This window comes from Meleagris gallopavo, chromosome 1 (assembly GCF_905368555.1).
Source record: "Meleagris gallopavo chromosome 1, MGAL_WU_HG_1.1, whole genome shotgun sequence".
Taxonomy (NCBI): domain Eukaryota; kingdom Metazoa; phylum Chordata; class Aves; order Galliformes; family Phasianidae; genus Meleagris; species Meleagris gallopavo.
This window is the reverse complement of record NC_139404.1, coordinates 75,285,122-75,494,939: the sequence shown is the minus strand read 5'-3', so window position 1 is coordinate 75,494,939 and position 209,818 is coordinate 75,285,122. Positions and strand designations below refer to the sequence as shown.

The 209,818-nt window shown below is 39.6% G+C and overlaps 2 protein-coding genes and 3 long non-coding RNA genes across 10 annotated transcripts in view; 1 reads left to right on the top strand and 4 right to left on the bottom strand.

Annotated features, from left to right (window-relative positions):
* Nucleotides 1-15,814, bottom strand: part of CD86 (CD86 molecule) — a 15,850-nt gene extending 36 nt beyond the window's left edge. The window contains exons 1-5 of the mRNA XM_085234827.1: nt 15,765-15,814; nt 14,159-14,500; nt 10,952-11,263; nt 8,318-8,449; nt 1-701 (exon numbers count right to left, since the gene is read on the bottom strand). The exon at nt 1-701 is cut by the window's left edge and continues 36 nt beyond it. Of these exons, the coding sequence (XP_085090953.1) occupies nt 640-701; nt 8,318-8,449; nt 10,952-11,263; nt 14,159-14,500; nt 15,765-15,810 (894 nt within the window). The 5' untranslated portion in view covers nt 15,811-15,814 and the 3' untranslated portion in view covers nt 1-639. The remainder of the gene's footprint in view (nt 702-8,317; nt 8,450-10,951; nt 11,264-14,158; nt 14,501-15,764) is intronic.
* A 1,679-nt stretch (nt 15,815-17,493) lies between these two features.
* On the bottom strand, nt 17,494-21,659 carry LOC116217234 (uncharacterized). 2 transcript variants are annotated; one of them, XR_004161470.2, is made up of 3 exons: nt 21,228-21,659; nt 19,703-19,780; nt 17,494-17,843 (listed from the first exon to the last, which is right to left on the bottom strand). It is a non-coding gene; the product is annotated as an uncharacterized LOC116217234 (long non-coding RNA). The 2 variants fall into 2 exon arrangements; XR_014886091.1 differs by having other exon boundaries at nt 21,468-21,659.
* A 19,496-nt stretch (nt 21,660-41,155) lies between these two features.
* Nucleotides 41,156-173,914, top strand: MAN1A2 (mannosidase alpha class 1A member 2). 2 transcript variants are annotated; one of them, XR_795100.3, is made up of 14 exons: nt 41,156-41,973; nt 70,978-71,233; nt 87,748-87,844; nt 104,953-105,071; nt 106,399-106,479; nt 121,754-121,848; nt 123,685-123,808; nt 124,196-124,289; nt 141,187-141,302; nt 148,510-148,729; nt 155,791-155,963; nt 166,088-166,203; nt 169,255-169,769; nt 172,474-173,914. XR_795100.3 is itself a non-coding variant. In XM_010718173.3 (13 exons), the coding sequence occupies exons 1-13, from the start codon at nt 41,666-41,668 to the stop codon at nt 169,385-169,387; spliced, it is 1,932 nt and encodes a 643-aa protein (XP_010716475.1). In that variant the 5' UTR covers nt 41,156-41,665; the 3' UTR covers nt 169,388-173,914. The 2 variants fall into 2 exon arrangements, 1 of the variants encoding a protein (XP_010716475.1); XM_010718173.3 differs by having other exon boundaries at nt 169,255-173,914.
* A 10,722-nt stretch (nt 173,915-184,636) lies between these two features.
* Nucleotides 184,637-185,711, bottom strand: LOC146545428 (uncharacterized). The gene is made up of 3 exons (XR_014886078.1): nt 185,386-185,711; nt 185,015-185,224; nt 184,637-184,791 (listed from the first exon to the last, which is right to left on the bottom strand). It is a non-coding gene; the product is annotated as an uncharacterized LOC146545428 (long non-coding RNA).
* Nucleotides 185,712-193,747: 8,036 nt separating this feature from the next.
* On the bottom strand, nt 193,748-198,564 carry LOC146545427 (uncharacterized). Of its 4 annotated transcripts, none has more exons than XR_014886076.1 (5): nt 198,176-198,564; nt 196,003-197,589; nt 195,794-195,884; nt 195,525-195,598; nt 193,748-195,437 (listed from the first exon to the last, which is right to left on the bottom strand). It is a non-coding gene; the product is annotated as an uncharacterized LOC146545427 (long non-coding RNA). The 4 variants fall into 4 exon arrangements; XR_014886077.1 differs by having other exon boundaries at nt 195,794-196,694; nt 197,502-197,589; nt 198,176-198,532; XR_014886073.1 differs by having other exon boundaries at nt 195,794-196,764; nt 197,502-197,589; nt 198,176-198,505.
* Between the last annotated feature and the right edge of the window lie 11,254 nt (nt 198,565-209,818).

The following is a 209,818-nucleotide window of genomic DNA, read 5'->3' as shown; positions in this document are numbered from 1 at the left end:
CTTGGTTTCTTCTGCCTGGAGAAGAGATAGTGAGAAATGCTGAGGTATAACCCCCCAACACTAGGAGGAGATTATCGTGAGGGCGGCAACAGGAACTTCACAGTGGTGCATGGCAGCAGGATGACAGCGTCAGACACAAATTGAAAAAAGAAAGGTTCAGGCTGGGGATAAGGAAAAACTTTTCTCTGTGAGGTTAGGCAAGCAGCTGACCAGGTTGCCCGGGGAGGCTCGGAGACTTCTGTTTGCAGAGCTTTCCAAGAACTGATCGGACACAGCACCAGGCGTCCTGGCCCGACCCCGCGCCGGCCCCTTCCACACGTCAGCCTGAGGAGCCGCTCCGCCGTTCGGCGGGCAGCCGCCAGGGGGCGAGCGAGGCGCGCTCCCAGCGTCCCAACGGCTGCCGCCAGCTGCCGACGTTCGGCGGGCTGCTGGACTCTGCTGTTCGACCTCAGCCCCCCCACTGCCTTCTTGTGTTTGTTATTAAAGGAATTTCTTTTTTTGTAGTTGTTTGTCTGTTATTTTTTTTTAATGCTGTGGAAACCAGAGGTGGCTTCACTGCGGGGCTGTCAGTGCAGCCAGTGAGAGGCCGTTACCTGAAAGGCGGTGCCGTGGCTCGGGTCGTCTGAAGTGCTCGTTGGCTCAGGGAGAGCTGGTGGGCCGGGCAGGCCTCGCGGCGAGCGGCGGACACGCGTTATACGTTCCTGGGGAAGAAAGAAGAAGAAAACGAAGGTGACCCGGAGGCTGTCACGGTTAGACGTGACTGCGTTTTTCTCAGCGTTGTACTGCTGCTGTGTGTGTGCACATTAGGTTTTAGCAACGCTCCTTACATTCTGTCCCCACTGTCTGTGTGTACTTGTGAGAAGGATAAGGGATGAAGCTGTGTGTGTGTTTCTCTTGATTCTCAGCACAGCTCAGTCAGGACCAGTTTCAGGGCCTGTTGTATCTCCTGGTACAAAGATCAAGAACTGTGACTCTATCACTCAGCTTCTTCATCACTTCAGCTACCTCCAGCTGCCAAATGAAGAACAGAGTAAGCTTGATCCTCTTCAGTAATAGACAGTTTTTTTTTACCTGCTAGGAGTGCCATTTTATTTTTTCACTGAGAATCTATATGGAGAAATTATGTCATAGAATCATAGAACAGGATCATAGAACATTTGAGTTGGAAGAGATTTTTGAAAGTCACTCTTTCCACTGCTGAAATGCATTACCCACCTCCTCACTGTGCTCACATTCACTATTTAATTTCCATGAACAAGAAAAGCATCAATTAATATTAATGGGTGCAGTTTTTTCTGTACCCAATTCAATTCCAAACCTTCGTTCTGTATTCACTTCTATGTGAGACAACATTCTGCTGGACTACTCCTTTGTTGCTGTCTGTCACACAGCTACAAAATGTAATGAAATATTGGTGGAAAGGTTCAACCTCTACTGCCATACCACTGACTTATGCCTCTGATGTTGTGAGCCAACACAGTAAAATAGGTGGCATTATTTTTGGAGCACCCTTTGTAAAATAGATAATATCTTTAATAGATAATATCATTAATAAGTAACATAGATTATTTTAATTGTTAATATTTTTATTAATACATTAAAAATAGCAACAAAAGCATAAAACTAGTGGATTCTTTTTGTGAAACTAACACATCGTTGCTGGCTCACGTTCAGTTTTTCATCCACCAGGACACCCAGGTCCTTCTCTGCAGGGCTACTCTCAAGGACTGCTCCTTGTGGTCTGTATATATGCCTGGGATTCCTCCGGCCCAAGCACAAAACCTTGTACTTTGCTGTCTTGAACCTCATTAGATTCACCTAGGCCCACCTTTTGAGTCTGATGAGGTCCCTCTGAATGGCATCCCTTTCTTCCATTGCATTAACCGCATTGCTCAGCTTGGTGTCACCAGCAAACTTGCTGAGGGTGCACTCAATTCCGTCATCAATGTCATTGATAAAGATGTTAAAGAGCACCACAGGCAGTAGAGATATTCTTAATTTTGAATACTCTGAGAACGGAGCAGTCTCTCTTGCTAGCAACAGTAGAACTAGACTGAAATAAGCTTTAGAAAATGAGTACAAAACAAACTTTTGTTTTAGCCTGTATGTTTTGGAAGAGGGTGGGCAATATACTGTTTGACATACACATATTGACTGTGCATGTATGTATATAACTGCAATTCAAGCCATTCTTACCTCATCTTTAAGTTTTTTTCCCTATCTGCTTCTGACATAAGCTATGCTAATTAAGAGTGGCTGGCTAGCATAGTTCTTACGATTCTCATGAATTTTAGTTTTAACACTATCTTAACAAAAGCAGTGGACAAAAAGAGCGCAAGTCTCAGTGTTAAGGACATACCAATCGCAGAAACACTTGCTTTTGCAGATGTACCATAAAATTCATAACTAAGTAAGGAGGTATGGCAAGTCAAGGACTATGACAATATCTGGATTTCAGAGCTTCTTTGCAGATGCTCTCCTTGCTATTGGTACTGCTGCTGGCAGAAGAGTTCCTTTCCATTGAAGGAAGGGTCAAAGAGTTACCAGAAGCAGCAGTGCTGGCTGACATTAAGAAATCCTATAGTGAAATTAACTGAGATTTCTCTTCAGTAATGAACTAGATGATTGTAGAATCACAGGATGATTTGGATTGGAATGGACCTTAAAGGTCCCCTGGGCAGGATATTTCCCATTTGACCAGGATGCTCAAAGCCCTATTCAGCCTGGCCTTGAATGCTTCCAGAGATGGGGTTTCTACAGTTACTCTGGGCAGCCTGTCTCTGTGCCTCACCATCCTTATGGTGAAGAATTTGTTCTGATTATCTAATCTATCTTTTTTTTTTTTTTTTTTTTTTTTTTTTAGTTTAGTTTAGTTTAGTTTAGTTTAGTGTAGCTTAAAACTATTATCCTTGTAACATGTCTGTGTCTTTCTTTTGCTGCAGACCTCATATCTGAACATAGTTCTTCAAGTGGGGTCTCCTGACAGCTGAGTAGAAAGGGGGAAACAATGCATTCCATGAGAGTTTTTAGATGATAAAAAATCTGGGAGGAGTTGTGCTATCGTGCAGAGGAACCTCAACAGGCTGGAGAAATGGGCTGACAGGAAACTCATGGAGGGAAGTTTGACCTTGGAAGAAGTATCTCCACGCATAACACACAGGCTCAGACAGACCAGTTATAAAACAACTTTGCCTAAAAGGACCTGGATGTCCTTGTTGACAAGTTGAAGATGAGGCAGCAGTGCGCCCTCGTGGCAAAGAAGGCCGAGTGTTCGCACTGCATCGGAGAAAGTGTTGCCATCAGACTGTGGGAGGTGGTCTTTCCCTTCTGTTCAGCATTGGTGAGGACACTGCTGGAGTGCTGTGTATAATTTGGGGCTTTCCATTAGAAGAAATACATGGACTTAGTAGAGCCGGTCCACTGAAAGGACACTCAAATGATTAAAGGATTGAAGCATTTCAGATGAAGACAGGTTGAGAGAGATGGGATTGTTCAGGCTGGGAGAAAAGGAAGCTCGAGGAGAATCTTGTCTATGCTTAGAAATATCCAAAGGAAGGCTGTAAGAAAGGAGAGCCAGGCTCTTTTTGCTGGTGCCTGGTGACAAAACAAGAAGAAACGGAACACAGGATGTTCTGTCTGAACATCAGGAAAGTTGTTTTTTTACTGCAAATGTGGCTGAGCACTGACTGGCACACGTTCCCAGAGAGGTTGTGGAGTCTCTCTACTGGGAGATAATCAAAAGCCATCTGAACATGATCCTGGGCAGACTTCTCCAGGTGATCATGCTTGATTTGGCAATCTACCAAAGGCTGTTCCAGCATCAGCTCTTCTGTGATTTTGTGTTATTTAACCAGTGAACCTAAAGCAATCTATTGCAACTTGAAGTCTAATGACAACATATTTTACCTCAGGATGCTGGTTACTAGTTTATCATACTGCTTTTCAGGAGTTCTATATTATTATACATTAAAGGAATGTTTTTAAATGGACTTCTTTCTTGCTGTGGAATGTAATGGGTGTCTCTACTCATTTGTTTGCTTGCCGTGTTTATAGAGTCACTTAATGACTTAATGCATGCTGCCAAAGAAAAAAACTGCTAAGCAGTTGAGGAGATAGCCTGGAAATCTGAATGTTGCTATGGAAGACAAAAATTCTGGCACCTCAGCTACACATTTCCTTTGCCTTACTACTGTTTTCATTACCCACAATAGCCCAGAGGATTAATGCATTTAAATAAATATGAACTCAGATTTTCTCTGAAGCTCATTGCTTTTTAACACTCTTTAGGTGCAGAAGGCATTTGGGAATGATTTTAAGAGCAAGAAAAGAGGAGGCAGTGAAACTGGTAAGGTAATAGAAGAAAGTTGGCAGCCTGCAATAGAGGGGTGGCAAGTGATTTTCTTCTTAGAGGAAGGGGGAAATAAACAACTTCACTAGTTAGGAAAAAATAAACCTAGCCCATTGAGTGACTTTTTTCTGGCTGATGATAGCTTATGGCAGTGTTAGTAGTCAGATGATAGTGGTAATTTTTTTGTTTGTTTGTTTTATGTTGATTTGTTGTTGTTGTTTTCATTTTGTTTAAGTGAAATGTGTTTGAGAAGGACTCTGAGCATAGATTTCCAGATGCCTTCTTCTTGAGCTGGCTATTGTTTCTTACTATGGACAAACACAAAAGGTCAGCGATGGTTTTTACACCTTAATATATAAAGCTGACCAGCTGCACATCAAGGCTGATGAGAGTTCAGAGGCTGTGAGTGAAAGTGTATGGGGTGCTTGTGTGAATCTAGTCATTTCAAAGATGAAAGACATATGAGGCTTGTTGTTTGTAGCAATAATGTGGACTCTAGCTGTTGCTCAGACAAGACTTCCATGTTAGTGATGATTTGAGCTGAAGAATGACTTCAGTGGGAAGCGAAATGTTAGGGAGAAAAATGAATTGAATAACAGCGTGTGTTAAAAGGATCAAGAGAAACCTGCTGAGTATCTTCCTGAGTTAGTGCACCTGGCTATTTGATACAAGGTTTATTTGTGGAATCAAATAGTAAGCAAGAGTTGAGGAGATTGAAGGACCCATTGGAGATATGTTTAGCAACCTGCAGCATGGGATCAAAAGGCCAAGTTTTTAGACTGCAATTTTGTATCTTATCATTGATGTATATATGCTAGTAGGTCCGGGTTGTATGCATGCCCACAATTGTGAGTTTATATCCAGCTCTGCAAATGAACAACTGAAACACTGTTCTCTTCTTGGTCACTGCAGCAATACCTTTCTTATTAGTTGCTTCTGAGAGTGAATTCTGGGAGTATTTTCTCCCTGAGAACACTGCATGTAGGTATTCCCCAGTACATTGCTTTAACAGCAGGAGAGTAAATCACCAACACAGAAAAATATGTATGTTTTAATGTCATTAAATAACTTTGCTAGCAAATATAAAACCTTACATGAAAATAAGAGCTGTGACTTTTCATATAATTTGAATGATACTAATCTGACTAAAAATGTTTGGCTTGTTAGCATAATAGCTTAATGAACTGACTCCCAAATGGTTTTACAAACTCCAGATAACATGCAAATTCTCTTACTCAGGTGAAAATAAAGGTGAAACTGAGGTGGAGTCTAACAATTCCTAACATCACTTCACAGAAAAGAATATTTTTATCAAGTAGGAACAGTGGAGAATTTATGTCCCCAGAATGCAAAACTGAGCTGAATTTTGTCTTGAGAATGTAATGTGAATGTCCATATTATGGACAGTCAAGATCTCAAAAAAAATTTGTCTCAGATCTTCTGCATTTTTCTTGAAAGTTGTCAGTAGCACTGCAGAAAATAAAATGCAGACGTTGTTCAAGATTGAGGACTGGAACATTTTGAATGAAACAAATAACCTGTCATGAAAAGTAAAACTATATCCTGTAGTTGAGCATAGCATCATGCATGGATTGCTGTATCTTTAAATTTGGAAGCCAAATTAAGAAAGAGAGAAGACAGTCAACCAAACTGGAACATGGCCCACTTATTATTTTTTTCAGTATCTGCTTTGCTTAACTTTGTATATCTGGATTTATACACAAATGAATGATACCTCATGCTTTAATATGCTATGCCTGCATCCACCTGAAAAATCTGTAGTACAGCATCTGGTCAGTATACATAGGAAGATATTAATCTTGAATAGTTTAGAAAAAAAGTTACAATAACAAAGAATTACATTCAAAATAGTTTTTTTCTTTCAGTTATTTCTAGTTTTAAATACCCTATGGAAATTTCACGGCTTTTCTCAGAAGGTGGGGCAGTGTCTTTAAGTTCCTTTTTCTACTGTGGAATGTACAAGAAAGTTGCTCGTACAAAGCCATACAAAGCTCAGAGCATTTATGTCCCATGATTAAATACCCTGACTCTGATCGTATTTCCAGCAAGGTCAATGATTCACACGTTAGGGCCCAACTCTTTCTATTTCTGAGACATTCACTTCTGCAACCCTTGCTATTCTGCTCTCTTCATTGACTCTCACTGACAGCATTTTACAGTGTCATAGAGCATAATGAAAGATACAGCAAAACAGTCACAGGTGTCAAACCTAACCATACAACTGAAGACTGCAGGATCTTGGGGAGTGCTTAGACTTTTAAACAGCTTCTCCTTATGCAGACTCTCAGGATTCTCCCAAGTCAGCCTCTGCCCTTAAAAAACCTGCCACTTAGCCAGTGATAGTAGTGCTGCTAAGTGCTTAGCTGTTTTCTGTGGCCTTGTCAAAGGTGAAGGAGTCCCAGCAAAAAGCAAAACAAAAGAAAACAATGAAAAGAAGATATTTTGTACTTATAACAGTTGGAGCAGGTGCTTGCTATGCTTCTCTGCTTATTTGTTACTGTGACAAAGTGGGAAGATTTCTGCCCTTCATATCTCGCCATCTTCCTACCAGTTGCTAAATACATGATACCTCTTTGTGTTGGAAGAAAGGTTTCCTTTTTTTTTTTTTTTTTTTGGTGTGTGTGTTTGTGTGTGGCATGAGGATGGCAAAGTTTTCATCTCTTCTTTCCAGATTTAATGAGATCACTAAATCCAGTTCTTTATACCTAGGTAGTATCACAGAAGGTAAAACCATATTAGTCCATTCAGAAGTGAATCAAGCCACTGAGTGCAGGAATGTCCAAAGTGGCATTTTCTCTTAGTGATCAGGACTGCATAATGTAGAAGACTGAGGTGCACATTGACAATTGTTTGACCAAAAAGCCCATTAAATCAGGAGAGTTTTCCCCAAAGGGTAAAATAAACTCATAGAGACAGCTGGAGTATTGTATTTGCTACTGTTCTGTAGCAAAAATAAAAGCAAAGAACACTGGACAGTGGACTTCAGTCATCAGACGAAAATATTGCATGTTGTTCTGCAGACTGTTTGGAGAGGATTCTTGTTCTGGCACGGCATCTGAAACAATGGGACCTCAGACCTCACTATGTGCAGAAATGGTTCCCAGTCAGCAGTCTATAGCTGCTGACATCTATTTCAAGCTGGATACCTTTTAGACTGCGAGACTGACACCTGAAATAGATGAAGATGTGATTTACAGAAATATGAGAGATAGGAGCTGAAATAGTTGATGATAAATGTCCTCTTATCACAGGATTTGGAGAAAGAATGAGAAGGGCCTCAGGACCCTTGGGTGTGCAAGAAAGCAGGACTGACTCTGAGGAATTAATTCCCTTCTTAATACAAGAGGGGATAGATTATGATGTCAGCATAATCATCCTCTCAGTGCAGAATGAAGCCTGGAGTGCTGAAACCTAGTGTTGCAATAAAACAAAGAAATGGAATGCAAAGATCACTTTCTGTTTCTGTTGTAAGGATGGTTCTTCCAGTCCAGTGTTGGGCAGCCTGTGTTGGACCAATGTCCTGGGTCCTTCACCTCAGTGATGACAGAGCTGCCTGTACATAACACAGATTTTGTCTCATCCCTCTCCCAGCTGCACTTTTCTTACCAATGATAATGGACAAACAAAGATTTATATAAATCAATGATTTTAGGAACCAAATCTACCAATAAGCCATAATAAAAGATGAAGCTGCAGGACAAAATCGTAAGCTTGTGCCATGGCAGTCTAACAGAGCACAAAGAAGGAAAAATGGATTACAGGGTGAGATAGGAGAAAGGTGTTTGGATTTACTGCTGGATGGATGAGATGTTTCAGGAACTAATTTGTCCTAGGAAGTTTAAGTCCAGCGTAAAACTGTCAGCAGCTGAATGGAGGCAAAGGGTTCATTGGAAAAACAAAGCAAAGCCAGTAATTTAGGGGAGAGCTGAGTGACAAGTAATTACTTACTCTGGCTGGTAGATGAGATATTTCTGTTCTTCAGTATCAAAAAACCCAGAAGAAGTGTGATCAGTAAAATTACAGCTATAAGTGGGCCAAAGAAATTTACCTTCACTGGTTCCATTTCTTCTGCCTGTATCTCTGAATAAGAAAACAGAGAAGATGCATATAGCAAAGATTTAATTTGCTAAGAATTAGCTTAACCCATCCTAACCCAAATTCATGTAAATTAGAAGTTTATAGAAAGGCCCTAATTATCCTTTGCTTTTACAGTATTTAATAATACTAGGAAATCACTCTCCATATGTGTTCTTTGTTTGTTTGTTTGTTTGTTTGTTTGTTTTCCCCAATATCTAGCAGGTGCACCAAGGCTTAACAACCATTTCAGCAGCAGTAAGGAAAAGTGCTATTTCTGATGTTTGGGTTATGTGAGAGATTGGCAGCTTGATTAAAAAAAGAGCTTATGATGCCAGTGCTAGGCTACTAGTACTCTGCTACTGAAAATTTAAATAGCCTGGGATATGTTATTATGTGGTATCTCTTGGAACTGAAGATCAAAGCTTAATGAAAAGCTCTAAGAGGTGTGAGAGAGACAGGGAATGCACGGGAGTTTCCTTCTATTTCTGGTTATTGTGCTTTTGAGGTTTTGGTTGTTAGGGATAGCAAGTGACACAGCTGCAACTGTCACTGAATAATGGTTTTTTTTCTCTAGAGTTGTTAGTTTCTTATCCACCATTACTGTTTATTAGGTGGCTACTTTTTAAAGTCAGGGATGAGAAGAACTGAATAGGGAAGAGGAGGATGCACTTCTATGGCTAATATTAGTGTTGTTTGAGCAACATGTAGAGCTTTGCAAACCTCAGAAGATTCTGTATTTAATATTATTTACAAATCCTGGAATGTGAGGACATCAAAGGTAGTTTGCCATATATAGCAGTGAGGACTTAATCCTCTAGTTAAAGTTAAGTGAAGAAAACTGATTTGTTTTTGCCAAAGATCTTCTTTGGCAAAAGTTTTTTCCATCTGGAGTAATAAGTAAGTAGTAAATGGGGAAGCCTGTAAGTAAGTAGTAAACTTTTTCTCTAATAGGCTTTCTGTGTACCAGTTCTTTTGGGTATCTTGTTCCCATCAGGTGAACTACAATTCAACACAATCTTAAAGGAGATGGGCAAGGCAAATGACTGAAGTGGGAAGCAATTCTGTTTTGATGTATTTATGCTATAGCTTATGAATAAAAATGTACAAAAAAATGTTTTCCTGTCCTAAGAAATAAATCATTTCCAGTTTTAATTTAAAGAAAGGATAATTCATATGGAACTCTGATAATATTTTTGCAATTAAATCTTTTTGGTACTCAGGCAACAAGTTCTAAACTGCTTGTCTAGAGTTGCAGCTGAAGAATTGTTGGCTATGGCACCTTCTCTTCTGAATGTCTGTGCAGTGCTTTGTTATGTAACAGACTCAGAGAACAGAATTCTTGCATGCCTCCTAATTTCTCTTACTTAGCCGTGGCCTGGTCATACATAGAGTTGTTCAGCAATAAATATGTTAATATACCTGGGAATATAGGTAATTAGGACTGAGAGATTAAATTTGCTTTCTTATTCCTCATCTCTAGGCAATTGGCTTATTTGTATTGGGGCCCAGAATCCAGGAGAATGTTACAGCATCATGATATTCATGAGGGCTCACTTTGGCATGTAGTTTTTCAGTTAGAAAAAGTAAAGTAAACTGTGAAGCACACAAAGAATATCTACACGTAGCTGACACTGTGATCATTAGGGAATATTTGGGAAGGCACAGAGCCTGAATTTCTTGCAAGAGGTGTCTGAGAAGAGGCACAATCCCAGAGAAAAAAAAATCCCCAAATGGTCATTTTGGAATGCACACTGTATTCTGCCAAATGTTGTGAAAACCACTAGGAATACTTCCAAAACCCATCAAAGTTTTGTGGCCTTTACATTTTAGTTCAGTACAGTCTATTTTACAGTTTGTGAGCCAAATTTGGTCCAAGGGACTCTTCTGTTCAGCCTTCTGCCTCTCTCTAGAAAGAGATTAGGAGCAGCAGCTCAAGAACTTATACATCAGAAAAAAAAACACGTTTGTAGTGTGAGAGTGGTCAAACACTGGAACAAGTTGTTGAATGAGGTTGTGGAGTATCCATTTAAAATTCAACTGGACAAGGCCCCAGGCTACCTATTGACTGCTTTAAGCAGCCTGATTTCCAGATGCTTCTCAAACCTCAGCAGTTCTCCGTGATCCAGCAGGCTCTATCTGAACAGCTAAATGCCACCTCCAGAGACAGGCTGAAGCCTAATCCATGCATTTAGTTTGCTTTGTTGCTGCAGCAGCATTTGGAGAATAGGTGAACAGGGCTGTGCTCTGTTCTGTGCAGCGGTAGCCTTCCTTCTCTCTGTGCTCTCCTTTCTGTAATAAGGCTTCCCTTGGAAAGACAGAAGAGGGAATTTGGTGGCCGTGATTATCAGTGAACAGGATGGCAAACATAGAAGCCCTGTAAGTTGCCCCTTCTGCTACTTAGGGTTTATTCTCTGCTTTGACTATGTTGCCACCTGTGATCATTTCTACTAAAGCATTCCCAGCTCCTACCCATGCAAAAATCAGAATGAGCAAATGAAAACTCACCTATGACTAGTGGCACTGAGATAAGGCTCCTCTGCTGCTCTCCAAGGTGAAGCAAACAGCTAATATTAGTGAGTGTATTTGTAGGAACTGGGATATTGAGCTTGCTGGTAACATTATACTGCTTTGTTACAGCATCCTGTAAGACATCCATGCGTCGTATAAGCCTATCTGTCATGTTTTCACTTGAAATTAGCCAAATCATCTGCTTGGGCTCTGGATAACCTCCGCTGGAAGAACAGGAAAGATTCAAGTTTTCACTGGGCTTTGGTTCCCCACTGTGTAGCTGTGCTATCACAGGTTGACTATAGTTGGCTGAAACAGACCAAAGGAAAAGCACCATGAGTCAGATGTACTACATTTTGTGACAGTCCCTGTCAATATTTTGAGATTTTCATGTGGAATCAAACCTAAATAGTTTTCCTAGGAAAGCAGTGTGGGTCCTAAGAAGGGTTTGTTATGTTTTTGGCTGCACACATAGACTTGCTTCTTTTTGTCTTTGAAGTGTTTCAGTGACATAGGTCATATCAGCCGGATAGTGAGGCTCTGTCTCTCTTACCTTTTCTAGACCAATTGGTACCTAATAATAAATAAACCTACTTAGCTCAACTTTTTATGTGGAAGTCTACTACAGTACAAGTTCCTTTACTCTGTGCCATTGGATCTCACTCAGTGAAAAACTTCCCTGTTGCTTTAAAAAAAGTTTCCCAAGCAAGAAATAATTGGTGAAAAAGGATTGGAGAGGACTATTCAAACATGTGATATGAAGGATAATGATAGCTTTTAATCAAAGCAAAAGAAGTTTCAGGCTCAAAACTTCATTGAAAGTACTGAAGTATGTCAGTGTTAAAGTCTTTAAGTACTAAAAACTATATGGAGAAGAGGCAAGGGGTTCTTAGAGAAATATGAGTGTAATGGAGGGTCTGATTCTTCTATATACACATTTGAAGTGTCAGATCCAGGCTCTAAGCCTAGCCCCACTGAATTTTAATCTGTAACTGAAGATAGTGTCTTCCAAATAGGCTACAGACTGAAATACCTCAAGAGACAGTAGATCCATCAAGACTTTAATATTTTTCGAGCAGTCTTATCACTCTGACTTGTTTTGTTTCTGCATCCTGAAATGACTGCGTGGCTTACTTCTCATCTATTTCTAATGGTTATTATATCTTCACTGAATTAATTAGCCTTTCTAATTATCCAATATTGTATGTGTATTTTGGGTAGCCACTCTCTGAAAACAAGAGTCTCCTCAGTTTTCTTTGTTAGAAGGTAATCAGATCAATCATTTAACATCTCTAATTGAACTGTATTTTTTTCCAGCCCTCAGATAACTTTAGAAGAGATTTTATTCATGCTTTTAGGTTTTTCAACAATCCCTCTAAAATGAGGACAGATACTGTAGTATATATTCTGGCACCAGTTTCACCACCAACAGCAACAGCAGATGTTTTGAAATAGCTTTCCTTGTCTCATCTGCTTCCCTTATGGATCCATCTTAAGTAAGCACTAGAGATGTACTATAACAAAAACATCAGAATTTCCAGTTAAGCAGCTTCTCATCATGATCTCTACCTGTCTGTTTTACAAGACAAAACTTTTCATTGTGAAGCCCTCTCTTTCTGGAGAATGATCTGTGTTCATTGTTCTTACATAAATAATCTTGTCTGTAAACAATACATACACTATATATCCATCTATCTGTATCTTGTCCTGTATATATATATACACATAAATAACATACCTAAGTTATGTTAGAAGATACTTAGGTATTTTGGAATAGATTTGGTCACCAAGAGATAGTTTTGTTTGACTGATCTTTTGCTCTTGTATTACACTCAAACTTTCTTAAGTCCACTTTAAGTGTGAAACTTCATACTACAAAAATAGCCTTTCACATATTCTACAAGATTCTACCTAAGAAACAAGCAGGGATACACTTCAACATTTGTATTTTTTCTAATTATTTTTTATTTTAATTAATCCCTATACTCTGCCTTCTTTTGGGAATTTACTGAAGAGAAAGACATTCGAAAGAAACAAAGAAGCAAATAATTTTAAACAGGCTTCCTATATAGAAGGTTTGGGAGAGTTTTAATGTGTATGTTTGAGACTTCTATAACATGTTAAATTAATTGAGGACTTGCTATTGAGTGCAAATTGTGAGTCTCTAAGGTCTGAAACTCCTGAAAATAATATTCATCGTATAAATTCTGTGAGAATTAGAATTAACAACCTACGTTTCCTATTTGCTTGTGGATCAAGGGAACACTTGCTGGTAGTACAATGCTAAAAAGTCTCAGGCATCCTGGTGATCTTTCTGGCTGCTGTTGCACATGGCCTATATTCTTTTGAAGCCTGAGAATACCAGTAGAAATCAGAAGCTGCTGTTATTAATGATTACCACTGTCCAATAGAAGAGAGAACATACAGATGAAGGTTACAAAGAAAATAATATCAAATAGAAAAACATTATATAAAGATGCAATTCCTAAAAATCTGAAAAAATACTAGGAAAAGATTACTTCCTCACTGAACCCTACTCGCCTGTAGTCTGTCCTTGCCTCTGATAATGTGCCAGAAATCAAGCTGAGTCTGATCAATGCCTGCATTTTTTCTGCAGAGATATTTTCAGTCCTTCCATAACTGAGCATATGATGTTCTACTCCTCCACATATTAGCTGCTCTTTTCTACATTTTCCCTATGATTTATATGATCATAAAATAGTGGAATATTTGCAGAAATCTTTTTATGTTTCAACTGTAATTTACCACCAACATTCTCAATGCAATTGCTTTTAATAGAAGGCAGTGCTTCAGATGCAAATAAAACTTGTATTTTCTGGAGTCCTAGAAGCCATAAAACTTGCAGGGAGCAAGATGAGGAAGGCAGGGTGGTTTTCACTATAGACTGTGACAGGGTGGGAGATAGGAATGTGTAATATTGAACAAATTATTTCCTCATTTTTTCTACTTCCAAATTCACAATGAGAATTTTCTGAGAAAGAGAAAGAATCTGAGAAGAAACACTTTTATCCACTTTAAAAATTCTCTCCACTTCAGCTAAATCCCCAGTGGCATGGGAATAGTCCATGTTTGAACTAAACAAAGTGACAGAAACCTAAAAATAAAATAAAACAAACAAACAAACAAGCTCATAAAACAACAACAAAAAACCAAACCAGATGACAATTAGCAGAAATTACTTACCAGTGATGTGCAGTAAGCACTCCGATTCGTGTATGATCTTTTTTGGTCCCTTGTCCATGTGCATAATAATACATTTATACTGCCCCTCATCCACAATCCTTACATTTAACAATTGCAAGGTCCATTTGTCCATATCCATCTTGGTCCGATTTATGTACTTAGGACTAAGGTGATCATGTATTTCCTGGCCAAGGAAAACTTCATGTACCACTTCGCCCGTATCTTTTTGCCAAAAAACTATTATATTCTTTATGTCAGTTTTCTGAGAGTTTGGGAAATAGCAAGATAGGTATGCAGTGTGATTGAGAAATGACTTCACATGATGCACATTGGCAGCGATACCTTAAATAAATTAAAAAAAAGAGAAGAAATTAAGATTTCCATCAGCTGCAAAAGAATACCAAACACGTGCGGGGGCAACACTTAGTGAGAGTAGCATAAACCCACTAGCATTTAGACAAATTCTCCCACTAGCTATGAGAAGATACATACTTCTTCACACCGATGCACTTAGTCTTGTGGCATTCAGGTCATAAATCCGTTTCTTATTTTCCTTCCTATTTTTCACTTTCCAAGGCACTCAGAGCCAGGGAGAGTCTGTATTCTGGAAGATTTAGCTTCAGGCAAAAGTCACAGCTCCACACTGTTCTCAAATGTGTATGCATTTCTGTATATATGGTTCTGTCGTGTATGAGGCAACTGCATAATTTGTTTTTCAAAACTTGAGTTCATTCTCTTCAGGAAACAACACAGCGCTGCAGTTTTGAAGACAATGTAAATGCAGCATGTGTGGTAAATGTTGGTGTCTAGGGAATATATGGCCAGGAGGTCAGAAACAGGAAAAGCTTTCTGTTTCACTGAAGAACTAATCTAAGTTTAATGACAAATTAAATGTCAGATTTAACTGTTCTGTAATTAATCTAGAGTTTAATGGCAAATTAAATGTCAGATTTAACAGTCCTGTTGCTGAACTTGTTAACAGAAATAGTCAATAAACACGATTATGCTTTCATGCATCAAAATAATGGACTACATACAGGATGATTATTTTCCTACTTTCATCACAACCTATATCCACTGATATGATTGAGTAAAGATGGGCTGGGAGAATAGTCTTTTCTTGTCATGAGAAATGCAGACCTTGTTCTAGCAGATACAAACACATTTGCTGTGTTCAGAAGATTCACTGTTTCTCTCCTGAATCAAAGTTTTGACTGATTTTCTGGAGCACAAGACAGCAGTGATCTTCATAGCTGACTAAAACTCCATTTATTCCTTATCAAGCAGTCAGTCTTTAGTTCAATATTGCTTATATACAGAGGGGATATGCACATGTTCTCAAAAATAGATTTAAATTGAAAATTTAAGAGCAACATGAAGAACGTGTAATGTAAAGATATAAAACTGAAGAAAGTACTTTCTACATTTTTTTATAGAGTCCCTGCTCACAGTTTAAATATATATCACACAGATTATATGATTTTGATTTTACAACTGAAATTGCTAATTACTACTAAAGAAGGAGCATCAAAGTAAATGTAAATGTATCACATAGCAGGACACAAATAATCTAAATATTTTTTACAATTAAAAATCTGCTTCTTACCTGGGAGAAGTATTATGGCAAAAAGAAAGGATATGCAGACCTCCATGATGCTGTAAGAAGGAAAAATTAAAGAAGTATTTTAGAGGTTGAAAACACTGCAGTGCCTTCTCCAGTGCTCCCCAAGTAGCAGTAAAACAGGAAGAAGTTTCAAGAGAGATTTTTGAGAAAGTTAATCTCACATGTCCTTTCAACTAATGGAAATGCTTCTCTGCGCTTTAACAGCCATTAGCAACCAGAAGCATGCTATGACAGACCTCTGTTTTACAGTGACTGTGGTTAGGTTCAAGATAACTGGGTATGCCATGGGAGAGGCACAGAGTTTATGGACTGCAAAGAGCCAGAGTGCCCAGAACAACTGGCACAGAGGAGAGAAGAATGGGGAGCATGCCTGCCCTTAGCTGAACATAGAAGGAGAAGGGGAATTGAAAGCAGAGGAAGAGGAGAGGGTGACACAGGAGAAGTAGGTGGTGGAGACAGGCAGCTCAATGATGTCAACTACCAGAAGCGATGAAATGGGTAACCTTCCATTGTGTAACAGGAACCTTTCCTTCACTGTAATGAAAGACAACTGAAATCAATCCTATGGGGTTTAAAGAGTTGAGGCTACGTGTCACAAGGTTTGGTCAAGAAAAAAAAGTATTTAAAAAAAAAGCCCTTTGACTCATAAGCAGAATACTTCTGTGGCTGATTTCACATAGTGAACCTATATAATCTTGTTCAACAGTCAAAGCCCTTTCTCCAAGTATTTCTTATTTATACGTGAGAAAACTGCTCCTGCCTCTACTGGCTTACAGCTGATGGATAGCAGTGCCTTTGTGTTTTTTCTGTGCTATTTCCACATATCTGGGAGAAGCCTTCACACCATGCCATCCAAGGTGCTCCACTCTCCTTTCTGAATTATTCCAAAGAAGGCTCTTTTTTAGTGGAGAAGGTGTAAAAACTCTTCAGCTCTCACATGAAAAAAGAAGTGTGATTGCTGTCTTTTGGTTTCCCCTTTTTTTTGCCATGTTTTATTTTAAGCTTGTACACTTTGATCTTTTTTACCACAGATTTCTGGGAGCAAGTGTATTTTTCTGTTTAACACAGAATTTCCCTCAGTCAGCTGTTGTGCTTTCTGTGTGTGTACTGCAAAATACAAAACCATATTTTTTCCAGATTCAGCCTTTTCTTAGGAAAGAGGAGAGAGATGCGCCAGAGAATACCGATAACATTCTTTGTGATCAGTGAGATATCACCAAAGTCATAGCAGAAGAGAGGGTGCTTGTGCAGGATCCATTGCTATAAGCAGAGATCATTCTCCTTCTGCTCCATGAACCACAGCACAAACCACCCTGCTATGGGTGAACGTTTATCTCGGCTGGGCCCCACTTAGTTGAACCACACAACTAATTGTCTAAATAAAATTGCCTATGCCAACTTGCCTGTGCCTATGCCACAGAAACCTGCAGGAGCTCTTTCTCATCAGTCATGTTTTTCTCGTGTGAATAAGAATTTTTGCTTCTAGTCAAACAAAGGAAAATAACCAACACAATAAGCCTGGCTTTTGGATCTAGTGAAGGTTTAGAAGAAGAGAACTAGAAACAGTTTAGCAACTGGAAATATAAATGACTGTTCTGCTATAACAAGGCATGTTTTGCAATGACATTCTCATAGGAGCAAAGACCAAAACTGGAAATGAAAATAAGAGAGAAAAACAAAACTCAAGGGAAAAAAAAAATGCACACACACAAAAACCCACAACAGATAACACTTTCTCCATGCCTTTCTTTATGGGTTAGCTTTGGAGCTGAAGATAAAAGTCTCAAAGGTCCCACAGATTTTCCTGGCTGCTGTCTTCCAGATGGTGGTTACAGGACTGCCTGCGTGTTGAGGGCTCCAAGATCCTTCAGGATTTCCACGCGTCCTGGAGAGGGAGATCACAGTGTGACTTCTGTTGCTCTTAGATGAGCTGCTTCAGAGGCAGTTGCTGAACCATGATGTGGGTCAGTAAACTGCAGTGTTGTGAGAAAACTCTCTTTCTTTATTTAAAGGATGTCCTTAATCAGCTGATGCAAGTTCTTTCAGGCACGGTCCAGAAGGCTGAGAAGAGAAAAGGCAATCAAACACTCTGCGTTGGCTACTTACACAATTTCTCAGACATTTACAATATAAATTCTGTGCGCAATTCTTTTTTATAACTGCAGGCCACTGAAAGAATGATTATATCCCAGAATTTTTAAGGAGTCAAAATGGTCCAGGTAAGATGGTGCACTACTGGCAAATGATGGGGAACAATCTGCTCCTTGCAATGGCCCCATGCACGAGCCCTCTCCTCCAGTGCAGAGCATTGTGGCTCTCTGTATCTTCATGGTTTTCCAATCACTTGCTGGCTGCATCCAATGGAAGAGGCACCTTTTCAAGATGCCAGTGACAACGGATGAGATAGGAGTCCTTTGAAGATCCATAGATTAAAAACTTTCTCTGACATTCAGAGTTGTGTTTGTCTTCAGGGAGATAAACATCTTTCCTTGCTAACTAAGGACTAGATAAAGGCACTATGTGGCAAGTGTCTTTCTTGTTTTTTGAAGCTTGGTCATTTATTACTGCCAGTGCCCTTATGACTCAGGATTACAAATCAGATGTAGATGTCAGAGATTAGAAATGAAGAAATATTTTAATTGAAATTATGTCAGTATGCGGCTAGTAGTTCTGTAGCCTTTGTTTACTGGAAAGAGAAGAAACCATGTGAGCGTATGTAATTCAGTGGCCCTATTCATGGCTGCTTTTATTTGACCCAAAGCAGTTTGAGAGAAGTCATTTTGCTGCACACAAGGGAATGCCCTACCTGAAGAACTCTAAGATAGATGTCTGATACCTGCCCTTTTTACTTTTTGAGGATGATTGCCAGAAAGCCCTCTGGAATTCATTTTAAATTGGCTTGTGCTTTCTGTTTCTTGTCAGTCAAAATTCAACATATATCTGCACAGCAAAGCCTGAAGATCTGTGAATAAAAAAGAGCTTTATATCATTTTTTTTCCCCCTTGGTTTTCATTTGCTCTCTTTTTACCGCATTTTCACTGTTGGATGTATTCACTGCCTTTTGAAAGACACATATTATCAAATATGTGGTCTTTGACTCATACGCTCCTTCAGTTCCTTTCAAAATGTACTTTTCAAGTGTATTTAAGAACATATAGCTGGTTTATTTTATTACATCAGGTACATATTTTCTATGGGAAGACTCTCCTTCCCTTTTATTTTGCCATGCTCTCAAAATATAACTGATTACTAAACTAGCAACCTACTCTTTTGACTTCTCTTGAGTAGGGAATTTTTCTAAAATTTCCATGCCATGCAACACTGGGTAGCTCCATGAGCTATTGTGAGCCTCCTGGAGACAGGACATCAGTGATTAAGACTCAGTCTTCTCTTTTGTTGCAAACACAGGTCAATCTGAGCAAGTGTAATCAAAGTAAAGAACAACTTAAGGAAATTCCCTTAATATAACAAGGTCTGAGAATGGTAGGATTCCCTCCACCCAAATGCTTAGCCATACAACGTAAGTATCCAACAATGGACTATTTTCAAAACATACCATTATCCAGTCAACTTGTGTTTTCTATGTGTTTTTCCAGCAAGAAAATGGCAATGTTGCAATCAATTGTTGCAACTTTTTTTTTTCCAATTCATTCTCTTTTAGAACATTCTTTTACTCTAAGTTAAATTTGGTTTATTATGTTGTTGTTACATTTGTAATAAGTCTGTATGCGTAATTCTGAATTTCTTAATGCATTTTGTTTTCCTTCCCACTATTCCCTCTTCCACTAAGATCCTTTTGTTATCTATGAGATCTTCAGGAGACCTCTGACTTTTTCTATGATTCTAAGATCATTGTGTTCTAACACACAGAATCTAGTTTTCTAATAAAAATTAAATAACACCAATTATTTAAACAATACCTTTGGTCCAAAGATCATGAAGCATTCCACTGCCTCTGCAAGCAAAATTCTTCCTCCACAATCAAAGGGAATGTATCTCTGAAAGAGACCACAGCAGCTGCCTAACAATGCACTGTCCCACGGCACAAGTCTCAGGACACGAACAAGTACTCTACCTAGCTGAAACTGCAGGGGGAATTTAGAGAGAAAAAGCATCATCAACCAGAATGAGACACTCATTGGGATTAACTGTGAGTTCCACCTACAGGACAGGTCAGGTCAATGTACTTGGTATGCCTTGTCACGGAATCGACAAATTAGTTGAACCATCTCTTCTACATGACAGATAACCTCATCAGGAGACATCTGCTCTCCTTTCCCAGCCTCTGCACTTGCCTTGATTTTAGTCAAGCAAAATTCTCAGCTGGGAAACCGCGAATGCCTGATTCACTTATCAATAGTTCACGCTGTGAGGGAATTGAAATGCTCACTACCAGGCTGTCCTTCTTCTGAGACTGACTTCTGCAGAAGTCACTTTGCCTGGAGATTGTAAATTAATGGATGGTATTGAAGCCAAAGCTCACCCCAGGGCTACGCAACACATTACACAGACAACCTCAAATGGCAGTTTTCTGAGTGCTTTGGATGGGAATATACATACCATACATGAAAGAATGAATTTACAATTTATTCCTAACCCATACTCAAATACACCCAAAAAGGATTTAGCTGCAATACAACGTACGTTTGGTCCTCAAGTATTATATGCTTGATTTTCAATAGGTGTCTTTAAAAAACAGAGCTAGACATATGATGCAAACTTCATTCCTCTTCTTAAATAGGGGCATCGCTAATCAGAAGCTACATTTTTCTTCCTGCAGTAGATCTCAATTATTAAATGAAGATGTTATATTCAGAAGTGGAGTTAGATAAGCCAAGCTGTGCTGCTCCCAGTTTTAGAGCAGAAATCACTCCGGGGACATATTCTTATTTTCTCACAGTGTTTCTCACCACACATTAAATGATTTATAAAGTTAAAGGAAGAGGTTTTGCCTTTTGGTTTTGAATTCTCCCCCAAACACCAGCATTACAGTAGATGAGAAGAAAGTACCCAATTCTCCTGCCTACTGGTATAAATTAGAGATTGCCATTTTTATGATACACACAATCAGAAAAAGCCTTGCAGATCCACATTATTTTTTTCTTTCTTAGCTTTTGATTATAAATGCCCTGCTTTAGGAATTAAAGCAATTGTGCTAGTGCTATCATAGGCAATCCCTCATTCTGTTTTAAACTGATCATCTTGCTCCAGGGAATAAAGGATGTGTGTGTGAAGCTGCAATGATTAGCAACTGTAATTCAAATGAAATAGAGAGCAGCTGTGGAGCTACTTTCCTAATAGCAATTACATTTTTACAAGTGTGTGCTTCTGTATATTAGTAGGAGCTTTACAAAGGCTTGTCTCAGTAACTGCTCAAATCATTATCACATGACTAAAAGAGCCAACACAATTAATTGAAAGCATTATCACAATACTAGGGAGTACCTAATTTCTTTCTTCAGGCTTCCTGTCTCAAAGGCAGCAAAATACTCCAGCACGGATCTTGATGATATAAATGTTCATTCTTTCCTCTGTTCTCCACTACATGCTGAAAGACTTGGATGGAAAAAATCAACACTGCCCTCTTGCAAATGCACATATGCAGCTTTTGCCCCAAAGGTTCCTCTTTTAAAGTTGAAATTCCCCTTGTTACTTTTATTTCTCATAAGCGTCGGTATTACTCACGGTATCCTTGAACTCCTGTGTAGCCCCAGTCTTCAAGAGAACTGTTGCTTGGATTTTGCTCGTAGGAAAAAGCCCTTTGATTGTAGGAAATAACCGTTTTTTCGTTTTGTTTGTTTGTTTGATTTTTAACTAAGGCTTGATTGTTAAAGCTGGCAAGTTCTACTCAATTCCGTTTGCCTAACTAGGTCTTATATTAGTAGAAGAGGAAATAGTTTTGTTGGCAAAGACTGACCTTTCTCCAGTGAGATTAAACAAAACTGTCCTTCCCTAATTCTCAGCTGCTGAAAGTTACCAAGTTAGTTCAAGATCTGATGTAATGAAAACAAGAGCTGAATGGATTGTTACACAAGAATGATGATTTTGAGATTGATTCCATAACAATTATGGGAAATAAGAGAAATCTGTGGCCAACCATCTACCACAAATTCCATACTTGCCATGTTGTGTTTGACTTTTCTGTATGATAAAGAAGTTGTGCTTATTTGACTATTTTTACATATAATTCTTTGATAAAATGATAACTTATTTCCTCTGTATGCCAGCTTAGTAGAAATTGTAACTTCATTATCCGTTAAGATTTGCTTTAAGTTTGCTTACGAGCATGCAACAAGCCTCATAATAGCCCAGTTTAATGATAGCAGTTGTGCTTGCCAGACGTAGATCAAACATTATTCATATCTGAGTCTCTTGTCTCTGAATCACAATTTACAGATGGCGTTCAGAAAGGAGCTGTGTGGGGAAAAAAATTCATCCTAAATCTATTACCTATTGAATTTTATTGGAAAATAATTTGAAATCAGATTCTATGCACACGTTTTCCTTGTCTGGGATAGACTACTAAACAGCTGTGATTAGAAATAGAGAAGTAAGCTGCTGTGAGTGAAAAAGGGGAAGGTTTTCCGGTCTGTAGTGATCAGAGAGCTATAATTTGCTTTTAACTGAAGTTTTCAGTGAAAGCAGCCAAAAGAATAATTTCTTCAACTAGATTGATTAAAAACTAATGGAATCTAAATTAAGTGTTTTCCAAACAAGTTCAGCAAAATCTAAAACCTGAGAGCATTTACATGGTTTGACTTTTTTACTTGCTTGCAACTCAGTGTTGTGGTTAGCAAGAAAAGCAAGCAGAAGTGATTGAGCGTCTTCTTCCCACTGTAAGATTTCATCAAGAGTAATGATGGAATATGCCTCAATGTTGTGCCGGAGATAATAAAATTTTAAATTCTACATATGCTTTGTCTTCCTGCCTTCAAAGTCTTACCATTTATACTGAATTTCACATGAGTGTATTGAGTTCAGTTTTCAGATGAGCCAGTCGCTGGCCAGTGAGCCTGGCTGCAGTGGATGAAGAGGTCGAGCCCTTTGTGTGACTCTGAGGAATGTCTAATGTGAAGTGTTTTTTTCCTTGCTCATGGTGGAAATTTGGCTAAACATTAATAGATTATCCTTATCTAAAATGTTATTGACATAACAAATCATAGAATATCCCAAGTTGGAAAGGCCTCATAAGGAATATCAAGTACAACTCCTGACTTCACACAGCATCACCTACAATCAAACCCTATGTCTGAGAGTGTTGTCCAAATAGCTCTTATCTCTGGCAGCTTAAGACCATTACTAGGTCTTACTGGGCATCCTCTTCCAGGGTTGCACGAACCTCTGGTGAAGAACCTTCTCCTAACTCCCAACCAGCTCACCCCTGACACAGCTCCATGTGGTTCCCTCGGGCCCTGTCGCTGTCACACAGAGCAGAGCTCAGTGCTCACAGTGCCCCTCCACTCCCTGTGAGGAGCTGCAGCCACCATCAGGCCTTCCCTCAGCTCCTCAGCTCTGGGCTGAGCACACCATGGGACCTCAGCTGCTCCTCACACACCTTGCTCTCTAGACCCTTCACCATCTTTGTAGACCTCCTTTTGACACTCTAATATTTTATTTCCTTTTGGTAGTGTGGCTCCCAAAACTACGCACAGTGTTCAAGGTAGGGTTGCACCAGTGCAGTGTACAGTAGGAAAACCACTTCCCTCACTCAGCTGGCACCTCAAGATACAGCTGGTCTTCCTGGCGTCTGGGCACATCGTTACTTGTGTTCAACTCCCATTAACCAGAACACCCTTTCTGTAGGGCCGCTCTCCAAACTCTTGTCCTCCAGCCTGTATGTATAGCCAAGGGTTGCCCATTCCCAGGTGCAGAATCTAGCACTTGCTCTTGTTAAACTTCATGTGGTTGGTGATTGCCCAGTTCTCTAATTGCAGGTCTCTTTTGCAAGGCCTCTCCACCCTGATGAACTCAACAGCCCCTCCAATTTATTAGTCTCAGCAAACCAGGTCAAAAGACCTTTTTAGTCCTACATCCAAATCATTTATGAAAACGTTAAAGAGAACTGGCCCCAAAAAGGGCCCTGGGGAACCCTGCTAGGCTGATGTAATCCCACTTACTATAACCCTTTGGGCCTAACTTATCAGCCAATTGGTCACCCATCACATTATGTTTTTGTCAAGCCATATGGCAGACATTTTGTCCAGAAGGATACTGTGAGAAACGGTGTTGAAAGCTTTATTGAAATCTAAAAAGATAACATCAGTTGTCTTCCCTTGGTCAAGTAGACGGCTGATCTTGTCACAAAAGGAAATTAAGTTAGTTAAACAGGATCTTCCCTTCATGAACCCGTAGTGACTGTGACCAATGACCACATCATACTTCCGATGTTTTTCAGTAACTCCCAGCATAGTTTTCTCCATAATTTTACCAGGCACTGAATTCAGACTGATAAGCCTGTAATTTCTAGACTCTTCATCATAGGACGGGTGGCCAGCAGGGCAAAGGAGATGGTTCTCTCTCTTTACTCTGCCCTCATAAGGCCACATCTGGACTACTGCATGCAGGCCTGGGGCCCCCAACGCAATGAAACTGTGGAGCTTTTGAAGATGGTCTAGAAGATGGCTCTGAAGATGATTAGAGGGCTGGAGCACCTCTTCTATGAAGACAGACTGAAAGAGCTGGGCTTGTTCAGCCTGGAAAAGGATGCGGAAACACCTCATTACAGCCTTCTAGTATTTAAAGGAAGATTATGAACAGGAGGAAAATCAACTTTTTACAGAGGTAGGTAGTGATAGAACAAGGGGGAATGGTTTTAAACTAAAGGAAGGAAGATTTAGATTAGATGTAAGGGGGAAGTTTTTCACTGAGAGGGTGGTGAAGCCCTTGCACAGGCTGCCTAGAGAGATTGTGGATGCTTGTCAGCTTTCCCAGCCAAGCTTGCTGACACCTGGATCCTGCTGCCCTGCTCAATTTCAGGTGTTTTATAGAGAGATGGGAGAAATTGTGGATTTGCCTGCTGTATGAGGGAAGTATATATGGTGGTAAGTGATGATGTGCCACTTGAGGAATTATCCAAGTAGTGGTTCACAAAGGCTAGATTTATCTCTGTAGGGGTCAAGAAGAAGTAACTCTGTGAACATGGGGTGCCTGCTTTGTGTTTGTATTCACAAAATCCGGCAACACAACCGGGCATTTGAGGACAAATGAACATCAAAAGTAGTCCTGTCTGGAAATCTCATAGAAGGTATCTAATGCATCTCTCTGGAGCAATGGCCAGGAGTGCTTGGGGGAATGTGTTAACTCTCAGAAAAAATACAGACATTTAAAATTCTTCTGGTGCCAGATCCCATTTCATCACATCCTAATTGTTGTCAAGGAATGAGATCTGTATCAGAGCTACCAGGTACACTCTCCTTAGTTTTGTTTTGGAGAAAGAATCCATTGCTACTGTGGGGAAGGGGAAATCATATTTAAACTTAATTCCTTAAATTTATTTAATTGGCTGTGTCCTACAGGATCTTCCAGTTAAACTGGAAATTAGATTAATTTAATACACAATGCCTGAGTTTTGCAAAATGAAGATTAAAGAGTCCGGCACATTTGGAGAGGATTTCTTTCTCATGGCTTCTGATCTGGCAACTTGTTTAAACAAAATGCAATTATTTGATGTGGAAGTGATGAAGGGAATGAAATATATTTAAATTCGGGCACTGAGCTTACAAACTCTTAACGTTATATATATGCTGATGTACTAGAGTGCTCCTGCCTATGCATCATGCTGACTCAAATTACTCTTTTTTATATTATGCTAACTGAAGGAATTATCACATTTGAGACCAGTGCAGAGAACATGTTCCTTTTAAGTTCTCCCAGAACTTAAGAGAATCTGTCAGTCCTCATAACAAGAAATGTGAAGAAAAATTGGCTGAAAACTGAAGTACATGATTGTAGTATGTTCTACAATGTAAATACACTGTGGAAACATGAGAAGTGATGTGTGAAACAGGATTTTGATCTTACATGGTTTGCTTTTTATATGTAACTTAAATTCATTGCTGAAGAATACAAATAACCGTTTAAAAGTAATGTGACAAATTACAGTATATTTTGTGTGTTTTTCTAAGTATTAAGAAAAGTAGTTTCCCTTTGAAGCTTACATTAGCCATCATATGAATGAAGCAGGGAAAACATGAAATAAATAACCCTCTTTGAATGAGGCTTTGGTATTTAAACCTCTTTTTCCATACCATGTCATACTCTGCTAATGTTGTTTTTCTTGGCTTAACTAAATTTCATATTATTGTAACTACAGACAATTCTTTAATCATGGCTGACCTTCCTCTAGGTAGGGTGAGAAAATGACTTAATTTCATCCCCCTGTTGCTAATAAGAGCAAGAATCACTGAAGAATGGCTAAAAGAATGCAGAAGATTGATAAGTGAAGTGAGAGCATCTGTGAGGTCAGAGAAAATACTGGTGAATTTGGTCATCGGGGAAACTAAAAAGCCAGAGGAAATAACAGTAACTGGCATCATCTTCAGTTAATCTCTTATCCCTTCAACTCATTTATTGTACTATCTGGGACTTCGGTATAAGACTTGCATTGTATTCTGTTCTTTTTCCTAAAACTTTTTATTTTGAGGCTCTTCTATTGATATTTCTTCAAATATATGCAATATACTTTTATATATTTGTAATTTATATAGTGTTGCAATATATATATTGTTGTAAGTATCGAAATTGTCAGCAAAAAGGCTTGGCATGGAAATAAATTGAAGATAAGCCTCTTGAGTCAAAGCAGACAGCAAGAGGAGAGAAAGCAGCACATTTCAGAGATGCAAAATGGGATACCCTCAATATTTTGGAAAATATTTAGGGGGTTAGATAAAAATAACAATACATCCCTAAAGCTAAGCAACACATGTAGTTTTCTCTTGGACCAGCAAGATATAGACAGCTGCTGTCCTGAGGCCAGTTTAAAGCAGAAGACAGCTCAAGACTGCAAACCCTCTGGATATGTGCCTGCTGGAGACTAATTTTTATAAGCTTTAGAAATTAAGTAAGTGTGTGTGATAGCTTGTATCTATCCACATTTGCAGAAATTGCTACCTTAGTTTGCTGGCATTGTGAGAGCTGGAAACTGTCTTCGTAACTTGCCAAAAGGGGAAACTGGGGGTTTTAATTTTGAATCAGATGAGAGCAATTAGATTGAATAATGGAAAATATCCTGAGTTTCTCAATAAACAGCAATCTTGGTAGGTCTAGCAGTTGCCTCAGAGAGCTAGAAAGAATACTATATTTGTTACATTAATATTACTACACATTCTTAAATCTCAGACAGGTAATTTCATTATTTGAAACTCACTGGTGTTCACCTGAAATGCAGCCATTGACTTCATAGTATATTTTAAAAATACGTAACTTTGTTTCAGTTGTAATGTTAATTAGAGCATTCTCTTTCTTGATTTTAGTTATCTTTGTGGAAAATATCATTTTATTAGGATACGAATGCACTTTTAACTCTTTTTTTAATGTATATGTTTTTCTTAATAGGTACTCGTCCTTACTAGTGGCTCACAGGCAGGGGGATTTTTTCCCTTACACAACTGAAGTAAGGTTATAAAAGCTCTAGTCAGCGTGCTGCTAAATGATGATATCTGAATCTTGATGCATACCTGTGTTCTTCATAGTATGTAGTACACTTTTGTGTCAGGCACTTGCTAACCATATATTTTATGGCTATTATATTAGATGTCTATCTTATCTGTGTTTGTGTATGTATTAGCAATGTATTAGCAATTAGAACCAGGAAAAAAAAATAAAATAATAACAAATAACAACAAAAATAAAGCAAAACAACACAATAAAAAGCAATACAGAACAGCTGTATCTAATTATATACAAATTCAGAAAGTTTTATGGACTGTTTTTATCACTCTGGTCTCCTAAAATTCTGTTCAGACCACAATGCAGATTCTACGTATTTTGTCATACAACATCATCACGTTCTGCTCTTTGTACTACCTTAACTTCTGTAACTCCAAGTACTTCACCTTGAAATTGCATTATTTGTAGCAGCAAATGGATCTTGAAATATTCTTCAAGGCCATTTAATGTACTTTTGTTATCTCATTTCAGTTCTGGCAAAATCAAGTGAAAAGCTCTTGAGTTTATTAGCAATGTTATGAAATCTCTTGTCTGTCAGAACATGAAAAAAAGAAAGAATTATATAATCCACAAACATTTGTTTTAGACTCTTTAGATTTACATTTATATTAAAAAGACAAGCTATTCAAAGCTCCAAAATCCCCGCATAAATCATACTGCCCTGCCCAGTGCATTCATTTGTATGGGGCTGAAAGAGCAATGCATTAAATCAAATATTGTGTAAGAATGGTACAGGTAAAACCTCTTTAACTGAGACGTGTATCTGCCTGCATAGTACCATTCAAATACTTCAGTCCTTTATTTCTGTTACATACTAATCTTATCATGCAAAAAGTCATGAGCAGTATTAGAACACTTCAGGATCACACTATAACACACCAACATTTGAAGACCTGCTTTGAAAGACTGTTTTTATGAAATATTGAGCTGCAGTTTGGTGAGGAAAAGTCTGGGAAAAATGGAGCATTTCACAGCCTCAATAGAAGTACATTTTAATTTCACTGACAGTATCAGTGACATTGATCTGCTCAGATATTATGATTGTAATGTTATCACCTCCGGTTACTATATGAGTAACAAGGATAGAGAGAGAAAAAGAGTTTCAGGGGTAGGAATATACAGGGAAGATCCCATTACCTTGAATTAGACCTGTAGGTCATAGAACTGTGAATAAATTAGTTTGGAAGAGACCTCTGGATATTATCTAGCAGAACCTCCTTGTCCAAAGAAGAATTAGTCCAGGTTGCTCAGGACCATGTCCAGTCATCTTGAACTCCTCCTGGGAAGGAGATTCCATAACCATTCTGGGCAACCTCTTCCAATATTTTACCACCCTTAAGATAACAGAAAAAAAAGGTCCTGATGTATAATTGCAATTTCTCACATCCCAAAACTTGTTTCTTTTGCATCTTATTCTATTACTGCACCTACAAGAAGAGAGAAATCAGACTTGAAGACTACTGGATGCCTATAGGACAGTGTACCAGCTAATATTGTCTAGAAAAATACAACTTAGGGTAGCAGGATGGAAGGAGAGAATAAGAAGAATATGAAAATTGACTGTCCTTTAGCTTAGAAGAACTAGAAAGCTGGTAATTAAATTAATGAGTTACACTATGCAGTTTTCTGTAACGACCAAAATTCAAACTGTTACAGAGAAACTCAAAACTGATTTACAGTTACTAATTAAACATTACCCAGACAGAGCTGCTAAAGGAAGAAGCATCTGTGCAGATCCTCATCTGCAGGAAGTGTCAGGACCTTGCTCCTGGAGCAGAGATGAGTGCCTCATCACCTCAACTCACCTGTGTAAGATGTATCCAGGTGGAGGACTTCCTGTGACTGTTGACTGACCTGAGGAGACAGTCAAAGGCTGTGTACTATTGGGGAGGCAGAAATAAAGAGAGTCAGCCAAATTCACATGCAGCCTGCATTGAACACAGTCCAGGGCCAAACAGTCCCAAACTCCTCCACTGGCACATCCAGTTGGAGGGGAAAACAACAGTGATGGGAAACACTGCCACAAGAAAGACTCGTAAGAGGAAAAAACCACCTCTGAAGCCGGAGGTGCATCTGCAAAATTGCTTGATGGTTTTGCAAATTGAGAAGGAAAAAGAGACCATAACAGGTAAATCATCAAAGCTGAGTAAGGCAGCCAGACCTACTCCCCATTGCATAACAACTACCACAACTAAGAAAAAATGATGGGTGATAGTGGTGGGTGATTCTCTTCTGAAGGTTACAGAGGCACACATTTGTTGCCTTTAACCCACTATCTAGAGAGGTCTGCTGTTTGCCAGGGGCATGCATCAGGTATGTGATGGAGAGGCTGCCACACTGTGCATACTGCACACTACTGCCTGCTACCGCTGTTTCACATAGGCACCAGTGCCACAGCTGTTAGCAATCTGAAGAATATCAAGAGTGACTACAAGGAGTTGGGAATAGCAGTGAAGAACTCAGAAAAACAGGTAGTCTTCTCATCAGTCCTCCTGGTTAGGGGCATGGGGAGGGAAAGGTCTGATAGAATTGAGAAAATCAATAAATGGTTAAGGGAATGGTGTCGTGAACAGAGCTTTGGCTATTTATGTCATGGAACTAGTTTTGAGAAATTCGATCTTCTAGGGAAGGATGGGATTCATCTCAGAGAAGAGAAAAACCATCTTTGGCAGCAAGCTTTCCAATCTAATCAGGAAGGCTTTAAACTAGAGTTGCCATGGGTGGGGATCCTCAAACCATCTCACTTTGAGGCTGATGATGGTAATGGATGCTCTGAGCCTGGAGCTGGATCACAGACCAATAAGACAGCCCCTAAAGTGCAGGATAAGTCAACTCCAATGGGTAAATCAGCCCCAATGGGAGCCCAACTAAAGTGCCTGTACACTAATGCACAGAGTATGGGGAATAAGAAGGAAGATTTGCAGGCATGTGTGTGACTACAGTACTATGGTGTAATTGGCATCACTGTACGTGATGGGATGGCTCTCACAACTGGAATGTAAGAACAGATGGGCATAAACTCTTTAGGAAAGCCAGGCAGGGGAAAAAGGGAAGGAGGTACTGCCCTCTACATCAACAATCATCTGGAGCCTGTGGAGCTCCACCTGGGGATAGATGAGGAGCTGGCAGAGAGCTCATGGGTAAGAGTTAAAGGAAAGGCAGAGGAAGGAAACATTGTAGTGAGTCTGCTACAGGCTACCTGACCAGGAAGACTGAGTGGACGAGGCCCTCTATAAACACAAGCTTCACAAAATTCACAAAACATGGTCCTCATGGAGGACTTCAACCACCCTGATATCTGTTGGAGATATCTGATATCTGTTGGAGAGACAACACAGCAGGGCACCAGAAATCCAAGAGGTTTCTGGAATATGTTGATGATAACTTCCTCTTCCAGGTGGCACGGGAACCCCTGAGAAAAGGTGCTATGTTGGACCTTGTCCTCACCAACAAGGAGGGGATGCCGAGTAATATGAAGCTCAAGGGCAGCTTTAGCTGTAGTGACCATGAAATGGTGGAGTTCAAGATCCTTACGGCATCAAAGAGGGTGCACAACAAGCTTGCTACTCTGGACTTCAGAAGAGCAGATGTGGAACTGTTCAGGGAACTGCTTGAAAGGGTAACATGGGAGAAAGCCCTAGAGGGAAGAGGGGCTCAATAAAGCTGGTCAGTATTCAAGAACCATCTCCTCCAAGCCAGAAGCAGTGCATCCCAAGAAAAAAGAAGGCAGGCAAGAACGCCAGAAGGCCTCCGTAGATCAACAAGTTGCTCCTGGACTTACTTAAGTGCAAAAAGAAAGCCTATAGGGTGTGGAAGCAGGAATGTAATTTGGCAGATCAGCCAGGGATCAGGTTAGGAAAGGTAAAATCCAGACAGAATTAAATCTAGCTAGGGACATAAAGGGGAACAAGAAGAAATTCTACAAGTATATCAATGATAAAAGGAAGTTCATTGCAAGATGAAGTTTGCTAAGTTGGAAGTTGGTGGTTGCTTAGAGACAGCCTGGTTATATCTAACATGGCCAAGCACAGGAGAATCCCAAACACGGACAGCTTCAAAAACATAAATTTATCAAACCTCAAGAAAGTTACAAGCAGAATCAATTGGGGAAATATGCCTGGGCAGAACAATCTATGTGGAAAAGAGTAGCTCCTTAGGAGAGTTTATTAGCTAGCCAAAAGCCAAGGAAAGGAACTTTGGCCATACTGTTTTCAGTGGCTAAGAGAAAGACACCATTAGAAATAAATAAACAATTTATAACAAATAATAAAATTGGAAATGGATCATAATAATGATGAATGAACAGCCACAAATCTTAGAAAACTGATAAGGGAGGATAAAACTGCCAGAGAATCAGGTCTGTGGCTATAAGGTCTGAAGACAATATCAAGATATTTGAGATTAGTGTGAATATACATACATACACATGCTCAGAAATGCTTTGCTATGACTAGAGCAGATGGTAAAATTGCCTTTAGTGATGCAGAAGAGACGGAATAAAAATTTCCTTACTAAATTTGGAAGAAAGCAGTGTAATATATGTATTTTAAATCTGACTGATGAGTATTTTAAATCTGACTGATGAAATAATCACTGAGACACTGAAAACTGCTACTAACATTTTAAAATCTACTGGCCCAAATTATTTGTACTTAAAAGTCATAAATGAACTAACAGGGATTCAGAATTCACCTCTGCCAATTTTTAACAAACCTTGGAATGATGGAAAATGAACAGAAAACCAATTCTCTGTGGTGGTGCTGCATTAATAACCAAAAAGAGTGAGAATCATACTAATAAGTATAAATTTGTTAACATGATTCAGTTCTGGTGAAATAAGGGAAATGTTTTTAACTGTTTACTTGAGAAGGACATGAAGGGTATGGTTATGATTAATGCCAATTTGCATATATTTAGGGAAATTAGTAAGATAGAGCACTTGTTCTGGAAAGACTCCAAGTTACACTGATAAAGAAAACAATGTTGACATAATCTATATAAACTTTTATGGGGCAGATACTTTAATTCCTCATCACACTGTTCAAAATTATAAAGTATCCAAAGACTCTAATTCAAAATGGCAGGAAAAAAGAACTACAGCTTCCTCTGGAAATTGCCAGCTTTCTTAGCAAAAGAGTGGGAGGCTTTGGCTGATAGTACACGCTCACAGACAAGTAGCCTGGGGAAAGTGCAAATCTGGTGGTCCAGCAACCACAAGTGGCTTTTCTTGGACGTGAAAGCCTTGCTACCTCCTCCCTGACTGTGGAATCAGTGCACTGACAGCATCTATCTAGGAAGATATTTTCAAAGCCTTATCACTTAATGAAGTCAGAAATTTTCAACTCCTTAAAGTCTGAGTCATTTTGAAGGTAAGGTTGTAACAAACCAGGAATTTCCCCTGGTTTCCTGTTGAAAGAGGCTGTTTAATCAGTTTTTGCTTAAACTTAAGAAAATTGAGCAACTAAGTAAGGCTGGCATGGGAAATTTTTTTTAAAAGAGCAATTAAAATAAATTATTTGTAATTGAAAACAGGGGATTAGAATTTAAACATTTGTGCAGTCTAAACTTTATATAATCGGTACTGATTACATAAAAAAAACCCCACATTATGGCTATCATACCTTTTATTTAATCTCAACTTTTCAACTTTTTTTTTTTTTCCTGACATTGGTCTTTTTCTGAAGAAGGGCTTAATGTATCCACTCTGCAGCTTCCCACAGCCCGTGACCTGCAGCACTGTGTACAGGCAGAGTGAAGGGAATTTCTGAAGGATTTTTCAGAATGAATCTAGAGTGCTTTTTTTTTTTAGGTTCATTTCTCTTTTAGTAATGATAAAGAAGTCCCATGGCGGAGCATTTATTCTGACCCATGGGGAATGTGTCTTGATTTGTTTTCCGCCTGAAGACTGATGAAGCTGCTGGCATAGAATGTCAGTTGTTGGCCATGCTGGCAAAAAAAGGTATTTGTAGTTTTTAAGAACCATCATTAATCACCCTTCATGTCAGAGAGCGAAGAGCGCAGCAGTATCAGCATATTTCTAAGAAAAGAAGGAACACACAAAAAGGGAAACTGGACAGGAGAGCTGTCTGTGCGCGCTAATCAAGTAAATAACACATTGCTTCTACCTGTTGGTAATTAAGGAAATAGATAGGAAAAAATATAAAAACTATCATGAGCAGGAGGCACTGATCTACAACAAATGTTGCAGATATATGTATTAATTACTATGGGATATCCATGAACAATGGATTCTTGAACTGCCATGGAGGAAAATTCAGCCAGAAATAAATCTCACACTCTTCCTAAGAGGAAATTCAAAAAAACTGAATGATAATGCTGATAGTTTTAAAAATATATTTGAGCAAGAATGAATGGCTGTATATTCATTCTTACAAATCTGAAGTAGAAATCAGAAGATTTCTAACCACTGAAGAATGAATGTATGGAACATAGATGTAGGTGCAACCCAGCCTAAACCACATATAACTCAGAGGAGGTAGAAAATGTAGGCATTGGATATAATAAGCTCATAAAATGGAGTGGATAAGTTGATAGGTTGACAAAATGGACTGAAAAAAAATGATGTGTTGCCCAACTGCATTACGTACAGGGTTTCTGCCCAAATTGCTCCTCAAAGTAAGAGCAGGCAGAGTAAGAGCAAGTGTCAGGAGGAAATCCTGCCTAAGAATAGCCAACCTGGTCCATGTGTCTGCACAGAAATGAAAAGGCGGCAGAGTTTTGCAATATCTGCCAAACACATCAAAAGAACAAATCTTTAGTACTCTAAAAAACAAACAAACAAACAAAAAAAAAACAACAAAAAAACCCCCCACCTCTCTAGGCCATCTGTAAATACTCTTTTGGCATCTCTTTCCTCATAGTATAGCTTTATTGGATGGACCTAGTTTGCTTTGATCTGGGTGTGGTAAGGAAGCTGACTTTAGAGTTTATGCACCAGTTTTAGGCCAAACACACCTGCTCCCCCTCAGATTTTCAACCAAACTATGCAGCTGCCTGGGCATCCGTATCCTCCTCACACCATTCCAGCTTTTAACCTTTTCTTGTAAATGATGTTGCCCTGTTACTAAGGCCTGGAACTTCTCCATCGGTGTGACTGATGACTCTTTGATGTTTCATGCTTGTTCCATGTGTGAATAATTTTACTTTAGCTATTTATTTCTATTTCTGCTTTCACTTTCGCTGGCATTGCATCTGTTTTTTTTTATGTTAAGATATGAACTATTCGTGCCTCTTTTAACTAGCTGTTCTCAGAAGTTGGAGTTTCTTCGCTTATTCTTCTAAGGAAGAGCTTTTTACAGTCATTTTGTCTTCAATCCAAGTATTTTACTGCCTTGTGCCTATGTCTTTGTGAACCAGTTCAGCTCACTACAGTTGCTGGGCTTTTGCCTGGCATTTGAACTTTTTCATGTTTTGCTGACGTTGTTTGGCATGTTTATTTCCTTTGCTATTTCAGTTTCTGTACTCTTTACTGAAATACTCTAACACTGGTTGCTTAATATCACGTGATCCCTGCCTTTTAAAGGCTGGTGAGATTTTGATTCAGTGGTCCTTCAGTCAAAAAAAAGAGACCCTTTCAAGTGGGGAAACATATTCTGCTTCTTTTTCTTCTGAATTTCTTCTGAGAAAATGGGTAGCATTTCTTGTTAAGGACACAATGTTCTTCCTACCTTCATATTAGCATTTCAAAACAAAATTCCCTTTTGTCTCCATACACAAAATGCAACCAATACTCTCCATGCCAGTGCTGTTCCTTTAATCATCTTCCATTTTAAAAGCTCTGATGATTTTCATGTGACATAAAGAGCTGATTGAATGTGAACTTTTACAAGATTTCTTCAGCATCCCATAATTTTTAAAGTTGCCGTATTATTAATGCAGTGCTGCCACAGAGACTTTGAAACACATGTTTTCACTGTGGCTTTTTCTACACTAAGATTTGTCATTTTCACCCAACATCTTCCACTAACTTTGTTTTTTTTCTCTATTCACTGGGACTTGTGATTTCCACTTTAAGGACTTGGTTGCATTGTAGTCCTATTAAGTACAAATTCTAGGTAAAAAGAAAAGTATAAACAGTAAGCACAACACTCATGCTGTGTCTTTCAGCCTGGCTTTAGTTTCTCCCTCTGTCCATGTGTAGGAAAATCTGGCTCTGATATACACAGTAACCTGCCAGGGGTTATTTTACTATCGGATGGAACATAAACTTCCACAGCAGCTTTTATGGGGAGGCAGGAGAGGCTCTCTGAGGCATGAAAGAACTGGCTGTAATGCTCTGAAGATGTCCAAATAAGATCAGCAATTTTTATGCATGCTTGAAAGGGAAGGGATGAAACTAGCTTCACTGCTCCTGAGGGGAGATGGCTCAGTGTTATCAGTTGTCAGTGTGCACACATGGATTTGTGTGTGTATTTCTGGAAGGGAAAAGAAAGAGAGTATGTAATCACAGTGAAGGTATATAATCACAGGAGAGAAATCCCCAGTCCAATCTGTGTTGGCATTTGTATCAAGAGTGGCAACACTGGGCACCATGGCCACTAAAAGCAGCAGCAGAAACATCTTTCTTCTTCATCTGCCTCTCTTGGACTCAATTACCATGCGTCTTTCTTCAGTCAGTTGAACCTTTGCTAGAAATGCTGGGTTCTCCGTGTATATATGGCACTGATTCATACCTTAATAAAGGCAGAACAATACAAAAGGTCAGGCTTACCACTCACGGACATGAATGTTTATCTGGGAAATTCCAAGCCAGCAGATAGACCACGCAGCTGAAACAGCATAGCTAGAACACAGGTAAGGACCTGTGGGGATCTGTGACTAGGAAGCCTCATGCAGTTGGAATGGGGATGGTGCTAGCACATGCATGTGCATGAAGAGTATCCTAACTGCTAACTAGAAGCTGCTTTGAACTACCACATAATGTTTTTACGGGACAGATTTTGATTGCAGCTTCTGCAGAGAATCCTTACAATGTTACCCCAATGTCTGGGTATGTTTGACTACAGCATAAGTTCAGCTCAGACATGGGAAAGGAAGAACATTTGTCACCAGAGGCTGGATGGTTTAGAGGCCTTGGAGAGGAGGACAGGAGAGAAGCAGAATATATTAGCTAAGTGACTGGGAGGATCATGGAAAAGTGTTTGGGACATTTTCTAACAAAACAAAAGAAGGCTGTGTGTCTGGCTTTCATAATCCTTCATGGAAACGAGTACCGCTGGCTTGACTTTTAGCCTGCACAGAGATGGATGATGAAGATAATGAAGTAAGTTGATAAAAGGAGAAATAGATCCATTATTTTTACATCAAATTGTATATTCTCCTCTAATAGCAGAAGTTTTCACTGTCTATCCTCAGACTCATTCTAATTCAGAAGTATTAGCTGAATGAGGACATTTTAGCCAAAGCTTTGGTTTCCAAAGGACTGGCTCATTATAGTTTCATATTGGTTCTATTTCTAAAGAGAAACATCTTTTAATTACTCTTTTAGCATGCAATGAAGATAGTGTGGAGCTATCAACAAATGTCAAATGGAAATATATTCAGGGGCCGTTCAGTTTTCTGCATCTTTATGACTGACTTTCTTTCAATAAATATATATATTTTTAATTTCACTGTACATATATATAGAATAAAATCACTTGAAAGCAAGAAGTGAAATCGGATCTCATTAAAAAGTGAAGTTAGTGAAATGGTGACAGATGGGTCATGCTGGGAAGATGATCATTGAAAAAGACTGGGATAAGTTAGTGAGTTTGCAATTATAAAGCATGTGGCTTTGTAATTTCTAACTCCCAGTTCTGCAAAGCAATCAGTGCATTTGGATCCATATATCTGCAGGGAGGCTCACTGAGACAGGCATGAAGATCTGGATAGAGCAACAGGCATATGCAGCTATTCCAAAACATAGCTGTAAGGAAGAATTCCTCTTTTCTAGCCAAATTTTCACCATCTCCAGAGTGGAAGAACACTTTTCTATAAAATATGAAACTGCATTTCACACTCCCCTATATCCACTGACAGATCTGGGCTAGAATGTTAAGTAAAAATATGAGCCTTTCAAACATGGTTTGTTTGATCTGCCACTGTTGAGCATTGTCCATATCTCAGTATGCTTCTGGCAATGGAAGACAGGTTTTTAATTGTGTTCCTAAGAGGGCTCTGACTTTCTTTTATATGTAATGTTGAAAATCTTTATCTTGACTTTAGTAACAAATTTGGCAACAGGAAACTGTAATCTATTTACTTAGAATACTCTCATCTCCATTATTGTAAAGATGTCTTAGTGATTCTATTTTTAGGACTGTGCAAATAGGGCATTAATCTTGCTTTGCTTTTAAAGCAGATTGTCTTTGAATGTAAAATGTCAGATGTGTGAGATTTTTATGTCCATCTGCACGATCAGCATGGTTTTTATTTTCAGAGATTGTTTCAGTCATCAAGTCCCATCATCTGCAAACCCAGGGCACCATGCAGATGATACATGCAAGTCATTAAACATTTTCTTCCATGTGTTTAACAAGCTCCAATAATTTTAGATGGTTCTTCCAATGCACTCCATAGGCAACCATTTGGTTTCAAGATCCTGAAACAATGCATTTTCTGACACTTGTTTCTAAGCGTATTTGGAAAGCTTATTTTCCGTTCCTCAGCCAAAGAATGGCACTGCTGCTGCTGATCCCAACTCACACTTTGAGACCTCACATTTTGTTTTACAATCCAGTATTTGTGCCAGATCTGTACCAGAGTTCAGTTTTTATAGCTGCAGATTTACTGGCAGAGAGAGTAACAATCTTGCATGGTTCCAAAATTCATTTTTGATGTGCAAGTTTCTTCACGCCTTAGGGAAGGACAGAAAAAAGGAAGGGAGTACTTGATACAGAAGCAAATGTGTGCTGGAAGCTGATATTATAGGAGGAGCTGGTGTCTTAGTAGTGAATCAGAAATGCGAGGGGAGAAGAGCGTCATGTCAGGAAAGAATGGGAGGATGAGAAGCTTGAAGTAAAACTGCAAAGACAATTGCATGAAAAAAAATCTTTCTGTTAGCACTTTGAGTGGAGCAGAAAGGTGCAAGACTGCCTTGTGAGAACTGCAAGTCAAGGCCTATGGGGAAAAGTTTGGTTGAGGTGATGAAAGAGAAAAGCTGTGTCTTTGATATGTTACATAGAAAAAACTCAACAAGTTGTGATTCAGAGCATAGATATGAGGGTATAGGGGCATTTCAGAGCAGAAAACCATGAATGGGCTATAAACCTGAATTAAGAGAAAATTATATTCTCTATCTTGATCAACATAGGAAGTAGGAGAATGGGATTAGGGAAGTGTTAATCATCCTATAGTCACACTGAGGACAAACAAAGACTAGCCTTCATCATGAAGGTACAAGGGTAAGTGGTGTTTGGAACAAAATGGGGTCTGAATTGAAGAGGTAGATTTGTGGAAAGACTATGGAAATAATAGTGAAATATATATTTATGCACATTCAACAGCACAGGGAGTATGTGTATAAAGAAAAGATAATGGCCCAAACACAACATCCTGTGGAAAAGCTTGGCTGGAGTCCTTTCCAAAGCAATGACGATTGGAGGGGTGGGATGAGAAATGTGAAGACAGAATCACAGGAACCATTAGAGACAAAATTTCATGAAAGTATGCTCTCTGGAGTCCAGTCACAGTCAGTTTGGATGCTATTTTGAGCTCTGTCAGATTGGCTACAGAACTTTGGGATCAGAGGAAAGCCTGAAAAATATTTGGGAAAAAGAAGCTTTGAAAATAATGACTGAAGATAGTGTGCCCAGATTGTGCTTAACAGGACCTTTCTGACCATTTCAAGAACAAGGAAAGAATATGAGAACATTGTCTGAGCCATCTGCACTGTCACAGGAAAATCAGACTTACATTTTCTACCTTTAGGAAATGTGAACTATTCTATTAAGTCTCCAGAAATGTTGGCTTGTGGAAATTAAGTGACCCCAGTGCTGATGAGCAAGCATTTTTGTACTTCAAGCTCCTGGTTACATAAGTAATCAAAGATAACAAAGTGAATACTGGAAATTCCAAAAGGTTCTTATGAAAACCTTTAAGTTTCAGCACAAGGTATTTATGAGAAAGTTCTGGGCATTTCTAAGAAAATACTAATAGATGCAGAACCTATGTAATGTATCACAGGCTTATGAAAACAACTAATTCAATATTATTCTATATTTAATGGTTGTTCAGCTACAGAGCAAAGCTACTGCAGTGTGGAAAATCACTGGCAGGTTTACAGGGATATGCATATTACCCAGAATGACAGAATCAAAGGATGAAAAATGACTTGTAGACTTTGGTGAGAGCAGGAAAGTCAAAGTATGCACAAAATTGAAGAAAAACTTTATCATAGTTTAGACACAGTTTAGACACAGATGCTTTAGAATTTGGAAAGGTCATCATAAACTCCAAAACCTACAGAAATGTCACTTCCTCGCAATAAGCTAAACATGAAGAAATATTTTGTAAAGAGATTGGAAGCTTCTGCTCAGTCTTTTAAAGACTACAAAGCAAAAGAAAAACTAGCAGCTGGCAGAGAAGAGTGAAGTAAAGGGCAAAAATGCTGGAGAACAAAGGTCTTTATGGACTGATCTATTTTTTTCAGACTATAATAAGCAATTTAACAAGTGAAGATGGGAACATATGTGAAGATATATGACTTCACCAGATCAAAGCTAGAAGACAGATGAAATGGCCAAAAGGCCAATTGAAACCTGTTGATCAACCACAGCTGATCCTGTGTAACAACAAAAAATGTTATGTTTAGATGCTGTGCTAGTTGGAGTGCATCATTGTAGCTTTTACTGATCTTTTCATTTATGCTCTTTCTCTTGTATCTCTGTCTCTTTAATTTTTATCACCTCATAGCAGAATTTCACACTTTCTTCCCATTTTTGACTAGCATAAGAATAGTGACCAGGGTTCATCTGTCTGCTGCACAGATTTGTTATAGGTTCAGATAGTAAAAAACAGCATAAAGCAAGCACATGAACTGATGGAAAAGTTTAGCTGGGTAAACATACTGGAAAGGCCATTCTCTATGGCACACTCTGCAAAAAGACCCAGCAATGCGTGAGTCAGAGCTTGGATGTGAGGACACAGGGATTGACTTGAGAAGAATAACTAGTCTCATGCAGATGTCTCCTTTACCTTAATCAGTTAATTTCTGGTAATCTGAATAACAAGGTTTATCCTGTGGGACACCAAGCTGAGCATCGTGGGCCTGAGCACTCTGCTGTGGGTGTCCCTGCTGGAGCAGGGCTTGGGCCAGACGGACCCAGAGGGTCCTGCCAGCCCCAACCGTGTGACCGTAACTTTCTGCCCTCAGCAGAAACCCCAGCCCTCTCGCAGCACTCCCGCCCACCATTCCCACTTGTCTGAAGCTTTCTAGTTTCTCGATGCGACCCGGACAAAGGCGAGCTCTGCCGCACAGGCGCCGTGAGACACAAACACACACACGCCAAGTCGCTATCCCAGAGACCATCAGACACCATCAGAAACCAACCGCTCCCCGGAGCCCACACGCAACCCCAACACCGCCAGGCCCCTCCCCTCTCCCCTCCCCTCCCCTCCCCTCCCTCCCCTCCCCTCCCCTCCCCTCCCCTCCCCTCCAGCCGAGGAGGCGGGCGGCGTTGGCAGCGTCTTCTCGGAGACCTCGCTTTCCTCATTGCGCTTGCGCCGCCTGCCGTCTTCGCGCAGGCGCAGGAGGGGCGCGGAGCGGGTCCGGAGTGCAATTGCGGCGACCGTACCGGCGCCGCTCGCCGTTCGCAGAGGGGCGGCGGGGATGAGCCTCCGCCCGGCCCGGTTCAGGAGACGCGGGCAGAGCGGCGCCGCACGCCAGGCCGGGCCCCTCGCAGCCCGCTCGCCGCCGCCAGCCCGGAGCGGGGCCGCCGCGGAGCTCGAGGAGCGGCGCTGAGCGGAGCCGCCCGCTCGGGCCCTGTCGGGCGGCGGCGGAGCGGGAGCCGTCGGGGCGGCCAGGCCCTCGCTCCCCGCGCGGCGGTTGGTCGCGCTAGGGGGGCCGCGGCCCGGCGCCCGCGGGAAGGATGGTGAGGCCGGTGGCCGCCGCTGCGCCGGGCCGAGAGGCGACGGAGCCGAGGCGGGCCCGGGTCGGCCCCCGCCGAGGCTGAGGGGCTGTCGGGGCGCCCCGCAGCGCGGCCGTGAGCGGCAGGATGAGCGCTCCCGCCCTGCTGCCGCTGGCCGGGCGCAGGCTGCCCGCCCTCAACCTGGGCGCGTCGTCCTTCCCTCACCACAGGGCTACACTGAGACTGTCGGAGAAATTCATCCTGCTCCTTATCCTGAGTGCCTTCATCACGCTGTGCTTCGGGGCGTTCTTCTTCCTGCCCGACTCCTCGAAGCACAAACGCTTTGACCTGGGGCTGGAGGACGTGCTCATCCCTCACGTGGACACCAGCAAGGGGGGCAAGCACTTGGGAGGCTTCTTGATCCACGGGCAGGGGCACGACGAACACCGGCACAGGTGGGTGCCCGCGGGCTGCGGGGCTGGGCTGGGGGAGACCGCGGTACAGAGGGCTCCGGCTGTGGGCTTCTCGTGTTCTTTACGTCTCCCCCTCTGAGAATGAGGTCCTCTTTTGTTTGGCGGATGGAAAAGTTAGGGCTGCTTATCGTGACTGGCGAGGCTGTCAGCTAGGGACGTTCCGTCGATGTGGCTATGAAAAGTAAGAGCCTTTCGCATGTTTCCTGTGTCTTCCCAGCATGTAGTTTTCTTAGTGCTATTCTGTCTGCCCTTATGTTGTCTGGATGTATGCAACGATATCAATTTTTTTTTCCCCAGGGTGATTTAAATTGTAGCCTGGCTAGTGAGGGCTGCAAGGATCTGAGCTCTTCTGTGGTGCCAGTGGTTATTTTCTCCCTCTAGTCAATAACCAGTAGTATCGTTCGTGGGGGAAACTGTGTGTGCGTGGGGGGTTGCATTATGGTATTCGGAGAGAGAACTTATGTGACTTCAAAACTGCTTTTTAGTAGGTTTTACTTGCTCAAGACATTAGCTTGTTGGTGGATAGTATAAATTGAAATCCCATCTGGTAAAGCCTCGGAGCTTCAGCATGAAATCTATCAACCTATGATATGCAGAAGGATGTTGAGCTAGTGTAGATGGCATAGCCATCCTTTCTGGCCCTTAAAATCCATTGATATAATGTTATTCCAAGCAATTGGAGATGTCTGCAGTGAGTCTTCTTAATTGTGTTAGTATGAAGAAATCAGAAATAAAATAGTAGTTAACAGTACCAGTGATCAATGGCATCCTGGTGGTAGCTTTTTGGGGCCACCTGAGGCTTTGTGCAGTGCAACTGTCTCAGTGTTCAAGACTCGGTTATGTGAAGCTGTCTTCAAAACTGAGATTCCAAAACTTAAATGCAGGTTTTGCGGTAAATTTGCTTCTAATACACTTTAGTTGCTTAAATCACACCTTTGTGTAAGATCTCTCCTTACTGCTAAAGATGTGTAAAATGTGGTGACAATGGGTGAAAGAATATTTGCTTTTCGATATTTCAATACAGTGGAATTTAAAGTGCTGGTAATATTCTTTCAAGAACTATTTAAAATAAATCCTGTTGACGTGATATTAGAATTTCTTGAAAGTTACTTGTGTAGATTAAAAGGGAGGAAGGGGTGTGATTGCCTCTTTTTATTAATCTCTTATCGGCTACAAGGTCTACCTGAATGCTGTGGTATTTTTCCTCATGGTACCTCTGCTGTTGGATATCAGAGTTTATCATGAACTCTTTCTCCCTGACTGAAAGGATATGGATGCTTAAAATTTAACAAGAACTTCTTTTGTATGGGGTGTTAATTGTTGGTAGAGTTAAATGTTGCACAAAACATGAGCTTTAGTGATCTCTAAATATACTGTTGAAGTTCTCATTTTTCATTGTCTTTTTTTTTCTGGTGATCTCATTTCTTAGTTTCCCCAGTCACACTAGCGCATACTGTCAAAATCAAGTTTTAAAATAGAAAACAGATGAAACAAAATGGTCAAAATTAGGTTTTGAAATAGATACAGATGAAACAAAAAGGAATTCAGCAGCAGTTTTCCAAACTCCAGCTGTGGCTGTTGTGCCTTATGTTGCCCAGTAGATGGGCCATAGAAGAAGGAGTTTGTTAATGCTGGCAGTTTTGAAGTGGTGCTCCAGATTAACCTACTTACGTGGATTCTTTTCAGGGTTGCTTTTTAAGTGTGATAACTGACACTGTGAGAATATACAGGTTTTATTTCACAGATAGATAAACAAAATGTGCTTAGCTCTGGTAGTAAGTTAAAAACAGAGTCCAAATAAACATTAAAAGCAGTGGTTACTATGTCATTGGTTGACTCTCCTATAGTTTCTCTATAAGCTGTGAATATGTACTTTTCCCCACCCCCATCCAGAGTTGTTTCTGCCATGTGCAGGTTTTATGACTACCTTTTGTGTTGCAGTTGAGCAAAAAATAGGTGCTATTCCTATTATTTAAGACCTGCAAACCACTAGAATACGCTAAGCATATCTTAACTACTTAGAAATGCTGTCTACTTACAGGAAACTTGTGGGAACACTGTATGCATTGAGAGGTTAGGTTATGTACTTTCCTTCTGGAGCAACTTCATTGGCTTGTTACCTGATAGTGTTATCAATAGATATTTGCTTGTGTGGGGGTGGCATGGTGACTGTTGTCCTGTAAAGGAACACAATTGCCTACTGACGTTTTCAGTGTTTAGTTACTGCGCCTGGATCTTAGGGATCTTGACAATGTGCTTAGAAAGCAGAGGATGTTTTAGACAACTTAGTTTGGGATGAAGAACTTTGTTCAGCTTACCATCCAGGAGTAAAGCCAAACATCAACTTCTCTGTAGGTGTTACTTTTTGGATAGTACCGGGGAGTTGAAGCAAAAGATCAAGGTAAAATAACCTACTGGGTTACTGCTCAATGTGTGCACTGTGATGTAAAGAGTAATAATAAATCGATAAGCTTTTTGCAGGAACTGTGGGACTTGAGAAGAAACCGGATTACGTGTCATTTATACGAGATATGCACTTTATCATGAAGTGATAGGTGTGTTTTAGTGGTTAAGGAAAAGTTTATTTGGTGACAGTTGGTATTGATGCAACTGATATTTTGGGTATTGGAGGGGCTGCAAGCTAATGCTTATTTTTTAGCCATATATTTCAGGGGAAGCTCTTTACATGTTCTTCCAGGCTAACGTGTAGGGATGTTGGAAAGGTTTGTATTGTAAGATCTTGCCTTGGAGAGGAAAGGTGAGGACTTACGAAGTTAAGCACATGCCTGTGCTTCTTAAAAATCCATTTAATTTCCCCCGGATGAATTTCTCTCTGTTTCAAGTAGGATATTGCAGAAGTTCGAGAATGAGAGAGGTACAGCTTTGAAGAAAACAACATTTTTGCCAGACAAACTTCTGTCGTTCAAAATTTGGGAGAAGTGACATTGTTTAACACCATGTGGTAAACTTATAAATCTTCCCTGCCACAAAAAAAAAAAAAAACAACCACAAAACTCCACCAAAAAACAACCAACAATAAAAACCCCCCCAACAAATGCTTAAGTTGCTTCTCACTTCACAGTTTCTTTCCCACTATTTTAGGTACTTTATTCTTCAGTGCTATCTGAAAAATAGCTTTGGAACCAAACTAAAACATTATAGTTTCTTGACATTTAATATAAACAAATAAGAATGCAGTGACCCTGTAATCTCAATATATTATATATTTCAAAAAAAAAGTTTATCTTTAATAAGAAATTTGTGAAGCTGTGTGTTGAGCTGCTAAATTGCTGTGTATTGCTTCAAGTCATGATTCTTGCCTGTGCTCTCCTGTCAGCAGCTTGATAACAGGTGCCAGTAATGCAGCTGAGCACTGCTCTGCCTTGGCCTTGCTGTGTGAGTGGGTACACATCAGTGTAAATCACTGTTCTGTGAAGCTAAGGTATATTGGCTTGTGTGTTATGCAGAAATGATAAGCTCAGCAGTTTGACGTGGCCAACTGTGCGTCAGCAGCTGGGTGGCAAAAGTTTTAAAAGCATTCTTTCATTTCTTTGTTTTAGGCTAAGACAAGGGAGGTTTAGGTTAGATATTAGGAGGAAGGAAGTTCTTCACACAGAGTCGGGTCACACACTAGAACAGGTTGCCCAAGGATGTTGTGGATGCCTCATCCCTGGAGGCATTCAAGGCCAGGCTGGATGTGGCTCTGGGCAGCCTGGTCTGCTGGTTGAAACTAGACAATTGTTATGGTCCTTTTCAACCATAGGCCATTCTATGATTCTGTGAATCTTTGTTGCTTGATTTCTGATTACCTCTAAAGGGCAGTAGCTGCTACTGCTGTATTTCTCAATGGTGTAAGTAATAAAAGTGATTGTGAGGAGGCTTCTTTGTGCTTTGAAATCATGCTACTAATCTTAATTTAAAAGACTTAATGTGGTTCCTTTGGCTTCCCTTACCTTCTGTGGTCTATGTGGCTTAATTAGACATAAAAGTGGGTAGAGGAGTAAACTTAACTTCTATTATTCAGTGTGATCTGTCTCTCTTGTCATCCTCTTCCTTGCCATCAAGAAGAAGCTGCATAAAGCCAACTTCTGCTCTTCTCCCCCGTGTGTGCTTGAGACACAGGTCATTAGTGCAGTTACAAGTATTGGATGTAGTGAATCAGAGAACTTGCTTTTTCTCCTGAAAATTCAGAAGCTGCTGTAGCCTCTGGGGCTAATGTCATAGTCCATCCAGTTTCTCTTAAAATGATGTTGAGCCTGTTGTCAGAGAACGCTGTGTGATGTCGTACAGTATGGGTGTCAAGTGCAAGCTGAGGTGCTTTGTAGAGAAGAGAGGGCTCCCAGAGTACAGGACATGCAGGTCTTCCTGGTGACTCTGATGGAGCTGAAAAGCACAGGAAAAGTGAATTCCAGGTTAGGGGTCAGAAACATTTGTATTTCTAGCACGGAGAAGTTCTGTCTTGTCTCAGTCTTAACTAATAAAGGTTTTGCAAGAATGCAACTTCTGCTACTTTTTTTCAGTTGGAACTTCTAGTAATCAGTGTTGAGAAGTGATGCTGGTGTTTGAAGACTTCTAGAAGTCTGTTTTCTTTAGATTTCTTCCACCTTATACCCTTAAACTTGATTTTTTCCTGAAGTTGTACTGTGCAATGGGAGAGGAGGTCCCCTTTTGTCTTATTTTGCAAGGTGCTGAAATAAGTGCATGTAGTAGGCTGAGAAATGCTTTCATCTTTGAATTACAAAATGCAAATTCCAGACCATCTGTATAGATGTCCTTCCTCCTCCTCCCCCCCCATCTGCTTAACAGCCTACATCAGATGTAGAGTGCTTCTTTCTTTGAGTTATCATGCTGTACTCCAGTTTGACAAAGCATTTCTTGCACCATGGAAGAGAGTTGAGAGCTTATTCTGCAGTTCTTTCCGTTAAAAAGAAAGAAACAACACATTTATCCGTGCTTTGTGTGCATCCTGGAAAACAATTAGGTGTGGGAAAACTGCAGAAAGCCTGCTTGCTGGATGTAGGCCAACTAGTGGGTGGGAAGCAGCAGCACTTTGGAATTTCATAGATGGAAATATCTGAAGAATTGTAATGTGAATGTGGGTTACTTTATGGTGTTCGCAGTGTTATAGGCAGTAGTAAGCAATGTGGGCATGGTGTGCCCAGAGTTCTTCCATTTTTTTGCTATTGTGAGTATAATATATTAAATATAAATATTTCAGTGTTTCTCTGCTGGAAGTTGCAGGCTGTTGCTTCCTTAAAGCAAGTGTATGTCAATTTAATTACAACAAGACATCACCAAATTTGTATGTGTGCATGATTTTGAACCAATTGAATGGAATCTTAATATTGGCAAAGAAGAGGGAAGACCTTGAAAAATTTTACTGCTCTTTTATCTTACTGCTTTCAGCTTGAGTAAGGGAAAATTTGGTATTGGTCTGTACGTGAAATGTTTGAGCGCTCCAGCATCGTATTTTCAGTTGATAATCCTTTTAAAAAAATTTCATTACTTCATAACTTATCTCTGAATTTTTGTGAAAGCGTATGTTAATATTTTACCTTAGAGATGGTTAGAAATTTATTTTTCCTCCTTTCTTAAGTTCTTCCCCAAGAAGCCTCTAAACTTCAAAATGTGATCAGTGCCTACTTCACTATCCTGTACTGTTGTTGTTGGTTGAATGTTCAGAGAAATTTGGTCTGATGCTTAGAGAGTTACTTCTCACAGCAAAGACAAAGTAGGAACTATAATGCACGTGTTTATAGCTTGTGGGATTTGTTCTTTTGCCTCTGTTTCCAGTTGTGGAGTCAGGTGAGTGCTATAACATGTCTTAATTTAGTACTTTAACACTTCATTACTAAAATTTAGAGGTTTTTTTTTGAAAGCTAATTGCTTGTAAAAAAAAAAAAAAAAGAGGAGTGTTCAACAAGCTAAAAGGGACAACAAGCAATGGGAAAAATAAATATCCCTTCCACACCTCCTTGAACTTTGAAATAAGAAGTCTGAGGGCTCTAAATGCAGCATATGATTTTAGCTTTTTCAAAGCACCTGCATTTACAATGTAATTATGTCCCTCTGATTTGATCTATATGACTTCTGTCTTTGAATTTCAGAATTCAATAAATAGCTTTTATTTTTGAGTACCTGACCAGGTTCACTGGTGTTTCCAAAACATTTTGAGAAGATACGCTATAGGCTATGTGTTAACTTTCTGTTCTAAGTTGTAAGCTGTTCTTTAAGCTGTCTAGCTTTTGCTCTTAAGCAAGCAATGTGTATAACATTGTGCTGTAGGTTCACCCGTAGTGCTGACTCTTCTTTTCCCTGTTCAATCTTTTTTTTTTTTCTGTAACTTCTATGGGAAGCAGAGAGTGACCTATCAAAATAGATAAATCTATTTACTTGTGCATATCTAATTGCTAATTGTATGAAAGAGAGACTGTAATTAGGGACAGTGTTGAAAGGAAGAGCCCAAGAGTCATCTATGAAACCTGATTAGTTATGCTGGTCAGTCTGTCTGGATGTGTTATAATGAAATCATCAATTGGTCCAGATAGCTGAAGGATACTCACACACAAAGTGCTGGACTACTTTAGTTCTGCTCCTTGCAGCATTTCTTTGTCCAGATGCTGATTCTTACTTATGTTTCTGCCTTGTTGCCTTCAGTTTTTTTTGAACGTTTTTAAGAAGCAGACTCATGGACTGGATTACCTTGTAATATGGTATTCAGCTTTGTTTGATTTATATTTTATGTACTTTCTTTTACTTGTTATTTACCTCTTAAGCCACTGGAAGATGTTGTAAATGCTTCTCCAGCCTCTTGCCATAGCATCTCCATTGAAGCTTACAGTGGACAGGGAGAAAGTCTGAGGTTTTCACCTGGCTTGATGTTATGCAGCCTGCTAAATATGCTGTAAACAAAGTCATCTACAGCTTAGAGGGAGCACATATGATGAAAGTACTTTCTTGCTGCAACAAGACTTAAGAGCTCTTAAATAAGATTACTAACAACTGTAAGAAAAAATGGTAATTCTCACATTTAATGTATGCTGTTAGCAACCAGCAAGACACTTATAAGATCATAATCATCACTGTTCAGGTTTAGCACTGTTTGTAGGCCAGAAAGGCATGTGAGGTTTACACAGGCAGGCTGCTTGGGAATGTTCTCCTCCTTACTGCCCTTCTCCTAAAACTGGTGGCATGTTCAGACAGTTGAAGTGTACAGTCAGGCCACTTATAGGCAGATGACTGTCGGTGAGTCACACTAATCCATTTTGCATTCTTGTGATACAATAAAAGGTAATTGCAAAAGGTGAGGAAGCGACCTCATTTGAGGGAGTGGCATATCCCTTTAGTCTTGGGAATGGGAAGATCATGTTTGCGGTGTTAAGAGTAACTTAGAGAATATCCCATTTCCTCAGCATATTTTTCATGTTGTTATCTCCAGGAATTTACTGCATTTTTCAGTATTTGCTATTTTCATTATGGAAGCTAGGGATGCTGCTTTTGCTCCAGAGTACTTGCATTCTTTCTGTAGTGTATTTAAATTTTAATGCAGATCTGTCTGCATTAGTGCTTCCTGCTTGTTTTCACTGTTTTCATTGCTTTGTAAAATTAGATATTATTGATGATTTCAAAATAAAACTTGAAACAACACTTGCCACAATCTGAACTTGTGTGGGATGGGGAAAAGTAGTGGCAATGTGGTTTCTGAGGAAATAAGGAAGTTATCTTTCCTAGATAAGATGTGGTCTCTTCTACCTCGTCAACCCTGTGTGGTATAGAGCCCCAAAAGTCTCTTTATTCTGTTGAATCCATGTTCTGCAGTCACGTTTTCTGGTATATAAATTCAGATGGTCTTTTATTCTATATTCAGATGAACTTTTCTGCTGTATTGGGAGATCAGAATACAAGAGCATAGGTCAAAAATCTATGGAGACAAGAAATGGGGGATTCTGAATAAACAGTAGTGGAGAAAATAATCTAGTGTGTTAATACAATTTACTTACATTTGCAGAATTTCGCAGAATATTTTATAAGTCTTAGTAAAACAGTTGTGAGAAAAAATGGTGTGAACTAATTTGACTGAGCATCTTTCTAGTGACCTTTTAAATCTTTTGTTAATCAGGCTTATCTTGAAAGCACTGAGGACTGTTATACTCTAAACTTAATAATTGCAGATGATGCAAGTATATCTGTTTTCCCAGTGCTGTAATTGCAAATCCTTAGTCTCCTAAAGGCACCTGTTTTGCTGTCATCAATTTCTGTTTGAGTGGAAAGTGTTGTTCAAATTATTAAATACCTCTTTGGACTGAATCCTGAACTGCAATATACTATGATCTAGAGAAGAAAATGCAGCAGAAGAATAAATAGACTCTTCTGCATCATAGAACTTGGATTTTACAAAGGGAAAGTTTCATACAGTTAATTCAAGCTTGTATATTTTGTGAATAATTTCACATTCTAGACAGTGAAATCCATGGCTATTTAATGAAATCTTTGAGAGAGCTACAGTCCTGTAAATGGGGAAGTTGAAACAAATGAGAGATTTTTGCGATTTGAGTTAAACAATTTTTTAAACTATATCCCTATATCTAATACATTACTCTATTTTAAATCAATTATTAATCTGAGCTGCTACATATTGATATTAAATAGTTTAGACCAGCTAAGTTGCATCTACTAATTATACTAAGTGAATCAGATCAGTAAGATGAGAATTTTGCATAGTATAAACATCTTGTTTGTATGGAAGAATAGTAATTAACACTGACGGATCAGAACTTAACAGTTATTGCCATGCAGGCATATTCTTAATAGTGATTTTTTTGTTTGTTTGTTTTGAGTTTTCTGTCTTCATCCTGAGACTGATACCTGTGGAAGCCTGCCAAGCTTTGTGTTGATCTCTGATACTTACTAGGGCTGCTTTGAAAGTAATGCCTCCTATTTTGGCCAATGGCATGCTGAGAAAGTGTTTTATAGTTCAAATGTGCTCTATCAAATATTGTTACGCTCTTTGTATCTTTTGTAGTTTCTGTGGAGATTAACAGTATGTAAACTGCTCTATGAAGTGGGTTGTTGCCACTGTCACTTCAGTATTCGTGTGTAGAACTTTCAAACACAGCTAATGAGGTGATTGATATTGTATTGGGAGTTTTTACAAAGAACTTCCCCTGTAGATTATAAATCTGTTGCAGCTTTTTTGTCCTCAAGGTCTTAAACAGAATGGGAATAATTCCAAGAATTCATTAAAAAAGAGTCTTTCAAAACAAATAGACAACAAATATAAGCAAACAAACAAACAAACAAAAAAATCTCACCAAATATGTTCCTGTCCCCTCACCCAAAAACAAAAGCAAAGCAAACTCAAACCCAACGAAAACAATTAAACGGCAATAAAACCCCTCAGTATATCAAATAACACTGTTTATCACTCTCTGTATAAATTGATCCGAAGAGCACTGAAACTAACCAAACTAGTGGAATAGAATCTGAAATCACTCTAGCTTTTACATGGCCTTGTGTTGGCACTGCAACAGTTGATAGCTGCTTGCTGGTTAGAGCAGGCTTTGGGAACAGTTTATTGACTCACAAAGTAAAATGTCTAATGGTGATTTTTGTTCCTGTGTGTGTTTCTGAACCAACAGAAATTGAGATTCACGCTCTGCGTGTGAACCCCAGCTGCTTGGTTTACTGTGTTTTTTTAATATATCTGTAATTTAATATGTTTATTTTTTTATAAATGACTTGATCACTAATTTTATTCAGATGGATGCGCTATTGTAGTTATACTTCGCGGCTTGCTTGACAGCCCTTTTCCCCTCCTTAAATGTAATTTACCCAGAATAGCATCTGGCTGTCACACTACAGTGGAACTAGATCATCCAGTCTACTGCTATTACAAAGAAAAATGAGGCTTGACACGTTTGTGTCAATTTGGCTAGGTGCCTGACTGATTATGCTCAATGAAATATGTGACGTTTCAAGTGGTCATGTAATGTGCAGGAACAGTTGCAGGAGGAACATCCGGTGCTGCAAAGAAAATGCCAGCTTTACTGGTTCTGAATGGCTCAAGTACTGACATGAGTTACCTGATCAATTCTCGGTTCTTGTCCATTAAGGTATAAACCAGTGCAAATTTTTTTGCTCCATAAATTGCTGAGGGTGATCCTGCAGAAATTTAAAATGCAGTTGAATTTAAAAGGAAGAAAGTCGTTTCCTTGTTTTTGTTTTTTTTTTTTTTCCTATAAAAGTTTCATTCAACAAGTAAACAAACTAGCAACCATTTCCAGTTCCAAAGCGAAGTGTGTAACTTTTGGGTAAGTCATAATTACTGTGCTTTGGTTCCAGGAAGTCCTGGTTTGTTTTGAACCTTGCTGACTTCATAGCATGAATTTTTTAGAAAAAAGCAAACTGTAATGTTGTCTAATATTCTACTAACTGGAAAATGCAGAAATATAAAACATTATAAATACTCCCTAAATCTGATACACTGGTTCGTTTTTTCCATCTGCCCTATTTCCACTCCTAAGGATGAATTCTGGATCTTGTACAAACCCTAAGTAAGGCTCTTCCTCTGTACCATGAGACATTGATTTAAGATGCGTCAGACACAGCCTCACCTTTCCAGCTTTCAGGTGGATTCAGTAACGGTTAACATCAAACGCCTTCTGAGATTTAAAAAACTTTATAATCATGTTTTGCCAGGGGAGATTCAGTTTGGATGTACTGCTTTTTCCAAAAAAGTGGTCAGGCACTGAAATGTGCTGTCCCAGGCAATGGTGGATTCACCAATCCTGGAGGTGTTGAAGGAATGTTTAGATGTTGTGTTGAGGGACACCGTATAGTGAGAACCATTGGTGATATGTGGGCAGTTGGACTGGATGATCTTGTCTTTTTTAACCTGGGTCATTCTATGATAAATGGCTAGAGCACCTGTCCTGTGATGACAGGCTGAAAGAGCTGGGATTGTTCAACCTGGAGGAGAAAAGACTCCACAGAGACTTCACTGTTACCTTCCAGCAGTTTGTAGGGGTAGACAGTGACAGGACAAGGGGGAATAAAAGAGGGGCAATTCAACTCAGTGGATAACTTCTGTTGGACTCTGATAAGGTGGTGAGGCTGAAACAAGCTGCCCAGAGAAGCTGGGGATGCTCTATCCTGGCGATACTCAAGGCCAGGTCGGATGGGGCCCTAAGCAGGCTGGTCTGGTGGGTGACAACCCTGGGCATGGCAGGGAGGTTGGAACTAAATGGCTTTTAAAGTCCCTTCAAACACAAGCCATTCTATGATTCTGCATCAGTCTTGAGCTAATGAAACAGATTTTAATTTGATCTTTGACTCCAGCTGTTTAAGCTGCATTTTGTTGTTGGGAATTTAGAAAACTGTATTTTAAAGAGGATGAGGAGGAGGAAGAAATCTGACTTCATATAGTGGATCTGTATGTGACTATAATAAGTAGAAAAAACAGAAGACAGCCACTGTATGAACAGTATGTAGTACACACAATCTGAAAAATCTGAAATGATTATACTGATGAAGATTATTCAATGATCAAATTGCTGACTGATTTTAGAGCTCTAACTTTTCCACTATTTCAGTTGTGTGTTCTGGGCTGTAATACTTCAGTATATTTTCTGCTTTGGTCACATCAGAAGTAGTTTGTAGCTAATTCATTTGTTGTTACATATGTCTAGCACCTTTATATTTAGTCTGTGAAACACTTAAATTATTTCCATGATACTGGAAATAGCACTGATAGCTGCTAACATTCCATTGCTTTAGTTTAATTTACTAACTTTAAAATAGTTTTGTGAAAAGAATCAGTTACAGTTCTGGATGCTTGTACTAGATATGCTACTGTACAGTCTTTTCTAGATGTGTATCTTAGCGATACATTGCCAATCATTTGTTGTATTTTGTTTCTGTTGTTGTATTCTGACAGTACTTTTATTGCAGATGTATATGAACCAAGATTCACTTAGCTGTTCCCAAAGAATGCCAAGCCACCTTTTGCAAATGCTGACTCAGTTGTAATCCGTAAGAGTAGTTCACATCACTATTTCCTTTTCTGTACCTCTGCTGCATTCTGTTGCATTCACCAGAATGATGTTAAGATATGTAGCTTGTCTATAGGTCAGTAATTACTTTAGATTCTGTGCTGGATTTGACTAACCTAAATGACTGTCAAAGATATTGTTTACCCAATTGGAATGGCTGTTTATGCAATTGGGAAGTTGTTTTTCTCAGTGTGAAGCTTATTGCTTACATTCTCTGCAGTTATCCCATATGGAAGAAAACTCTGTTGCATAAATTATGGTATGTCTCCATCCTTGGGGGTGTTCAGAAGCTGTCTGTACCTGAGCTGGCAACCTGCTCTGTATGGCCTTGGTTGAGCAGAGGTTAAACCATATAACCTGCAGGGGTCTTTGCCAACCTCAGTCATGTTGTTCTGTGATGAAGACTGTATTTGTGGTCTCTCTTGATTGAAGGGGGAAAAAAAAAGCTTGCTGTATTCATAAATGCACTGAGTTTTGTGAACATTGAGTTGTTGCGTATGATTTTATTTTTTTAATGGGGAGTTGCTGATCCATTGTTGCTTTTCTGGCCTTTTGTAATAGAAAAAAACTTCACCCAACTATCTGTTTCTTGAATCATGACTATGTAGTTTATTAGCAGGGTGGATTCTTATTAAAAGCAACTGTAAAGCTAAGTAATTTGTCATACACCCTTGTCTTTCATCCTCTGGTTTATTGACAAGATATAAAAACTTTTTGAATAATAAGATGTGGTTTTGTTCTATGGATCACTTCAAATTTGACAGTTTTGATTCTGTTTCAAGATATTCCATTGCTTTCTTTTATTATGGGTTTGACTGATTTGTCAAGTAGAAAGGTATAAAGATTTGCTATTCTTCTAACCACTCCTAGAGGTATGGTATGGGAGAACTTTCTATAGAGTGTTTACATTTTAATCAATCCAGTATAAAAAATATATCCACACTGCAGTCTGTCTTCCTATATAGAATCATTACGATTGGAGAAGACCACTAAGATCGCCTAGTCCAACCATCACCACCACCATGCCCACTAAACCATGTCCCACAGTGCCGTATCTGCCCTCTTCTTGAAAACCTCCAGGGCCAGTGACTCCACTGCTTCCCTGGGCACCCTGTGCCAATGCACCACCTCTCACTTTCCATAGGATATTTGAAGCACTGAGTGAGTAAAATAGTGTTATGGAAGTATGGCAGCTCATGTTGGTAGAACATCTGTGTGAGAGTAGCTGCTTCTATAGCACTTTGCAGAATCTGCCAGAGGGATTTCTGTACAGAGACATGTAGTACCATCTGCTTACCTGAAAGTTTGCCATCTGTGAGTCTGCTTTAAATGCTGTTTGCTGCTCTCTCTGCAATAGCCGTTGTTTGTGTATTATTGTTAGCTGTCAACTTATTTTATAGTTGAAAAATTGAGAATTTTTAGATTAAGAAGATAGTCATATCATGGCTTTTGCTTTCTCCAAATGTTTTTCTTCAATTTGTGAGTCTTCGGGTTTACTTTAAGAGACTGAGAAGACTCACAGTTTAAGATACAGGAGCTACCATATTTATTCTGGTACTCTTTTGAACACAGGCAACAATAATGAGGCATTGCTACAACTCAGAATTCTTATTTCTACAGTATGGAGGATGGGAAAAGGTAACCAAGTACTTGATTAGGAAACAAGAACGTAGAGGGGGGAGTGTAAACCAGGGCTAGCAGAGAATGGCCCTGGTAGTGATGAGAAGGAGCAATTAACTTTGTTCTTTGTAAGCTGGTAGTGTGAACTGCACACAACAAAATAAAATGAGATGGGGTGGCTGTGTAATAGTGACTTTTGCTTTCTTCCCCTTTTTCCTGGAGTAATAAAAAATGAACATTGTCTGAGGTGTAATAGAAGGTGGGCATTAGTTGAGGGGGAGGTACCAGAGGCTAATGGGAGCAACACTTGAGAAAGGAATTATTTGAAGCCGGTTGCTGCTTAGTAAGACGTCAATAAAACTTAGGGTGGTAGGGAGTTGGGTTATGGAATGGAGGAGGTAATGTCCTTGGGATAAACTCAAGGAGTGGAAACTAAATGTGATGACTGGGGAGGGAATGATGAGATAATGGCTGTGTAAGTTTGTCTGCTCTGTATCACTTGAGATCCTTGAATATGCAATTCTGTAACACTTGAAGCTCATATTGTGTTCTCCTGTGTGGTCAGCCTTTTAATCAGTCCTTGCTCTGAGAGCAATGTTTGGGCATTTGGCCAGCTAGAAGACCTGGTTTGATGTGGAGTGATGAGTGATTGGCTGAAGGAACTGGGTTTGTCTAGCCTGGAAAAGGGAACGCTGCGGAGGGACCTCATTGTGGCTTTCCACAATTTAAAGAGTTTATGAACATGAGGGAAATGAACTTTTTGTATGGGTCGATAGTGATAGGACAAGGAGGAATGGTTTTAAACTAAAGGAAGGAAGATTTAGATGTCAGGGGGAAGTTCTTTACAGAGAGAGTGGTGAGGTGCTGGAACAGGTTGCACAGAGAGGCAGTGGATGCTCCACCCCTGAATGTGTTTAAGGCCAGGTTGGATGGGGTCCTGGGCAATCTGATCTAGTACTTGATCTAGCAGTTGGCAGCCCTGCCTATGGCAGGGGTTTGGAGCTTGATGATCCTTGAGGTCCCTTCCAACTCAAGCCATTCTATGATTTTTCAGTTCAGTCTGATCAGTTCAGCAAGTCTGACTTACTTGCTTTCTGATCTCCTGAGAACCTGCATAGGGAGTAAGGGATCTTGGTTTTGTAGGGTGACCAAAGCTCTGGGATGTAAAGTGGTTTGTACCGAGATGATGACCTACACAAGGATTACTGAGTTATAATATTAATTACCTAAAACAGTGTTTGAGCAATTATTGTTGATCATATTACTAATGCTGCAGTTCTGTGTAAGCAGCATTTAATAAATCCACGATGTACACGGATATGCAAGCATCATTCACATGCTGCTTGAATTGATGCTATAAAATAGCTCCTTTTCTTCTCATTGCAGCAACACCAGAGAAGTTTCTGTATGCTGTTCGGAGCAGGTTCCTACGCTGGTGGTGGGCAACTGCCTTTCATGCAGGGATATGCTTTCACAGGTCTGTGTGTGTAGGTTCTTTGCCTTGAGTATACAAAAAAGGCTGTGTCCTCCCCTACTGGAAACTGATTCAGTGGATGGGTCTTGTCTGAGACAGCCAGGAGAACTTCCCGAAACTTAACCTGCCATGGCTTGTGCATGTGTTAGTGGTCTGTGATCTAGGAGTTGTGTGAGTTGTTCAGTCAGTTCATCTGTCTTACCGTGATTTTATTTAGTAGTTGTCAGCTTCTAGCAGACCCCTGCCTTATTGCTGTTGGCAATTTAATTTCATTTTTTTTGTTATAATAATCACCTTAAAGCTACAGTGTGCACATTGGTGTCTGGCTGATCCTGTTAAGGGGAGGCTGTATAGACTTGCCCACGGAGGGAAGATTTCTCCTACTTCTTTCACCATGTTAGCTTTGACTGTAATCTGACCCTACCATCAGCTAACTCAGGAAGCTAAACCCATGCAGAAAAACTTAGAACAAACCAGTGTCCAGGACAGCACTACCAAGCCCCAGATAGTCTCCTGTGCTGAGTTCATCAGCCACTGACACCAGAGTTGGTGTGAGGTTGAGTAGCACTTTGTGCTTGGCATTAGCCACGTATTAATCATCATAAGTATAACGTGGAACTGTAGTCAGTCCCACTTTTTACCCCTTCCTATCCACCTGCTGCAAGCTGATGTGTGATACCCTGTCAAGCTATTTTTCTCTTCCTCTGCTGTTGACCTACAATAGTAACTGATAGCAGGAGGTTGTCATCTTCTGTTAGCTCAAACGTTATGGACATAAAGCTCCACCCTCACAGTTGTGAATTGCTGAGATGTTAAAGTAACTGTCATACTTCTCAATGATTGCTGCTTGTTAGTTTTCAGATAAATATAAATATGCATACACACATCTGATTGTGTACAGCAAGTATGTTTTGGCACCCTGTTTTTCCTTTCTAGTGTCTCAAACTCATTTCTTGAGATTACTTATTTTACATTTCAGAAAGTCAGGTGGATATTACTGCTCTATGCAAGTGTTTTAGTTTTTCACATTGAATTAGTATTTTAAACTAAATAAAACTTTCAATCTGATTTTAGCAAATTAAAATAAAATTGAACTCTTTCCAAATGTGAGAATGAAGATGCTGTCTTTATCGCTCTGCATGGGAGTGATTAGAGTTAGTATGTTGTTGCTTTGTGCTCACTTCTGACTTATCTCCTTCAAAATTTCATGTACAAAACTGGCTTATGAACCTGTTGTCCCATCTTGACGCGTCTGTCAGGGGATGTAGCTAGTGGAGAGTGTGAAAGAGTAGCAGGTCAGTACAATAGGGCTGATGGTGCAGTGCAAGCTTTCCAGAGCACACACTGAAACAGTCACTGGTGCTTCACAAAAAAGGGATCTATGATTCATTTTCTTTAGGTGAAATGTCATGTAAGAATCACATTAAAAAAAAAACAAAACAACAACAAAAACAAAACAAACAAACAAAAAAAAAAAAAACCAAAAAAACCCCACAAAACAACTATGGCTTTCCACTCTAGAAAATGTTAAGTGGTGTAGGAGGTGCTGGTTATGCATGTGTGCATGAAACTTTAATGTGGCTCTACATGTGTAGGACAAGGTGCAAATTAAGGTATAGTGGAAACCTGTAATCTTGTAGTTCCTTGGTTTTCAGGTGATTGAGTCTGTTTTTAATCTAAAATTAGCATCTAAGTCTGACTAATCTTGGGATTCTGTTTAATGTGATATCAGGCAGCTTGAATAGGTTTGTGGTTATGCTGAGAAAAAGTTTCCATCAAAGCAAGTTTGTCTCGATCATTCTGAAAAATGTGTATGTATTTTTTTTCTTGTAGAATAAAGAAAAGCAAACAGTGAGGATTGTAGCAAGTTGATCTCTGTAAAACTTGAACTTGATATTGAGTGGATAATACTGCAGTGCTTTGTTGTATTTTGTGAGAACTTTTGTGATACAGACCTGAATGCACCACTTTTTTTCTTCTTGGCTTATGTTTGTGCCTTTTTAAGCTTATTTACTGGATGCTTACTTTTGACAGTAATAGCAAGCTGGGCGTTAAGTGATGTTTAAAAACTTGATGCTGTGTAACAGTAAAGCTCTGGTTGCTTTTGCTTGAGGATATGTTTCAGTAACTGATCTGTGCTACTGACAACAGTGGGACTGAATTGTCCATCCTATATATAAATATGCTCTTTTGTAAAGATGTGTTTTTAATGGGAAACAGATGTTGCTCAGCTGTTGTATGAGAAACCAGTTATGTGTAATTGCTTTCTCAGTGTCTCAGGACCAGCTGTGTATCATTCTTTGATCAAACTCTTAAGTCTTGCAAGTTGGGAAAGAATCTGTTTAGTCTGGGGAAGAGGAGGCTGAGGACAGACCTTACTATTCTCTTCAAATACCTGAAAGGTGATTGCAGGGAGAGTAGGACTGGTCTCTTCTCGCTGGTGACAGGATGAGGGGAAATGGCCTGAAGTTGCACCAGGGTAAGTTTAGGTTGGATATTAGGAAGAACTTCCTTACAGAAAGGGTTGTTAAGCACTGGAATAGGCTCCCCAGGGAGGTGATTGAGTCACCATCCCTGAATGTGTTTAAAAACCATTTGGATGTGGTGCTCAGGGACATGGTTTAGTGGAGGGTTGTTAGAGTTACGGTAGTATGGTTAGGTTGAGGTTGGACTTGGTGATCTTGAAGGTCTTTTCCAACCCAAGCAATTCTATGATTCTAGTCTAGCATGCAGGATGTTTGCCTGTTCTGTGTTTAGTAGTCTAAATACATTGCTATATACATATCTAAACTTCTACAGCAACACCTGGATAGTGGGTTAGAGTGGAAAATTCTGTAGCTTGACACCATTAATTGAAATAGACTTCTGCAGCTTAGAATTAATTGCTGCTAATTTTCTGGTGCATTTTGTATCTTATGTCAAGATAATATGCATCCAGATGCTCATTTCTAACTTCTTTTCTGGCCAAACTCTTTTTTCCTTTTCTGTTTCTTTTTCTTCTAGTCCACTGGAAATGAAAATCCTATGCTCCAGTCAATATGGTGCTAGGAGATGGGATGTTTTATATTCTTATGTAGGGCACGTGGCAGCATTTCTCGGATTCAGGTTTCATGACAAAATACAAAGAATTCTTACCTTTCTTAGTTTTCTAGTAAGACTTAGACTTTTGAATATTTTTTTAATGAGACTGATTCCTAAAAATATTTTTTATATTATTAATAAGTGTTTTGACTGAGCCTCTGCACATTAAATTCGTATATAGTGCCTGTCTGATTATTTTTGCCTTGAGGCAGATCTAATTGCATTAAATTTTGCATCATACAACAGAAAATAATCTGAAGGAGAAGTTTTTAATTGAGCTGTAGTGTTTGAAAACTACATTATTGTTGAACTTCATGCATCCATTGTTTTTTTTCTAACCTTGCTTTTTTGAGTGACACTGAGATGCTATGCACAAAATAGAGCGAGTTTGCGTACACATTGTTGAAAGTGTTTAAAGTAGTTTTTAATTTGTTTGTTCACTGATGAAATATTTGTTAATTGCTGTTGAAATGGGAAAAAGAACAAAACCGTATATTCCTGCAACTGTTAATCTGGTTCTTCTGAAAAACCTGTATGAGCTGATACATGAAGTTTCTTGGCTTTTACAAATATTTAGCCACTATTATGAATGTAGTTGCTGGGAGCTGTTCGCAGAAAATCTCTGCCTTTCTTCACCAAATGAAACTTTAGTAAATGGCTTTCTAAGCACCTGAAAGCACTGTGATAGCCTGTATGGTCAGCTTGAATTGACAGTACAATGGGGTTTTCTGGCTTTTAGTTTTGTGGTGGGCTTGCTTTTTGTGCTTAAGGGATGTGCTTCAACTCGTCAGCCCCTTCTGTGAGTTGTTCAGTCTCTGTCTTTAAAATTCTAAATATATTCTTCAAGAGTTTTGTTTGTTCTTACTCCGGAGCTGCTTACAGAAGCACTACCTAAATCACAAGAAGGAGGAAAATAATTAGGTAGGGATAGAGAAAGAACAGCAAGCACTGGCCTTTAGTGATCACCCATGGAAATGAGTGAATTTAACTAATAAGTGAAAATTGGTCATTTTTTTTCTTTCCATCATGCCTATAGAAATATGTACTGCCAACTAACTTACTCCATTAAAATTACATGGAAACAAGGCAGAACAATTTATGTGTAGTTGAGTTCTGGAAAAATAGAAAAAATGCTAGGACATGGACAATCTAGACAATGATTTCTGCTGTTGAACAGAAAATGTGGGAGGAAGATGAAAAGTTATGGCTCATTTGGCTTCAAGGTGAAACCCAGCTGTCTGCAAAGAAATGTCAGAGGCTGAGGTTTTTGCTGAGATGAGAGCATGTCCAGAATGGGATTATGGCCCAGATTCTTGGTCTAAGAAGAAAAACAAAACAAAAAACAAACAAACAAACAAAACCTAGCATCACTGGGAGGTGTTGGTTTCTTCTGGGAACTGATGACAGGACATGTGGGAATGGCTATACCAGAGGGGTTCAGACTGGGCATTAGGAAACATTTATTTACCATGAGGATGGTCAAACACTGAAACAGGCTTTCAAGAGAGGTAGGTGGTGCCCCATGTCTGTCAGTGTTCAAGGGGAATTTGGACAGTGCCTTCATCAGCATGCTTTAACTTTTGGTTAGTCCTGATGTGGTGAAGCAGTTGCAGTCAGTGGTTTCTGCAGGTCCATTCCAACTGTTCTATCACTTATTGTTCACGAGTGAAAAGTTTGTTTGCAGGAAGCCTGTGTACAGTTCACGAGGGGTTATTTAAAACTAAAGGAAGAACTCCTGTATCAATGTCTCCTACCACAGCCCAAAGAATCTGACTCATGAAAGTGAACTAGTGTTTAAAATGGGATCTGTATCACTGAGGAAAACTGAGGAAGCAAGCTAGCAGAGGATAGCTTGGTATGAATAACAGTGAAGTAAGATGGGATATAGGAATGCAAAGATTATAGGGAAGTGCAGTGGAAAGACAAAAACTTCTGAGGAGAGAGGGGTAAAGGAACTTGAATAAAGAAGCTCTGATTTGTGGTTGACAAACAGTACTCATGTCATGTGCAAATATAACCATCTGCTAGAAATAACTTTCCTGTCACCTTTGTCTGAAAGGAGCCACTGAAGAAACCTGCACTTTTGGTTAATTTTCTGGGCAATGGGAGGCAGATGTCTAACTAGTGGCCTTGCATGGCATGAAGGTGTGTTCTCCGTATACTAGGAGATCATGATGGGCTTGTAATGTGTGTGGATGTTATAAAATTGTACATAAGGCTATATATATGCATATATATAGCCTTATATACATACATATATATAGCCTTATGTACAATTTTATAAATATATATATATATATAAAATATAAGTATGTTATACATATATATTTATATATATAAAATTATTGCTGTAAGCCTAGAGGGAAAATAAAGTTCTGTACTTAGCATGTAATGTTTTTGAGGCACTGAGTCAAAAACTTGTTCTTGTCTACCCATCTGCTGAGAATTCAAACAATAATAAGTGTTTGTTGTCTTGCTTTAGTAACCCAATGCTATTCTTCTGTGTGTGGGAGAACAGTTGCTGGTGGCCAGTTTTCCCTACTTGGCTTAATTTTCACTTTGATTTCTTTAAAAAGAGAATCTTGACTCCTATAAACAAGCTTGAAAGCATCTTTGTTATGAAAAACTGGTCTGCAAAAAAACCAAAACAAACAAAAAACCTGTTTTGTCACAGAAGATAGGAGAGACTTATATTAAAATTCATCCCGGTATGCGAAGCTTTAGTGACTGCTCTCTAGAAGGTCATACCTCATGCGTATTTGTAGTGCACTGTATTATTTACTGATTCTGTTATCAAGCCTTACAATTTACGACCACCTCTGAATGACATTTTGTCTGCTTGTGGAGACTGTGCAATGCTCTTGCATAAGCAGCTGCAGTAGTTAAGGACAGTAAGTGTTCAAAAAATGTGCACCTGTTTCTGGTATGCCTTTGTTTCAACTCTTTGAAAAGGTAGATAACAGCAGGACAAAGGGAAATGGTTTTAAGTTAAAGGAAGATTTAAGTTGGATGTCAGGGGAAAGTTTTTGCTATGAGAGTGGTGAGGTGCTGGATCAGGCTGCCCGGAGAGGTTGTGGATGCCCCGTCCCTGGATGGTTCAAGGCCAGGCTGGATGGGGCCCTGAGCAGCCTGGCCTAGTATTAACTGGGGAAGTAGGTGGCTCTGCCTATGGTGGGGCGGAGGGGGGGGGGCGAGGGGGGTTGGAGCTTGATGATCCTTGAAGTCTCTTCTAACCCGGGCCATTCTGTTGGGTTTCAAACTTTTTATTGGGTCTTTTTATGGTTCTTTCTGGCCAAAAAATGGTCTGATCACCAATCCTTTTGATATTGCTTATTTTAAAGTGGCTACCAATGTAGTTTCATGGTATTTGGACCTCTCTATTGTCTGGAGACTGTAGGATAAGCTGTTGGGATCTAGTCTTCTTCAACATCATGAGTGACCTAGATGAAGGGATTGTATGTACCCTTGAAGTTTGCTGATGATACAAAGCTGGGAGGATGGCTGTCACACCAACAGGCTGTGCTGTCATTCAGCAAGACTTGGACAGGCTGGAGAGTTGTGTGGAGAGGAACCTTTTGAGGCTCATCAAGGGCAAGTGTGTAGTCCTAGACCTGGGAAGGAATAACAGCATGCATCCCTAGAGGTTAGGGGTTGACCTGCTGGACAGGAGCTCTACCAAGAAGTGTACCAAGGGTGTGCTGGTGGACTACAAGATGACCATGAGCCAGCAGTGTGCCCTTGTGGCCAAGGTCATGGTATCCTGAGGTGCATTAAGAAGAGCATGGCCAGCGAGTTGAAGGAGATGATCCTTCCCCTCTACTCAGCTTTGATGAGGCTGTATCTGGAGTACTGTGCCCAATGCTGGGCTCCTCAGTTCAAGAAAACAGGGAACTGAGCCCAGAGGAGGGCCACAAAGATGATTAAGAGCCTAGAACATCTCCCTTGTGAGGAAAGGCTAAGAGACCTGGACTGATCAGCCTTGGGAAGAGATGACTGAAGGAGAATCTCATCAATGTTTATGAACATCTTAAGTGTGAGAGTCAAGTGGATGGGGCCAGGCTTTTTGCAGTGGAGCCCAGTGGCAGGACAAAGGGCGGTGGGTGTAAAGTGGGACATATGTAGGAAATTCCGTCTTAACATGTGAAAAAACTTCATTAGTTTGAAGATGACAGAACACTGGAACAAGCTGCCCGGAGTGGCTGTAGAGTCTCCTTCTCTGGAGATATTCAAAACCTGCTTGGATGCTTTCCTGTGTAACTTGAAAGGAACTTGCTTTAGCAAAGGAATTGGAATAGGTGATATCCAGATGACCCTTTCAACTGCTATGATTCTATGATTCTGTGTAGCCTTTGTAGCAGCTTTTGCTTTAAGTAAGCTTTTAGACTATTTTTCTCAAAATGCTCTATAATGTTCTAGTTTGGTAGCATCCCCTGAGGCACGGATGTTAGTTGGGTATGGAAACTATTTGACATGTTTTGATATGTGTTTGTTCTGCAGTTGTTTCTAGTCTTTTTTAAACAAAGTGAGGTATGTTCTTTGGTCTTCTCTGAGGTCTCTCTTCTTTGAGTATCTGAGTGTAATGATAATTGCACATATTGACTTTCTTATACTGGATGGGAAGCTTGTTGGCATTTGAAGGCCACTTTGGGGGTAGCAGGGAGTCTGAATTGGTCATGTTTCCAGTATTTTCTTCACAACTTCATTGTATTTTCACTTCTCTTGTATTGCTTAAGAACTCAGAAGAAATGTGATACTCATTTTCAGCAGTGTTTTTTTTCCAATAATGTCTTATACTTCAATATATTTGGTAAAATATATCTTCAACTGGAACATGCAGTGACATTTCTAGCAGCTCAAGCTGTCCATCACTGGTAATTGCACAGTGAATATCTGTCTGCAGAAGAAGCTCTTGTACTGTCCTCTGTAAATTCCCTCAAATACCTGTTGACATTCTCCTTCATCTCACTGTTTTCATATGTTTGTCTCAAAATGTCACTTTCTAGAAGACTTTGGGCTGATCATACAGTTAGTGCTAGAATTTTTCATCTCTATTGAATCTCTGCATGTTTTCTTTAAGCACATATGTATTCTGCTGAGTGAATGAAGGAAAGAGTGCTGTAATTCCAACTTTTTTAATGAATCTAATTGAATTACAGTGCTGTAGGAATCGCAGGAATTCCGTACATTTACTTAGTGATAAAAGTGGTAACAGATGTGAGTTCAAAACTCATTTTCTGAATTATAGCTGTTTCATGCAGCTGGAATCTGGAAGTAGGTGAGCATGCCAGAGTGATGGAGCTTTATATTATTACTGTTGGATTCAGCACCAATTACTTGTCCTAGGACTGAGAATTACAGGGAAGGATAAAGACAATCTTCATAGTACTCGATCTTGCTAATGCGGACTTGTGATCTTGCACAAAGCACATCACCACAGTGACACATTTCCCTGAGTTAGATTCACTGTAGATACTCAGACATGGTTAATCTTCTACGCACGTGCATGTTAACCCCAGGCTTTACCAAAAGGTCTTTTATCAGTGAGAAAAGTACGCTTATTTTAAAGCATCTTCTGCAAACTAGGTTAATGTGGATGTACAATGGATGTTCTTTTTATTAAGTCCCGAAAGGCATACAATTATCATTTTCTTATAAAAAATCATGTTTTTCAATGAGGCTGATTCTTTGGAAGAAGAATTTAAATGTGTTAGCAAAACCATTAGTAGTTCTTGACAGAAGATAGACTGTATCACTGGTCTGCAGAAGCTGCGTTTTGAATAGGAGAAACATACTCATAAATACATCAACCGCTCACTGAACGTTTAAGAATCAAAACACTCTAGAAAAGCTTTCAGGACTACAGATTATGGTTTCAAACTTAAAAAATTGGTACACATTTTCAGCTTCATCCATTACTGAAACAAGAACATTGCTGCCACATTAGAGTATGAGCAGCTTTTACATAATTGCGAGACAGTTACTCTCTTCCACAAGTGGGTCATGGAAAATGTAAAAGTCTTTATTTTCTCTTTTTATGATAGTGTTTAGTAACTCTGAAAGTTGTTTCTTTGCACTACATTTGAAGGAATGAAGGAATGTTAACTGTTCAACAGTATTAATGAGATTGAATTTGATATAAAGAGGAGCTCAGTCATTTTACATCGTTTAAGAGAAACATGAATGTGCCATGGATGATGCTTCTAAAAATGGCTGAAGAACTTCAGTTTGAAAGCCTTTCAGTCAATGCATTTGTTAAAACATTGCGTTGTGTTTATCATGCTGAAATATAAGAAGGTAGCAATGCTACTATTTTTCTTTTCTTAATGCAAGCCTAATAACACTTAAGAACAAACTAAGTGCTAATATGACAGTTGGTGTAACAAAACTTTTTGCTGAAAACATTCATGTTATCAAGTGATGTTGGATTTTGTTAAACTGAAAACTAAATGTGCATTAAAAAAAGTCCTTGAGCTTTTGTGAACTGAAGGCTAGAGCCAAGAGATACATAAATTCTAACTTAAAAAATATACTGGATATTTATGTGATAACAGTCCAGACTCATACACTGGGAGTTTGAACTGTTAATTTCTGGAACTGAAAGTTGGATTTATTACACTTTGATGTAGAGAATCCTTAGGGAGAGATCTACTGACAGTCATACGCTTTCCTCAAAATGGAACAGTCCACAGGGATTGGTGTGATAGTATTAAACTAAATGATAGCAATATTTAGCTGAATTTGACAACTACTATCCTTATGGACTATTAAATAATTTGTGTGACCATTACTAATATTGTGTCATTGCTTTTATAAAGTAGAATCTCTAAATCTTCTTTTAAGTATCTTTAGCTTGAGTTGACTTTGAAAACAGCTTTTAACAAAAAATGTAAATTGTTTAAAAATCAGAAAATGCAAGTTAATGTACTAACATTTCATTGAAGTATTTCAACATGCTTTGTATCATCTATATTAATTGATACTTTGGCCTGAATGTTCCTTTAAACATGAGCTTTCATTCACTAGCAGATTTCAAAACATAGTGGTCCTTATTTTACATCTCTTTTCTGTTCTGAAATGTAGACTATAACTGTCGCTTTAATACATTAAGATTCCAGTTTCCAAAATGATGCATTTGAAGCATCAGGAAAAGTTGGCAACTTCCTGTTTTTCTCCTTTGGCTTCATCTATTTTGCACTAACTAAACTGGTCAGTTTGAGAGGTTCCACAGCAGGAGTGTAACGAGCCTTTTCCCACTCTAGTCTGCTTGAGTGCCATTTTCATTTTCATCACTGTGAAGAAGTTGGTACTTTTTAAATTTTGTCAAAAACAACATTTTGGATTTTTTTCCATTCTTAAACCGTTATGTGATCTGTCATATCCTTTTTAAGAAGCATGCTTAGTATGTAGTTCTGAAGGATACCTGCTGTACTTTCTTTTGGAAATCTGAATATTGATGTGCAGTAGCTGGAACATATTAACGAAGGTACTTTTTAGATCAAACCAGCTTTTAAACCAGTAAATGTGATTGTCACACTCAGCCTTATTATTTTAGGATAGCAGGTCAAGTTTCAGTCAATCAAGGCTGATGTAACAGGTTGCTATATATGCCTCAGGAAAAGCACATCCTTAGACTAGTCTTAGCTGTTGCTAAAATATTTTGATTTTTCATTTGTGGGTTGTTTTTCTGCCCCAGTTCAAATCATTCCAGTTCTGTAAGTCATCTGGCAAAGTCTTTATATCTGAAGTGCTTTGATGCCTCAGGTTCGAGATATGGCTTCTTGAATTTTTTAAATCCTTCCTGTAAGAGACACATTATATTGGTACTTGAAACATCCCAGTAGTCATTATTAAAAATGCATTAGTTCAGTGTAGAAAGAGCAGAATTACTTTCTTCTAAAACATGTAGGTTGCTCCAAAAGTAATGCCTTCTGTTTACATCAGTGGAAACTACAACAGATACAAAGAGAACAATAATTCTATTTGGTAGAACCTGTTCTCAGCTACAAAACTATTTCTCAATAAAGTCTACCATTAGCTATGTATTTTTATAAGCAATGATTAAGAGCCTGTATGCCACAGTCATTTAAAAAAAAAAAAAAAAAGCAGCCAGTAGTAGTCATTTTTCCCCCTCCCCCTCCCTTTCATACCTGCTATGATGATGTTGCTGCTAGGAAAATGTTGCCCATGTTGTCCATCTTTTATTGGCCCAAAAAAGTGGAAGTCAGGAGGTGCCATATCTGGACTATACTGTTAGTGTGGTAGGACAGTCCAGCCAAGACTGGCAGTATGCTCCATGGTCATCAAACTGGTATGGGGCCTGGCATTATTGTGTTGTAAAAGAGAGGTTGTCTTCTCTGACCTGACTCTGGAAGTTTGAGCCTTCAGCTTAATCAGTGGTGTGGTGTTTTAGTCAGAATTGATGGTTCCAAGGAATCTAGAAGGCTCACTCTTTTCCTGTTCTGAAAGACAGTGCACATCATTTTACTCACTGAAGGCTGCTGCTTGAATGTTTTCTTTGATGGGGAATTCACATCATCACTCTGCAGACTGCTGTTTTGAATCTGGTTAATGGTGGTGACGCTATGTCTTGCAACTAGCAATGATGTGATCCAGAAAGCTGTCACCTTCAGCCTTGTGTTGGTTCAGTAGGTCCTGAAAAACTTGGATATGGTGTTCTTTCTGTTCCTATGTCAGCATTTGTGGGACCCACCTGGCGCAAGCCTTGTAGTGTTTCAACATTGCCACCACAGTTCCTGATGCATGAACATTGGCTTCAATGCAGTTTCCTGGTAATAATCTGCTAATTTGCACAGATGAGCTGATTGAGGCACTCTTCATTTTGTGGTCTAAGAGCTGCACATGACTGGAACGTGGGTTGTCTTTCACATTGCTATTCCCACTGCTGAAATGCACCACCCACTACATCACTGTGCTCACACTGACTACTTGGTCTCCATAAACATTTAGTAAGCATCAATGGATGTCACTAGGTGCCATTTTTCCACGTGAAGGAGTTCAGTTCCACACCTTTGCTTCATCTTACACTTCCGTGTCAGATGCTATTTTGTCACACTGCCCCTCTGCTACTGTCTGCTACATGACAACAAAATGCAATGAAATACTAATGGGAAGGTTCAGACTCTACTACTGTACCGCCACCATCTGCCTCTGATGTTTGGGCAAACATGATAAAATAGGAGACATCACTTTCAGAACAGCCCTTGTGTAAAACATAACATATTGGCTTTATTCTTTGACTTTTTTTTGGTAAAGATGTAAAGAAGCAGGGTTCTGTAATCAACAGGACATGGTCTTGATGTATGAGGTTAATAAAAACTGTTCTGCTATGCTTTGAAAGCTTGAAGTCTGTCCATAGCACTAAAAATTGCAACATAAACATTCTAGCTCAGCACCTCAATCTGATACTATGATTGAATATCTGGAATGTTACTAGTTTATAATAGATGCCAGATATTTTTAATAAGCTTTGTAGGAAAAAAAAGCCTTTTCTTTGTAAGTATATAATTGACAACTGTTGATCTAGTGTTTGTGTTTTCTCTAAATTTTGGATTGGCTTTTGATTGTCACGTGTAAGGTGTTTGCCCCCTTTTGTTGGGGGCAATACTTTTTCAATGTGTTGAAAGAAGATGCAATTTAGGACGACTTCTAAAAGCTATTAGGCCAAGCTTGGTATATCTGACTTGGTATTTGTGACTTGGTATGCTGCGTGCCATCTTTGCTTTCTATTATTCACCATCTTCCTCCTTAATCTTTTTTTGACGAAGAGGCATTTTTGTCCAGTGTCCGAAGGAAGAGTATATTGTTTTAGTCCCTGCAACCGTCTTGTCTTACATAGTTGTTGAACAACTCTGTATCTTTTTATGTGTAAAATGATTGTATTATACCGAGAGTCTAATGTATATCTTTTAATGCCTTGATATATTTTTACGTCATTTTTCATTTGTTGTTAGAATGACCTCTCAACAACAACTTTAAGACAGTAATCTTTATTTTTTGTCTGAAACTCAACTTCTGTTGTTCGTTAAAGATCACAATGGAAGATTGTGTTTGGAACAAGTTATTGTTGGCTTCGGCAACAGTGATTTTCAAAGTCATACTTTATTAGAAGCCTGTATGTTCTTAAATTGCTTTATAATTCTCTGCCTTTAACTTGTGAGGTTTATAGACTGTAGTGTTTGAAATGAAAAGCCTTGAATAGAAGGCAAAATATAATGTGTTGGGATTTGCAGCTAATGCTGCAACTTCATTGCTCGTAAAGAGAGTAGTGCAGTTTTCTGTAGCCGTTGCTTCAGATCTTTACATATGATGTAGTTGTGTAGAAGGTGAGGAAGAACCCCTTTGATTATATTATTGATTATATTTGGTTATTGATATATTGATTATTTGAATATTGATTATTGATTATATTATTATATTATATTTTTGAGACCAATTGATTGTTAGATGCACTTATGCACACATCTTGTAACTGAGGTACAGAATGTAGACCTTTTCACTTTCTAAATTCTTGAGTAGATGAGCAAAGATGTAATTCAGAAAACTGTTTTCTCACAGTGCAGTATAATGTGTACTATTTATCTTCTGGGGTTCATTGCAAAAATAGTGTAGAAACTTGTCAGAATCATTAGAATTACTAGAGTAAACCAACTTGAAATATGGCTTCTCTTTTGAAGCTGCAATTTGTTTATAACCGATGTATTTTTTTAGTAGAGAGTTGCTGACTAGCATTTGTGTCTCTAGAGAAGAAGAGGAGCGTCTGAGAAATAAGATCCGAGCAGATCATGAAAAAGCCCTGGAAGAGGCAAAGGAGAAATTGAAGAAATCGCGTGATGAGATTCAAGCTGAGATTCAGACTGAAAAGAACAAAGTAGTGCAAGAAATGAAAAAGAAAGACAGCAAGCCACTGCCCCCTGTTCCTTTACCAAATCTTATAGGGATAAACAGTGGAGAACCAGCAGACCCAGATATTCGAGAGAAGAGGAACAAAATTAAAGAGGTAAATACATTAACTTGTATCTAGTAGCTGTTATTTATACAATATTAAGTTGTTGTATCATGAAACAACATAAGAAAAATAGGACTGCAAATCTTCTTAATTAACAGTGAGTCAAAAGTATAAATCAAGTATTTTTTTGTTTATCAAGACATTTTATTACATTTTTTCTGCTGTTAGTGTTTGTATTTCTTGGGATAACAATTTAAAAATGATGTTAGGGATTTCTTGAATTAGGTAGTATGAGGGTCAAAGTTTGTCATTAACAAATGGAACAGGGACAATGCATTTGACTTTGTCAGGTTCCGTTGAAAGCATGTGGTCTTTTAGTGTGTCACAAGATAAACATTTTAAAAAGTAGATGGGAAGATGGGGAAAAAACAACCTACTTCTAAAATGTACAAATTTGCTAAGTTAGTATTTGTTTTTTCAAATTAAGTTTTAAGTAACTCCTAAAAATAGGAGTTTAAGTTGTCTCATTTACCTGTAAAATATTCAGAACTAATATGTTGGCTTAAGCTTTTGATTCTTTGGCAGCCTACACCACAGAGAATACTGAGTCTAGTCTTACCCTTTTCACCTGTGAGATTCATTGCAATATTTTGTCTGGGCGATGCCAGTTTATTATTTACATCAGGCATTTTTCTGAGTCTGTGTTTTTAATTAGTCTGACAGAAACATCGTAGGCCATTTTTTCTAGCCCCCTCTTATCCCCCCAAATCTGATTAGTTTTATGCCCTGAAGTCAGGTTTACAGACAGAAATAGTTCAGACCAGAGGTAGAGGGACACAAACTCTGTATGTAAAGAACATCTGGGACCACAATGCTCAGTTTCATTGAGTTTTGTAAGCTCATATAAATATGTCATTCATACAACTGTCCTAGTAATAGGGAATTACCAAAGCTGGAGTATGTGGCATGCAGTGGTTCGGTCACCCAAATTAGAATTTTACTGTGAATATTAATGATGGCTACGTGAAATACATTCTTAACAAGTAATAAGCAATTCTTTGTCTGTGGAATGGTATCATTATTTGAACCTACAGGTAGCAAATCCTTTCTGTAATTTTAACTGGAATTTACTATAGTTAAATACATCTTGAGTTTGCCACTGATGTATTTAAGGGGTAGAAAAATAATTTGACCAAGCACTGAACACAGCTAAAGATGATGAACTGGACTAAAAAAACCCTGAAGTTCAGTTAGATCAAACCTAGGACTAGAGGGAAAACTGAAAATCAGAACGGGAATCTGTATTACTGAAGTTATTTTGACACCAGGTATACCTTTGTGAGGAAACAATTGCTTCAAGTTAAAGCAGATTTTCTTGCTGATAACAACAACAACAAAAAAGTTTGAACAGTTCTCCTGATCTACACCTGAAGGTGTAGCAATTTGTCTGCGTGGCTTGTGATTCTTGCCATGTATATTCTTGCCATGTATCTCATGTTATAGAACGATTTTTCTTTTTGTTGTTCATTTATCAGTCAAACTGTAAAAAAACATAAATGAGACTTTTTTTTTACTACATTGTTTACGGCTGCTATTGTGGCTTCTGAAGCATGTAACTTTTATAGCCAGACAAAAGATTTCATGGAATTATGCATTAACTAGGTAAGTGCTTCAGTTAGGATATCATACCTTTCTACTGAGCATTCTTCACCAGTGTGACTGTTGCGCTTGATAATTCTGGATTGTATTAGCATGACAAAAATTCTTTGTTGTGTGAATTGCCTTCACTTGGTCTGTCTTGACACTGATGTTGGTATCCTTCACGCATCTGACAATAGAATATAAAAATAGAAGGCCCACTAGTCAGAATGGACAAATGAGTGCTGCTGAACCCAGTGTTTTTGCAGACACTCTTGGTGACTTCTGTACATACTTCAAGATTTTGACATCTATGTGCAGTGGATATAATATGACTGAAATAAAACATTGACAGTACCATTTTGCCTGAAACCTGTTTTTGATATGTCAGGTACATAACAGGTTGCTGCAGTGATTCCAGAGATACAGTTCTACATGTTGAAATTTGCTGCCATCATTGCTAAGCTCTTGTCTTCTTTTTTTTTTTCTTCACAACCACTGTACAGTAATATAAATGATCTTTGTAGTTGAGATGCAGATATAACAACAACAAAAAATCTAGGAGACAATGTCTCCAGCATAAGTCTACATCTAGATATGTAAAACTTCTAACACACAGCATAGTTGCCTGGATTAAGATGAAAAAAATTGCACAGGGAGGTACCTTGTGCTACTGAGACTGCTTATCAGGCTTTGAAATGCCAGGTGTTCCTGAGGAGGCACTGGCTCTTGCTTTGCTTTATTTTGAATTGTCCTGATGCATGTTTTATGAGCACAGTGTTCCTCAAACAGCTCTAGACTACTTGAATTCACAAAATGAATGAATTTATGCAGACTACTTCACCTAGTACCAAGTGGTGAAAATGTAGAATAGACTAGCTGATGGGAACAATTTGTAACAAATGTGGGTATTTGCAGTCAGGAGGCAGACTAGTTTCTATCACATTTACAGATGTAAAAATGTATTACTTTCTCTTTTGAAATACCATTTTGGTGAAGTCTTTTTTTTTTTTTTTTTTTTTTTTTACAGATTGCTGTATAAAAAAGTTTGATTTTGCCAATACTTCAATACTTTAAAACTTTTTCGTACAGAAAAGGACGTGTGTATTAGGATTGTGGAATGCTATTAAGAGTTTTATTAAGTATTTTGAAAGCTTTATGTAATAGGAATGTGTACTAAGCACAGAGAGGGATGCTTCTTAAGATTGTGGAATAAACTAGAAGCAGGTTCTGCATCTCTTGGTCTTGAATTTTCTTGTTCAGTTCTTATATTTGTATTTAGCGTGTCACTATTCTCAGTTGGAACTAATTCACAAAATTATATAAATTATATAAACTGTTCTAACAGTTCAGTTATTTAAATAAGGACAATACACTGGCTCATCTTTACAGTAGCAATTTTGAGAATTAAGGTTTTTCTCAGCTACTTACCATGGAAGCTTTGTAGTACTTCTCCGGTATATTGGGTTGCTCTTCTGACTCTAAAAAAAAAAAAAAAATCAGCATTTTAAAATCAATTAAATCAATTTTAATCAATTTTAATAATAAACACATCTAAAAATGATTATTGTTGGTATACTTTAACTTTGTACTAACTGTAACTTTGTATTACAGCAGTTTTTTTTCATACTAATGTAAAGATAAAATGGTTTTATAGAAGGACAGATGAGACTTGTCTCATCTTTCAGAAGATTTTAAGATGTCTTTTTGAGGCTAATGCAGAGAAATTAGCTATATAACTGTTAGTTTGAAAGTCGTTGGCTACCTTTCAAAGTTAAATTAGACATAAATTGTGTGAGCACTAGGAGTTTGGTGAACTTAATTTCCATTATGTCCTTTAGATAGTATTCAGAGTATTAATTTTTGCTTCCGTTAAATGTCGTCATCATTATGGACGTTATTCTGTTTTTCAGTGTGTTTTGGTTCTTTGAAAGGTTAAGTTTTTTACTCAGTCAAATAAAGGAAATTCTTTTTTTAACAGTTAAACACTCCATTCAGAATTCGGATTTCTTTCATTTCAGACTAAGGCTAATTTCACAGTATTGCCTTGCTGCCTGCCTTCATTCCATATACTTGTTAAAATAGAGTATTTAATCCAAAAACCCATTCAGATTATTCTGTATATACCTTATTCTAAACAGTGAAGTGCTTATTTTGAACAAGTCCATAGATGGCAATTCTGTGAACAGTTGAAATTATGACCATGTTAATTCTACATACGAATCTATATGTATTGTATTACATAGTGTTAATTTTACAAGTATTTAAAGAGTCGGGGAATGCTCATAGGAAGTTCAATAATTGGCTGTAGACATGATGTTGGTAAGAGGCTTATGGGTTCTATGACCAGGGATCCCCATTTGCAGGGGATCTACCTGGGAGAGAGGCTGGGGTGAAGGTCTCTTTGTCAGTAGAATGGGTGACCTCAGAAGGAGGAGGAGATAGAGGGGAAAGCTACCAGCGGCTCATTGAGGGTGTGATGGACAGGGATGGTTGATGAAGGGTCTGGGGCAGTGTCACAAAGAGAGATCACAGAAGTGATGAAACAGGGATTTCTAGTACTTGAAGGAAGTACGTACAAGACACTCAGGAGAAATCTCCAAAACCCTTACTGGGAGATTACCATGCTGAAGCGTGTCTTGAATGTACACAGTGCGGTAAATAAACATGATAAAAGAGTGACTTAGGTACAGCAGCAGGGCTGTAGTCTCCTTGGAATCAGGGAGACATGGTTGGATGGCACCATGAGTGGAGTGTTCCAACAGAGTTAAAAGCTCTTTAGAAAAGGCTGACTGGGAAGATGAAGAGATGTAGTTTCCCTTTGTGACATGGCAATTGAAATACATGGAGCTTTGCCTGGGGATGGATAATAAGCTGAGATATTTTTGGTAAGGATTAAAGAGGAGATGAGGGTGATGCTGTAGCGGGTGTTATAGGCTACCTGACTGGGAAGAACAGGCAGATGAGACCACTGTAAACAGATAGGAGCCATTTCACATTTGCAGACCCTCATGGGGAATGTCAGCCAGCCTGATATTATTCTAATTTAGGTTGGAAAAGACCCGTCAAGATCATCATGTCCAATTATAGTGTAACACTACCAAGTCCACTACTAAATCATGTTCCTAAGCATGATGTCCACATGTTTGTTAAATACTCTCACAGATGGGGACCACCACTTCCCTGCTTGTTCCAATGCCTAACCACTCTTTCCATGAAGAAATTGACATCTAATCTAAACTTCCCCAGGCACAACTTGAGGCATTCTGTCCTGTCATTTATCACCTGACAAAAGAGACTGATGTTGCAATTTCAGGTAGTTGTAGAGGGCAAGATCTCCTGTCAGCCTCCTTTCTTCATGCTAACCCACTAACTCCTGTGACATCTTGTTTTCTAAGACCCTTCACTGGCTTTGTTACTTTTTTCCTGAATGCATTCCAGCAACTCACTGCCCTTGTAGTGAGGGACCTAAAACAGAGCATAGTACTTGAGGTATGATCTCACCAGTGCTTAGGAAAACAATCTCTTTCTGGTAGCAGCCAGGATGCCACTGATCTTCTTGACTACCTTGACGCACTTCTGGGTCATATTCAGTTGGCTGCTGACCAGCAGCCCCAAGTTCTTTTCTGCTGGGAAACTTTTCAGCCACTCTTCTCCAAGCCTACACCACTGCCTGGGGTGGTTGTGACCCAAATGTACCATCTGGCACATAGCCTTATTGAATGCTATTCAGTTGGATGTGGCCCATTGATCTAGCCTACCAATGTTCCTCTGAAAAGCCTTTTTATCCTTTCATAGCCTCATGGTATAATTTTAGTTCTGAAATACCTCCCTCTTCTTTCAAAGGTCATAAATGCTTTTTCTTCCTATGTTCCAGAAGAAACTCTCTTCATCCAGGTCGGTTGTCGTCTTTGGTCAAGTGGGGCATCTCTCTTGTCAGTTCCCTCACTACTTGTCAGAAAGTTGTACTCCACACATTCTGAGAATCTCCTAGTTCTCTTCTCAGCTGTATTGCATTTGGAAAGTTGGAGTCTCCCTTGAGAATGAGTGTTAGCAATCATGACATTTCTAGCTGCTTTTAGAATATTTTGTATGCTTCTTCATGATTGGGTGTCACAAGTCTATGGGTCCAGATGGAATTCACCTGAGAGTGCTGAGGGAACTGGTAAACATGATTGCTAAGCTGTTTCTTACAATCTGTCAGTAGTCCTGGTCAAACAGAGTTCCCAGATGACTGAGTGAAAAAAAGATGTAGAAGCAATGGGAGTGGGGATGGGTGCCCTGGAAAGGATACAGGGATGATATTGGGATGTGCATTGACGTAGTTGAGAAAGCCAAAGCACAGGTAGAATTGAACTTAACAAGGGATGTGGAAAAACAAGAAGGGATTCTTTAAATACATTGGGCAGAAGAGAGTGTACGCCTAATGAATTAAAAAGGAGAGCTGGCCTCTTCAGACATGGAGAAAGTGAGGGTTCCAGTGCTTCACAGAGGGTGGTGGAGCACTGGAAGAGATTGCCCAAGGAGGTTGTGGACCCATCCCTGGATGCATTCAAGGAAAGGCTGGATGTGGCTCTAGGCAGCCTGGTCTAGTGGTTGGTGACCTTGCCTGTGGCAGCCTGGTTGAAATTAGATGATCATTATGGTCCTTTTCAACCTAGGCCATTCTGTGATTCTTTGATATCACCCAAGTGATAGGGAAGCCGGTGAGGAGAGATGTTCTGCTAGATCTCATACCAACAAATAGGGGCCTGTTAGGGATATGTAGGTCAATGGCAGTCGACTTCAGTGACTGTGAGATAGTGAAGTTTAGGATCTTGAAGGGAGGGAGCAGGGGAGAAGCAAAATCACAGTGATGGACTTCAGGAGAGCAGGCTATGGCCTCTTCAAGGATGTAATTACTGGAGTCCCATGTGTATAGCCCTAGAGAGAAGCCCAAGAAAGTTGGTTAGTATTTAAGGATCACCTCCTCCAAACTGAAGATGGGTCCATCCTAACAAAGAGGAAGTCCAGTGAAAATGTCAGGAAACTTGCTTGGATGCACAAGATGTTCCTAGCCAAACTTGATCACAAAAAGAAGGCATGCAGAAGGTGGAAGCAAAAGCAAGTAACTTGGAATTAATACAGTGACACTGTCTGAAGATGTAAAGATGAAATTAGGGAAGTGAAAGCCCAAATGAAATGCAGGAAGAGATGTCAAAGTTGACTGGAAGGACTAAATGAGATGGGAAGCCTGGTTATATAAGAGATGGAAAGGAAGAACTGGAGAACTGAGTCTTCTTTGTATTTCTTTACTAATAAGGCTGGTCAGCAGGAACCCTAGGCCCAGAAGATCACAGAGAAAGACTGGAGCAAGAAAGTCACTTCCTCGCTGGAACAGGGTCAGGTCAGGGAATACTTAGAGTCTGGACGTACGTAAGTCTGTAAGCCCAAATATCATCACATGGGCTCATGAGTGAAGAGGGAGTTGGCTGGGCCCAGGCCTATTGAAGATCTTAATTAATGATTGGGTTGATAGGGCAAGTCTGCTGCTGTCACAACTGGGAGGAGTGGCTGAAACAACAGGGGGTTGGATGGGAGTATTGAATTAACGTTTATAAATACTTGAAGGGAGGGACAGAGCCAGGCTTTTTTTCTGTGATGCCCTGTGCCACCACAGAAAAAAGACAGTGGGCACAAACTAAAACACATAGGACCTTCCCTCTGAACATCAGGAAGCAATTCTGTACTGAGGAAGCACCTGCAAAGGTTGCGCAGAAGTTTTGGAGTCTCTTCTTTGGGGATCTTCAGGAGCAGTTTAGGCATGGGCCTGGGCTGTTTGCTCTCAGTGAACCTGTTGAATAGGACTAGGAGACCTTTGGAGGTCCCTGCCGACCTCAGCCATTCTGTGAAGTCTGTTGTCTAAGCCTGCCAGGTAAAAGGAAGCTTTACCAGAATGTGCAGTTAAGTGAATGGAGTGAAATAGTTCTTGTGTTTTAGGCTTCAAAGATACACTGGCAAAGTCTAAGAGTCCTCTGGAACTTTTATTCTACTTGTCCTGTATTCATTGTGATACACAGTCATGTAACAAGGCTGTTCTAATTGTACCCTTTATTCATGAAAAGGTTGAGTATTGTTCAAAGTTGTGAAGTGAAGGAGATGCTGATTTTGTAGCATGCTTGCTTCTTGAGCGCTTTAAAAACTTTCTAAGCTTCATGACACAGGCTTGAAAGGAGATGTTTTATTGATATTTGAAAAGTTGTTTTTAATACAGATTTTGATTCTGTTCCAAAAAGATGAGCAAGACAGTTAAGCAAAAGTTGTTGCAAGCCATCCTCAAGTGTGTCACCTCTGATCTCTGGATGTCCTTTATAAAAACATATGACACCTGCATCCATACTCAGCAGTGATTTGTTCTGCATCAAGTGAGTCAGAAACAACACTTCGGTTGGGAAACTGAAAATCTGCCAGTGAAAGTGAATTTAGATTAAATTTCCATAAATCCACTCAAATTTGAGTGCATCTTATTTTAAAATGTGAACTCTAATATGGTACCTTTTAGCGGAGAGGTATTCACTTAAGGGAGAGATAATTTAATATTAGTGGAGGAAACTTTGGAAACATTTTTATAAATATACTGAGAAGATAAGTGATTAAAATGTGCTTTCATCATGGTCTTTGAATGTTGCTCAGTAAGTTCCTAACAATGTTTAGGAGTAGTAGCTTTAAAAGCAGCAAAAAATGGATTCCTATGGCTTTCTGACTGCCATAGCCTTGTAACACTCACTGTTCCTCTCTCACACATACACTGCTGTGAACAACTTCTTGTCTTCTAATTTGACTGTATGAACTGTAATGTATTTTGTGTTTGGTTTGGAGCCACCTGTGTGCTAAATTCTGCCCCGCTGGAGAAATAAAGGAATGGATTAAACTGCCTTTCTCTCACTTGGAGTTGTAATTTGTGTCCATCTTCCTTACAGAGACACTGATTTCCTTTTGTTTCTCACAAAAATTAGAGGTCTGAAATAGCAGATTCCTCCAACTCTGTGAAATCAAGTTTGAAGTTAGACAATGGATTCAAAGGGTAGTTCAAATGTGACAAATGATAGAAGTATAGACAGCGAGACTGCCTAAGTCTTATTCTCTTAAGAAATCAGATTTAAAAAACTGGCATTCCTTTATCTGAATTGTTTTGTGCACTTATTGAGAGAAGAGCTATGAAGAAGAAAAAGTATTTAATCATGTGGAGGTCTTTTTATACTGCATAACTCCTCTTTTCATAGTTAACTGTTCATGATTTCTATGCTAATCTCATTTATTTTTGTAAGTGCACTATTTCTGATCTAGCTAAGTTGGCTGTCTTCTGTGTAATTTCTTTCAGCATTTCAAAACAAATTGAAGCAATTTTCTTTTGCTTTCTATATATTATTTTCATTTTCATAGTCACTTGGGTAGGGCATCTATTTTTAGTGATGTTTCTGTATTTTGTTAAGATTTTTGCGCTGTATTTTATAACTCACTACATCTGCCTTTGATCACAATAAGAATGAACTATTACAAATACTACTACCTACCTTTTTCAGTATTTAAGACAACACTCTCTCCATGTGAGTGCATATCCGTGTGTATGTTCTAGTAAGTGGCTCTGTTTCAACTCCTGAAGTGCTCTGGATTCTGAAGTGTAATTCAACCTATTGAAAGCAGCTATGCTGGCTTTAAGCTAGTTTTGCTGTACTTTTTTGATGACTGCAATCTCATTTTTACTGAACGACATCTACGTAAAGTCAAGGTGCACTCATTTTCATCATGGTGTAGTATAGCCTTTTGACAAACTAATTTTCAATGCTTTTGTCAGACTGAAAGTTGTTTGATCAGCGCTTTGGCCAGTACAGGCAAGTTTGGAATGTCCCTTTCACAAATTTGTGTCTGCATGCTGGGTGATTGTATGGTATAAAAAACTAATTTTAAAGTTGTTTAAAAATCATGCTTATGAGAAGTCTTGCAACTTGTTGTACTTATTCTGCTCAGACAGGAGAAGAAAAATAAAACTTCTTGTCTTTGTCTTTGTGGCTGGTGCAGTATTACAGTAGCATAGCCTAGATAGCTCACTTTGGTTGGTAACTTAAAGTGCACACTAATGTGAAGAATGCATGTGTGTTTGAAGGCAATTAAAAAATAATCAGTCCCTTCAATTTTTATCGATTGCAGAATTCTCTAGCACTGCTAGAAGAATGTTAAAAATTCAAGAAGATCTCTAAAAACAAAGTTATGTTCTTTCAGGCCATTGTGACAAAAGCTGCTTTTCAACAATGAACTATAATGCATCCACAGTATTTAAAATGTTTAAATGCAAAGTAAAATCAAGAAAACAAATACTGTATTTCTCTGGTACAGTCAGCCAAATGAAAATAAGCAAAATCCCAGGTAAAGTACTTGTTGCAAGAACTGTTAGGTTTCTGTGAAATCTAATTGAACTTCTTGCTGTCTTTTACATTTTGAATTTTGTGTTTCCTTTTTTTCCTGTACTACGGAGATTTTGCTAGCAAAAATCGTGAGTTCTGGTTGGATGGAAAGTACTGTATATTAAATTTCAGAAGATGTAGAGTACAAAGTATTTTGCAGGTAGGAAATTCTGATTGGAAAGCAACAGTATCCTCTTAAACATGATAAAAATTGTACTATCTGCTGGTCATCTTTGCAGCATTTCTTCTGTAGCCCTTTCTCTATTTCCCAGAGCAACATAGAATATATGGCATTATGTTTTATAACACAAAGAACATTAAAAAATTGTTTGATATAAATACTTTGACGCTATCTTTCTGAATTGCTGTGTATCAGTGACTTCATAAAATATCATTGTGAACTACTAGTTGATCAGCCAACTCTTGTGGTGTATTCAGCTAACACATAGGCCATATATGTATGCTTCTTCAGTACCTGACACTTTCAACAATTAGTGTGTTCTGGGACTCGGATTCTTGATCTGCATTGCTGGCATCTATTCTTTTTTTCTGCTTATCAGTGGACTAAAAGGTGACTAAGATGACAGTTTTTTTTTTTTTAAAGGATTCAAGATAGGATCAAAGAACTACAGAGTCCTATGTTTGATGAATTAACTGTGCAGATTAGCAGAAACTAGAAGAGGGAATAAAGTAGTTGAACACATACCAAAGATTTTCCAGTGTTGTTTTTTTTTAAATGATGATCATGATACACGAAGGAAGGAGACCTAATGGATGTATACACGATGCATCAAATAAAACATTGGAAGGTTCATTACTAACAGCTTGAACTAAAGTAGTCTTGGGTTTGAGGATGTTGTCTCTTGTCCTGGAGAAACAGATTGACTGCAGGAAGCAGCTTTGTCAGCATGGAGATTCAAAGTAGAAAACTGAGTCCTGACAGAAGAATTGCAGAAAAATCCAGTAGAACTAAATGATTAATCGTATAAAGAGAAAATGATCCCCACTGGGACTGGGAGAGGATGGAATTAGAACTTGACACTTACTATGATAAGGTATGAGGTGATTTATTCCCACTTGAGAACGAGAACTTGTTCTTTGGGAAGGTCACTGATAGTGCTTAATACCAGACAAAAAAAAGTGTTTCAGGAAGGGAAGACGAAATAGACAAAGGTCATTTGCTAGCGTATGGACATAGCATCTTGTATTCTTCGTATAGTTCTAGTCTCAGTTTCAAAAGAGTGTGGTAGAACTGCTGAAAGCACAAGGATAAGATGATGAAGATGGTTAAATTGTCTGAAAAGGCAAGAGTGGAAGTACTGCTTTCTAGTGGCTGGTGTGCAGTTCTGTTACAAAGACAATCTGTGAGTTTTCTGAACGCAGGATTAGTTAAACCCGTGACTCTACCAGGTTCACTTGTAACAATAAAAACACAGAACAGATATCAAAAATATAGATTCACTTGGTTTAAAAAAAAAATACCACTTTTGGCTTTCTTAAGAAATTTGAGCAGTCAGCTCACTGCTATAAACTTTCCACATTTATGCCATTGATGTCTACTGTTTCAGTTCTTACCAAACTGAGGTATTGTCCCCTTAGTTCCATCAGATGTCTTAGGCTTCAGGTCTTTTATGCAGTGAAGTTCTCCATTTTGCATTAATATGATTGACTTTTTTGTTTTGATATAATAATGGATCTTTTGCTCATTATATCAGAAAATGAAGAGAACACAGTTTTCTTAGAGCATGTTCCAAGCAGATTTTTTGCATGGCAGAGATTTAAATGGATACTTTAATTTCTATTTAGGTAGAGATTTGTAGTTTCTGGAAGAATGAAATAATGATTTTTCTAATTATCTTCAAGCATTTAAGTCATATACATTAAAAAGATCATTCCTTTCTAGTCACAGCAGTTTTCAACAAATTGTTTTATTTGCTTATTTCGTAGGACTCTGATTTAGTTTAAGTTAGATCTCTACCCTTTTTGAGGAACTGGAATGAGGTCTTTAACAATAATAGTTCAAGCCAGACTGCTTCAGTGCCCTGCTGTAAGGATGAGACTATCCAACAAAAATCATTTCTGTTACTATAATCTCCCTTTGTTGTTGAAAATACGATTTTGTTAAAAGACATCATTACAATTCTGCCTTTATGAAATACCAATTTCTCAGCAAGTGCAGTGGATATGATTCAATGAACCAGGCGCACACACTCTAAAGTAAGTAAAAGGATCTAAGTATTTTGTATGTACCAAAGCAGTTTCATTTGAGACAGATCCTGCTTTTTGCCAATCTGGCAGCAGAATCCAAATTAATCTTTTTGTAGAACTGTCATGCTGTACATGCGCTATTGCCTTGCTGACTTGTATTTTTGGATGCATCCCATGATAAATATTTTTGAGACTGGTATATAATGAACCTATTCCAATAGGATTTGTTTTCGGTCAAAAGGAGAATTGGTCATCTGGAATTAATAGAACCAGTGAGAGTTCCATCAGTAATATGTTCGCTCTCTGGTGGCCTCATGATAAGATCTTCGTATTATATGCCATCAAATGCCAAGGACTTACTGTAAGCATGTTACTTATGGTTCCTGAGCCAAAGTAATATCCTCTGCTAGAGCTGTAGCAGTCAGAGGCATGTCTTCTGCCATCTCCCAAACTTCTGCTCCCAGTTATATATGTGTGTATCCTGTTATTACATCTGGCAGCAACACAAATCTCATGTTGTTACCAGATCTCTTGGTATATAATGCTTACAGATCTCAATATTCTGTACAGGAGCTGCGGGATTTCTCACGTAGGCAGTTGTCTGCTCACCTGATACGCTGACGTCTTGGCTCAGTAGACAAGGATACCACCTTCTTACCAGAATAATTTGCAGCGTTCGTCTGGAACAAATCGGTTGATTTGTTAATGTGAAAATAATAAAAAGATCCTTGGAGAATTATAATTTCAGTTCCTTTGTTTTCTGTTTGGGAGAGGCAGAGGAGACATGGCAAACACCTGCTCATGTTTATGCAAGTAGCCTATACTCTTCAAAATGTCATTTCCTTTCTCAGAATGTTAGCCAGTACAGTCAACTATGTCTTAGTCTCTCATGTTTGAGAGTGCTTCTGTATCTTCTTAGGTTACTTTTCCGTTAATTGATTAATCTGGTAAAATTAGTTCCTTTAAGATGTCTATCTTACAATTTCTCTTAAGGTGATATTCATGTATCTTAAACTTAAAGATTTTTGAAACTTGCAGCGGTGTATACTTTATGCAATGTGTATAGTTTCTTTAGAACTGAACTATCTGCTTGCAAACTTTTTTTTTTAAACAAAATTGCACCTTCTCCTCAGTTTCCCAGTAGGCATAGCAAATTGGAACAGTGAAATATTCCCTGATTAATATTCTGCCATGAGTAAACAATGTATTACTCTTTCTTTTGGTCTTAGCTAATTTGTTATCTATACTGATATTTGTCTACAATTTGTCTGAGACTTTTACAGAGCTAAAATATCAGTAGTGACTTGATTCTCAGTTGTAAAAAAAAAAAAAAAAAAAGTCATTGATGCATTCTAAGGTCTTAAAAGCTCATTTCCCCTTTTGTGGAAGAAGGTTGGATAGAGCTGCTGTGTCATTGGCACCCTGTTGTTTAGAAATCCGTTATCAAACTTAAATACAGAGTTCAGTGTTAACTTTTTAGCTCTACGCTCTAGTGCTTTCTAAAAATACAAGTCTGTTTTTCTTCAAAGTGGTGTTTTCAGGACTATCTTGTGATTTTACGCACAGTAATTCAGGAAGATCTTGACTGTCCTGTCCCATCCTTAAGTAGCTCTGTCTGATCTCATAAGTGACCTTGCTTTAGTCTAGAGGTTGGAATGAAGATATTCTGAGGTCCCTTCCAGCCCGAGTGAAGCTATGATTCTTGATTCTATTACCACAAGTTAATAAAAAGAAAAAAAAAAGATTGGTTCTGGATAATATTGGTAGGAACTCTTAGAGCTATGCTATCTGTGATCAGGTTTTTTACTGTATTTAGTCATTCTGCAGTGTTATGCTAATAGAGGTTCTCTTTACCTGAGCCATCCTTGTTTGAGTAGCTATTAATTATAGAGACATGTGCTTGTTAAACACTAAGGAATGTGTCAGTTCTAATGAAATGGCTCTTTTCTCCTCTTTTAGTGTAATACTAGTGTTCTTTTTTTTCTTACAAGTTCATGTCCTGCTTGTGTATGTCTAAGTTCCAGGTTATCATCCGGGCATAAGTTGACTCCCTCCAAGCTTCTCCTGTCTCAGTTGACATTCAGACAAATTATGGCTGTGGTTTGGATGGGGTTCTCATGATGGTTGTAGAGAGATGGTAGTGACTTGTACTTTGCATCTCTCAGTGTGCAGCATGGATGCAGTTTGAAAGATTTGTGTATATTGAATGTTGACTTCTACTGAGTCCTGAACTTAGTGAGAGAAAAGAGCTGCTGTTTGCCTTATGTTAAATAGTACTTATGAACCAACATCTGCTTGTTGCTTACAATTTTCTCTGGGTTTGGTGATGGATTAAAATAAGAATGCTAAATTCTTATAAATCATGCAGTTACTTGCTACAATATAATCAGTTTCTTAAGGTGTTAGTATAGGTTTTTAAGTTGCATTAGTGTAGGTGTTTTTTTTTTTTTTCCTTTTAGGGAGCTTTTGTTAAACTTCATGGAAATGATTATTTCTGTACATTTTCTGGTAGTTTTTGTTTATTTAACAGTATTTTAATACCACTTTTAAAAGTCATAATAGAAAAATAAAATATGTACAGCACTGTGGATACAACTGCATGACTGTTAATTCAGGATTCTTCAAAATAAGTTTGTTCCTAACTTCCTTCTGTCTGGGGAAGTGATTTTTAAGAATCAGATTTTTTCCTGTTACCTGCTTTGATCTGCTTATGGAGCTTTGGAGAGGGTCCAGAGGAGGGCCATGAAGACAATCAGAGGGCTGAAGCACCTGCCTGCGAAGACAGGCTGAGGGAGCTGGGCTTGTTCAGCCTGGAGAAGAGAAGGCTGCAAGGAGACCTCATTGCAGCCTTCCAGTGTTTAAAAGGAGATTATAAACAGGAGAGGAATCAACTTTTTATATCGGTAGATAGCGTTAGGATGAGGAGAAATGGTTTTAAGCTCAAGGAGAGAAGATTTAGATTGGATGTGAGGGGGAAGTTCTTCACAGAGTGGTGAGGTGCTGGAACAGGCTGCTCAGAGAGACTGTGGATGCTCTGTCCTAGAGGAGTTCAAAACCAGATTGGATGGGGCCCTGGGCAGCCTGATCTAGTACTAGATCTGTAGGTTGGTAGCCTTGCCTGTGTCAGGGGGTTGAAGCTTGATGATCCTTGAGGTCCCTTCCAATCCAAGCCATTCTGTAATTTAGGTAACCAATATGATTATACTGCAGTTCTGTACTTTCAGTTTTACAGTTTTGTGGCTGCAGAATTTCAACTGTATGCAAACAAAGAATTTATTGCTTAGCAGATGATACGTGCAACTGATACCCTTGTGTAATGCTATAATGGGATAATAATAGCAAGGTGGCAAAGTCTTTGGCAGCAGCAAATGAGAATGAGCAGCCACAGATGCAGAGGTAAAGAGCTACTTACCTTTGGAAGGCCTCAGATAGGCAGGGATTTCCAGCAAGAGATGCTCTCACCCTCACTGCCAACCCTTAAATGAGGTCTGGGAGGGGCTGGATCCTGGCTCCATCTCTTCCAGTCACTCAGGTGTATCATGCACCTCAGCTTCCCTGGGTTGGCCCTGCCTTCCCAGTAGGTGCTCAGTCACTGTTTCAGGCCATGGCTTAGCATTTCCACTACACTGTGGACCAACAAGATTTTGGTGATTGTTTTTTTTTTTTTTTTTTTAGTAATGGAAACTTCTATTAAAAAGAAAATCTGATGGAAACAGATACTTCAGGAACTGTAAGCTGTAAATAAATTGTTTACTGCATCATTCGTTATGCTTCCTGAAGAATGAAGCTTTTTGGTGTTTGTCATGGTAGAGTCTGTTCCACAGTATATCTATGTCAAGTAGATGTTCCCAATAAGAAAACAGAAAGTATGATACCATTGTAAGATTACGCTGTTGCATCAGACGATGACTAAGCAAATAAATCCCTTTTGAGCTTCAGATATTATTAGATCTTTTTCTTTTGGATAGCAGCTTAGGAGTTAGGCAGTATTTTTACTAGTTCCTTAATGTCTGTCTATATATTTAAGGCAGAGAAAATTGAAGTGAACTAATACAGAGCATCCTGTAACTCAAGTCAAATAGACTTCTGTTTTCAGAAAATGCTTGCAATGTACCATCTGATTTCTTTAGCAAGCAGAAATAATAGCAAAATAATTATCAGTATGCTGTAATGAATAAGGAAGATGAAGTCTTAAATAAGGAATAAAATACTGTATTACTGTATTTGTATGAAGTAGCTTCAGAATATAACTGAATCTTGACTTTTTTCCTTTCTTAGATGATGAAGCATGCCTGGGACAATTATAGGCAATATGGATGGGGACATAATGAGCTCAAACCAATTGCCAGGAAAGGACATTCCACCAACATATTTGGTAGGCTATATTTTCTTTTCTTTTCTTTTCTTTTTTTTTTGATCCATGCTGTCCTCCTTGAATGTCTACTCAAGCATTCTGTTTTAATATAAATCTTGAAATGTGGATCACAGAAGTGTGGTTCAATGGCTAAATGGCTCTTCATTAAACTAGCTATTGGGAGTATAACCTATTCGTATTGTTGCAAAAGCAAAGTTGTGTCTGTGTGTTGTTAGTTTGTCTGCGTGTGTATATATATATATGTATATAACCAGCAGGTAGCATGGTCGTGATATTTGGGGATGCAGTTAATATAAATTTGCCTTAAAACATACGAACAAACAAAGCTCTCACCACTTCTTGCTTAAATTTTTATATTTGATTTTTTTTGTGGATGATTCAAAAAAGCGTGCATTTCATGATGCTGAAAAGCTGCTTGCCACATGATGAATTTTTAAGTAGCTTTCAAAAGAGAAAAAAACTCGAAGACAAGGACTTTGTTAGTTGATGTCTGACTTTTGGATTCTGAGTATGTGGATTGAACAAAAGAAGGCAAAGATGAAAAATAGAGAACTATGGAGGTGGACGATGAGGAAATTCAAGGGATGAACTGAGATTATTTGAGCAATGAAGTGTGAATATAAGTGTTACAAATGGCATTTTAAATAGTATAAAATACATGGAAGGTAAAGATAAAAAAAAAAAAAAAAATTGAATAGCCTGTGTTGCATGTGTGATCAGACTTATAACTAGATGGGCTTTTCTTCCTTAAAGTCTCAGTGATCTGCAGCAGTGCTACTTTTTTTTTTTAATGTTAAGACAGAATAGGTAGAATTGTTATAGGAAAATAGCAAGGATTTTACTGATCTTCAAACGAGGAAATAGATCTATCCAGTTCTAACCCCTCTCCACAGCAGAGAGAACTGGGTGGTCTTTAAGGTTCCTTCCAACCCACGCCATTCTATGATTTGAAATGCAATACTGTAAGGTGTTTTTGTTCTTAATTCTCTTCAGGATTCATACTATATTCATCTCTTCTGTGATACCCAAGAAAGATAGAAATTTATAATAACTACATTTTATGTCAAGAGTGAATATGCTTGTACTGTGTATACTTTAAATATGCTACTTGTTTACTTGAAATCAAGACTTTTATTGTTTTTTAATAAAGTAATAGGCTAATGATATTGTGTGAGGCTGGCTCTCATTGCAATGGGTATTTATTTTAGTTATCCTGCTTTAATACATGAATTTGTTTTTTGGAGGTTATAGATATACAGATGAGGGTTGTGCAAGTATCTGGTTTTCTGTGTTTAGTGGCAGAACCTAAAATAAATTATTTTAGTTTACAGTGAAATTTTGTTAGCATTTTGTTTTCATCCTTAGGGGAAAAAATAAACTAATTCTGAGCAGAGTTAACTAGTTTTCAAAGTATTTGCGCTGGATTTGGCCTAGATGGTGCTGATCACATACTGATGTTTGGTTGTTGCTGAGCAGTGTGTGTGTGCCCAGGGCTTGGCTGGGCCTCTTAGTGTGGAGGAGGTGCTGCCAAGATGATGTGGGACAGGGGGTGGTGCCAGGATAGAGGCCTGATTTAGGCCAGGGGTCATCCCCTAGCATGTGGCACCATATGGAAGGCGATCGTCCTGTGAGCTGTTAGCCAGGGGCGGCTGCTGCTTGGGGGTTCTGGGGCCTCAGTCAGTAGGGAGTGAGATGTTGATTTGCTGGCAGCTGGCATTTCAGTGCTGTGTCAGTTGGCAGGTGGTGAGTAATTTCATTTCTGCTGTATCTATTGTTATTGTTGCTTTTCTATTTTCATTTTCTGTCTCAGTAAATAGTTTTTATTGCAGCTCATGAGTTCTGTTTTGTTTCTAGTTCTTTCCCTCACAGATGGGAGGAGTGAGCAAACAGCCATGTGGTTCTGAGCTGGGGTTGGGTTAAACCACAACAAGATTGTATCTGCTCTCTCTGCTCCTGCTTTGCTTTTTTTTTTTTTTCTTGAAACCATTCACACATCTTACCAATTAAGTAATTCTATTTATACCTAAGCTGTTTTTCACCAAATTTATAAGCATGATGAGCTCCAACCTTGAAAGAAACACATACTGGAACAGAACAGAGAGTTTTAACTAGGTACTCTCTCTGTCTCCTGCTCTCAGCAAATGAGCAAGCAAAAACTGACAAAAAGCACTCACAAACCTACAGTGCATGGAAAGCTATTTTAATTCATAGGAGAATAATTTCATTTATTGTAGAAGCCCTGCCAGCAGTCAGTTGAATGAGGATTATTCAACTTTACTGTAAACAAATGGCTTGGAGTCTGGTTAATTGCTTTTCTTCATACACTGGAACCTGTTTTGTTACACCTGATGAGTATGGTGTGAAAGGTGGAATTTGTTTTACTTTTCTGTGTCCGTTTATAAAGCAAATGGTTGGGTCATATGGAGCTGTCTAGGGGAAGATGAACAATTAAGCATGTTTAGGAGAAAAAAATTGGCAGAGTTTGAAGAGTGAAATAGAAGTTTCAAAATGCAGTCAGAGCTGAGCATAGCACAAGGAGATAATGTGAGGCTGCAGGGAGGAGCAGAGAGCATCAGGCTTTTGCTGTGACAGTCAGAAAGACATTTCTTAGGTTCCAGAGCTCTGTTTGGTATTCTGAAGTAATTTCTCTTTGCTACCTTTTGCACATTGTCAATACTTGCATTTCTACCAGGAAAAATCTCTTTGGAGGCATCCTGTGATTTAACTTGCTTTTTACCTGGCTGTATGACATCAGTAAACCATGACTTCCTAGTGTATTTTTTCCAACTGATGACAATTTTCAGTATTCAGCTACATGACCATGTATTCCTTGCTGTAGAATTCGTGAGGAATTCTGTTTCTTAATTTGCTAAGGATGATTTTGTCAACTTCCATTTGCAACTCAGACTCTTTATGAAATGAGTTGGTTTTTTTATAGGAGAAGCAAACATTTTCTAATGTGTATGGTGCCGTATTTTAAAGTGATTTTGAATTGCAGTTTTACTCTAGTGTTTTTTTTTTGTTTTTTTTTTCCTTCCTTTGCTTTTTTCTGATATGTCTCCTGGGGTGGAGTGAGGCTGGAAGACCTGCTACTTTACTAGTTTGGAATATTTCAGACTGTTGTCTGGAAGGAACTGTAGAATTCTCTCACTTTCAGGTCTCGGATCCTCTTGTTCCAGTTAACTGTCTCAGCTGATTCCATAAGTGCTGCTCCTTTTAAAATTCAGATGTTATCTTGTGCCATTTAATTTTTAGCTAAGTCATGCTATGATTGCTCTGTTCAAGGCAATCTCAGTGAAAAACTTTTCTGTAATGTGCTCAGGATGTATCAAGTCTAGAATAGAATCAAGTATTGTTGACTTGGTGGATTGTTGAGGAGAGGGAGAAAAACAATTGGTAGTTCTTGTATTAGGAATATCTAGGCTGTATTGTTACTGCTAGTATGTTACCAACCTCTGTTACCTGTAAAACAGCATTCCCTGTGGTATTTGCCTTTATAGAAGCATTACAGAACTGGCTTTGAAGTCTGATGCTATTTTTAATAAAAGCTGCTCAGCAAAACCTGTTTCTATTATTCTCTCAAAGATTATATGACCCAAATTATTTTTTGCCATCACTGCAGCCTGCTATACTTCCTTCTCAGTTTCTAGCACATCTGTGACTCATAAGAAAGCCTCCTGAGTTTGTTAGTTGACCTGCAGGTAGAATCTCTTGCTAATCTTCTAGAGATGTCTGAGCTTGGTGACTGTAAGCTGTCAAGGAGAGCCTGCTAGAAATGTTGCCTATCAAACTGTATAGTCAATCAACTAAAATCTTAAATAGTGCCTTTCCAGTACTGGGGTCAAATCATTAGTTGCATGGTACTGCTTCTGAAAAGGAAATTGGGAATTAGTAGACTTCTAAAGATATTTATGTGTGGATAACAGAGTAGGAGCATTTATAGGTTCTGTGTTGGTGAAACATAGCTAATCTGCTTTTGAAAATCTAAGATTTGTTGTTTATTTCTGCCTTTTAAGATAAAATCAGGTATGCAAATATACCAGAGAGGAAAGGTATAACATCTTTCCAGTTACTTTTGATTTGTAGGTCTGCTGATGATTTTTTGCAGCTTTTTTTTTTAATTTTATTTTTTTTAATTTTTATTTTTTCCCCATTAAAAAAGAGTAGTTTAGAGCAGCTTAAGATGCTGGATTGACAGCCTCACTGTGTCATTCTAGAGGTAGGGTTTAGTGGGATCTGGATCAAGTTCTCATTAGAACAGAAAGGGTGAGAAGAAAATAGTAGTGGAAAATGATGCATGTAAGATGGTGGCAAATATGGCAAATGTTGATTTACTTTGGAAGGTTATCAGGTTTTAGCTAAAACCACAGCAGCTGCTGGTGTTTTCACGTTGCCTTGTTATAGTGTGATCTGGCTGCATGCTATTTGGGGATCAGAATAACCATATGAAATATGCTCTTTAAAAGTGATTTGATCCTGCAGTTGTTTGGTGGCCCATAGGTGAATCTATTACAGAAACACTGTTAAAATTGCGCAGTCCGGTTCAGAGATATTTTAGCTCAGTATCTGATGGTGTAGTTACCGAAGCACAAGCTTTTTGGACATTTTGTTGTGATTTAAACTGAGCAGTTTATGTAGTTAATGGGTTTGTATCAGTCTTTAGTTGTTATTCAGAAAAAAGAAGTTTGAGAAGCTAAACAAGTAAATGAGAATCTGAATGAACTTGAATGAAAAAAAATTAAGAAAAAAAGATCACAGTCCTTGGCAGTACAGAACATTAGCCTCAGCATGACTAGAAATCGCTGGTTCTCATCTGGCCTGATGTTTTTTGAAATGGGAGTTAAAAATATACTTTTAATTTTGGAGTAATTTTAACTAAGAATTAACTAATTTTAGCTAGGAATTAAATGAGGATATTTCATTTGTGAAATAGGTGGTAAGTCCTGCAAAGCATGTCCATAGCAGTGCATAGCATAGCAGTGCATTTCTAAACTTTGCATTTAGACAGTTTTTGTCTAGAGATGAGCTGTATTATGTGAAGATGATGTGGTAATATATATGTACCTAAACATGAGTCTAGATATTTAAATACTGTGAAAATAATAATGTTGAATTTTTAATTAGTAGATGCTTGTATACAGATACGCCCATTCTCACCCATATGAATTTAACAAAACTGTTACTTTGTGTTTTGTCATGCTGGAAACTGTCTCAAGCACGTATAATACTTTCTTGGTTTTTTTTTTTTTGTTCTTTTATCTCATGTGGCATGCAAGTGGAGACTTTGATCTACAGTGTCTTCCAAATGTGTTTTAGATGTATTCTAGGGGGAACAGTGTGATCTGTGAAGTTGTTACAGTTGTATTTGCACTGTTGCAAATTATTGTATTGCCTAGTAAAGCTTCAGTGCCACAATGCAATGCTGTATCTCTTTGTTAATACACAGTTAATACAACTGCTGTGTTTTATGAGGAATGTGGTGTGTTCAGAGATGTGCTAATTTTTCTTTAGTTTTGAAATAAAGTTTGGTCAATGTGTGCTTTAACAAGAAAGACACATTTAAAGCAAGCAACTCGAGGATTCTCATGGTGTAGTTAGTAAGCTGAATTTCTTTTTTTAGCTTGCTAATTTACTGCTTGATTTCTGCCAACTCATTGCATGAATCCTCTGCCCAGCTCACTGTGTCAGCCCATCTCAGCCTCTGTTAGCAATAGAATGTCACCAGGCCTACTGTCTGCTGCTGCTGCAGCAGCGTGGGAAGCTCTCATTGCAGATTTCTTTGTTGCTGAAAGACTGGGAACTGTCAGGGCGATTCTCCATGGTGCCAGAGAGCAGGAGCAGCAGAGCTACCAAGCACCGAGGAGGAAATGCATTCATCAGACTGTAAGGATGTGAGGCTGTTGCAAGAATAAGCTGACTTAGGCAAAGGAGTTTGTTTATTTTTCCAGTACTTCTGGCAAGTATAGTATAGCTTAGGAGATTCTGAGGTCTAGAAAATAAGAGGTGGAGTGCTTCTTGGTAGTGCTTTTACAAGAAAATGCTTTTACAGATTTTTTTATCATGGAAAACAAAAGGGGAAAAACTCCTCTCATGCTACTCTCTAGTAAAGAGAACTAATTGTGCAATTCAAATTTCAGCCAGATCTCTGCATTTAAGAAAAATGTGAAAAGATCAAAAATCTATTCAATTTTAAAGTAAACGAAACTGGCCTTTGAACAACCAAATGCAGCTGTGATGTGTGCAAAAGCAGTTATGAGAGACTACACTGAGACAGTGTTGAACATATGTACTGTGAATGTGTATTCTTTTTGCCAAGTAACACATTTTGGAAGTCTAAGTTTTAAGAATATAATTCTCATGAATTACTAGGCTAATCTGGAGTCAGAACAGTGTTCTTATAATGCATGAAAAGTTCCATCAGGTCGGATGAGAGATGAAATGTGATAATTACTCTTCCACTCTTCCAGTAGGTGCCTAGGAAAGAAATGTAAGAACAGGAAAAGCATGTAGTAACTGTGTTTTTCTCTAAGTACTGTCTGAGTTTGTGTGGTGTTACTGCTTCAGGAGCCAGAGGCAGTAAATTTTAGTTAATAACTTGTAGTTTATTTTTTCATTACTTTATCCATTCTGTTTTTGAGCCTATACAAGCTTTAGGGTTCCCACAATATCTTGTTACAAGTGGTTTCACAATTTGATTCCACGATTCCGTATTTTGAACTTTTCTGGTTTTGAACTGTCTCCTTGTTGTATTAGGTGGCTGCCTTTTGATATCAGAGCAGAACCTGAAGAAAGTATCCATTATTTCTGTTTTTCTTCCTTTTCATGAGTTTTCAGGGCTGTGTCCTCAATTGTGTCTTTCTTATGTGGAGAGTATTGGGATAAGCTGTTTCTCATACATGTGTTTTTCTACTTCACACATCGCTATCTCTTTTGTGTTTTTCAAGTTTTGCTACTATTTTGAAAGGCAGATTAGAAAGTTTCATTATATTTTTTTCCCTATTTCTTTTTAAATTGTATTTTGCATCTATTAGGCAGCTTATGGAGTCTAGAAGCTCACAGCAGCGTGGCTGCTCTGTGTTGTCATTACTTTTCAGTATCCTCATCTAGTGTGTATATAGCATTTCCACGTGATTTATTAATATATTGAATAGCATGTATCTAAGCATTCATCTCTGATCACACTGGTGATTTTCCTTGTAATGGTAATTGTAGATTTGTACTTACTCTATTTCCTGTCTTTTAATCATTGTTCATCTGTAGGAGAACGATCTTCTTATCCTGTACTTTTTTTTTCTTAAGAACCTTTGTTAAGGGATGTTCTCACATAACTTTCTGTATATATTCTCCATCCAAATGTTAGTTGACGACTTAAACATTGATGCTAACGTACAACATCCCTTCACTGTAACTCTTGACTCTTCCTCAGTTCGTCCAATTTAGACCTGTTTTCTGATGCTGTTAATCAGGCAAGCAGTGTTTTATAAACGTTACTTTGCTCCACTGCGATAGAGGTGGTGTTTAGTCAGAGTATGATTGTTCTTTCAGACTTCTGAATGAATGCAGGTAGAATATGATCTCGCCATGCATTCCCTCTTAAATACTTACGGTGCTGATGCCATAAAAAATGTAACAGTATGAAACAGTAGTTCACTAAGAATGTTTTTTGAATGTTACTGCTGTTTTGTTTAATTGTGTGGCTTTGGATATCAAAGTATTTCACTGTGAGCAATCATTGTCTTCTGTTCTTCCTGTGAGTAATACAGTATTCCTGTGGAATGCTTTTCACCCAGTCTGTATTAATTCCTACCTGCTCCTTACCACTGAACTCTTAAAATAAAATCCCATGACATTATTCAGAAGATTGAAAATTCTGTCTTTAAAAAAATTTGTAATGTAATGCAGATGTGAAGTAAGATTAGAAAAACACATCTTTATTTCTGTAATCTGATTTATAGAATGATGAGGTACACATCTATGTCAAATGGTTAAGGATGAAATTACATTGTATTGGAGTTCAGGGCTCAGGATCATAGAGAATTTTTATTCTCTCTAATACCATATACTTTCCTGTTTCTGTGTTGTTTTTTTTTTTTTACAAACCAGATGGTTTACACTGAGGGGAAAAAAAGAAAGTGTTTTCCATTGGAAATCTTTGAATTTTTGTGTTTGTTTTGTCTTGATAACAATCTAGATTGCTGGGCTGTTATTCCTAAATTCAGGCTCGTTTCCTATCATTTAGAACTACAAGCAGAACATAGAATAACAAATTAAATTAAGCCTATGCTTTTGGATGCTGCTTCAATATTAAGTAAAAAAGCATGACAAGTAAGTAGGGGAGTAGTTTTCCAAGTTTTAAAACTAAATATGGAAAGGACAGCATCACAAACATACATACAAGATTGGAGGTGTGAGTGTGCCTCGCTGTCAACTGAAGCCAGCTGTGAGGCAGCTGTAATTCAGAAGCATTTAACCATATGAGTGCAGCATTGTGATTGTGCCTAATATCTTTTATTTAATCCGAGATTATTCATTCAAGGTTGTTTTTTTTTTTTATCTGCCTGGTAAAGTTATATGGGTACTAAAGTGAAATTAGTTCCTCTTCAACTGATTGAGAGAAAATGTGTAATGTGGTTTGGACCAAAGTGTGTAGAAATGGCCAAAGCTTTTGATTATGTAAAGATGAAAAAGCTTATGTGACATCATGGCTTAGAGGTTCATTTTTTTTTGTGATGCTTTTCCCATTGCCTATCTGGTAAAGAAATAAGTTTTGTTTACAATTATATATAGGAGCTTGTATCTTTCCTGTCTTGGAAGACCAGTATTTAGCTTGCCTCATATGCAAAGTTTCTGCAGCCCTGTTTACATAACCATACTCAAAACCGGGCAGCACTGTGCTCTCGTATTTGCTGTCAGTTATCACAGAATTACCTTGTTTGCTGTTGGATTTAACTGACAGTATTTGAATTCTGTATGCTTCTGAGCCATCGTTCACAGATACTCCTCTTTAGTTTTCCATTTCCCGATTTCTCAAAATTGCTCCAGATCTGTATTTTTGTTTAGCTTTAATTGTTTCTTGTGTGTAGCTCACTGTCCTTACCATTGACTTGCCCCTTATTCTGTCCCTTCTAATGCTCTTCCATCCTGTTGCGTTCCTCCTCTGTACAAAATTTACTATTGTCTCCTCTACATTAATGTTTTCTTAATCCACAGCTTGTTCTGATCTTCACACATTGCAGCATTTTGGTTATCATTAGGTTTTGTTCTTCTGCTACATTGTCTTGGAGTTCCGGCATTAATCTTAGTCTACACACAGTTTGTTCTTTCCTTCTTTTGTTGATGCTAAAGCTACAGTTTTGCATTTATGATTAAAAATGAAATAACCCTAACAAAAGGACATAATGGTAGAAAAACATAAATTTAAAAAGTGGGGTACTAACATGCTATGTCCTATTCAAATTTAGTTTTGAGAACATGCAAGCTTTGTACTAGATGGCCTGCATTCTACTTTTGTATGAATTTTGATTTAAGCTAAAAGACTAAGAGAGCAAAGCACAGTAATTATGGGAAGTTCAGAGAAGATAAAGATATACTGTAGTATAATTCCAGGATTTAAAATTTGATTCTTAAGGTGATAGCTATTTAAGCAGCAGTTTGTTGATAGTATCCACCTGCAGGTCCACTTTACAATGGATTCAAAGAACAAAAAATTAGCTTACACTTCAGTGCTTTACTCCTATTACTTTCTCATTTATAAAATAAAGGAAAGCTTTATATCAATTATTTTATTTTGTTTATATGCTAAAATGCTTTAAATGCCTGGTACAAAAGATTGGGAACTTCTTTTCATGTTGTCTATTATCAGCAAATTTACAGAACAAAGCAATCAACATGTTTAGTGTTTAGTTCTGCTTTTTTAATTAGTCTAAAATTTTAAAGACAATTGGTTTCTCCATGGATGCATAAAAGCTTATTTGTTGCATGTTATTGCTGAGCTGGAATTATATGTTGCAGTTTTATATGAAAAGCATTGTTTCACTGAGTAATTTTGAGGCACTTGTTTTCAGAGTGGAATTAAACTCTGTTCAAAAGTTGAATTCATTTTCTTAAACATTATCTTGTTCATTGTGACTCATTAAGATACTTTACAAGTTCTGTGCTTCAGTTGTGGCAGCTTTATTGCCAACACGTCATTAGAGATAAAGAGAACTGGTGTGATAATTGCTTGTTTTTAATTTTTATGTTGTTTATTTTTCTACCAGGTCTCTAATTGTCTATTGTTCTGCATTGAGAAATCTTGCTGTTACAGTTTGAAAACTCAAGCTCTTTGAATCTTTTTGAGTAGAAATTGCTACATTCTGAAACATGTAGCCTTGCCTGGTTGACATGTTCCAGCCATGCTTTAGCTGGCCAAACAAGAATATCAGTACTGATGTACTTTTTTTTTTTTTAAGACTGTAATAACTCAATATTAATAATCAATAGCTCAAAAAGTATCAGGCTGAGGTTACCTGGGAAGCGTTTTCACCCTAGTGCTAGGGATTAAAACACATCCCTGTATGAATAAAAAATAACAGTGCTAGTCTTATAGGTTCGCTGCCAGAGTGTATGACCTTGAGGCTTTGGATTTCCCCCCTTTTTTTTTTTTTTCTGGAGTCACTGGGATGGGATAGGGAAAATCTGCTCTGTGTTTAGACCCATCCCAACCATCAGGTTAGTGTTGTACTGCACTGAAATCAGGCTCACGTGTCTGAGGCAAAATTTAACTTTGAACTTTGAGTTATTCCTTCAAGACTTTGCTCCTCTTAGAGTCCTTTTACAAGTTGATTCCCCCAGTAAAACACGCTGGTAATAAAAAATGTTTTGCACCGATGGAAGTAGATTCTTCTTCTGATAGATGGAGTTTGGCCAGGGCCCTGGAGAAAAAAAAAAAAAAAAAGCAAAAACAAGAGAGAACTGGGTATTGGTCTCTGAGACAAGTACTATTTCTACTACAAAAGATCGGTTTTAATTTTAACACTTTGTCCTTCGGTAGCCATCCCATGGTCCTGCTACTTGAAAGTGAAAACCTTGTCCTTATATCTGGATCTCTTGTCTCTGCACATTGCTAACTATATATTTCAGTTTTCTAATGCTAATGAAGAGAAGCAGGCTTTCTGAAGTGTAACTTATTTCCATAGCTGGGGTGCAGTGACATTGAGATATTTGTTGTTTGTATGATACAAGGCAGTTACCTTCAATACCAGCCTAACCTTTTTCATAAAAGCAACTTCAACGCTTCCCTTAGCTTTTATGTTTGATGGTGGCATCTATAGGTTGACCATGTAAACAAGAATAAGAATCTTGTATGTTTCTGTCAGTGGTTTTAGTAAGTATTAAAAACCCTACTTTGATTTTAAAGAAACTAATGAGGATTCACCTTCCGGGGTCTTTCATCTTTTCTTGTTAATCACAGAGTCATAGAATAGGTTAGGTTAGAAGGGAACATAAAAAATACCTATTTACACCTTCCCTTAAGAAAATATTTCCTTTTCAGTCATTGTGTAAGGTAGAAGGGTGGGAATGGTTACACGTACTTTTAAGGCGTGTTGTATTTTACTTTCCTTGTAATGGCTTCATGGTAGTTTTTCTTTCGGCCTATTTCCTTGGCTTGCTTGTTGCAGCCCTGCTTTGACAGTGTGCATTTTGATAACAAAGGCTCCTTTTGAATGGTCTACGTTTCCTTAAGTCTGTGGCATCTATTGGTCTCCCAGAACTGTTTTGGCAGTACCACCTTTCTTTAGTACCTGGTGCAAATTCTTGGCTCAGGTAGTAACTCTGCTAGGGAATTCCTGTAATTGGTCTTTGGCTAGCTTCCAAGTGTATTGTATCATCTGTGTGAGCGTGCAGCAGACACTAAAGAGGAAAGAAAAATAAATGTTACCTTTTGTAGTTTTAGTTATTTGGAATTTGCTGGCTGTACAAATTCCAGCTTTGCTTCTTCTCGAATCTGGTTTCTTGGTGTGGTGGGCTAGCCCTGGTCAACAGCTCAGTACCACACAGCACCACACAGCACAAATGGGAATAGAACAGGAACATCAAAATGAGTCAAGATAAAGATGTAACTAAGCTGTGATGGAATGGTGAGAAGGTACAAGGAGTAAAAAGGCAATCGCTTGCCACCTCCCACAAGCAGATCCTTGCCCAGCCAAACATAAAAGGATGGCTACCTGATAGACCTAGCCCCCTGCACTCATGTTTTATTGCTGAGTGTAACATTATATGGTATGGATATCCTTTTTCATCAGTTTGGTTTACTTGTCCTGGCTGTGTCCGTCCCCAGCTTACTGACTGACAGGCTGAGAGGAAAAGAGAAAGCCTCAGTGCTGTTCAAGCACTGCTTAGCAGTAGTCTGAACTCTGGTACGTTGTCAGCTCTGTTTTTAGCCACTAATCCAAAACACAGCACCGTAAAGGCTGCTTATGAAAAAAAATCACTTAATCTCAGCCACAGCCAGAATACTGTCTTGCCCCTCAGCTTGGGCTAATGAAACATTTTCCAGAAGTAATTGGATTCGTCTGTGGTACCTCATTGAAGCAAAGAATATATATGAGTAACAGGTCAAATAATCAAAGTTTCCATGAAGTACCTGCTTGATGATTGCTTTTCAACTCAGGGTACATTACTGCAGCTTGCTGGCAAATAATTTATCATAGAATCATTTGAGGGGACCCTTAAAAGTCATCTAGTCTAACTCCTCTGCAATGAACAGGGATGTCTACAGCTAGATCAGGTTGCTCAGAGCCTGGTCCAGCCTGACCTTGAATGTCTTCAAAGACAGAGCATCATCTTGTTCCTTCTTTACACGATGTGTCATTTTTGAGGTCTCCTTTCAGTTAATGCATTTTCTTTAGTACCTCAGTGCTTATAGTCCCTTCTGTTTCCACATAATAGACAAAGCATTGCATCTAGTATCAAGACTTCTAAATGTTTGTACTTAACCTTTTGTTATAAAGAAAATGGGCTACTTATTGTCTTCATACACTTTTTGTCATGGAGCATGTGACAATGATCTGTTTTCTCATACTCTGGTAGTCTCTTGTGAGACTTCAAAGAGCTGTAAATAAAGCAGTTCTTCATCTAGCACTTCAGCATATTGAAGGAATTTTAGAAAGAAAGGCCAGTTTTCTTTTAATAGCCCCACTGTTTACATGCTCATATCATTGCTAGGTATTTCAGACTGTGGATTCATGTATTATCAAATAAGGGGGTTATTTGTCTCATCTCAAGAAACTGAAGTCTACTTAAATATAAACCTGACTTATAATTTGCAGTCCTTTTGAGTAATGCTCATCCTTAATGAGCGTGCATGATTTGGTTAATAGTTGATGTGTTTTGCAACTAAATTCCTTTCATTAGCTCATGATGAATGTTCTGTTTTATTTAGAAGAATGAACATTGCATTCATTTGATAAACTTCATTAAATTTGGAGCTCAAACAACTAGAACTGTAATTATATGAAGGAATTTCAAGAATTGACACTTGTAAAATCAAACTCTTTTGGAATCAGTTATTATTTTATGCAATGTGACCAACTGAAGCTTTGTATTGAACAGAGGCAGGCCCTGGAGGGAGTGCCTTCAGCTAGAAGTGTTATTATCTATTATGAATTAATTGTTTTGTAGCCTTTTTCACTACAATGAGACATCTGCTCTCCATGCACCCAGAGCAATACCACATCAGATTTGTAGAGGTAGTAGTAAGCATTGTATCCTCCTCTAAATTATCCGATTATTTAGAGTTACTGGTTACTTTTCAAACAACTCATGCAATTGAAGTCCATGAAGACTATCCTCTTCTTTAAAGTAAAAATTTGTTGATCTTTACATGGCCGTGAAATGTAAAAAGAAAGAAAAAAGAACAAAACTTCCTCCACATACTCTATTATGAATGGGAAAACGACCTCTTTGAGAGTTAAGGGTGAATGGTTTACATCACCAGTAGGAGGAATTATAGCTGCCTGTCTGCTGTAGTCTGTTCTCACCATAGTGCTATGTGCAACTCTAAGGCAGGCCACTGAACTCTTCAGTTTTTAGCTGCTGTTATGCTGAAACTGTGCGTTTTAAGATGGAAGAAGATAGCCATGACAACCTCAATGCCTATTCTGGTTAGCTTGTGATCTGCAGCAGAGACAAGAATTGACCAGAAGCTTTTCATATTTAGGATCAAGTTAAGAATGACATTTCCCACACACAAATACCTAGAGTCCTCCAAGAAGGAAACTGAGAGCAATTAGAATTTGAATCTCTGAGCCAAGCTACTGTAGCCCATGAATAGTTTTTAGTTGTACTTAACTTGCCATGTGGGACAGCAGGTGTGTGTTGGGATTGTTATCCTCTGTAATGGAATTCGGCACAGTGCTGGAGGTGTTAATTCTTGCAGTGCTTATACACTACGCTGAATTCATTTCATGAGAGGTATAGGTGTATGAGGGGCCAGATTGTCAAAAGATATGTCCCTATGTCTTCCTGATGTACCCTCTATTCTTGTAGACACAAGATTTCTGGAAAAGAAGTTTGCATTTTGGATTCTTGCTTCTCAGTGATGATTTGAGGGAAGAGTGGGATTTATGTGCCCAATTGACATTTAAGGAAGAAGTCTGGATAAAGAACCTGTTGCAACATGTTATCTCTTGACTTTTAGAAATGTATTCCCAAAAAGTCTGAAAAACAAATGAGTGGTCTTCCCCAAAAAAGATGTGCAAGGTTTTGCACTTGGGCAAATCCCAGGAATCCCAGGCATCTATACAGATTGGAAGGAGCAGTCCTCGAGAGCTGCCCTGCAGAGAAGGACCTGGGGGTCCTGATGGATGAAAAGCTTAACATGAGCCAGCAGTGTGCTCTTGCAGCTCAGAAAGCAGATGTTATCCTGGGCTCCATCAGAAGAGAAATGGCCAGCGCGGACAGGGAGGTGATTGTCCCTCTCAACTCTGCTCTTGTGAGGCCCCATCTGGAGTACTGTGGAGTACTGGGCAACCTGCTCTAGTATTAAATGGGGAGGTTGGAGATTCACGATCCTTGAGGTCCCTTCCACCCCAGGCCATTCTGTGATTCTATGTTCTGGTGAGCTGTTAGGATTAATTACTGTATCTGTAAGAAGAAAATGGAAAAATAAATCCATGTGAAATAGCAGCCTATGATCAGTAGAGAAATGAAAATATTTTTGTATGTTGGAATATAAATGCTATACTTACAGGACCTTTGTAAGAAATGGTTAATCTCTTCCATATAATCCAGAAATTACAACCTTATTGATTTGTATCAGAGGCATTTGTCTCTATTCAAGGGAAGTGGCATGTATGAGTACAAGCAACTTTCCTCAATAATGCTCTGTTGTGCATTTATGCCTAGGAAAGATAGGCATAAAAGAGGAGAGAAGCAAAAAGTCACACAAGGGAGATTCTGGAGTGCAGCCCAGAAAAAAAAAAAAATCAGAGTATCAACCTACACCTTTAATTGACTCTTGGGGAAAAAATGCTGAGAAGCTTGTTTTGTTCTTTTGAACTGTGTTTATTTCTGTGGTTGCAAACAATGGAGAGGATCTTACATGAAGGAGATTGTCAGTGTGTCCTTATTTACTCAAACATCTTGTGTACTTGGAAACATTTTCATTGTGGTTTAAGTAAAACAACAGAAATTACTTTGAGTGCCACAGCAGTGTTATGCTGTGACTTTACATCAGAACTACTTTGTCAGCTAGAACTGAAATTAGTCCTTGTGTTATGCTCCAGTTGGCATCTCTCTGAAGTGAAAAATTAGAAAACTGTCATATTGTGTGTATGGAACAGTAAAAGTTAAGTGCATTCTGTAGCTCACCCAAAAGCAACATTCCATCATGAGCAATGGATTTACATTACAGTACTTAAGCACTGAACTGAATTTATTTCCTGAGAGTTATAGGTGTGCCTAGTGGCTAACTTGTCAAAGGGTATGTCTTCTGATTAATCTTAAGAAATGTAGTGTATCCCAATCTGAACTTGAATACTCTTAGCACACCACTGAGTTAAGGCTTTCTATATCTAGTTCAAATTCATTAAAGCAGATGCATGCTTATTTTTGAAGAAATTAGTTGGTGATTACTTTGTGAGCAAGATTATTGTGTTTAATTTATTATTAATCAGAGAATGAAATTAAGTTGTAATTAACAATTACTTAGGTATTTAGAAGAGTTACTATGGGGTTGTTGACTCAATTAAGTTACAATTGTGCTGTATGAATAAATAAATAAATAAATAAACCAATCTCTAAGTAAATAAAATGCAGAAATGAATGAAGAGAAACAACCAGGTAGTAGCAGTGCCCTGTAAATATTCAAACACAAAATTAATAAACCTGTAGTATGGCCTAAGAATGTTGGAGCTTGCCACCTGTTCAGCTGTCGTCTTTCTACAAACTCAGGAGTTGCTCATTGATCAACTGCTTCTGTTTCAGATGGTATTTTAGAATAAAGCATCATTGATTTTCATTTGGCTTCAGATGTTCTTCTTCAATGATAATTCCAGAATTCATTAGCATGTCAGAGTTTTGAGGCTCAGCAGACAAGAAAGTGAAAAATCTTGGTGCTTTTGGATTATCTGTCAAGCCAAGCCAAGGCATCCTGCTTGTCCATTGGTGCTTTCAGGCTCTGGGTAGCTTCCTTAACTGCAAAAAACAGTTCAGTACTAAATGTTGGGAAATACAAGGCATAGCTGCATATACAAATTGCTTTATCTTGTGTGTGTATTTTTTTAAACACTTTTGTCCTAGAATTCCTAGTAGTATTTGAAGCAGGATGCTTTGCTGTCCTTTACTTGTGTCAAAGAAGAGTTAACTCACGTTCAAGTTATGAAAACAGATAAGAGATTTTTTTGTCTTTTGTTGTCTTTTCTCCCCAGAATCCAAACTGTGTCAGAAAACTAAAGCTTTGAAAGAGATGTGATCCTCTTATGTTGCTGTTAATTCCTTGCTCAATTTGGCTATTCCTTGTACCGTCGTCTTTTAGTAACTTTGTTTTGCAGCTGCTTGGGTTGTTATGCTTGTGATGTTCAAGAAAAGTAGTCATCATTTGTAACAGAAATCCTTTTTGTGTGTAGGAAACTCACAAATGGGTGCTACCATAGTAGATGCACTGGATACTCTTTATATAATGGGGCTTCATGATGAATTCCGAGAAGGACAAGAATGGATTGACAAGAATCTTGATTTCAGTGTGGTGAGTAGAACTTGTCTTATTATTTCTCTAGTTCTTTTCTTGGTGTTCTGCTTAGAGGGAGAACGGAGAAGTCTTTCAGCTGGAATTTGCATCTGAAGTTCAGATGCAAACTTTGATGAAATTCTCTGTTTCTGACTTTCTATTTTAAAAAGCAAACAAACCCACAACAGAGCACCTTTCAAGCTCCAGTTATAATTGAAGATACTATTGTCAAAGTACAAATACAGTTAGAGAATGAAAGAAAAGTGATCAATGAGAATCAGTAGGTCCTCTACAGAAGAAATTAATACAGAAAAAATAAGGCCTTACTAGGTCATAGTAGCTGGAACTACTAAGTAGTAACTGAGTTGTGAAAGAGGATTTCTCCCCAGACAAACTGAAACATTGATATTCAGTCAAAATTGAGCAAATGCTTCTTGTTATCCTCATATTAAATCTACATTTCAAAAAGGATTGGTTGGTGGTTTTTTTTTAGTATGTTTACTGTCTGTCATACATGAAAGAAATTCTACTTAATGCTTTTTTTTAGTTCTAAATAATTATTCAATCTAGAACTGAAGATGCTAAATACATCAGAGATGGTGTAGACATAATGGTGCCATCATGAATGTGGAATAAATTAACTACTATAGCTTTCATCTGTTGTGAGGCTGTCTCTATGAATTTGCAGAATTAATTTATGATTTAGGTGGAATAAACTTACATGTCGCACTGGGGGTTAAATTACAGCTTGCTGTGTAATGAAGGTTAACAAGTTGCCTTAAATTTGGAGGGCTTGAATGATTTTCTTATATGGCTCAAAGTTTTTTTTATTAAAGTTATTCTTTCCTACCATCCCCAAACAGCTTGAATTGCACCTTGTAGTGAAAATATGATCAGAGAAGAAGATAAAAACTGATTTGATTTTTAAAAATCAATTGAACACGGAACTGACATTATCATTGTGTCATAAAGGGCACACAGGAATTTCAATATGGATTTAGGTAGTGAAATAGTAAAAACTGTTCATTTAGGATATAAAATCATTCAATCATTTAGGTTGGAAAAAGCGTACAAGATCCTGAAGTCCAACCAACAAGATGACTTCCCAAACCCCATTACCAAGCCATGTCCCTTGTTGCCATGTTCAGGAATGGGGATTCCATCAATTCCCTGGGCAACCCATTCCAGTGTTGGCCCATTTTCCACTGGGGTATTCTTCCTATTACCAATCTAAACCTGCCCTGGCACAACTTATGACTGTCTACTCATGTCCCAGTTGCCATGGTGACTTTTTTTTTATTGATTAGAGGGGTAGTTAATTACTTACTTTTTCTTCATGTTCCAGAATTCTGAAGTGTCTGTTTTTGAGGTCAACATTCGCTTCATTGGAGGCCTTCTAGCAGCGTACTACCTTTCAGGCCAAGAGGTAAGGATACTAGAAGGCATCTGTGAAATGTAATATATTTTAACAAGTAAAGGTTGCACATGGAGAATTTTTTTTAGAATCTTGGTGTATCTGTAGTTTGCAAACTAATTTCACAGTAATGAGTTGTACAGAGTTTCTTAAAATCTTTAAAACTTGTTTCTGTACAGATTTAAGCTGAATTAGGGTACCTTGTTAGAACTTTGAAACTTCTTTTATTTGATGTTTTCAAAAGAAGTTCACTTTAGTAAACATCAACTTGAAATGTCAAGTCCCTGTTCTATACTGCCAAAAATAACTTGTTCTGATAGTCTGTAACTCCACAAAGGTAGAAATAATCATTTTTGTCACTTGTCTTGCAAAGCTAGAGGTTTGCTTCACGAAAGTGGTACAACAATCTTGCCATTTTCTTGGTAACAAACAAATATCAAGCCAATTTCATCCCAGTTTTAACACATACTAAGAAAGATTGGAGGTTTACACTTTTGAATGCTTATCCAAAGGCATCCTTTTATTCAAAGTATGCACATACCCAAAGACTTGCAATCATGGATGACTTTGGTCATTCAATAACGTTGTGATTTCATGTCCTATTACTTCACATATTTTAACAGAACTGGAGCCTGACCCAACTTACAGATTAACTCATAGTTCTTCTCACATCTTAACAGCTAGCTGTCTTCTGATCTGTTCTCTGCATCTTTGATTTTATTTTTATTTTTATTACTGGACATTCTGTAATCCACTGAGACGTTAGGCTTCCAGCTGTATTTCACAGATTAAGGTTTTATACACTTCCAGGTATCCATATGTATTCTTTCCATTTGTTTAGGGGACCACCATGTAAATGTATTAGCAAATACTCAGGGATTTGTCCACAACTCTAACAGTATCTGGGAGAAACCCTATATTTGATGTCAGTTTAAGTCTTTGGCATCATGCTGGAACACATGAATTTTCCTTTAGGAGTGACTTTGCTTTGGAAGAAGAACATAGAGACACAGCACAAATCCAGTGGGGATCTTAAGAAACATTGAGTTCATTTTTCAAGTACTTACTCTTCATCCTTCTTGTCCATATTCTCCAAGAACTGTGTATGCAGAGGGATAAGTTTCAAGCAGTCCTTTCTGTTGCACTGATTTGTGGTCTATTAGAAAAGAGAAGCATGGAATTTTTCCACTCCATTTCCCTTATAGTGACTTGAGAACTGAGCTTACCTTCATGGCAGTGAGCCTTCCTCTGCCTCCAGAGTCTGTCAGGCTTAGTTCTTACAGCAGAGTTTCCTAGGATCTCAGTACTTTATCCTGGTGATGTGACCCAGTGGCAAATCAACCTTTAAAACTGATTGCTGTGGCACCTCCTCTGGGAGACAGTCTTCATAGCAGCTATTGCTTGTGCCAGTGCAGAGTGAAATTCCAGCCTATTTACTTTACCCTGACAAAAGGTGTAAAAATCCCTGAATGATCATCCCAAATATTTACTTGAGGCAGGTGCTGAATTTCATCTACGTCAGCATTATTAACCCACCAGTTTTCTTCTGAAGACCCTCAGAACACAAGCTTTCTTCTGCTCTCAGACATAAGCATGTTGTGTTTCATGAAAAGTAGTCTCAGCCGCTTGTGGTTTTCAATTTGTGCCAGGGGGCAGTTGCAACAGCTAAGCTGTGGGACTGTTACAAGGAGTCATGATTCCTACTTCAGTGTAAGTGACCATGGTGAAGAATTCTTCCTTTCTAGAAATTTTTATTTCTGTCACTTGGACTTCAGATCACATTAAGTACTATGTAATCACTGAAATCCTCAAGCATTGAGCAGCAGAGTGGTGCCACATCATCTTTTCAGCTAGGAATGTTGATCTTGTCTCCAGATAACTTAAACTAGAGCATACCCTTGCGGTCATTTACCATGAACATGAACAACCTCAGGGGAAGAGCAGCAATCACCAGTAACCGGATTATTTAGATAAACCAGTAAGTATCCTGGAACTAGCACCTTAACAAAATGCTTTTGCCCCATTGTGTAGATGAGTGCAGCCAAAACTGAATGCTTTGTCTGCATTTTAAGGCTGGGTGTTCTCTTAAATTTTGGCTGCTGAGCTATTGTCTTTTTTGAAATATTTTTGTGGCATCAATCTCACCGGTGGATTTTAAACACTTCACAATTTGTCAAAGAACATTTCTCTTAAGCAATCATATATATTGTTTTAATTTTCCAATAGAAGAACTCATGAATAAGTGTTCAGGCTGCATTTATTTCAAATAATTTGGCATATAGGACTGCTTCTGGTACTTCAGAGACTACTTGGTTCGCCAAGTTGGATAATTTCTCTGCAGTATATCAGCATGAATGAGATGAGCAAAGAAACTTGTGTCTTTTAAATAATTGAGCCCAGCAGACAAATATATTCCTCTGGTGAGAACTTCTTGGAGTTGCTCCTTTCCCAGCTAAACTACTGAAAACATCTTTTAGATACAGTTTTTCAATCTGGTCTTCTCCCTTCTGTCTTACAAGAAGGGAAGGTTTGGGGAGGTTCATCAGGTTCAGGTTTGGGGAATGCCTTATTTCTTTTTATAACTGCGTTCAAATGTGAGGAGACCGTTTTCAGTCACAGAGAAGACAGGCAAGTCTGATCCAACTATTTGGTGTTTTGCACGATTAGCTTATGAACGTGTACATGGGCTTATTCCTCTAAGACAGCATTTTTTTTTTGTGAGCTAGTTTTGTGTTAGTCTAACTGTATCTGTGAAAGAATGTACTCATATTAAATTTGTCAAAAGTTAAAAACTCAAACAAGATGACATCGTTATGTACATCCCATCCAATAAAGATTTGCAGGTTATTGCTATGGGATGAGCTACTTACTCGTAAATGTCCAGGACAACTCAAGGGTCTAACTTAGTCCTGACAACCTGAAATTTTTTTTTTTACCCTTAAAGCATTACCATGCCTAAGTGCAGTTTGTAATTTTTGTACAATTTCTGTTTACTAGATCTGTAGTAAACATTTTCTTGACTGTCAGTTTTTAGTCTAATAATGTATTGCTGCATGTTAGTACAACATAGCACCAGTAGATGTGGAAAAGAGGAGAAAAGTTAATTCATAGCATTTTTGTTTTCTCTGCTGTAGGTTGATTGGAAGTAGGTTTGATCATTGGTGTAATGTGCTTTAAAGTGGTAGAATTAAAGGATGAGCTGTTTTAATGATAGAAAGTATCTTAACTGTTTAATAATAACCATTCTTAAAGTTTGGATTGTGTTCACTGAAAGGGTTTTAAAAGCTAAGAAAAAATAGATCATTTGTCACTACTTGCATGCTGAGTATTTCCTGATGGTCATGTCTATTAATTTTTATCTCCCTCTTCAGTAGTGTAGCAGTCATACTGATGCTGATGGACACTGCTTTCAGCAAGCACAGTGTCTGAATCTTTCTTAATGTTCATTTACTAGCAGTACTGTTGGTGGTATAAAACGCTAATTTCTACCCACTAAGTTTCCTCTGCTAGCTTCTGCACTAAGGGTTTTCATAACTGATTTCATTTTGAGAGGAAGTTGGGATTCTTTTTGGTTAGTTGAGAGCACAGTTGGTTTGTTGTTTTTTTTTAAGCTGCTCTTTTCACTCTAAGAGAAAAATAAAATTCAACTCCAGACATGATCACATTTTAGCACAAGGCATCTTTGATTTGTTTTACATTTTGGAACTTGTTTACATTCAGTGCTTTAGATTTCCATCTTTAAAAAGGGATTTGAATATTAGCTTAGAGGAGAGCAGATACTAAGAGAAACAAACACCATGAATGCTACAAAGACAACAAAACCAGTAAAAACTAGCAAAATGTTACTCAGAAAAGCCTTGTTGCCTGTTAGAATGTATGATAAAGATGAGCTTTTCAAATCCATTAGGTATCAAGAGGTTGCTAAGCCAAGAGTTTACTGTATGACAATTTATTAATTGGAAAATCAGCAAATATCTTCTTAGAAATGACTAAGAAGCTCCCTGGCCTAGTAATGTTCATTTTTTTTTCTAGTTCAGAATGTAACATTTCAAATAAATGCTTAAGCTGAAACAATGTATATTCAAAAAAGGTCATTTAAACTGACCTAGGCATCTGTGAGTCAGTCCATTTTTACTCTTCCCCAGCCTCAGGGATTGAGTTAGCAGAAAATGAAGTCATCAATCTAATAGACATTTGATAATAAAATTGTTCTCATAACAGCGTATAGCTGTATGTTGTTTTGCTAATGTTGAAATGGTGAGTAAATAGAAAACTATTGAAATTAAGTCTGTTGGTAATTTTGACCTGTACAAATGAAATAACTTTAATGTTGCCAGTGATGAAGTTTCTGGCTGTTAGTTATAAGGAAATAAAGAAACTAAATGAAAAGTAACCCACAGCAATAACCAGTGTTGACCATATCAGCAGAACAGTGGGATGCGTTTTGAAAGGCTGTGACTTTGAAGATGAAGAACTCACCTCAGCTTGAATTTGAGCTTTGATATGAAATCCTGTCACAAAAAGCCTGTAAGCATTTGGATTTATGAGATTTGAAGATGAAGAGGAATTTATTTATGTTTAAGGCATTAATAAAAGTTCATTGTTATGCTGTAAACTTCTTGGTAGTAATGTTTTGAAAAGGATGTGTAAAAGCATCAGAAATAGTAGGAAAATCATGAAAAGGTACAGAAACCTGGATGCATCAATAGTCGGTATATGGGAGAAATGTTTCACTCTGGCAGCAAGTAGTATTTAAAGTTAACTTGGTATTTATGCTTTATACAAAAGATGAGATCATTGCTCTGAGCCTTTCTGATTTTTGATTGCAAGACTTCTCGTTGTCTTCTGGCAAGAAGATGCGTAAATTATTTTGCAGGAATGTAGGGTATTTCTCTTACCGTTTTCCAAAATAAATGTGGTTGTTTTTTTTTTTTTTTTTCAAGTGCCTTGCAGAATTTATGCAACCATGGAGATTTCTTACTTAATAATTCATAGCTCATAGCTTGTGTTTACCACTTTTTTTAATAATTTGTACGTATTAACAGTAGATAAACTAAATACGTCTGTAAATCTTTTGAAAACAAACCAGTTCATCCATTAAAAAAAAAGCAAACACAACAAAATACTATTTACTCACTTTCATGTGCAATGTAAGAAGTATATCTGACATTGTGTAAAAGCTATGTGCTTTTTTTTTCAGTGTGATTTTTTTTGCACTGTAATCTCTCACATCGTACCAATGGGAGGAGGAAGTGTACATAGTATGAGTGTACATGGATGAAATTATATATTGTTTCACACTGTTTAATTTCTTGTAAAGGCAAATAAGTCTAAGGAAGACTGAGTCATTTCTGCCAAAGTCTAAAGGGGAAATCAAAATTGATTTGAAATTGAAAGCTTGGCAGCACATTGAAGAGAAACAGGAGACAGGAATGACTGTGAAAATAGGAACTGAATCAGTGTAAGCACAGCTGAAGAATGAAAGAGATGACATGATAGACAGAAATATAAGGGAAATTAAGAAGATATTTGACAGAAGTGGAGTATGTATCAAGAGCAAATGTTGCCAGAAAAGCCAGAGATTAATAACAGGAAATGGTAGATATCTTTTATTGCATGGAAAGGACTCTCATTAATTACTTTACCTCAAAACTGTTTTAAGTTTCCTAATACACTGTTTCCTTTCTGGAATTTGCAGAGATAATGGATTATCAGTTGGATTGAGACTTTTAGGACCACAGTATAGCCTGTCACTCTGCTCTGTAGAACAGTTGGTAGTAGCAAAATGTTTTTGATTGCTGATTAAAACATACTGCATCAAGATAGGATTATACCATTTACTTTGCCTGGATACGTTTGTCTAGAAAGGGATGGATCTTAAGAGACACATATTTTAGGGTCAGTTCTAGATCAGAAGAATCTGCTGATAAGAAACCGTTCTGCCATTGTTTCTGTGATTCCCACTTGAAATTAAATCTGGCAAAGGAGATCAAGGATAATAAGAAAAGCTTTTTTGAGTATGTCAGTAGTAAAATGATAACTAGTGATTGTGTGGGTCTGCTACTGAATGAAGTGTATGTCCTAGTAGCAGGGAATACTGAGAAGGCAGAGATACTGAATGTCTTGTTTGCATTAGTCTTTACTACTAAGACTGCCCCTCAGCAATCCCAGGACCTGAAGGTAAGAGTCTGGGGAACGGAATACTTCCCTTTGGTTTAGGTGGGTCTGATCAGAGAGCATTTGGCCAAACAACGCACGCAAATCTGTGGGCCCCCATGGGATGCACCCATGTGTGCTGAGGGAGGTGATAGAAATGATTGGTAAACCTCTCAAACTTCTCTCTACAATCTTTGAAAGGTCTTGGAGAACTGGAGAGCACCCTGAAAACTGGAGGATGGCTGGTGTCACCAATCTTCAAAAACGGTTTGAAGGGTGATCCAGGCAACTACAGGCCAGTCAGCCTCATCTCCATCCCTGGAAAGTTGATGGAACAACTTGTTCTGGAACCAGGCTTTTGGAAGAAAAAGTTATAAGGGGTAGTTAACATGGAACACCAAAGCAAAATTGTGCTTGACCAACATGATAGATCACTGGCTTACTAGATGGGGTAAGAGAGCAGTGGATGTTATGTACCTTGATTTCAGCAAGGCGTTTGACACTGACTCCCACAATATCCTTGTAAGGAGGCTTAGAAAATGTGAGATGAGTGGACAGTAGGTGGATTGAGAACTGTCTGACTGACAGATCTCAAGAGAGTTGTGATCAGTGGCATATAGTCTAGTTGGAGGTCTCTAACTAGCGGTGTTCCCCAGAGGTTGGTACTGGGGTCCAATCTTGTTCAATTTCTTCATCAGTGACTTGGATGAAGGGATAGCGTCCACTTTCAGCAAGGTTATAGATGATATGAAGCTGGGAGGAGTGGCTGACATGACAGGAGGCTGTACTGCCATTCAGCAAGACCTGGACAGACAAGAGAATTGGGCAGAGATGAACCTGATGAGGTTCAGCAGAGCTAGTGTAGAGTCTTGCACCTGGGGAGAAATAACTGTATGCATCGGTACAAGTTATGGGCTGACCTTCTGGAGAGTACCTCTGAAGAGAAGGATCTAGGTGTCCTGGTGGACAACAGTTTAGCCATCAGTGTGCCCTAGTGGTCAAGAATGCCAATGGTATTCTAGGGTGCATTAAAAAGAGTATGGCCAGCAGGTTGAGAGAGGTAATCCTTTCCCTCTATTCTGCCCTGGTGAGGCCAATCTGGAGTACTGTATCCAGTTCTGGGCTCCTCAGTTCAAGAAAGACAGGGAACTGTTAGAGTCGAGAGGAGGGCCAGAAAGATGATTAAGGGTCTGGAGCACCTTCCATACGAGGAAAGGCTGAGAGACCTCAGACTCTTCAGTCTGGAGAAGGCTGGGAGGGGATCTCATCACATGTTTATAACCATTTCAAGTACAGGAGTTAAGTCAACGGGGGCAGACTTTTCAGTGGCAAGCAGCAGTAGAACTAAGGGCAACAGGCAGAAACTTTAACACTGGAAGTTCTGTACTAGCTCAAGGAAGAACTGTCAGAGTGACAGAGGACTGGAACAGGCTGTTTGAAGAGACTGTGGAGTCTCATTCTCTGAAGTTATTGAAAACCTACCTAGCTACTTTCCTGTGTAATTTACTCTAGGGAACCTGCTTTAGCACGTGGGTTTGGAATAGGTGGTCTCTGGAGGTCCCTTCTGACTCTACAGTTCTATGACTCTGGTACTGTGTTTCTTATTCCTGATTTCTTTCATGGTCTCTTGTTACTACCTTCTATGCTTTTGTCTCTATTCTTTTTTCTGGCATTCATCCCCTCCTGCCTTTTACTTCTTCTGCTCTTAGTCATGCCCTTTAATTTCTTTTCACTGTTACTTCAGCTTGTGTGAGTTGGGGGACAGGAAGCCCTATCTGGTACCACTTTGGCTTTGCTGCTGGTAAAGCTCTGTGCTGAACTTCTTCCCCTAGATGACTCTTGTTTTGTTCCCTGATGACTATCCAGGTACATTTTAATCTCCATATTCTGCTTTTTTGCTCTAAAATGATTTATCTTGCTGTTTGCAACTACCGGGGGGACTTTTAAGCAGACATTTTCTGTACCCTCACGTCTGATTCCCTGAGCTAGAAGGTCCCACAGCAAGAAAAAATCATTTGAATGGTAGGTGTTTTAGAAGCCCACTTGCATCTTTAAAGCATGTATAGTTAGATGTGAGTGATTCTTCTTGGTAAGTTGTGTAAATTCAGGATTGTTACTTCTAGAAGGTAACTAATCTGTCACGTTAGTATGTGCAAAATTACAGCAAAGAATTCATTTAAGAAAAGAAGGAATAATATAGAAAAAAAATATTTCCTGGGCTGAAAGCAACTTCCTTATAATAATAGAAAATTAATAGAAGAGAGAATTAACTCAAAACAGCCAGTTCCTGGCTCACCTAGACAGTTCATTATATCTTTCCGGAATTATCTGATTTAGGAGGTATTTATTTACCAGATCCTCATAGCATTTGTTCTGTGATGTTAACAGACTGGTATAAAGCACCTCAGATATGAAGACTCTTTAAAAATGGACAGAGTTTAACTTTGAAACCAGTGCCAAGGAAGTGAACAGAAATTATGCAGTTTAACTGGGATACTGTTAACCAGTGCCAGGTAGTTTAAATGTGATTAGCTGGTTTTACAGTGCATGCCAATTTTTTACATTTGGATCTTCTAGAACAAAAATTTCAGATACTTCTAGCAAGTTAATTGTGCACAAAACTTTTAATGTGGATTTTTGAAAAATATCAGTAGTGTGAAACCATTAGCTCATAAAATGCCAGAGTCAGCACTAACTAGATTCCTCATGTCTATTGTCCAGGAAACAGCTTTGGAAAACTCTAATAAAAGATAGTGTCATTTGAAGATTCTATTTGCAAATTCCTAGGTGCCGGTAGAAAATTACAATAGTGTAAATTATTTTATATTGAAGAAGCAGTATTTGAACATATTGCTCCATCGTAAAATATAAATATGTAAAGTTTACCAAATTATGTTTTATCTGGATTTAATTGATGTACTTTTATGCATTTGTTTTTTCTGCTCATGTTTAGATTGAGTGGATTTATACGTTAAGAAAAGCATGTAAGCGCCTAAGGCACTACCACTATGGTAGTTTTCCTACGTTGTCTAGTGCATTCCATACTGATGTGATATTATGTTGATATGATGGTAGATTCTTGCCATCTCTTTTGCCTGTGCTCTTTTTTTTTTTTTAAATACTAAACACAGGAACATGACAGTTTTATCTCATAACAGTCTATAGCATCTAGGAAAGAAGAGATCTGAGGATGTGGGTGATGAATAGACCTGTACAGTTCTTTGGGCTTTACTAAGCGTTTTATTTTCAGAAATTGAGTGCAGAATGCAGTTGCAGCTTTTTCCTTGAAGTTAGAATAGTTCTTCTACAATGCTCTAGCAATGTTTCATAAGCTGAATCTCTAGACAGACATTAAGTTTAACTAGCCATCATTTTTAGATTGAAGGCAACTGTTATATCACTCAATTTCATGTATCATCTAGAACAGGAGAGCCCTTCTTGTCTTTCCACCATTCTTCATTACAGGTTGTTAAACAAAAGCATATCTTGTGGGGAGGTATCCAGTATGACAGGGGTTTTTTTGTATGTAAAATATTTGTAAAAGCCTTATCTGTAGTGTCATTGGTTAAACAAAACATCAGCTCAGTCTGCATGTTTTGAAAATGATGTGAGTCTTAGAAATTTTCTTTACAAAAGCATTTTTCTTCCCATGGAAAAAAACCCAACAGTTTGACTATCATTAAAGAGAGGAGAGAGGCCTAGATTAGCATGGTTGAAGGAAGGAGCAGGTGCAATACGTTTGGAGTTGTAGATTTTCAGTTTGCTGAACTGGTAATGGTTTTTTTTGTTGTTTCTATTTTTGGAAAGTTAAAATATTTTATGAACCATTTCTTAGTTCTGAAACCAGTAAATCAGCCAATTGTGTAATACTGACGAACGTTGTTGTCTTACACCAGTTGTTCTTGAGATATCAGTGTTCTTGTAGTACAAGGGGACAAATAATTGCAAAAACAGATGTAACTGATCCCATGCTTACAGTAGAGTGGATTTAGCAGTGTTTTAAAATTTTAAAGGCTCTTAAAAGACTCATGCCCAATTTCTTTGGTTCCCCTGTGTAAATTTCAGCATATAACTGTCCCATGCCTTGCAGCAGTGTCATTGGTCACTAAAGGTGATAAGCAAGATGGATGTCATCACTCTTAGGTAACTACTTTTTTCAAAAAGGGAAAGGAGACTTACAAAATAGATTAGCCTCATCTTGATCCCTGGGAAGGTAATGGAACAACAGATTTTGGAACCTGTTTCCAAGGACAATCAGGTAACTGGGAGTAGCCAACATGGAATTGCAAAGAATAAAAGGTGCTCAAACAGCGTGATAAACTTCTACAATTGAATGACTGGCTTGATAGATGAGGGGAGAGGTCTGGATGTTGTCTGCCTTGACTTCAGGAAGACTTTCATTGTGGAATTCAATAAGGTACTCACAAAGAAGCTGCTAAGATATGGACTGGATGAGCAGATAGTGATGTGGATTGAAAACCGGCTCAATGAATGTGTCCAGAGGGTAGTATCCAGTGGCACAAAGTCTATTTGGAGGCCAGTAACTATTATTGATGTACCTGAGGGGTCAGTACTGGATTCAGTTCCATTCAATATCTTCATTAATGATTTGGATCTGCTGAGTGTACCCTCAGCAAGTTTACAGATAGTACAAAACCGGGAGGCCTGGCTGATTCATCAAAGATACTATCAGAGGTACACATGCCACTATCCAGAGGGACCTGGGCAGGCTGGAGAAATGGGCTGGCTGGAACCTTGAGCAGTTCAACAGCTGCATAACTGTGGGAGGTGATTCTTTCCCTCTGCTCAGCAGTGGTAAGACCACTTCTGGGATGCTGGGACCTGTTCTGGGCTCCTCAATATAGGATAGATGTTGGCATACTGGAGATAATCTAACAAAGGACTGTGAAGATGTTTAAGGGACAGGAGGATCTCTTGTATGAGGAAACGCTAAGAGTGTTGGAACTATTTAACCAGGAGAAGTGCTCTGGGGAATCTCATAATATAATATAAATACCTGTATATACATATGAAGGAAGCATACAAAGAAGACAGAGCCAGTTTACACCATAGTCTAGTTTCAAGTTGATTCCTGTATTTTTCACTTTTAGACTTCTGAGATGGGTCTGACTTTTTCCATGTTAAATTTTTTCTGTTGCAGGTAGGTAATTCTTACAGCAGGTAAATTTGCAGAGCATCCCCTTGTAGGACAAGTCTTCTCTTGTCTAAAAACTTTGTGTTTTAGAAATGCTAAGTCTTGTTTGTCAAGTGCTTGGTAATCATAATTCACAAGAGACAGTGAAAGGCCCTTAGCTAGAGTCATGCTTTAACAATATCTGCATGTAGTCCTTTGTTGAACATGTGCTGTGCAGTATACTCATATAATTCTGCATCTTCTCACACTGTACATATTGTAGTTTTTAACTGCCTTGCTCAATTTCACGTAAATGCAGATTTATTTTATCCAGGACAAATTTTATGTGTTACAGACTTCACCAGTCATTACTCATATTCATCTATAAAAGATAGCTAAAGTGCATTCCCACTTCTATTTCATGCTATGATACCTCAAATGTTACCTGAATCTTATTGCACCTCTCTTGTCATGAGAGGCCTTTCTCATTTTATCTGTGGTATTGACAAGAAGCAAATATGTTAAAAAGGAACGTATTTCTTCATTTCTGGTTAGCAGGATACCACTACTTGCAGTGGGGAACTCCCTAGGAATATTTTAAAATTTGGGTGTTCTCTGTCTTAAACATGGGATGTTATATGTCTTTGGAATTTAAAGCTGCTCACCTGGCATATGTGCATTTTCTTCTTAAGTGGCATGGCATATATGTAAACGGGCAATGAAACAAAGACTTATTAAAGGAGTTACATTTTCTTTTTTTGCAGTAATACTGCTCATCTTGGTTTTCAGCATTAAATTGCTCCACTGGCCTCTATTGTTACTCATACAGAAAGTTGCCTAACAGGCAAGTTGGATTTTAAATGGGTGGTTAGATACAAAAAGACTACAAGGAGTTCAGTACTGCAACCTGAACTCTGAAGGTAGAATAACTATTTTAGATCAGGTCAAGATTTTAAATTGGGCCAAGCATTATTCTTGAGGATTTGAATATAGTCTTGCTGTTGGATACTCCCTGCATTAATTGCATTCAGTATTTTAATGGATAAGCGTTGTAATCTGACTTCATGCTTGTTTTTATTCTTCACATCTGCAGAAAACAGAATATTTCATTTTTCCATGTATTGACCTTGTATGTACTGAAAAGTTGCTATCTTGTCTTCTCTTGAACATCATTCTCTAGACTAAGTAACTACAATTCTTTTACCATTTTATGTATTCAAGGCATCTGTTCATTTTGTTTCTTCTCTGTTCTTCTTGTTTGTGTTGTTCTTGAAATAGCAGTTAATTGTCCAACACTACAAGGCTGGAATGGAATCTGTTGGTTCAACTCATTTTGAAAAAATTAATTACTCATATTTGCTGTATGATAAGTAATCATGCTGTCTGCTGTCATTAGGTTATTTAGAAGTTAGAGCCTAATGCATTTACTCCTGCACTTGTGTCTAAAACTTAGTAATAGAAGCTATTTTAATTAGCTCAGCAGAGCTTTGTTATCCAGAAGAAGTAATGAGATATAGCATTCTGAAATGGCAGTTAGCAAGACGGTACCCTAATATAAAGTAATGGCCTGTCTGCGGTTAATTCAAGTGTTTACTTTAATGAAAAAGGTAAACAAAGGTACAATTTTACTCATTGGTGCTAAATCAGCAGTACTTAAAATCCTCAGCTCAACAGAGGTAACAGGAAGGTGTCTCCAATCACAGCAAGTTTTCAACAGGTACTACTGATTCCATTGTCTGAGCGAACAGTCACAACTTTACACTGACTCACTGACCTTTGAATTTCTCACATGCTGAAATGGCTGGCACAGTATTTCCTTCCCTGCCCTTGTTTATATTCATGAACAGCTCATCTCAACCTGTGCTTTATATACAATTTCTAAAAAACTGCTTCCAAAACTATAGTTTTTTTCCCTAAATTGTTGTAGCATGTTTCAAATTGAGCAAAAACTGGATAATATTACATAAATAGAGAAATTATTTTAGTGGGGATGTTTCTAGGAGCATTCTCCCACTGAACATTCTTGCCATAATGTTTCAATATCCTTTATTAATGAGTGTAATAGAAACACACAATTGTATGTGTAGAGTTCCAAAGGGTCCAAAAAAAATCCAAAAATGGAAGGTAAAGAAATTCATGCCAGAAATGTCTTTCCAAACTTTGTAATGTCTAAGAGGAATTTGTAATTCTGTTATGGAGTAAGCAAGCACTGAAGTGGCTCTGCATTAGAGAGGTTAACTCACTTCAGGTGATTGTAGTGGCTCTGTCTGGTCTTGAACTGTCCAGTATCTAAAAATCTAAAATTTCTGCCTGCACTTTTGACGTGCATTTATAGATTCAAAGCAAGTAATCTGTATGTCTCAGCCCAAATACATGTCTTTTATTTCTCTTCAGGGCTTCTCTTTTCCCAATTACCGTAGACTCTACCTATACAGTCCCTCTTATTTATAGTATGCTTTCCTATTTTAACTTAGTCCTTTATTCAAAGTTAGAGCATTTTATGAATTTTACTGTTAAGTTTCTGCATGTTTTCTCAAAGACTGTCTCTTGCCGATGTTGTTGCTGAAAAGCATTTAAGCCACGTTGCTTCTGTTGCTTCACATTTCCATCAAATTCCATTCTGATGATTCCAATATCCTCTTTTCTGGTTTAGACATACCTCATTTTAAAACTCATTTGGACTATCTGTGTAGAAGTCTTTTCCTGGCTCATTACTTTCAGATCCACTTCCATCTCTCCATAGTCCACTGCATCAAATACAGTTAGATATCACTGTTAATATTCTTTTTTGTCTATTGCATGTCTTACTAGTCATCTTCTAAAATATTAAGATATTGATCTTTTCTTACCTTCATATGAAAAATGAGAATGGTCTTGATTGCTTACTTTTCAGATTCCCCAGTATACATCTTTTTTCTTCCTCTACACTTCACAAAAGGGAAAAATATTTTTTATCAGTTCAACAGAGCTGTCTTTTAGATTTACTCAAAGCTTTTATTTCTCTTGATTATAGAATATTGATCTGGTAGTTAATAATTGTGGGGTTTTTTTGTGTGTGTTCATAAAGCTTAAGTTAATTAGGGCAACAGTAGCTCCTTTTGTTAAATGTTTATGCAGCACTTGTAACTGATAAATAATGTTGTCTCCCAATAAAGAAGATACTTCCAGAGAATATTCACGTTGAGTTAATTAAAATGTATGCTAGCAAGTAGCTGGCAAAAACGATTGTATGTCATTGGCATCTGCCAAATATGGCTTCTTGGAAAAGATTCTTCCTACAAGCTTAGAAGGATTTTTCTCCCATCTACTCATTTAGCTCATAAACGTTAGATTCTAAATAAAGGTATTACAGGTTTATGTTCTGATACAGACGTGAGTGAATAACAACTCTGGAAATTAAAAGTCATTTTGTCCTATCAGTAAATTGCATTTGTAGTCAGACTTGAGAGGAAATATTAAGCCTTTTTAAATTTTTGTAATGTATTATCAATGAAAACAGAGTTTTGGGAAACTGTGTATGTGTCATTTTGCTTTGACAGCTTTCATAAAAAGTCAGCAGCTCTGTCTGTATTAACCATATCTTAAAAGGGTTGTAAATTTGTAAATTAAAATTACGTAACACTTGTGTGTTATGTGGGAGAATTCTCTTTTGCTTTTCACTGCGAAAGTGAGTATATTTTAAAGATTGCTTTAGATAGCACTTGAAATAATATTGGTGGAAAGAGTTTGGGGGCTCTTTCATAGGAATATAAACAGTGTTGCTGGTGAGATGGAAGCAGAGACATTAAAATGACAAGTTTTCTTCTCTTGTTCAAATTTTAGTGGTGTTCATGAAATGAACAGTGAAAATAAATGAGAAGTTCAATTTTTTCTTTTTTTTTCATTGTAGTGCTTTTCTTATGTAAAGAAGTGGGTGGGACAAGGAAATTTCCATCTTTATAGTTCTTGGAGATAATCAGAATTTGTAACTGTCTGCAATTGATCCTACTATCTTAGGTTTTCAAGATCAAAGCAGTGCAACTGGCAGGAAAACTTCTTCCAGCCTTCAACACGCCTACGGGTATACCATGGGCAATGGTAAATCTGAAAAGGTAATGAGTTTTCTTTTGTGGGGAAGTGTTTTTCTCAACCTTCCTTAACTTGAAAACATGACGTATGCTATTAGTAATTCTAAGTAGTACAATTGTAGAAGATGGTGACAAGTTGTTATTCCTGGCACTTAAAAATAACTTTAACAGATTTCAGACCATCCTACTTCATTAACTGCAATAAATTGTGACCATTAATATTTTTCCTAATTCCAAATAAGAATTCAACATGCTGTTAGACCATATTATGGCATATGTTGTCCTAGAGCTTAAATATTAGTTCTTTAGTCATTATAAACCATGTTCCTATGAAAAAACAAAAATGTTTGCAGGCCATAATTGAATTTACTGGTTATTATGCAAATTTTTATGCACTTCTGTGTGTTACTTTCAGAAATCTCAAAATGTTTGAGGAAGTATTAATTTATTTTGCAGTTCAGCTGTATAAAAGCTAATGTGCAGAAATCTACTATGGTCAGGGGAGAGGGATAGGCTCCTTTAGGTTGCCATTCAGTGTATACTGAACTTAGATTGCCTTGTGGAACAAAATTACTAATTTATCTTGTATTGCTTGTTTAGTGCTGAGTTTTTCCTCAAATTTTGAAAGCACTTTTTGACACAAGGCATTTTTTATATTTTTATTACTGGGACATGAGAACTTTCTCGTTAATTAATGCTTGTGCTGTATCCACCTCCTGGTAATGTACAGAGCCTGCTGGCATCACAACAGAAAATACAGTAGCTGGCATGCAAGGAGGCAGTGACAGTGGCATATGTATATGTGAACACTTATCATGAGACTGACATGCAATAAAAAAAGGACCTGATAGAAGGATTTGAAAAATGAGCAACTTTTATTTTATTAGTTTTTGTATTTTTAATGTTCATTTTCTTTCTTTGTGAGAGATGAACGAAAGAAAAACCGCAGGCTATAATTTTGTTTCTGTAATTTTTCAGCAGTGGTTACTGCATTTTTAAACGTATTCTGTCTCATGTGAGAACTGTAATTTCTGCTCCGTTACTGATGGTTTTTTTTGTTTACATTTTTATTCTTTCTAATTTATAAAAAAAGGAATATAAAGACATTGCTATCTTATTGTAGTTTTACTGATATCTTATTTGAGAGAAAGCGCCAATAATCTCCAGGAAAATATAGTTAACTTCATAAGTTAAAGGACTCAATCCTGGAAGATGGTGAAAACTCGTGAATCAAATTAAACCAGAGGTAATTTAGGAGTTATGACTTACCGAGATGTCTTTGAGTGCAAAAGATTTACGGCATGATGCAGCCTGTTGATTCCTTGTGCCAGTCTGAGGAACTCGCAATATTCTGCTTGCTGTAGACATACAGTTTTCCTGTGGAGACACAAATAAGGCCCACTCCCATCTTACTGAACCATCAAATACTGACATTAAGCGTATCCCACACAAGTAAGGATAAGCAGATGTTTGACAGAACAAGGAAGTGAATTCTGCCACATTTGGTAGTATACTCATCTGATATTTGCTTTTGATTGTTGTTCTTAGGACTATGGAATGAATAAATGACAATTGAGATTGGGCTCGTTATTAAGGCATTGAATCAACGTGTTGATGCACAGAATTACAATCACAGGTCTTTTCGTTGATGAACTTCTAATATTTTTTTTTCCAAGAAGATCCCATTAACTAACCAACCACTCAGTCATGCCACAATTCTTGTAATCTTAAGCATAGATTATTATTTTGATGTTACCTTTTTAATTTGCTATCGTACTTGTTACTAGCATTGTGTATGGTAATTATGATTTTTTTGTGTGTTCTTTTTTCTGATTTTCATACATATTTCTTGAAACTCAGTGGTGTGGGTCGGAACTGGGGCTGGGCTTCTGCAGGCAGCAGCATCCTTGCTGAGTTTGGTACTCTACATATGGAATTTGTCCACCTAAGCTATTTAACAGGAGACCCAGTATATTACAACAAGGTGGGTCTCAAATTTAGTTTTTTCTGTCATACAAGTGACTTTTATGCTGTTTCATCATAAATTGCATTAAAGGAAATTGCCTTTTGTACAACATTTTGTAACATACTGTAATCTAATTGCATTTTAAGTAACAAGTAAATTCTTTCTTACTGAGCAGATTCACTTTTTGAAATACAAATCTTTCAGCAAAAGTTTTTCATTTCTTGCAACAAGCACTTAAAGTCATAACTTTAAAAGATGTTTGTGTCAACACTTTAAAAGCAAAAAAAAAAAAAACTTCTCAGATCAAATTAAGAAAATATGTCTGAAAAGAAAAATATTAGATTTAACAGTATGCAGAGCAGATTGAAGTTGTTAGTGGTGATCCTGACTCTTGATTTAATTTAGGTCATGCACATTCGGAAGTTACTCCAAAAAATGGATCGTCCTAATGGACTTTATCCAAATTATTTGAACCCAAGAACAGGCCGATGGGGTCAGCGTAAGTATTCTTATTTTATTCATTCATAACTAAAGCTCTATTTCTTTGTTGCTGAATTGGAGATTAGAAAATTTATTCTGTAGGACGTGAGTAGCACAGCTTGAAAACATGAAATGTAGATGAATTAATTGGACTTGCGATTTTCTGAAACCAATTTTTATCAATCATTCTCTTTGAATTCATGTAACTTGATTTTATGTGGTATGTTCTGAAAGTAACTTTCTAAGAAATCCAATGCATATCTTTTAGTTCCATTACTTGATAATATCTTCATTTAAATAGAATGAGAGGGAAAAGCAGCTTCCTTTGTTTTGATTTTGTTACTGTTTTTCATCTGCAAGTCATCTGGTTAGTAGATTACCATTTGTAGGATTAGCATTAGGTATTCTTTATAGGTGACTGAGGAAGTATCATGTTTGTGGTGGTTAAATTTGAAGTCTTTCACTTGGATGAATACGAAGATTTTCATGTGATATTAGGGACTGAAATTTTTAAAAATAATTATTCTCAGTGGCATGTGAAATGACATAAACATAGAATATCTTGAGTTAGAAGGGACCCACAAGGATCATTGAGTTCAAGTCCTGGCTCCGCACAGGAGCACACAATGTCTGAGAGAATTTTCCAAACACTCCTTGACCTCTTGGCAAATTTGGGGCCTTGCCTGCTGCCTTGGTGATCTGTTACAGGGCCCCACTGCCCTCTGGTGAAGAACCTTTTCCTAACCCTCAATCTGACTGTTCTCTGATGCAGCTCCATGCCGTTCCCTGAGGCCCTGTTGCTGTCACAAGAGAGCAGACATTAAAACCTGCCAGTTTTGGTATGAAAATTAAAAAAAAAAAAAAAAAAAAAAAATTTATATTGCTGATAATCTAGGCAGAAAAGGAAAACATGAAGACATGGACATGATCCTGACTTTTTTCCTTGAAGCACTTTTTTTTTTTCCTAAGGAAGGTTGAATGGTTTAGTGCTTCTGTAGTGGGTGTGATGAGGAGAGTTCTTTTTCCTCCAGGCTTCTGTTCCTTCATCTTTTATGAATATAAGTTTATTTAAGAAAAACAAGGAAGATGGTCTATTTTTGTCTTGTTTAACATCATTGACAGGTTTTGGTGACTTCAGTGGTCGGCTGTAAATAACCTGTATAACATGTTCTGGCTTGCAAACTGTGAATTTGCTTCTGACTTTGAATCTGGTATATGAGGGAAATGAATACAGCTATTATTGCAGTGACCGTGTTTAGATTTGTCTAGTTTGATTGTTAAGACCAAAATTCTCCTCAGAATGCAGTGTGCATTAAGTGCATTAGCAGCACTTTTTGAAATGAATATATAGATTACTGAAATAAATTCCTGAGACATCTAGGCTTACCGGTGCATCCAGAAAAACAAGTGAGTGAATACAAATAGTCAGGTACAATTTGCACAAAAGATAACTTTACTTGCTTTTACTGAAATAATTTTTTTTTTTGTTGTTGTTGTTTTTTTGTTCCAAACCAAATGCTTCTACAGCTTTCATCAGTGCTAGTTTAATGTGGCATATCACTAGGATTCTACGGGGTCTTTGTCTCAGATTCAGTAACAATGCTCAGGATTAACAACTCTGGAGAGGGAAGAACCTTAAGTACATGAAAATAAACATGCAGTGGAAGATTTAACCTTGCTGAAGTTTGATGAAGCTCTAACATGTTTTTAAATTGAATTTTGAATTTGAGAGTAGAGTTTATGATTACAGACCAAGAATTTAAACACTTTAATAGAACACAGGTTTTTTTTGTTTGTTTTTGTTTGTACTGCTCCCTCATCACATACATTTCCTGGAATTAACTTTTTACTTTTTACCCCAGGCAAATCAGGGTCCTAATGCTGAGACAGAGCTTCTGGTAGTTTTCCTAAAATTTCATTTATAAAACGAAATCTGCTTTCAGTTCAGTACATTATGAACAAATAAAAATGCAACGTGTTTTCTAGACTTCGAATAGCAGATGTATATACTAGTTGCAGATGAGGTGAGACTGGTTCTTTGCTGTTTAATTTTCTATGCTATCCTGGCATATTTCCTTAATTTTTCTCACTAAAACATTCTGTCTTCTCTTGTATTTAGGAATATGTGTGTGTTATGAATACAAAGTTTTGTGGGGACAAGAGAGCAAGAATCCATAATTCTGCCTTTTCTGGATAGAACAATGAGAAACTTTTTTGTAGCCCTGATAGTTCACTCTTCAGTGAATCCATTTGCAAAAATTTAAGAACGTAACTTGCAATAAAAATACATAGGGAATGAAACACTGGACTTAGAAGCTAGAACATCTGAGACTTAGATGGAAATTTCTTCCTTCTTATTCCCTTTCAGAAATCATATCCTGCATCACAGAAGTCGGTTAAGTAAAAGTGATGCCTTCATGCATAGAATTTCAGTTTGCTAGAGGACTCATGTCGGAGTCCATAATATGGTTACTGACCTTCTTGTGTTGTTATGGACACGGAAAATTTTTACATCTTCCTCAGAAGATAATTTCAAAGAGCATTGTGTTTGGTTTGTTATATACCATAGTACTGGAAAGACAGAGACAATGGAAAGCATAAATTTTCTTTCAGCTCCTGGAAGAAGAGCCCTTTTTGTATTTTTCCTGTGACCTTTAGTTTGATACAACTTTATCTTGTACAAATTACTTTCTACAGTTTCTTGAAATTATTATTTCAGAACTCTGTTGACCTAGATACATGTAACTCTTGTTTCTGACCTTTCTGGGCTTTCTTGTACCATTATTTCTTTTCCTTTTAACATTTTTCTTCTCTTCAGACTTGGATCAGTTCTATTTAGGTTTTTTGTTAATCTGTATAGTATTCCAACTAAGTCATGCAGAGTGTGAAATAGGTAGAATTAATCTGTCACGTACATAAATAGACTGTGTAAGAAATACAGCAATTTGGTTTTTTTTTTCAGTCTCTTCCCCTTACAGTCAAGACTTTTTCACATTGATATCTAAGATTTGTTTGAAGTAACTCCTTAGCACATGTAAGATCTTACACCGTACTACTTTACTTCAAAATCCAAATGTTATGTTGTCCACCAGAACCTTACATAATATGAATTTTAATTCACAAATAGAAAGTTTATATCTCAGCTGCTGGTGTAGAGAAATTAGAGTAATAAAATTTGGTGTGAGATCCTATGGAAGGGGAAAGTGATATTTGTTTACAAAATCATAAACTAAGCTGATTTTTACCTGCACACTCTCATTATCTTAAAACTTAATTCGCTCTTACTGACAGATACCAAGATGTGTCTGACTTGTCTGGACTCAAAGATGACAGGATAGCCACTGTCTTCTTCTAGGGTTCCTAAATGATAATGATGAGCTAATTTTTGGCCTAGGGGTCAACAATTATGGAGCTTTTATTTTCCTCGAAGACTTTCTGATTTTATTCAATATAGATCCTGCGTATGTTGTTGAATCACATCTGTTTTCCACACTTAAACTTTTTCCAAATATGTATCCATAATTCTTCTCTTGTTGGGGTTAGAGGACGGGGAGTGGTGCATGTGATATGCTGCAACCTTTTCAGCATCTTCTAATGTTAGGATGCAGGATATGCTGATGATGAGTTATTTGTGCACAGGCTTTTTGGTCTTGATATAAGCAGCACACTCCTGAATTTCATTGCTAGGAAATGGTGCTTTAGGGACAGTGTTCTGAAACAAAGCCATCCTTTTTAATGTGTTGTTCCATTTGCTTCTTTTGGTATTCACGAAGACGTTCAGTTTCATTCATAATTCACTCATACCAGTCAATGTTTTTGGTATAATTACCTAATGTAATCAGTGAAGTAACTTACCAGTCTATAACAATTTAGTGTTTCATCGAGGAGGTGACTATGGCTTCAGGTACTTGACAAGTTGAGCTGTATAGTGTCATATAAATCCAATCTATAGAAATCCAATCTATAGCTATGCCTTTGTAATGTTTATATTTTTATAAATATAAATTTCCATATTTAATGCATTTCACTTTTCACTTGAGGAACAGTTTTGGTGACAGATTCCCTTCTCTTTCTACTGTTTCTTTTCATCATTTCTTTCCATTTGAATGCCATGAAACCTCATCCTAAAAATTGCCAAGTAAATGACTTACTGGTCACTTTTTCATCTTGACTTTCCAGCGAAACTACTTTGTAAGGTGGCAATGTGTGACTGGATCCTTAGTGCTGTGTAGCAGGGAGTTTGTTATATCCAGGGTGAAAAGACTGTCACAGGCAGACTAAATATTTGTGTATAACCTTATAATGTGCAGGTATTAAAGCATGAGTGGCACAGTAGACAGCTTTTTAATGGGTTCAGTTCAGGAGTTGTCATCTTGCTGGGGCTTTTGCTGGAAAGCAGGGCTGCAATGCCCACAAGGTATATTGGCAGCTTCAGCTTTTAATTATGAACTAAGGTGATAGTCCAGTAGAAACAAGTGATTTACAGTACTTCTGTCTTGAGGTTCTAGTTTCTTTAAAATTTGAAATAAAAATAGCTAGCAGGAAGTATATTCAAGCTTCTCGTCTTAACATTCAGTTAGCTTTATTAGCTTTGCTTTTCAATTGGTAAGCAGTTTGTTTGGTGAAAGCATCAGAACATCATACAGTGGTTTGGGATGATTCTCAAAAGCTATGCTAGTGCTTCCTAGAGAAGCTTGTTGTTCAGGTAGAATGTCTAGAATTTTGATTAAAAACAAGAGATTACAGAATTACAGAAATTACTTTGTGCTGAAGAAAAACTTTTTTTTAATGAAATGTTGAGTAAATTTAATTCTGATGTCCATTTTTAAACAAGTTAGATGTGAATGCCAATTAAAACAGCAATAGAAAGAAAATGACTGTCTGCATCAGTTATTGGCAAGTAACAAAATGCCATTTCTTTTTGCACAATTTCTATGAATTGTGCATTCTTTCCTTCTGCTTTTCACTGCTGATAATACGGTATTACATTTCATCTGGTTCCAATCTTTCTTCCTTTTCTCCTGAAAAGGAACTGAAATCACTCTGGGTTTGTATCTCAGATACTGGAACTGATCTGTCTATAGAGTTACCTGTGTTGATTCTAAAAGAAAGTCTTGTCAGTTCTGGTAAAATTATTTTTTTAGACAGTATGTGTCTTTCATGTGTGAGTATGAGAAAAAATATATCTTGTATGCTAGCCTTCTGTGTTCAGTGATGTAAAAGCACATTAACAAGTTACTGTAAAGTAAGTTATTATGTGAATTTATGGTGTGTGAGCTGAGCGTCGCTGTTAGAAATGGCCAATACTAAAATTACACCAGTGGAATGCTGATTTGCTGAATGATCAGACTGCTAGCTGTTGTGCAGTGCTCTGGTCTTGTACCATTACCTAATACGAACCCTTTTAGATAAATTTGCAAGAGGCCCAAGTAAAAAGTCCACTGAAAGACGCTCTGTCATCTGGTGTAATGTAGTATCAGACCATATATGTCTATTTAATGCACTAAATTTAAATGTTTTCTTTCATACGTAAAGCTATGACTGTCCTATAAATAAAAGTAAGGGAATTCAGACATATTTAACCAGCCTTAGCACCTTCTGTTTTCTCACTCTTTCAGTTCTCTGCATTTATTGCACAGAATGAGTAGAGGCTCACTCAAGGTGTTCAAATGGGAGAAATTTATCCTCTGCTTTGCAGTTGTTTGAGCTGTAGACTGTCCCATAAATAAGCCAAAGCAAATTTCTTTGTGGATGTGTTATTTCAATTTAAGTAGTGGTCAACAAATGTTTAAATTAAGTCAAAATAAGCAGTTTTAATTTTAAAGTAGGAGGGCTGATCCAAAAGTAATGCCTCCTATTTTATTATGTTGGCCCACGACATCATAGGTGAATGTTGGTGGTATTGGTGGTATGGAAGTAGAGGCTGAACCTTCCCATTAGTATTCCATTACATTTTGTTGCCATGTGACAGATGGCAGCAGAGGGGCAGTCTGACATAGAAATGCAGATGAAGCAGGGGTGTGTCATTGAATTCCTCGATGGGGGGGGGAAAGGGTACCCATTGACATTAATTGATGATACCGGAATGTTTGTGAAGACCGAACAGTGGATGTAAGCATAATGAGGTAGTGGGTGGTGTATTTCAGCAGTGGCGGCAGTGACAGTGAGTCACTTCTGCTGGTAGAGATTTTTTGATTGCGGCACGCAGACTTTTGTTTATCACTGAAGAAAATACATAGCTAATGGTAGTGACTGTGTTGCAAAACAGTGTGGCTGAGAATGTGCTTTTTCAAATAATGTTATTGTGATCTTTGTATCTGTTGTAGTTTCCATGGAAATAAATAGAAGGCACTACTTCAAGAGCAACCTGATTTTTATTTAGCGATGGCCTCCATGGGTTTGAGTTGGATCAGATTTACATTTTCTTTAAAATACTGACATTTTAACATGTGGGAAAAGCCATGAAAACTATTTTAAATTATCTTCACTAAATCTGCACAAATAATGGGTCCTAAATTTTTTTTGCCTAGCTGTAGAGCTGGATTTAGACTAATGCTCTCAAGCTGACCTGGATAATTACCTGAACTGCTTCATTTAAGCTCTTGCAGGTAGTAGACAAACCATGAGTTATACACCCTTTCTATTTTCATTTCTAATATGAAACTATATTAAATGTATAGCATCATCTGCCTACATTTATTTGTCAGTATCTAAAAGAAAACTGAGAGGAAAAAAAGATCTGATATAAGGTTTGTAATACACTTTGTGAAAGATGTTAAGAAACTACCACATTCATCAGACTCTCCACCTGGTGACTGCTCCTTCCTAGCTGTTGAAACCCAGCCCTGTGCTTTTTGGGAGCCAGGAGGTATCTCTTTCTCAGTCCAGGTTTGGCTGCTGCTAAGCCAGTACAGGTTCCCCAACTTTGAGCCTCAGCATGTAGCATTCAATGAAGTAAGTACAGATGGCAAAGTCTTGCTCATGCTCCTCATTTTTTGAACCCTCTTCTCACAAGCACACTCGGGGTGTTTTAAATATTAGCATACTTCATTACCTCATGCCTGTGTTTGGACCCAGATCCCTTATCCAGACATCAGCCTGGACCTTAGGTCTTTGTAGATGCAGGCCTTCTTCTCACCAAGCTTTATTAACTTGCAGCTTGCTAACATGTTTCATGTACACACATGCACTCAGAATTAAATTTACTGGGAAAATTAAGCTTGGGCAGGTATTTCTATTTGGTGACACACAGACTTAGGTCCTTGTGACCCACTTTTTCTTCACTTGCTGTGAGCTGCACACCATTTTCTAGCTGCTGGCACCTAGACTTGTAGGCTCTGTGACCTGTAGCCTGGTTGCCAATGTTTACACCACACAGCACTCACATGTGGGATAGTGAGTGAGATGGGACAAATATCAGTGAAGAAAAGGATTTCATAAAAAAGGATAGATTGCTCATTGGGTGCCTTAGGTCTGCGGACGGGCACTTTTAACCCACCCAGTCTCCCATTTCTCCTTGCCACTCCCCAGTCTACCCTCATCCTTCTCTTTGTCTGCTTTTGGCCCTCCCCTTAATATCCAGTTGTAAATTTTGCATGAAGTCACAAAGCCCTTAAACTGCCCCATGTTTTGCACAGCCCAACAGTCTCCTCAAATATCGTATTAATGATAATCACATTTCTCCCTTTTATCAATGTGATATTCAAGTTAATTTTCCAAGGCTTTGTCTGAGAATAGTCTTTATGAGCTCATCAATCAAGGACCTGAAGAGTTACCACCAGCTTGTTATGCCTGGGTGTTTGTCAGTTTCCTTATTTGTTATTTCTTTTGTACTCAGCAGTACTTAACCAGATCATTTGACAAAGAAAGTTTTTACACATTGTAGGTATCCCCACTTGTTAAGTGAAGGATAGGGGAAGATCTGTTTAAAATATGAGTGGCTTTCTTGAGTGCAAACTTTCCCTTCTGCTGCAAAGACTGAGAAGTGACTGCTTGAATTTGCATTATCTGGATTTTCAGTGTTAAAAATAAGCCAGAGGCCCATTTTTTTCAGTCTTTATCTCTACTTGTGGGAGATTAAAAACTCTGTGATTTGTAAGGTAAAGTGAATAATATGGAAGAATGAAATAGTCTTTCAAAAGATTAAAGGAAATATAAATCTAAAAATATAATTGTATAAATTAACAGGTTAATGTGTTAGTTATGACTAGTGACAAAGATGGTAAAAGTAGAAAATCTCTATCTTTGCCAAGTGAAGCTATTAATGTTCTCCTTTAGGAAATTATTTTGCATTTTTTTCTTATTTTGTTTGTTTACTAGATGCCTTTCTTAGGCATAGTAGTTTATTAAATAATATGTTTTAATACTGGCATTACAACAATTAAAAAGTGTTCTGTATGCAATGCTAAGAAATCAAGAATACCAAGAGGAATGAAAAAACAAATTTGGAAATGTAGTGTCAAGCCCTGGCAAAACATCCATCACGTAAAAAGAAATGAAAAGAATTGTGTCAGGTAGGCCTGTATTTTTCAAAAAAATATTTTGCAATTTTTTTTCACTTTGGATTGTTGGACAGTAGTTTTTAGTGCTTTAAACCTTGGGTGATTTTTTTTTTTTTTTTTCCCCCCACTGGTGTTAAGGAAAAGATTTTCTTTCAAAGGTATAAATGATTCAGAATTAAAATCTTTTATTGAAGAAGTAGTTTCCAACTTGACTTCATTTCTGCACATTTATTTGATTTACCAAGTAGATTTCATTTTTTATCTGTAACTGAAACGTCAGTTAAAAAACTGAAGATATGCTGTGTATGTGATGGTTAGTATGGGGACTGGATGCAGGCATTTTTTATTTGAGTTTTGTTTTTGCTGTTTATTTTCAGTTTCAAATCTGCTTTCAGTTCAGTACATTATGAACAAATAAAAATGCAACGTGTTTTCTAGACTTCGAATAGCAGATGTATATACTAGTTGCAGATGAGGTGAGACTGGTTCTTTGCTGTTTAATTTTCTATGCTATCCTGGCATATTTCCTTAATTTTTCTCACTAAAACATTCTGTCTTCTCTTGTATTTAGGAATATGCGTGTGTTATGAATACAAAATAATCTATGTAATCTCTGATGGGAAATTCTCCTTGCCCTTTTGCTTTACAACCATATACCAATGTAATTGTGTTCCAAGAAAACACTGCATTCAAATTTGATTATTCATTAGAAGTCGAGAACAAGTTAATCCAATCAAACTTTGTTTTAATGAAATACAGCGGAGTGGTTCGTTACAAGGAATATGCTTTTACAAGTCTGCAAGGTTAAGATGTTTTGCTGTTCTGTTCATCAGGATGCTGAAAAACCTAAACAAATACAAGCTTTGTTTATTGAAAATTCTGGGGTCCAATATCTGTATGAATTATGTATTTCAAAGAATGTGTGTATAAAATTCCTAAAGATTCATATATGGTGTAACTGAGTTATAAAAGTGCCTGGACACACTGATGTGTAATGAACTGAGTATTTTATTTTGCTGTACTACCAAACTACAGTTTTATACTATGCTATTGATGGGAGTGCATCAGTATCTAGAATATGTGGTTTGTCCTCTAACAGCTATAATTAACTTTTGTTTTCTTCACTATTAATCAGTCTGTATAAATAGAATCCAGCATGCATTATGATACCACCTGATATTCTTGAGTGTCAGATTGTTGACCTAGAAAACAGCTAATTTAAAATGACTGGGGACTGGCAGTGTTCTATTTTGATACCGATTCTGTATATTTTTAAAGTCAGAGCTCCTTTGGAATCTGGTATTTCTTGAGTAATTGTTTCTTGTACTAGAGTCTCCAGATATCTAAACTGTTTCTGAACCAATCTTATTTCCTATCAAAGAAGGGAGTCTGTGCAACTGGCTGTTTACAGTTAAGTCAAGATTATTTTCTAGACGAGTAATAGAGTTCAGGTGATACGTAATAGTGCATTTCTTTTCCTTACATCTTCTACAAGTGAGAATTCGCATTCTGAGCTATGTGGGAAGGTGTACCTTCTGATGGTTGCATGAGAAATCATTACAGTTTGGTGACAAGTGGGGGGAGAGAGTCTATGCTTTTACTCTGTGGATGAAGAATGCATCTCCCTGATGTATACTTTTAATCATAAAGTTCTGTTAGGAATTGTATTGCCCTGGTGCAGCAAAGTAAAATGCCCCCTCATCTTGGAGAACTGTGCTGATCTCTTATTTGTAGCTTCCAAACTCTACCATCTTGAATGTTTTGTCTGCCTCAAGCAGCGCATTTATGGTTTTTGTTTTGGTTTGTTTTTTTTGTAAGAGCTTTGACAAAATTGCTTCAACCATTTCTAAATGAAGTTAGAGATGCAATATCCTTATGCCCTGATTAAAGTTTTTTTTTCAAGTACAGTTGAGAACCTCAAAAATCATCGTGTTTTGGATATTAAGTGTTATGAGAGTTGTGTGTTTTAGGACTGCTAGAGGAAAAAAACACCCATATTTTTTCAAGCCTTTGAAAAATATTTGCCTACTTTCTCCATATGGAGTTTTTAGAGTTCAGCTGCTGAGTTTCCTAGAGTTGTGTATGCAGAGCATTCGTCATCACACATCCCCAGGCTGGGAAAAGCTGAGCTGGTCTTTTCCTCTTCCCTGAATCTGTTGTGACACCAGGCATTAGAACAGAAAGAAGTGTATGCTCAGCTGTCTCCTAATTTCTGAATCTCTGGCATTGCATTTTTAAATATGCTTTTTGAATATGGGTCTTTTATGTGGAAATCTGCATGTTTTTAGAAAAATTCTCATGCTGGTAACATGTTCTTTAGTGATAAGTGATTCATATCTGACTAAAAATTGCACCTCCACCTCCTTTTACTGGGGCTGTCTCCACTGCAGTTAATTTACAAGTTTTTGCAATTTTAGGTCATCCACTATGGCTTAGATTGAATTCCACAGTGGATTGCAGCAACTGCAGTTTCTAGAGCTTCATCTTTCTGGATTAAAGGATTAGAAAGGAAACTTGCACCTATTTAGAGCAGCTGAGGGATGCTAAGACCAACTGCATGAAGATTGAACTGAAATTTTATCAGAGGTACTCAGAAGATAAGCAGAAGAGCAATTGTTTAAAAGTTTCCTATGTAAAAAAAAAAAAAAGGGATGTCCTGTAGTTTGTGCTTTCTCTAAGGTCAGTTGATACCAGAACAGTGGCAATGGGATGTGTAAATTTCCTAATGAAAGTTCGTATTAGCTAAATCACTTCACTACTTCCCTCAGACAGTTTTCTATCCCACTCTGAAAATCCTTTCCTAACTTATTACAATAGTTCTTTGTCAAAGACAGGATGTTAGGAGGATCAGCCTTGCCTTTCACAACTTTGTCCTTTATTACAAAGTAGTTCAATATTATTACTCTTTTGGTTGAAATGAATCAGGAGTTTGTCCATCTTGGCGTTGCCAGTCTGTTGGCTGTTGTGTTACATGCAGATTTAAGTCAGTTTTCCTTTTGCTTCAGAGTCGTAATTAATATTTCCTTTTGTAAGATTGGAATTTCTTTTACAGACTTCCGAATTTCTAATTCTTTGGTTTTCGCCCTCCCCCTAACTCTATGTATTTAAAAATGTCTTAAATACTGTGTTGTAGTTGCAAATTCATAAATTGAAATACTATCATCTCCAGCTGCTTGTGCTTAAGTGCTGGTGCAGTGTTTGGCTCACAAAATATACTTTTCAGCTTTTTGTGTTGCCTTCCTCACTCTATCTGCAATAACAGTGAAAGCTTTATGACTGCAAAGCCAGTGCAGGGAGAGGGGATCAGGAAGGGGCATGGCTATTGCTCTGTGCTGCTACAATGCCAGAGCATCATGTAGGTGCTGGGGCCGCCCTGTCTGTTTTGCGTGATGTCTTGTTTTTAATACAGCACTTGGCTTCTTAGTTTATTCCTGTGCGTTGCCAGGAATTGACAATTGTACAATTCAGGCACAAAGAGAGGGTTTAGCAAATCATGAACTGTTTTTAATTTTCCTCATTAAACTGCCACTAACTACATCAAGCCATCTGTTTAAAAATAATGGACACATATTTTGTTTGCAGTTGAGAGCATGTAGACCTTCATTAGAACAGATTTTATTATTAATGGTATCTTTATGGGGCTTTATGTTATTGTGGAAAATATCTCCCTGCTTGCACCAAACTTTTCCCATAAACAAGAGGAGAAGTCACATGTTTTTACCTTGCAGTCTTGCTGTCCTAACTGGGAAGCACTGCAGTTTATTTACAAACCAGCTCTGAAGGAAGTTATTTGCAGCCATTAGGTAGATCTGCGTGTAAGAAATGAGAACAAGCAGAGTGAATGCATAGTGTCTGGGTTACCTACATCGGACTAAAAAAGAGTCCCAAAATTTCATTCAGATAAGTTATAGTGTCTCAGATGTGGCTGAGATTAGAAAGCCCTACTGTCTCAGCCCTGGAGAGCTATCTGAGGGAGAGCACTATCCTTGATCTGTCTCCTCCTGCTTATGTACCTGCAGAACCCCTTGTTATTTTACACATTCCTCACCAGATTCAGCTCTGTCTGTGCCTTGGCTTTTCTAATCTTCTTTCTACACATATGGGCAATGTCCCTATATTCTTCCCAGGCTACACAACCCTGCTTCCACTTCCTGTACATTTCCCCTTTTTTGTCAGTTTAAGCTGCAGGTCCTTGTTCAGCCTTGCCAGTCGCCTGCCTCCTCTGCTCAGTTTCTTCTGCTGGGGGATTGAGAGCTCTTGCACTCTCAGAAGGGTATCCTTAAAGAGCTGCCAGTCTGTTCTGTACACATGCTCTTAAGGACAGTTTCCCAGGAGATTCCATTTAGCAGTTCCTTGAGAAGCTCTCCTGAAGTTCAGGGTCCTGATTCTACTTTTTGCCAGGCCTGCATTCTTCGAGATCACAAACTCCACCGGTGCATGGTCACTACAGCCCAGGCTGCCTCCAATCTTAACCTCTCTAATGCTCTCCTGCTCATTGGTGAGCACCACATCCAGTAAGGCTTCACTTTGGTTCAGTCCATCTAATACCTGGACCAGGGATTTATCGCCAACGGACTCCAGGAGTCTCCTGGATTGTCTGCCACTCACCATGCCACTATCTCAGGAGATATCTGGGTGGTTGAAATCCCCCATCAGGACAAGAGCCCACAAGCACGACACCTCCTGCAGTTGGGAATGTGGATGAAGCAAACTTGTCATTGAATTCCTTCATGTGGAAACGGTTGCGCCCATTGGTATTCATTGACATTTGCTGAACCAAACAGTGGGTGTGAGCCCCGTGAGTATGTTTTAGCAGTGATGATGGTGACAGTGTCACCTCTGCTGGTACAGACTTTGACGAGTGTGGCATCATCGTTAGAGAAAATGCACAGCTAATGGTGGTGACTGTTAAAAAGTAGTATTTTGTGGCTGAGAATGTGCTCTGTCAAATAATGTTATCGTGCTCTTTGTATCTGTTGTAGTCTCCATGGAGATACATAGAAAGCATTACTTTTGGAGTGACCTACCTAATTGCATTTGGTTGCAAATGTTGATTATGTTCTTTGCAACTGCCCCTACTGCCCTTTATAACTTAGAATAAGAATTTCCAAGGAATTCTTGGCTGGAATCCCTTCCTTTTCAAAAAAGATCATCTGAGCCTACTTTATGAAAAAAAAGGGGGTGTGGGAAAGGATGTAAAAATCTTAATTTATCTTCCTTTGAAAGAAGTGATTGTTCTAAAAATGTATACTTGTCATTGAGTAGAATGTGTGGTTTCTGCCATATTGGATATGCCTTCACACTTCTGTTCTCTTTGCTATATTTGTCTTATCTGGAAAGAATTTTCCTTCAGGATTTCACTGTAAAATAGCTTTTTACACTAAAAAACTTTAAATGACATAGAGCTGATTAAATAATTCTTATAGACCACATATGTGAAAAATTAAATCCATGTTCAAATTTGCAAAATGCTTGAACTTTTTAGGGATAATACCTTCAAAGCTATCTACTAAATAGTAGTGCCAAGTCCCTACCGCAAATTCTTTTATTCAAATAATGACTTCTGTGTTTTGTTCTCTGGATTGGCATGTTAGGTTAGGACTGATTAAAAAAAAATTATAAATATCTACAAAACATTTTAATGAGTAAAACATTTTGAGCTGAGCTGAATTAAATGTCTGAGTCTGAGTGTTAGCTCAAAGAGCAGTAAAAATAACCATGTGGACCATACAACAATAAGTTTTGGTAGGAAGCCATCTGTGTTGGACAGAATGATATGTGATGACCCAAACCTACATCTGTGTTTTTAAAGGATCTTGAAGAATATTGCTTTGGCATTTCCATGCTAAATGAGAGAAGCTTGTCATGAAAAGTTGTTTAATTTTCAGTCATTTCTACTTATCATCCTTACATCCTCAGTGCAGCAAATTCTGCTTTGGCAGCTTCTTATTACCTTAGAAGACAACCTCAGGATGATATTGCCAGGAGTGCTAATGCAGCTTGTAGGAATCTGAAAAATTGCAGCTCTTAAACCTCATATTTCCCTTTCCTACTGCAGATGAGATGGCACAGAATGAGCTTGCTCTTTCTGACAGATCTTCCCTGAGGTCCAGCTGTGAGGGGCACCAGCTAGGAGTGTGGAACCTCGTGTTTAATCCAGGAGGAGCTTTGAAAACAGATGGTAGTTGTGACTTTTGCAAAATGGCAATAAACAGAGATCTGTTGCACGGAGCTGAGGCTCTCTGGAACTCCTCACTTTAGTGTTTTTGTCTCTCTGCTTGAATGTGAGGAGAATCTGCACCTGGGAAACTTGCACAGCTCTGTGCTCTGAACACACGAAGGTGGTGCAAAAGAGGCTGAGTGTCATGATGACACTGGCTCCTTGTGCTTTTCAGCCAGGACAAGGAGGAATGTGGAGGAGGAGGAGAGCTGCTGGCCAGGACAGTTCTCAAATGATTGAAGAAGCAGAAGTGAAACAGGGAGCATTTCTAATGATTGATTTTGGGAAGTCACTTGGAACATGGATTTCCTACTTGAAGAAAGAAATGTTTTCCACTCATCTTCTTATTCTTATGCCCTGGATCCAGCTGGAGAGAAATGCTGCTCAGAGGCAGTAGCAGCCCTGTTCTGACATCTGTGAGGGACACCTGGTGCACTAGCAGTGCTGGCAGCAGCCTTTGAAGTGGCAGAACTTGGCTGAAGAGGAGGCAGAAGTAGTTTTACGCTGCATCTCTTTTGAAAGCAGTCCCTTGAATAGTTCTGAGAAGAGCTGTAACTTTGAAGTCTTGACATGATTTGTTTATTTTACTCTGATGACCATGGACCCTTAGTTCTTCTGTCTGTGTGAGAGTATAATCGTTCCTTGAAGGAGTAATTTCCGGTGCTTGCACATAGGGAGGAAAATGACTCATTGCCTGAATGCCCTCTTGCAGCTTAGAACTAGAAAACTGATTTGTTTTTTATTTAAATCACAGAATAGTTGGGTATGAAAATCTCAGAGGTGCTGGGATGGAAAAAAGGGGTATGAAATTATTTTCCCCAAACTCACAACTGGAACACATGGGAAAGCTAACAGGCTTTCTATTTGCCTCTACTTATGTTCAGAAATCCTTGAGTAATCAGCAGAGGAGTTGAGAGGCAGCAAGAAGAATTAGGTGAAAGTCTACCAGCTCTGAGTTTCTGCTTGTAACTCTAGAGACAAGGAAGCATGCAGGGCGTAGCACTGCTTGCAGTAAAAAATGGGTGAGCTCTACTTTTACACCTTTATCCCAGAAAGTTTGTAAATAATACTGCTTTTCTGACTAAGTTTGAAAGGAAATATTGCATCTTTATTTTATTTTTTCCCATACAGTGAAATGGGAGTTGCATGATTATAACAACTGTGCACAGGGCAGTGGATTTCTGGCATTGTGATGAAGTCATTCTTAAATATTTCCTCACTCTGTAGTGAGCAGACTAAAACTTCTGATACCAGAAGTTACTGTTATACTGAAAATGAAGAGGCATGTGCTGTTCTGCTTGGAAATGCTTATTAAATCTCAGAGATCGTAACAGTTTTTGAATGAAGTGTGTGTACTGAGAGAGTGCTCACCTTGGTTGGAACAGGAGCTCTGAAACACTGTCAGACCATCAGTAAGCTTCATGTGAGAAGGATGTGTGATATCACCCAGAGAGAAAACATAAGTACTTCTCAGGTTGTCTGTCAGCACAGAGTTGCATGTGATGCTACTTGTGAAAGGTCATCTCTACAAGAAAGGAAGAAGGTGACAAAAAGTTATCTGTGCACTGAGAGATCTAGGTTATGTGGTGCTGAATTCTAGTACTCAGAAGCCTTGCAGTGTAGCACGTGGTGTGGCTGGTCTAGCCTAGGGAAACAGAGAAGGACTTGTGGTGTACAAGGAGGAATTTAAATAAGAGCATTTACTTTGAGAAATTCATTAGTCTGTTAAGTAAATGTTCTGTTGGAAGTAAAAATCTCCTGGAAAAATTAGATTCCTTTTAGTTCATGGTGATTTATAGCCAGGCACGTGACCTAGTTGCATCCTCGATACTGAGCTCTTATGCTTTAGTATACATACACGCACACACATATATTATATACAACCCTAGCAGTAAAACAGCTAGGTGCTGTGGAATTAAGTAAAAACTTTGGTTAAATTAAATTTGTGACATAAAGCACAGTCTGTATAGACAAACAAGTAGTGGGCATGGAAAATTACCCTGCCTGCTCTGAGTATTCAGATCTATGAAAAAGGTTGGAAGGGAATACGTTACAGCCTTGTTCTAGTAAGTAGGCTTAAAATAATGATAATTCTACAGTGATATATATTCAAATGTAAGCTTATGTTTTAAATAAATGAAAGGTGCTATTATTACAAGCTCTTCAACTTTTCTTTACCTCTTTTCTTCCTGCAGATCACACATCTGTGGGCGGGCTGGGAGACAGTTTTTATGAATATTTATTGAAAGCCTGGCTTATGTCAGACAAAACGGACACAGAAGCAAGAAAAATGTACGACGATGCCATTGAGGTGATTATAATTCATTGAGTTTTCCTGTTTGTGGAATTAAAAAGCATATTTAAAGATTGAAAAAGAAAAAAAAAAAAAACGACATGTAGGACTTGTTTTGATTATGTAAGCTTCTTTCCTGAGTAATTTAAAAAGTATATCTGATGCAAATTGCTGTGCTAAAAACATCAGCTCATCCAAAGTGTTATAGTGGAATAATCCAAAGAACATTTTATTGGAAATAACTCTTAATGTAAGATGTACAAGGTGACCAAGTTTTTGTTTGTTTGTTTTTTAATCCCAGGTGCAAAGTAATTAAATTAAAAGTGCTGATTTGTTTTATTATTTAAATTATTTTCTAAAATGTTTAGATGTTATATTTGATATTTATCTTATGCAATTCATACCTCTTCCTTGCTCTATCAGTCTTTTGTAATATAGTCTGGTTTGTTCTCACAAATCAAGTAGCTCCAGCCCAAGGAGACCAGAGGCAGTTCAGGGGGATTTCGGATAGGGACTTTTTTTGTGATGCCTCTGAGCTTTATGATGCATGGCTGTTATTCCTGAGTGTGCCCATACGCAGGCATCTTATTTTGTCGGGCTCACTTGTACCCATATATGTCCATGTACCTAAGCTACAGTTAAGAATAGCTGAGAATGACAGTAAAGCTAGCTTCAGTTGAGTTAGCTTTGGTGCAAACAGCAGCAGGGATTGTGTGATCTTATCCACATGCATCCACATGCAGATTGATACTTGGTACCAAACCTGTTCCAACCTCTGTGCATGTCATGTTGCTTTCAACAAAAGCCTTGAAAGCTCAATTATAGTGCAGGCAGTTTCCTAAAGAAAAATCTCTATTCTTTGTGATCTGAAAATTCACATTTTAAAAAATAAATGTAATAAAATTCCAGTTGAAGTTGCTTTGAAACTGTCATGTCTTATTTCAGACCTGAATTTCATCAGCTTTGGCTTTCAACTACTCGAACTTTTTTACATTGTTTTAAAGGATTATCCTATCACATAGCTGTTGCCAACAAAAGTATGAGGCATGCTCTTCTGAAAGAGGTGTATGATATCCTTTTATGTCACATTATAAAACAGTTCTTCCAGACTCTGAATAACTTCTTCTTAAGCTCTAAATACTTTCCAGTGTCTTTAAGTCTGTGGAGACAAGAATTAGATATGTAGTTTCTGTAATGGTTCTGCTAATTCTAATAACCACCTGGTTTCTTCCAAGTTTCTCCTCTTCACCCAGCCAAGAGCTGTGTTTGCATTCTTAACTTTTGCATACCACTCTCATCCATTTCCCAGTTGGTTATACTCTGAAGTTTGTTATAGTATTTTGATTTACTGCTTTCCTTCTGCTGTGATTTACATTCCCAATTCCCTGATGTGTGACCTTATACTTATCTCTATTAAAACACAATTGTTCAAATGAAACCTATTTTACACTTTTCCTGTATGATTTTATAGGGCTGTCTTTTCCTTTATCACTATCTATACCTCCATCATTTTTGTGTCATTTGCAAATTTTTTCACATTTTTTTTCTTGCAGATTACTGGTGGAAATTCTGCCTGCCATTGAATAAAATCATCCTTTCAGAATCCTTATAGGATGAGAATTTTTCACAATTTCTTTTGAACTGTTCTGTCAGTCCAGCTGTCAATCCACTTTGTATGCGCTGCCTAGATCTTGTTTAGGACCAATGTTTTGTACAATACCAAAGAAATTCCTAATATTCTTAGTGATATCAGTATGCACTTGTCAATCAATCATTTATTTTTTCAAACTACATAACTAATTTTATATGTTCTTTCGTTAACCTTTTAAAATACTGTTACATCATCAGCTATTTCTCAGTCTTTTTATGAATTTTGTTAGCTTTCCAGGGTTTGCATAAACCAGTGTTAGTAGTTAAAAGCAGTAGCTGAATTCTTCCAGAAGTTTTAGTTGCAGTTTTTTTTGTATCCTCTGGGCTTTAAAATGGCTGTTAAGCTTTTAACATCTGTTGTAGTTACTGTTTAAATATTTTATTCTGGCTCTTAGATGGTGGACACTTGACAATTAGAGAACATAAACTTTGATTCTCTTTGACGTATGTCCAGTCTCACAAATATTTTGTGTGGGCAAATCTCTGTCTCTTGAGACATAGCAAAACAAATTTGGGACTAGAAAGGATAGTGTGCATAGGAGGGAGAAAGAGCCAAACCAGTCCTGCTTCTTAAGTGATATGACCAGCAGTGCATCAGAATGTTTCCCCTTTGGCTTTCTCTCAGCTAACCCCAGCAGCACACGTTTGAGTCTACATGAGCAATTCTGATGTATACGTTTTGGAATATCCTTTTGGATCAGACTTTGTATTTATTTCAAGTCCTATTTAATACTGAAAGAGATTCTGCAAAGAGTCAGGAGTTTAAATTTTGAATTAAAATCTCCAATTATTTTCAGAGCCAATTCCTTCACTCTTCTTTTATTGTTGCCTATACCATAGTTCTTCCTTCACAGATAACATTTCTTATCATTTGTTTTTCAAAACATTGAGCCAAGTTTTAGTGTCATTTATGCAAACAGAAGGGGAAGGGTGTAAAATACATTCTTCCTACTCGTTGTACGGAGTTGGAAATGTTCTCAGCACCCACCAGTCTAAAAGAGGGTATCTGTTCTGCCACACTGCACTCCCTTAGCTTATATAATGAAGAGTGTAGAAGATATAACACCATACCCTCCCTCTCAGGTCTTGCACTAGACTATGACATCCCATCCCTTGAGATACTCAGAGGAAGAAAGATGATAATAGCATGTGTTTTTCAGATGCTGTGATTCCCAATCCACGTCATATAAAGTCTTAGCCAAGTCATCACATACTTCATAGCAGAAATATGAACAAGTTCTGTTCTCCACAACCTATACATGCTCCTATAACATGAGTGTAGCCTTCTACTGCAGAGTACACGTCTTTTCAATGGCCTACTGTGTAGATGCACAGAAACTGTAAAATTCATTGAGAATTTTTTGTGGTGATAAATGCTGAGGGTGAACTTATTTGCATTTAGCATCATCATGTGAACCTTGTATGCAGCCTGGATTAAAGTGCATTCTCTTCCTTACATTGGCTGGAGATGGGGAAGCCTCCTTTTGATCTGTTCGCTTTGACTGCTCTAAGCTGCTAGTTTCACAGAATTAATCTGCACTCTGTTATTGCACAGCACTAGATATCCAAAAGAAGAATCCAACAGTGTGTTCAGCTATCAACAACATAGCAAGTTCTGTTCCAAGGCAGCTCAAAGAATGCAATTTTTTTGTAATAGTAGAGTCACGTACGTTTGGGTTGAGAACTGGCTGACTGGCAGAGCGCAGAGGTGGTGCAGACCCTGGCTGGAGACCTGTAACCAGTGGTGTCCCCCAAGGGTCTGTGCTGGGTCCGGTCTTGTTCAACATCTTCATCAATGACCTTAATGAGGGGATAGTGGCCAGCCCCAGCAAGTTTGCTGATGATACAAAGTTGGGAGGATTGGCTGACATGCCTGAAGGCTGTGCTGCCATTCAGTGAGACCTGGACAGGCTGGAGAGCTGGGCAGTAAGAAACCGGATGAGGTTCAACAAAAGCAAGTGTAGGGTCTTACACCTAGGGAGGAATAATTGCATGCACCAATACAGGCTGGGGGATGAGCTGCTGGAGAGGAGTTCTGCAGAGAGGGACCTGGGTGTCCTGGTGGAGGACAGGTTGGCCATGAGCCAGCAGTATGCCCTCGTGGCCAAAAAGGCCAATGGCATTCTGGGGTGCATTAAAAAGAGCGTGTCCAGCAGGTCGAGGGAGGTGATCCTCCCCCTCTGCTCTGCCCTGGTAAGGCCTCATCTGGAGTACTGTGTCCAGTTCTGGGCTCCCCAGTACAAAAAAGACAGGGATCTCTTGGAAAGAGTCCAGCAGAGGGCCACAAAGATGGTGAAGGGCCTGGAGCATCTCCCCTGTGAAGAAAGGCTAAGTGAACTGGGTCTGTTTAGCCTTGAGAAAAGACGACTGAGAGGGGACCTGATCCAGGTTTATAAATATCTGAGGTGTGGCGGCCATAGTGGTGAGGCCAGTCTCTTTTCAGTGGTACGTGGAGACAGGACGAGGGGAAACGGACATAAGCTGCAGCATAGGAAGTTTCGCACGAATGTGCATAAGAACTTCTTCACGGTGAGGGTGACGGAGCACTGGAACAGGCTGCCCAGGGGGGTTGTGGAGTCTCCTTCTCTGGAGATACTCAAGTCTCACCTGGACGCCTACATGTGCGACCTGGTGTAGGGAACCTGCTTTGGCAGGGGGGTTGGTCTCGATGATCTCTAGAGGTCCCTTCCAACCCCTACAATTCTGTGATTCTGTACAGTAGGAACATCAGAGAGAACATTCAATGTTCACATCTGAGATAATTATTTCTGTCATTTCACAGACAAAAGAATCTATTTACAACAGTTAATCTCACATCTCTGGTGTAAATAAGTGTTTTCTTTGGAAGCTTTAAGTACACACGTCCACTCTACAACATATGTACTCATTATGGTCAGGCTGGATGCCATTGCCTTGCAGTACCTACAGGAGTGTGCTGTGGCCCTGGCCATCCAGCCAAGGGTATAAATGTCACATCTCTTCCAACCTTCTGAAACTTTTCTAATCCAATAGGATCAGTATTCCTGCAATGCCCAGGTGTTCATTTTCAGTTTCTGTAAATATTAGTTGTCCTTTTTAGGTTGTTAAATGGTGCAGTATTTTGAGAGGATTGCATTTATTTTCTTGTTGAGGGTGCTTGTTTTGCTACTCTGAAGATGGTACTTCATTATTACCTAGCTAATATATAACTAGTATAAACTCTTTTAAGCTCTCTTAAAAGAAACAGTGTGTTCCTCAAAAAATGGTGCCTCAAGTTTTATGTACCATATGGTCATAGAAATCCTAACATCATCATCATATGTCATTTTTGCCACAATCTTTTGCCGCAGTCCAGGATAATTGAATCAATGCAGCTAATGCTATACATCTTAGCATCATCTTCAGCACCTCCTATCTTTCCTGTGCCAGTACTTTCAGGACAGTTGAGGTTTTAACAGTTAACTGCACCAGGTATTCTGGCAGTAGAAGCTACAATAGTGTAGTAGTCTTCAATACCAATTTGCATGATTGTTGCACTTTGCAGCCATCAATTCCTCCTCAGTCAGTTATTTCTGCATTCTTTTCACTGGATCCTGCCATGAGCACAAAATTCAGATCTGTCAGTACTGTTAGTGAAGAAGTGAACCCAAGAGGACTGCAGATCAGCATTTCTTTCATTACTTTCAGAATACATGGACTCAGCAGAGGATAGTAGAGGAATTTTACCATCCAAATGATAAGGACCAAGTAAGACATAGAGCACTGCTGTATTATTATTCTGTCATCTCCCTGTAATCCACTGCATTGTCTTTTATCTAGTGCATACACTTTGAACACATAAGGACTATGAGAGCCGTGTTGGCAGCATAGCTGAGGTGTAGATTCCCAGCATTCTAACAATTCACAAAAGTTGCTGCTAGTATTACAGAATATCAAGAAAAGAACCTACTCAGAAAAACAAAACAAAACAAAAAAACCATGCACAACTGTTTCCAATTACTATTTATTTATATTATTGTCTTCCCTGAATGAGGCTCCTAACCTAGGAATTCTGTCCTTTATGATAATAACTTCAAGAATTCTTTTTGGTGTTTTTTTGGGTGGTTGTGGTGGTTGTTTGTTTGCTTTAAAAAGCCATTGGGAAATTGTTGAAGAAAACATTGGAAGACTGTCAGACATTGTTTCAGTACGTGGATAGTCCAAATAGTGCTGAGTTCAATAAAGCTGTTTTAGCAGCCCTATGGTACTTCAGCAACATTAAAATAAATAAATAAAAGTTCACTTGGAATATCTATTGTCACAGCTATTTCACTATTCACTTTTAAATCTGAATTATGTTAACTGATTAATCCATGTATTTGTTACCTGAGTTGTGGTAACAGCAAGCATAGATGCTGTGTGGATACTAGTGATACCACTGTGTGCAGCAGACATGACCACCATATCCAAGATAATCACTGTAGTTATTAAATGCAACATTCTCTTTCTGTGTAGTCTCAGTATATCTCAGCACCTTTGGGCTGTATTATATTGTAGGCATCAGAAAAGCAGCAGAGAGGAGTAATGATTTGCTTCTATAATGGATCTTGGAGATAAGGAGGAGACTAATAAATGCCTTTTTTATGGCATTTAATCCTTCGACTCCAATAAGCTTTAGAGTATTCTGACCAGAGCTTCCATGCACTTTGGAGGAAGTTGTGAGCCTATCAGATTGTTACAAAAGAGATTTTTAGAAAAAAGGTAGAAATAATGTCTGTATAATAAAGAAGATATTTATGATGGACTCAAACTGTAACAATATTCTAGTTACAGAACAAGAAAAATTATATAATGTTAAAGAGAGTAAGTACTGCAATAGATGATGGAGATTATCACTCTCTTTGAAAGAGGCTTAACTAAATACATTTTTTTCCATGTAGTTAGCAAACTTTCCATGGAAACTTTTGCAAGTTACATCAGCTCTTCTCCAAACAGTGTCAAAAGAGTGCCATTTATAAATCACAGGCAATATACACAGGTACAAAAGTGCAAAAGAACAAGCAGCTGTTCCTTCACCTACTTCTATAGTGCTTCTTTGTGAACAGCTGCACAAACCCTCACCCATTCTTTGACCACATGCAATCAAAAAGCTGCTGTGGAGAGGCTAAAAGGAAGCTGGAGCATTCTTTTCAGTTTCTATTAGAGGCTGACTGGGAGTACAGGTGTTACATTTACATACTGCTGACAGAAAATATCCAGCAAATTTGTGTGAATACACACAAACTGTATGGTAGAACAGATATTTACTTCTCATAGTTAACAAGTAGACGAGCAGTTACGTGAACCATAGAATGTGCTTAATTCTCAAATAAAATTGTAATGTCATCTGTGTTGTGACTTTCCTGTGACAGGTTTCATAAATGTAACTTAGTAAGTAGAGTATTTTTTGCATTCACTGAAATTATATTCTTAAACCTGTTTGTTCATGTGGTGCTCAAAAGTATGTTTGATAAAAGAAAAATATTTTTGTTTTGAAAACAATATTCTTTTAAGAAGTGTTAGTATGTAAAACTTGCATTTAAAGCAGTATTTGAAAGTTCTTTTAACCTTCTTGTAGGCCATAGAAAAACACCTCATCAGAAAGTCCAATGGAGGATTGACCTTCATTGGAGAGTGGAAGAATGGGCACCTTGAGAGAAAGATGGGCCATTTGACCTGTTTTGCGGGGGGAATGTTTGCCCTTGGAGCAGATGGTTCCCGAGATGACAAAGCTGGACATTACTTGCAGCTTGGAGCTGAAATTGCACATACTTGTCATGAGTCATATGACAGAACAAGTAAGATACATTGCCAGTTATTTCAGTAGCTGAATATAGAAATTGTTAAAATTATTTCTAAGAGTTGTTACGGACTTATTCCTTTCCTAGTATCCACTGTTTTTATACCGGTATAATTGTCTTAATGTCAATTGTATTTACTTCTCATCTCCATCATGGTGAGTAAATGTGAAATCTTCCTGCATGTTTGACAGTTGGCTACAATATGCAGTGTGGGTGCAGAGATGAAGGGAGTATGTGTGAATTCTTGTCATCCCAGATTCCAAGGCAGTTTTTCATTTCATATGTATTATTCTTACAGTTGTGTAGAGTGAGAAATTTGCAAAAGTAATTTCAACTGATTTTAGTAATAATACATTCTGGCTAAGTACAATTAGAGTAGAGAGGATGGAGATTACTGTGCAAATTGTGAGATGATCAAAGACCTGACTAATGACAAGGCAGTGTCAGCCTTCATTGTTGGGCTGAAAATTTCTCAAGTTAGTCTTTCGTATCATGTTCTCTTTTTTCTATTTTTTTGTCTTTAAAGTCACCTTGATGCATAAAGTTGAAGTGTGTTATTTACACTTACTATGGGTATAAAATCAAAAGACAGTTAAAACACAGGATTCTTAGAATAATAAACAAGAAGACCTTGACTGAACTGTCAGAAGGAAGAAGTTAATAGAAAAAAGACCAGGAGCTCTTTCTGTAAACTGGGAGTTAAAAAATGCTAGTGCAGCCTTAGTCTGTATCAGGTGAAGAATTTTCAACAGAGATAAGAAAATATTAACACTGCTTTAGAAGACATGTATAATTTGTCATACGGAATACTCTGTACAAATCTGAATCAGAAGCAGAAGGAATGCAGAAAAGGACCAACAAAACGATGAGGGTGACAGACCTCTTATCTTATAGTAAGAAAAGAAGTTGACCTGCTTAGATGAGAAAAGTAATATCCAAGAAAATAATAGATTTGTTGTCATATCAGTGGATAAACACTAAAAAGAAATACAGCTATTTTAAGCTAGAAGTAATACAGCTGCATAAAGAACAAGAATGTATATGCTTGCCATGAGTAAATATAGCCTAGAAATTGAAAATGGCTTTGTGTGGCTATCTGAGAAGTGAGCTTCTGAAATAACATCCTTGTAGAAGTGATGGGAACTACTCATAGCAGTTTTAAGATGAGAATTCATGTATTTATTCACAAGGATTACATAGTATTGTTATAACGTTGCCTTCAAAAAAAAAAAAAAAAATTTAGGACTCTTAAGGAAAAAGATAGGAGATAATATTGTAGGTGCTGTTGCTTTTTGAAAACTTGCATTAAAATTTTTAAATCAGACACATAAGAATTGGCAATGCTAAATTTACAGCTGCAAGTGCTGCCCTTATTTTTATTTTTCCTTCAGATTTTTATTCTGTACCCTAAGTAAGTCCGAAGACAGAGGGATAAAATTTTTGGTTACATATTTAATGACTGTGTAAGAACACATGTGAGGAATAGACTGAAAGTTGTACAGACAGCTGTGAATTTGCAGTGTCCTAGTTTTCTTTTGTTCAGTCCTACAGTCTCAGTAGTTTGTATTTTTTTTTCTGCCCTGATTTTTCTGAGAAAATAATGATCTGCTATGTGTGAAATGTCAACAAGTTCTTAACACTTTAACAGTAGAATTTAGACATAATTGTACATAGTGATATGAGAACTAGCTGGTTACAGAAAAAGGCTCTCTTTTGGAGGATGGATAGTTGTCCTCGTTCAGCTGATAGACTTATTTTTGAGTCACCATAGGCAAAAGCTTCTCTTTCCTATAGACCTGGGAGAGCTTTTGCCCCATTTGGTGTCCTAGAGGAGACAGCAAGGCTCTGAGGCTGTGTACTGAGGACAGGGAGCTTTTTTCTTTGGGTAGACCAGAACTGTCCTTTCCCTTGTCTTCCCAGCGTTACTCATAATAAACAGAGGTACGTGCCTGGTCTTACTATATTTTAGTGTTGTGATACTATGTTAAGTAGCCTAAGTTTATGTAAGGGGCAAGTATGAAATGAACTGCTGTTTCAAGATCCAGTCTTAGCAAAATCAAAGCAGAATTTCAAAGAACAAAAGCACTTACGGAAAAGAAGGACATTATATTGCCAACTGTCAGTATCCTATTGTGCTTACTGCAGGTATAAAAGAAAGATTAGAGAAAAGAAAATTCAGTAGTACAGACAGTGTCAGGCAAACTAAATTCTGTATTTTCTGCAATCTGTCTATATGGTAGAATTATCATATCATGAAATACTATCTCCTGAAATTCTGTGTTGAAATCATGCTTTCCATAGTTTACATAAATAAACAGGAGATTATTGGTTGCGTGACTAGTGATTTAGGTACCAAGATTTTTGTTTAGTATTATTTCAAATGGGGCAATTTTGGTCTGAGCAGATTTTACCACTGCCAGTAAAATGGTCTTGCAGTGACAGCACACCTGCTTATTTAGCACTGAGGTGATTTTATGCTGTGACATTTGTGTCTGGAGCCTTTTTACTTATTAGAATATTTTAAGACAGTAATAGTATCCTCTCAAGCTGCTTTTCTCCTCTCATACATTACTCTGTATCTTCAGGCAAACTCTGTCACCCTGTGTGAGACAAAGTATTTGTCATGTCTTCATCCTCCTTTAACAAAACAAGGTAATATAGCCCTTATTCTTAATTTACTTCTGCCTGTATTCTTATTTACTTGCCTTTGGAACTGAAGCTATCACAACTGATGTGAGAATCACCCAGACTTTCATCATTTCTAAGACCATCCTTATGATCCCCTGGATTCATTTGTTCCTGTTGATGGCTTCTAAAGACCCTTGAGGTGAGAAAGGCCATTTTGAAACCCTCTCCATTCTCTGGTTTACCTCTTGAATTCAAGCATTCTGTTGCTGGCCATTTTTTTTGTTTTCTTGTTTGTTTTTTTTTCTCAGTAGCGGATCATCTTTGTATTTAGGAGTTCTTGCTCCTGCAGTGCAGGCATGTAAGGCCATCATCTCCCAGTTGTGATGGGTGGAAGAGGATCTTGTGTTGCAGGAATCCCACACGCTGTAGCTAGTTTACAGTGCTCCCCTATGTACTCCAACTTATTCCCCAATTCAAATACTTAATCTTGCATCCCTAAACTTATGATAAAAAGGTGCATGGTTTACCATTAGTCATTTGGAGAGGATTGAGGACCACCCTGCAGATAATAAAGCATCCTGCTTTTTCACCTCTTTACTGATGAAAAAAACTGACTTTCTTTCCGTTTTGCCAACAGTGATCACTTTCCCATTTAACCAGAAAAAGTTGCCATGTGATCACAGTTTTGAACAGTGATATAGACTGACTGATTTGCCTTAGAGCTAGCATCACTGAAAGAAGAGCTTTCTCCTGATGTTTTGAGTATTCAGTCCCCTAGATTGTGTCTTAGTGATCCCATGCAGAATTTTTGGATGCTTACAGTGCATTACTGAGGCTGAAGATTTTAGAACTTTTTTTTAACTTGATAGGAAGTGTAGCACAAGGACACCATCAGCTTTTGGACAGACTGTTGCTGGTGTCTGCCAAGTCTCCCAGCCTCTAAATAAGACCAATCTCAGATCTGTGAGCCTACTGCACCTACGAGTCCTGCTGGATATAAAGCAAAGAAATTCAGACTCAGGCCATGAGACCATCTCTGCCTCTCTGCATAACGCCAACAGTTGGCGGTTGTTGCTGCTGTAGTCAGTATAAGTCAGTGTGAAGATGCATAGCTTTTTCACAGCATCAGATGTGGAGGAAGGACGTAACTCCATTTTAGACTTCTATGTGTTCATATGTAATCTCAGTTCAGATTTGCGATGCTGGGGAATGTCTCACCTCTACAGAGAGGAGGACTAATGTCTCTTAAATTTAAGAATGCCTTATTTCATATTTCAGTCAAAAATTATAGTAGAATTGGTAGACCAATTCCAGTTCAAAAATCAGTTGTTTGATCTCTGTACAGATCTCATTGTTTCTATAAGGTGCCTGGCCATCGTATTCACCCAACTTAGGTGAAAGTATTTGTTTTTATTAGCCTGGAGACTGATTAACTGAAAACATATTAATCATTACCATCAAGTTAGCTTTGAACATTTAAACTGCATTGCCATCTTGCAGTTTTTTAGGAGCAAATCTGAAATGACTAGCAGACTTACCTCTTTGGAAAAATTTGCTATTTGCATGCTGTTTTCTCAAGTCTCTTTTTGAAGTCTCATTGTTCAAATATAAGTTGGTCTGTTTACCTGACGGTCTTCTATTACATGGCTTGTTACAAGTTTTGCCTTAATCCTTCATGGTGTTACTCCATCATTTGTATTCCCTTTCTCATCAAATTGCATTCTTTCAGCAATAAGTTACCCATTTCATCTCTTACGATGCTGTCTGTACCATAGTGCTGATTAGTACAGAGAAGTGGAAAGTCCTGTATCTTTTCCTGTTGTATTTCAATCAACATTATGTCCCAATGACAGTTAGCATTTACATTCATGTGGACAGTAATGGATTAATGCATGGACACAGTCACTCTGATAAACTAATTCACCTCTCAGTGTTCTCCAAGACTTTCAGACTCCTGAGCTGTAGATTGGAAAAGTGACTGAGAATATCCTGAGAAGCTCAGGCTCTTTCTAGAGGTCTTTGAAAATCCCTGTAGATTCTATTCAAGGTGATGGTCAACCTAGCAGTCCCTGTGCGTTGCCTTTCTGATTCACTGGAAGAAGCTGATGGTCTTTGGAAGGTGAAGGTGGAGTATACAGGCATGATTCTGATCTGTCTCTGAGACATGGAGTAGTGATACTTGAGTCCACATTCTCTGGGGATATGTAATCCACACATACTTCGGCTTCATACCTGCTCTGCTTTTTTTCTTTAACATAAACTGTTGATAGATTAATCCTGCAGTCATCCTAAATCTCCCATTCTTTGGTAGAAGACTTCAAGATTTTTCTGTAGTTGGGTGTGCTGTCAATTTGGAGAGAAGGCTGAGAGAACTGAAGATGCAAGTTGTGCTTTGATCTGTATGCCAATGTATTGGCTGAGCAGAAGAGGTCATAATGCTGTGAGTGGGCTTTGACAAGGCTAAAAGTTCTGTGTTCTTGTGGTACAAGGTTTTGTGTTCTTGTGGTGCAAGGTTTGCCAGGGTTTATGCTTGTGTGTGGACTGTACACCTGGAAGTATTATGGTTACTGAGGAACTCTTTTTTAAATGCTTAACATATACACCATTAAATGACATGGCAGTGGCATAAAACATCTAGTAATGTGAAATCCATAAATGATAATGAAAAAAGATGAAAGAATAAAAATACCACTTACAAGTTAAAATGAATAATTTGCTTTTGCAGCTCTTGTAGAGATTGAATTAGTAAGCAAGACTATATAGCTCATTGAATGTGATGTTTTATAGCACATGGTATTCTAAGTAAAATATACTACTCTTTATGTGTAAGATTTTTCCCATTCATTAGCTGAATTAAAGTTTTGTCTATAGAGAGATTATTTTATGATGAAGTTTTTTGTGCATCATTGAAGTTTCTGATGGAAACTATCCCCAGAATCTGGGTATAGCATTAGCTGTTATTTTAAGTATGGCAACTCCAGTGAAAATAAGCCGGATGAATAGGACAAATGGGGCAGATATAATTATTCATCTCTTCGAGAGATGGTGACCAGTGGTAATCTGTTTAATATGTAATTTTATTTATAATACATGTATAAAGGTAAATTTTATCTTATATTTTAATGTGTATGTATATTTATACATAGAATATACACGTACATAAATGTTCAGGAAAAGAGCATGAACAGTATGCACACTGATGGCAACTGAGAAAAGGCTATTGGGGGTATCAGTAATGAGAGAAGGCTGAAAAATTGCACCAGGATCTTATGGGGTTGACTTACTGAGTAATAACTGAGTTAATTAAGTTCAGAATAGTTAAATGTAAAGTAAGGCATCTATGAAAAAATAATTTCAGATCTCACATATAAGATGATGAGCTCTTAGCTGACAACATTATGAAAATACCATCTCTCTGTATCAGTCAGGAAAAACAAACTGAGAAGAAACAAAAGAGAGAGCATTATTATGTAGCTATATTAATCTTGCCAGTACATTTAGTTCAAACTAGTCCACACGTTTCAGTAACACTGTAGTTGGGTTGGAAGAGTTGCAGATAGCCCTGGGAGGAAAACTAAAGGTACAGAATAATTTCCATTAAAGGAACAACTGAATCAGATAGGATTCTTTCATATGGAAAATAAACGTTTTAGGTATGAAATGACAGATTTGCAAAATCACCAGGGAAAATGTTGGGTGAGAATCAGTTGTTCATTCTCTTCTCCAGCAGGAGAGCTAGGGACTATTGAATAGATCTAGTAGCAACCAAGCTGAAAATAGACCTCCAGATGCTGGCACTGTGCTGTTACGTCTTCCTTTAAAGGCAGAAGCAGCAAATCTCTTCGTTTAGAGATTTATTTTCAGATGTGGCTAAGTTTCCATTGAGTAGTTGTAAACATTTTATTAGAGGATTCCACTAGGAAGCGCATGAGCTTTGGTGGCCTGACAGCACTATGCTAAACCAAGAGTTTGAATGAGATAGCTTATTTGGGGTGGTGACGTCTGTTTTTGTTGTAAGATCTTTTCCAGCTGTGCTGGGTAGGATCAAAAGGCGGTAAAACATCTGTTGACCTTTTTGTTTCTTTTGCTGTTCAAGAATTGATGTCAGTTGTTTTAATTTTATCCTATAATTGAATATATTAATGTGTTCATATTCCTTGTGTTTCATTAGTTTTCAAGAGGATTACTGTATGCTTGTAAAGATAGGTAGTTTTCTCCCAGGAATTGGATAAGTTCATAAGAAAAGTCCTCAACAATAGGAAATATTTATGAGACTGCTTTAAGATGAGCTAGATCCTGCTTCTCTCACATACTTGGGATGTAGCAGCCTCATATCCACCCTTCCTCCTATGGTTTGTCAGGAGTAAAAATGTTCCTTTTTTTTTTTTTTTTTCTTTTTTTTTTTTCTTTTTTCCCTCTTTGCTCTGCAGCATTAAAGCTGGGTCCAGAAGCATTCAAATTTGATGGTGGTGTAGAGGCAGTGGCAGTCCGTCAGAATGAGAAGTATTATATCCTAAGACCGGAGGTGATTGAGACCTACTGGTATATGTGGAGATTCACGCACGATCCCAAGTACAGGCAGTGGGGCTGGGAGGCAACACAGGTAACTATTTATTATCTGTCAGTGAATTAATTCCACATATTTTCCTTTTGTAGCTGAAACGCTTCAAATAACTTATTTCACAAGTCCTGTAAACTAGCATACATATGGAAGTATGTGTTGTTATTCCTGGTTGGGTTTTTTTGTTTCTTGTTTTTTGTTTTTTTCCTACTACTGAAACAGACAAACAGTAGAAAGGCATGTTCAGCATTGTACAGCTGGTGAGCTTCAGGCTTGAATACAAGTTACTGGTCATGACTCCTACTGTAATCATTGGTCCGCAGCCCTCAAGGGAAGTAATTTATACTGGGAAACAAAAATGTAGTATAAATAACTGTTAAATGTGTATTAGCGCTTGTTTACTTTAAAAGACACTGCTGTTCTTAATGTTTCTTCTTGGTCTACTGTTAAAACTCAGATTGTCTGTAGACTGTAAACTACATGTAAACATGTGCGTTGGTATCATGGCTTTTTCTTTTCATACTTGTCTAAATGGAAGGAAATCAGATTGCCAATCACTTCTAATTACTCAATTATAGTGAAAAAATCCAGCATTACAAGAAGCAAACCGTAAAGGAAAGTGAATAAGCAATAATACCTAAGGCAGAACTTAAACATTTTTGCAAAGGTATTTTAGAGATTGTTATTCCCTTGTATGGATGCTTTGCTGGATTTGAATCTGATCATTATATATCCTTACCAAATTCCTGAGTGTGAAAATGTTCTTGAGTCTTTCTCATTGGAAATGCTTGCACTGGTCTATGAAAGCAGAGATTTATACTAAAAATCTGAATTGCTGTGTTTGTGGCCTTCTCTCGTTCATCCCTTGTACATAGATGTCTGTTAGTTATTGATTATAGGCTGGTTATATGAGTAACAAGATATCACTTTAATATGACAATATAATATTCTAATTGTAAAAATTATTTATAATCTAGGAAAGGTTTCTCACTTTGTATGCTTTCTGGAGCTGAACAGTGAGCCTTTTCTGATCTCTTATTTCTCACTGCTTCCACCTGCTGGTCTGTCCCAGGTCATGCAAAACTATATTGCTGTCTCAGCAGTTTTCTGGTTCTCTTCAAGATCTGAGCAGCCAGTGGGCCACTACAGCTCCTCCACTTTGTTGCTATAGCTCCAGCAGTCTTTGGAAACATACCTCAAAGCCATTTTTGAATGTGAGAATAAACATTCAAGGTAACAAGACGCTAATTTACTGTAGCTGGGCAGATGAGATGAAGAAAGAGCCAGGGAAGAGAGGATTCAGGAGCCTGCAGAAACTTTAATCTGCATATCAGAACCAGTTTAGCTCCAGAGGCAAGAGATCCAGAAAAAAGTACTTGAAGCTAATGCTGATCTGTTGAAAAGGCAGATTCATGGAATTTAGCTTGGCTCATATGTATGCTTTTCTCAATGTAGTTGTAATAATGTAGAAGAATCTTAGTATTTTAAGATAGTGCCTTAGTCTTGGTTAGGTTTTGCCTTGTAGACTGTTTGGTTATAACCAGCATCATATTATTCTGCACAGAGGTCCCACGTACATCACATTTTTATTCTAAAATTCATTGCCACCATCTCTAAAATATAAGTCATATCAGCATCAACATTAAGTCATATCTTTCCTGCTGCCTGAGCTATAAATGTGTCTAATATGAAAAATCATAGAATCATAGAATTATTCAGGTTGGAAGGGACCTCAAGGATCATCAAGTCCAACTGCAGCCTAACCATAGTACCCTAACTCTGACAACCCTATGCTAAATCATATCTCCGAGCACCACATCCAAACGGCTCTTAAACACATCCAGGGATGATGACTCAACCACCTCCCTGGGGAGCCTATTCCAATGTTTAACCACCCTTTCTGTAAAGAAGTGTTTCCTAACGTCCAACCTAAGCTTATCTTGGCGCAACTTGAGGCCATTTCCCCTCATCTTGTCACCTGTCACCAGTGAGAAGAGACCTAACCTGCTCTCACTGTAAGCACCTTTCAGGTACTGGAAGAGAGTAATAAGGTCTCCCCTCAGCCGCCTCTTCCCCAAACTAAACAGCCCCAGCTCAAAGAAATGCATTTAGTAACCTACCCCTTGCCAGTGTATGCAACAAATGCCTGCTTATCTAACACCAGCTCTTGTCAGAAGCTCTGGCTTGTGATCCAAGATGAGATTATGACCTTTGTAGTAAGTTAAAGAATAAACAAATACAAAATTTTTCAAGATAGGATCTGTCTTTATAGTACAGTGCAGAGCTTTTTCTCCATCTTGCTCTCATATTTTCATTACTCCTAACGCTTTCAAACAAAACCCTTCCTCTTCCTCTGTCTCCAGATTTATGTATGTGCAGGGTAGGATTTTATTTTATCTTAAGGCATCTGCATTGAAGTTGTGTAAATCAAGCACCCCATGTGTATATCTTTCTCTGTCCTTATAGAGTGCCTTTTTCTGCTTACTTCCTCAGTAGTTCTTTATTCGATATAACTGTAGAATGTTTTTGAACTCATCGTAAATGTTTTTGTTTACCTCTCCCTCCCACAATTAGTTTTTTTTTTCCCTCTCCCTCCCACAATTAGTTTTTCTTTCCCTCACCATCATACTAACAGAGGAGCTTGGGAAGTTTTCTGCTCCCAGGGTTTTCTGTTCCCTGCATAGAGATAATAAATTCTTGTGTTTACTCCTCACACCTACTCACTGCTTTCTCTGCTTCCATGCCACACACAATTCTGGCTGTGCTTGTTCCTCCATTTGTAAGTAATCTGGTATAATACGCAGAGCGGTTAGCTTGCTGCTTTTGTGTAACACAGCCTTTATTCACTTTTCTGTTGCCTTTTGACCACTGAATATACTTTGAAATCTGTATTATAGTTCTCATGGCAATTTTTTTTTTCTCATAAGAATTTTAATTCATGCTTTGCACTTCAGGGGAAAACAACAGAACTGTAGGGGGTCAGAAGGGACCTCTGGAGATCTCCTATTCCAGCCTACCTGCTAAAGCAGGTTCCCTAGAGTAGATAACACAGGAAAGCATCGAGATGGGTTTTGAATATCTCCAAAGGAGACTCCAGGATTTCTCTGGACAGCCTGTTCCAGTGCTCTGTGACCCTCAAAGTAAAGAAGTTTTTCTTCATTTTCAGATGGAACTTTCTATGTGCCAATTTGTGCCCCTTGTCCTGTTGCTGGGTGCTGTTGAAATGAATCTGGCCATATTCACTTGATTCCCATGCATTAGGTATTTATAAACAATGACGAAATGCCTTCCCAGTCTCCTCCAGGCTGAACAGTCACAGGTCTCTCAGCCTTTCCTTAAAAAAAGAAAAAAGACACTCCAGGCCCTTAATTGTCTTTGTGGCCCTCTACTGGACTATTTCCAGTAGTTCCCTGTCTTTCTTGAACTGTGGAGCCCAGAACTGGGCACAGTGCTCCAAATGTGGCCTCACCAGGGCAGTGTAGTGGAAAAGGATCACCTCTGTCGACCTGCTGGCTATGCTCTTCTTCATGAACCCCAGGACACCATTTGCCTTCTTGGCCACGAGGGTACACTGCTGGTTCATGGCCAACCTGTTGTTCACCGGGACACCCAGGTCCTTCTCTGCAGAGCTCAAAATGAATTTTGTTTCAGAATGTGAAACTTTTTTTTTTTTCTCCTTTTTTTTTGTTCCATTGAACCTAATGTTTGTTCTTGGTGGTCTTCTTTACTTGCTTCTTTGAATTGATGCATACCTGCCTGTCCTCAGAAGGACTGAGAGAACTGGGATCTAGTCTAGAGGCAACTACAATTTTAGTTCCAAAAAAACCTTGATCTTGTCACAGGCCCTGAAATTTCACATGGCATCGTTTTTGAGCCCAGAGATATGTATTTGGCATGAGTACAGTATTGCATATTTTTCTGTTCTACTACTGATCAGAATAAGTGGAAAATCTAATTCCTCTGGTAGTTTGTTGCATAATTTAATTACTTATGCTGTTAAAAAGATATGCTTTATTTCCCATTTGAATTTTTCTAGTTCTATATGTCAATCATTGAACTTTCCTATGACTCTCTGTACCATATAAAAATGTTTTATTGCCCTTGGTTCCTTTCCAGTTTTCAGATTATAATAAGCCTACTGGATTGTCTTAACAAACTGTACTTTCTCCTGCTGTAAACCATTTTCTCCAAATAGAATCACCAAGGTTGGAAAAGACTTAAAAGATCATCCAGTCCAACCGTTCACCTATTACCAATAGCTCCCACTAAACCATGTCCCTCAACACAACATCCAGTCTTTCCTTGAACACCCCCAGGGTCAGCGACTCCACCACCTCCCTGGGCAGTCCATTCCAGTGCCTGACCACCTTTCCTGAAAAGTAATACTTCCTAATATCCAGCTTGAATCTCCCCTGCTGTAGCTTGAAATCATTCCTTCTGGTCCTGTCACTAATGACACGAGAGAAGAGGCCAACTCCCAGCTCACTATAACCTCCCTTCAGGAAGTTATAGAGAGCAATGAGGTCTCCTCTGAGCCTCCTCTTCTCCAGGCTGAACATTCCCAGCTCCTTCAGCCTCTCCTCATATGGCCTGTGTTCCTGCACCCACCTCAGGTGTTCATCCTGCTTTTTTAAAAATGAAATCTGAAATGGTGCATTCCAGTTTTTGTCTTTACCTACAGCCTTATGCAAAATTAAAACTACATGCCTGCTTCTGTTTGCTACTCCTGTGTGTGTACCTGTCTCAACATCCTAGGAGGAACTCATATTAACTTGTCTCTGGTGGCCATTGGATTCTTTTAAATGTCTACTTTCCAGACTAATCTGGTTTTGTACTCCCAATCTTTATTTCTAGGTCTAAGATTTTGTATCTGGCCATACAACACTCATTTTGTTAGGGCTCCAGTTACCCCCAGATTACACTGACTGCTGTTATTCACCTACATATCATATTTGCCAGCAGCAGCTATGCAGTGATTTAGTGAAAATTAAAGTGTGACCCCTTGTTGAATCTCTGTGAAAAGCAACATATCCAGTGATGGGTCCACATTTCCAGTTCACTGTTAAATTACTATTGGTTGGTTTTTAACTAAGATAATGATATTGGTAAGGTATAGTGCTATTTTCTTCCTATCATTATGTGTTATGATACCATGTCAATTGCTTTAAAAACATTTCTTATACCTTTGCAGTTTCCTTTACTACTTTCTACTACTTTACTACTTTGATTTCATTCTTTGAAGTCTACAAGTTTGCTGAGAATGATGGTTTCTGTAAAACCATACTTACCAGTGTCAGTTGTCCTTTTGTTCTTTTATATGCATTTATTTGTGTTTCCAAAATTGTTTGGAATTTAGATCTGATACCCTATATTTATCCAGTCAGCTTGCCAGTGCCTCTGAATAATAGCGTTGCTTTGATACTCTTCCAGTCCTCTAGGACTACCATGTGACCTAAGGTGCAGTAAAAATTAGCATCGTTTTGTCAAGTGTATGGGAACCAGTAGGACTTGGCCTGAACCAGTGATTGGGCCTTATCAGGGTCTTGCTTCTCACGAATGAAGAGGACCCCAAGCAGTCAGACCCCTATGGCCCTGACAATGTTGGAAAAGAGAATTCTAAAAAATCTGAACTAGAGGCTGTGGTAGAACTGGACCTTCTAGAAATTCAGCCAGTAGTCACTAAAAAAAAAAAAACAAGAAAATCCAAGAAAGACCTAAGGAGGTACCACCCAAAGAGTAGCTTCCTCCCCAATCTATGACGCATGTTACTGCATACCCATGTATGGACATTGAATTGGTGGACTTGGTCCAGCGATTCCAGCAAAGGCCAAGGGAAAGTATCCTGGCCTAGCTGTTGAGACTATGAGGTATGGGAGCCAAAAGTGTCATGATAAATGAGAAATTTCAAACTGGCCTCTGTTTTGACACAGCCAGTACTAAGGCAAAGACCATATAACACTATCATACACAATGAGGAAAATCATTCCTTAACTCAGTGTGGATTATGGTAGGCTGTCAGCTAATGTGGCCTAATAAACCAGATACACCCACCCATTGTGGTTTATGGAATTCTATGGAAGAGCTCCAGAACTGCATCTGGGAGCAAGGTATGAGGGAAACCATCTGTGAGGACACTTTGAGAGGCATTTTGTGTATTTGATCTCGCCCTATCTGCTGAATTAAATGTACACATAAACTGGGAAAGGTTTGGCTGGGATTTGTGGTAGCATCAGGTTTCTATCCTGGTTTCTGATCTTAATCCAATTGGTTTCTGATCTCAGCTTTGGCATGGAGCAGAAGAAAGGCATAGCTTGTTTATAACCCAGGAACTGAGTGACTGTGCATTGTACATCTGCACAGATAGATGGGCAGTCTTCCGAGGACTTACACTTTGGATTGCTCAGTGAGCCACTCAGGATCGAAATATCCACATCCGACCAATCTGAGGCAGAGACATGTGGTTTGATATCTGGAATGTGGCAACAAACAGTATACACCCATGCAATCACCAGGGAATGGTAGAGCCAGTACATTAGCTCAGATAAGGTGGCTAGGTCTGCCAGCAGATAACATTGCCCCGTTGTGATCTACTGGACAGGAGACAACACAGGAAGCAGTAAAAGCGTGGGGGCTGCCCATTCGAATTCAGATATTGCCCAGGCATGTCAAGAATGAGAAGCATACTCCAGGGTGTAAGTGAGACCTTTGCCAGAAACAACAGTGCATCACACTGAAGGGCATCATCCCTTGTACTGATTGCAGGTCTTCTATGTAGGCCCCCTCCCTCAGTCTGAAGGGACAGATGTGCCTTGAACTACGTTGACACAATAAGTGGATTAGTGCAGGACTATCCAGTGCTAAAAGCAAATCAAGCCTATATGATCAAGTTATTAACTAAATGAATGGTAACATACAGGACTCCTCAAGTCATCCAAAGTGACCAGTGAACAACAGTACAAAAGTGGGCTGAAGAAAATAGCATCAAATGGTGATTCCATCTGCCTTGTAATCTGATGGGAGCAGGCCTGGTATAGCAGTATAATGGCATTCTAAGGCCACTCTGAAGTCTGATTCTCAGTCCTTGCAGGGGTGGACTAAGAGACTACATGCTGAGAGACATGAATGAAAGACTCAGAGATGGCAGACCAGCACACTGCATGTTACAAACAACTTGGGCCTCACTGCTTAGGATCCAAATTAAGGGAAATGATATACGATTGAAATCCCAAGTTGGAACAATATGCAGTGTTCTGCTTCTTGCCCCTGAGAACTTAGAACCTGGAATCCACATGGTAAGTTGGCCTTGGGAAGTGCAGGTTGGGCCAAAATTGTGCAGACTGCTTGCACCACGGGGGAGATTATTAGAAGGGGGAGGAATGGTAACATGACAAGTAATTGGGATATGGCCATCAGAAATTATAAAACACCCCAATTTTCATAGTGAATGGGACCCTGATTCTATCTCTCTGACAGATCAGAACCCCCTGCTTTGGTACCTGATATAATTATTCAGCTGTCAATATCAGGCTAAAGAGTGTGGTATAAAAGACCTGAACATAGAATCACAGATTCCTTGTATTCTAGGTTGGAAGGGACCTCTGAGGGCCATCTAGTCCAACTGTCCTGCAATGAACAGAGACATGAACAGTTAGATCAGGTTGCCCAGTGCCTGTTCCAGCCTCACCTTGGAATTCTCTAGGGATGGGCATCGATCACATCTCTGGGCAACCTGTTCCAGTGCCTTACTGCTCTCACTATAAAAGTCTTTTTCCTCATACGCAGCCTAAATCTCCCCTCTTTAAGCTTGAAACCATTTCCCTTTGTTCTGTCACCATACAGACCCTGCTGAAGAGTCTGTCCCATTTCTTTCCTGTAGCTCCTCCTTTAGATATTGAAAGGCCACTATAAGGTCTTCTCAGAGCCTTCTTTTCTCCGGTCTGAACAGCCCCAGCTCTCTCAGCCTGCTGTTGTTAGGAGAGGTGTTCCATTCTGTGAATCATTTTGTGGCCCTTCTCTGGACACACTCCAACAGGTCCACATCTCTCCTGTACCGAAGACTCCACATCTGGACACAGTACTCCAGGTGAGGTCTTGCCAGCACAGAATAGAGGAGCAGGATCACCTCCATTACCCTGCTGGCCACACTTCCTTTGATGCAGCCCAAGATACAGTTGGCTTTCTGGACTGTGAGGGCACATGGCTGACTCATGTCCAGCTCCCATCCTCCCATGCCCCCAGGTCCTTTTCAGCAGGGCTGCACTCAATCCTTTCATCCTCCAGTTTATATTGGCATTGCATGTTGCTTTCACCCAGGTGCAAGACCTTGACTTTGGATTTACTGAGCATTGTGAGGTTATCCTGGGCAAGGTTCTCCTATCTGAGCATAGTTTGATGGTGGCAGAATTGCAACTGGCCAAACATTCTCCACCCAGACAAGGATGCGTTCTGCGCTATTATTAAAAAAATTAAAATAGTTGCAAGAGGATGCAGGTTATTTCCTACGTAGAAACCCAAAGTGCTTTAGCTCATGTTTATTTGTATGACACTTGCCTAGTGGCTTGTAGGTCTTGCAAGGAGGAATGAGGAAATAGTTCTGTAACCTGCGTGTGCATTATTTCTTCAGAAGTCAAGAAATTCATTTTTTCCTTTTTTTCCCCTCCCTTTGGCTACCATGCAGTAGCCAGCATTACTTGTGATGTGTAAGAACATGCAAAGAGATTGTCATGAGTTTGATACTCTTGGATACAATTTTATCTCCAGATGTAGAAAGAACTTGGTCAACCTGTATCTTAAAATGTGAGTAGTCTCAGTATAGTCCTGGATTGCAACAGTAACCAGATCAGAACAGAATTCATACAGACACTTCCTTCTCAGCTGCTCAAACTCCAACAAAAAAGGAAATGTTTCCATCCAAAACTAAAAGTGAAGGAAGCTTCACTTAAAATAAGGAAATACATCATGAATTACATTCGCTAAGAAACAGAGGAAATCCAGGCCTAGAGCTGTGTGGAGAGAAGCTTCGTGCAAACTAATGGGCCAAGTCACAGATTACAGGTAGCTGTGTTCAGTAGTTGGTAATGACAGATAGCCTAAGCCAAGCAGTTTCCTTCATCACTTTACCTTTTTGGTCCCCACATGAATCTATAAAATAGCTGTTCAAAGAGCAACTATCTGCTGAGGACATACCACCAAAACAGTGGGGAGGCAGAAACAATTTGTGAATCATTTCATTGTCATAGCTTTGGGGCTGGTTTTAGTGGCTGATATCCTGGCATGGTGTAAGATTATGTTTGTCAGCCAAATGATGAGTGCAAGGAGGTGCTCTGCACTACTGATGCATTCTTCCCAGTCTCCTCTTCCAGTGTGATCTTTGCTGTACTGTGTTGGAGCTGATTAGCAAGCTGGTTTATGAATCCAAAATCCATTGGCCCCTCTCTGCCTGAAATGCTGATTGGTTTAAAGTTGATGCTTTAAACATAAAGAACTGCTTTGAAGTCTGGTACACGAGCTGCTTTGAGTTTCAACTGTATAAGGGGGAAAGAGAGAAGCACTTATAGGGGGTGGAAATGTGTGGAGAAAGAAGTAGCTGGAAGAGTATGTAAGGTGAAATCAGTGCTTCCCTGAATATTAGTACTGTATTTAATCCCTACCTTCAGAAAGTCTCTATGACTAGTTACAAGTCACAGTCCTGTAATTCTTCAAACTCTTCCAGCTGCAAAACCCAGGAGCGTTTGTCGTCTTCCTACACTCCCTATAACCCATGTTACGTTAATTGAGCGATGAATGTTCTACACAGTGTTACTTACAAGCAGCTATGCCAAGCTTAAAGCTGAAGTCTGCTGAGTCTGTGTCCTCCCATCAGTATCAGTGAACAGTGAGTACCAAGGAAATCCTTCCCCAGAATACCTTTTTCTAACTTCTAGCGGTTTGCCAAATGTCTTTAGTAGCCTTGGAAGGATTTTACTTTTGTATGTGTCCAGTCTTCATTTATTTACTTATTTTCCCAATCCACAGCATCATCTGTGATAGTCTGATGTGACTAAATTATGCAGAATGGAAAGAATTTCCTCCTTTGCTGATCAATCCTGTTATTTCAGTGTTTTCAAATTTTATTTTACAATTTAATTCCCTTTTTCTTTTTTTTTTTTTTACCTCCCCTTCTGCAGGCAATTGACAAGTATTGCCGAGTTAGTGGTGGCTTCTCTGGCGTCAAGGATGTCTACTCATCATCTCCTACATATGACGACGTACAGCAGAGTTTTTTCCTTGCTGAAACATTGAAGTAAGCTGTTTTCACTCTTGCATATTCCTGTAAAACCTAGCATGTAGTTCTACAAGAATATGTTGACTAAACAAATAATCTCTTGTCATTTCCAGGGTGGTTTGGTCTTTCTTTTTTTTCCCCCAGCTTTCAGGTCCAAGGTCAGCCTATTTTCTCAAAAGAAAATACGAATAGATTTTCTAATACAAGAGGCTAATGCTGAGGGAGTGTTCATTTTTAAGACTTCAATTTGATTTCTGGCATCACAATAGGGGAAAGGTATCTCTTTTTTAGAAAACACTCTTTGCAAAAGACATTTTTTAGATGCAGTGACATATTTTATACAAGTGCATGCTGTATATACTCTGCTATTGTAGAACCTGTTTCTCCTGTATGTACCACTGCAAAGGAGTAAATTTGAAAAAACATCCTCTGTGCCCTTGAATTATTTTTCTGTATTTCTCCTACAGCATGCCTTTCTAGAATGTTTTTTGTTGGAAGCAAGAATATCAGGCATATTTTATAGTCTTTTATGTACTTCCAATTTTAGAATATTGAAAATATTTTTTTAATTCAGTCGAGTCAGCAGAACATCTTCAGTCGGTTATGCAGGGGCTCATGCGCTCAACTGTAAAGTTAGTTCAAGGTCAAGTGTCTGAAGTTTCTTTTCAATAACAAAAAAAAAGTTATTCTGTACTATGCTAGAATATTCAACAACCTTTAACTTACGGAGTTGTTGCTTACAGTAAGAAATACATATAAAGTTAAGAATATGTAAAGGAGACTATTATTAAGAGATCGCTTTTTAGGCCTGAGCCAGCTTATCATCGCTACTCATCTCTTCCATTATGATGCAAACTTGCTGTCAAGAGCACTCTTTTGTCTCATAGTTGTGATCACACTGGGGTTTCTCCCATAAAGCAGTGTCTCCAGGGTGTAATTATTTCTTGACACTCATATCAGTGAACTTGGCAATGCACTTCTAGCATTGAAATCTACCAGTGTTTAATGTAGGGTATCTTCCTGAAATCTTGTGAATTGTTACTTCTGGAAGAAAAGTGCCTGAGTTGGCTATTATTCCCTGCTCCTTTTTCACTCCTGCATAACAGTTTGCAGAACATTGGTTCAGAAACCATGGACAGAAACCGTTTGGCTGTGTGAATGTGAATGAGGCCAAAGATGCTATTAGAAGACTGTTGTCTCTGCTTATGTATCCATGCCAACATGTGATGGAAGGGATAGTACATATGTTGTTGCAAAAACCTGTCAGCAGTGAGGACTCATTCAGGTGGCCTTTCTGTCTTTACAACTCATTGATATGAAGAACAATAACAAAAACAAGAATAAAAACAAAAAAAATTGTAATAATGTGTCAGCCTAGTATGGCTTGTAGGTTTTTCAGAGTGAAATGATTATTTTTTGTTATTAAAAACTGTAATAATGTTTGTTATTTTACAGTATTTACTAGGTTTTAGCAACAATTTCTGACAGAGAAGATTTGTTTGAGCTACTGGGAGCTCAAAATGCATAGGGAAAAAATAGATCCAGTGGCAGAGCTGATGCCTACTTTAGGCACCATGCGGTATCTCACTTGTGTGAAAGGACTCCAAGTTCACTCCATCTGAGAGAAGGATATGGCTGTTGTGTCCTGCAGTTGAATAATCCCTAAAGTCCTCTCAATGGTCACAATACTTTGTTTCCCTTTATTACCATTACAAAAAGAAAGTGAGCACTGCTGCCTCTTCTGTTATCTTTGTTAATTGTATTTATTTATTTACTCCTTTGAGTTAATTTTCTGCAGCCTAAAAGCTATACTCCCAAAGAGAGACTCAGCATTTCAAACAGGTCCTGCTAGTTACACAGGGCTTCTTGAGGAGCTGATTCTGTGTCATCCATCTACCTATAAAAGCCAAATCAGAGAGAGAATGAAGTCTGCTCCTATGGGACTTCTGTGGTGACAGAACTGACCTTTGAAGTATTGTCAGAATCCTGCCTAGATCTTTCATCAAAAGGAGATCTGAAAGTTCACTGATGTGTCACTCAGTAACTGGATGTTCTGAAGGACAAGCAGTGACATTTCACTGTAGACAGTGGGAATACGAGCATCTGATTTATAGCGAATACAGAGCAATATGTGCTCACATTCTGGGTGTGACAAAGCCCACTGAGGGAAGTGACAACTCTTTCTTGTCCTGTGCTGCAAGACCTGACACTGGCTGAATAGCAGGAAATTAAGCTGAAACAGAATTTGAGAGGTCCTATAAGCCAGTGATGTTAAGCTTAGCTTGCATGGTTTGCAGGTTTTCTGGAAGAAGGGAACTGCCTTTGGAATTATAGCATTTGAGTTAGGAAGACAAACAAGACAAAGATCTCTGCTGCCAGTGTCCTCTTACAATGATAGCATAACCACATTCAAAACTGTGTATTAGGAGAAAAGGAAAACCAAGAGATAATCTTTACACATATGTCCAGAAATGTAACGTCATTACATGCTTTATTTGCGCTGTGTTGCTTTTTAATGTACAACATTATGAATCTTCTCTGCAAGCATATTGGCACATTTCCTCCTGCCAGAAGCTGATGATGACTGCCCCGCATGGTGATGACAAATCAAATATCTGGCATGGCTTAGTGGCTTCTTTCGTGCTTCCTCTAAATATTTGATTTGATTTGATTTGATTTGAATGGAATAGTCATTTCCAAGTGGGTTTGCTCTATTGAAACCAATTTTTTGTCTACTTCTGCTCTGCTCCCCAGCCTTCAAAATCCTTGTGCTTGATGTCTTGATGTTTGTATTATATTATAAGCCTTGGAAAGGAGTCTTGAAAAATAGAATTACTTGGAAAAAGTAAAATGTTGTCTTTGTAACAAATTTTTCATTGCAGGGCTTGACTGCAATAAAAATGACTCTTAAGACCATTATAATGGGGAAAGTTGTATGAGTGCTATAAAAAGATTGAAAGCAAATAACTTGTTTATGGCTTTAGCTGTTGACTGGTGGGGCTATGGTGCCCCAGTGTCTGTTGCTCAACTGTAATACCCACCATTTTTCTTCTCTGTATTGATATCTAGGTATTTGTATCTGCTTTTCTCCAACGATGACCTTCTCCCATTAGACAACTGGGTTTTTAACACAGAAGCTCATCCCCTGCCTGTTTTACATTTAGCAAACACCACACTTTCAGGAAATCCTGCTTATCGATAAAATCAGCTCTAAGAAGAGGAAGAGAGACTTTTCAGCTGTTTTGTTTACATGGATCAACTGAGACTTTAAGCAGGAGAGGAGATGGACGCTTGATAAATCTTGATCTCTGAGTCAAGTACAGGCGTGAGAAACAAAGCTCTTCGACATATAGATGAGTAAAACTGAAACAAAGTTCTGTTTTATATATGACCAAAACACAGGTGTGGTATTTGCAGGACAGAGACTTCAAGTGCTTTGAACCCTAGCAAGAAATGGAATCTACTGTCTAAAATAAATGCAGCAGCGTGAGGAAGAAGAGGCTTTCCTGTTTAGGGACAGGAACTTGCAGCTGCTGCTGTTGGCTGTTGTAAGGCACAGCGCACCAGTCATCTCTTCAGATCGGGTGGGTTCCAAATACTTTGATTTTTTTTCTTTTTATTTTTGTTTGATGATGGCATGAACAAAGCAACAACAAAAAGCAACATCACTGCACCAGCAGCGTCAGGATTTGAATTTTTTTCTGTATCTGTCTGAATTTTCTAAGGAACATCAGTTTGCCCAGACTGGCAGCCATTCTTGGGACCTTCAAACTATTAAAACTAAACTATAAAAACTATTACTTTTTCATTTTCCCTTTTCAAAGCAGTGTTGAAAATTCTGTGTTGTATGTTCACACTCAAAAAAGCAATGAATAAGCATTTGGTTTGTAGTTTGCTGTCAACAACAAAGGCTTAGCTCATTTTGCAAGTTGTGGTTAGAGTGTGGAGCATAACACTGGGGTGGGATAAGAGACTAAGCGTTCTTTCTTTGCAAATCCCATCAAGTGGAAAGTCCACATTCTCTTGTTTTTCTTGTTTCTTCTAGCCAAATTTGCAGAGATAAAAATTTGAGAAAAACAGTCTCATAATTTATATAGCAAGGTATAGGATACGACATTTAAAAATGCTTCCCTTCAGCTAAGCAGCAGGAGTTTGTTGTTTTATGTTTTTCCATGCAATCTGGATTTTTCCTAAAAATTAATTTCACTCTTTGGATAATATTCACAGAACCTTATTTGAAGGTTTGAAATCCTATCTTATCGTATTTCTGTGTATGACAGAAGCCAAAAACTGCCTTTGATTTAGTCTAGAAAACTCCTTTCCGTTTGGGTGACCTGCAACAGTGCAAAGCCAAAATGATTGTCTTTGAAAACAACATAACATCTCTTACACATGAGTGGAAAAAGAAACTGCAGATTCTCTTCAATTAGTTGATAAGAAATTAGATGCTGTTTCCTTTTTTTTTCTTTTTCCCCTTGAGTACTCGAAGGCTGGAGTAGTTCAAATACTTTGAAACTTGTCTGGACAGTTGAGCCTCAGTCTTCACAATTTTTCCTAAAAGAAATTTAGCTTTTTCAAGTATCTCTTCATTGATTGATATTTTTTTTTTAGTGTTGTTCCAGAATCCTTACAGCTTACATAATTATTTTTACTCCCCTTTATAGGTCTCACATCCTTTTGCCACGGTGACTGGCATGTGTGCTGGAAAAGAGCAGTGAGGTGCTTCTTTCCCTCCTAATTTGTGCATGGGTTGAATCTTTCAAAAATTCTGATTGTCTTTTCAAACTCAAGTGAGTGAAAGAATTGTCTTTAGTGAACTACAGCAGTGCAGCACCATGTCTAAAGAGACTGAGTACCCTCTCTCCCCCTCAAGGATGTTTATATATGAAATTTCATATATAAAAACCTTTTCCCAATATCACATTATAGTTTTTCTGACTCTACATTGAAATAGGATTTCCTATGGTATTTTTCCTCACTTCTCTTTGACAGTAATTTACACATAGCGTTTTTTCCTAGGTCATGTGATTATTACTTTCAGACACTGTCCTCCAGACTGTCACTTTGGTTTAAGAGGAGGAAGAAATAGACCTTAGAAAACAATCTGATCTCAACATTTTTACCTTCATACCAATTACTTAGTTACTGTAATTTGCAGCAGTATCTTAAAAATAATTTGAGAGCTGATAAAGTAATTGATGTAGTAAATAATACTGATTCAAGCAATTGTTAAGTGAGAAGTATCTTAGTAAATGGTTTCTTCTTATTGGTCACACATTAATTTCTGCTAATCTCTCTAGGTACCAAGGAGAAATAGGAAAGATAGATTCCTCTGTTGTTTTTTCTTGTTTTTTTTTTAAAGAGTGAGAGAAAAGGCACTTTCTATCCTAGGCTGTCATCATACACCTCCTGATAAATGCAGATGTAGAATGGCTGCCAGTCTGTTCAGAGACAAAATTCTGTCGGAGTCCCAGAAACAGCAAATTTCTTACCATTTTTGGATGCTCTGCCACACCCCTCATGTGAAGAGTTACTATTCAAATTAATTCCTCCATGAATCCCAGTGTGTTAATTCGCTGCCACAAGAATGCTTGAATTGAGGACCTAAGCCATTTCATGTTATGGGATGGTATTTTTCTCAAAGCAAATGTACAGTACTGCTATTTCTTCTTTGTGTAGACAAGCAGCAGGTACCAAATAAAGGACATTTGTTTCTTGTTTTCCAGTTAGCCCAAAGTTTGTCAGTGTCTACTCCAGCACTCTTTAAAAGGCAAACTTTCCTTTTCCTACAGAAGCTACAGATCTCCATAGTCTATTCAAAATAATGTGTTTTATGGACTTACTGCTATGTCACTCATAAATCTCTCCATCTTGAGATTATCTAGAGCAAGTTGAAAGTTTGGAGGATTTTCAGTGAGGCATGTGTAGACACTAAGCATGGATATGGAAACTTCTGTCTAAGTGACATGCCCTTAGTCAGAGTCCTTCACAAAGAAGGAGGTTTTGATCTGCATAATGGAGTTATGTGTGGCCCACAGTTCAGACTCTGGGTTTTCCCTCAGTTTTCCCTCTGGGTATATAAGGTATAGGTAGAGTATAACCGCTTTCATTCTGTTGCTTCTGTCTTACATACTTTCATGAAGGTAGAGTATAAATTTAAGCACAAAATGACTTTCTAGTCCTAGTTGTTTCTGAGTCTTGCACTGTATTCTCTAACAAAACAGTCCTCATTTTCTTTAGGTAGATGTCCCATTTTAGCAATTTCTGCAATGCCTTCTCCTCTTACAGGATGAAGTAAAGGACATTTTTGGCACACTGGATTTGGGCAAGAGCCTGGAAACCCCAGAATTGTCTATGTCCTGCTTGCATGCAGTCAAAACAAGGATGCTGAGTTCTTTTCTGAATCCAAGACATATACTTGCCTATTGGTCAGGATCTGCTAGCAGTACGTTTTTTTCTAACACTTTACAGCCTGACAGAAGCCAAATTTATGCACTGGCCACTGTGGAGCTTTGTGTGTCCTGCAATCCAGAAGTGAATGTCTTAGCCTTGACCTCTAAGAATAAAACCTTTGAGTGATATACTGGGTGTTCATTTTGCTGCACAATGTGGTCCACAAAATGGAATGCTTAAAAAGAATGTGCAATATTCTGAGTAAGCTGGAATAAGGAGAAAAGCAGATAGTGTAATTCCCTGTGGCATTCACACCTTTGAAGCTTCTTTAGCTCCCTACTCCAAATTTGCTAAAAGACCATCTTTTACCTTTCAGTCACTGAGATTCTCACCTGAAGCTCTACGAGATTTGAATGTCCAGTATCTGGAGTTTTGAAAAGTGAAAGCAATTTCATGCTCCCTGTAATACCATCCTGTAAGATTAAAAGTATATGTTTCATTGATTTATAACTAAGCTGTATCAGACTGTCCTCAGTGATACTCTCTTCTGTCCTTGAGGAAATGTATGATATTACAAACCTTCATAATGTGACTCTTCCTTGTTTGAATGGAGAAGTAGGTAACAGAATTAACACTGAAAGGATCAACAGTGTAATCTAGCACCCACAGAAAATGACGAGGCAGCTTGCATCTCAGGGCTGTAGTAACAGGCTTTTGGCAAATTGTGCCTGTTACATACATTACTAAGTAGTCCGTGTTTTTAAGGGGGCAAATTACAAAGAGACTTCTTGTTACCAGAGAAAAATGCAAGCAAGCTCTTGATCCACACTGTAGTTCAGAGATCTGTTTAGCCTAAGCCTTCCCTCTTTTGCTTCTTGAATTCTGAGAAACAGTCTTCTGACTCAAGGGCTTGGGTTGCCATACAAGGAGGAAGTCAAAGCTCTGTTGCAAGTTCTGTGCATACAGCTGTAGCAGAGATGATCAACACTAGCTGCTTCGGCTGTCAGCCCATTCTAACTGCTCTGTAATTGCTTGGAAAAGTTGAGAATCACCGAAATCGAAAGAGGCAGCCTGGCTCATTACGGTGAATTGTTGCCTTTAATCCTAATTGCTTGGTGGAAGTTGGTTTTGCATTCTGCCTTTATTCTTGCTTTGTTTGACAGATTACTTTTATTCCAAAATGACAAAAGGGCAAGAGTCTTTCTTTTGATGTGGAAACCTTCTGGCTGCCTCTGACCTGGAATCCTGCATATGTACTTTTTACAGATTAAAAATAATATTGTATATAAAAAAAAACGAAAAAAAGATTGAATAAAGAATGTCTTTAAGTGAAAAAGTTGGTCTTGTGTCCTTTGCCTCCACTAGCAACCTCCTGTAGCACTGGACTGTGAAACTCATCCTGTTTCACAAGCTTGTTGGTGTTGTAGCTTTTCATTCCCCTGCAGCTCTTCTGGGGACTTTGTCACCTCGAGCATGTTTCAAAACCTACTACTGCAAAATTAAACATGCTACCCCTTCCTTTTAACAGGTAACTGTGGTGCTCAGGTGTTTCTCAAAATGAAACTGAACCTACAACATTTTGAGTCTACTTCTGTGTGCCACTGTGAAAGCCACCAAATCTCACAAAACTTTGAGCTTCCTACCATTTTGTTACATTTGGATCACTAACATATTCAAGATCCTTAGTGATCAGGTCAGAAGATGCAGGCAGATGAGCAGTGACACTAAATAATCTGTATTTGGTTGAAAACCTTGCTTTTCATGATAACAAATAGCCAGCGAATCAGCAATTAACTTGTCAGTTTGTCCTTACGTTCAAAGGAAGGTCTTAATTGTATGAATGTTGTTTGTTGGGAAATGGATATGAAAGAAATCTGCTCCAAGTGACTAATTTCCCCCTGTACATCTTAATTCACCGGAACTGCCTGTGGAATAACCAAATTTGCTTTCTGATTCACATTAACTGTAGATCATCTCTGCTGTCTGACATCACCCGTACTTCTCATGTGCAGTACCTTGTTTTCACGGTGTGCCATGACTGCCATCCTGTGCATCTTGTTCAGTGCTCCATACCCAGTACACCACCTTCACAAGGTGCTTCTGACTCAAGACGCATAGACCTCCTTCGCTACTGTGTCAAATTATTTCCAAAGCACATAATTCAGTCTGTGACACACAGTCTGAGCCACCAAGCCCTAACTTTGCCACCTTCTCTAGTAGCAGCAAGCTCTCTAGCTGTTCCGATACCACTTCTGAAAACGCCAAAGGCTTTTTTTACTGTACTTGTGGCTCTTCTAACAGGATCCTGTCCTTTGTGATTGCACTGTGTTGCTTCTGCCACTTCAGTAGCAAAGTGCTTCATCCCTCTGCTTCTGCCTCTTCTGAAACACTATCTTTGCACCTCCTTTATCCTCAAAGCAAGCTTCTCTCTTTCATTTCTCCTTTGGCTCTCTGCCAGGATATCACCCTACCCTCTTCCTTGCAGTCTGACTGTGTGTGCTCCCTCCTGGTGACCACACGCCTTGCCTTTCCTATGCATATTAATTAGCCATACTTTAAAATCCTGAAATTAATACATACTGGGTTATTTTTAGCCTTCATCTTGGAGCTCCGGGAATTCAGTTCTCTCAGTGCAAAGCCATAGGCGTGCTGTGTGCCCTGGAAAAGAAAGGTAATTCTTACTTGTGCCAGTTCGCATGTGAGATGCTTGATGTTGAAGGTTTGCAGTGGTGTGCTTTGCTTTTTTTTTTTTTAAATTGAAGAGCAAGTCTTTTTTGACAAAAATATTTGAGGCTGAGCAAACTCACATGAAAGGGTTTGAGGAGAGCATTTGTTCATACAACCAATCTCCTCACAGGTAAGAAATTGGGGAAGAAATCGGGGAGGAAAAAGAAAAGTACCACGTGTTATTGTGTAACAACAGTTTCACTGTTTTCTTTCTTGTATGGTTTCCATTGTACAAGTAGCTACAGGCAACAGGCATGTCTGTTAGGATGCAAACCAAAAAGAATGACTTGTTGCCTAACTAAGATAATGGTATAAGGTGTTGAAATTGGGATCATTTAGATGTTCCATGTGAATTACATTACTTTTTGTATGGTAAAGTACAAAAGAGGACATTCCTAAATAATTTCTTCCAAAAGGTAGTGCTGCATGTGTCTGCATGCCCATTTCTTCACCAGTCCAAACATTGAAGTTTCAGGAAGCAAATCAGGAAAACGTCCCAGAGAAGATGTGTGAGATAGATGCAGCTGGCTGCTACACTCTATACTGTGTTTCAGGATGTGAGGTGTAGGAAGACTTTGTGTGGATTTGCTCATACAGACAAATAGACCCATTCCTACCTGGCACCCAGATTATGCCTGGCATTCTTGTCTCCCTGTGAAGAGATTCTGCTTTAATTGTCTGAGGCTACAAAACATATTTTGAGAAAAAAATGAAGATGTAGAATTTGGGGATATTAAAGACAAAAGTTTTCAGATTAAACAGATAGAACTTTTTACAAGAGAAATTGCTTTCAGGTAAATAATATATGGTACATCTCATATGTATCTTCAGTAATGTATGCAATACTGCATCTTGTTGAACCTGAGTATATAGAGCTACCCAGTGAAAAAGAAACTTGCTAACAAAGATATAACGAAGTATAAAGTAGAGAAGGAAACTTCTAGATGTATTAATGAATTTATCTAAATTCTGGTCTTGGGATAAATCTTGTGTAATGACAAGAATTTGTTTTAGGTAGAAGAAAATTAGTTGTAATTATCAATAAAGAAAATGAAGAATCAGATCATCTTGAGGCCTAGAATAGTTGACTGGAGAAATTCAAAAAGTCAAATGCAAACTTATTCTTCCACGATTTTCAAATAAAACTTTTTGCTGTAGTTTGGGATATTGTTAATCTAATGTCATTAACCGTGAGAAAGTTCTGAATATACATTCAGCTGTAATTATTCTGATTGTCAGTGCAAGGTGAAACAAAGCAAGTGAAAATAAAAGAATGGTTGTGTTGGGTCAAATCTGAGGTCTGCCTAGCATCTTGCCTCGACACAGAGAGCAAATTCCTAGGGAAGAACAGGAAACAGCATGGATTGATACCTCACCAATGATCTGCAACTCCCTGAGCCACAGGTGGCGTCCTTGTATTTAGTAGCTCCTGATGTTGGAGTGAGTTTATTCATAGGAGTTAGCCCAGTCCCTTATTGAATTCATGAAAACTGTTAGAGTGCAGAGCAAGCTCTGCTGAAGATCCTCACCTATGTAAAGCTGGTATGCATCAAAGGGGTATTTCTGATGAAATGTAAAAAGTATGACTATTGTACAAAACCTGATGAACATCTGAGGTGCAGTGTATTGTTCTGACTATTCACATTTAGAAGTGCCTGTCTCTGTGGAGCAGGGACAAGATGGGGTATTTAGGAGTTTGTATCAAGAGAGGTGAGAAGAGTTTAAGATGACAACATGGGATAATTGCTGTCCACGGCGCATCACATTGCTGATCATCTTGTGGGAGGTGGGGAGGAAGGGGCGTGGAAAAAAACAAGCACACAAATTGATACATGGAGTATCTGAATGAAGTAGCAAATTAAAAAAGATTTCTGATTACATCCTAGAATTAGAAAACTTGTTTATCTACTGAAGAAAAGGATGACGCAGTGTGCTTGCCTGCAACTTCAGGGACCTGAGACAAGGATATAGGAGGTCTACCTGTCCTACATTCTGAGGTCCTTTGGGAGCTTTGTATCCAGGGCTCAATTTACGGAAGCCCTTTCCTTTGTATTGTCATCTGTTTCCAGTTCTGTACAAGTGTGAAATGCCATTAAATTAGAAAAGCAGCCTTTCTTTTCTACAAGGGTGACAGTGATTTGTTCACATTTGCTGTGTTGTTTGGATAATTATAAATAGAAAATCACCAAAATACTTGCTACAGAGTTTTCTAATGTGGCTGTCTATTAAGTTTTCACTGTTGGTTTTACCATCAGTAAAGGTTTGCAAAGTATTGAAACCCAGGACACCAATCTCTTTTATGTAAAGATTTGTTGTCAAACGAGGAACCAGGAATATGGTGCTAAATAGAAAAGAGTGGCACAGAATAGAACAATATACTTTTCCACAGCAGAGTCTGTTGTGCAATAATTGTTGCACAGCAAAACAGATTAAGATAATCTGTATCCAAATGCTCTCCAAGGTAATGTCTGTTGCATATGTTTATGTTATTTTTTGCCTTTATTTGTACATCCGGATTTCTATTGTCAGTTCTTTCTGTCCTTTATTTGGTTGCAGATCTTGTTATCACTTGAGGTGCTTTATGTCTACAGATTATTTCTATACTAATTACCTTTTACGTCAAGGGGATACCCTGACAGTTCTCTGACATCTTTGCAAGCAGACTCTTAGATCTGCACATAGTTATGCATAACAGAGTTACAGATTTTGCATACTTTAGCTAAGCAAATCATTTCAAAGAAGCAATATATTATTGTTGTTAATGTCCTTACATCTCAGAACTAGCATTACTTGGGCAATGCCTGATATCAAACTATAACCTGCTAAAACTTAATCCCAATCTTCTGTAAACTTAGACATTGCATTCCTATTGTGTCAGAGCAATGTTAGGTTTTCAGGTTTTCACTCATTTTTTGCATCCAAAACGATGATTTTCCCCAGAAAAAAAAAAAAAAAAAAAGAAAAAAAAAAAGAAAAATCTTTGAACGCTGGCAGTCATCAGTTTGTAGGATCATCTGCTTTCATGGGATGCAGATTCAGTGGATTCAGTGACAAAGAGAAAAATGTACTGCCACATCCATTGTTGCATTGATTTTTATTAACTTAAATAATACACAAATACTGCTTTCCCAGGTGTATGGTCTAAGACAATATTTTTATACGCTGCCTCTGGTTTTCTGCAGTTCCTGCTCATCCTATGTCTTAATAGAGCAAAGGTCTATGGGGAAAAGGTCAGCCTCTTCACTGACCATGCTGCATAGCCTTGCAAATGTTCCCTCTGGACTGATTATACTCAGGGCAAGATGCTTGTTAACAGCACCAGAAGGATGCTTAGAGCCTAAGTCCATGGTTTTTCTCTGCAGTAAAAATTTCTCTGCCAGCTTGATCTGTTTTAGAAAGAATGTTGATGTGGCTGGGCTTATCTGCTGCTGGTACCACCTTGCTCAGCTCTGCTCACTGCCATACTCTGTATTCAAAACATATCTGGGATAATCAGCCTATCTGAGTCAGGCTGCAAGAAATGTGAGATTAACTCTAAATAATATGTTTGAAGTGTGTTTTATTTTTCCATATCTTTGTTTTGTTGTTGTTGTTAGATTGTTTTTTGTTTTAATCACTTGTCTAGTTGATTATTTGCATAGTTTAATATTTCAAAGCCCTTCCTTCCCCTTTAGTTCCAGAGTGATGAAAAAACATCCTTAAAAATGAAAGGACATAAAAATTTGACAGATGTCCCAATCTGGCAAAGCTTCTAGAATGCTTGATACCAGCATTATAAAATAATCAGAAGCGGGAACTGCTGCTTTAATCTTGCCCTGAGCACTGCTACAAATGCTCAAGTAAGGCTCAGGTATTTTTGGAAAGGAAACTTATTAAACTTAGTTAGAGATGGACAAGGATCTATTTTCCCACGACACATCAGGTGATTACTCCTGTTGCATGCTACGGTTCAAACACTCAGTTTGCAACACCCTGTTTTTACTGCAGTGGCTCATAGTAACCAAGGATAAAACACAATACTGAATAATACAACATCCAAGTAAAATGTGCTACAATGTAATTGTGAGTCCCACAGTTGATTGTGGGTTCTTAGCCTACTACTAATATGTATATTTTATTTTTCCTCTCCCAAATGAATAATGAATGGGACTCATACACTTAGTCTCGACTTGTGGGTTTAATCCCATGGACAGTGGGAGTCATTGACCTCCTCATGTGCCTTTCCCACCTCTTGCACACCTCAGTCTGTTCACTGGAGAGGCGCAGTGAGAAACAATGAAGGACTTGATGCTGTGCAAACACTGCTCAGCCTCAACTAAAACAATGCTCTGTTATCAGTGTTGGCCTGGCCACAGATCTAAAGCATTGCACCACACAAACTGCTATGAAGACAATGAACTCCCTCCCAGCTAATTCCAGTGCACTCCATCACCTGCAGCACTTCCTCCACTCACTGCAGGAGTACTGGAGGAAGAAGGGAGGAATTTGTGGGTTTTGTTTTGCAGGTTTTTTTTTGCTTTAGATTCTGTACTCTGTATCTGTTTCTACAGAGAGGGTTTGGCAGATTCTTGCAGACTGTCTCAGTTGTGCTTTAGTTGCTCTGTCATCACAGCTAAATATAGCATTACTCCCATTTGAGCAGTATTCAGAGAACGAACGAGAGACATCCAAATGTTAAACAAGCATGCTGTCTCACAGACACAGGAAGTCTTGGCATGGCTGTCTGGGAAGGAGAGTGATCAGAAGAGTGATCAGAAGCAAAGCATGCAGCAGAAGCTCTAGAGATGTTTGTGCCGTGATCTCTGTCTGTGGAGCAGAGGCCTGGCCAGCTCTATGTTTACCGTGGCATTGCACAGGCTTTTTCTTGAAGCAACTGCATCCAGTCATTCAGCAAAAGGTACTTTGTGAAATTTGGATCTGTAAGAGGAGTTGCAAAGCACCCAAAAACATCAGCAGGACAGGAGATGAGATGTAGCCAGTAGGCTGAGAGAGGTTGTTGTCCCCTTCTACTCCACTCGTGTCAGACCTCATCTACAACACTGTTTTCAGCCTTGGGACCCCAGCATGAAAAAAAGATGTGAAACTGTTTGAAGGGAGTCCAGAGAAGGCTGAGAAGGTGGCTAGATGGCTAGAGCAAGCACCTCTGCTGCAAAGAAAGTCTGAGAGAGATGGGGTTATTTAGCTTAGAGAAAAGGCTCTGGTCTTCTCATTGTGGCCTTCCAGGACCTACTGGAAAGATGGAGAGGGACTCGTTATCAGAGTGCAATGAGAGGACAGGGGTAATTTTTTTTTTCTTTAAGCAAGAAGAAGGTAGGTTTCGATTAGACATTATGAAGCAATGTTTTCTCTCAGGCAGTGAGGCACTGGCACGGGCTGTCCAGAGAACATGTGGGTGCCCCATCCCTGGAGGTGTTCAAGGCCTGGTTGGATGGGGCCCTGGGCAGCCTGATCTGGTGGGTGGCAGACCTGCCTGCGGCAGTGGGCTTGGAACTGGGTGGGCTTTGTGGTCCCTTCTAACTGAAGCCATTCAGTCATTCTGTGAATACTTGCATTTGTACTGGGCTTGATATACTGAACATGCCTTCAGCTTTGTTCACTTGAGTTAGTTGTTACTAGCAGCCAGCAGCCAGTGCCAGCATCCTGGCTCTGTATTATTTGTGAGAAAAGTTCAGACTTTATCAATTCAGAAACTTCGCAGTCAGAATATTAAACTGGACTTCACAGAGGAAGGGGAAATGCTCGCTAAGGATACCATCTAGTGGTAGTAAGAGGTAAAGACTTACAGAGCCAGTGGATTTCGATTCTGTAAAGCGAATGCCAATCCTATCGAGAAGCTGCCCTTCGACTCCTTCCTTTTCAAACAGATGATGCCACAGAGTAGGACTGGGATGAGATCTCATGCGGCCTGGCATGTCCTAGCTGTGCGGGGTGAGGCCACACGAAGGAAATCCTTGGTCCTGCACTTGGCTGTAACAACCCCAGGCAGCGCTACAGGCCTCGGGCACAGTGGCTGGAAGACCGTGTAGAGGAAACAGACCTGGGGGCATTGGTCCGTGCTGGGCTGAGCATGAGCCAGCAGTGTGCCTAGGAGGCCAAGAAAGCCAACGGCATCCCGGCTTGTATCAGAAATAGTATTGCCAGCAGGAGCAGGGAAGTGACCGTGCTGAGCTCTGGTGAGGCTGCACCTGGAGTACTGTGCTCGGTTTTGGGCCCCTCACTGCAAGAAAGGCATGGAGGCCCTGGAGCGTGTCCAGGGAAGAGCAGCGAAGCTGGTGAAGCATCTGGAGCACAAGTCTTATGAGGAGCAGCTCAGGAAGCTGGCAGTGTCTGCATGCCACAGTTTGTTTCTAGAGCCTTACAGAGAAGAGGCATCAGTTACAAGATGGACCACAAGAAGCCTGCCATGAGATTGGCTTTCTTGAACACGGAAGTGAATATATGCTGTTTCCTATGTCTTTAGCATGTAGAAGTAAAGTGTGCACAAAGGCCAGCTACATGTAAAAACCCTGTGTGCTTTTGGTCTGGATTAATAGGCACCTAATACCTGAAGCTGTGAGTGGATGCCTAGTGAGATTTTCAGAAATGCGTATCTCTAACTCCTGCAGAATTCACCACAGTGAAAAACTGGAGGTACACGCATATTTCAAAAAGAAAAGGCATGCAATGAGAAGCTGAAATGCTTCATTCACTTAATTTTTTTTTCAAAAAAAAAAAAAAAAAAAGAAGAAGAAGAAGAAGAAGAGATGAGGTAATTACAGGGTATTTAAGTACTTCCTCTAGGGGGAAATTCAGAACTCTCAAAGTCTTTTCCATTCAAGAAAAAGGCAGAACAAAAATCAAAATTCGGAAGCAGAATCATGTAAACTTCCATCTGAGAAACAAAACATTTCTATACAATGTCTTGTGTTTCTATTTAAAAATAAATGAATACATTTTTAACAGCAAGAAGGTTTATTCATCAAGTCAAGTAGCAAATTCTTCTTCCCTTGACACCTACAAATGAGGTCTGTCTGCTTTCCGTATTATGCCTTTTAGTCAAACTCACGTTATTCAGATCCCTATATATAGGGGAGCAAGACTCTATGGAATATACTGTGCAGGCAGTAAGAGCAGATGATGCAATTGTCCATTTTGGCCTACTGCAATAATTTTAAAAGGCTTGCATGACTTTGAAGGAGTATCTTCCTGGCGGGAAATGGAAATGGAAGGGAGCAGGGTACGAATAGAGAGGGTTGTAAAGGAATGAGGTGGTGAGAACAAAAAAAGCCAATGATGGAGGAAACTGGAGAAGAAAAGAGCATGAATGGTGAGGCTGAAAGGGAAGATGTCATGAACTGAGGGGCTACAGCCAAAAAGATTTTCACCAGAAAGGTTTGAACATGGATAAAGGAGAAAAGCACAAATGGAGGGGACAGGACAGGAGAAGATTTCCATCAGAGGGACCCAGCAATGGTGAGAATGGGGAGTAGATGGAAACAGAATGCAGATCATTGTTTGCCAATTGGAGGTAAATGGAATATGAACAAAGGTGCCTTTCTCTTTTATCTCAGCTTTAGCAAGACTCCTGATGCTGTCTTTCCCAATATTCTTGGATGCATTTTGGATGTTGAGGTTGTATGGATGGTAAACGAGAGTTAGGCCCAGCTTCCTGGAAATTCAGTATTGTTCACAAGAATGCTGGTAAGCTAGTTCCACTTTCCTTGGAAATTTCTAATGCCTGAAACTTTGAAAACTTTTCAGGAATTGGTCTTGGTCTTCACAAAGACCCTTAAATGCAGTCCTTTTGTCATGTGCCTCAGCTTCAGATTCATTCTGAAATGAGATCTGAGAAATCTGAAAATGAGTTCTGAAATGTGATCTGAGACAGGCAGCACAGTTTCACCACGAGCAGATTGTGCCTGACTAATATGGTGGCTGTCTACAACGGATTGGCAGCATCAAAGGAAGAGCAACTGATGGCACCTATCTGGACTTGTGCAATGCCTTTTGGACATGGAACTCACATCACATCCTCATCTCTAAATTGGACAGAGAGGGGTTTGAAGACTCTGCTGTTTGGTGGTTAAAGATTCGGTTGGAAGGCTGCAGCAAGAGAGTTGTTGCCAATGGCTCTATGTCCAGGTGGAGGCCAGTCAACCTGTGTGTGGTGAGTGGTGTCCCCAGGGTTCTGTCTCAGTACCGGTGCTGTTCAGCATCTTTATCAATGACATAGGCAGTGGGATCAAGTGCACCCTTGGCAAGTTTGCTGATGACATCAAGCTCAATGGTGCAGTTGACGCAATGGAAGAAAAGGATGCCATGCTGAGAGACCTGGACAGGCTTGAGAGGTGGGCATGTGAGTACTTACCGTCCTTCATGGGGTAATCATTCTTACCCAGAACTATTCCGCATCTCAGAACTCTGTTAGGCAGAGAACAGACTTGTATTTACCAGTCTTCCAAAGAAATTGTATGCAATGTGAATAAAATGGACCAATCACTTCTTAGACTTCGACAGCTGAAGCTAGCACAGAAACAAAGCAGGAACACATTGGGTGTTTCTCCCACCTTTGTGCATTATTCAGTTGTTAGCATGCAGGTGAGGGAGGGATGACTATTGTAGAGTGTTTTTCCTGATGCAGGATGGATATAGCCTCATTTTGGTCAACTCTGGAGCCTGGACTTAGGAACAAGTGGGATGCAAAATGCAGTACAGTGATAATGATTGTATAAATGCGTAATTCTTTCTCTAGAGTAAACTCCAGAAGGACACTGTGTGGGTACACAACACAGAACAGTGAGAATGGAGTGGCTACGATGGGAACAGAGAGGTATGGGGAGCAGTGGCGCAGGGGTGCTGGGATGCCAGCAGCACTTCCTTCCTAACAACAGTTGGGGTCCTGGTGCTGCTTCCTGCTGTGAGGCACCTCCCTGCTCCTGCGAGGGTAGGGGCTGCCTGGGGACACGGCATCCTTGGGGCTGCTGCATCTTACCTGCCCTCCTCCACTGGCAGGGAAGGTGCAGTGATGCAGCTGGGTGCTGCTGGAGGTTGTGAGCAAGAAATGGCAGAAGCTGCCCAACGGTGTGAAGTTCTCAATTCTGCTAAGCACAGTGTCGGTGGGATCCGGCACGTGGTGGAAGCCCCCACTGCCCCCATCTCAGTTCACTGTTCCCCAGGGCCCCGCTCAGCTCTTCAGCCCCTAATTGTCCCCCAGCTCTTGGCTGAGGCTGAGGCTTCCCAGGATGGTGCTGCATGGCTGGGGGCTGCACTTGGAGAGTGCATGAAATCTCCTGCAGGTGGGGGGAGACCCGCAGTGCCCTCCCACAGTCCAGCCTGAATTCCAGGGTGCAAAGAAGAGCAGTACATCTCTGCTGAGCAGAACTTTTTATTTTCAAGGTGTTCCTGCACATATGCTGGCAGCTTTGTGCTCGGTTTGTCTTCTTAAACATCCTTCAACAGGAGAAGAAGGGAGGCTGATGAAAACGGTGGACCATAATGTGGAGCTTCCTGTTGAGGAAAAAAAAAAAAGGATGCGGGAAGAAGGGTGTTTTGCTGCCTGAGGAGGGGACACCATGCGTGCAGATGAGATGGGGCTTAGCCCTCGAGTTTTCGAGGGTTCCCCTTGTGTGGGGGTGGAAGTGGGATGCCATCCAGCTGAGGAAGAGGCCCTGTGCGTGGGGAAGAGCCCCTGGTGAAGGGGTCTCGCCCCTGAGTGCGTGTTTGTGGGTACCTGGTGCTTGTTGCATCTTCCGGAACTCTAGCTGCTCCGTAGCGCTGGTGGTCTTGCTGCTCCTTCGGCGTTGTCTCTGCTAGCATCTTCATGCCCATCTGCTGGCTGAGGGCCATGTACTGCTGTCCTGGACTGAGCTTCTGCCTGGCCTTGCACTTTGTCTGCAAGATCTCTTGTTTCACAAGCTCTCTCTGTTCAACTCTGTTCTATCTAGGTAAAAAGAAATATAAGCACAAGTTATTTTCTACCAACTTCTGTGTTCTGCGGTTCTGCATCTTTCTTTCTGCCCGCTCTCTCCCATTTTCATTTTCTATTAGCTCTCAGTCACAATCTTCCCACTACTGACAAAATTATGAAGTCACCGCACTTACTTTCACAGGAAGCTGTACGTTTGCAAAAGGTTGCACAGCTTTCCATGACGAGGAGCGGTGTCACAGCTCCCGAGGAACGCCGGACGGAGATGAGGCTCGGGATCCCCGAGCCGTGCCCCAGCACCGCTTCCTCTCTCGCTCAACCTCGACGGGCGAAGCAGACGGGCAGCGGCGAGAGCTGCCGATCGCCTTGACGCCGGAGGCGGTGCCGGCACTCGGGAGGACGGCAGAGCCCGGGGCTACTCGGCTCGAAGTCCTGCCCGCCCGCCCGGCCCGTTTCCCCAGCTGGCAGCGCGGCGTCGGCTCGGTTCCGGGTGCGGTTTCCGGCACCGTGGCACGGCTGTCCCGTAAAGCCAGCGGATGGCCTCACCCTCCAAAAGGAAGACGACCAAGAGGAGGAAGAGAAGCCACGGGCAACAGGCTGCACCTGCTCATGCCACTGCTGCTGTCACTGTCAAGTGAAAGCAGAAACTCCTGTCCTATATTGGTATGACAAGGGCTGTCTCGTTCACCAAATTATCCGCTATGGTCTAACAGTTGAATCAAAGTCCTTGTACTACCATTATTGTGCTGGAGCATGCCTTGCAGGTGTTAGGCAACAGCATAGGGAGAGCAAAGCCAAGGGATCGCAATTGCCTGTCACTCAGGGGCAGAAGGTACCCTGCCAGTGGACTGGTTTGTTAAACAGTGACACCTGGTAGTGTCACAGTGGGGAAGATCCTGTAGAAGATTTGCTTAGGACTCCTGACTGCCTTCTGGCATTTTGCCAGCAGCTGAGCCTCCAGGGCCTTCTTGCTGCTTTGCCTTCCCTATCCGGATGGTTCCTGTACAGGAGCCTAAGCATGACTTGCAGAGAAAGAGAGTAGAAGGGAGAGGGAGATAGTGAGGGAATGGGAGAAGGGGAGAAGGACAGGAAGAGAGACAGAGAGAGGAAAAAGCAGGGAGAGAGAGATAGAAAGGGGGTGAGGGGGAGAGAGGGACAGAGGGACAGAGATGGAGGGAATGAGAGGGAGAGGGACAAGGAGAGTGAGGGAGGAAGGGTGAGACAGTGCGGGAGAGGGAGAAGGAGAGAGAGGCAGAGACAGAGAGAGTGGTGGAGGAAGGGAGAGAGAAGGAGACAGAGGGAGATAGAGAAGGAGAGGGAGAAGGGGAGAAGGAGTGGAAGGTGGAGAGGGATAGGGAGGGGGCCTTGTGCAGATAGTGGAAGTACACCTGAAGTGCAGAACAACCACAGTGAGATGTGAGGTACAGAAGGTACCATAACTTTCTCAGGTTTTTCCAAAATATACCAAACCAGTCAAGGAGAAAGGTACACACTGTGAGAGAGATGAGGTTCAGTTCTGTCTCAGATGTCAGTGAATGGCCCCATAACCACAAGTGTTGCAAATGTTTGTCTTCTCTAGCAAGTCTTCCAGTATTCCTGGTTTTCTTAAAGCCCAAGCTTAGCATAACTAAGCATAACTGGCTTTCATAGTGCCACATTAAAGAAAGTTTTCTGTGGTGATACACTGATAGGAAATCTATATCCATGAAATTGTATTAGTGCTCAATGGCCAGAGCCAGAATACCTGTGCACAGTGTTACTCCAAAATGTCCTCTGTAACAGCATCACTTGAGTCCATTAAGCATATCGTGTTGCACTTTCACTTAGAACTTCAGTAAAAGGTGCAAAAAAGCATTTTTTCACAAGTCTTTCTAGTCCAAAAGTGTTTTACCATCCAATATTGAGAACACAATCTGCCTTTGTGAGTCTTCAGTACAGTTGAGCCTGGTTTGGAGCTCTTTTGCCAAAGTGATGCTGTAGCACTTTCACCTCAGATTAATTACAAAGTGATACTCCTTCAAAGTCATGCAAGCCTTTTAAAATTATTGCAGTAGGCCAAAATGGACAATTGCATCATCTGCTCTTACTGCCTGCACAGTATATTCCATAGAGTCTTGCTCCCCTATATATAGGGATCTGAATAACGTGAGTTTGACTAAAAGGCATAATACGGAAAGCAGACAGACCTCATTTGTAGGTGTCAAGGGAAGAAGAATTTGCTACTTGACTTGATGAATAAACCTTCTTGCTGTTAAAAATGTATTCATTTATTTTTAAATAGAAACACAAGACATTGTATAGAAATGTTTTGTTTCTCAGATGGAAGTTTACATGATTCTGCTTCCGAATTTTGATTTTTGTTCTGCCTTTTTCTTGAATGGAAAAGACTTTGAGAGTTCTGAATTTCCCCCTAGAGGAAGTACTTAAATACCCTGTAATTACCTCATCTCTTCTTCTTCTTCTTCTTCTTCTTTTTTTTTTTTTTTTTTGAAAAAAAAATTAAGTGAATGAAGCATTTCAGCTTCTCATTGCATGCCTTTTCTTTTTGAAATATGCGTGTACCTCCAGTTTTTCACTGTGGTGAATTCTGCAGGAGTTAGAGATACGCATTTCTGAAAATCTCACTAGGCATCCACTCACAGCTTCAGGTATTAGGTGCCTATTAATCCAGACCAAAAGCACACAGGGTTTTTACATGTAGCTGGCCTTTGTGCACACTTTACTTCTACATGCTAAAGACATAGGAAACAGCATATATTCACTTCCGTGTTCAAGAAAGCCAATCTCATGGCAGGCTTCTTGTGGTCCATCTTGTAACTGATGCCTCTTCTCTGTAAGGCTCTAGAAACAAACTGTGGCATGCAGACATTGCCATAGCAGCATGGTCTTCCCAGCCTGCCACAAGGAACAATGAACACATGAAATTTGTTTTACTCTGAGCACAGCATGGCAGATTTTTTCTGTAAGGAAATGGGCATTTTTTGCATTTTCTGGCTTCTAGGGACTAGTAAACCCTTAGTTTACTAATTACATTGATACAGAGAAAAACCACTTACTTTTGTCCTGATTTCATTTGCTCTGTTCTCTCAGCTCTCAGTATGGCATTGCTATATATGAGGGAAGGGAAATAAGAAAATGTCACTGTGGAGTCAAATCAGCTCCTGTCACATGCAACATGATTCACTGCAAATTGACGAAATCCCACTGTAGGACATAAACCCCAGAGAATTTCCTCCTCCTGGTATACTGACAGTGTCCTTGTGCTCAGGTTTAGGCACAAAACAACACAAAACGGGAGATGTTCTGGGTTCTGAAATGCTGCAGGAAGCAGAGCTCATGGCCTGATGCGGTGGGCAGGCTACACAAGAGGGCCAGTGGGCACATCAGGGTGTCATCCCCATTTAAGGACCAGGTCCAGATTTTGGTATTTTCATTCTTTCACAAGGAAAGGCATTTTGGAGAGGGAGTGTAACGGATCAAGCACTAGATGGGGTGTCATTTCATAGAATCATAGAATCATCAAAGATAGGAAAGACCATCAAAGATCATCCAGTCCAACTGTCCACCTATCACCAATATTTCCCACTAAACCATGTTCCTCAGTACAACATCTAAATGTTTTTTGAACACCACCAGGGATGATGACTCCATCACCTCCCTGGGAAGCCCATTCCAGTGCCTGACCACTCACTCAAATAAGAAGAATTTCTTAATGTCCAACCTGAATCTCCCTTGTGCAGCTTGAGGCCATTTCCTCTAGTCCTTCTACTAGTGACATGGTTGAAAAGGCCAACCCCCACTTCACCACAATCTCCGTTCAGGTAGGTGCAGAGCACAGTAAGGTTTCCCCTGCGCCTCCTCCAGACTTAACAATGCCAGCTTCCTGAGCCACTCCTCATAAGACTTTTGCTCCAGACACCTGACCAGCTTTGTTGCCCTTCTCTGGACACGTTCCAGGGCCTTGATGTCATCCTTTGCAGTGAGGAGCCCAAAACAGAGCACAATACTCCAGGTGCAGCCTCACCAGAGCTCAGTACAGACGGATGATCACTTCCCTGCTCCTCTTGGTAATGCAGTAGGGAGTGCTGGATAGGTCTTAGAATCATCATAGAATAATAGAATGGTTTGGGTTGAAAGGGCCCTCATTCAGCAAGCTCCAACCTCCCTGCCACATGCAGGGCCACCAAACTCCATATCTAATACTAGACCAGGCTGCCCAGGATACCATCCAGTCTGGCCTTGAACACCTCTGGGGATGTGTTTACAACCTCTCTGAGCAGCCTGTTCCAGCACCACACCACTCTCTCTGTAAAGAATTTCCCCCTGACATCCAACCTAATTCTTCCCTCCCTCAACTTAAAGCCATTTCCCCTTGTCCTGCAGTTATCAACCCTTTCAAAGAGTTGATTCCCCTCCTGTTTGTAGGCTCCCTTGAGGCACTGCTGCAATGAGGTCACCCTGCAGCCTTCTTTTCTCCAGGCTGAACAAGCTCCCTCAGTCTATCTTCTTATGGGAGCTGCTCCAGTCCCTTGATCATCTTCATGGCTCTTTTCTGGACCCTCTCCAACAGATCCCTGTCCTTCCTGTACTGGGGGCTCCAGACCTGGACACAGTCTTCCAGATGGGGCCTCAAAAGAGCAGAGTGGAGGGGGACAAATCACCTCCCTGTCCCTGCTGGCCACTCCTCTTCTGATGGAGCCCAGGATACCATTTGCTTTCCAAGCTGCAAGAGCACACTGCTGGCTCATGTTTGGGTTTTCATTCACCAGATCTCCCCAGGTCCTTCTCTGCAGGGCTATTCTCAAGGATTGCTCCTCCCTGTCTGTATATATGCCCACAGTTCCTCTGGCCCAAGCACAAAACCTTGCACTTTGCTGTCTTGAACCTCATTAGATTCACCTGGGCTCCCCTTTTGAGTCTGATGAGGTCCCTCTGAATGGTACCCCTTCCTTCCATTGCGTCAACTGCACCACTCAGCTTGGTGTCATCAGCAAAACTTGTTGAGGGTGCACTCAATTCCATCATCGATGTCACTGACAAAGAAGTCAAAGAGCACTGCTCCCAAGACAGTTCCTGGGGGACACCGCTTGCTACCAGCTCCCACCTGGACATTAAACCATCGATCACCACCCTTTGTCTGCAGCCTTCCAACCCATTCATTTTCCACCGAGTGGCCCACCCGTCAAATTCACATCTCTCCAATTTGGAGATAAGAATGTGATGGGAGACCATGTCAAAGTCCAGGTAAGTAACATCGGTTGCCTTACCTTTGTCTACCACTACCGTCCCCTCATCATAGAAGGCCACCAGATTGCTTAGGCATGACCTTCCCCTGGTGAAGCCATGCTGGTTGTCTCAGATCACACGCTCATTTCTCATGCAATCTAGCATATCATCCAGGAGGATCTGATCTATGATCATCCCAGGCACAAAGGTGAGGCTCACCAGCCTGTAGTTCCCCAGGGTCCTCCTTCCTCCCTTTCTTTTACGTATGAGTGATGATGTGACCCTCTTTCCAGTCACCTGGGATTTCACCTGACAGCCACAACTTTTCAAATATGATGGAGAGTGGCTCAGCACCCACCTCAGCCAGCTCCTTCAGAATCCTGGGAAGCATGCCATCCAGCCCCATAGTACGATTTCAGTCTTGTGAGGCAGTCTAGGACTTGTTCTGTGGAAGGGAAGGGGGGAGGGAGAGGGCAGGGGGATTTAATCCCACCATCCCCACCTAGAGGTTTAGGGATGCAGGATTCAGGGATGTGAGAAGTACTGGAATCCTGACCGCCAGTGAAGACCTAAGCAAAGAACTCATTCAGTATCTCAGGCTTCTCCCCATTTGTGGAAGCCAGCTCTCATTTTATGTTTGCCAAAGGAGGTACACTTGCTTTGGCCTGCCTCTCCCAGCAAATGTACCTGCAGATTGTCCTCTTATTGTTTTTAACGTCCCTCATCAAGTTCAGTTCTGCCTGTGCCTTGGTTTTTCTGATCCCACATCTGTAAGTCCACACAGCATCCCTGTATTCTTCCCAGGAGACACGCCCTCATTGCCAAAGCCTTTATGTGCCTTTCTTCACCCTCGGTTTGCCCAGCTGGTCCTTGCTAAGCCATGCTGGTTTCCTGCCTCCTCCCCTCGCTTTCTCATTCAGAGGGATAGAGAGCTATTGTGCTCTCAGAAAGCACCCTTGAAAAGCAGCCCTGAACAGAGTAGCGTTACTGTGCTCTCTCTAGCTGCTGTGGTATAGTTCAGTATTTCAAAGAGTAAATCCGCACTTCAAAAAGTAGAATCACAGAATCATTACAGCTAGGAAAGACATCCCACACTCCCACATCCAGCCCCAACCCATGCCCGACATGCCTACGGCCCTCAGTATACAAACACAATGCTGCGCCTTCAACTTCGGCCTGCATATCAAAGCCTCCAGGTGCAGCAAAGCGCGCTCTCCCAAAGTTCCCACAAAGTGTCCTTCTGGAGCTGGCCTTAAAGGAATAATTACACATTTAAATAGTCGTCATCAAAGTTGTTTTACTGCTAAACCAATATCACGGAAGGACAAATCTGGTCTTCCATCCATGGTGGGAAGATTGCAGCTGGGTTGCACGCTGGGAGCTTTTTCAGGGCCGGATTCATAGTGCTCTGTCTCCTGGAGTGGAAAACAAGCAGTCCCAGTTGAAGGAAGAGCACAGCTCATTCACGAGGTTCAAAAACCCACAGAAACACGGCACACTGCGTCGAGTGCCTGCACGAAGCACAGGAAAGCCTCCTCTCAAAAAGACCCTGGCTCTCCTCATTCCGAAAGCCGGCGGGCCGACTTTGCCCCTGTCCTCACAGGGCGAGCTCTCATGTTGGCTTCGGCACAGCAGCTACAGTAACTATGGAGCAGCGCCACGGGGGGAGCTTTGTCACCGCCCTTGGAATGACCAAAACGCTCCGGCAGAGGCCTCTTGGAAATTGACTTCTCCCAACCCGAGCGGACACGCACTGGCTCACCGAAGGCTCAAAGGCGCAAAAGGCGTTTGGCGCAGAGAGAAACTCTTTGCGTCTTTGCAAAGCCCGACGGCCTTCAGCATTTAGAACGGAGCGCGCAGTGGCAGCATGCGTCGCATTTCGGGCACGGAGCTCCTCGCTGCCCCTCAGCAGCGCCGGGCTGTGCTGTCATTGCCCACGGATGCCATCCCGCTCCAGCCCGGCCAGCACGCAGCACGGGACTGCTACGAAGCCCGCAGGAAATGCAAGGGGGCTTTAGTCCTCATCTCCGTGCCGGTGCTTGTGCTGGTGTAGCCACGGTGCAGAGAAGCAAGAGAAGCTGCTGGAGCCCTGGCCCTCTTTATTCCTGAGAAAAAAAGCCTTCGCGCTGCCTTGCGTCCCCTTCCCAGCACCGCGACTGTGGTGCGAAGTGGGTGGTGCTGGGGAACAGGAAGACTCTCCTGGCATAGCAGGTCCATCTCTACTCTGCCTGGAGTATATCTCAGCCTGAATTTATGGTTTACCTTTCAGAAAGAAACAGGTGCAACAACTGCTCTACCGCCCATTTCAGGCTGCAGCAAAGTTTACTGACAGTGCCCGGATCCCCCCGCGCCCTCTTGGTGGCAGGAGGAGCATCCCAGCCCTCTCCTCACAGCCGAGATGCTCTGTTCTTCCAGCACTCAGCCACCGTTCGCTGGGCTCCGTGCAAAGCATGGCTCTGTGGTACTGGCAGCCCACAGCCGGGCACTGCGGGCTGAGCGAGGCTGTTCCTCGGGTAGGATCCTGATCGACTCGCAATCCTCTCGCAAGACATTGACATCTCACGCACTGGCAAGGTCTCAGTGCCTCGTGCTCCCACAGGAAGACGTTCACACCTCGACAATTGCCAGCTAGACTCAATGCGGGCTGGGCTCGCTGGCTGTGGGTGGGCACCCGGCCCACTGTGAGGTCATGGGATGACTGTGACTCTCCGATGCCATCACGAAGCACACAGATGGCTGGAGGTTTGCTGTGCGGTAGTTGTGGCGTTCATAGTTTTGGCATTTGCCTGCCAGAGTCCACCCAAGGGAGGACTTTCGCTGGGATGTTTTTTTGCAAATAATACTGGCGCTGGCTGCTGGCTGCAAGTAGCAGCTGACTGAAGTGAACCAAGCTGAAGGTGTGTTCAGTATCAAGCCCAGTACAAATGCAAGTATACACTGCATCACTTGCTCTGCCCTTACAGTGGGGGGGGGGAGGAGGAGGCGGGGCTTTACTCCCACCGTCTCCACGCAGAGGTTTAGGGATGCAGGGTTCAGGGACGTGAGAAATACAAGGATCCTGAGAGCTCTGGTGCTCTCAGAAAGGCATCCTTGAAGAGCAGCCTTGAACGGAGTAGCGTTACTGCGCTCTCTATAGCTGCTGCGGCACAGTTTGGTATTTCAAAGAGAAATCTGCACTTCAAAAGGAATGGTAGAATCACAGGATCACTACGGCTGGGAAAGACGTCTCACAGCCCCACGTCCAGCCCCAACCTCACAAAGAGTCCCTCTGGGGTTAGCCCTAAGGGAATAATGACGCTATTTAAACAGTCATCATCAAAGTCGCTTTATTGCTAAACCAATATTACGGGAGGACAAAACGGCCACAGCCGGGGATCGCGGTGCCGTGCACGCAGGCCGGGGCCCCGGACGCCGCTTTGAAAGGCGCGGCACAGATCGGAGCTCCGGGCGGAGCCCCGGGAGGTCCCGACGGCCGCTGCCCCGCACATTCCCGCTCCGCCCCGGCCCGGCCCGGCCCGCAGCTCCTCGCTCCCTCAGGCAGCCCCGGCCGCGGCCGCCGCCTCCATCGCCGCCGCCGCCAAGCGGGGGGAGGCAGAGGAGGAGCCGCGAGGAGGAGGGGAGGAAGCCGTTGCCGGGGCGGCGCGCGGCTGGCGCGGGCGTTGTGCGGGTGGCGGTAGGCAGCCCGTGAGAACGCGTGCCGTTGCTAGCGGCTTTCTTGCCATGACGCCGCTAAGCACGCCTGCGTGCCGCACCCGGAGCCGAGCCGACGCCGCGCTGCCAGCTGGGGAAACGGGCCGGGCGGGCGGGCAGCACTTCGAGCTGAGTAGCCCCGGGCTCTGCCGTCCTCCCGAATGCCGGCATCGCCTCCGGCGTCAAGGCGATCGGCAGCTCTCGTCGCTGCCCGTGTGCTTCGCCCGTCGAGGTTGAGCGAGAGAGGAAGCGGTGCTGGGGCACGGCTCGGGGATCCCGAGCCTCATCTCCGTCCGGCGTTCCTCGGGAGCTGTGACACCGCTCCTCTTCATGGAAAGCTGTGCAAGCTTCTGCAAACGTACAGCTTCCTGTGAAAGTAAGTGTGGTAAAACCATACTTTTGTCAGTAGTGGCAAGACAGTAACTGGCAGCTAAAAGAAAATAAATGTGGGAGGGAGCGGGCAGAAAGAAAGATGCAGAACCACAGAACACAGAAGTTGCAAGAAAACAACGTCTGTCCATATTTCTTTTTACCTAGATAAAACAAAGTTGAACAGAGAGAGCTTCTGACACAAGAGATCTTACAGAGGAAGTGCAAGGCCATGCAGAAGCTCAACCTAGGATAGCTGTACATGGCCCTCAGCCAGCAGATGGGCATGAAGACGCTAGCAGAGACAGAGCCGAAAGAGCAGTAAGACTACCTGAGCTACAGAGCAGCTAGAGTTCCAGAAGATGCAACAAGCACCAGGTACCCACAGACACGCACACAGGGGAGTGACCCCTCCACCAGGGGCTTTTACCCACACATGGGGTCCACTCCTGAGGCAGAGGATACCCAGCTCCACCCGCACGCAAGGGGAACCCTCGAAAACTCGAGGGCTAAGCCCCATCTCACCTCCACGCACGGGGTCCCCTCCCCAGGCGGAGGGCACCCCAGCTCCACCCGCACGCAAGGGGAACCCTCGAAAACTCGAGGGCTAAGCCCCATCTCACCGGCAGGCAGGGGGTCCCCTCCCCAGGCGGAGGGCACCCCAGCTCCACCCGCACGCAAGGGGAACCCTCGAAAACTCGAGGGCTAAGCCCCATCTCACCTCCACGCACGGGGTCCCCTCCCCAGGCGGAGGGCACCCCAGCTCCACCCGCACGCAAGGGGAACCCTCGAAAACTCGAGGGCTAAGCCCCATCTCACCGGCAGGCAGGGGGTCCCCTCCCTAGGCGGAGGTCACCCCAGCTCCCCGTATCTTTTTTTTTTTCCTCAACAGGATGCTCCACATTATGGTCCACCGTTTTCATCAGCCTTCCTGCGTCTTCTCCTGTTGAAAGATGTGTAAGAAGACAAACAGAGCACAAAGCTGCCAGCATATGTCAGGAACACCTTGAAAATAAAAAGTTCTGCTCACCAAAGATGTACTGCTTTTCTTTGCATCCTGGAATTTAGGCTGGAGTGGGGAACTCGCTGCGGGTCTCCTCCCACCTGCGGGTGATTTCATGCACTGTCAAAGTGCAGCCCCTAGGCAGGCAGCACCACCCTTGGAAGCTTCAGCCTCAGCCAAGAGCTGGGGGATTAACAGGGGCTCAAGTGCTGAGCGGAGCCCAGGGGAACAGAGAACTGGGATGGGGGCAGTGGGGGGTTCCACCACCTGCCAGGGACCACCGACACTGCACTTACCAGAGCAGAGACTTGTACACACTGTCTCATGAGGCGGTCTCCACCTGCTCTGTTCTCACAGAGTACTGGTATCCTAGCCACCAGTGAAAACCTAGGCAAAAAACTCATTCAGTATCTCAGCTTTCTTTTTGTCTGTTGAAGCCAGCTCTTCTTTTACAGTTACCAAAGGAGGTACAGTCTCTTTGACCTGTCTTTTCTGGCCAATGTACCTGTAGAAAGTCTTCCTATTGTTTTTCACGTCCCTCACCAAATTCAGTTCTGCCTGCGCCTTGGCTTTCCTGATCTCTTGTCTGCAAGTCCGGACAGCATCTCTGTATTCTTGCCAGGTGACATGCCCCTGTTTCCAGAGCTTGTACGCACCTTTCTTCGCCCTCAGTTTGCCCAGCAGGTCCTTGCTAGGCCATGCTGGTTTCCTGCCTCCTCCGCTCGCTTTCTTATTCAGAGGTACGGAGATCTATTGTGCTCTCAGGAAGGCGTCCTTGAAGAGCAGTCAGCTCTCCTCAACATCTTTGTTTTTAAGGATAGCATCCCAGGGGATCTCGGCCAACAGTCCATGGAGCAGCTTTAAGTTCGCTCTTCCAAAGTTCAGGGTCCTGACGCCACACTCTGCCAGGCCCACATCCATTGAGATCACGAACTCAACCAGGGCATGATCATTGCAGCCCAGGTTGCCTCCAACCTTAACACCTTTAATGATTTCCTCCGCATTGGTGAGCAACAGGTCCAGCAACACTTCACTTCTGGTCAGTCTGCCCAATACCTGGATCAGAAAGTTATCATCAGTGCATTCCAGGAGCCTCCTGGACCTCTTGCAGTTCGTTTTGTGGTCTTTCCAAGAGATATCCGGATGGTTGAAGTCCCCCATCAGGACAAGAGTCCGTGAGCATGAAGTCTCCCACATCTGAAGCAAGAAAGCCTTGTCAACAGTCTCCCCTTGATCAGGTGGCCTGTAGTATACATGGTGACATGACCTGAGGGAACATGTGGAGTTGCATCAGGGGAGGCTCAGATTGGATATCAGGAAAAGGTTCTTCACTGGAGGGTTTCTGGGTACTGGAGCAGGCTCCCCAGGGTACTGGTCACAGCTCCAAACTACCAAGAGTTCAAGGAGAGTTGGGACAACATTCTCAGATACGGGGTTTGAATTTTGGGTGTTCCTGTGTGGAGCCAGGAGTTGGACTTGATGAACCTCGTGGGTCTTTTCCATCTCAGGATATTTTATGATTTTTTGATTCTAAACTGCAGAGTACTGGAATGGAAATACTAATTCAGGAATAAATGGCATCTGAATGGAAATACATATGAAGAGGCAGCTGAATAAAGAGTGTGGCAAGGTATAAAGGCATGTCATCCTTAATGGGTGCAGAAATTTGTCATTAAACTAACTAGAAAACATGAAGACTAATAATTTAAACACATAAAAACACAATGACAAAGGACAAAGAGAAACAGGCTTGCAGCCATGAAATATCCAAGCAGGAAAACCTTGAGAATCAGCAGGTTTTCCTCAGACTTTCAAGGGAAGAGTCAGGCAAAAGTCCTTAGGAAATCTCTATTCATAAAAGATGTAAACGGCACAACCCAAATTCAGTTAATAATGATTACTAATTACTGCCAATAAAAAAGGTGCTCCAAAGACATGATGACGACTCAGCATCTCTCTTGTGCAGCAATACTGTTCCTTTCCAGATTACCAGGACACATGTACCTTGGCACTTGTAGGTATGAGAGCAAAATGAATTTTGCTTAAGACAGAAGTCTTCTTCCACTTCCTGAAGGATTCACATTCAGCTTTCCTATAACAAATACAGTAGAAATCATATTATTTTTTATATATCTGGGGAGCAAAGCATAAAATTTTAGAGTACAGCTTCTACTCAGTAAGTTTATCTTGTTTTCTTTGATTTTTCAATGTCATTCTACACCTTTGCAGTTGCTTTCATTTTAAAAAGCTACTCATCAATGTGTACATTTATGAATTAAGACTGATTCTTTTCTGGAAGAAAACTCAGAATAATCTAGTGTGTCCATCTTCACTACCTTAATTTTACCTATTTTTCCCATCACTTCTCCCTCCTGTAGCACCCAAGATTCCATACACCAGAAAAGCTCAGAAAGATAATGTCAAAATGAGCCAAATAAATAACAGGAAACATCTCCTAAAAGTACATGTTAATACAAGGTTAAAAAGCATCATCCTTTGATCTCTACTAGTTTTGATTTAGTTTTAGATTCCAGCTAATTCCAGGTGGTGTAAAGCACGCAGATGTATGAACATTCCTACTTGAATCCTAAAAAAATGTGCCCTTTTTTTCAGCTGAAAGTGAAACGAGCAGCATTAAAGCCACTGAGATTCAGGCACAATGTAAATTGGTCACATACCCAAATTCTTGTTATACTACAAGCTGTCCATTTGCTTTGTCTCCAGCAGTCAAGTGTCCCAATACCTCTACTTCATCCAGCTCAGCTGAGACTGCAAACCCAGCCTACGTCATTAGCAATTCTCAGTGTTTGACTGCCAAGAGAGACCTGGAGGAGTCCTTGGCAGGACAAGACTAGCTCTGCCCCAACTTGTCCTGCAAACAGTTCCTTGAGATGGGAGTGGTATATATGCACGTTCCCTGCCAAGACTTTTTCGCAAGTGCATTCAGAAAGCTGGAGACCAAGGACAGCAGTTTCTGGAATGCTGGAATGTCTGAGGGGCCCACCTCCTTTTTCAAATGAACCCATGCCACTTACAAATTTTCTAAGAGTCTGCTAGAATCTCGAAAGTGAACCAGATGCTAGATAAATCCCACACATGCCTACTTATATCTCTTATTCAAATAGGAAGAATATTTAGAGCATGGGAAAGTTGGGAAATAATATTTGCTTTGTCTTAGAGCCAATGAAGAAGAGAGAAGGTCAATAAAGGTAGAGCAAAATCAATACTTATGAATATTTCCGTCCAGTTAGAATCAACGTCAGCAGTCGCAGTTCGACTGATCTCTGAAAACACCTGGCACACACTATTCCAGTGAGTCCTGTTATTATTCTTACAGTGGCTTGGCCCTGGCATAAAAATAGGCAGATTTTATCCATTAGCATAACATTCTCATCCTGAAAGATGAGCAAGGAAAAACGATGTTTCTTGGCTGGTGTTTCAAACTGTAACAGGCAGTCTCTCACCTCTTCAACTTCAGTATGTCCTTCCTCCTCCTGTTAGGTTTTGTCATTTTTTTCAGAAACTGATTTCAATATATGTTGTTGGTCAAGATAACTGAAATTTCTTACACTGAAATTTCATACAAAACACTGTATTTTAATTAACCACATGCGGTGCAAACTAGCTCCAGGGATACAGAAAGGTTTGGCACCTCTGTTACATCTCTCCCAGTTTGATGCAGAAGTGTATAATTTAACTTAGAACAGGCTTTTTTTAGAGCAATGTTTGAATGTTCAAAAAGCTAAGATGTGCTGGATGTTGCTTGTGAGCATGATAGATCAACCAGTCTTTCAGACATATCAGTCTGCCTCTAATGCTCTAAATCCTATATGAGTAAGTCTTATTCAGGATTGCCTTCTGAAAAGCAGCCTATGCTGTTCAGGACTGAGAAAATAAAAAGCCAACTGAAATGCAAATATTTCACAATTGTTAGCTCCCAACTTCAAATCCTGTTGTGGTTCATTTCCATCAATCACTCAGAGAGGAGGTGAGATCTCTACAATTGAATGCTACCAGCTCAGAATGTATCATATATTTGAGCCTGGTATGCTCATGCTGCAGTTCCTTTTCAGGATTATTTGAAACCAAAGACTATTTTAATGTCCCCCAACAGTGAAATCCCAGTGCCACTCTATTAGGAGTATTTGTAGGTAGCAGTGTCTTTGAAACCTGCCTTGTCGGGAGTACAGGAGCAGCTCGTTGAAGGCTGGAACAGAGCAAAAGGATGTGATCTTTGTTTTGTACAGTGCCCTTGTGGAAAAACAGATCTGTCTCACCTAGTATTTGTCCCTCTTGGGTAAGGTGGAACAAAGCCTTTCTTGTCCACGTTGAGATCGGGATAACAGAAATCTATCTTCATGGGAGAGAAAAACCTTCCCATAATCTGGGAGGCTTGTCACCACTTGTCACCTGAGGACAAACATAACCCCTGTCTACTGCTGGCGTCAATTCTGCAGGTACTATCAAATCACTGTGAAACTCTGCAAATAAAATCACTGCAAGAATATTCTTCTTTCGCTCAGTTCAACCTAGGGCAAATACTTCTCTGTCGTACAAGGAGACAGCATAAGGAAAAAAGACACAGTCACTGTCTGAGCAGCACCAAGCTCACAGCTAAGAAAACATGTCAGTCCAGCACTTCAGACTGATGACAGCCAACAGCCTAGAGGGTCTCTGTGCAACGATGTGTTAGGTCTCCTGGAACCTTGTCTCAAATCTGAGGCCTGTTTCTAAACCCCATCAGACTTTCTAGATAACCAGATCCTTTCTAGATAACAGCTATACCAAGAAAGAAATTAAGATGATGATGTCTAGTGGTTGGCTGTGGCAGGCAGTTTACCTACAGCACTATGATTCCACAAACGTATGGCAAAAGTGGGATTCAGTTGCAAGTACTGCCTCTAACATAATACATAATAACATAAAATAATACACATTTTTCAGAAGGAATAAAAACATATGAAATGGTGAAACTACTGGAGCCACATCGTGCTTTGATAGGTCGTACCAATACATAGTCACATACTTGCAGCCTCGCTTCTCTTGCCTTGTGTAAACACAAGTGTAGCTCGTGTTTATTGCAAATTCTGAATAGTATGTGTAATTCAGGTGTCAGTCAGAACGCTCCCAAAGATCAAGCAGCAGAACAGTGAACAACCTCCATTTGCTGGATGATGATACTTTACAATCATGACAAAGAAAACTCAGGTGAGCAGTTTTGTCACAGGAATATTGTTTCAAAGCAGACAATCATGTATGCCAAATGTAGGAAAGACGAAAGGCAAAGGCAGAGACTGCAACATACGGAACAGCTCTACTTTCAGCAGATTGTAGACAGCATTTCTGTCATTTATTTATAAAACATTGTCATTTTTAGACAACTGGCTATTTTAATAAAAATTTAAAACAGGAGAGAATTGAAAACCCAGCGTTGGATAGATGATCCAGGAGTTTGAGAAGTGTGCCCCTTTCCACCCATATTGTAGTGCTGAGCATGTTGGAGTTATCTTGACCCTCTTGCAGTTCTCTAGCTCATTGAGATTGCAATTTCAATCAATGCCACATGTCAGCTCATTGTCAACTAGTGCTACTTGTTGAAAACAGATACAGTGACTTGGACACGCACTCTCACAGTTGGTGTTTAAAGATCAGAGCTCAACTGATACGTTCTTGCTCATCAGCAGGGTGAGCAGGCTGAACTCTCAAACATAACTCAGTATCATTAAATCCCTTGGAAGTCATATTTGCAGCATCTTTTTGCTGCATATTAAATATATCAGTGAAGGAGACATTACTCAAAATGTACTTTAAATCAGACAAAAGGCAGCATATCAGAATCAGGCTGTCCAAAACAAAGAAGTCAAAGAAAAGTTTTAAAGACTGCAGAGAGTTGCTAAGTTAGAAACTTAGCCCATGCTGCAAATCTCCTTGTCTTTCTCCAGTCATCTTGGAAGTCCCAGGGTGCTGGATCTCTACCACAAGAGCCACTTCCTACTTCTGACCAAGCCTTGGCTCATCCCACCAGGGCCTGGTGGGATGGCTTTTGTAAGGGTGCAGCTCAGGGATAAGCCAGCTCCAGAAGGCTCCATGACATTGGTTGGGCCAAGGGCCAGGACACGCAGAGTGCATACCACCCTCAGACAGTGTTTCCCTCACCCCATCCCAACCATATTCCTCCCTGCCAGCCCAGGACTGGATGCTTTCCCTCCATAGCAGTCATGGCAGCCCAGCCCAGGGTCCCCAGGGGGCCTGGCCTGGAGAGGAACTTATTGGGCTGTTCCACTGGGATTTGCCCCCTCAGATCTCGTCAGCAACCAGGGACCAGTTAGGGAAGGACAGTGCTGCAAGGCCAGGGGTTCCCACAGTCCAATCAACAGCTCCCTTCAGCAGCAGATGAGTTACAGAGACTTTGACTCCATGCACTGCTGCTACGGCAAAGCATGAGCTTCTCCCTTCTTCTAGTTGAAAAGCTTTGTCTGCTGCTTCTGCATCAACACAATGCAGGGAGGTTTCAGGTGTCATGGCCTTGCTGAGCAAGTCTTCAAGCAGCACCTGGAGTCCCTGAGACATAGGTTGTCAATTGCCCAGCTCCAGCCTGCTGACAGCAGGTATGCCCACAGTCACGTCCACCAACTTTCTGCCTATTCATCTCCTCCCTTTTGTCAGTATATTTTCTTGTCTACCTCCTCTTCAGCATTTGTCTTCAGCATTTGCCAGTATTTGTTTTTGACACAGCGTTTGTTGCCGGAGCATATGTTCTGTGACAGCTTTCCATTTAGTTTCCCTTTGCTTCCTCTTTCCTTGTCCTCACATCTCATGACACACCTGTGCCTGCCACTCCCAATTCCTGGCAGTTGCAGGATGTCATCCAGAGAGCTGTGCATTATAGCTTCTTCATTACTGAGTAATCATTCCCAGATTGTGAAAACTGTAATCATTTTTTACAATTACGCTATCCCTGCATATTTTATAAGGGTGGTTTGGCACTGCTATCCAAAAGCCTGAGGGGAATACCTACAGTTGCAGCACCATTTCTGTACTAGCTCTGCTTTAGACTGTGGTAGGAGGGCCTCATTCCTCTCTGTCCAGACAGTCCTGAGTTATGCAGCAGGACTAATTCTCATGTTCCCTTGAGGACTGCAATTTTTGTTTCCTCCTATGCAGCCTGAAAGAACAAGAGCCAGATGGATAACCTCACAAAAATGCAATCCAAGGTTATAATGGTTACACTGAAGATGGCATTCATATTAACTTGGGAAATCACACAGTGACCAGTGTCATTGGAGTCGTATGGACTTATTCCTTCAGTTGTAGGATGTCCTTTTACTGTCTGACATAGGGTCTCTGAACTCAGTACTTTTTTTCCATGGCAGCCATAGTCTCCAAGCATACCAGAAGGTGACACAGTCTGTTCTAAGATTCTTCAGATTTTCCTTCAGTTGTCAATGCCCCTAAGCAGTTGCCTTCAGCAGCCTACAAGTATTAATAAATTCTTTAGATTTACACTTGGGAGTACAGAGACTGAAATGCTGGTGCTTCTGTTTTCCTTTCTTCTTAGTAAAGCATGAGTTTACATGGAAGTGGATTGCAAATCATTTGCATGCTTTCTTCTATTTTTTTTCATTTGGTCACAATCTTGCAATACTTTTTCTTTCAAGGTATTGTATTATACAGAAACCACATATTAACACTTTGAAACATACTTTGTGCGGTGGTCAGTGTATCTGTATTTTGCAGGTAAAACCAAAAAGTGAACTTTCACCTTTTGCCTCAGTAGTCACAGAAGCACACAACTATGTAACTTGGATCAATTTCTATTTTTCCTGCTATTTTGGATTAATTTTCCAGTCTTCACTGAATCCCATACAACTGTCATACACTTACCATTTCCTGAGACAGGTAATTCATGTCTTTGATATCTTCTTTTCTGAAATATCATCCCTAATCTGTATACAGATCCTTCTGCTTGTGTTTGAATCTAACTATACCTTATACTGGATACACTGTGCAAAGTATCTCTTAAAGAGGTCAGAATCTGGCATCTCAGCAGATGTGAAATTACTGCAGCATCTTGTTCCCAGGTACAACCAATAGTGAAGTTTGTTATTTCCAGTACGCATGCAAACAGACTCACGCACCACAGTTGCACATATACATAGGCATAGATGGCTGCTACACAGATCTACACAGATGCACAGAAATGCTCTCATGAACACAAACAGCAACAACAACCTCCCACCCACTTCTGTCTTTGTCTAAGTAGGTTGAAAGTTTGCTAGCAGAAAACACATACACATCTATGTACTAAGGGGCACTTCCAGCAGCTTGACTCAGACAATCAGTCTGTCCAGCAGTTGCCCCTAGTCTCTTACTTTCTTGGTAGGTAGATATATGAATCTCCAAGGCTAAGCCCCTCATCTGATGCTGATACAGACCTTCACACAAACACACACACACACATGCACACAGCTGACTAGGACTCCTCCTTGTCCCTCCTGTAGCAGGCTCTGATTACATCCTGAGGCACACACACACTCTTGCACACACACAGATACATACGCAGGGTTGTCTGACCCATGGTGCCACTGCAGTCGCTGTCACTTGGACTCCCTTGCACACACCTAAAATGGAGAGTTCCTTGCTCAGGAAAAGAGTTAGAAATTGAATTTAATAGTAAGTGAAGAATGACTGTGCTGGTCAGGCACAGAGAAAGGCATGACAATTGTACTGGCCAGTCAGAGATTTCATAGGACAGGACTTTTTAATTCCCAAATTCCTGTATTTTCCTATGCTCTCTCCTCCCTAAACCACCCCAGATCCTGGGGCTGAGACCAGTAGCCCAGCTGAAGTGCATCTACACCAATGCATGCAGCATGGCCGACAAACAGGAGGAGCTAGAAGCCATTGTGCGGCAGGAAAACTATGTCTTAGTCAGCATCACCAAAAGATGGTGGGAGCTTCCTCATGACTGGAGTGCTGCAGTGGAGGTCTCTAAGCTCTTTAGAAGGGATAGGCAAAGAAGGGGGGGGGGGGTTCTCTCTTTATTAGGGAATGCTTCCATGTTGTGGATCTCCATGCTGGGAATTCATAAGGTCAAGTCATTATGGGTAGGATCAGAGGGAAGGCCAACAAAGATGACATCCTGGCGGAAGTCTGTTATAGACCACCTAGCAAGGATGAAAAGATAGATGAAGCATTATTTGAGCAGCTGACAGAAAGCACTCATTTGCTAGCCCTTATTCTCATGGAGGACTTCAACATGCCTGACATTTGCTGGAAGTAGCACAGAGCAGAAAGGAAGAAATCTAGGAGGTTTCTGGAGTGTGTGGAAGACAACTTCTTGAAACAGCTGGTAAGAGAGCCTACCATGGGAAGCAGTGTGCTAGACCTGCTGTTTATAGAAAAGGACTAGGAGATGTGGTGATCAGAAGCTGCCTTGAGCATAGTGGCTACGAAATGATAGAGTTCTCTATTCTTGGTAAAGACAGGGGTGGGGTCAGCAAAACTGCTACCTTGGAATTCTGGAGGGTGGACTTTGAACTATTTAGGACATTGGTTGGGAGAATTCCTTGGAAGTCAGTCCTGACAGTCAAAGGGGTCAAGAAAGGCTGGATGTTCCTCAAGAAGGAAATCTCCAAGGTGCAGGAGGAGGCTGCACCCCTGTACCATAAGATGAGCTGGCAGGGAAGACTGGCCTGGATGAACGGGGATGCAGAGACTCTGGGAAAAAAAGGAGTTTACCATCTTTGGAAGAAGGGACAGGCAACTTGGGAAGAGTAAAAGATGCTGCTAGGGTATGCAGAGAAAAAATTTGAAAGGAAGAAGTCCAGCAAGAACTTAATTTGGCCACCATTGTTAACAATAATTAAAAATGTTTTTACAAATATATTAACAGCAAGAGGAGAGCCAAGGAGATTCTCTGTCCTTTATTGGATGTGGTGGGGAAATATTATCACTGATGATGAGAAGAAAGTGGAGATTCTCAATGACTTCTTTACTTCTGACTTCAATAGTCAGACTAGTTATCCTCAGGGCAGTCAGCCCCCTGAGCAGAATCACAAGGATGAATAACCCCTCCCTCCAATTCAGGAAGAAATAGTTGGTGACCTGCTACTCCACCTTGATTGTTGCACGTTCATTGGGCCAGATGGGATCCACCTGAGAGTACTGAGTAAGCTGGCAAGTGTTTGCCGAGGCGTTTTCTGTCATTTTTCAGCAGTCATGGTCAACTGGGTAGGTCCCCGACAACTGAAGACTTGCTAGTGTGATACCCATCTCAAGAAGGGTCAGAAGAGGATCCACGGAACTACTGGCCTGTCAGCATGACCTCAATATCAAGGAAGATCTTGGAGCGTATCATCTGGAGTGCGATCACAAGGCACAACCAGGGGATCAGGCCTAGCCAGCATGTGTTCATGAAAATCAGGTCATGCTTGACCAACCTGATATCCTCCTATGACCAGGTGACCCACCTAGTGGGTGAGGGAGACACTGAGGATGTAGTCTACATAGACTTTAATAAAACCTTTGACTCTCTCTTGTGATATCCTCCTGCATCTCGTGGCTTGTGCAGGTATACTCCTCTCTGGGTTAAAAACTGCCTGGATGGCCAGGCCCGGAGAGTGGTGGTGAATGGAATTAAATTCAGATGGCAATTGATCATGAGTGGTGTTCCTGAGAGGTAACAGTACTGGGGCCAGTCCTGTTTCATACCTTTAATGATGATCTGGACAGGGGAATTGAGTGCCCTCTGCCCTCTCAGTAAGTTTGCAGGTGATACCAAGCTGGGAGGAATTGTTGATCTGTACAAGAGTGATCTGGATAGGCTGGATCATGGAGTTCCAACCCTGTCGCTTGCCTGGACCTCACTGAGTGAAGAGGAATTGTCTTGGGCTGCATGTACGTAGGTCACTCTGAAAGTAATGTCTTCAATTTATATCCAAGGAAATGACAACCGATACAAAGATAACAATAACACTACTTGAAAGAGCAAATTCTCAGCTACAAAATACTGTTTTTGAACATAGTCACCGCCATTAGTTATGCATTTTTGCTAGTAATGAACAAGGGCCTGCTTCTCAAAATCTGCACCAACAGAGGTGTCCCAGTGCCACCATTACCACTGCTGAAACAGATCACTCACCACCTCACTGTGCTGACATCCACTCTTTAGTCTCCATTAACATTCAGCAAGCATCAGTGCCATTTTTTCCACATGGAGGAATTGAATTACATACTTTTGCTTCATACGCACATCCATGTCAAATACCATTTTGTCGGTCTGCCCCTCTGCTGTCATCTGTCACATAGCAACAAAATGTAATGGGATACTGGTGGGGAGGTTTAACCTCTACTGCCATGCCACTGACATCTGTCTCTAACGCTGTGGACCAACATAATAAAATGGGAAACTTTAGGAGCAGCTCTCATATAATATGACTCATGCATGTAAGTAACGAAACTGATTTTAATCTTGAATACTTTTCTATTCCAATTAAAAAAAAACAATAAAAAAACATAAAACTAGTGAGATATTTGACCTCATTTTTGTGAAACTAATGCATCAGTCTATTTTAATGAAAGTTATTGCAATTCTCAGTAAGTTCTTAAGGTGTTCATCAGGGATTTTTGATTAAATTTTACTTTTCCTGTACTTCATCCTTGGAAATAATTGTTCACAAATGTGCATACTGCCATAAAAGCAATGACATGAATAAGGCATACATAGGCACAAGGAAACAGATCAAAGAGAGTGTTCCCCCTCTGATAAATAAAGATGGAGAACTGGCTTACTCAGACATGGAAAAACCTGAGGTGCTCAGTACGGGCTTTGCCTCAGTCTTCACAGGTGGTCAGGCTCCCCCCAAGTCTGCCAGAAGGTGTGGGTGAGAGGAGTGGATTCTATCCTACTGTAACGGTGGAATAAGTCCGAGACCTCCTCATGAAACTGAATGTATATAAGTCCATGGGGCCAGATGATATCCATCCTGGGGGTTCTGAAAGAGATGGCTGATGTGGTTGCCGAGCCACTCTCCATCATAATTGAATGATTGTTGGGTGAAGTTCTAGGTGATAAGAGAAAGGGAAATATTACTCCCATTTTTAAGAAAGGGAGAAAGGAAGACTACAGGCTGGTGAGCCTCACCTCTGTGCTTGGGAAGATCATGGAGCAGATCCTCCTAGAAGCTATGTTAAGGCACATACGAGATAAAGAGGTGATTTGAGACAGCCAGCATGGCTTCACCAAGGGCAGATCATGGTTGACCAATCTGGTGGCCTTCTATGATGGACTGATGGCATCAGTGGACAGGGAAAGGGTGACAGATGTCATGTACCTGGACTTCTGCAAAGCCTGGTCCCTCACCACATCCTTCTCTCCTAATTGGAGAGGTATGGATTTGAAGGATGTACTGTTAGGTGGATTAAGAATTGGTTGGCTGCTCCCAGCCAGAGGGTTGTGATCAACGGTTCTATGTGTGGATGGAGGCTGGTCACAAGTGGTATCCTCTAAGAGTTGGTCTTGGAACCAGTGCTCTTCAACATAATTATTAATGGCATAGATGATGGAATTGAATGTACCCTCAGCAAGTTTAAAGATGACACCAAGCTGAGAGGTGCAGCTGATACAGTAGAGGGAAGGGAAGGTACGCAGAGGGACCTGGACAGGCTAGAGAAGGGGGCCCATTTGAACCTAATGAAGTTCAACAAGGTCAAGTGCAAGTTGTTGCATTTGGGCTGAGGCAGTCACAGGCCTGGAGCTCCAAGCACAAGAAAGACGCAGAGCTCTTGGAACAAATCCAGAGTAGGACCACTGAGATGATCAAAGGGCTGGAGAACCTCTCCTATGAAGAAAGGTTGAGGGGATCTGGGCTTGTTTAGCTTGGAGAAGAGAAGGCTCCGGGGAGACCTCATTGTGGCCTTCCAGTACTTGAAGGGAGCTTATAAACAGGAGGGGGAATACAGTTTACGAGGATGGATAGTGATAGAACAAGGAGAAATGTTTTTAAACTAAAACAGAGGAGATTTGGTTAGATATTAGGAGGAAGTTTTTCACTCAGAGGGTGGTGAAGCACTGGAACAGGTTGCCCAAGGAGGTTGCAGATGCCCCATCGCTGAAGGCATTCAAGGCCAGGCTGGATGTGGCTCTGGGCAGCCTGGTCTAGTGTTGGCAACCCTGCCTGTGGCAGGGGATTGAAACTAGATGATCTTTGAAGTCCTTTTCAACCCAGGCCATTCTGTGATTCTATGGTATGATTCTGTGATCTTTAGATGATGGAAAATATAGTTGTAAAGCATAGTGGTAGTAAATACATTGTCCCATTCGCTGTGTTAACCTGGATGGAAAATAAATAAGCTCTGCTGCACAGGTTACTTCTCAAATAATTTTAACAATTAGACGAACCACAGAATCAAACAGAATTTGAGCAGCCTTGTAACAGCTTCTTAGTATAAGCTCCTTTATCTCCCTCATATTAAATTCTGATCTTCGTAGTTCCAAATGATTACTCCCCTTCTGCTCCTAGCTTCTCTGTCATACAACCCAAAGATTCTTTTGTCCCTCCTACCAAAGACAACTGGAACATTTTTTCCAACACACTGTAGCCTTCTTAAGAATTATCCCCAACATGATAGTGATGTGCTTGAAGATATGAGCTCATGTTTTTTCATCACAACATCGGTACAATAAAGATGCCCTCTGGAATCAATAATTTCTCTAAAATAATTAATTCAGTGGCAACTTTCCAGTGAACCATGTGCTCTTTAACTGACCAGAATGTCATGTCTTGTAAAAATAGCTTTTTTTCAAAAGCTTTATCTTTTCCATTTTAGTGTCTGTGTTTCCACAACTAAGACCTCTTTCTTACAGTCATGCTAAAGGCTCGCTGAAGGTGAGCTTCTGGAACAATTTGTACCAAAGTCCCATAACTGATTTCCACTTCCTTCTCTTTCCTTAAGTCCTTTGTGCCTACTGCTTAGTGGCTATGGCCTATTTGAAATAATACAGGGAATGTGAGGCATTTCAAAGCTGTAAACACAGACTTAGGCACAATGTTCCTAGCTGTATTCTGTCCTGATTGCAGCCAGTGCAGCTGCTTTCCTCACAGCATGTTTGCCTTGTGTGCACATTTGCCATGCAGCCTTATTACATCAGTGACAAGCCATTCTGGGAAGATTTGTGCAATATTTTTTACTAGCAGCACAGTAGCAATAAACAGTAGCTCCAGCAATAACTTAGGCATTTTTGCTTGCGTCCTAGCTTGGTAATCATAAGTCTTCTGGGAAAGATGTGTAGGTAAGAGGTTAGATAGGAGTAGTTTGAA

Coding starts and splice junctions, on each gene's coding strand:
- MAN1A2 (XM_010718173.3), top strand. CDS start 41,666: ATGAGCGCTCCCGCCCTGCTGCCGCTGGCCGGGCGCAGGCTGCCCGCC. Junction 71,234..87,747: donor AGAGGAACAAAATTAAAGAG/GTAAATACATTA, acceptor TTCCTTTCTTAG/ATGATGAAGCATGCCTGGGA. Junction 123,809..124,195: donor ACCCAGTATATTACAACAAG/GTGGGTCTCAAA, acceptor GATTTAATTTAG/GTCATGCACATTCGGAAGTT.